Source organism: Sphaerodactylus townsendi, linkage group LG03 (assembly GCF_021028975.2).
Source record: "Sphaerodactylus townsendi isolate TG3544 linkage group LG03, MPM_Stown_v2.3, whole genome shotgun sequence".
Taxonomy (NCBI): Eukaryota; Metazoa; Chordata; class Lepidosauria; order Squamata; family Sphaerodactylidae; genus Sphaerodactylus; species Sphaerodactylus townsendi.
The window spans coordinates 57,265,834-57,554,191 of NC_059427.1; the positions used below are offsets into that span (position 1 = coordinate 57,265,834).

The window sequence follows — 288,358 nt, forward strand, 5'->3', positions numbered from 1 at the left end:
TCTTGCATATACCTTAAAACAGAAGCCCCCATCCCCTTTTCAGCCTACAGGCACTTAAGGAATTCAGACACAGGGTGGTGGGTAAAACCACAATGGCTGACATGGGAGATGAGGCCCACCACAAGAATGCTGCCACAGGAGGAGGGACCAAGCACAAAATGTCAGGGAGTAAGGTTATACATAAATCTGATAGTAGGTCTGCAACATTCAACATTTCCGACAGAAGCTCTGATTAACATAATGCCTTTTAAAATTAACATATTGTTTAAAAATATTTTCTTGCACAAGCATAACATTAATGTACATATTGAGCTAGCCAAGAAACTTTCACCTGACAACCTTACAAATTATAACCTCTGCCCTGCCTTTCCGTTGCTTTTGTCTCATTTTTTAAAATGAACCTTTATTTCTGTACTGCACCTAGTATACTATAGATGCTTTCATAAATAACAAATTATTGAGTCCTATTTTAGGAGAAAAATATAAATGCCATCAATCAATAACAAGTAAATAAGTAATGATCCAAGCATCTCCTGCTTCCTTCAGGCTCACCACAACAGCCTCTGGAACCCTTTACATCTGTTCAGAAATAACCTTTTAATGTCAACAGGACATAATCCTAAATGCCACCTCCCAAACATTTGCTTGGCAACAGCAGCCCCCGCCCCTTTAATATTATATTGGTCCACAGTATTTTTGGTTACAGCTGTAGCCTAGACTGAAATGTAAAAATATAGTCTTAAATGGCTGCCTTCTTTGAGTGTTTTTCTTGATTATCTAATGCTTCTTTAAAATACATTCTGGTGTAACTGTTGAGAAGGCATTTAAAATGTAGGCAATAGAAGCTGAAATTCTCTCTTAAAATGTAGGCAATAGAAGCTGAATTTATATGTGTCAGATTTAATTTGCCACCCCTGTTTCCTAATGAAAGAAATCCCTTCTGTGAATATGCGATTGTATTTTCTCTTATTGGTGAATTGTTGCAAGAAGTTTCTTCTGGGGCATTCTTATCTGGAGCATTCTTCTGGGGCATTCTTATCTAGTGACCATGGATTTTCTCTGGTGGTTCCCTCTCATCAGTGATCTGTGGACCAGGCTGTGGAAATGGCTGTGCTTGGATTGGGTCTGTGTGTTCTCCTGTCAAATTGGTATGTGTTTGCAAAAGTAGATTTGATCTCCCCCTCCTCCATCTGCAAATATCCCATCTGATAGCTACAGGGTTCCTGTTGGGTAGCCTACAATTCTCCTCATGTGGGATAATGCTGTATCACTTTTGTTCCTTTTGTCATTGTTTTCAGGGTGTTGCATAGTATCACAGGTACATAGTGGTGTCAGTCTGCATTCGTTGATTCCTTCCATATATGGCCAACATAGGGGTATTGTGTCATTATGGATTGCAATACAATTGCTGTGGTCCAGTTAGGTCTTTTAAATGTCTTTACTCAAGTGCAAATATATAGGATGCTGACTAGCCATTTCAGTCACACCTCCATATGTGATGTGCTAGTATTGTGGGGTTTATGACTAAGCTTCCCATCTCTTTAACTTCATGTTATCACAGGAGGAACCTTTCCAATGGTTCCAGTGTGGCTTCAGCCCCCATCCCTCATTTGGATTGCACAGTTAAACTGAAAAAATGTTTGCTTTTTATTTTTTAAGAACATTAATAAGCCAAGGAAAGTTTGCTATATAGAAAGTATTGGATGTTTATTTTTATTTATTTATTTATTAGATTTATAGGCCGCCTCACCCCCCAAGGGGGTGTTATATAGCCATCTTAATTACCTACTTGACAAAGAAATTATTGCAAACTGATGCTTAAATGTTTAGATTTTGGCCAGCATTGTGATCTGTAGTATAATTAAATAAAATGACAGTGGGAAGGTGACTACCATAATACCAAGGTTGTTCAGCAGATAATGTATTCACAATCAGAGTAAACCATTACCTTGTATAAAGTCAGACTCTTAAGGAATTGTTAAAATACTAGAGAGAAAGGACTAACGCCATGATCTCTCTCATAAACTATGTGATAATTACTCCAGGCATTTTCTTTCCTGTTAAACTATTCATAGTCAGAGTCTGGAGTAGGGTTGCCAAACCCCAGTAGGCAGCAGGGAATACCCTGCTTTGGGCCTCCTCCCGGTCCCGTCTAGCTGGCTGACGGGGCAGGTGTCTTTCTAAAAATGAAGCCTAGGCCTCACTATCTACCAGCAAAGTAGTGTCACTTCCAGAAGGGACATCATCATGTTAGTGACACTGAAGGAGACGCTCTGATATTTGGGCGAAACTGCATGGTAAAAACTGCTTCCATTATGGAGTTTTTGCATAAATACCAGAGCCTCTCTCTCGATATCACCAAAATGAAGATGTCATTATGTTGGCACCATCACAGCCTAGGCTTCATTTTAAGCCAGGTAGGATCCTTCCACCCTGCCAGTTGCCAGGGGGTACCTGGTAACCATATCCTGCAGATCAATGGGCCTTAAATTACTTCCTTGGCAATTTTGCTTGATTCATATATTTATTATGGAAGAAGATGATTCTGGACTGATTTTGTGTCATGTTAAAATACTTGTCATATCTTTTTTTTAAAAACTTAATTTAAATTCAGTAGTGTTACTAGCAACTGTTGTCAAAACATTATCTTCAAAATAGAATTGCAGGGTGAGAGATAGACTATTATGGAGATATTGTTTTTTAATATACTAAAGTTGGGGGCTTTGTCTTCAAATATTTGATAAACTCAAATATCTGTGCTTTTTCTCAAAATGTAATCTCATTCCAGAATCTAGCTTTGTTCTGCAGGGTCTGTAAGTTGCTGGATAATGAAATAACAGGGTGTCTGTGATCGAAAAGGTGGTTTATTGGTATAGCTGGTTGCATTGACAGTAACCTGTGCCATAACTCTCACTAGAGAGTAAACAATAAATCATCATGTTCCTATACTTGGAATCTATCTCCTGTCCCCACACCACCATGCTACAAATAAATAATTATGGGAAGTTTGCCATTTGTGAGACTCAGCATTTTTTACAAACACAAAGGCAAGCAAGGCATAGACTATTTGGATCACTGAGGACTGCTTAGGAAGGTAGGGGGTTACAAGAACTATATGCTAGCCATAAAAGTTATTGAAGGAATACATCATTCAAAGAGGCTGCAAAATAAGTGTTATGCATAAACATCTGGAAACATTCAAGCTGGCACTGGAATACATTTGTGATTCTCCCTTTGAAATCAACAAGACTTGCAATATTTGGTAAAACATACATAGCCTTTGGGGAGAGGATGGGGCAGTACAAATTAAATTGTACTAGACAATCTACCTCTTAGTATAAATTCCTTATGCTCTTCCATTAGTCAGGTTCTACATCTGCAAGGCATAGGTAAGGTTATAGATTAAGGTAAGGTAAGGTTGTAGAATGTGCAGTTGAATTCTATGCATTTCTGCAGTGGAAGTAAGTTCCATTGAAGTCAATCAATGTGATCAGGGTGGTAAGAAGAGGGAACTGACTAGTACTTTAAAGGAGGGTTTAAGGTACTTTCTGAGTCTTGGCTGTGTTGGTCAAACTGGGCATTAGACTGGAGATTCTGTTGATTCCCATGTTTTGAACATCACAGTCAACTATTTTTGAACTCATTGGTGTGTGTGTGTGTGTGTGTGTGTGTGTAAATGCATTGTTATATGTGTGTGTGTGTTGAGTATAACATGATAAATCAGATAAATGTTACATAAAATAATAATACAGTAGAATTACCAAATAATCAGAATGATGGTTTCTAAAAAATGTCTTGTGTATTAAAGTTTTTGTTGTATAAATGAAAGTATTCCTTAAGACTTGAACATGATTGCAAAAAAACCAGTAGAAAATAGAAAGCACAATAGCTGTAATTAATGCACTAAGCTTTGTTTTGCATTATCTTCTGAGGTTAGAGTTCCATGAACTCATTTTGAATGCAGTAGAAATTGTATATATTTTCAGTGTGAGTGAATAAATGAAATGGCCTCTTCATAATCAGAACTGGAAAGCAGCTCAAAATCTAATTGCACCCATTTTATGACGCTGTAACATTTTTTTACCATCCTACAAACTCTCTCACACTCGAGATTTGCTTGGGTGTTCAAGGTTGTTTCACCAGCTGCAATAAATTTGGGGGCAGGGGGACAAATCTGTTAAAGCACTATTGAAATCATAAATGTTCCAGTTATGAATAGAAACCTACTGAAAATGCTGCAGGCAGTCTGTCTCATCTATTCTGAATAAAAGCATTCCAGAAATATATCATAGCTGCAGTGTTAAGACTGAAGTTGAACTCATGCTTACTCAAAAGTAAGCTCCATAATAATAATAATAATAATAATAATAATAATAATAATAATAATAATAATAATAATAATAATAATAATAATAATAATAAAAATAAAAAGATTTCCTAGTAACTGGTGAAGAAAAATGGATGGTGAGCAAGAGTTACATTGAACATAAGCAGGTATAAATCTAAAGTTTGCAGTAAAATGAATTATATTTGTTGTGCTGTCTTGCAAATCCATCATTATTTGTCTCTTTATTCGATATTGTATTTGAGATCTTATATTATTTGTTTTGTTTATAGAATTCTGGTGCTCAGTCCTTGGCAACTAATGGCATTGTCACCAAATTTCAGCCAGTGATGACTCATATTCAGTTTGTGGTCTATTAAGACTCCTAGCTCCCCTTCGTGTGTACTGTTGTCAAGCCAGGTGTCCCCCATTCCTATATCTGTGCATTTCATTTTTTTCTGCCTAAGTGTAGTACCTTACATTTATCTCTGTTGAAATTAATTTTGTTAGTTTTGGCCCAGCTCTCTAATCTGTCCAGGTCATTTTGAATTCTGGCCCTGTCCTCTTAAGTATTAGTTACCCTTCCTAATTTGGTGTCATCTGCAAATTTGTTTAGGTACATCATATTGAATAGCACTGGGCCCAGGCAGAACCCTGTGGTGCCCCACTAGCCACTTCTTTCCAGGATGAAGATGAGCCATTGGTGAGCACCCTTTGGGTTTTGTCAGTCAGCCAATTACAAATCCATCTAACAGTAGCATTGCCTAGCCCACATTTTACTAGCTTGTTTGCAAGAATGTTATGGGGGGGCTTATCTTACTGAAATAAAGACATGCTACACCCACAACATTCCCTGTCTACAAAGCTTGCAGAAGCGGAACGAGGGAGAACTGCGCTTGGGGCACACACGTGCCCTGCGCCCCTGCTGTGGCGCGCCTGTCCCCAGAACACCTCAGAATGCCCCCACCACACTCCTGCTGAGGTGTGCGCCCAGGGCATAGCGCCCCATTGGCACAATGCCATTGAAAGCTTGTCACTCTGTCTACATGTATGTACTGAGCCCAGAAAATTGATGCTTAGATTCTGAAAGTTCTCATGCATTAGTTTTTGTGCTTGTGATGCACCAGAGAAGGACTCACTAGCACTCCTTACACTACTTTCCTGCAGAATAGTCATGCTATCTGGCCAACCTACCCTGGCAACCCTGATAAACGTTTTACTAGTTAAAAATTTAGAAGATCTGGGTATTTAATGAAAGCCAGCAACAGCTAATGTAATGGGGAAAGTTGGGTGGAAGAAAAGCATTTAAAAGCTCAAGGGAAGCATACAGGGGCGTAACGAAGCAGCCCTGGGCAAACTGTAGCCCTGGGCAAAACCTGAGTTAGATGCCCCCCCCCCCCCATGGGCGGCCACTCCACCACGACCAAATTTTTTTGCACCAGGACATTGGTGCATTGTTAGACATATCAGCACCAAAATTTCAGCATATCCTCAGGAGATTGTCCTTATGCTACTCCCCAAGTTTGGTGAGGTTTGGTTCAAGGAGTCCAAAGTTATGGACCTCTGAAATGGTGTTCCCATCCCCCCATTGTTTCCCAATGGGAGATTCTAATGGAAGATAGGGGCTTCTACAGTTTTGAGGGGTCCATAACTTTGGTCCCCTGGAAACCAAACTGCACCAAACTTGGGGGGGGGTGCCATCATCTCCAGATGATACCCTGAAATTCTGGTGCCGATACATCCAAAAAATGCACCCCCTGCAGGAACATCCTAGAAATTTGTCCAAGAATCTTTGTTCTGCATTGAGTTTTCTGCATTGCTGTCAATGGGTGTTGCAGCCTGTGGGGGGGCACATTTCTGAAGGCACAGTCTCAAAACTTTCAGGGTCTCATCAGGAGACTGCCCTAATGATACCAAGTTTGGTGCAGTTTGGTTCTAGGGGCCAATGTTATGGGACCCTCAAAACTGTAGCCCCTCATCTCCTATTAGCTCCCGGTCAAACAATGGGGGATAGGGCACCCCCTTTGGGAGTCCATAACTTTGGGTTCCCTGAACCAAACCTCACCAAACTTGGGGGGTAGCATAAGGACAGTCTCCTGATGATACGCTGAAATTTTGGTGCAGCTAGCCTAAAAACTGCGCCCCCTGCAGGCCAAAAATGGAAAACCACTAAAATACCCAAAAACGAACCCAGCATTTTGATGCCCCCCACAAGGTGATGCCCTGGGCAGCTGCCCACCTTGCCCAATGGCCATTACGCCAGTGGAAGCATAAGACAAAAGGTTAGCCAGGATAAGGCTCAGTCAGCATAGTTCTGTTCTGTTTGGCCTGCTAAACTCTGCAGTTCAACCTCATAATCTTGGTGGTCCAGTACCAAGCTCAGTAATAAAAGATGTGGGTCATCCCTAGTTGCCATAGAGGGCAACTCTCTTGAGGTGGGTCATTAAAGACTTCCTACAAATTCTCCAGAAATTTGCTCTCAGTAATTTTCCAAATAAATATCATTATAATTACTTGTGACTCAAAATATACACCTCACCCCATTTGTACATATTAGGGAAGTAGAGCCCTTTGGAAAGACATGTTCCCCAATAATTGAGTATAATGGAAAGGTATTCAAAGATGAAAACTTGCCACTACAGACATTAAAGGATACTCTGCAACCTTTTGGACATGCTGCTCCAATTGCATTTTTTCCACTGGCAAAGCTCTGAATCATTCCCATGAATCAAGTCACATTTCTGATTCATACACAACTGGCAAAGAGATGAACTGGAGTGGAACTGACACTCTAAGATCCAAAATATGGCAAGTTGGAAATAATGAACCGCTTACTTTAACTGTAATGCGCTTGAAGCATCTCTGAGCTGCTAATCTGTCATATACACAAATCTGAATAGAAGAACTCAAAATTCTATTTGCTTCTTATTTCTTTTTGTATTTGTCTTCTGGTGAAGTTGAACATTACATTTTATTAAATTTGATTATGTATTAAAAAGAAATACATTATTTAGACAATGGTGGTAAGATAGAAAACATCCTTAGCTATGGTGCTCTTGGGAAACCTGCCTGCTTGAATGGTTTGAACTTTTTCTTTGCAAAGACTTTTGGTCCACAAGAAGGAGAGGCATATTGTCATGCCCCCAGAGAAGCTCTTATTATTTTCTTATTAAGTCTTACTTGTCCCTTTAGTTACAATGGGTTTTGCTCCTTTTGTATAGTGTTCCAAGGGAGGGAACTTTAGTTAGACCCTGTCCCTTTAAGAAATCCCCTTAGAGGCAGTCTTCCTTTCATTACCCAGTAGCGCCCTAGTTTAGTTAATTTAGTCTGAGGTGCCAGTGGAGTTGGAAGGCTGCAATATCTCTTACGTCTATGGTGTATAGTCTATGGTGTATAAAAGTTAAGGTATTAACAGAAAGTAGAATCCAGATAAAGGACACTGAAGGAACCAAGAGGAAGCCCAGACAAGGTGGACTTTCCTGGAAGGAGTCAGGAAAGGATAAAAGTTTCAAGCTTCAAGTTGTTCCAGTCAAGCAAGTACTTTATTTCAGTCAGACCCTGGGAGGAGTTAGGGTCCCAAGTCTTCTAAGCAATAAAACCTCTTTTTAAAAAACTTCTTTCTAAGTACAGGGCACCTAAGACTGTTTTACTTGGGGATCAGAACATATATTGAATGTCTGCTGGTGTTCTATGACTGTCTGGTTGACATAGTGGCTAAAAAAGGTGAGTTAGGAACTGGGAGCTCTTTAGTCTGAATCTCACCTCCCCTGGAGAAATGACCTGGCATCAGGGTTGTCAGGTCTCCTTCTTTAGCAGGCAAGTTCCTGCCCCACCTCCCCAATTGCTCATTGCTACTTCCACTCAGGTGCGTGGCAGAAGAAAAATGGAAGGGGGAATGCAGCTACTGGCATCAATGGGGGTCTGATTATGTCATTTCTGGAGTGAAGTCACACCACTGTGTTGCCAGGAACCTGGTATAATTCAGCCCAAGCTCAAGTCCAAACCATAGAATTTTAGCCAAGTTCTAGAGTTTCCCAGGAACACAATGGGTCACTATCCACTCATCATAAGCCGCGGGGTCACCTCTTTAAAAGCCACGGGGGTCCTGGACGCTCCCCACATCTCCGGCAGCCTTCGCTAAAGCGGCTGCCAGATTCTAATTTCTCTCTCCCGCCTCTTTGGCCACAGCCAGCAAATTAGCTCCGCTAAAAAGAGCAACTTTTTAAAAAACCCCGCGGGTGCCGCGGGGTTGTGGGGAACCTCGGCTGTTTGCGCACGGCTGATTCGCTGTGACGCGCAGCTCACGGCCAATCAGGGAACAGGGAGCGCCATCTTGTTAAGTGGGGGTGTCCCCGTCTAAAAGTGCGCGTAGTGATGACGTAGACACGTGTCGACATCCATTTCACTTTTGCGGACTTTGAGACGTGTGCACGAGAAGAAGTCTCAACATTTCTTTTTTTCTTGCTCGTGCTCCACGGTTGTGCGGGTTTGCAGCGCCCATTCAAGACAAAGCCGGTTCTAGCGGAGTGCCTTTTTCTTTCGTCTTTCGTTTTCCTGCCCGAAATATTTGCTTTCATTTCGATCTCGCGCGCTGCGCATGCGTGAATTTTCATTTTTATTTTCCGCCATTGCAGCTTGGACCTTCCGTCGTCTTCGAGGGCTTTGGAAACAACTTCTCCGGCGTGCGTGAATTCATGCAGAATTCCGGAGGAGCCTCCGTTGCTACATCAGCCAATCTTCAGATAAGCAGAGCGGGTGAAGGCGAATGGTGTGGCGATGGCGCTGATGCGGAAGCAAAGGGATCTCATCAGTATTTGGGGGGAGGAGGCGGTCCAGAGTGCATTGCAAAAAACGCACAAGAATATGGATGTTTTCGAGTCTGTGGCCTCGCAGATGCGTGGCATGGGCCACAATAGGTCGGCGGTAGAGTGCAGAACGAAGCCGAAGGAAGCTTGAAGAGAGATCTTAAAAGATACAAGCAACACAATCTCCATCTCTGGGAATTCCAGGAAAACCATACCTTTCTACAGTGAACTGGACCGCATTTTTGCTAATGATAAGTCAGTTAATAACGAGGATCCCTATAGAGCGACGGACTGCGTTTATGTCAGCTGCAGAGCTCCTTCTGCTGCAGAAACATCGCATGCATCAGTGGGGGCCACACAGCGAATGGATGTGGGGGCCACGCAAAGCTCACGCCAGCCTTTGATGACAATAAATGAGATGGACATTCGCCCACCCAGTCCATCTTTGCTGCAATCCGGTGAGTGAAGTGTGACAGGTGCTCTTTTTTTTAGGGTTATGGTTTTTTTTCTGGGTTTGTTTCTGATATCTCCATTAGGGATTCTGCTAACGCACATTCCCCCCCCCCCTCCGACTGCTGCGATGGAGAATTTTTGGCCGTTTCAGCGGCCTCGTGGGAGTGGAGTTCACTGTTCAGCCACTAACACATGCTTCCCTTTCTCCACAAACACAGGTGTCAGCATCAACATGTCGCATCGTGCGTTGGCGAGAGATGCTCAAGGTGAGTGCGGGTTGCAGGAGCTGACTTGGCCTCCCAAAAAGGAGATATGAAGGCTGCTGAAGCACAGGCTTTCTGCACTGCATTGGCAAAAAAACCCAAGGAATGGATGCCGGGCATGCAGTGCACAAACATCTGGAAACGAAAGAATTTCAGTCAGACACACCCAGGGACTTAGGTATAGACTTTTAATGGGGGGGGTTCGGGGGTGGGGCCACACCCCCACCTTCCCCTAGCGCATGGCCACGCCTCCCCAAGCCCCGCCCCTGGCCTAGCGCTTATAAAAGCAGCTCTCCGAGGTCAGGGATGGCAGAGTCCCCTGCCCTGCCCTGCCCCTCCACTCTGGGCAGAGGCATAGAGGGAAAATGGAGCCTGGTGCAAAATCTGAGTTTTGCCCCCCCCCCCGGCAGCTGCTGTGATGCTGGAATCCACCCCCAAACATCATCACTTTCAATGGCATTTAAACTAGAGAGCCCAAATTCTCCTTTTAAATCCACCTTAGAGGGAGAATCTGGGGTCCCCAGTTAAACAACATTGAAAGTGAAAGTGAAGTTTTGGGGTGGATTATCCCCCACTCTGAAACAGCATCACTTTCATTGTGGCGTAGTGGTTAAGAGCAGGTGCATTCTAATGTGGAGGAACCGGGTTTCCCCGCTCTGCCACTTGAACTGTGAAGACTTATCTGGGGAATTCAAATTAGCCTGTGCATTCCCACACACGCCAGCTGGGTGACCTTGGGCTAGTCACAGCTTCTCGGTGCTCTCTCAGCCCCACCTACCTCACAGGGTGTTTGTTGTGTGGGGGGAAGGGCAAGGAGATTGTCAGCTCCTTTGAGTCTCCTACAGGAGAGAAAGGGAGGATAAAAATCCAAACTCTTCTTCTTCTTCTAAACGGAGGACCTCAGATTCTCCCTTCAAATCCATGCCGAAGAGGGTGGATTTAAAACGAGAATCTGGAAAAATGGGGGGGGGGGGGGCTGCTGTCAGGGGTGAAATTGTTAAGCTAGAAGCACCAAACTTTCAGGGTATCTTTAGGAGTCTCTCCTAATGATACCACCCAGGTTTGGTGAAGTTTGGTTCAGGGGGTCCAAAGTTCTGGACCTACAAAGGTGTAGGCCCCATCTTCTATTAGCTCCAATTGAAAACAATGGAGGAAGGGGCACTCCCCCTGGACCAAACTTCACAAAACCTGGGTGGTATCAGTAAGAGACTCTCCTGATAATACATTCCAGGTTTGGTGAAGTTTGGTTCATTGGGTCCAAAGTTATGGAGTGTAGCCCCCATCTTCTATTAGCTCCCATTGGAAACAATGGAGGATGGGGGCACCCCCTTTGGGAGTCCATAACTTTGGACCCCCTGAACCAAACCTCACCAAACCCAGGCAGTATCCTCAGGAGAGTCCCCCAAACAATCCACGAAAGTAAGGTGCTGCTAGCCCAAACGATGCGCCCCCTGCAGGCCAAAAACCGAAACAGCACTAAAATGTTTTTAACACCCACAAGCGGGTGGGCGGAGCTTCAGACATGAATGGGGGGGGGTTCAAACCCGAGAACCCCCCCTTACCTACGTGCATGGACACACCCTCCCTTGTCAACGGTCTCTGTCTCCTAACCTGATTCTGAGTATTCCTTGCCCGTTCAGAACTGCGCTGGCATGGTCTGATGCTCTCGGGACCCGCTGAATGGCCAATTTCTCCCCACTACGGCCTTTAAAAAAGCCGTCTTTATCCTTGATCACAGGTGCGGGCAGTCACAGCCAGGAACATCAGCTGCAGAACTTGAGAATGGGTGAGTGATCAGCGTGGTGCGGTTGAGAGACAATTGTTTTTCCCCACAGCCATGAAATGTGCAACGCATTTGATTATTCAACGACTATGGAACTTCATCGGGAGCACCTTGAGCAGCAGGCTGGGCAGGGGTGGCCATTGTGGGCTGCCACATCCAGCTTTGGCTCTCGCTCTCTGGGCAATTGTTGCACAGTACATATTTTCACTAACGCTTTCGCTTTTGCCAGGGTGCCCGCAAGCCCTTCGTGTGTAGCCGGAAATGTCAAAAAATGCAGTAATATTACTTAAAAGTGTGCAAGAATCTCTGTTCTGCATTTTCAGCAATTCTATTTATGGGGGTTTGCGGGCGGGGGGGTTGGTGAGATTTCTAAGGGCGCAGTCTGAACACATTAAGTGTCTCATCAGGAGACCGCCCCACTGTAGATTGGGGCTACAGTGTTGAGGGTCCATAAGTTTGGCCCCCATGAACAAGACTGCACCAAACCTTGGGTTGGTTTTCCTTAGGGTAGTCACTGAATGAGGCACGGAAAGTTGTGCGAGTGTGCCTGCAGAACTGCCCTGCCCCAACAAGCAAAGCATTTTTGGATGTATCAGCAAAAAAAGTTCAGTTTAACATCTGGAAATTGTCCCTATGGAACCCCCGAAGTTTGCTGTTCAGGGGGGCCAAAGTTATGGATCCTAAGAGGAGGTGCCCCATCACCCAGTCTTTGCTGAGGTGATGGTGGCTGCCCTTTTGTGTGTCCAAAACTTTGAACCCAGTGCATGATACTGCGCCAAAATTGGGGGGTGCCATCATCTTCATACAATTCCCTTGAATTTCTGTGCCGCCACATCCAAAAATACACCCCCTGATGGGACATCCTAGAAATATGCCCAAGGTTCTTTGTTCTGCAGTCAGTTTTCTGCATTGAAGTGCATGGGGGTTGATGGCGGGGGGGGGGGGGATTTATGAAGGCACGGTCTCACAACTACCATGGTCTCATCGAGTGACTGCCCTGAAGAAGGCACCCCAGGTTTTGTGCAGTTTTGTTAAGGGGGGTCGTCGTGTTGGACACTCAAAACTGTGGCCCCCATCTCCCATTACCTCACATTGGAAACAATGGGGTATAGGGGCACACATTTTTGGATTCCATCATTTCGGACTCCCTGAGAAAAGCCTCAGCAAACTTGGGGGGTGGCATAAGGGCAGTCTCCAGATGATACGCTGAAGTTCTGGTGCACCTAGCCTAAGAACTGCGCACCATGCAGGTCGCAAAGCGGAATACATTAAAATGCCCAAAATTTAAACCGGCTTTTGGATGCCCTCACTGGGTGATGCCCTGGGCAGCTGCCCGCCTTTGCCAATGTCCATTACGCCAGTCCTGGCACGCATTGGGAGGATTTTTGGCTGGTGGTGAACTGTCAGAGAACAACATGATTGTTACACGCTTGCACTTCTCCACAATTTTTTTGACTTACTGAATACCAATTTCATGGGGTTGTTGAGACAACATCATACAGTCACTCTCTCATATTTTACTGCAGGAGAGGATCTGGATGCCACCATGACTGATTGTGAGGCACTTGTCGAGGAAGCGGCCATTCCAGGTGTGTGACGCAGAAGGGAGGCTGCAGTGCGGCCGGCTTGACCATATCCCTAGTCATAACACCCCGCGATCTGTGCACTGTTCATTTTTGAGACTGACAGTTCATGCCTTCTTCTTCATGTATGCATCTGGCTGCATGGCCCACTGCCAGCCAGGTCGTTCTAAACAATCATTCAGTTTCCAGCCCATTCATACGCTGACAGGCTGTTTACCCTTCCTCTCCTCATGTTCACGCACAGATGAAGCTGGCGGAGAGTTGGTGCAAGCAATGGAGGACCAAGGAGAACACCAGCTTCCTGTGGAGGACTCTGTCCCCCACCACCCCATAGTTTCAACGTGCGAGGTATGGTTGAACTTGATCTTTGGTAAATCCTCTCTATTGGCCGATCATGGCCCGTGTGTGGCCCTCTGTGTCAGTCAGCCTGAAATGCACGATTTGCAATTTGTGCTGAATGAGAGCCTCCCATTATGTGGACACATTCTAACACGGGCTCTGTCACACCACGCAGGAGGACCAGCTGTGCCCGCGGAGGGGGAGCAAAGGGCAACAAGGGAAAGGAGAAGGCTTCGACGCGGGGGGATTCTGGCAGACCCTTCGCGCGTGCCATGGTGGAGCAGGGAGAGGCCGAGGCCCAGGAGCGTTGGGAGTCACGGCAGGAGAACAGAACAGAATCCCGTGAGAGATTTGATTCCCTGATGACAGAAATACGTAGGGGGAACAGCGCGATGGAGAGCTTGGTGGACATCGTTCGCCAAAGATTTGCCACACCACAGCGGGCCGACAATATAATGTAAACTCTGGTGAACCATGTGCTGAGTGGTGTGGCTGCGGGAGACCAGCTACCTCACTCTCCGAGGAACACAGCCGCCAGGCCCTCACATGTTTGCCACCACCAAGCAGCCTCACCACACCATTGCCAAAATGTGCATGGGGAGTGTCAAGAGGAGCAGCTCAGAGCCTTTTGTTTTCCATCACCTGTGGGTTCAAATGATTGCGGAAAACAACCCGAGCTTGCTGAAGACACTCCCCCAAGGCAAGGAGTGCGTGTGGCTCACACCGTCGTGCCACCTCAACTCAGAATGAAAGGTAGAACAGACCACCTCTGTCACGCTCCCTCCATTTCAATCTTACCCGGGAGACGTCTCCTATCCAAGGCAAGGCGACCCAAGGCGAGATCCATGTGCTAGGGAAGAGTGGGACTGGCTCGCCAGCCAAACGTCAGTGTCTCAGGGAGCAGATAGAGCAGTCATCAGCCGGGAATGTTCAGGGAAGGGAAATTGGGAGGGGGACCAGTGTCAGGACACGCAAGCAGAAACAGATATTTGATCTCTGATGTGCTACTGACTAGTTTGTTCATGTCAAGTTATTTGGTTTTGTTTCACTGTTCATTGTTCGGTTTTTGCATCTCCACACCGTGTGGAGAACCCTTACATGTTTGTCACCCTTGAATAAAGGTGACCCTAATTGCATCTAAGCAAAAGGTCCGGGCTTCCATCGCGATGTGGCATTACTGGGTGGTGCGGAAAAAATGTTCACACTGGAGATTTTTTTAAATGAGGTTGCGGCTGCCAGTGTGTCACACTTCTCTGGCTTAAACCTCATCATGTGAGCATCAGTCTCGCTGGAACAGGAATGCACTCCACTTGCAATCCACGTGTAATCGCAACAGGAGGCCATGGAGAGCTGAGGGAAGGTGGTGCCGAAGCCTCCAATTGGACATGCATCCCCCCACCCTTTTTTTTGGAATGATTACATTCCAAAAAAAGGGTGGGGGGAGGCATGTCCGATTGGAGGCTTCGGCACCACTTTCCCTCTCCCTTCTCTCCCTTTCGCATACATTGTTCCACCACTGTGAGTCATGACCTTTCCTCTGCCCATGGGACATCACCCCTTCTTCAAACTTTGGTTCCATGCAAGCCTTGGGCCTTTCGGGCCCCCCATCATTCTCTCCCGGGCCAAACAGCCACAAACTGGGTGATTAGATAAATAATTGTGAAATTTCGTGAGACTGATTGCCCAAATCTCAACACAAGACGCACTAATTTAACGCACAGTGCGAATGCCGGAATTTACAAATAATGCTGAGGAGTTACTTCAGGTGGCTCCGATGCATGCGTTAATTGGGACTAAGGTTTGTGGTAGTGTGTGGCTTTCAGTTGTACCTACTGTGCAGCTCTTCCTTCTTGTTAAAACTTAATCCCTGGATGGTTTTTGTCATTGCCAGCAACCAGACATACTCCCAGGTAAAAGATGACGATTTGGTTCTTCACATGACATTCAGTGGGGTTACCTGCGCTTAACAGGGTTACCAGGGTTCCCCGAAACTATGTCTAATGTTCAGTGGTAATAATCAAGCTCATTGTCTCAGGCTGTGCCAGATGTGGGTGGAGGGGGGAGGGGGGTTTTGTTTGTGTGTGCCCATGGAGAGGACCCTGAGTGCCACCTCTGGCACCCATGCCACAGGTTCGCAACAGAGGTGTCCCATAGGCTTCCAAACGCAGCACAGTTAAAACTTACGCGAGGTAATTTCTTCAGAAACAACAACTTTATTTTTAACCATTGAACTGTAAACTATAAACTGTAAACATTGAACTGTAACTGTAAACTGTAAGATAATAACCCCCCTTCATGTACTGTCCATTCTTGAATTTTAATGTCCCTGCTCAATCAGGACCATGAGCCGCTCCACTGTTGCCTCCAATTCCTTGACCGTCTGGCTGAGGGTCTCATGGTCCGCCGCCTGCTTCCTGTTGGCCTCCTCGAGGGTGACAACGCGGCGTTGGAGATCTCGAACTTGGAGAAAAAGGACAACAGGGCACATGTTAGCTGTTGATATATGGGTCAGCTTCCGCTTCTCACAATTCCGCAGGCTCCCTTGTTACTGATGGTGCTCGGGAACAAGGGATGCCTGGGAAAGAGGTGGGCGAATGTGAGCATGGGTATGCGAATAGAGAGTTCTGTCAGTTCTAGGCAACACTACCGATAGAGGATGACATGGCATGAAAGCGGGCTCCATCGTGGGCACTGGACAGGAGAAAATCTGCACAAAGCAATGCTCCATAACTGTTTGCTCAGAAGGTTACTTCTCGGGCAGTTAGAGGGAAGCGTGGACAATTAAGCAGAGCTGCAGGTTTTCAAAAACTGTACATTGCTGTCACACGGGATCTACGGTGGGGAATAGCAGAAAGGGCAACGAGGGTGCTTCACATGTTTTGCCACAGAGTAGCTGTGGGCTGTTAGCCACACCATGGGAGTATGGTTTGGGAAACCGGGTTACCATTTCCATGTTGAGAGCTGGCTCTGAAATTATCATAGAAACTTGATTTAGCCATTTAAGACAAGTGGGTGACCTTCAGCGAGAAGGTTGCCTTATTTGCGGGAGGAGGATGCGAAAAAAGGGGTGACTTACTCATGAGTATCAAGTTCGCATGCGATATCCCCTCGAGGGACCCTCCAGGCCTTGGCGTGGTGGTCTCCGCGGTTGGAGTTCTCAGTGGGTGGAGAGCGGGACCAGCGGGTGCAGCAGATGTTCCTGAAAGAGAAAGAGGCTTAATTCTGTAAGCTGCACCATCACAAACACATCAAACCTTTACTTGCATATGACACACAATGGTGAATACGCAACCTTAACAAATTTAAAAGAGTTGCACTCTCTGTCTCATAGTAATTGCACATTCCAGAATCACACTCATTGCATTAAAATAATATATGTAATTAAAAATGTTTAACCATTCCATTGTGCATGGAATTGTGAACAGATACAGTACAACCACGCTTCACAGGTATCAGTAGTATATTTACAGCCTCTATGTTTGCAGCCTTTATATTAAAAAAGATGGTAACCCGTCACACGTTCTTGGCTGAGAAGGGGGGAACATTTTTGAGTGCCCACAACTTTGATCCCCCTAAACAAAACTGCACCAAACTTTGGGGGTGCCATCATCACAGTCTCCTGGTTATACACTGAATTTTTGGTGCTGACACATTCAAGAATGCCCTCCGTGCAAGAACATCCCGAAATTTGCCCAAGAATCATTCTTCTGCTTTCAGTTTTCTGCATTGCTGTCAATGGGGGTTGCTGGCTGAGGGGGGAACATTTCTGAATGCACATTCTCAGAAATTTCTGGTGCTCATCAGGAGACTGCCCTGAGGACACCTCCAGGGTGCGGTGCAGTTATGTTCAGTAGGGGCCGAGGTTCTGGGCCCTCAAACCTGTGGCCACCATCTCCTAGTCCCTCCCATTGGGAAAAAAGAGTGTCGATACCTTTGTACTCCCTGAACCAAACCCCTGCAAACTTGGGGGGTTGCATCAGCAGATTCTCCTGATGATACGCTGAAATTTTGGTGCCAATAGCCTAAAAACTGCACCCCCTGCATGCCAAGATTGGAAAACCACTTAAAAAACCCAAAAAAGGAACCCAGCATTTGAATGCCCCCAACTGGGTGATGCCCTGGCCAACTGGCCACCTTCCCAAAATGGTTCTTACGCGGGTGTGTGGAATTCCACCCTTGTGTGCATCCTGTACACAATGAAAACACACCCACCTTCGCCTGGACCCAGGCCTGCTTCCTCCTGCTCCTCCTCTTCCTCCTCGGAGGACTGGGCAGCCTCAGTTGTGGTTGGGGGGCCTGTGCAGGGACAAGAGGAGACAAGGATGGCATTGGTAACTTGAAAATGAACTTCGTGGCCACTTTCCAGACACACGTGGGCAAATCTCAATAAATGTCCAATCTCACTGCTTGAACTTTCAAGATTATAACTTTTGGTTCCTGAAGGAGCTGCCACGTGTGGCAGGAGAGGACTAATTGGGTGTGGGTGCAGGAGTACTTACGTTCAGGGTGTCTCTCCTCCTACGATGGCTCCCCCGCCAGGTGCCACAACTCCTCCAGCTCTACGTAGAATTGTGGCCTTCCCTGGGGGGGTGGTGTCCCCTGCCACATTCTATGGGAGTCATAGAACGATTTTTTCACGTTCTTCCACTTGGTGCGCGCCTGCGGGATGGTTCTGTGGAAACCCCTTGCCTGCAGGGCGCGCACCACGGCCACGAACTCCTTTTTATTTGGGAGCTTGGTGGCCCCCATCAGGAGAGGACTAAAGCCACCCTTCTTTACTGCCCCCAGCATGACCTTAACCTCCTGTGCCCTCCAGTAAGCCCCTTTGCGCCTCAGGGGAGGGACATTTGGAGCAGCAGCCTCGCGCGACATGTCTCCTCCGTTTTGGCGCCACGAGGAAACGGTTGGGAGATGGAAGTGCACATGTGCGTTTGTCCGTTTGAAAAAACGCCAGGAGCGGACGTCGTGACGTTCGCACAGTCTGCGCTGGCTATAACAACAGTACATCGAGATGTGTAGACGTGCCAACATGCCACAATCACTGAAAGATCCCGTGCATCGCTCGTAACCAGGAATGTTTCCAGCCAGTTCTTTGGCGGAAGATTCGCAACGCGCTTCGCAACAATAATGATGCATTCTCGTTGGCTGGGGTAAGGTGTTATGGGCATGGCATGCTACCCAAAGTGGGAGTGTTATGGGCATGGCGCTAGTTCTTGGCAGAAACTGCACTGGTTGACTTTTATTTGGGAGCTGGGAACCCAAAATATGCCAATCACCAAACCGGGAGATCGAAGGGATGCAAGTAGGATCCGGCGAAGGGGAAGGGAGAGCACCTTTGGCGCAGCACAGACTCTGACCCCCTTTTCCAACCGGGTTCCAAACCTGGGCTGCATCATCAGAGATCAGCCCTTGTGCTGCCCCCCCCCCTTTTAAAGTGTGGACCAAGGAGTCCAACGGCAAACTTCCAAATGGGAATTTTTCTGACGCATTAAATTGCGAGCCACTGATCCAAACTGCACCAGGAGAGACTTCTGCTTAACCCCCCCCTTTTTTTAAAAGTGTGGACCAAGGAGTCCAACGTGGCAAACTTCCAAAATGGGAAATTTTTCTGACGCACAGTTTGCGAGCCACTGATCCAAACTGCACCAGGAGAGACTTCTGGTTAACCCCCCCCCTTTTTTTAAAGTGTGGACCAAGGAGTCCAACGTGGCAAACTTCCAAAATGGGAACTTTAATTGACGCACAGTTTGCGAGCCACTGATCCAAACTGCACCAGGAGAGACTTCTGCTGAAACCCCCCCCCCTTTTTTAGTTAAAGTGTGGACCAAGGAGTCCAGACTAGCCAAATGCCAAAATGCGCACCTGGGGTGTATCAGCTGGAGATTGGTAGTGTGCATCTTGGACCAAGGGGAGAAACATTGCGAAATTCAAAATTTGGCGGACAAACACAAGCATTTATGCCAACATGAATTGTCGGCCACGCATCTGTTGATCCGTCCATCCGAGCCAGCCAAACATAAATCCACCAAACCTGGGCATCGTCATCAGTGTGCCGTGTGCATGTGGTGCTCATGGCTCAAAACCCGAAAACCAGAGAGCAAACACAAGCAAAATTCCCCCCATCCAATCTGAACGTTCACTCCACCCCACTCTGCAATGCCTCAGGAATAAATTCAATTCAAGAGATGCACACAACGTGAGTGTCCCGTGGGGAAAATCAATCCGTGGTCTCCTTGCTATGTCCCTGCCTTAATTTAAAAACCATGTCTAGCAATTTGATGTGCAGCCTCCAAACCACAACGCTCTCCCCCAGCCGTCTATGGGCATGAATAACCATTAAGCCTTCGTGAACCTGCCAGCCTGAAAGGACTGTGTATGAACAAAAGTAGGAGAAGAGAAAATTCATTGGTCAACTTTTATTTTGCATAAACAGAAAGATCCAGGGAAGAAAGTAAAAGCGGACACGTCTGCAAAGTGAGTACATGTTGCCACCGTCCCTATGCCCAGTTTGGATGTGCCTGGTACATGTACGCAGCCAGAGCGTCACGCACCACTTTACCCTCCTCCAGATGGGCAGCATCGGTGGGCTGTGGAACATCTTCGTCCAATTGGAAAACCTGCTGAGGCTCCATCTCCGTTAGGAGTCTTCCTGCCCGGGCCTGGCATTCTGGCGCCTGGTGTCCCTCTGACTCACATATGTTATGCAGGACAACGCAAGCTCCTAGAATAGCCTTCGCATTCGGGACGCTCACCCTCATGCGACTCATGATGCACTGCCAACGTTGCTTCAGCCGCCCAAAGGCCTGTTCAACGACACACCGTGCCCTTGACAGCCTCTTATTGAAGTTTCGCTGAGCTGGAGTTCGTGGTGCACTGTAGCGCTTCATCAGCCATTTGCGCATAGGGAAAGCGCCATCCGCAAGTACCACTGCCGGAACGTCGACTCCATTAAAATTAAGCGTAGGGCTTCCCTCCAGATAAGCTCCATGATCCATGCTTTGCATGAAAGGGGTGCCCCGGAAAATGTGGGAGTCATGGTTCCTTCCGGACTGGCCGACGTCAGCCTCGTAAAACCTTCCCTTGTGGTCACACACTGCCATTAGAACAATGGAGGAGTAACTTTTCCGGTTCATGTACTGAGCACATCCACCAGGGGAAGTGATGGTGACGTGGCATCCATCAACCGCACCCACACAATGTGGGAATCCGATGTTCGAAAACCCAGCAATGACCTGAAGAGAGTGGAAAGAGAAAGATGAGCGCTCCACCTCCTCACATTCCAAACTCGTGCATGTGATGCATGTGCATTTTTTAAATATCCAACTCACACTCTTGACATGAACCCATGCCTTTAGATGCTCCCTTGCATTACATAAAGATGGGATTCGACAAAACATGGAGGAAAATTGAAGATTTCTGGTTCGGGGGGGCACAAATAGTTAGGTGACTAAATGTATTAAACAAGCCCCCCCCTCTTTTATATGCCCCCTACTATTTTGGCCAAATAATACCAAATATTTTGTGGCCTAAATGTTTTAACCCCCCCCCCTTTTGTATTGTAAAGCATCGAGGTTGGGGGCACCAGGAAGCAGACCTGGTCTCATGATTAAAGTGCCTCACACACCACCTGAAATTGTGCCGCTGCTCGTCCAGGCCTCCCACTGATGGCAAAAACCAGATAAGCTCTATAGTGAAGCAAGGGGGGGGCCCGCAAGATCCCACCCTCTCTCCCAAGCTCTTGAGAGAATATCTACCAGTAATGTTTTGCTTGATTAAAGTACATGCGTTGGGAGCGGACTTGTGAGAGTGCACAGCACCTCATGACAGTTGCACATATCAACTTACCCGGTCCACAGGATCTGCAAATTGAACAACTCTCTTGAACAGAATTGCCCGCACTGCCCAGCAGAATTCGTACAAAGCTTCATTGGCCGTTGTCAGACCCGTACCGAACTGCTGCCCCACTTCCCTGAAGAAGTTTGGACTGGCAAGATACCAGATTGCCATGCCCACTCTAATCTACACCGGGAGAGCCCGGCGCATATTTGTGTCCTCTCGCTGCATCATTGGAGCCACGCTCTCAACGATTCTATGGAAGGTGTTCCTGCTCATCCTGAAGTTTGCAAGCCACTGCTCATCCTCCCAGTTAGACCAGACACAATCACTCCACCAGACCCTGCTCATATGTGGGTAAACCCAATAATGGTGTGTCCTCGGAACGCTAGCAAGTGTGAACCAACGCCGGCGCCGGCGCATGGCCCCCACCGCTGAAGGTTCCGAAGCCCAACACTCGTCCAGGGCTGCCTGGATCCGTTGGCATTGTTGCAGGAAGAGCCACAGAAACATGGTCAAGAGGCACATGGTTTCTTCATCCAAACGCTCATTGAGCAGCCACAAGACTGCCTGCACTTGCAAAAAGAGGTTCAAATGGTAAGACGACATCACGAAGACACGTCTTCACGTCCAAATTTGCGAAGGCCAAGCGTCCAGCAAATGGAGATTGATGGCGCCGAGCGAATGAAGAAGCGTGCGTGCGAGCTGGCTTCCGGTTTCACTTCCAGGCGCTTGCTGATGACGTGTTCTCTCATGGACAAGCACAGCCAACGACTGTTCATGTCTCGACGACAGAATGTGCTGACGTCAGTTCATGCAGACGTGTTAGGAGAAGGTGTGCAGCGCCTTTCTGATGACGTTCGCATGTTCGCACGTACGAACCAATCAAAACCAAAAGCGTTCCAGCCAATCGAAACGGAGACCCGCCCTCGGATGGCCGTGACGCACAAATTCTCCAGCCAATCGGAACGCTCTATTCCCCCTAATTCAATGGAACTTCTGCTCGTTGCTGCCCGCGCAATTTTCCTGTGGGGAACAAATGTCTCCGTGGTCAGAAGCCGCGGAGGTTTTTCACTGCGGGGTCGCTGCGGCGTTGCGGCTTGAAGAGGTAAGTGGATAGTGACCCAATGATGACACTGCCAGTTGCTCAAGAAGTGTCCTCTTCAGATTGCCAGTAATGCTACCTCCCAACAGAATGAGTTTTCTTCTGGTTGTCAGTCCTGTGCTGGCAACCTCAGCTGACATTAGGCAAGCTAGTCTTTCAAGCTCTTCTATTTACCATATGGAATAGAAGGATAGAAATAGACCACCAGTTCTTGTTATTCTGACTTCCATTCCTTATAATATTTTGTTTTTTGAAAGAAAGGGGTCTGTGTCTGCACATTCATCTCAAGACTGCATCAACTAACTCACCAATTTGCTTAAGGAGTGACAGAGACACACCTATATTTGGAACAGTGCTACGTCTTCAGTGTCAAGGCAAATCCTGTTAGGCAAACTGATGATAGTATTATCAAGTACTTTTGATGCTTGTTCCTGCAAATAGATTTTAGAAAAGTGAGAAATGAGACAATCAAAACAAATCCATACAAAATATCTTATAAGTTCAGAGACTTAACATCATAGATTCTGCTGTGCCAGTGTAAAAAGATTCAATACAACTAACAATGTCAATTACTTAAATTTGCCAAATGCTGTTCAGCTATTAGTTCTTCTTCAATAGCTCAGAGTTGCGAATGCCAAAACATCGGGTCAAAGGGTGCATCTGTTTTGATCCTGTGTGACTTGAGATTAGCTCAGCTTGATCACTGTCAACACCAAATTAATTTGTCCATTACTGTTGTAATGTAAATAACACACTCATTTAACATTTATTGACAGAATAATTGAAAAGACTCACGGTTTTTCTTGCATAGAATGAAACGTATGCCATACACCATGTAACAGACACCGTGTAACAGATTTCCCTCTGTGATAGACCTCTGAAGATGCCAGCCATAGATGCAGACGAAACATTAGGAACAAGATCCACCAGACCACAGCCACACAGCCCGGAAAACCCACCAGAACCACTCCAATGAGAGCTAATAGGAGATGGGGGCTACACATTTGAGGGTCCATAACTTTGGCCCCCATGAACCAAACTTCACCAAACCTGGGTGGTATCATCAGGAGGGTCTCCTAAAGATACTCTGAAATTTCGGTGCTTCTAGCTTAACAATTGCACCCCTGACAGCAGGCACCCCACCCCCCAGGGGCAGGCCTAGACTAGAAACATTCTGCAGTGAGGATGTTGGAACCTGGATGAAAAGATGCCGATTCTTTTGAAACTTGGTTGCATCTAGATTACATTTTCAGTGGGAATTCGGCCTTGGTATTCATCTCTGAAGCAAACAGATCTATCTCTGGTTCCCCCAGGGTGATGTAGGACTGAGTTAGTTCATCTGCCCAGGCATTGGACGTACCTACTATGTGGATCGCTACTCGGTGACAGCCGTGGGAGATGGGTCATTCCCAGATCATTCCCAGATCTTGCACACCTACTTGCACAGAATCAGGGAGCCCATGCCATCCTGTTGCTTCACCAAGTTTACTCCTGAGTAACGTGTGCCTTGGAGCCAGCCGTTTTTTCTAAACTAAAACCTCAGTATTCAGGTTAAATTGCCATGTTGGCACTTTGGATTGCAATTGGGCACTCGGTCTCGAAAAGGTTCACCATTACTGGTGTAGTTACAGAGGCCTCTAGGGGAACTCTGTGGCCATGCAATGCCCAAGCAAGAAAAGAAAGTATCTCTCCCCACCCCCCTCATGCTTGGGACTTTGGAATGGTCGGTGACCAGAAATCTTCCCCTGCAACCGAGAATCTCCACCCATCTGAACATGACTGCTGCCATTTGAGAATCCACTCAAATGGTGGAGGGAAAGGGAGAAATTGGACACTTATTGCTGTTGTACTTCGCACAGGCAAGCAGGAAGTGTTTGAAAGTTGGGTTACAGGAGAAAGATAGATTGTTTAATGATCTTCATTTAACCTGCGTTGGGCTCTCTAAAACAAATCTGACCCATTTGGAGGGAGTGTTCTGTGTGAACCTCTGCCCCAAAATGTTTTTTTGCCACCTCATCTGTGCGGAATCTCCCATACCTAGAAGTAGATAATGTGTGCCATTGCTGCTCTTTATTGTTCCTAAACACTCTGATGAACCTGTTCTGTAAGGGACTCATCCATAACCTGGCAAAACCTACTCTGGACACTGCTGAGACCATTAACCCAAGAAGCTTTTGGATAAAGACTGCTTTCTGGAAACAGTTAATGTGAAATCTGGTTATCAGATTGCCAGTGGCAGCATTCAGCATAGGCAGCTGAGTAGCAATTGCGGATGAATGTTCACAATTTGCTGACTTGTTTGACAGTGCATGCTAACTTTGCACCAGTGCATTTGGTGCTTTTCATCAGTCTGCAGCATTCATCATGCTGGAAAACGTTGAAAACTTTCTGGATTAAAAGTATGGTTCCCAGGAAACAGAACACAAATGCACAAATAAAATACAGTTAACACAAATTAACTTACTCGGCTTTGGGAGTCAGAAAGGAAGGTAAAATTTGCAAGACCAGAACAACAGAACAAATTATGTTTCTTCCTTCAGTGCCATCCTAGCAGGCACAAGACAGCTGAAGATAGCAAAGTCTTTACATCTAGACCCTGTTAAAGGTAGGCTTTGTGTCATGAGAGGGAATGCAGCCTGAAGCCAACCTTCTGATTTTTTTTTCCTGGCAGCCTTGTTGTTTGTGAAATAAAGCCTTGGCTATAGCCTGTGAAGCAGCAGGCACAACTGCAAAGAATGAAACTGTGCTTGCAGAGAAGGTCAGTCTTTATAGAGCCAGAAAGGCCTCCCAAATCCTGAAACAGGACAATGATTAGCAGAAAGTGCATGGGATTATCCTACTTTGTAGAAAATATGCTAACTGTTCTGGTTGGTTGATACACCTGTTGGGCAGGGATATGAAACCAAGGAGTCACCAGAATAATTGTACCCAATTGTAGTGTTTGGGCCACTTTTGAATATCATAATTGGGGTAGTGTGGGGATTGAACATATATAATATTTATAAACTAGCACTAAAGCCCATTTTAAATTAAAATAAAATGGGTTCAAGAGGGGAGAGGGAGTGGGGGATCCCCTCCCTCCTCCTTCTCTCTTATTTCCAGGAGAACAGCCCATATTGTTTGGGGAGGGGGAGGTTCCTGGTGGGAGAAGGTGGGCAGGGACAGGATGGAATGTCATGAGTCCTGCATACTCATTGGCTGGGAGTTCGTCGTCGGACATTCCATCCCATAGGCAATTATGTATAAGGAAGTTAATTGTGAGAATTGGATCTTAATTAGTAAATTCCTAGCAGAATATTTCTAATGAATAACAGGTGAAAAAAACAGACTAGTAATCTGATCCCCATTGAAACAAGATGTTGAATGTGTTTTGAGATAAAACAGGGTGTTTTGGGTAGGGAGGAGTTGGATTCAAAAGAAGCTTCTACACAAAAATCATCAGGAGCAAAGCCATAGAAAACGGCACCTGGGACAAGCTGTCAAATTGCGTCCCCTCCCCCCCAACTTCTTGCGTCCCCTCCCCCCCCAACCCTGCCCTGTATACTCTACCTTATGAAATATTGGATTTCATATTGTTTCTCATGCTATGTGCTGCAAAATGCCAGTTTCCTTGTTTGTATGGGTGGGTAGCAGAGTGTCCAAGCTGAAAGCAAGCCTAAGGCAAAACAATTTGTGTGCAAATCTATGCGTTACTCCAGGCAACTATCTGGACGTCTCATAACAAGGACATGCATCTTTGATTATCTCACCCTGCTAGAGTACTCTGTTAGCATAATGGAGTCTGTAGAACTCCTGAGCACCACACCTCGCTAAACTGTTTCTTTGGAAGTCCCTGATACTGTGCCTTTGAGAAAACGTTTCTCAAACAATTGCTGCTTCCTTGCATTTCTCCCACCTTTCAGATACAATCTTCCTAACACCAAGATCCTGTCCTAAATCACTCAAGCCACAGCTAAATTTAAATACTTAAGGCAGAGAAGTACCTCTGCATAAAGCCTTTCAGAGCTACTGATGTAATCTAGGACCAATTGGCCCCATTGTCCTGGGAAGTAGATCAATAGATAGAGCTGCTAATTAGCTCAGCCCTGCAACCAGCATAGAGGCAAGAAATGAAACCTAATGCAAAGAGTCTCTTTTCTGTGACAAGGTGATCCACCCTATAAAAGTCCTGCACACCTTAGAAACAAGCATGTTTCTAACCTGAACCTCCCTTGGTCAAGTTGGTGTGAGACACGATATATCGTCCTTCGCTTGGATTCCTATGCTGGCATAGAGATCTTTGCCTTCTTCTGGAACTTCTCTGCAGATCTTTGGTAACGTATAAGTCCCCTGCTTCCCCAAATCCCATTCTATCATCCCACCTATCTTTTCCTCCCTATCTATATACGTAGGAACTGTGTGTATGTGCCTTGACGTCTTACTGTGTGATTGCTTGCAACAAAATTTATATTAAAATATTTAAACTGCAATTTGGTCTTTTGTGGATTCTCTGCAGATATGTTTCAAGCCGTTTCTGGTATACATAGTCTAAAAAGATCCCCTCCCAGCCTGCCTCTAGCATTGCCAAGCCTAATTATTTTCCCCATTGCTACTTTAAGATATTTGTGTGCTGTTACACTCTTAGCAGCTGGTGGAGATTCCTTAAAAATACGTTTACAACCTGTGAAAGCTGGGTAACATTCTGGGTATGCCTTTTCCTCCCCAACTTTTGAATCTGCCTCTCTCCCCAACTTTTGGATCATCCTTTCATTCCCTCTTCCCCAACTTCTGGATCTGCCTATCATTTCCTCTCCCCACCCCCTCACCCTGTGTTGGCAGTGAGCCTTTGTTGCTGCCTAGAGGTGTCCCAGTCACCCACCCCCTGCTGCTTCCCACCTTCCTCAGCCAGCCAGCTGCCACCTGCTGCCAGGGCACCCCCTCAATCTCTTGTTTTTCTGAACAGCTGGCTGGTCGGGTACTTCACGGAGTGGTGTCAGGTGCCCTGGGCTGGAAAACCTGTCCCCCACCATACCCTGCAGTGCATCTTCTAAGAAGGCAGGCCAGCTCCAGGCTTGAGCTGGCCGTTTTGCAAATTGGTGGCCCATCTACTCATCTGGGGGCACTCTGCTGCTTCTGCCCTCCAGCCTGGGATGAGCCACAGCAGGGTGGCTGCTGCCCCAACTCCTCACTGTGGGGGAGGGAGGGGTAGCCTGCTGAATGCACCCCCAGGGCACCGTGCCCTCCCACCCCCTGGTTTTATATATGAAAACCATGGATGCCATAGCTCAAGTCACAACAGCTAAAGGCTTTTTACTAAGGGAACATTTCTCAGGGAGCATTAAAAGATAGAGGATCTGCCCAAATATAATGGCTCTTTTGTTCATTCAGGGAATGATTACATTTCTGGCTTTCTTCAACAAGCCGAAAGAAATAGCAGAGGCTTGTAATATTTCTGTGGTAGCCTAGCCCTAATTGCAGCTTGTATAGCTGGCATTTTTACATTCTGGTCAAAATCCAACTCTGGGTCAAGTATTTTATTTTATTTTTTCCCCATTTTACCATTTATTCTATCTGACACTGAGCTGTTATAATTCAGCATGGGGCTTTTAATAGCTATCCTTGTTATTTTCCCCTTTGTTCATTCCCCTTGAACAAGTTGTAGAAAGTCACATTATCTGTGCAATGCTGAACATTTATGCAATGAATCTTCTGTAGGTCCTCATTTCCCTGTATTGTTACTTGGACCTCAGCAGTCACACCCTTGCATTCAAACTGGTACACGATGTTTTCAAACCCATCATTGGTTAGGTCAAAATGTATTGCACAGAACACATAGGAAGCAAGGTGCAGCAAAAATAGGTTGTCATTGTTTATTTTATTTCAAATAATCCAGTGACCCAACAGTCTTGCAAAATTAGGTTAATAGCATGACGACATGAACCGGATCAGGTTCAAGGTGCTTGTTTTGACATTTAAGGCTGTGAGCAGTCTTGGACCTACATACCTACAGGACCGCCTCTCCCTGTACTGCCCCTCTAGACCCCTCCATTCATTGGCGGGGGGGGGGGGGGGTTGCTGGAGGTTCCCAGCCCTAGCCAGGTCTGGCTGGCCAGTATTAGGGCCTGGCCCCCACCTAGTGGAATAAACTCCCACCTGTGATTAGGGCCCTGCAGGACATTGGTGAGTTTTGCAGGGCCTGTAAGACTGAGCTCTTCCGCCAGGCTTTTAGATCTTGCCAGCCAGCCTGACCAGAACATTGTGACCTCCCATGGGTGTCTTTTATGGGGTTTTATCGCCATCTGTTTATCTATTGCTCTGCTGTTTTAAGTCTTAATTGGTATGGCTACTTATTTTATTGTACTGTTTTATCTGTTTATATTGATGTTCGCTGCCTTGAGCCCTATTGGGAAGGGTGGGCTATAAACAAACAAACAAATAATTGAGAGGCAAAGACATACAGTGCAATGGACTTCATAGCCATCTAGGCTGCCTATGTGTGTGCTAAGTGCCATCAAGGTGCCAACTCAAGGTGACCTTATGAATCCATGTCTTCCCCAACATCCTGTTAAGAGCCTTGCTCAGGTCTTGCAAACTGAGTTCCATGGCTTCCTTTACAGAATCAATCCATCTCACATTGGGTCTTCCTCTCTTTTTGCTACCTTCAACCTTTCCTAGCAGTGACATAAGTATAGATTTTTTATGGGGTGGCTATGCCCCACCGCCCCAGGGCATGGCCACACCTCCCCAAGCCCTGCCCCCAACCTCAGTGCTTATAAAGGCAGCTCTCCGAAGTCAGGGACAGCCCCCTTGCCCCACCCCGCCCACCGGCTGGGCTGGCAGCAGGCAGTCCCTTCTGCCCTCCCCTCCTGTCAGAGGCGTAGCTAGGGAAAATGAAGCCGGGTGCAAAATCTGAGTTTGGCACACACACACACACACGTGGGCGGCTGCAGTGATTCTGGAATCCACCCCCAAACAGCATCACTTTCAATGGTTTTTAAACTGGGGAGCCCAAATTCTCCTTTTAAATCCACCTGAACCAAACCTCACCAAACCTGGGTGGTATCATCAGGAGAGTCTCCCAAAAAATCCCTGAAATTTTGGTGCTGCTAGTCTAAAAACGGCACCCCCTGCAGACCAAAAACTGAAAAACACAGATCTTCTGCACTTTGTGTGCTTAAGACTCAGGTGATCAGCTAACCACAAATGCCAAATCCAGCTGGACTATCCGCCATGGTGTCCTCCTAACTCTACTCATTCTCAGGCAGCATGGAAGCACAAACCATTCTCTTTAAATAAAAAGATCACCTGGAGGTACAACCAGCCCAAATTGGTCCTAAGGGATTGAGGAGGTGATCACTGCCCATCTGCCTTTCTATTCCATAATAAATGAACCTAACCAGTTCATAGGTGATGAGACAAAGTTATATAAAATGTAAAATTATGTAAAGTACAGGGTAAAATACAACCCTGTAGTCTCTAGAATTACCCTAGCAAGCAGATTAACAAGCCAACATTATGAACCATTCTGAAATGAATCTGAAGGCTAGGGTTTATTTATTTATTTTAAACATTTCTATGCATTTCTGTGTACAACAGCCCGGAAACCATACAACACCCCATTTTTATGCTACCTTTCCACCCACATAGGGTTCTCAAGGCAGTGATAATTGAAAAATTAAAGCAGTTAAAACATTAGAACAGCATTTTAAATATTTATACAATTCAACAAAAACATGGAAACATACAAACATAACAGAGAGTAATGATCAACTTGGGTTTAAGTAACTATTTTGAAGCCTTAGAGTAGTCTTGTTTCTCAAGGCCATTTCTTATTAGAACAAACACTCTATTAAATCTCAGACCAAGTATAAGGGGAGTAGAAAATCCCAAAGCCATGAGCTGTATGTCTACTTTTTGGTTCCATTCACTCACTAAATAATCCAGTCTCAGCTAGTCAAGTAGATGAAGTAGAAATGTCTAATTTAAACTTCCAGGCCAAAGTAGCTAGTGACTTTGATAGTTTTGAGTTGGAGAGTTGAATAACATAAAAAATGAAGGGCCCCAAAATTGCATTCAGAAAAGATGTCTGGATTGTTTCCATTTAGGAACTTAAAGCTTGCATTCAACGAGAAGCTCCATGTAACAGCTGGAATACTCATCTTGGCTTAAACATCTGGAGCGCCGGGGGAATATGTTGCCCATCCTAAGTCCTATAAAATATCTGTTCTCACTTGCGCTTCGGCTCAGTTTGATTGGGCATGATTGTTTCTCTAGGAAATGTATCACTATAAGGGGAGAAAGTAGGGAAGAGCCAGATAGTTCTAGCTAGCAACAACTGAGAAGCATCTCATTGACTTTGTTTCTCTTCTTGCTCCCACAGGTGAGCCAATAGGCACAAACCCTTGATCATGAGCCCAGCCAAGTATCTCATCTTTTGGCTCTTAGCCTGAGGGTTGTATCATAGACCACGGAGGAAAATCTGCTCACAAGGAAATAAATCTGCTGAAAGAGGGAGAGAGAGTAATCTGTGCTCTGAAGCCTCCAATCCCACCCCCACCCCACTTTGCCATGTTCTTTCTACTGTATTCATGTTTGGGGTTTTTTGTATTGTAAGTTGCTTTGTGTCCCATTGGGTAAGAAGTGGTATACAAATTTTAAAAAATCCATTCCCAATAGGCAATGATGCATTAAAGGAAGAGCTCTGAACTAATTTATACCTAAAGACTTTACCTCTCTGGATGTTCAGCTTATGCTTTCACAGAAGCTGTCTGTTATAGATTTCACTTTACAAAAATGAAGCAACTAGTCATTAGGAAATTAAAATTGAAAAAGAAGAGAGTCAAATCCTTACAGGATGCAGGAAAATTATTTAAAACTGTACAAGTCGACGGCAAAATTAACATTTCAAGTCAAGATATCACCAAATCTAAAAAGTCTACAGGGTTAATAATCCAAATTAAAGAAACCATAAAAGACAACAAGGCTTTTTTTTTAAAAAAAATGAGAACATAAATGTGCTCATGTTTCAGCCAAACATATGCAAGTTGACAAGGAGATGCATAAATTGAGAATTTGAGGGGAAGGTTGCCAAAACCATTAAGATAAACAATACATATTTCTTCAAATATATCAGGAGCATGAAACTGGATAGCGTGGTGACTAGGTCTCTGGATAATAAAATAATAACAGAATTGTTTAAGGAGGACAGGGACATGACAGAGAAACTGAATGAATTCTTTACATTTGTTTGTTCTGTGGAAAAGGTGGGTAACGTTATCTGTGCTGTAGCCACTGTTTTGAGGAAGAGTGTCTGATGAACTAAGTCAAATTAAGGTGATTAGAGATAAAAGTCTAGGATAGGGTTCCCCAACATGGTATCCTGTCAGGTGTTTTTGAAAAGTGAGTAGGGACAGGTGAAGCTTTTTGATTTTCTGATGTTAATGGTACAATGCAGAAAGTGGCTGTATGTATTTTATCTGTACAAATGGTAGAATGATACTCTGAAACCACAGTGGGACTTGGTTCTGACTAAAAACAATTAGGCTGTATGGCTAAAATAATGAACCTAACTGGCTAAAATAATGCACTAAAATGGCTAAAATAAGGCACGTAACTGAAGTTCTTCCTGGTTTTAATGTATTTTTATTCAATTGAGGTGGAAGTTGAAAATGATATCACTATATCAATGTTTGTGCTCTTCTCAAAATAATTTATGTTCCCATCAAATTTGGGACTGTATACTCACACAAGGAGTTCTCACTAGCTCTTCAGTACCAACCATCATTGTTACAATTAATATCACAGGTTATAAATGACTGTGCTTATTATAGAAGGGCTTATGTAAAGGGATAGCATGGAGAAAAAGCTTCCCCCCCTTTTATTTAATGCATAAGCATGTTAGATGCTTACAAAATGGAGCCAGATACTGCCAAGTGAGGGTTTCTTAGCTAGCTCAACATATTGTCTGTGTATGTAAGAAAATATTTTACACAATATGTTACCGTATTTTAAAAGTCATTCTTTTAAACAGCACTTCTATCTGAAATGTTGAAGACCCACTGTCAGAATTATGCATAACTTCATTCCTAATATTTTGGGTTTGGCTCCAACTCCCATGGCAGCCATATTGTAGTTATACCCACCACCCTACATCAGAATTTCAAAAGTGCCCACAGGTTCATAAAGGTTAGGGTCCCCCACAGGCATGCGCAAAAGAGTTTTTCTTCTCCCTGGGCTCCATTTCCCCTAGATATGCCTCTGCCTGCGCCATCCCCCACTGCAATATCTGTGAGTAATTAGAAGAGGAAAAGAGTTGTGTAGAAATGGCGCATTAGGATCAGAGAGCCCAAGAGCCCGACACCATTGTGCTTACCTAAAAGCAGGACCATGGATGGTCGTAAGGCTTACTTCTAGGTATCTTTAGATTCTGAGCCCCTGAGCTGTTGGTTGGTTTACTGTGTTGCCTTTCAGTTCAAAAACCAGTTAAGGCAAAGAGTTTCAGAAATCCTACAGGCAAGGCATCAGGACTTATCATACACAGTTTTACTGATCTATTAGCTGAAATCAGGCCTTGTACTCTACAGTGAATTTGCTTGTGGGTTTTCTTCCTACAGCCCAGGGCTTTTGTTGTCATAGCTGTTGAGGCTCTGCCAGCCAGGCCATGAAGACCGAGAGGAAAAAGCACAAGTACGAGGCAAACTTATTCAACTCTGAATAGCTGTTGTGAGAAAGGATTCTGGGGAGTGTTCAGGAATATCTGTGCCTCAGTGGTCAAGAGGTGAAACTTTTTGGGAAGGGCATTTGAAAGCAAAACAGTTCAAGTCAGCAGCAGGCAGGGCCAAGCTTTTTCAGAGAAATATCAGCAAGCTTGCCATAGTGGTGTGATACCCGGAAAGTTCAAGGCCTATCTCTTTCTTTGCAAACCCCTATCCCTTGGTTCAAAATGTCCCATGAAATGCAGTGGGGCTTTTTGAATGAGCCTTTATTTTTGTGGGGCCCAGATCCTCAGCCAGAGCCCAACTCCTCTGCAACAGGCCAGTGCTGTGCCTCACCCGAGGCCGGGGTTCTTCCCAGGGGTAGCTGCTTTGGCACCCAGATCCTTCAATCGGCATTTGGGGTTGCTCGGGCCACAGCCCTGCAGCTCAGGCTGGAACTGCAGCCTGCCTTTCTGGGGAGCAAAGGAACCCAGAGCCCACTGTTGATTTGGCTCCTCATTCGGGGGCTTCCCCCCTCAGTTTCAAACATCTCCTCCCCCCCCCATGGCAGAGAAATGTGGAGCCAGAAGAACCCCCCTCAATGCATCACGAGGGTGCGATCTCAGCAGTAGATCCCACAACCAGTTCAGTTGCCACCTGATCCCTCCCTCTTTAGCGCTTTGTCAATCCATTCCGGGGGCCTGAAGCCCCCGTGAGATGATGCTAGGTTGCTTCTTACACCAGAGCCCTCAGTCCCAGGCCTGGCTTGGGGAAGGAACCGGATGGCATATGGGGCAAAACAGGGGTGGGGGAGCTGAACAGTGGGTGCCGCCTTTGTTTTAAAGAGCCAGGCCTGAAAAATGTCCCCCTCAGAACTGGTCAATAGCGGTTGGGCCACCAGCGTCATTGGACCCCGGCGGCCTCAAGGGTGACTTTTTGTATATTGGAGGCAGGTGGGCCCTGGTGGTTGAGCAGGGGGGGGGGTCAAATAATTTTGGTTCTGGCAATGAACTGGCCCAACAGCCTAAATCCTGGGTGCACAGCCGGTGTTTCTGGGCAGTTTTGCTCCGAAGTGGGCCGGGAGGGAGGGAGGGAGGGTGGGAACTTTACTACCCTAGCCCAATGATGTTGGCCGAGCAAAGCAAGATGAAGAAAAGCCCCAGCTGGGTGTGGGACAGGGGCAGCATCCTGTGGGCACAGCTGCAACAAGGAGGAGTGGGAAGCTTGCGGAGTGGTCCAGCACCAGGCCCTCCTCCAGCGCAGTGCACCTTGCACCCTTGGAGGCACCCTCTCCCTCTCCTTGGCACCCTCTCCCTCTCCTTGGCACCTCTCCTTGGTATGATTTGGACTGCTTTGGACCAGCTAACTCTGCCACCTCCAGGCCGACGTAGAGCCGAATGCTGGACTCTTGGAGCCCATTGTTCAGCTCTGTGTCTACCTCCTGCCTCCCAACTCCATGTGGAGCTCAGAGGCAGCAGGATTTTTTCAAGTTTGAGTCTAATAGACCCAAACATTTTTGAAACAACTCCAAAAAGCCAACATTAGGGGCACCTTTTTCAGATGTTTCTTCGGGGGAGGGCGGGGTATAAATCAAATGAATGAATGAATGAATGAATGAATGAATGAATGAATGTTTCAAACATTTCTGGGACTATTAAACCTGAACCCAAAAAATACAATTGTGCCCACTCCTAATACTAAGGAATATATGTTACTAATGAGCATGTTACTAAAATTGATCTCTGCACCAGAGAACTGAAAAGTGGCAAATGTCCCACTGATTTTTAACATAGCTGTTCCATATCCATTAGCAGATACCGCTTTTAAAGGTGGAAGTATTAAACACATGGAAGAATAAAGACTGCTGAGGGAAAATCAGCTGCCTCACCAACCTTTTGAAGTTCTTTGAGCAGATTAATAAGCATGTGGATAAGGGTGATCAGAAACACTCAGTCTCAGAAGCCACATGTGGTTCTTTGACAGGCTACTTCTGGCTCTCTCAGGCACTGTTCCCCTGTGTTGTACCTTCCCAATGTTTCAGGTAATTGGGCAAGGACTTTTTCTTATGAGAGTTCTGGTTAGCAGATGATTCCCTCCTTGAAACCACCTGAATGCTGTCAAAGGAACAGGTAAGCTGCAAGCCCCATAAGGTGCAAGCTTCATGCTAGGGATGAAAAATAACCATGGCTCTTTTTATTCATGGTAATAGGGAACGTAGCTAGCCACATGCCACAGAAGGCATATCACTGTGGTAGATATATTTATTGGCTAATGAAAGGCTTTTGACAAAGTATGACTCGTAAAAAAGGTTAGCAGTCATGGAATAAAAATCTTATGGATTAAAAATTGGCTTAAATGACAAGAAGCAAAAAGGAGGAACAAAGAGTTATCTCTCACAGTGGAGGCAAGTAAGCAAGGTAGTCCAACAAGGACTGATAAGCAATACAGTAGCCAAATTTGTAGATTATACCAATTTATCTGGGATAGTAAAGCCAAAATATGGATATGCACAGATATTTTTCAGATTTGGGTTTTGGGAAGGACATAAACATTGGTATTTGATGTTATCCAGTCCCCCCAGCACTATTTTAAGATTTGGATTCATGTTTTTCTGGGATTCTGGGATTATTTGGACTCTAAATGCTGGCACTGGACATATGGAACCCATAAACTGATATTTCCAGGAATCCTGAATATTGCTCTGGATATCTGAATGTACCTGAAAAATACTGAGAAGCATCTCTATAAATTGGGTGAGTGGGCAATCTCATGTCAGATTAAATTGAATGTGGGTAAGTGTAAGGTGAGCCATATTGAAACAAAAAACCCTAATTTTAAATATATGCTGATGAGCTCTGAACTGACCCGAACTGAGATTGAATAAGATATTGGGCTTGTAGTGATAACTCAGTGAAAACACTGTGGTAGTGTGTGCAGTGGTGAAAAAGTTGAACAGAAAAATATAAGCAAAGGAACTGTAATTATTATAATGCCCTAGTACACATATATGGTGCTGCTGCATTATAAATATTGTGTGCCTTTTTGGTCACCATATCTGGAAAAGGATATTACAAAGCTAAAAAAATGTACAGAAAAAGACAACCAAGATGATTCAGGAGTTAGAATACAGTTACCAGACCCCTGCTGGGGGTGGGAGATCATCTCCCTCCAGTGCTGGGCAGTGGGGGTCTTACTGGACTTAAAATTAAGCCTAGCCATTAACATAACTGGCACAATAATGGCACTTTTGGAAGTGATGTCATCACTTCAGTGACATCAAGGGGAGACATTTTGGTATTTGGGCAAAACTGTATGGTAAAAACAGTTTCTACCATAGAGGTTTTGCCCAAATACCAGAGAGTCTCCCTCAACATTCAGGAAGTGATGTCATTGCATTGGCACTGACAAGGACTAGGCCTTGTTTTAAACCTGGTAAGATCCACCTCCCCAACCTTCAACCCTAGGTTGGAGCAGTTTTCTGATTAGGCAAGTCTGAGAAATCTGGTATTTTTCAGTATAGTGAAAAAAATGGCTAAGGGGATTCATAAGGCTAAGGGGATTTGTAAGACTGTCCCATTGTATGCCCAAAGCAACCCTGGGAAGTAGATGAACTATACAAACATGATTGGCCCCATACTGATCAGGGTACTTTAAGACTCATGCTTGAGCAAAAATTTAAAAATTCAGTAAAATTCGTATTCATGTTCACCAGGCTTCCAAATTATTGGGAAACACAAAGATATGAATATTTGATTTGGGAAACACGAAAAAATCTGAAAAAAATAGAGTCTATTTAAGCCTATGTGATTTTTTGGTGCTACCTGTAGTAGTTTCTACCTTAGTTTCTACCTGTAGAAAACGCATTTTTAAGGTAGCAACACCAAAATTGTAGGGTGGTTTCAGAAGACTCTCCTGATGATACTAACCAAGTTTTGTAAAGTTTGATTCAGGGGTGCAATTTTATGGGCCCCCAAAGGGCATAACCCCTTCTCCCATTGTTTCCAATGGTTTCTCGTGGGAGATGGAGGCTACACCTTTGATGTCCCATAGCACTGACCTCCCTGAACCAAACTTCACCAAACCTGGGTGCTGTTATCAGAAGGTACACAACATTGGTGGACTATTTTGCTCTCCCACACTGATATAGGCCATGGTACTTGCCACAGTACAACCAATTTTAAAACCTGAAACAAGAAAAAAAGGACCTAGCTCTTTGAAGTTATGTAATCTCTCTCCTGCATTCCAGTCTTCACTTGAGAAAACAGTAATATTTCTGAAATTTTTCTGGACCCTGACTTAATTGACTGGTGCACTTAATCAAACTCCAACTAACTTTAACTGAAGATTAAATGTGACCACAATAAAGTGTCATCACAAACTCTTCTCCTCGCTCATCAGCAATCAATTGAGTTAGTACACTGAGAAATTCAGATTAGAGACTATATTGTTAAACATATTATGTTAAGAACAACGCTAAGCAATACATTCTTTAAAAAGGCCTGACGGTTCTTGACACATTATCTTGGAGTGGTTTATAATGGGAAGCAGCACTCTACAACACAGCAGGGTTTCTGCCTTGACAAGATGACAGCTTGCCCATATTTCACTTGCATGAAAGTGCTCCACAACTAAAATTCAGTGCGAATGGCAAGGGGGAGGGGAAGGTTGCTGGAGGTTATTTGCATTTGCATTGGCTCTACAGCAACCTTTTAAGAATTTCTGCATTAATAAGGGAGGTGATAGAAAATGTAGACCTCTTATTGCTCTGGGTTCACAAGCCACCCTATTACTCAAGACAATTTACAATGCTATTATTGATCCCAGCTTCAAACATGAGTAGTGACACTAATTAAAGTAGTGTTTACATCAGTTCCTGGTCATTTTCAAGCAATTAATCTGAGCTGTGTTACTTCTCAGTGCCTGCAACTTGGGCTACATTGTCCTTGATGATTCTGGATACTACATCCTCCAGTGAGGAAAAGAGCACTTCTCAGAGTTACTCCTCATTCTTTGGAATCAGCATAGCACACTGTACTGTTTATAGTTAAGGCAGAATTAACCATGATTTGCTGTCATTCTCATGTTAAACTTCCATTTTAGAGCACAGATGTGAACATACTCTGGATCATTTTAAAATTTTTAAAAAATTAAATAATGTTAATGCTATTTTGAAACAAAATCAAAAGAGACTAATGCTACATAAAATGGTGCCACAAAAATGGAATTCCCATCAAAACAAGTGGACCAAAGCAAGGTTCTAATTCAACTACCATCAGAATTCAGAAATCCAGGCAAAAGACATAATTTTCCCCCTGATGTGGGAATTGTATGCTCTGTGAACCAGATCAAAAACATGAAGCTCAGAATCTCTCCCCTTCCACTTTTTCAGGTCAGGGCATTTCTCCTGGCCACATTATTGGGTTAGGTCGCAGCCAACTTCTTTACATAGCAACAGATGCTCTTACTATCTATGACATTCCTTGTAGTTTCTACTCAAATGGGTCCCCAAAGTGAATTGTTCTACAGAACTGAAGAAATATGTTCTGCTTATTTAGGGACAAATATATTGGTTAAAAAATCAGAGCAGTGGAGAGAGTGCTGAGATGCTCTCAGATAGAGTGAAAATAATCTAAGTCATAAGTACAGTTGGTGAAACATGGCATAACTCCACTGAAATCAGTGTAGATGATTCATACTTGCTAAGGTGCTGGGCTAAACTTTAAACATAGATCACAGTAGTACATTGGTAGATTATGAATCAATGCTCTTGATAGAACCTTGGCACAGGAATTGACAGGGCTCAACACATCAGTTTGATTAAACTATTTGACAGTGGTAGTCAGAAGCTATAAAAGCTATGAAAATATACGGCAATGGTTTCCATACTGAAGAAACTAATGAATGTTTTTCTTTTGATCCCATGTTCTTTTTTTTTAATAAAAATAGTTTTTATTTACATTTTTTTGGGAAACAAACTACAACCAAAAGTATATACAAAAATAAGCTGTACTATAAAGAGAGAAGGGCAGGCTCTTGATTTCTTCTACACTGAGCACAGTTAAAAATTTACTACTTGCTCTCAAGCTACAAATATGAAATTAATTCTTAATCATAGTTGTTGCTGCAGAAGGCACCAGGCAGGCTTACCCAACTCCCGACGGGAGGAACAGGGAATTTCGGGAGGCAAGAGGCTTGAGAATTACTCAATAAATTTTATTGAGCCTGACAGCATCTCCTGTAGCAACTATAGGGGATTGATCAACTGACAAAAAGCAGGGGGGGGGGGGGGGTATAGGAAAAAGCATGGGAAGGAATGTCTCCAAAAACCATTCAAACATTCAAACATCAATATATTCATTTGCAGAGCAAGAGCACATGTCAATTTCCCCATTCAGACAATAACTCACTTGATGGGTTCAAGGATTTTATTGAAGACATGAGAAAGACAGGGAAAGACAGTTCTGGCGAAAGGGCGCCAAAATTGTTGATAATATGTTGCAGCAAATCCCCACCCTCACATGTGAACCAGAACAGCAGAAAGAGTCCAGTCTGAGAGCTCGTCCCAGCTGCGGAGCTCCAAGGCCAGGAAAACAGATAAGCGGCACCTGCAAAAAGCTAAAGCTCTCCTCAACAATTCCCCCAACAATTCCCCCAACCCTCCTCAACAATTAATGCAGCAAATGGCATCCTGACAGCACAGGGCCAAACTACATAAGTAACAAAACCTATAGTGGTGGACATAGGATGCCATTGGGAACAGCTACAGTTTGTGGTAGCCCCTGTTGCTAAATACCTTTTAGTCTTTGCGCCCCTGCCACCCCTCCACGCCCCCTCCATGCTCCTCCACACCCCAGCCATGCCCCCCGTGGTGTGCGCCTGGGGCATCGGGCCTCCTACACCCTGTTGGCGCTACGCCACTGCATCCAAGAGAGATATTGGGACATGAAAGAAGTGTTTGAGGAGGCTGAGTCCAACACCCTCCCTCCTCATCAGAAGGTGGACTGTGCATTGAGCTAGTGTGGGATGCAAAGCTGCCTAAGGGGAAGTTGTACTCCATGAGCCCAAAAGAAATGGAGGCTTTGAGGGACACAGATAAGAACTTGGAGAGGGAATTCATTAGGCCTGCCTCCTCTGCCTGGTGGCTCCTGTGTTGTTTCAGAAGAAAACAGATGGTACATTACGGTTGTGCAAGGACGATCAAAGGCTGAATGCAACATCTGTGACAAAGTGTTACACTCTGCTGCTTATTAAGGATTTGTTGGCATGCCTGCCAAAACAGGAAGTGTTTACAAAACTGGATCTGAGAGAGGCTTATTATCAGGTATGGATTTGAGATGGGGATGAGCAGAAGGCCGCTTTTAATTCCCTGTTAGGTCAGTTCGAATATCTCGTCACACCTTTTGGCCTGAGTGGGGCACCAAGGGTGTTAATGAAATTAATTAATGAGGTATTGCATGAACCCCTTTTCAAGGGGGTGATAGTTTACCTGGATAATGTGTTAATCTGTACAGAAACTCAGGAGGAGCATGTGCAATTAGTATGAACTGTTCTTAGGAAACTGGAAGAGAACCAACTGTACATCAAACTCTCCAAGTGTGGATTCCATAAGGATCAGTTGGACTTCTTGGGCTCCCAGATGTTGGTGGCTGGGGTTGAAATGAATCCAGTCAAGGCATGGGTTGTGGTAGGTTGAGAAACCCCTTGTACCCAGAGACAGCTACACTAATTTCTAGGATTCTCACACTTCTCACTACTCTCTCTCATGTGTAGTGTGTATATGAAGTGTGTGTTCTTCTACCTGTGCTAGAAAAAAAAGCTTCTTTCGAAAATTGGACTAAAGTGTAGTAATGTTGGTCACATTTAGTTCCTCTTACCCACCTGATTCTTTTTTTCTTGGTAAAAACCATATCTAACTTTACATATGAATGGAAGGGCATAAGAATGAATACATGTGGACTCCTCTATCATGTGGACATGTGGACTCCTCTATCATATGTAGGGTGGCCCTATGTATGTGCCTTATATACATGATTATATACATTTTCTTCCTCCCTGGCTATTAAGTATTTTTCTCCTGCTTCCCTTTTGCTGTTGTCTACATCCCCCCTGACAAACCTTAGATTAACTTCTCAATGCACAGACTTGTTTTTTTCTCCTTTATATTAACCAGTAAAATCCAAACTACAAAATAGCAAAAAATTATAATTAGTGAACAATAATATAATTGAACGAGAGGTGAATCAAAACAGTCTACTCACAAGCTGGTCCTTTAGAGAGTTTTGTATTAGCCTCAGTTGGTCTACTTTGAAATAACTTGGAAGAGACTTTGATATTATTAGTTGATATCCACACTTCTAGTTTCCTCACAGAAGTCAACTTTAATAATTGTGGGTACATTCCAACTGTGCCAGAGTATTTGCTTCTTGCAAGGCAAAATATCTGTAATTGCCAGCCAAGTTGATAAGCTGAAGCACTTTTGAAAGATTATCAGGCTCTTGAGCAGAGTGCCCTAATATCCGATATAAATCAAGTTCCTGCTGAGTATATGCAGCCTTCTATAAAGCAAAAAAAAAAAATGAAAACTTTTCAGCTTTATCTGGGATTAAAAGGAACCTGAAAGGGTTCTGAGCCTCACGTTCAGCTAATTGTCTCTTGTCTCTTCTCACCTAGTGTCCCCTGTGAACCTTGACTGCTTTGAAATAAAAAATATGTTTTCTAAAAATATTTTTACATGATCATCACATCACTGGCTCAAAGCCATTTCCAAATGGAGATTACACATTTTAAGTTAACATTTCAAGCAAAACAGGCTTTTAACCATATTTCTGCATTTTATTCTACAGTATTCATAAAGCTATGGTCAGAAGAAGGCATTTGATGCCTTAGAAGATAGGAAACCTTTCAACAGCTAATATGTCAGACTAAAAGCAAGGTACAAAGAGTCCAGTACAGAGTACCAGTAGAAGTTCCACAAGATGGGGCTGTGTTGTAAACTGGGTGTTTTTTAGAATTTACCAGACACGGTCTTCTGGTGGGAACTTTAGCCCTATTTCCAGTTGTGTAGTGTATCTCCTGCAGAAGAGTAATCCTTAAATTATCACATCTCTTTCTCTAAAGTCTATTATGGCAAAACAACTTGAACAAACAAAATGAAAAACTAACTAGGGATACAAGGTAGAATGTTTGTATCTTCAAGGTCAACACATGATAGGATTACTCTGGCCAGGCTTCCCTAGCTGCTACTACCTACAGACCCAATCACTAAGGGTGTGCACTATTTTTTCATTATTTTGGGGGTGCTGGTTTAAAAGACCCAGAAATTTTCAAAACAACCAAAAAAAAAAGCTGAACCTCCATATTGAAGTGTTTGCACATCCCTAGAGGAGGGCAGCACCAAGGGAGTGGCTCTGATGGATTACATTATGATGAAGAGTACTGAGCATCCTCTGGTTTCTAAAGGAAAGGCAAAAACCAGAATAGAATGAATTCACCCGCTTCAACCCTTTGATTCAACCCTTCACACATTTTTTGTTCTCATGCCTACCTAATTTGCCAATAACATGTTATTGCTGTAATTTAGAAGCCAGTCTCTTATACATCATACTTTCCATTGTATGATATTTTCCGGATGCTATTGTTTATAGAGAAGGGAAAAATGAATTCTGGCACATCCTGATATGTCTCTGACACTTGGACCAAATCCAGATGCCACTGTATTCGGTAGCGGCCTTTCGCAGGAGTTGGTTTGAGGCCTATACAAGAAGTCGGGGGAAAGGAGAGAATTTAATCCTGTAATCCTGTAATCCTCTCTGATACACCTTCCTGAAATCAACATAAAGTCTCTGAGTAATGATTCATCTCTCTATGATAGTCATGTAGTGTTTATGAAAACTGGAATTAACTTCATGCTATTAAACAACAAAAATACTCTGTAGAACTGAACCTTAGCACTTTGAATCCAGTCTAGCAAAAGCAAGCATATATCTTGCCAGTCAAAAATACTGCTACACACAACAATTAATGCATGAAGATGAGAAGAAAATGAAATTGAGCCTTCTAGTTCTGCCACTGATATCCATGTTTTACTGGCCTCTTCTCCACAGTACATATAGGCCGCATGCAAACAAGCTCTCTATGCAATCTATCTTGCAAAAATGCAAAACCATTGGATATAGATCTCATAGAGAAAGGCTATACATGTACAGTTTGTTTTTAAGTAGATTCTACACCAAAGAGCCTATCAACATATGAAATTTGAGGAGAGGCAGGGCAAATAAGTAGAAACAATTCCACTTTCTCATCCACATATTGCTGTTTTCCAAATTTTCATGTGAACATTGCTATAGTTGATTTACAACTCCACCAAAAGGGGGGGCTGAATCTGCTCATGGGATTGGGGGGCAGATTAACCCTCTCCAGGATATTTACCCCAGGGAAAGGGCGAAACTGCTACTGTGTGGCCGCTGCTGCCCTCCCCTGACTCTGAGATGCGGTGCAGGATGCAACAATAGCATCCCAACACTCCCACAATGGCTGGTGCAGTGGGGCATGGTCCAGAGGTGTGGCAGTGGCGGAGCTGACATTACTTGGTTTCCTCCTGACCATTCACCAGTTTATGTTGGTGGCAGGAAATTTGGACTTACTAGGCCCTTTTGTGTCAAGTAAGTGCAGTGATGGGATTCCAATTATTTACTACTGGTTCACCCACCCACCCCTGCTGTGCCCCCCCACCCCACCGGCCACTTACCTGGCTGCTGCACCCCTCTTTTTTATCTTGGGCCAGGGAGGCAAGGAAAGGCAGTGGTGGGGCTTGCCTGGGCTTCTTTCACAGGCCGCCAGAGGTGACCAGCCTCGGAGCGGGTTATGCCTGGGGGCCATGCAACGGCCGCTGGAGAGTCCCGCAGGGGACTGGCTGGCCACAGATTGGGCTACGCACCTGGGCCAGCAGTGTGGCCTGCCGTGGTGGCCCTCCCTGGCTAGGGCAGGTGACACTGCCTGCCCAGGCACATGGCCCAATCTGCAGCCAGCCACCCCCTTGCAGGGAGCTGGCTGGCCACAGCCCTGCTGGAGGCCACTCAGGCCTTTTGGGCTCTGCCCTAGCCTGGGAAGGCCACCGTGGTGTGGCTGGGAGGCCTGGGAGACCTCTAGCAGAGCTGCAGCCACCAGAGGTTCTTGCAGGGGGCTGGCTGACCACAGATTGGGTTGCACACCTGGGCCGACAGTATGGCCTGCCAGGATGACCCTTCCAGGCTAGGGCAGGCCATGCCACTGGTCCAGGTATGCAGCCTGATCTGCGGCTGGCCAGCCCGCTGTGGAGGCCACCCAGCCCACCTCCACATACCCCTAGCACTTCCCCGTTTGGCAAGTCTCCTCCCTGCCCTGGGAGCCCGGGGCAGGAAGGAGAGTCAAGCCAGAACCCTCTTCTCCACACAACCCCCCTCTTCTCCACACACACCCCACACTCTTCTCCACACACACCCCAGCGCTGCCCGGCTTGGCTCTCCTCCCCGCCCTTGGCTCCTGGGGTGAGGAGGAGACTTGCTAAGCCGGGAAGCACTAGGGGAGGAGCGAGGGGGCTTTTAACAACTGGTTTTCCCAGACCGAGCTGAACCAGCTGAATCCCACTACTGAGAAAACCCATTCAGCCCCATAGAGGCTTTTGGGCAGCAGGGAGGCTATTTAGTTTTACAAGCCTCCCTGTGCTGCCAGAAAACATCTCTGGGAGAAGCAGGACAGTGCAGTCCCAGTACTGCCGTCACCCACCTTGCCACTCGGATGGGGCTGTCCCTCTTGAATGCTTTTGAATGCCAATTTTCAACTTGACACAAATGCTGTTCACATTCTGCTTCCCACTGCCAACAACTCACATAGTTAGATCTTGGGTTATAATATGGAGTCAGAAAACATGCCAGGGTCTGCTAAAGCTAACTACTGTAGAATGCACATTTGAACATTTATCTATTTTGTCATAGCATCTTAGCTAACATCAAATAGAACTTGGAGAATCAGGCGCCAAATTACTTCCACACTTTAACACTGAAAACCTGTTTATTTCTTCTTCATGGATTATTACCATTTAAATTTTTTATTGTTTGAAATGTTGATACTCCAGAACATTAGGATTCATGATTTTAACAAAGCACCATCAAGCACATGTCTTTAATATTTATACTTAATTTTAATAAAGTAGATGAAAGATAATGACTCTGCTTTCTTGTAAATGAAGGGAAATAATGGTGCTAAATTGTCAGTAATACATTACAAGAAGGTCTGGTTGCTTAAAGAATGATATAAAATCCATCATCTTCAGCACCTGAAGATGTTTTGCTCAGCATCTTCCCAGCTATTATACAGATCATTAGATTTATTTATTAAAATTTTATTCTGCCCTTCTGCCCTAAAGAGCATTCATGGTTGCTTAAAATACATAAAAAACAAAACAAATTTTACAGAGCAATCCTGAGGGGCTCCTGTGTCATGGCAGCTGGCCATGGTCCCCTCATTAAAGGGTTTGGTTAGGCAGTGACTGCGAAGAAAACAGCTAGTAGGTTGGTTTCAGTGGCCACAATTGGGTCAGAGTCCCCAGCAACTGTGCTCTGGCAAACCTTGGAAGTGTTATGGTGAGGCAGTGGGATTGTGATGTACAGAACAGGCAGAACCAAATGTTGGCAATTCAGCACAGGGGCTGAGCCCTAGCTCCTGTCAGAGCCTATAGGCAGAGATGGTGGCTGCATGTCCACAACGCACACCCCATTTCCTTAATGGGTCTAATTCCCATCAGAAGTCCCTGGGCATTGCCAGTATTTGCATGGCCCCAGCATCACCCCCTCTCCATGAATACCCCAAGCCAGCCACCTGCCTGCATGGAATGGCGGGTCCTGACAACCAGGGACGTAGGTATAGATTTTTTATGGGGGGGTTCGGGGGTGGGGCCACACCCCCACCCGCCCCTAGGTACGGTATTACATGGGCCATGCCTCTCCCAAGTTTTCCCCGGCCCTAATTTTCCTAGGCCTAAGCAGTCTCCAAGGCCAGGGACGGCAGACTCCCCTGCCCTGCCCTGCCCTCCCCTGCCCCCACCAGCTGGGCTCCCAGCCAGCAGCCAGCAGTTCCTTCTGCCCTCTCCTCTGGGCAGAGGCATAGAGGGAAAATGGAGCCCGGTACAAAATCTGAGTTTTGTGCCCCCCCCCCCCCGGGCAGCCGCTGTGATGCTGCAATCCACCCCCAAACAGCATCACTTTCAACTGTTTAAACTAGAGAGCTCAAATTCTCCTTTTAAATCCACCTTAAAGGGAGAATCTGGGGTCCCTAGTTAAACAACATTGAAAGTGGGGTGGATTATCCCTCACCCTGAAACAGCATCACTTTCAATGTAGCGTAGTGGTTAAGAGCAGGCGCATTCTAATCTGGAGGAATCGGGTTTGATTCCCAGCTCTATTGCTTGAGCTGTGGAGGCTTATCTGGGGAATTCAGATTAGCCTTTGCACTCCCGCACACGCCAGCTGGGTGAGCTTGGGCTAGTCACAGCTTTTCTGAGTTCTCTCAGCCCCACCTACCTCACAGGGTGTTTGTTGTGAGGGAGGAAGGGCAAGGAGATTGTAAGCTTCTTTAAGTCTCCTACAGGAGAGAAAGGGATGATATAAATCCAAACTCTTCTTCTTCTTCTAAACTGAGGCCCTCAGATTCTCCCTTTAAATCCATGCCAAAGGGGGTGGATTTAAAAGGAGAATCAGGGGAAATTTGGGGGGGGGTGCAATTGTTGTCAGGGCTGCTGTCAGGGGTGCAATTGTTAAGCTAGAAGCACCGAACTTTCAGGGTATCTTTAGGAGACTCTCCTAATGATACCACTCAGGTTTGGTGAAGTTTGGTTCAGGGTGTCCAAAGTTATGGACCCTCAAAAGTGTAGCCCCCATCTCCTATTAGCTCCCATTGGAAACAATGGGGGATGGGGCACCCCCTTTGGGAGTCCATAGCTTTGGACCCCCTAAACCAAACTTCACCAAACCTGGGTGGTATCAGTAAGAGACTCTCCTGATGATACCTTCCAGGTTTGGTGAAGTTTGGTTCAGGGTGTCCAAAGTTATGGACCCTCAAAGATGTAGTCCCCATCTTCTATTAGCTCCCATTGGAAACAATGGAGGATGGGGGCACCCCCTTTGGGAGTCCATAACTTTGGACCCCCTGAACCAAACCTCACCAAACCTGGCTAGTTTCATCAGGAGAGTTGCACAAACAATCCCTGAAAGTTTGGTGTAGCTAGCCCAAACAATGCTCCCCCTGCAGGCCAAAAACCAAAAAAACCACTGAAATGTTCTTAAAACCCACAAACGGAGGGGCGGAGCTTCGGACATGAATGGGGGGTTGAACCCGAGAACCCCCCCCCCCTTACCTATGTCCTTGTGACAACACAGAGAAGGAAGGAGGAGAGTCATGTGCAGTCTGTGCGGTAACAGGTCCCCTGTGTTCACTGGTGGCTGTGCTTTCCATCAGGACATCAGTGCTGGTGAAGTTACTCTCAAGCACCTGGAGGGTGCTTTGGTCAATTTTACACTTTCTGGACTCCATTATAGGGGTCTAGTTCTCACTGAGGAAGTGTCTCTGTTGTAGTCCTTGAGGAAGGGAATCTGGTGATTGAATGTTCCTATCCATTTGAGTATAAAAATTAGTCTAATTGAGTATAAAACTATCATATCAGTTAAAAGGCTATGCTACATTCCTTATCTCTGCCATCTTCAGTGTGGAGTAATTTTTAAAAAAATATATTGTCCCCACCTTCAGGCTGAAGTATTGCAGTACACAGGGGCCAGTTTTTCATGGCAAAATTGCATGGAATAAATCACGGGGCAAATGAAAAAGCCCTGTGCCCATGCAGAAACATCTGGAGCAGCGCAGGGGCAGAAGCGAGGATCCATGTAGCATCACAGACCGGAGTAAAATTGACCCAGTAATTGAGATCCTGGGTCCACTCAGGTGCAATTTTGCTGTGAAAAAACAGCCAGGGTTACTATTTCAGTGAGCATAAGGCCAGTGGCTACCGGAAAGCTGATGGGAATATAGGTGGGAGTACATTCAGGCACATATCAATGGTCAAACATCAAATGAGCTATGAGTCATTTAGAAGTAAGCTGGACAATGCTGTTAAGAAACTTTTGGATTTTCAGGACATTTTTGGAATGAGTTCTTTGCAGAGCCCCAAAGGACATCAGTGTGTGTGTTTAGAAACTGAAAAAAGAGAGATTAAAAAGTTCACTGGAATTCTCAGTCTGTGGGAGAGGAGACACCTAATTTTTTGCAGTAACTAAAAATTAAACCTTCTTTCTGATGCTCTAGTGTTTTGTATTATACAAAATTTTGTGTTCTCTTTCAGAGTTTGGTCAATAGATTGCCTGTTATATTTCAAAGCATAACCCTTGATGATTGAATATTTTTCTTAAATAAATCAGAACTGTAACAGTACAGGAGTCAACTGCCTGAAATACATTCTATTTGCACACTTCACAGGTGGCCAACTTGGGTCAGGGTGATTGCTTTTGCTTCCGAGCAAAGCAGAATATTTTGCAGTTGAATCAAGTGGACAGGAGGCCATGGTACTTAACAGCCTTATTAATATGATTTAATACCTAGAGAGGTCTAACTAGAAAGCATACGCACATAACAGATTTGCAGTTCAGGGCAAATATTTAAACAACATTCTTCTTAGCCACCATTCTTCTCCCGCTTCCACTGGCAGTGGTGCATAGGGGAGTCTAATAAATAGCTATTACTGTAAACTGACTGTGTGAAGTAACTTTATTGAAGTGAGACTGTATTTTATTCAGAGTAATAAACTACAAAGAAATGGGATTCCACTTGACCTATTTCAGCCACCAATGAAGGTACTACCTGACTTTTCAGAAATTGCTGATGTGTCTATTCACAGCCAGGAAGAACGGATGAGATTTACCTTGGCTGCCATTGCTGCCCGGGGGTGAGGCAGGGAGAGGGGCAGGTTCAGCACCAGCACCCATCCAGCATGGGACTGGGCTACCCAGCTGCCAGCAGGAGCAAGTTACATGCCTAGAGGAGGAAGGCCGCAGCCTCATATGGGCAGGCTGCGTCTCTTCTCGCCCAAGTGCCAACAGCTTCTCCTGCCCTCCCCCGTGGGTCTGAGTTTTTTGTTGTTGGCATTCTGATTACGGTGATTATTGTTATTTGCATTTCATCTGTCACAGCCTGGCAGGTTGCGCATGGGGACTGATCCGTTCAGGGGAGGAGGAGTCTGTATGCTAACCCTCCCCATTTGGGCCTCTATAAGAGGCCTGGGGGGTGGAGCGAACCTGTGAACCACATGCCCAGGTGGGGACTGCTGGTGGTTTGCACCTCCTGGTAGCAAGGGGAGTTCATCCAGAGACCAGATGGCTTTTGCTTTCTTACTTCTCCGGGTGTTGGTGTTTTCCCCCATGCATCGGGCTGGAGGAAAGTTATTACTGGGGGACAGCTGACATGCTGCCCAATAGTCACTGGGGGACAGCAGACATGCTGCCTAGTGCTGGATTTGTCCCCTATGCTGTGCCTCTGCTTCTTTTTGCCAGCACACCAATAAAACGGCTGTGGCCAAATTTTACCTTCACAATTGTGTTTCTGAAGTCGATTCCCCACATCAATTAATCGTGTGATACTCACGTGAAATAACCAGGTTTCAGGAAGAACTCCGCACTGCTTGAACAATGAACAGGGATTCATCCCATTTCTGGCGCTCGTTCTCCCCCTTATCCCGTGTCCTGGCAGAACCTGCTTGCATGTACAACTTTTCTCCTTAGCATGCTTTTGATCTAGTTTCATGGGAAGGAACAGGGGTCCAATCCGGATTTAAAATTCCCGCCGTGGAGCTTGACGCAAGTCTAGCAACCAATCAGCTCTCTGCGGGGGTTGAACGATGTGCGCGCAGCCTCTTCCAGGTTTCAGTTAGCATAATGAAAAACCACTTACACAATTAACCATTCACCCTTCCAAACGAGTGAAAACCCGCTTAAACGCCTAGATATTTAAACATTTATCCTTGCAAATGAGTGAATATCAGGTTCCCCTGCAAAAAAGTCCCGCCCCAACAAAGCACCCTAGCCAATCAGGAGAGAACCGCAAAGGAGATTGCGTGGTGGTGGGGACTGCTACATTTCTGGAATCCGAGACAGGCCTGCATGTCTTTGCTGAATACATGCTGCAGTGGGGAGGTTGAAACCCCAATTTAAAGGTGCAGTTTCTTTACAAACTTGGTTTGATCTAGATAGAATTTCCCCGTGGGGAATCGACCCCTGTCTCCTGCACCCTCAGACCACTTCCTCCCCTCCTCGGGTGGCAATATATTTCCTCCTTTTTTTGGTCTCATTAGCAAGAAGCTTAGGAGGGCATCAAGGTATCACAAAATGAGTAGAATCAAATGAGGTGTGTGTGTGTCTGGGAGAATTACTTTGATGAGATTGCTGTTGGCACTCTGTGGCATGCTGCCAAATGACACAGTGGGCTTTGGATAACCCAGAAGGCAGGATTTGCTTTACAGAAGGAATAAAAGATAGCATAAACATTCCACTAATTACTTTCCTTGTGTAATGAATAGCACTGATGGGTCTCCTGGGAAAAAATAACTTGTCTGAAAGGGACTTTTGGAAGATGATTATCACTGTGCTTGATTTTGCTGACACAAACTTGAACTTTCAAGGATATGGTGCATCTTCTTCAGTAATTTATAACTGTAAAAATGTATAACTCCTGGGTCATTAAATGGGGAAACTTCAGGGAAATAGAGAAATATATCATCTTGCTCTCAAGTTTGCATTCAATTTTGTAAAAATTATCAGTTGTCTCAACCAATCTAAAATAACTCCCTAATAGGAAGTTTTGATCTGTCATTTAAAGGGAAGGAAGTTGAAGTATCAAAATCCTCTTGGACAATTCAAGTTTATTTCAGTGGTGTTGAAGACGCTTCTGATGACTTTGTACAGTATCATCTAACAAAATTATGCAAATTTACTTTATAATTGAAGGCTGTCTTAAATGACACCCTATGTAAAGGGTGTACTGGGTTGCTCCATACTCCCCTCCCCACAAATTGGTTATAGACAAGCTAAGAATCTGCACCAAACTTTAATTAGGTCATATTTTCTTTATGTTTCTTTCTACAGGGTCATTTTAGATGCGGACATTGCGCCATGTGTGAACTTTCCATGGATTTAAGGGTATTTAAAAACCCACTAATTCTGAGTGGAGACTAACACATTTTTCCACATTTTGCTCAAAACAATGAGTCCATGTTCTTGTGTGCAAATGTGGCAAATTATATGTAGAAATGACCCCCAGAACCATTCACACATACGTATTAGAGCATACATCCAAAATATATAATGCATATACTGAGGCATCTATGGTATAGCATTTCATTGGGAAAAAAACATGGTGCCAGAGTAAGGTGACCATATGGTCACCTTTGTGAACCGGGACCGGGGTGGCGTTCTGAAGATTAAAGCTAGCCCATTCGCCTTTCTACGCTTCCCGCCCTGTCACAGGCAGCAAACGGCAAGTTTCTCCCAGAAGGCAGTGTGCTCCTGGTACACGCTGCGTGGAGGCCGTCGCGACTGCCTTGCACCCCAGAAGGCAGTGCGGCAGCCTCCCAAAAATAGGGACAATTTGAAGAAACCGCGGGATGCGGGACAAATTGTTTAAAGGTGGGACTGTCCCGCCAAAAGCGGGACGTCTGGTCAGCCTATGCCAGAGACTTTACTTTTTGTGTGATGTACAAACACCAAAGCAGACCACAGATGAGAACCAATGTTAAAATACTTTTATTTCAAAAGGATACACAAATTAAACAGCTGTTCAGCCTGAGGTTTAAATATGGACCTGGACCTGTCCAGTTACATTTGACCATTTAGATTATCTAATAATAATACTATGAGGCTTGGTTCCTTTACGTCCTGCAAGAAAATAAAAGCAGAAATAATTAAAATTCAGTTCATGTACAGTTTAGATGTACTTACTTTTAAGAGTCAGCTGTTGAGCAGCACAGCTGAATTTAATTAGCAAATCTTGTCCTTATATGTATGTATCAACATATCTTTTAGTTCTGCACAAAATGGCAGGGATTTCGTTGCATCAGGGAAGTAAGAGATGTTTCCACAATATGTAAGTACTGTATAATAATTTTTAGTCTATATAAATGTCTATTTAAAATATGTGTATTGAATATTTATATTTATTTAATGTATATATTTAATATTTATGATTGCTTATTTAGATAGATTATATTGCTGGATAGTAATATTATTCTTGTTCACTAATATAATCCTGGATTAAGTTGGCAAGACCTTTATTTTCACTGAGGAAGATTCTCCGAAAATGTTATTTACCACAGAATGTATTTTGCTTAGTGTTGCTGTATTTTTGCTGCATTTATACCAGAAGATTGGTAAAAAAGGTAAAGTTTCCCCTTCAGTCATATCAGACCCTGGGGTAACTACTGCAAGCAGTGATTTTATAGGCAAGCTGTTTTTGTGGTGTAGTTTACCACTGATTTCCCCAGCTATTCTTTACCCCCTAGCTAGATTGGACTGGTTTCCAACTAACTGGGAGACTGGCTTCAAAGAGATCAACTTTTACAAGCCTGAATCATGACAGTTCTCAGGCATACAAGTGGCATTGCTTCAGTGTTCTCCTTATAAGAATTAAACAAACTGCCTGCCCTGAAGGGTCAGCCCATACTTCCCCTGGGTCAATAGATGGACATTTGAAATTGCATTTTCCAGCGCCCGGTTCTACATTGTATCTATGCTGTACATATTTTCATTTGCACAGTTTGCACTTTCTAATACTGTTCACTTTAGCACTTTATTAAACATTTCCACTATATTTTGGTGCCTTATTGTATATTACTACCTGCAGTCAATACAGTAGGCTGTTTCTTACCATATTAGTAATCTAGACATCTCTTCTGTAATTACATAACAACCCCTTTTGGGAGGTTTTGAAAGTCCATTCATAAGCTGTAGACCAAACTATTGTATGTTATGTACTATCTTGAATAAGAAGATGTATTTCAAGTAATTATCCATTTCCAAAATGATTCTTCCTAAAAACTTTATTCTTGCTTACATTTCCTTGAACATGTGAAAGAAATTTGATCTAGCTTGTAGTCTTATTTCTGGTCTTGTTTTTGGTCTTTTTTCTTTTCTGCCTGTCTTCTGCAGGTAGACAATCTAATTAACAGTAATGTCAGCACATTGTTGGCTGTTGATTAGATATCAGATTTCTAACTCTAATCCTAACCCTAAGGCCAATTTCCCACTGAAAATTAAATGTAGATTAATCCAAGTTTCAAAGTAAACCGCACCTTTTAATCATGGTTTCAATGTCCTCACTGTCCATGTTTCAATTGAAAACATCTGGGCCTGCCTCGGATTCCAGCAATGCAACAATCCCCACTGCCACGCAATCGGCTTGCCAGGAGTCTCCTGATTGGCTGTCATACTGTGTTGGGGCGGGAACTTTTCATCACATCATCATGTCATAATCTCCTCTTGTGTAGACGTTATCTCAGTCAGACGTTAGAAACCAAGAACTAGAGAATCTTATTACCAAGCGTTCCCGTTATCTTGTTTCCTCATCAGAGCGGTTAAGCATGAGACTGAACCAGAAGAACATAAGAAACCAAGTGAAACAAAAACGAAACCTTAAAAAAACTGTGCACGCATTGGCATCGGCCACCGTACTTTGACTGGCTGGAAGCATTTGCGTCACTGTGTACGGAGGGAAATTGAAAAGCAAATCAGACACCCAAACCTCCCCACAAATCTGGATTGGTAAGGTGCTCAATAGCAAATGAAAGGGGTAGTGGAATTGTTACTAACACAATCGGGAAATCGATTTCTTAAGGAGTCAGGTCTTGTTGTCCAGGAGTGAGAATATTTATAGGATTACCAATATATATAATATTGCTAATAGTAAATTCACGGCATTTATCATAGTCACACGCCATCCATTCATAAGTGCGAAAACTTTTTCTGAATGACGTGAACAAACGGGAGTAGCTGAATGGAAGCCAAGGAGGAGTGTTGAGGAGTTTGCTGTGGCCGGTGCAGTTTGTACCGCCGGATCTAATACACTCCAGCTTAGCCATGGCTGTGATCATCTAAGAAAATTTACTGTGAAGAAGCTTGCCTACTCCTTTCCTTTCGTCCAGGGATTCGAAGTCTCCATCTACCAGCCACTCTTGTGCACCGGCTTCCATTCAGTTACTCCCATTTGTGCACGCCATTCAGAAAAAGCCGCGACTCTATGAATGGACTGAGCGCGATAAGCATTGATAACATGATAAGTACCGTGTTTTTTTTAATATTAGCTTGTATGTGTATATATATTTAGTATTGATCACCATAAATAGTATTTACTTCACTTCCTTGAGTTTTTTGGCAAGTTTTTGTTTGGGGGAGTGGCTCCCCGACTTGTGTTTAGTATTTTTGGTAAGGTGCTCTGCAAAGAAGTTGTACAAGCAACCAGGTTCTGGGGGAATGTGGGATAAGGAGGGGGAGCGACAGAGCTGGGATTGATCTGTGTTCCAAGGTTTGGCAGTGAGGAGGTCGCAAGGAAACCTTGATATTTCGGGGGACTATCCTGGGATAAATCGCCAATGAGGAAATTGCCTAAGTGTTGGAATTTGTCACAGCTGGCAACTTTAACAATGGATTTGGTGCCACATTGGAGAATGGTACTCAGAAGAGTCACAGGTGGTGTGCCAAAGACAACATGTGGCTCCTGAGCTACTGAATATTACTGTGTTACTCAAACATCAAGGTGTGCATGTGCACTAGAGTTGCCAAAGTGACACCAGTCTTGAGCCTTTAACAACAACAACAATTATCAGTGAAATACAGGCCTATTAGAGTTGTAGCAGGAAGTCAATTTGGTCTTGACCTAAAGCTCAGTAGGTTCTCACTCGAAGTTTCATGTTTAATTTTTGGAATTTAATTTAGTTTAAAATTATAGTTTTATTGTTTTAAACCGTTAGTATTGCAAGAGTCCTCAAAAGTTGAAAAGTGGCTGCAGCTGTGGCCTCTCTGGGCCTTTGAGATGACCTGGTTTAAACATGTGTGTGTCTGTATACGTACATTCCTCTACCTCTCCCCCCTTTCTATCCCTCCCTCTCTCCCCCCCTCTCTGCTTTGAACCCAACTTTTGTTGAGAAAGGATGGGATAGAAATTGATTAAATACATAAATAAATACAAAATAAAAGAGAAGACATTTAGATATTCAAAGCTAGATTTTTTTTGCCTTTCAGTTAATTTTGTTCCCTTCAGGTTTCCTGCAGCACAACAAAGAGGAAGAAACAAACATTGTTGGATATTCTTTGGGTTTTGCTATATAACAAGGAGCTGAGGAAACCTTTAAAAATTAATGTATTTGAGGCACAGAGTTTGAAGGTAAACATGACTAGAATCATAGAATTGGAAGAGACTCCAATGGCCATCAAGTCCAACCCCCTGTAACGCAGAGCACACAATCAAAGCACTCCTGTCAGATGGCCATCTAGTCTCTCTTTAAAAACTTCCAAAGTAGGAGACTCCACCACACTCCAATGTAGCGCATTCCAGTGTCGAACAGCCCTTACTGTCAGGAAGTTTTTCCTGATGTTTGGGTGAAATCTCTTTTCCTTCACCTTGAACCCATTACTCCTTCTCCTTGTCTCTGGAGCAGCAGAAAACAAGCTTGCTCCCTCACCAACATGACATCCCTTCAAATGTCTAAACATGGCTATCCAAGTTCATATCTAATACTCTGGTAGTACACAGTGCCTGTGGATACTAGGAATAACATCACAGAAAGAATATAACTGGGTTGTAGCAGGAGTAATAGGAAAGGTCTTTGTGGGTAGCATATTTGCATAAAGCTTCTTGCAAATCTGGGTCTCTTGTGGTAATTTTTACTAGGAAGAAAGCTGCTTCCATTCTCATATCTAAAATATTAGATGTCTCCTATTCCTTACTTATGCATGTACATTTAAATCTCCCATAAAGCATGCCTTTAGACATATATAACTTTAATATTTATTTATTTAGGATGTTTGTGTTTACTTGTAAGCCGCTTTGAACAGAACTCTGAGGCAATGGAAAGAAATCTCATAAACAAACAAATAAATAAATGTGGGGATTTTTTTTTTGTGGGGCTGGAGGGCTTAAAGACTCTCCAGAATCTACTGTTGGTACAGAATGTTGCAGCCAGAATGTTAACAAGAGTGGATAATGATACAGCCTGTGTTACACCTCAGAAATAACACTGCCAGCCCCATCCAGATTGGGCAGGTGAGAGGGATGCTGCCCTGCCCTCTCCAAAGGGCTTTCCCAGAGTGCAGGAAGCCTGAAAAAAAAGCCCAGCTGGCAAAAATGCCCCATAGGAGATAATGAAGATATGTAACAAAAAGTGGTGTATCTCCAAGACCAGCTCCATTGGCACATGGGGGCTGCATGTGCAGTGAAAGCCAACTAAGATCAGCTCCACCCTCGGCCTATCTCTGGAATGCCACCAGTCACACCAGTGTAGCTTTCTGCACTGGAGCACTTCCTTCTGCAAAGGAAGACCAGCAGCTTCTGAGTCAGTCTCTGTGTAGGTGTGGGCTGCCCACCCAGGCAAGTTACTCTTCTGCTGGTGCATCTGCCTCTTGCACTGGCAGGGTGGGCACCCACACTGATGCAGTGCTGCACCTGCTCCAGAGATGGGTCCAACCATCCCCCCCCCCAAATTGGGCTGCACATTTGGGCCAGGCTGGTGAGGGATCATAGTGGTATTCCACCTCCCTATCAGTTTGTACTCTGGAAAATTGCAGTCCTATAAGCAAGCTCATCATTGGCAAATCCTTCCACACCTGTCTATCCTGCCACTTTGAGTGCCAAAGAGACATATTCTGTATGCATCACAGTGTAATTGTTTTCACTTCAAATATGAGTTGATAACTCAGCAGGAAGTGTAATAGTCATGTAATGGTTTCAAGCAAATATTAACAAACCAAAGAAACAAGCTACTTTATGTGCATAAATAAATAACATCATAAACAACTGCTTTGCTATCTCTTAGGAATGTACCTATCTAGATTGTAAAATAGTTCCAAAGACTTTTCGTGACTGAAAGTTGAAAAACAAAGAAGCCATTACTGGTGCTGGTGCACACAGGATTTCAAAACAATCTCCCTTTATTCAAAGGCACCATGATGGATCATCTCCTGAGGCCAGTGGTGAGGTTCAGCAGGTTCGCACCACTTCGGCAGAACCGGTTGTTAAAATGGTGCTTGTAAGCAACCAGTTGTTAAATTATTTGAGTCCCACCACTGCCTGAGGCTGATATAACCATAACCCAAAGTGGTCTTGTATTATATTGAAATAGTCACGGTGTCATGATTGGTTCTCTCTCTGTACTGGACAGTGAAGATGAAAGCAGCCTACCACACACCCCTGTTAATCCCCCCCCCCACTGACAGCAAAGGAATGTTTCAAGAGTAGAGGCGTGAGAGCAGCTGTTCATCAGAAGAGGATGGACCAGCTGTTGATCCAGAGTCCTCTATGGGGCCCTCGAAGTTAGGACTTTCTCAGAGTCCACCCTCAGCACCCCAAGCAAACAGTCCTCCCGGTTCACCCACCCCTTTAGAGCAGCGTCGCCAACAGTTATGCCTTGAATTAGCTGAGCGGAGACGATCAGCTCGACTGGCTGCTAGACATTTGTAAGTTACTAGCAGGACCAGCTCCCTGAAGCAACATTCCTTCAGCATTTCCACCCTCAAGCTGATAAGAGACAGCTCACAGCTGGTGCATTTTTGCAGAAGGCAATTCGTCACCTTGACTGCTATTCTGCTTTGGTTCCGTGAATTGCTCAGCAAAGCTTGCTTTCTGGTAATGACCCTTGGACTTTGCCCCCTGGACCTGCTTTTGGATTTGTGTTTTGCATGGTGATGACCTGGTAGACTGGTGAGTTTGCTTACTGATTCTCAGACTGAACTCTAACCAGCACCTTGTCAGGTGCCTTAAGAGACATTTCCGACCTGTGTTTCACATGCAGTAAATATCTATCGGTTGCACGATCTCTTTTGTCCGTCCTTGAAAGTCAGTCCATGACACATAGGGATGATTCAAAGCTTACTTGAGGCCATCCCTATGGCTCTGATACATTTTTCCTGGAAGATCTGTCCAATTATGGAGGTGCACAAGGCTTAGATGTGAATCTGGAAACTCTGAAGAAAATCCTTCAGAGCACAGCCCAAAACAGATCAAACGGAATGCATTTCAGCATTCAGGGGCAAGATATTAAGTACATTTTGGAGTAATCATGAAATGCAGGTGACCCTACTTCTGATTTTTGACATGAACTAATGAAACTTCTTACTGATATATTTAAAGCAAACAGTTCCAACACTTTGATTTGCACTGTTTCTGATCTGCCTGTTTTCTTCTGTTCATGTTCAAACAGCACGCTGCTATACATTTCAGTGGCCTTTCCCTCTTCAACAACTAGGACAGTTATTAGTTTGATTTTGTATTGCAATCTATTGGAAAGTGCCACTTTCTTCCAAGGTACAGGATCAAACTGCAGACTTCCATATACTTCTATAATCACACAGCCTGTCTGAATAAATCCAGTGAGATTTGTTAGAATGGTGGAGAGTGCCACAAGCAAGCTTTAACTCAGCCCTTGTGGCTGCTTTTCCTCCAGTGTCTTGAGGCAGATTAAGCAAACTCACATGATCTTCGAAGCTCCCAGTGCTACACTTTAATGACTGACTGTTCCATATTCTAGAAGCAATAAAAAAGCTGCTGTGCTGTCTTAAGAGATCAACTGAGTTCTTAAAATGTCATCCACAAAGGGGAGATTTCAGCTTCAGAGCAGGCTATGTAAGCCTGTTATACTTCTGGCTGGGATTTAATTGTAACCCTATTGCTTTCCACAGTGAAACTAACAGGATAATATCATGACAATTATAGAGTAGGAGGGAGACAAGCAAAAAAACATTGCCTTTGCAAGACAATATACCTCCCAGATAGGTAGATCTTGTGTTCTTGTGATCAACTGCTTTTTCACATGTTATGGAGGCTGAGCTGGAGATCACCAGGTATTAGAACATGAGTTGTCTTCAGTCGTTGTCCCTCCCTCCTTTTCCCATCCCGAAACAGTCTTGGGAGATGCGTTTGGACTTGCTGGAAGAACCCCGCAGGTTCCCTGGGCTACACTTATGATGATGTAGTTATGCTAGGGTGGGAGCTCCAGACCCAACCTGTGCACTTCTTTTACAATTAATATATTGTTTTAAAATATTTTCTTACATACGCATAACATCTTCAGTCACATGGTGAAGATCTATGCCATGTAGCAGCAGCTGCTGCCAAAAGCATTTTTTAAGAAACTTGCACAGCAAGTCAGATCACCGATGTCTGGTCACAACCCCTTCTGGGCAAAGCCCCTGTCTGGTCTCACTCACTTTATGAAAACACTTGGCTGGCATCAAGAAAGGTGCCCATGGGCACCATGGCACCTATTCATCTACTTTGGGAACCTAGGGCATACAGAAACACTAATTTAGACAGCCAAGAAGAAAAATAGCCTAGTATAGCTCCTTTGAGACTTAGGGATTTAGGGTATGCTGGGCATATGGGAATGGATGTAGTAAATGTTGTTTTAGTTCCTTTCTCATTTATGAACCTCATTGTTTGGTCCAGGAAAATTGCTATCTCTGAGTTTAATCCACAGGCAGTTTTGAAGTGAAGTACAATTTTAACATTTTAACATTCTTGATATAAATGTAATACATTGATTTTGACATCATGCACAACAGTACTTTGGCTCTATAAAGTGCTTTCCAATATTTTTTCCCCAATAACCAATTTCCTGTTATGCTTTGTTGTTCTCTTTGTACAAACAGAAAGCAAGAATTTATTGTCAAAGTATTATATGACTGGAATCAACTGGCTCTTGTGGGTTTTCTGGGCTGTGTGGCCATGTTTTGGTAGTTTTTGCTTCTAACTTTTTGCCTGCATCTATGGCTGGCATTTTCAGAGGTTTGTCACGGTAACCTAAGACATACCTCTGAAGGTGCTAGCCATAGATGCAGGTGAAATGTTAGGAGCAAAAGCTACCAGACACAGCCCAGAAATCCCACAACAGCCTGTTGAAAACAATAAATTAAGGAATGGGCCACCTAATGATACAGGGGGCAATTCTTTGTGCTCAGAAAACAGCTGCATTTTGTTTTGAACAAGACTGGATTGGATCTTATTTTGTGCCAGTCTTTCTTTGTATTGCTCTGTTGTGTATGCACACTGTATGATGGATTTATATTCCAATATATCTAATGCAGTGAGCCCTGACTCACAAACTTGTATGCTGGAATAATTGCTGTTGTATTCTGTTTTATTCTATTGCTACAGACTAACACAGCTGCCCATCTGAAATTATAATTCTTGGATAAAACAATTCCCATCAGGGAATGAGTAAAAGTGAGCTAGGAGGCCTAGGAAGAGTATCACTGCAGAAGTGAAAATGAGTAGCGGGAGGCATTTGTCTGGATGGCACTGAACTATCTACCTTGCATCATGATTGGCGGCAAGGTCAGCAAAGAGAAAGTGATACTAGGCGGGTGACAGGAGCTACTTAGCAGACGGAAGCAACTTCTGCATGCAAGGCTGAAACCTGGGAAACCGAGATCTAGAAAACATTTTTAAAAACTGCAAGCCATAATGTGGTCTATTGCAGTGCTCTTGTGTATCATACAGTGAGTAATTTCCACAGCCAACTCACACAAAGTATTTCTGCACACATTAGATTCAGGAATTCCTCAAGGGGGCTACCTCTTTAGTCTGGAAAATGCAACCATAGAAATCAGTCACAGATAACAATTTCAGTTATTGATTTTGTGTGTGAGAGCTCAAAGTGAACTGATGTAAGTGAATATTGCGGTTTTTCAGGCTTAGATTATCCATACCTATTTATTTCATAGTGCAAAACATTTTTTTCAAGTGAGGTTCAAAAGGGGAGATGTTTCTGCAGGGACATTAGTCAGCACATATGTTAACAGAATTGTGGTTAAGAGAAGTGAACTTTAATTTGAAGATCTGGGTTTGATTCCCTGCCCCTCCACATTCAGCTTGCTGGGTGATCTTGGGCTAGTCACAGTTTGTTCAGAACTCTCTGTCCCACCTACCTCATAAGGTGCCTGTTGTGAGGAGAGTTTGTAAGCTACTTTGAGAATCCTTACAGGAGGGGAAAGGGGGGTCTAAATCTAAACTTTTTTTCTCCTTCTGACGTACTTTTAAATGAGCTACACAACTGGAGTCTCTTTAAAAATCGAGTATGGATTATTGTTATTGCTGTTATTGTTTTATTAGATTCATATTAACAAAAACAACAATTGTTGTTGTTGTTGTTCTGTTCCCCAAGTAAAATATCTTAGGTGCCCTGTCCTTGGCCAGAACAGAGTGGGAGACTCACAAGCAAGGTGTAACAGTTTTTTAAAAAGTTTATTGCTAGAAGAATTGAGACCCTAACTCCTCCAATGGTCTGACTAAAATAAAGTACTTGCTTGACTGGAACAACTTGAAGGCTCATTCCGCACATGCAGAATAATGCACTTTCAAACTGCTTTCAGTGCTCTTTGAAGCTGTGCGGAATGGCAAAATCCACTTGCAAACAGTTGTGAAAGTGGTTTGAAAATGCATTATTTTGCGTGTACGGAAGGGGCCGAAGCTTGAGACTTTTATCCTTTCCTGACTTCTTTCAGGAGACTCCACTTTTTCTGGGATTTCTCTTGGTTCCTTCAGTGTCCTTTATCTGGATTCTACTTTCTGTTAACTTTATGCTGTCTGTACACTTTAGACTATACACCATAGACTTTTATACTCCTTATATACCTTAGACGTAAGAGATATTGCAGCCTTCCAACTCCGCCGGCACCTTAGACTAAATTAACTAAACCAGGGCACTACTGGGTAATGAAAGGAAGACTGCCTCTAGGCCCTAGGGGGATTTCTTACAGGGACAGTGTCTAACTACAGTTCCCTCCCAAAGAAGACTATACAAAAGAACTAAACCTATTATAACTAAAGGAACAACTGAGACTTAATAAGAAAATAGTAAGAGCTTCTCTGGGGGCATGACAATTGGTATTATTCTGTTTTCCCTTTATTGTTCTCAAAGATTCTCTATTGATGGTCCTGGGGCTCAAGGATGTCTAGTTGGCATTGACATAGGCCAGGGCTTTTATGGCTCTGGCCCTGGCCTGGTGGAATGTACTTCCTAATGACATACAGGTCTTGCAGAATCTGTCTCTGTTCTGCAGAGACCGTAAATCGGAGTTGTTCCGCTGGGCCTTTTCTGCCAGGCCAGCTTGGTACCTCTTTTTTTAACATTATTCCAGGGCCTTCGCCTGGGTGCAACATGCATGTCTGCCCCCTTTAGGTTGTTATGTACATTTGATGCCATCTCGTCATTAATTGGTTTTAATGTTCATATTTTTGTATTGTTTTTATATTATTGTATTTTTCATATAGATATAAGCTGCCTCAAGTCCCTTGGGAGATTGGCAGGGTTGAAATGTGGGAGATTGGCAGGGTTGAAATATAAAATGTAAATAAATAAATAAAAATGGAAAGAGAATAGTTTTTTTCCTGAAAAACAATGGAGGAAATCACATTAAAATTTGTCAAAATCTCAGAATGCACAGAAAACCCAATGTGGGGGAAATTAGCTTATAACTAAGTGACTCAGAGAGGCTTTCTGCCTTCCTCATGTATGTCAACATAGTCTACACCTAGCTGCTCATGCTGCTTTTAATAACTATGCAGTGGTGATGTCCCCTGAGCATCCTTGACACAGCCTTTTCAATGATGGATCCACATAGATTGAGGGGCCCTTAGAGAGCTCTGGCTTATTCATGGGCTGGAGCAGCAAAGGGTCAGAGTGGTGAGCATTTGTCTTCTTCATACTCGCAGAGCCAATTAATTCTATTTCTATACTACCAGAAGAGAAAGATTTGCATGCCAGAGATAAGAATATGGGGACAGAATCACATGATCATTTTAGAAATATGCTCTCCATCCTAGAAAAGAAATGGACTAACTTTGAAAAAGAAGACGGGCGAACGTTAACTGCCATTGGTAGATTACTTCACAAACTTTAAAAGGAAAGGCAAGGTCCATTATTTATCAGTGTGAGAGGAGATGAAAATGTACTTTAAAGGACATAAAAACGATCGCCCATTTAATGCATCAAGACACCAAGTACAAAAGACAAGATCATGAAGGATAAGAGAGGATAAAATACCTTTGCACTTCTTGTACTGTTCAAGTGAACTTGAATAGACCATCTTTGGTTTGCTTTTTCAATCAGTGGCCTTCTTCCTCTGCATGTCCTGTGATTCAATTTTTTTCAGTTTAAAAAAAGAGATTGATGTCTGAGAGAAAAGCTCTGATCAGTTTGTGCTCTCAGGGAGTAAAGCACTGAAGAGTCTTCTTACAAGGCAGAAAGAAGTGGATCCGGACCATCACAGTCTGTATCACATATGCAGCTGTGGACCAACTTGGTGGTTGCCTAATGCCAGTCTTAGTGAAGGGTGGAGAACAAAGCTCTGCCCATGGGCAATTGCTGCCATCAAGCACAGAGCACTCACCTGCTGGGAGGTTCCTAGTGCTGGCTCAGTGCTGAAACAGAAGCTGCAGTGTCCCAGTTGCTGTCCCTTAAAAAGCTCCAGGAGAAGCTCCAAATATCCTTGTACCTTGAGCAATCTATGGTCCTCCTGGTGAAGCACCTTCATGAACTGTCCCTGTTTTTAACAAGGAATCTAAATTAATAAGATTTAATGTGGACCACTGTGCATTACCAACATATCCCCTTCATAGTCTATGACATATAAATTATTTGTATTTGTCAGAGTTTGATCAATCTTGTTTATCAACATCTGCATAAAACTACAGACAGTACACTGATTTTCAGTGCCTTCAAATTTACACATGAAAGAACAGACCTTTGATCAGTTGACTTGTCATATATTGTTCTATTAAAAAGAATAAAGGAAAGATAGTCTCCTTTATGTTGCTGACAGCAGCTCATAAACTGATGCTGATCCTTTAAGATTCTTAGATATTTAAAATGTCACTGTTATTTGATGGAGGGAAAATGACAAAACATTTCTTTTAAGCTGCTGAAAGATACTGCTTTAAGTTAAAAAATCTCATGTACTCAGAATTCACTACCTTCAGAAAGAAGATATGCCATGTAATCCGGAGTTCCCTTTGTACTCAATAAACTCGGTAGTAGTGTATGATGAACCCAGGTCATAGTTCATTCTCTGTAAGCAAAGGAGTCTATTGTCTATAGCATGGTGCAATGGTCAGAGTAGAAGGAAAAAGTTTTGGATTTATACCCTGCCTTTCTCTCCTGTAAGGATACTCAAGTTGGTTTACAAACTATTTTTCTTTCCTCCCCCACAACAGATACCTTGTAAAATAGGTGGGGCTGAGAGAGTTCTGAATGAACTGTGACTAGCTAAATTTGTAGGAGTAGGGAAACAAATCTGGCTGACCAGATAAGAGTCCACTGCTCATGAGGAGGAGAGGGGAACCAAACCCAGTTCTCCAGATTACAGTCCACCTGCTCTTAACCACTACACTATGCTGGCACTTTAATATTGACTAAAATCTAGGAGACTCACAGTTGAATCTATACTGGGCCTTGGGCTGGTCCCCAAAACACACCTCACAAGCTTGTTGATGAGGGGTGGGGAGGGAGGAAGAGTGATGCCCTCAACTACTTTGGGTCCCTATTGAGGAGAAAAGGGAGACATAAGTATCAAAATTAATAAATGAGTGTTCTATTGCACATTATTGTACAATCCTGCCCTTGATTACAATTTGGTTTGCATGGCAATGATCATCAATAGAAATTTCATCTATCAGCAGGTTTTGCTTACCAAAAAATAAAACCTATGCCATTTTTCATGAGCGATAAGGCCACAAAGCCATCCTCAAAGTTCATTATACCTGTTTCATAATATTGACTAAGACTCCCAAAATGTGGGATGTAGAAAGTGGCCCTTCTTTTCAGCCTAGTCTTGTCAGAAATGCAGGGCTGGTAGTTAAGCTTCTGTTTTCTTTTTTTACTCTCGATATTTTAAAGAACAGTATGATGACAATTATTGGCAATGCTGGTGCTTCTTTCAGTTGTACAGAGGAGAAAAGATGTGTTCAAGTTCTGGCCTGGTGACTGTCGTGTGTTCTAGTTAAGCAAAAACACAAACTGTACTTTTCTCCTGCTGGTTCAGAAAAGTTTTTAATAAGTCCCTTAGTGCTGAATAATTTCTCCATCTTTGTTTTTTGTAAAGTGCACTAAATTGCACATATCTTCCTTTTCCATCTCTGCTTTTTATATAGGTTCTTTCAAATTCCAAAAAGCTTTTTCTGTACACTAAAATCTTCATCTCTATTTTTTCTTGTATTTAAAATCAACTTATAAGCATGGTATGTTTCACAAATGGCATACATTCTTTAAAACTTCCTTTTGATTAAGAAATACATTTTACATGACAAGCAGTCTAATCTTCTTGGGCCTGTTCACTCAGAAGTAATATGAATTCAGTGGGACTTCCACGGACATGTGGTCAGGATTCTAACTATATGGTTCATGTTGAGACCTGATTTGTATTATGAGTTTCACAGTCATTATTGTGAATGTGTCTATTAATCTCGATTCATCTAAAGTTTCACTGGGTGGGGCTTATATTGGGGGAGATCATCGGCAGCTCATTCTTCTTTACTGTTTCATCTCATTACCATCACAGTATTTCTGTCTCCACTGAAGTATGTCCATATGGAACAGATTTATAAGATTTCTGAATCTGTCTTGTGAGTCACAGAGTTGTCCCAGTAAGGAAGGGGAAAGAAGCACCTGTAGATTTACAAAACAAATGCCCTCAATGGTTGTTGCTAGGCAAGCACAACAATATTGCCAGTCTTCAAGCCTTGGCAAGGAGGGGAAGCGCAGCCCTTTCAGAGCTATCTGGGCCTCTGAGGAGAGAACTTATTGGGGTGAGGCCCACCAACAACAACCAGTTGATGACACCATGTGCTTTGCATGACTTACCCAGGCCTGGTTGTTTGCTGCTGTTCAACAGCAGTCACCCCATGAAAGCCAGTGTGGTACTGTCATGCCCCCACAGAGGTTTTTGTTATTTCCCCATTAAGCTTCAGGGATGCCGGGGGGGGGGGCAATTTTCCACACACACCCCAGGCATGTGTCTGGTGCAACCCACACCTCGGTCCCCTGGTAGCTCCGCCTCTGGAGGGAAAGAAGAAATATTGAGGAGAAGGGGACATAGGGGAAAATGAAGTACCCCCTGCAAGTTCTTATTGGTTCTACCATTCAGTTATGTTCAGTGGCTGGCATTGCACAACTAGGCCAGATGGATTCTGCCAGAGGGTGGGAAGGAGGGAAAGCTTAAGATGGAGGGGCAGATAAAGGTAAGTTGTATGTTGGGTAGGAAGGAGAGAAGGAAGAAGGAAAAGAGGAGAAACTGGAACCTTCAGGAAAGGGGGAAAGGAACTAATGGAGAAGGGGAAAGTTAAATATTCTCCACAGCAAGTCCTTGTGGATCTAACAATATAATGGCTACAGTGTCTTAGTTTTGCTGGATCTTGTCTGCTTCCCAGGAGTCTTCTAATCTAACCTTGAGTATTTTATCTCCAGCTATTGTCTCAGGGGCTCATATTCAATCATGCTGCATGACTAGTCCCAGCATCACATTCCTTTTACAAGCTTACCCCAGTTTTTCCCTAGGGATTCTGTAAAATCTGGCAAACCTTTCCAGATCTGGCAAATGCAGTTTGACCAGGTGCTAACCAAAATGGTAGGGCATGATGCCAACAAATTGGCCTTAGCAGCACCATGTCATTTGGCATAAACAGCAGTGCTCCAAGAGCTGACATGACTTCCTTTTGCCTCCAAAATACTATTCAGGGTGCTGATTTCCAACATTCAGATCTCTCGGTCGCTTATGGCTTACAGGGCTGCATCTCATCCTACATTCCTTCTGCCACAATTACTAAAACTAACTGAGAATGTCCCCTTAACAGTACCCATCTGTAAGCCACATTGCTATGATGATAGAACAGAAGGAAGCTTTCTCATGTGTGCCTGCTCTTGATCTTACTTTTTTCCACCGGTGATCTGCTGAAGTCTGACTGTCACAGCCCTAAGCCACCACAGCAAAAAGCGATCCTTTTCATTGCCCTCTAGTGTATAATTTCCATGCAGCAATCTAGGGAGCTTCATAAAACACACAAACCCTCAACCCTTCATAAAACCCTTCATAAAATCCTCAACCCTTCATAAAACACTCAAACCCTCAGTTTAATTCCAAATACTCAGATTTACCCAGTTTGCTGCTATAGTGGGATTGGTGATTTCATATACATACCCTGCCTGTGGGTTTCTGGCTATATTTGCTGGCTTCCCTCAAATATACATACCTCCCTTCAACCCTCACTTTCATTGTTGCGTTTTTGCTGATCTGATAAGCAACCTTTCAAGAAGAAGCAACTTCAGCTTAAAAACCTGCTGGCGCTCTTTGCTGATTGGGCTACTGTAATATAAACAAATGATACCGCCTAGACTTAGACTAGCTTACTTTTCTGCAGCGTATCAGTCACAAGGAAGGGATTATGATTTGAAAAATTAGAGATTGATAATGAGAAATTCATTAAGAGTTCATTCACCCCTTTTAACCCACCAGCACTAATGACAAAGATATTTTTGTGTTCTGTTTACTTGTTAGAAAATTAATGGGTGGTGCAACCTGATCTAGGGATGGTTTACCTAGCAGTAAGCTCTACTGGGTGCAATGGTGCTTATTACTAACTGATGTCCAATGGACTGAGGCCAGAACACCACCCAGTTCTAGTGATGCCAAAGAGCATCATTCCCCCAACCCCCAGATTCCATATCTGCAAGAATAAGGCTAGAATCCAGTGCGTGGGCAAATGGCTGAGTGTCAGATGCCATTACTAGATTCATTTCCTAAACTTTATAGAAGGGGAGCTCAATAGTGGTCTAATGAATAGCATCTCTGATACAAGGGTGAGCTAAATTAATGCAGAGACTTTAATTTACACTGATTGATTTGCTATGCACCCGAAAGTGCTTGCAGAGCCTTTGTCTACCATCTTCAAGACCTCTTAGAGTATGGGAGATATGCCACAAGGCTGTAGGAGATTGAATGCTATCCCAGTCTTCAAAAAAGGGAGCAGGATGACCCAGGAAACTACATACCAATCTTGTTTCCTTCTTTTATTGACTGATGAACACCACTATGTTTGACAGGGTTCCCTATGATATTCTGATGGGTAACCTGGAGGATTGTGGACTGGACTCTAGTATAGTTAGGTGGATAGAAAACTGGTTAGATAACCACACCCAAAGAGTAGTTGTCAATGGCATTTCATGTGATTGGAGGGAGGTGGCCAATGGACTTCCACAGGGGTCAACTCTGGCTCTGCTACTTTTCAGGGGTTGGTTCTGGGCCCAGTAGTTATAAATTATATGTATGACAGGATAGAGGAAGTACTTATTAAATATGCAGATGACACCAAATTGGGAAGAGCAGTGAACTCATTGGAAGGTAGAGCTAGAATTCAACAAGGTCTGAACACACTAGAAGAGTGGGCAGATGTTGACAAGATGCAGTTCACAAGGATAAATGCAGAATTCTACTCTGGGTAACAAAATGAGAAACAGGCATACTGGATAGGGAATACACTTCTGGGTAGTAGTGTGTGAGAACAATGTCTTGGGGTGGACTGTAAGCTAGATATGAGCAGCCAGTGTGGCATAGTGGTTAAGAGCAGGTGTACTCTAATCGGGAGGAACTGGATTTGATTCCTTGCTCTGCCACCTGAGCTGTGGAGGCTTATCTGGGGAATTCAGATTAGCCTGCACATTCCAACACACACCAGCTGGGTGACCTTGGGCTAATCACAGTTCTTCTGAGCTCTCTCAGCCCACCTACCTCACAGGGTGTTTGTTGTGGGGGGGTGGAGGGTAAGGAGTTTGTAAGCCCCTTTGATTCTCCTATAGGAAAGAAAGGGGGAATATAAATCCAACTCTTCTTCTTCAATGTGATACAGTGGCCAAAAAAAAAAAGCTAATGTGATCTTGGGGTGTCTCAACAAGGCATAACATACAATCATAAGATGTCATCATCCCATTGTGCAGTGGTCAAGCTGCATCTGGAACATTGTATGCAATTCTGTGGGGCTCAGATCAGATCAGAAAGCAGATGCAGAGGAGAGTGACGAGGATGGCCAGAGCTTGGAGACCAAGACCTTCAAGGAGAGACAGTTCAGTCTGTAGAAGAGGACGTTGAGGGGCAACATGATTACTGTCTTTAAATATCAAGTGCTATCACTTAAAGGAGAGCAGGCAGCTGTTCCTGTTGGCAGCAGAGTATAGGACTTACAATAATGGGTTTAAATTGTGGGTGGAAATGTACCATCTGGATATTATGAGGAATTTTTTTTTAAAGGAATTGTTCATCAGTGGTATAGGCTTCATAGGGAAGCAGTCTTCCAGCAGTGGACAAACATTTTTCAGGGATGCTTTTGACTGTGAACAGAGGGTTGGACTAGATGACCTGCATGGCCTCTTCCAACTTTATGATTCTATGTTTGTTACTTATAGTAAGCTAAAGAGGTACGTAGGCTGTACTGACTGCAAAGCCAAAACAGTCAAATGATTTTAGTTGTAAGCCCACCTCAGGCAAGACTCCAAAGAGGCAGCGTGGAAATCTCTCAAATAACAAAAAACAAAACCAACAAATATGCACCATTGAAACAGAGAATAAAATGTTATAATTAAAAGTAGGGCTGGTGGGGTTCCTCCCCTCATCCCCCCCAAATCATGCTTCAGTCTATGTGATATGCAGTTCTGATTAGTGGTAAAAAAAATCTGCTAAGTCCCTTCCTCTGCTTACATACAAATACAAAGGGAGCACAACGGATCCTTCCTTACAACGAAAGTCAGTCAGGTGGTGATGAATGCTGCTTGCTTCCAAGAGATAATGTCAACACCTCCCATTCTCTGCCCTGTCTTCTGCTTAATGAAATTTGCTCATGCACTGGATCATGGTTGTCCCTGGGATATGTGGATAAGGATATGAGAAGTGCACACGTAGCTCACACCCTCTCCGATTGCCTTAACAGTGTTTGCTAGGCATGGAAGAAAGGGAAACAGAACTCTGGGCCTATGGCATCCTTCCCCTGTGGTCCAAATCGTGCCCTTTCTCTCTTATTTAAAAAAAGTCAAGTGTGACAGTTAGTTTGGTCATTTAAAGAAAGATTTCTGCATATAAATGCATGTGACAGTTGCTTCACCTGAGCACATCATGTATGGTCAGAATTATGTCTTGCATACTTGAACCATCTGTTGGGTACAACCAAAGTTCGGGGAAATGCAGAGTAGTTGTATGAATCCATGCCAAGTGAAGTGCATGCATGACGAAAGATTCCAAGAGCCAGTTTCAAGTAATTTCTCCCCAAAAGCAGCAATGGTATTTCCATGTAGAAATTTTGTAAGTGGCCCTCCCCAACAGATGCAAATTGTCGGATCACATTGCAGGTGACTCTTCGATGCACACGTGAGATGCTTTAAGTACAAATGGAAACACACATTGTAAATGCATCATGACTTGTGTACATGAACAGCACACAAGGACATTCACTAGCCTCAACTCCTGGTTGTGTCTATACTGGGTAGCAATTTCAAGTTTGCCTCTGCATAATTTCCAACATGGCCCTGTCACGGTGTGGACAATGTCTTCAATATACATGCACATGATGGGGGAAGTGGAGCAGTCTGTGCAATGATACCACACAAAAGTTATTTTAAGTGTACTACTAATGAGAAGCGTGGATTCCTGAAAGAGCAACGTAGACAAGTCTGCACGGAGGTGTACATGTGTGACTCCTAACTATGTGCAGGGGTGTGTGTGTGTGTGTGTGGTGTAATAGCGTAGGGAGGTTGTATTAATATAGAAAAGGGGAGTCTCAGCCAGCCATGACTTCAATTGGGGGGAGGGCGGCGAAAGAGGGCTCCCCGGCCACCGGGGAGGACTGACCTGGCAAAAGAGCAGTCCATCTTCGCATCTGCAGCTCAACACAGCTGATCTAGCCCGGGAAAGGAGGGGAGGCGGCAGGGGACGGCAGAGGGCGGGGTCTTCAGGTGCTCAGCACCGCCAGCAGCGAAGCGTCGAAGGAGAGGAAGCAGAGCGAAGTGCCTGTCCGCGGAGACCGGAGTGGAGGGGGGCGATCCCCGAGCGGAGTGGACCGGGCGTCGGGGGCAGGGTGGACGGCCGGCATCAGCCCAGCCGGGGTAGGGACCGGGGGCGCTCCATACGAGACCCCAGCCCGAGCAGAGAGCCCCTCCGCGGCGTCAGTTGCCTGCATGCGGGGAGAAGCTCGGCGGAGCTCCGCCTGGATCGTCCCCCCTATCGAGGAGGCAGAGGCCGGCGAGGCAGCCCTTCTGCGCGTGGGGAAGAGGTCGCCGCCCACTAGGCTCTGTCCTCCTCGGGTTAGGCTCGGGGGGAAGGGGCAGAGGGCGCCATGCAAACAGCCACTGCCTCGATTCTCGATGTCTCCAGGACGGGGGTGATCCGTGAGGACAGTAGTCATCCCCTGAATAACTACACAGGTAAGAAACCTACGGGGTGGGGCGAGGGAGGGTGATGAGGGATGGGATGGATCGGACCAAGTTCTCCATTTGTTTAGCTGAAAAAAGGCCCCAGCAGATCGGGAGAGGGCAGTGGAGTTAGTTGGTGCCTAAACAGATAGGACTGCTCGTGAGAAAGCCGCGCTCCTCCAAAATCTCTTTCTGTCCCTCCGCTAGCTCTGAGTGTTCTGGAAACGAAAGAGCTGGAGTTTGTGTTACTTGGTACAGGTGCTTGGGCACTCTGTAGATACTCAGAGGTACTCTCTTTAGGTCGCTGTTGTGTATCGTTCAGTTCTGACACTGAAACATAAAGGATTCCCCCTTAACTTCCACTGAAAAAAGAAACCAGAATGCAGGACTAGAAGATCCCTTTGGCTAGAGCCCTTGGAGAGCTAGTCAGAACATACAGTAAATTCAGCTCCCTAAACAGAGCCCGGAACAGCCTTCAAAGTGATACTGCAGAATCTTTTATGCCCCCCAAAGCCCTTTAAGGTTATCGATATTTTTTCAGCTCTGTTGCCTATTTGGTGAGTAGTAAAGTGGGTTTTTTTTGCAGTGATAAACCCATTCATTAGAACCTTATATTATAGTTGGAACTCATCCGTGTTTTATGATCTGCAGAGAAGTTGGGAAATGAGTTGTCTGAGACCATTTGTAAATCAATGTGAAGATTGGAACTCAGGTCTCAAGGGCATCCCAAATGTCAAGCATGACTTCTCTTGAACTGGAAAATCATTTCATGACAGTGTGATTGTGTGTTTTCTACAAAAAAATAGGGCTTTCTGCATAAGCAACATCTAGCATAGGAAGCAGCCCTTCAACTGAATATGCTGTCCCCTGAACCACACACTGTACGCTTAAGTACTTGAGTAGTCCGTATCATCTAGATAAAAAGTGAACAGGGTACAGAATTATAGAGCAATTAATAAACTCTCATAGCTTGTGCTAGAGCTTATATAGTACAAGTATCTGGAATAGAAGCTAAATTATAAATTTAAATCCTGGTTCAAGGATGCTTGCTTCAGTCTGCTTTGAATGACTTCTGTTAGCTCCTTAGGAAAGAGGGTCTATCAGTAACGTTCAAGGTAAGTATACCAGCAACACAAACAGTATTTGCTGCCGTGTTTGATGCTGAGCAGAGCAGTGATGATCAGGCCAAAGTTAAGCACTTTAAAATCCTGTTTATTTCAGGACTGAGAGAATTAGACATGACCTTAACTCTGCAGTTCAAATCTATGGAACTGAATAGTGCTTCACTTTGGCTGGATCATGTCTATCATCTGGAAGGGAGTGCTATTGGTACCTATGATTGTAAGTGTATGTCATGGAGTCTGTGCTTGTCTTGACTGAGTAGCTGCTGTTCGATGTATTTTGCGAGGGGTGCCAATAAAATAAAGCCTGCTCTGACTCTCCTCGGTCTGATCGTGCCTCCATTTCACTCGACTACGATTGTGGTGTTAAACTTCCCTCGTGCTGCTGTACCATACGTTTTGCTTTCTGTGGAATTCTGAGCTGTAGAGAGGGAAGTGATGCCAGCTGGGGTCACACAATAAACTGGTCTCATGCAGGGAGAAGATGTGTCAGCGCCTGCTCTTACTCTCTTCATTAATGGAATGTGCTTGCTGAAACACTGTGTTACAGAGATGATAACAGAGGTATATGCCAAAAGTCAATAGTAAGTTGCTTTAAATTAAGGGTGAAATGAGGCTGAGAAGTCATCCATTCACGACAATAAACTTCCGTCTTCTACCTTTAGTGAAAATGGAGGACACATTGTATTTGAGAAGTATGGATTTAAAAGGAGAGTCCTGGTGGTCATCAGACCTTACATCTGACCATTTGAAACAGTGCATTTCCCGGCTCTATTGTTATCTAGGATGCCAACTGTAATCCCAAGCTTGTGTGGAACATGGAAACACATGAGCACAGTATGGGGAATAAACAACCCCTACCTGCCAACCCCTTTTAGCTGCAACCCCCTACATAATTTTTAGCTGAAGTTGATAAGTTTAAAAGGAGGGAAATCTTTTGCAAATGACTTTGTCCTTAATGCACCTTCAGCACTCTCGTAATAATTTCATAATAGCTTTTTTAGCAGCTGGCTTTTGTAACTGATGGTTGAAAGGGTTCATTTGTGTTGGTATAATTGTATCGAGAAGCTGTCAAGACTCTAGTGAGATGAAAGGTTATGGAGAAAGAGGGGGTGCTCTGTTGACATAATTTAGTTAGGAAAATTTGCATCAATGGCTTTGGACTTCTGAGGCATCTTTGCAAGTTGTACTTAGTTTTTCTTTGTTTGTTTTAATTTTACAAGGCCACAACTGAATTTTCTTTAGAATAAAAATATAGCGCAATGAAAACTCCAAGTGCCTGGTCATCTAAAAATGTGTTGACCCTCTCTAGGAAGTTAAAAAATAATTTCCAGACCTTATAAATATGAAGGGCAAGGCAATCCTGTGCTCCATATAATAGCCTGTATGAAGTTATATAACCCAGATATAATACAAGAAAAACAGCATGTTATAGGGCTACTGTTTGATCATCAGTAGTTGTAACACAGTTCTTCACATGTAGAAATACATGGAACACAAGGAAACAACAGCACAGCACTGCGTGAAAATGGCCATCACCTCCGAGCGAATAAGCAAACTTACCCATACCACACATTAAATCAATTTCGACCAAGTCAGTTGACCTATCAGCCCACTTCCTAAAAGAGTCCCCTCCCACCCGGTACAAGCATAGAAGGAAATTACCGAACCAAAGCACAGCATATAAGCAAACATTTCCCTCCCAAACTGGTCAAAATACAAAAGAGAGTTAAAATCAGTTGCATTTATGTAGGATGTCTCTTGTGCTGCATGTAGGTTGCAATATCTCTATTAGAACCTTAATATGGATTGTTGAGCCCCTAGATATTTTTTGTTTCATTTGTACAAATATATTTGATGACTTCATATACAGCCCTTTGTGTACCATCAGAGGTTGGCCTTCTGCTCTGGCAGGTCACAAAGTGTACCTGTTGTTCATCAGCTTCTTCTCAGTCGTACATTTTGTCACAGCACTATTAGAAATGTAATCTACTCACATAAAGCCTGATTCTGTGGGCTTTACATGACTATTTATGGTACTGTACTAGACCACCAAGGGAGTTGCCTACTAAGAAGAATTGCCCGTTCAAGGTCAACCGTATTTATAAATCCATCCAGGGTATTGGCAGGGTCTCAACTGAGGGTGCAGGGTTGAAGTTCTCTTTCCTACATTTTTTTTGCTGTAACCCCATTTGGGGGGTCCCAAGAAAGAAGGAAAATTTCATGTTTATTTAACAAGTTAAAATTTTAGTTGACTGTAGAATTTCCCTCCTGTCTGCTTAAGGTGTGAATGCAAGATGGACAGGCTCAAGTGGTTCTAGGAGGTACAAAGGGATTCCTAGAGACGTTTCTAGTTTTGGGAGAAATTAATATGGAAGATTTCACCAAAGTAGAAAAGAAACAAAATTTGAGGCCTTCTAACAACTATCAATGAAGATCAAAACTGACCTTGTTCTTGTCATCTCTAAGCATAAAGCTTAGAAAGGCCTTTAATTTATGATTGCCATTGTGGCCAAGAGATTGAATACTGTTCCACCATAAAACAATATCAATTAAAAAGTGAGAAAAGTCTCCTGCGTGTAACACTAATCCTAGCTACTTCACTAAACAAAACAGAGTAGCAATCAAAGGAAGCTGAAGCAAATACACACCATGCCACAACCACATAAAGAAACTCTATCATGATGTGGTGGACCTGAACTGTCCCACAACAATTCTGACTTTATTACTGCAAGACTCTGGCCCCTGGAGTGACATACACGGATACGAATTAAGAGACCACCAATTCTACGTTGTCAAAACACAAATGGAGGAGGACGGTGGCAGGATCACAGTGAAAGGCTATACTCCCAACCTTTGCTCTTCAGTAGATTGCCAAAACAGTCTCAGTGTGTATACATACTATATATGCATGATTTTTAAATCCAGGCAAAATAGTTTTCTCTATAGAGTTCTTTAGACAGTTGGTTGCACAGAATCAGAAATACAGTTTCTTGTTTTTTTCCCTCTTTCTGATAGTTGAACAGATTAACTCCAAAGCAAGACTTGCTCTTAATTGTCCTGTGGGCCCATTGCGTGTGCGTTGCATTTGTAGGATATCATAGAATTCTCAGCACATCTCACAGGGTTGTTGAGAGGATAAACTGAAGGAAAGGAGAATGATGTAAATGTCTTTGGGTCTCCATTGGGGAGAAAGGTGGGATATAAATGAAATAAATAAATAAGTGTAGCTGCCACGGGGCAGGTGCTGTGCCCTGGGCACACACCATTTGGGTCACTTGGGGGGCGGAAAATCACACCCACACCCCTCCCTCTTCCCCCCTTGCCCTGCCTCGCTGAGCCCAGTAGAAGCCACGACCAGGCCGGCCTCACCGGACCAGACTCGGTGGAAGCCGCTGCTGGGCACCCCTTGCCCTGCCCCACCAGCCAGGCCCCATGCCCCAGAGCAACCTGGCAGGGTCGACCATGGGGCTGGGCAGTAGCCCAGCCAGGCTGCTTTTTCATCTGGCTGCAACCAAAATAAGTGGGGGGTGAGGTGGGGGCGGGGTGTGGGCGCCATTTCCCCCCAGGCGCCATTTCCCCCCAATACCTTTGTAATAAGATTGTATTGTCGAAGGCTTTCACAGCTGGAATCATGGCAGTTGTGGATTTTCTGGACTATGTGTGGCTGTGGTAGTTTTTGTTCATAACATTTTGGCTGCATTTATGACTGGCATCTTCAGAGGCATGTCATGGTAAGATGTGCTTTGAAAAAAAAATCTTACTGTGATATGCCTCCGGAGATGCATGTCATAGATGCCACCAAAATGTTATGAACAAAAACTACCAGACCACAGCCACATAGACTAAAAAACCCACAACAGCCAAATAAGATAGTCATAATTGATAAAAAATGGGTTTGCAGTCCAGTCCTAAATAGAATTACACCTGCCTAAGTCCATGGAAGTCAATTGACTTGGAAGGATGCAACTCTGCTAAAAAGGGTTGTGGTGTTTGCTAATATATTTAAGATGAAGGGTGGAAGTTCAATCTACATTGCTTAACTGCTTGCAAAGGATTTATACACAGAATGATGACTTTGGAGAGAAAAGAAAACCAAACCAAGTCTTCCTTCCATGTAGCTTTTGAAAAGTGCTTTTCTACCTTTTTGACTTCTTGAGGCCCAAGAGATTTTTCTTTTGAGATCTGGATGCTAGTGTCTCCAAAAGCAAAGATTATTAAAATGCACATTTTTCTAAGCTGCCTGGTATTCAGTTGGGAAAATCTCAAAACACTGTATTGCTAGCAATGCCCATCAACATATGGATTGAAGAGATCAAAGCTTAGATATAAGTAATATATTTTCTAAGATGTAATATGTGGACATCCTGTTCATCCTCGCTTTAGTAAATTATTTTACAAATGACTGGAACTCTCTGGAAAGTGCCAGACACAGGCTCTAGGCTAGGGTCTTTGGGGTATTTGTTTAAACAATGTTTGAATCTTTTAATTTCATTTACAGGAACTAGAAATGCAATGATTTTTACTTGTTAATTTGCCAAAGGACTAAGAGTCTTGCAGAATTATTTGTGAAATCTGTTTTTAGCAGCTGGGAAGGGCAGTGATGGGAAATAAAAACACACAGCCAGAAAGATACAAGATCTGACCTGAAACTGTAACTTGTTCAGAAATAGCTGAAGGTTTCTTAATTCAGACAAAATTAATTCCAACATTTGTGAAATGCCAGAAGCTTTTAAAAAGTCCATTGATTTTTGGGGGTCATGTTTATATCTGGTTTCACAAATATCTGGTTTCACAAATATCTAAGGTAGTGGGAAGAGTGAAGCAAGCAGTAGCAGTAGATGCATGACAGGACTTCCATCCAACCAGAAGAGTGTCTGAGAAACAGAATCATTCTGATTGATGTTTTGGCCATCAGCATCTCCACTTTCCATCATGTTTATATCTGGTTTCACAAATATCTGGTTTCACAAATATCTAAGGTAGTGGGAAGAGTGAAGCAAGCAGTAGCAGTAGATGCATGACAGGACTTCCATCCAACCAGAAGAGTGTCTGAGAAACAGAATCATTCCGATTGATGTTTTGGCCATCAGCATCTCCACTTTCCATCACAGGGCAGTTTTGTGTTGGAAAATGATACGTAGGGTGAAAGATTGAGTTTCTTCTCCCCCTGCATTGCAGTTTCAATGCAAGTTGGACCCCAGGGACACTTGGAAAATTAAGCTTTCTTCAGCTACCTTTTCATTACAGGGAATGAGAGTTGGGATAAAAAATTAAACCTAATTTTAAAAAAGAGTTACACAGTTTGATACTAAGCTGTTTCATTACTAGGGACTACATATGTCATAAACTCAGAAGACCCATGAAATATTTTGCTTCTGTCCACAACAAGGCTGGTGTCACCTGAATGTGATGATGAAGTCATGTCTATAATAGATATATGTCTAAGTGAATAATCCCAGTGCTTAATTAGGTCTAAATGCACCCTGGAGAAGCTACGCATAACAGAGTTTTCATCTCTCACTCCTGTCCTAAAGAAGCTGCAGGTTTAAGTTCTAGCACCAGGTGTAAAAGAGGGGAGAATTGTGTGATGCAAACACAATTGTCAAGGCTTGTTTAAAGAAAGAGATGACACTCAGCAAACTAGAATCTAGAATGTTGAAATAGAGATAGTTTTATCTGAACAGGATTTATAAAGTCAGAATAATATCAAGTATACATATAGTACTAAATATTATGCATGTTTGTGCCATCAAGTTGCAGACAGCTATGGCAAGGGACTTTCAAGGCAGGTGGAAAGCATAGCATTTGTCATTGCCTTTCTTTGCAAAGTCTGCCTTGGGAGCCTGCCATCCAAATACTGACTCTGCTTAAGTTCTAAAATCTGGCAAGGCTGGGCTATATCATAGTGTAGCTGACTTGCAATAGGAAAAGGATAGCTTAGCCATTTGCTTTGCTTTTCCCATATAAAGAATAATGCCTTGTTGGGAAACTCATGGGCCAGAAAAAGTTGGGGACTTTCCAAATTCTTTGTGGGTTTGCTAGATATAATGAGCTTTGTTGCAAGTGAAAAATAGGACAATAACAGGAAATAGGCTGGCTTTGCAAAAATAGTACTTTTGAAACTTTTCACTAAGTAGCAGGTGTTGTGGTTTAACGAATGCTGGCTGTATCACAAAGTAGATCAGTAGTTTGGTTACGTTCAAGAGTTGTTTCATTTAAATCTTAAAAATCATTCCCTTTTTCTTTTGCAGTGCCTCTTTTCTGATCATATATTGCACGTATAGATATAAACACGCCATGATGTAAGGTGTTCCGCTCCAGGCCCAGCCTGGAGGCAGAGCTACACGAGTACAAAACAGAATTGCCTGAGTGTAGATTTTGCCTCTATAGTTTCAAATTTACTGAACGTATATAGCGTTTATTTGTGAACATGATTGATTTTCACACTGGTCAGTTGGCTCAATGGTGGCAAGTCCCAAATCCTGGTTCTTGTCTATTACAGTAACAGTAGAACCAATCTAGTACCAAATATTGCAGCACCCACAAAAATTCCAAATGCTGACACGCTCAGGGTGCATTGCCTAAATCCAAGAGTCTATTTAGGAATGTTCCTGCCCCATGGTTTGCCAAAGAACAGGGGCTTTGAAAAGGGCAGCAATGGAAGATGACTTGACTACCATACTTAGTAGAAGTATGCAAAGTCCATTTGCAGGCTTAATAAATTTGGTATAGGCAGTAAAGAAGACTTTTCTCTGCCATCAATGTTTCTGCATAATCTTATCTAGAGTAGTTATTTCAGGTGGTGTGTGGTTTATTCACTTGGTCACCTTAAGGAACAAACTGCATCCTTCATATTAAAATTCTGCAAGATGCTTTGCTTCTATAATTCCTGATCTCTAGTCTGATTTAGAGTAATCAGATTGAGGGTATATTGTGTTCCATGGGTGTAAAAAGTGTGTCCTTGTCTGATTTCTATGGATGGTTTCTGATGGATCTCCTTGACTGATGCAGCCGAAGCCCTGGAAGTTGTATAGGCCACCTGCAGCAAACTTGATTCTTGCCATTCCAGATAGTAAATCCTGGCCAACAGAAAGCTGAGGATGCCTCTTGCCAAGACTATAAACACATTGTCAGTGGAGAGAGTTTTCCCAAATCTCTTGAAAGAGATACTAATTAGGTCGCTCAAGAAGTCCTTTGGTGAAAGGGGATTCTGCTAATTACTCATGTGTTTTAATCTGCAGCAGCCTGAATAGCCCTGGGCAGCCTTGGCTCATCAGAGTTTGGGAGCTTAGCATATAGCAGGATTGGCCACGGTCAGTACTTGGATAAGAAACCACCAAGAAGGTTGAGGTTGCTGTACAGAGGAAAGCCATGACAAATTACCTCTGCTTGTCTCTTGAAAATCTCACCATTCTGGGGATTGTCATGAGTCGGTTGCAACTTGATGACACCTTCTTCTTTTAATCTGCCTTTTGAAACAAACAAAATAATTGACTGTGTGGCAGAAATTCATCTTCAGGCATACATGGATATCACTTTTGCCCCTCACCATTTCAGTGTGGCTTCAGGCCTGGTCCAGGGGTTGAAGCAGCTTCAGTTGCTCTGGTGGACATCTTACATTTAAAAATAATGCTTGCCCTTTAATCCTTCTTGATCTATCTGTGTATTCTCACATGGTTGATCATTGTTTTTTGTTGGAGCATTTGGAAAACCAGGGGCTTTTATGGGATTTGAAATCCCTGTGATTTTTGGTCCCCCCCCCCCCCCCGCATCAGACTCATATACTTTAAAAAAATGTTATGCCACCTCTCCAGGGGACCTGCCCAAGATGATTTACAAAATAAAACATAATAAAAACATCTTTAAAAGTTGTTAATTAAAACAGCCTGAGCATTAAAAAAGAATCACTGAGCGATTTAACATGGAGTCAACAGTTTCCTTGTTCAAAGCATACTATAATGATGGTGCTAAAAGATCAGCACCTTAATTAAAAGCTGGGTTAAGCAAAAATGTTTTGGCCTGGCATCTAAAAAGTAAGGTGCAGCAGACTGCAGCTTTCTCTCACTTCAGTTTTGGGTGTATTTACAGTTTTGCTCATGGAAAACTAAGACATTTGAACTGTTAAATGCTATAAATTTGTAAATTAAAACAGTTTTGTATGCTATCGTATATGTTATGCATTTTATGTTTAACACAGCAAGACAGACTTAGGTTTGATTGGAAAGTTAGTGTTGCATATGTTTCAATCCCCCCCCCCCCCAACAATAAAGAACACTTTTGCATGGCTTCAAAATCTCTGCAATTTTATGTCTGTAATCACCAAAGTGCTCTTTTTAAAAGTTCACTGGTATTGTTTTACTTTTGTGGAATAATTGGCAATATTTTAACATGATGAAATAATGGGTGGTCAGCTGAATAGATAAATGGCAAGGTTGCATTAATCAGTAGGTTGGCGCTATACCGTAGTCCTTATTTATTTGTTTGTTTGTTTGTTTAATTTCATTTCATAATTGCCCCTCCCAGAACTGGCTTGGGGCAATTTACAAATCAGCAACAATACAATAAAAGTATCTTGGCATATATAGTCCCGTAAAATTGGAAAGCCGAGTAACCGTCTAAAATGTATAATATAATTAATTCAGATTACGATTAAAACAGTCTAATTCAAAATTTAATAAATATTGAATAAATTTAATAAATACCTGTGAATAAACACTGTTAATAAATACCTCACATGCCTGTGAACCAGGTGACTCACAACTGAATGACCCATCAAACACTGAAAGCTTGACTTGAAAAGTACTGTGCTAGGGTAAAGTGACATTTCTTGAATATTTTACTTGAGGTGCTTAGCTTGTGACCGTTCACATGCACAGGTCACCCCACTGACATTATGAGTCAAACCACAATGACGTGCAAGTAAACAAGAATTTGTGGCTGAAAGACCTGGACATCCTTAGGTATGTTGATGAGGTTGTTGCTTCAGAATAAAAAAGCTTAACTTTTGACTGAATAAAGAAATACCTAAAGAACCATGACCATCAATTCACCATCCCTTGGATTTTTTTTGAGAAGCAATTAGCCATGGAGGTGGAACATGTCTTTTGAGTTTGGTGTTTTAGGCAGTCATGCTAGCTATTGCATTAAAAGGCCAGGAGCTGGCTGTGCTTTGCTGTAGTAAATCAGAGAAGTAATACGCCTATTAGAACTAATCTGTAACATTTCACTTCACCTTTCTTTTCATTACAGTAATAAACAAGTTTAATACAGCGATAAACAGACATGGAGTCTGCCATTTTCCCATGATTCTCCATAGTCAGGGTAGATGGAACTCCAGTACTGTACCTTTCACTACCATGGAAAGGCGTGAAACTTTTCTTGTTATTTCTGCATATATTTTCGCTGTGCTGAACACTGTAATTGCATGTTCAGGGACCTCTTTTGCAATAGTAGATTGCGATTTTTTCCCACCAGGTCATAATTTTCTGAACTGTAAAAAAACCTTTAGAGTCAAATGTAATTCTCCATGTTTCCTATTTAAAGGTGATGTGTTAGGATTGTGGCGTTCCAGATTTTAAAAGCATAATAATTTAATAGAATACAAATCTAGGTCTCATCCCAGGAGTAAATGTGTTAGGTGTTTCTGGAGCTCCCTAACTGTATATTAATCCAGTCAATTGTAGCAAGTGGGTGGCTTTCCTATGTTATTTTCTCCATCATCAGAAAGGCTTCCTCTTCTTCTTATTCTCTGTGCTCACTCCCACCCTGTACTTACATGCCTTAAATCTGTAGCCTCTGATTATCAGATTTCCCCCTCCTACTGGTACAAAGGATTTAAAATTGCATCCATTTAATATAAAAGCTGTTTTGCGGCAGAACATGGGCACGGTATGTGTAGGTTGCTTGTCTAATTTACTATCTTTCTCTCTAGCATGTTCCTTTCCTTCAGAGAGATTTAATTTAAAGCACAGTGCTGTGTGGGGTTCACTGACAACAAAATATGACTTTTTGCAGGATGAAGCAAATTGATGAATATGGCAGGTGTTTTGGTACCATGCCAAACTAAGGAGGAAATAGCATTTTTGATCAAATCGTTTCTGGACCAAACCAGCTGTGCATATTCAGTGGATTACATGAAGAAGCCATGCTTTGGTTTGAGAGGCTGGATAATTTATGATGGCAATCTCTGTTTGAAGAAGGAATGGGAAATGGGCAAAGTGCTCCATTCGAATTTCCAGTGTTGACAGTTCTGAAGTGAGAGGTGAAAAACAGTTTCATGTGGTCCTTATGGCCTAAGGGAGTGGGCTGGGGTAGAGGTGGCATGCAAATTCTTGCTATAACATGCAAAGTGGCCTATAATGTTACTGAATACTGTTAGCTACTCTGAGCTGGGCCTCTGAGCCAGGAAAGGTCAAGATATTAACTGAAATAACATAAAATAAATAAAACAAAAATAAAAAAGAATCACAAGCTGGCCAGTAGGAAAACCACTTCAATTACTTGATATCTATATGCTCTGTATCCATTTCCTTTCATAATTGTGGGCTACACATTGCAATTTCATCTTGCATGCAGAAGATGTCTGAACCTACCTGTGAATCTTGACCCATCCTGAAAGATCTTTGCCCCTCACCATGTGATCTGGAAGGCACTGAATCCTAAACATTTCTTCCTGCAATATCAGTATTGTGATGTATCAATGGTTATGCACCCCTACCATCCCCAGTTCTAAGATTGTATTTTCTGGATAGTCTTAGAACCAGTCTAACTGCAACTAAGGTTATTTGAGGAGTATTACAAGCTAAACCAAAAAGTACTGCTTCAGATATTACAGCAGAGCTTGCTTTCAAGATTGGGTCCTTAGAGAACTAGGTAGAGTAAGAAGTGTTTGCTCTGAAGTATCATTTGATTTGGTCCTTCTCAAATACATTCTGATGGCTACAAGTACCAAAAGAATAAGTGAGAGAAACTGTTAGGTCTCAAACCTTAAGCCAATAAACAGACTCTGTAGTATTGAGTAGCGTTTACTGACATCGAGGCATCGAAGCACCAAAGTTTGGCAAAGCCAGTTCTTACAAGCCTGGCTTTTGCCGCCCCTTTTATCCCATTGCAAGTTCTGCCTTCTACTTTCCCAAGAAATTGTGAAAAACAGTCCCTGGAGCTGAGGCACCCCCAGGTCGGCTGCAGATAGTAAGAGAAAGCCACCTGGCTTCCTGTCCCCACGAGATAATGGATGCAACTCTGTTTCTCAAGGGACCAGGGCATCAGGGGAAGCCTAGTTATATACAAAGAGTGTGAAGTCATAAAGTAAAGATCAAGGTAACATATAGTAGTATATCTTTTAGCTGCATTGATTTGTAGCTTTAGGCAGTTACATTGAGTTAGGAATGCATCTCAATCATATAGATACAATCCCTCTTTACAAATTCTCACCATTGTACAGAGAACAGGGTTAAGGGTGGTATTCTGCTGACTGTAGGTAGGTACCTACTGTTGTTGCATGTTGTGTCCGTTTATGAATCTACTAGTCACTAGTTTGAACAAAATGTAAACAATGGGAGCTGAAATTATATCACTTCAAAGTTCTATTGATTTTAATTGGGGGGGGGGGAGGAATAACCCTGTGTATAATTCCTCTTATTGAAACTTTAAAGGTTGGATCCTGTAAATGATTTCTACTGATAGAAAGGGGCAGGGGATTTTTACTGATAACCCCCTTCTTGCTGAACACCTCCAAGTCCCCACATGTTGTCGGGGTGGTGGGGGGGTGGTGGTGTTTTCCTAGCCCCTAGCAATAGCATTTCAAAAAGTGTTTGGATTTGTAACAGGAGAGGGAGTCATGTAATAATGGTAATATGGTAATGGTAATAATCCCTTCTGTCAGAGAAACTTCTCAGCAGAATCCAAGCTGAAAAGTGTTTAACTCTGGATGTATTGTGCCTAACTTTATTTCCTGAATGTTTACTAGTCAGTAACTTCCTGCAGAAATTTTACAGATAGCAGAAGTACAGTTTAATTTTATGATGTACATCCCATTCTTCTTTTTAGATATGAAGAAAACTTATTTAATCATGTGACCCTCCTGAAGGATATCTGCCACTCTTATTTCTCTGTTGAGGGTTGATTCATATATCAGTATGATGTTTAGAGGGAGGATAACATTAGAAATTGTATGAGAGAATTACAGTTGCCTTGCAAATGATTTTTTTCTTTATTTTGCCTTTGAGTGCTGTGACACTTTTCATTGAGCTCTTTTATGATGGTTGGAAATGTCTGAACATAATCTGAATGTTATCTCCAGGTAATACACAAGTTTTACTGTGGTGAAGTTAACTTTTCTCTTCCTTACTGCTTCCATTAGAAAATATGACTTTAGGCTGGATAATGGGTCCTACATACAGTTTGGCACCATCTGCAGGTATGCTGTGGTTGACTGCACACATTTAACAAATTAGAAGTTATTCATGACTACTGGGAGAGAATAATGATTAGGACTAAGCCGAATGTTGTCCTTGCTCACTTCTCACTTCAAAAGTAACAATATGGAGGGGAGGAATCTTCCAGCTCGGAAACCTCGTTTTTCTGAGAGCTAATCAGAAATAGTCAAGGTGATAATTTTGTTCCTCTGCGGCTGCTTCAGCACAGGGTTACTAACCCAGGTAGGCTTGGAGTTTTCTTAGAACTACAACTGAGATCAAGGCAGTGATGTAGCACCAATGGGACAGGGGGTGTACAATGCACCGAGTGTGTGCCGGTGCGGGGGTGTGGCGGGGGCTTTCCAGGGTGGGTGGGCGGGGTGTGGCAGGGGCGCAGGGTGTACGTGTGCCCCGAGTGCAGTTCCACCTCGCTCCGGCCCTGCATCAAGGCTACAAAGATCAGTTCCCCTGGAGAAAAGAGACTTCAGATGGTGGAAACTGACATCCTTCCCCAGACACTGCCCCCAAATCTCCAGGAATTTTCTCCAAGTCTGAATTGGCTACCTGATTTCAGCAAAAAAAAAAAATTCTCTGTTTGATTCTGTCTTGAGTAATGCAAGCCATGTTGAAATAATGTAGCAGATGAGAAGACGTGGTATGAAAAAGTGGTATGATCAGCTTTAGCTATGTGGTGATATTTTGAAGGGCAAAAATCTCCATATTTAGTGCGGGCAGAGCTAGTCATAATGTTCATGGGTATGATGCTTTCCGGTAAGGGATCAGACGAAGAACTGAACTCTTTTGCATCGCTTTTGCAAACACAGAAATTTGCATGAAACTGCTCCTCTTCCTAAACTTTTTATTCAATCATAATTATGATGAAAGAAAAAAAAGACCCTAGATGTAAAACTAAAAAATTCTTCAGTGGCTTTCCAAGGTATGGAATATGTCAGCTGAAAAAGATTTTCAGGCTTGAAAAAATTTTTTTGCAAGGCCCAGCAGGTTATGTCTGCTTCTTTGTGCACAGTTATTTTTAAATTGGACCTTAGTCTAGATGTCATGGCAAACTAAAACATGATCGAAGGTTTCCAAATGCAGAAGCACGTCAATTGTTCCCTGTGGATAAGAAGGGAAAGGAGAGGATTAAATCTTAATAAAAGTTTAAAACCTATAAATTATTATATCTAACAAAACATGAAAGATGAGGCTGTGGAAAGCCTAATTAAACTAGAATTACTTTGTTATTGTCTACGTATAGATTAGAGCCTCTGCAGAACAGTTTGTAAATGGATCTGCTGGATTGGGCAATGTGATCTTAAGCACTGTAGTACAGGCATACCGGTTCAAAGAATAGAGTATACTGATCTCAGTGCCATACTAGTGGTGCCTGGCAAATACCCCATGCTGTATCCCTGTAGTGCAGGGATGCTGAGACCCAAAAAGCCAAACAGGGCGGAAAGGAGAAAGTGCCCTGATTTAATAGGCAATATAAATTCTCACTTGAAGGAGCATCTATAACAGTGGTTCCCAACCTTCCTAGTGCCGATCCTTTAATACAATTTATCATGTTGTGGTGACCCCCCATCCCTAACATTTATTCATTTTACAGATGGAGAACACTGATGCAGAGAGTCTTAGGCGACCCCTGTGAAAGGGTTGTTCAACCTCCAAAGGGGTCACGACCCACAGGTTGAGAACTGCTGATCTATAATGTCCCCCTCCTTTCCAGGAAGCTTAGCCACAGGTGAGAGGTTTTGTGTATGGGGAGGGGAAGCAATGAGATAGAGCCTTTTTCTTTGATTTAAAAGCTAGCAGATGGAGCTTTATTCCTTTGATTACCAGACAGTGGCACAAATACAAGAGGATGGCAATCTCTGTCGTTGTTGCTTGACAAGCTTCTAGAAGTAGGACACAGTCTGTGCTGCATGGTTTGTTGATCTAATTCAGCAGCATAGTACTGATCTGAGCTGCTGAGCATTGTTTGCCAGGATGTGACTTAGGTGCAAACTTCGGTGCACTTTGTGAGAGTCCGGACTGATTCTCAAGAGGTTGGGTTGTTGCTCAGGGTATATAAATATCTTAGCTTCAATAAATATCTTAGCTTCAGGATTTCTTGAGTTGCAACCCATTGTTAGGACCATCAAAAGGAAGCAAGGCATTTAAAACTATAAGTGAACCTTTTAATCATCTTCTTTTGATTTTACAACACAGATGTCAAGTGATTCAATAAATACTTTGTTTTTGATATTTACTGTACAGTGGAATGATAGAAAGCATCTAACTTGACTGTCAGTGCTATCCTAAGCAGAGTTACACCCTTGGGTGTTATTCTGTTTTGGATTGCGGGATCAATTTCCCCAGTGATAAAGAATTAATAATAGTGATGTATGTTAAACACCAAAGGAAAAATGAGAGAGACCTATTTACATTGCTTTGCGAATGATGTGATATAAAAATAATTGGTCTCCAGTATCAGTTGATGGTTATTTTTAAATGGGAAATAACAGTTAAGATGTAACAACACCTTTGTTTTGTGCATTTCTTTTAATTAAATCATCTGCTTGCCTGTTTCTCTGTGGTGTTGGCAATTGTTTTGTCACTGGTTTTTATTAAACCCTTTAAATAGGTCACTAAATAAGACTCAGAATCTTTGCCAGATCCATGAATGAAACCTACAATTTATTTAAGCAAAGCTGGCTTTTATGTAAATAAGCAAATGTAGACGTTAGATCAAATCCTCTTCTCAGAAATATACAACAAAGAATCTATTTATAGAGATTTCATGTATTCTGACCAAAAGAGAGACTCAGCAATATCTCTCCCTTTGAATCAGAACTCATGGAACCTTCATAAGCACAGGCTTTCTGTTGGGATAAAAATTGTCAAAGAATAACTCCATTAATGGAATGCTGATATATTTTACTGTGGAAATAATTCAAATGGCATTAGGACTCAGTGAGGTGCAGAATACCTGGTTAATAATTCACTTATAGAGACTCCCACAAGAGCTCCTGCACTGGATATGTACTCTTCTCGTGGTAATGAATCCTGGGAGCCAGCCAATCCCTGCAGCAAAACCCAGCACTGTCACCATATCCACTCAAGATATTATGACTGACAGAGACACAGACACAATGTGTTTGTTTTACTCATGTACTCCACTCACTCCTCTCCCACCTCCTCACATGCAGAGAGTCACTGAAGGCTTCCAGGCTTGTGAAACTTTTAATCAAGTTGTAACTCATCTTGGTGCCTAAATGCAGGTATTGATTAGGTTTGCCAGGATGTCATGGCAAACTTAATGGAAGGCCTCAAAAGACTTGAGTTGATCTCTGTTGCTGAAAGGAAGAGGGAAAGGAGAAAAGATGTACCTTTGCAACAGATATACCTTCCCCTTTCTGTCAGTCGCCAATTCCTTCTGTGCCTGCTTGGTATATGTATGTGTGTGTGTGCAGATCAACTAATCAGCAATCAAATCCCAGGGAATGCTGGAGGAGCTCACTGAGAAGGGGGAGTAAAAAGAAAATCTGTTTTGAGTTAGATAGCATTTGAACTTCCAGAGATTGGAAGAATAATCTCTCTAGAGACTTTATAGGTTGCAGAGTCTGGCTTTTAAGGAAAGCAGGTTACTATATTGAATGTTTCAGGAGATAGGGTTTATATTTCTAGAGAGTGACACCAATGGAATCCTACCTCAGGAGATTTTATGGATCTTGGAGCCTCGTTAATTTACCAAACACTTAAAAGGAGATAGTACCTATCCCAGAGCTGAATTTCGGAGAACACAGGCTACAGAACTGGAATTTCCAGAGGGACCTCAGACAGTGGGATTCCTAATGTTGTGGCCATAGAGTCACCTTAAGAATAAAAGTTTTACTGATGACTGTTCTCTGAATCCAGGGAGTGACAACTGAAATATCAGAACTGAATAAACCCAGCAAATGCTATGTATTTCACTTGTATATAGTTTCAAGTCTAGTTTCTGAACCTAAACCTTATAAAATTAATAAAAAGGCTCCCCCCCCCTTTGCTTATCTCATGCCTCAGCTGAAATCACTGTATTTAAAAGTTGCTCAGGTACACATGGAAGTAGACGTCATCCTGGTCAAAATTTCACTCTTTCTGTTCAAATATCTTTTAAAACCCAGACCTTCACAGTCTGTCAGACAAACCTCTTATCCCCATAGAATCTCAGTGCAGCCACTAGTATCACAAGTCCTAGCAACTCCAGCAGTACAATCAATCAAGGGTTCATTCATCTGCATATCTTCTAATGAGAAGATAATATGCTATTATGTGCCAGTAATATCTTTCTGTCATTTACACTGGCTGAACTGAGCAGTCTCTGCACAGGAAAATAAATGGACATTAAGTATGGAAACACTCCAGAGATCTGTGGGGGAATGTTTCAGTCTCCCCAGGGATTCACTAATTGACTAAAGTTGCAATATTTTAGCAGGTTTTCCAAGGAATAGTCCACTAAGAAGCTGCTGAATTGGAATCAATAGGCAACCTTCATACTATCAGACTAGGACTTAATAGAGTTGGGGGATGCTCAGTTTCTATAGAAAGCAGTCACCCTTCCTATGAGCCAACAGGGTATAGTGGTTAAGAGAAGGTGGACTCTAATTTGGAGAACTGGGTTTGATTCCATGCTCCTCCACCTGAGAGGTGGACTCTTATCTGGTGAACTGGATTTGTTCCCCCGCTCCTATACATGAAGTCTGCTAGGTGATTTTGGGTCAGTCACAGTTCTTCAGAACTCTCTCAGTCCTACCTGCCTCACAAGGTGTCTGTTATGGGGAGAGGAAGGGAAAGATGTTTGTAAGCCCCTTTGAGTCTCCTTACAGGAGAAAGGGGGGGCATAAACCCAAACTCTTCTTTGTCTTATGTATACTATTAAGATTAATTTACTTTTCCAGTTCATAGCCATATCCACTCTTAATGGCCCTTTTGCTCTATTTACTGGGCTTTGTTTTTCACCTATCATGTGAGAAAACTATGTGCTGGAAGACTGGAGGCTCTCTTTGTGATATTTTTCCTTCTGATATTTGTCTTCTGCAAGTGACACTTCATGTTTCTGACAAAGTGTGCTCTGGCAAATTTCTCTCCAGATAAAGGCATTGGTCCTCTTCTTATATTAGCATCTATGCTGTAACTTCTACAGGTTGTTGAAGGGACTGAGCAAAGCTAATTTTGTGGAAGGGAAGTAATACCTGAAGAACTCTGCTTTCTAATATGCTTTCTAATATGCTTTCTAATATGCTTTCTAATGCTTTCTAATATGACAACATCCATATGACTACTTTTTCAGAAGAAAGGAACCTTTGGTGCTACTGAACTATTATGTGTGAGAGTATGTGAGAGTATGCATAAGTTATAGATTAACATAGTTGTGACCTCTCAAATTGATTCTTTAATAAAAGTTTTTAAAATTATGTTTTATTTTTCAGTTGGGAATAATTAGGGATGGTATCAAAAAAGTAAATGAAAAAAGACATCTGACAGGGTCAACTGAAGGAGAAATATACCCGTCTAAGTCCATGGAGGTCAATGGGGGGCATACAATTGCCCCCCTTCCCCCCTTGGTCGGCCCCAGCCAGTGGAGGCCACAGCTGAGCATCCCTCAGCCCCACCCCGCCAGGCTGCTCAGGACCGCTGCTGGCTCAGATAAGTGCGGCACGGGGTGGGGCGTAGCTACCACGGGATACGGGGGGCGCAGGGGCACCATTTTGCCACGGGCACCGTTTTCCCCTGCTTTGCCCCCTGCAATGCAGGAACACATAATAAAAGCACCAGAGGCATAGCAGGGGAAAATGGCACCCAAATGGGGACCCGCCTGGGGCATTTGTCCCCACCCTTCTCTGTGGTAGCTACGCTACTGTAAAGTACTCCTATCAGATAAACATCCAGTCTCTCTTAAAAAACCTCCAAAGAAGGAGACTCCACCACACTTGGAGGTAGTGATTCCACTGTCAAACAATCCTTACTGTCAGGAAGGAGAAGGTTTTCTTCTAACCACCCCATGCTGGTTTTATGGTAGCCAGGTCCCCCCTAGCTAGTGGTGTGGGATGAGGTGGTAGGTTTGCCAGATTCATGTTGGGAAACTCCTGCAGATTTTGGAATGGAGCCTTGGAAGGATGGGGACTTCTGTAGGGTACAGTTAGTATTGCCAAGCCCGTACCAGACTTAGGGATTCCCTGCTTTGGCCCCTCTCCCCTCAGTGCCATCTGAGTGGCCGGCGGGGGCCTTACCAGGCAACAATGAGGCCTAGGCCTCGATGTCTCTAATGTGATGATGTCACTTCTGGAATAGATATTGTCGCCAACCTGACCTGTAGCAGTGCGGAGTGGGAGAGAATAGTCTTTCTCCCGGAATGCTGCCCTGTCAGACTTGGCAGAACAGTGCCCTGAATGTAGGAGTGTGTTTGGATTTAGAAACTCCATCTTGGGACTATGTCTGAACTCGTGGGCAAGAATGCCTAAATGACCCCCAAGCTCATGCCTGGCACATAGACAAAAAACAGCATTTGAATATGAACAACAACACACCTAGGTGAAATCAGTTCTCTTTTGTCTATATTTGTTAACCTTTCCTGGGACTCATCCTCTTGTGACCATCTATGTTGCAATACCCATTAAGGGATGTTACCTGTTTTGTCCAGCACCTGACAAAAACCCACCAAGATAATGGGTCAGCCTAGATTGTTGGGGGTAAAGTGTAGATGACTGGTTGGAACAGGAAACCACCCTGTAAGTGAAATCTGCCTAGTAAACGTTATCATATGACATCACACCAAGGATCATAATGACCCAGAGCTTGTACAGTGGACTACCTTTAGCTTACCTTTAGCTTACCGTTTAAGATCCCCCACCATCTCCTGCTGATAGCCAGGGTAACCAAGCAACCCTAGTTACAATGCCATAGAGTCTACTCTCCAAAGCATCTATTTTCTCCAAGGGAACTGATCCCAAAATCTCACCTGGAGACTGGCATTCCTAGCTGGTCTCCTGAGGAAAATGGTTTCTACCCAGGGAATTCAATATTGTTTGGGAATATGGTGCTGAGAGATTTTTCATTACCCCAATACTGACAGTGCTTAGTATAACTATATTTTTGTAAGAAAATCCATCACAGATCTTCTGTGTATTTGGCCTCAATATCCCAATGCAAGAGATTTGCTGATGAAGTATTTCCAATGTAGCCCCAGGCAAGAAATGCTAGATTTGATCTAGGAAGATTTTTAGCTTAGTTTCTGGATCAGAGAGCTGAGAGAGTTCCTGGAACATGCTTCTGACAGACATCTGAATTTTGAGATGCTCCTTTGAACTCCAGTGCAGCATCTTTTGAAAACATATCCATCACTAAGCATTCTGGTGAAGATATTTGAAATCTTTTTCACAGGTAAAGTGACTGTGATACAATATTTTAGTGCTGGGATAGCACTCCTAGAAAAATAGACTCAGTTTAAGGGACTGCCAACTGAGTATGCTTGAACACCCTTGAAAGATGTCCAAGTTAAGGCAATGTTAAGAAATATACGGATCAAGAAATAAGCTGACAAGCAGAAGACTTTTGATTACTCTATAAATATTGTCCTAGGCAACTGAGAAACTAAAAAAACCAGACATGTCACCCATGAATGTTTTTACAGTATTAAATTGTTTTTTGACTAATCATAGCAATGTGGTGTGGTGTATTGAACATTTAGAGGATGATTTTTAAGGGAGTAAACTTTTGCATTATGGGACATTATTAATTGATGCAAAATGAATCTCATAAGTCATTAACAAGGTAAATTAGCTAATTATCAGATTACAGAAATTCATTACCAAAGTAAAAGAATGTCAGAACAAAGGGTGGTTTCATAGTGGGAGGCAAACTGCTGGTGATGGCTCACATGTCTGATTGTTCTTTTACTTTAAAAATTCTCTGCCCATAAAAGATCAGGTGGAAGGGGAAAGAATTATAGTCTCTCTGACTTTCTAGTCTTTTATATGCTGGGCATTATTGTGTACAGAAAAACCCAGTCCTTTGGGGTCTCATCTAGACAAAGGTTTACTTTCTCAGTAAGAACTAAGCCATGGACTTCAAGGCCTTTACTGTATCTTCTTTGATTCCTCTGTTCTGCTCAGCCTGCTGTTGCTCTTTGGTCCCCCCTGCCTTTGTACTGCCTACCTAAGTCAGGGTGCTTCTCAATCATAAATCAGTTTACCTGCTGGTGCTCCCTTCACTGGTGAAACGTTGTCTGTGATTTAAATGGTGGACTTGGTCCTGAAATGGCCTATTCTGCCGAACTTGTGAAAACTCAGTGGCGACTGATATGAGGTGAACCTTTGAATATTCTTTCTAATTACTGAATATCTGGGAAAGTGTTAGCATATGATCAGATTCCATTAAATACTTAAATTCATCTGCCACAAATAGGTTGATAGTATTAATTTATGGACGAGTCCTATAGACTGTCTTTTTCTGTAGCAATGTAATCAGTCATTTGCTTTGCCATGCTGGTTAATTGTGTCAAGTGTCCTGAAAGAAATTGCTGCTACCTCCTGTTGCTGACAGTGAGCTTATTGGCAGCCGTGGAGGGAGGAAGTGAAGCTGAAGCAACTTAATTGGCTGTTGCTCGACTAGTTTTGAGTTCAAGCTGAGGGGCAGTTTATAGATCATAGGAGGAAACTTATTTCTAACAGCACCGATGAGATCAGTGGCACTAATATTGATGGACCTTCTGCCTTGATTAAATTGCAATGGGAAAAGAATAACTTGTTTAAACTTTAAAAATAAACCAGAAGAAAGTAAACACTCATGTTTTCTAATACTCAGAACAAAAATGGTTTTTCTTTTCCTGTTTGGTGCTGGTGGTCTTAACAATATGGTCTTTTCCACACATTTTCAACATTGCCGCTGTAATTTTATTTAATCCGCTGTTTTAATTGGGATTTTAATGTTAGTGCTGTTATTATTATGTCGTTTACCGCCCAGAGCCCTTCGGGGGAGGGGTGGTATATAAAATTGATTATTAATTGATTAATAATTAATTAATTAATTAATTAATTTTCAGGCAGGAAATAAAATGTTTCCTCCATGGAGTTCTGCACTACTTTTCCCCCTTTGGTTTTGGAAATGTCTGTTTTTCTATTAATTCATCATTTCTATTAATGCCTTTTAGAACGATCTTTTTTCCTGAACCGTTTCCAAGCCAACTTCTCCTACAGCGCAGTCAAACTTGAAATGTTTTACATTTCCCACCAAAAAGCTGGCCCGTTTCAAGAGAAAATGTTCTTGGAACATTTTAAGTGCCTTGTGTGGAAAAGGCTACTGTAACATTCACCTATTGTATTTTACTTTGCTTTCACCTAAAGGCTCCCAAAGCAATTATAAACCAATATAAACGTCACCAGAAACACAGTGAAAAATGGCTTGTGAGAAGGATTCCTGTTGACGACTTTGTCCAAGCATCATGAGGAGATTCTGGTGGCTCCCTTTCCCCCTCTGATGGCAGTGAGTGCCCAAAAGGCAGCGGAGTCGACTCTTAGCTAGCCACGATGGAGGGTTGCCAGTCTGTTTGCTCTTCTCCTTCTTTAATAATCGATAGTGGTAATATCAGAGTGGCCCATCATAGTAAACAACTGACCGTAAACAATCTTTGAAGCAGCCTTTAAATACAAAGGCATCTTAACACAATAAAATATTTATTTTCTTATTAAAGTCTTGCCATCCAATTATTTAAATAAAGGTTAAAACAACAATTCTTTGTGGTAATATCAGTGGTAATATTAGACACTTCTATTTATAGCGCTTGCAAAGAGTTATATTGATAAATGTATAGCCACCATGTTCCCCATTTTTTTTAAAATAGGCCAATGCAGCCAGATATTCCCACCTCATCTTGGCACATCCCAGATAATCCATGGCAATGGCACCACAATTGGCACAGTGATAACCTTCCAGTGCTCTACAGAACACCAGCTGATTGGACAAAGAGTTGTCACATGCATTTGGAAAGAAAATGGAACTCAGTGGACAGCAGACACTCCTGCATGTAAACGTAAGTATTCTTGACCAACTGCTTTGGATTGTTCTTTGCTGTATATCATACAATTGGCAAAACTGGTGAAGGCATTAACTGCCATCAGAAAGTGTTGATGGATTCAGTGGGGCTGAACAGATTTCATAAGAACATAAGAACAAGGCAGCTGGATCAGACCAGAGTCCATCTAGTCCAGCACTCTGCTACTCGCAGTGGCCCACCAGGTGCCTTTGGGAGCTCACATGCAGGATGTGAAAGCAATGGCCTTCTGCTGCTGCTGCTCCTGAGCACCTGGTCTTCTAAGGCTTTTGCAATCTCAGATCAAGGAGGATCAAGATTGGTAGCCATAGATCGACTTCTCCTCCATAAATCTGTCCAAGCCCTTTTTAAATCTATCTAGGTTAGTGGCCATCACCACCTCCTGTGGCAGCATATTCCAAACACCAATTACACATTGCGTGAAAAAATGTTTCCTTTTATTTGTCCTAATTCTTCCCCCCAGCATTTTCAATGTATGCCCCCTGGTTCTAGTATTGTGAGAAAGAGAGAAAAATTTCTACCCCATGCATAATTTCATAGACTTCAATCATATCCCCCCTCAGACATCTCCTCTCTAAACTAAAGAGTCCCAAACGCTGCAGCCTCTCCTCATAAGGAAGGAGCTCCAATCCCTCAATCATCCTGGTTGCCCTTCTTTGCACTTTTTCTATCTCTTCGATATCCTTTTTGAGATGTGGCGACCGGAACTGAACACAGTACTCCCAAGTGCGGTCTCACCACTGCTTTATATAAGGGCATGACAATCTTTGCAGTTTTATTATCAACTCCTTTCCTAATTATCCCCAGCATAGAGTTTGCCTTTTTCACAGTTGCCATGCATTGAGTTGACATTCCCATGGAACTATCAACTAAGACGCCCAAATCCCTTTCCTGGTCAGTGACTGATAGCACTGACCCCTGTAGCATGTATGTGAAGTTTGGATTTTTTGCCCTTATGTGCATCACTTTACATTTTGCTACATTGAACTGCATTTGCCATTTCTTAGCCCACTCACCTAATTTAGAAAGGTCTGCTTGGAGCTCTTCACAATCCTTTGTGTTTCTCACCACCCTACCTAATTTGGTATCATCCGCAAACTTGGCCACCACGCTACCCACCCCTACTTCCAGGTCATTTATGAATAAGTTAAAGAGCACTGGTCCCAAAACGGATCCTTGGGGGACACCACTCCCTACATCTCTCCATTGTGAGAACTTTCCATTTACGCCCACCCTTCGCTTCCTGTTCATTTTTCATTTCTTATTGTTGATATAAAATTTAGAACTATACTATTCTAACTCTGACAGTGTGGACTATCATAAAGGAAAGGCTTTTGGACAGTTCCACACTGAATACAATGTCACTAATTTTAATCTTAAATCTAATATATTTTGCCTCCCTGAACTGTCAAAAAGTCCTCTGGAGGCAGTGGGGCAGAAGCGCTGTCCCTGTCCAACCCCCAGGGTTCTGGATTGGACTGCTCATGCAATTTCTCAGAAGATTACAGATGAGATTGCAATAAGTCTGCTTCCTTTATGTGATGTATCTGTGAACAGTCTTTTTAATTTAATGCCAGACTTTTAAAAAATGATTGATCGAAACATAAAGAACTTTGGTGAAGTGCAATTAGGCTAATGCCTGTGGATAGCTGAAACAAGCAGCTATCATATTGACAAATAGGACTTGAATGACTATAATATTAGCAGCTTCTCACTCTGTACTTTTACTTATTTATTACATCAGCGACAATAATCACATGGGATGGGGGGAAGGGAGAAGCCTCAAACTATAACTGAAGAGTTCAACTTTCAGCAGATCTAGAGCTCAAAGAACCCTTAAGAGATCCACATCTAATTTTAAAATGAGAAGTGTTTGGGTTGGCTTGTCTATTCACCTGTAATTGCTTGAATTATAATTGTATATATAAGTTAATTGAGTGCCCATCATAGTAAACAACTGACAGTAAACAATCTTTAAAGCAGCCTTTAAATACAAAGGCATCTTAACGCAATAAAATATTTATTTTCTTATTAAAGTCTTGCCATCCAATTATTTAAGTAAAGGTTAAAACAACAATTCTTTGCTTAGTTCCAGTGTGGCATAATTGTTAGAGTATTAAACTACAATCTGGGAAATCCAGGTTGGAATCCCCATTCCCCACTTTGCCATGGAAGTTTGCTTGGTGACCTTTGGCCAGTTATATACTCTCCATCTAACCTACTTTGCAGGGATGTTGTGAGGCTAAAATGGAGGAGAGGTGAATGATATATGCTGGTTGGGTCCCATACTAAGGCTAATTCCAAGCAGGCAACACTGGTTCATGGATCCTGTTTCCGTTGCCTTTGCTGCCATTTGCATGGGACCCCTCCCCCCGCTGGGATCTTGGAGGCCGGAGGCAGCACGATTTGTATGCCCCCCCCAAGAATCCCCCATGTGAGAATCCACCGCAACCCGAGAATCCCCCCATCTACCTGCATGACTTGGTGGCTGCCTATTAAAGTACCACTCTAATGGCGGCCACATGGGAAATCCATCATAATGGTTGATGGAAGAGGGGTGGGAACTGAATGCTTTCTGCCTGCCATAGTTCGCACAGGCAAGCATGAAGCATTTGCAACCCAGATTAAAGAAAAAGCTAATTTAGTGATTTTCACTAAAAACATCTAACCTGCGTTAGAGGCATTTGGGGCCTCAATCCATTTTATTTGGCTCATGCAGAATCACCCTAATATGAAAAGATGTCCTTAGGAAGAAGGGCATCATAGACAGTATGTTAAGATACTAGTCCTGTTCTTACTTTACTTAAGCTCTTGGACTAAACATTTCTCTGATCTCTTGTCCTTCTTGGCCCAGTGCCTATCAAACCCTGAACAACGTGTCCTCTCTGTGCGTCTCAGAAAAGCTTATTAGTAGCCTGTGGCTTGCACCTTGCTCTGGGGTCAAGCCTGAGAAACAACCATCCCCTTTCTTATCACTGGGTCCTTCAGATAATTTTGCTCTTGACCCTTCTGTTTCCTTTATGCTGTTTCTAAGCAGCATCAATATGTGCACCATTAAGGCACTGAACAAAGAAAACCCTTTGCATCTCCTTCTGCAAATTCATCTGTAGCAAGCACAGCATAGCATGACATAGTGGAAAGACTGACCCAGATACTGCATATTTGAAATGCAAACAGAAACCCATTAAATATTGTCTGCCAGGTAAGGTATTAACTTTCAGAACCATCCAACCATTAACTCATCTTGCATTCCAGAATGTGTTCCTTCTTCCTTTTTTTAAAAAAAGATGTGGTGCACTGGGTTTATTGGCTTGTACTTCAGGTTTAAAAAATGCAGTCACCTCAGAACTGACACAACCTTTTACTTCTTTATGGTTCTCCACCAAAGGGCTTTCCTACTTTTTGTTTTGCCTGCCTGTAAATAGGGATGGCTAGAATAACAGGAAAGTTGTCAAGCACTGGTCAAACCACAGCACACAGCAAAAAGTGTTTGGTGGGTCACCTCTCTTCAGGCCTAAGATCCTGATACGGTACTCTCTTTGTTTTTGTTCTTGATACATGAACTGGATTAGGGTACCAAGCTACTTGTGAGGATTTTGAGGCTAATTTTTAAGTAGGACATTTTAAAACAGTCTATCTTGAGGTGTTCCTGGAGTGATTTGAAGTCAAAACAATGTCTACTCATGTCAAAGTTTCCCCATGTAATAATTATAACTATTTTTGGTGACAGATGCATGTCAGTGTGGCTGTCAATCTATGTCTCTGTTTGCTTTGTTTCAGCCATATCCAAATTTGAAACCTTTGGATTTAAAGTCGCGGTGGTTGCCTCCATTGTCAGTGGTGCTATAATTCTGTTGATGTCTATGGCTTTTTTAACCTGTTGTCTTATCAAATGTGTTAAGAAAAGCGAAAGAAGAAGAGCTCAAAGGTAAGTCATGTCTAACCAAAAAAAAAAGTCATTTAACATGACCAGAGACTTTAAGGTGACACTGATGTACAAACTCTATGAGAGGCAGATTGTTGATTCACCCTTGGTTTTTTCTTCCTCTGTACATTTATTTGGAAATCGGAGACATTTGTCTCAGGAAATGAGATTGACTCACTGTGAAGAGGTTTTCAAGGGTGCATGATAGCTCAAGATCACTTATTCTAGGGCAGTTATTTTACAATATGCACAGCTGCTTTGGTTCTGCAATTCATGGTCTCCATATTTTAAATGGACACTCAAAGATGTCTCAGAAGAGAAATTTTGGATGAGTACCATCTTATACAATAACAACAACCACAACAATTATTTTGTTGTTCTAGTCTTCAACAAAAAAGCTGCCCTTCTGTTAATAAATAAATACTATATGTTAAGCAATAGTTAATATTAAACATCCCAAATGTAGGATAAGGACCTGTAGAGAGAGAACATAATTTGGAATTTCCACTTCACGTATTGACATTAGCATTGCCAGGTCCTACCTTGCCACCGGCAGAAATGGGGGTGTAGGGCTACCTGATCCAGGTTGGGAAACTCCTGAAGATTTGTGGGTGGGGGTGAGTCCAGTGAGGTACAAACCCATGGAGTCTATCCTCCAAAGCATCCATTTTCTCCAGGGGACCTAATCACTGTACTCTGGAGATAAGCTATAGAAGAAGAAGAGTTGGTTTTTATACTCTGGTTTTCTCTACTATAAGTAGTCTTAAGGCAGCTTACAGTAGCCTTTCCTTTCCCCTTCCCTCCCCACAATAGGCACCTTGTGAGGTTGGAGTGGCTGAGAGAGTTCTGAGAGAACGGAGACTAGCCCAAAGTCACCCAGATGCTTCATGTGTAGGAGCAGGGAAACAAATCCAGTTCACCAGTTAAGAGTCTGCCACTCTTAACCACTACCGTGCTGGGATCTTCAGGTCCCACCTGGTCCCACCTGGAGACTGGCATCCCTAAGTGAAATGCCTAACAGTGGGTTCCAGCTGAATAGACAGGATATCTTAATGTAAAGTCATGAAACTAACTGAAATTAATATTTTTGGCTTAAGAAGCCAGTAAATGCAGCACAGACAAGCAAAGTTTAAAGATTCAGCTATATTTCTCAGCTGAAATATTTTCATCAACATGTTCTTCTGCCTTTACACATTAGGGGAGCTGTATTAGATTTCCTTGAAACTGAAATTATTGTTTTTGTAAGCACTAATAGATCATTGGCATTCGACATCGTAAGTATAATCTAGTCCCCTCCACAGGTTTTCTCCTCCCATAATGATCAGCAGCATTTACACTGCTGATAATGGTCCTCCTCCCATAATGGTCAACAGCATTGTGTGCGCTATTGTGCGTACACAAGAAGCATGTGTGTCAAAAGTGAAAAACTGCTTGGCTTAAAAATGAGTGGATACTCCTGGAGTGGTAATATTACCATTGCTATTATAATAGTAAATACAGAAAACAGCAGCAGAATGTGCTCCTGAAATTGACTCATCATTTTTTTGATTGGCTAAATTTAAAAGGTAATAATTGGTTCTGAAACTATCCCCCTCCCATCTCCTCCCAAAATGTGAAATAGCATATTTTGGATACAGATGTCTATTCTGTACACTAACAAAAACCACCATGGTTCCCATAATGTCTGCAAGCTCTTATGTGATTCAGGGCCACTTCCAACATAACAGCAGTCATCTCAGTCTAAGTATACAGAGCAGCCAAATGTTATGTTTTACAGATATGCTCTTTCTGTACAGGAACATTATACTAAAGTGACTGTTAGTTATATTTGTACAAACACCACAAACTCATGTTCTATCTGGCAGACCATCTACTGATGGTAAGGTTGTCACCTCTGGGTTGGCAAATTTGTGGAGATTTGGGGGGTGCAGCTACAGAGGGTGAGGCATGTGGAAGGGAATGGCTTCAGCATAGCATAATGCTAGGGTTACCAAATCCCCACTGGGGGTGAGGAATCGCCTGCATTGTGCCTTTTCCCCTGGCACCATCCAGCTGGCCAACAGGAGTCTTACCAGGCTTAAAATAAGGCCTAGGCTGTGATGGTGCCAGTGTGACAACAGGTGACACTCTGGTATTTTGGCAGATCTCTATGGTAAAAAGAGCTTCTATCATGATTCTTTTGCTCAAATGCCAGAGCATCTCCTTCATCATTAGCAACATGATGATATTACTCATTTTAAGCCTGGTAAGATTCCCCACCTCCACTCATCCCCTGCCAATGGCCTGGGAGGACCTGGCAGCACTATGTAATGCTATGAAGTCCACGTTCCAAAACAGCCATTTTCTTCAGAGGACCTGATCTTTGTCATCTGGGCAACAGTTGTAATCCTGGAAGATCTCCAGATCCGAGCTGTAGGTTGGCAACCCTACCTGATAGGTTAATGTAATCAGAAGTGCTAACTGGAAGCAGATGAAAAAAAAATAATGGAAGTGGGATAAAAAATGAAGCATTCAACACCAGGCTTGCCACATCATTGTTTTTACAAGCAGATAGACGTCTACAAATATTTAGGTCATGTCTCATGCCTACTACAGCTTAAACTGTTTGGTTTTCCAGAGATGTGCAGCTGTGGTACCAGCTCAGAACTGAAGAACTGGAAACCATGCAAGCTGCCTACTTTGGGTTTAAAGGCAGAAACAACAACAACAATAAAAAAATCAAGAAATCTGGATTTGGTGATGGTTTTAACATGGCCTATGACAACCACGGTTTCGGCAGGTAAGATCAAAACTGTGTAATGTTAAATTGCAATTCCAGGTGGTATTTAGAGGGTTGCATATTATGAAAGGAAGCTGTTGGATGCAGATTTCAAATGCTACACTGCATTGAAAACTCTGATTTTCACCCAAGCCTATTAACTCTCCGTCATATATATAAAATTATATTTGTCTTGGCGTCAGAGGTGGAGTGAGGGAAAATTCTACTTGGGGCATGCGCGCGCACTGCGCCCCTGCGGCAGCAGCGACCGCCCCTGCCCCCAAACACCCCAACCACGCCCCCTCTATGGCCTGGCCATGCCTCCGCTGCAGCTCCACCTGGGGCATCGCACCCCACCCTGGCCTGTTGGTGCTACACCTCTGCTTGGCGCTACCCTGTAGAGTGTTAAAATGCCTTTGTCATTCCAGGCATTACTAGATGGCTGGTTTTCAGTACAGATACTATGCTGCAAAGTGAAATCTTTGATCATTCTCTGTGTTGCTCATTCCGCCCTTGATTCACTGGTTTAATTTAGTGATACCATTTTGGTGTCTATGGTGCAATCTCCTTTAAAGTAATGCTCCAAAAGTAAAATGCATCCTTATCAACTCTTGAACCAGTTGCAGGCATGTCTTGATCTGCAGCCTTTTACTTGTAGGCCTTATTGTCCAGGGAGTACAAAATAATATGGGGACAAAATATTCAAGAACTGTAAACTTTTTTTCCTCTTCTTATTGCATGTGTGTGTGAGTATGAAAGTCAACAGGACAAACCAGGTGGAAAGAATTAGCAAGCTTTCCTTTATACCTTTTGGATGGCATACGACCTCATCTTCTAAGCATAGTCCTTGTTTGACTCCTGTGTGCAGAAACACAAACCACCCAATCACCAGTCTCTGCAGAATACCATAACAGCACTGTGCTTGACACAAATTACATTCCACGTCTTCCATACCTTGCTAATTAGCCAGGCTAGGTTTTAGTGCCTCACAGCAACAGCCTCTATGGGGGTAACCTCCCTCACTTTCATTTAGTGTTGTGATATGTAGAGTCATTTGGCTGGCTATTAAAATGGGTCACAATCTGGCCCTAAACAGCAATCTGTACAGCTTTTTTTCAGGGAAGGAGAACTGCTGAGAAGAGCAGGGAGCTAAACTCTGGAGCGGCATGTCATTCCTATCAATAGAAATCGGGGCGGTTGGAGCCAGAGTGCATCAGTTTTATATTTTGCTCTGCTTTCCCATTTATTACTGATGCTTTGTGCTGGTGGTGGTAAGAAGAAGAGTAACTAAAAATGGCAGCAGTGTGTTGTAATAAAATACATATTGGGAGCTAGGAGGAGATCCTGTGAATAAATACATTACTCTAGATTAAGTCCCACCAACAGAACATGCTTGACATAAATTACACTCCATGTCTTCCATCAGAATGAAGCTAATGGTTCAATCCTATGCACCATTTGATCCCCCCAGGCAGCTAATACAATACTAATGGTGCACAGCTGTCCACATGCTTCAGCATTTACAGGAAATCCTTCAATGGAAGTTTCTGGTTTGGGTAACACTTGAGCTAAGGGCAGGTTAAACCTGCTTGAACAGTCCTTCAAGTGAGGCAGAAGGCAGAGCTTGCCACATCCCATGCCTGGGTCTTAGGCCCCTTCTGCACATGCAAAATAATGTATTTTCAAACCACTTTCACAACTGTTTGCAAGTGGATTTTGCTATTCCGCTTCAAAGAGCACTGAAAGTAGTTTGAAAGTGCATTATTCTGCATGTGCGGAATGAGCCTTAGCCTCATAGGTACTGCTTCAGATTTTGTGGCAGAAGCCCCTGTTAGCCTTGCCAAGACAAAAACAGCATTTAGGATTAGCTTGTTATTTCAGTTCATAATCCAGCAGAATCATAAACAAACAAAGGTTGTTGATTGGTTGGGGGCAGAGGCTTCAGCTGCTAGGGCTCAGTCCTTGGAGCTCAGTGAACAGGAGCTTGGTGAACAGACAAGGCTAATATTGATTGTGTGTGGGAGTTTTGTGCGGGACTTTTTGAAAGGGAGGCCCAGAAATCTGTTTCTGTACTATTAAATACTACTAAATATGATGGTCAGTGAGTTGCTGCAGTCACCATCAACAACTGTGGTATGTTTTGTATTTTGCCAGAGGATGTGGGTAGCTATACCTGCAGCAAGTGCAAGTTGGTTGCTCTCTTGAAAGAGAAGGTCCAGCAGCTTGAGGCACAGGTATCTACTCTTCAGCACATTAAGAAGAATGAGGATTTCCTGGTCAGAGTGGAGCAGACAGTTCTGGGTGGGGAGCACTCTGAGGAGGAGGGCAGCTCTCAAACACAGGAGGTGAGCCTGTGGAAGAATATGACACACAGAAGTAGAGGGACCAGGGAGCGTTCTGTGAGTTGGAAGCTACCGAATAGATTTGAAGTTGTCTCCCTTGTCAGTGAGGTTAAGGAACAGGCACAGAAGCAACAGAGTCAGTCCTTGGAAGATGTGCAAGTGGCAGAAGGTTCAGCTCATGGAATGGCCCCTCCCAGTCCCCAGAGGAAACATGTGGAGGTGGTAGGGGACTGTGTGCTGAGGGGAACAGAAGCAGTTATTTGCAAGCCTGACAAGGTATCTTGAAAGGTGTGCTGTCTGCCTGGGGCAAAAGTCCATCATGTCGCAGAGGCTGACAAGACTTGCCAAGTTCACTGACCATTATCTCTTCCTTTTGATCCACATGGGAACAAAATACCCTGCAAGTTGTAGCTTTTGGAACATCACAAGGTATTTTGAGGTTCTGTGAAGGAAGCTGAAGAATCTGGATGCACAAACTGCTATTTCAACTCTACTCCCAATTGAAGGACACAGCTCAGAGAAGGAAAGAACAGTGGAGCTGAACAACTGGCTTTGCAGATGGTGCCACCAGGACAGTTTTGGCTTCTTGGACCATGGTCTGCAGTTTCATGAAGATGGACTTCTGGCAAGGGATGGGCTGCACCTCACAGTTGTAGGTAGGAACATTTTTGCTAGGAGGCTCACAAATCTGGCCAGGAGAGCTTTAAACTGAGTTGGGAGACAGTATTCAAGAGGGCAGGGCTTCCAGTGCTAGAGATAATAGTCCAAAGGTTATAGAGATAACTGAGTGAATAGTTCAAGAATCCAACAGTGGAAAGTAAAAAAAAACAACTTAAATAAGCAACTGGGGGAATGAACCATGATCATAGATGTCTTTACACTAATGCACAAAGCATGGGAAATAAACAAGACACATTTGAACTCTTAATATGGCAAATATGATCTAATAGGCATCACTGAAACCTGGTGGGATGAGTCTTATAATTGGAATGTAACAATTGAGGGGTATAGCCTATTTGAGAGAAATAGACCAACTAGGAAAGGAAGAAGAAAAGTAGCATGACATGTCAGGGATGATTACACCTGTTAGCAGGTTCATGACTTAAATCTTGGAAGCCTAGTTGAGAGCATATGGGTAAAAATTAAGGGGCAGAGAAACAACAGTGATTTCATTTTGCAGGTCTATTCTACAGTCTAAAGCTAGACTGAAGAGTTGGATGATGCATTTCTGGAACAGGTGATCAAATTTTCAGAAAGAAGAGAAGTAGCAGTAATGGGAGATTTCAATTATCCTAATATTTGGTGGAAATCAAACTCTGCCAACCCTATAAGGTCCAACAAATTGCCTTGCAGACAGTTTCATGGTCCAGAAGGTGGACGAGGCAACAAGCGGATCAGCTATTTTAGATCTGCTCCTAACCAACAATGATGACCTGATTAGTGAAGTGGTAGGACCATTAGGTGGGAGTAGCCATGTTTTCCTGGAGTTTGTTATACAGTGGAAAGGAAATGCCAAGCATAGTCAGACATGCATTCTAAACTTTAAGAAAGTTGCTTTCAGTAAGCTCTGGAAACTACTGGGTGTGATCCCATGGTTAAGAATATTAAAAGAAAAGGGAGTGCATTATGGATGGGAGTTTCTTAAAAGTGAGATCTTAAAGGCACAATTTCAAACAGTTCCAATGAGGAGGAAAAACAGGAGGTGTCTAAGGAAACCAGGATGGATGTCTAAAGAGCTTTCAACTGAGCTAAGGTTTAAAAGGGGCATTTACAAGAAATGGACAAAGGAGGAAATCACCAAAGAAAAATTCAAACAAATAACCAGGACATGTAAAAAGAACGTCAGAAAAGGTGAAGTGCAGAATGAGTTCAGGCTTGCTAGAGAGGTTAAAAACAACTTTAAAAGGCTTGTTTGGTCATGTCCATAGCAAAAGGAAGAAAAAAACATGGTAGAGTCACTGCATGAAGAAGATGGCAAATTGCTAATAGGGGATCGTGAAAAGTCAGAACTACTCAACACCTTCTTTGCCTTGGTCTTCTTCTGGAAGGAAAACACTGCTTAACCGGGGGAAATGGAACAAAAGATGCAGTAGGGGAAATTCAGCTCAGAATAAATAAAGAGATAGTACAGGAATACCTGAGTATTTTAAATTATTTCAAATCTCCAGGGTCTGATGAACTAAATCCCAGGATATTAAAAGAACTGGTAATCTCAGAATCCACTTGCAATAATCTTGGAGAATTCCTGGAAAACAGGAGAAGTCACAGCAGAAAGGAGGAGAGCTAATGTTGTTCCCATCTTCAAAAAGGAAAAAAAGAGGACTCAAACAATTACAGTCCAGTCAGCCTGACATCAGTAACAGGAAAGATTCTTCAGCAGATCATTAAACAGTCAGTCTGTAAGCACTCAGAAGGGAATACTGTGATCACCAAAAGTCAACATGGGTTTCCCGAGAACAAATCATGTCAGACTACTCTTATCTCTTTTTTTTGATAGAGTGACAAGCTTGGTAGATAAAGGGAATGCTGTGGATATAGCATACCATGATTTCAGTAAGACTTTTAACAAGGTCTCCCATGATACTTTTGCAAGAAAGCTAGTAAAATGTGGGCAAGGCAATGCTACTGTTAGATGGTTGACTGACTGAACCCAAACAGTGCTCACCAATGGCTCATCTTCATCATGGAAATAAATGACTAGTACAGTGACACAGGGTTCTGTCCTGAGCCCAGTGCTATTCAATATTTTAACAATGACTTGGATGGTGGAATAAAGGGCATTCTGATCAAATTTGTAGATGACTCCAAAATTAGGAGGGTCAGAGTACAGGGTCAGAATTCAAAATGATCTGGACAAATTAGAGAGCTGGGCCAAAACTAACAAAATGAATTTCAACAGAAGTAAATGCAAGATGCTACACTTAGGCAGAAAAAATGAAATGCATGGATATAGAATGGGTAACATCTGGCTTGATAATAGTACATTTGAAAAGAATCTGGGAGTCTTAGTAGACCACAAGCTGATCATGATTCAGCAGTGTGATGCGGCAGCCAAGAAAGCCAGTTCGGTTCTGGGCTGCATCAACAGGAAAAGAGTGTCTAGAATGAGGGAAGTAAAAGTACCTCTCTATTCTGCATTGGTCAGACCTCTCCTGGAACACTGTGTCCAGTTCTGGGCACCCCAATTCAAGAAGGATATTGACAAGCTGGAATGGATCTAGAGGAGAGCAATGACAACGGTAGAAGGTCTGAATTCCCTGCCCTATGAGGAGTGGCGTAGAGACCATGGCCCTTTCCCCACTAACCTTTGTCCGAGGGTTGCTGCGCGCAATTTCCAGCGTGCGCAATTCCTGGTGCGTGCCCCGGCTTCCCCATGAGCCCGCGCTCTGCATGGGGTCATCAAAAGGCGCCATTTCAAAAGGCGCCAGGAATTACGTGCACTGAGGGGGCGCGAGAGAGGCAGCGTTGGGCCGGCTGCATTCTCGCCGCCCCTGAAGTGGGGAGTTCAGCTGGACCCCGCACTACTTGAGGAGAGTAGCGCGGGGCTTAAGGTAAGTGGGGAAAGTGGGGAAATGTTTAGTCTGGAGAAGAGAACGTTAAGGGGTGACATGATAGCCATGTTTAAATATTTGAATGGATGTCATATCAAAGTTAGAGCAAGCTTATTTTCTGCTGCTCCAGGGACTAGGAAAAGGAGTAATGAATTAAAAGTACAGGAAAAGAGATTTCACCTAAACTTTTGGAAGAACTTGACAGTAAGGACTGTTTGATAGTGGAATACACTGCCTCAGAGTGCAGTGGAGTCTCCTTTGGAGATTTTTAAACAGAGGCTGGATGGCCAACTGTCAGGAGTGCTTTGATTGTGTATTCCTGCACAGCAGGGGGTCGGACTTGATGGCCCTTGTGGTCTCTTCGAACTCTATTATTCTATGGCTTTTATGACTATGACAATATCTTCTTTGAAACTTCCACCATACTAATAGCTGCCTTGAACAACACAGCTTTCTTTTCCCCAGTAGGGGTGAATCAGGAGAGATATATAATGCTGGCTAATGGGAAGCAGGAACAGGACCACTATTCAGGAGCAGAACTAGGAGATTGTGTCTCTATTTGCTTTGCTCACTGATCATTCATTGACTGGGGAAAGGACAGAATTGTTGTTTTGCCCTTTGATGCCTCATAATATCATAGGTATTGTTCTCACATTGCTGAGATTTAAAATACTATAATATATAGTATAATTTTCTTAGTTCATTGTCTGGGGTATATATAGTCTTCGCTTAATGTTCTTTCCTTGATTTACAATTGTTAACCTTCCAATTTATCACTAGTTTAATCACTGAAAAAAATGAAAACAGTAAATAAAGCCTAGCAGCTATTTAATCCATTTTTGAGATCTAAGGGGTTTGCTTGAGACTCATATAGCTAATTGAACAGTGATTATACCTGAATGTACTTTGTCAAAAGAATTAAGAGCTATTTCTTAATACAAGACACCTGCATGCCACTGAGTGTGGACATGGGATGAATATGCAGACAGTTTATTTTCCTGGTACCTTTGCTCTAGTTCCCCTGCTAGTTATTTTAAATAAAAAAATTATCAAGGAATATATTATCTCGCAAATAGTGTGCAGCTATTTGTTCCCCTAAAGCTACAAAATGATTTTTAAAAGTCTTCTCTGTGCTATTCTCTATGGAGCAGAAATGGTTTTACTATGTTTGCAAAGGATTGTGTATTCGAGTTGAGCTGACGTTTAGTTAAATATGGTGTTATTGTGCGTACGTGAATGTTTAAATAAATGGTTCATCTTGGTTCAGTGTTTAAATGTTTATTTATCTCAGTGCATTCACAAATCTGGGGAATTGTTATATGTGAAAGTAGACCTTACTAAGGAATCAGATATATAGTGGAAGGCTAGCAGTATCTTTGGGGCCAAATATTGGTCCGTTCTACATAGCCTAAATAAGACTGCTCAGAAGAGCCGTCTGCCTCCCATTGAGAAGCATTGGGTTGACCTGCACTCTGTGGACCAACTTTTTCTGTGGAGCAAGGAGAAATTAGTCAGTCAATGGAGGGCAGGTCAACCCAATGCTTCTCATGTCTTCTGAGTGGCTAAGATTCTTGTATTTGTGTTTGTATAGGGACTGAGCTGCTTGGTATGGTAGTGTGAAATGATTTAAAACAATATTTTTCAGCCCTATAACTCCCCAGGAGGTGAAAGAAGCCCATTATTTTACTTTTGGCAAATCCCCTTTCAATGCATCAAAGAATCCTGAAGTAGGTTCAACAGAATTAAAATTTATTAACAGATGAGATGAGATAGGAGATAACTTGGGTGAATGAAAAGTAGGAAGGAGAGAAATAGCTTAGGCCCTTTCTGCACGGGCCTCTATGTGCCCTCACATCGGCAAGAATTCTGCCAGCATGGGGGTGGAGGCCGTTCGCACGCAAGCGTGCAAGCGGCCCCAGCAGAGGCCGGCACAGAAGAGGCGGCTCCGCATGGAGCCGCCTCTTCCCCGTCCCTCTCCCACTTACCTCATCGCTGTCGTCACCCTGCTGGCCTCCTAAGCCCCGCCCACGCTGCCCTCCGACCTCCAGGGGTCGGAGGACAAGCGAGGAGAGTGCCAAGGAAGGGCAGCAGGGTGACGACATGCACGAGGTAAGTGGGAAGAGGAAGACGAGGAAACAGCGATGTTCCTGGCCGGGTGCTGTTTTGCACTAGCGCCGCTGAAAACAGGCTGTTTACTCAAAAACTACCACTTTAAACGTAGGTGTTTTGAGGGCAGGCCTGGCACGCTGAGGGGAGAGCCGAAGGGAAGCCAGGTCGGCGCCTGCTTGTGTTTCCAGCAAGGCGCCGCCTGTACCAATAAACGGCTGACCTGGGGCTGCCGGCGTTTATGCTGCCGTCCCCAGGCCACCGTTTTTGGCCCGTGCGGAAAGGGCCTTAGTTTATCTTAGAGCTTTAGCTTAGATTTCAGTTTCAAGGACCAGCACAGATTAGGCTTTTTAAGTTACATTTTCAATAGCTTAGATGTTCAAGAGGTTTTTCTTAAGATGGTAAAGTTTCAGATGTTTCTGGCTAATGGATTATTACATGGGTCCTAACAGGCTGGTACTTTTCCACAGTACACTCATGCAGCCTTAACTTAGGCTGATTCCGCATGGGCCAAAAACAGCAGTGTGAAAACAGTATAAACCCTTTTACACCGTTTTGAACCCTTTTACACCATTTTCACACCGTTTTCACACTGCTGTTTTTGGCCCATGCGGAATCAGCCATAGTTACCCAAAATAAGCACAAACATCTTTCTTGTGGTAAAACATAAAACAAAACCCAAATATGCCAGACAGAATCTACTTAGAGTCGTGGTTCAGAGATTCTTCTCCCTAGAGGATCTATTCCTATATCTGTTTATATTTACGGCCACTTCTGGGAAGTCTCTTCTCTTCATCCTCTGCTTTGGCCCCTCAATAAACAACAAGTATTCCTTGTCTGGGTATTACCTGCTTTATCAGCTCAGGCTGACACCATATAACCAGATTCTTCACATGGACTGAAATACACCCTCAGGGTAGATACATTCAATACACAATTAGATGTTCACTCATAAGAATCAGAATCCAAAAGCACACTCAAACTTTTTCTGCCAGAGAGATATCCTATTCCCTTTCTGAGTCATCCAGTTGCTACATCAATCAGAATACAGGTTAGCATACTCAATCAGGATGCTTCCCTATTTCTAAGGAGTCTATTCCTCATTCTGAAATGCAAACAACATGTTTTGGGACAAACCTGCACTTTTTGGCTCATTTATACAGTGCAGTGTGTCACAGTCAGCATGGACAAACAGCTTGCCTGGGTACAAAATAAAAAGGTCCAAGGCTGAATCAAGGAGCCATGAGTAAGGCAACAAGAACAAATCTGCTGAATTTTATGGACCAGGGTCTGAATTCCTCTGATCTTATTTGACCAATCAGATCTGAGACTGGTGATGTCAATTAATTATGTAACCTTGTTACTAGTCATGTGACGGGGGTTCAAAGTGAAATTAAATGCTGGGAGTTATCTGTAGGTAAGCCCTCCCATGTCTCTCAGGTGTTGAGGGTCATGATTTATTTTCACTAATTGAATGGAATGTGGCTTTATTATTCTCAGCCTTGGCAATTTAGGGGACTCAGGATAGAAACTGCCTCCTCCCAGCACCTGGACTCTTATCTCAGTTGTAAAAAGTCATAGCTTACTGACTCTCAAACAGTGTCACAGTTATTTTCAAACTTTTTAATTATAGGCTGAAGCCTGAACCAATGTGTATGAAAACAAGAAAGTGTATGAAAACAAGAAAGTGACAATTTACTTATATTCATATTTCTGAAGGAATTCAGTGACAATGTGTTTATATTATATTTATTTTTCATTTATTTATATTTACATTAATATTTGAATTCAAAATATTTGAAATGTTCACAGACTAAAACCAAAGTCCTTCTGAGCCAAGGGAATCCCTTCTCTCTTGCAAAATATTCAGAGTGTGAAGCAGCAACAATGCTCCACAGCAGCAACACCAGAACTTTAGAGAAAACAATTTTATGTTTCATTAACTTCAACAGAGAGACTCAAACAGTAGGTCAGAATACTGTGTTTGGAGTAACATGGAATTAGCTAAAGTATGAAGGTAGAAGAATGTTCACCTGGAACTCTGGAACTGAAATGAAACAGCTCCTCTCACAATGTTGAGGTCACCCCACCTACTTAGGTGCTGAAGTGGGTAAAGAATATCTCTTCTCTCCTTGGCTAGGTATCCAACCTGCTAGTGAATCATTTGTTGTGTAATTACAGGGGCTTCTGGGGTGAATTTCTGTTGTCTTGACTGAGGAGTGATGAGCAACTATAAAGCATAATTATACTGTTTTCCTTTCAGCCCCATCAATTCTAGTATAACTGAAAGGAATGTTTCCCATTAGGGAATGAGAAATCACTCTAGAGGCCAGTAAGTAAGGATAGCGGCCTCTAGGGTTGTTGCTGATTTCCTGGGGATGGGGCTTGGAGCAGCAGCAGGAGTTCTTTATTTTTAAATGCAGCCTGTGTACTTAATGGAAGTGACAAAGAGTAGCTCTGGGAATCACAGAGAACTCTATGAGAGAAGTGGGAAAGCAAGGATGTAGTTAAAAAGAGGAGGAGAGAGGAAGTAGTAGAGAGAGATCTTCTATTGAAAATATTTTGTATGCAAGACCCTGGGGAATGGATTGTTATATTCAAGTCCAGTAGCACCTTAAGGACCAACTGGATTGTGGGGGATATAAGCTTTTGAAAATAAAGCTCCCTTTATCAGATAAAAGTTGGAATGGAGATCTGTGATTCCTTATACCCCAGTCAGAAGGTGGGTGGGGTGTTGCAAAGAAGGAACTCGGGATACAGAGATGCACTGCACATGGTCTTTAGCTTGATTTGAGCAGAGGAAATCAGCATCTGTAGTGAGGTAAGAATCCTATGTTCCTGTTCAGCACTGGGGAGCCCATTGGTTGCTATAAGTCCATCCCTGAGAGAAGGAAAACTATGGCCGTTTCCGCACGGCCAATTAATGACGGCCTGGGGGCGCCAAAAAAGGCGCCCCCAGGCCGCCGTTCACACATCCCCCACCCCCCACCCCCCCCCACACCCCCCCCCCCCCCCCCGCCACCCCCCCCCCCCCTCCTCCCACCGCTACACCCACCACTCCTCCCCCCCCCCACCCCCCCCACCCCACCCCACCCCCCCCCCCCCCCCCCCCCCCCCCCCCCCCCCCCCCCCCCCCCCGACCCCCCCCCCCCCCCACCCCCCACCCCCATGACCCCCCCCCACCCCCCCCCCCCCCCACCCCCCCCCCCCCCCACCCCCCCCCCCCCCCACCCCCCCCCCCCCCCACCCCCCCCCCCCCCCACCCCCCCCCCCCCCCACCCCCCCCCCCCCCCACCCCCCCCCCCCCCCACCCCCCCCCCCCCCCACCCCCCCCCCCCCCCACCCCCCCCCCCCCCCACCCCCCCCCCCCCCCACCCCCCCCCCCCCCCACCCCCCCCCCCCCCCACCCCCCCCCCCCCCCACCCCCCCCCCCCCCCACCCCCCCCCCCCCCCACCCCCCCCCCCCCCCACCCCCCCCCCCCCCCACCCCCCCCCCCCCCCACCCCCCCCCCCCCCCACCCCCCCCCCCCCCCACCCCCCCCCCCCCCCACCCCCCCCCCCCCCCACCCCCCCCCCCCCCCACCCCCCCCCCCCCCCACCCCCCCCCCCCCCCACCCCCCCCCCCCCCCACCCCCCCCCCCCCCCACCCCCCCCCCCCCCCACCCCCCCCCCCCCCCACCCCCCCCCCCCCCCACCCCCCCCCCCCCCCACCCCCCCCCCCCCCCACCCCCCCCCCCCCCCACCCCCCCCCCCCCCCACCCCCCCCCCCCCCCACCCCCCCCCCCCCCCACCCCCCCCCCCCCCCACCCCCCCCCCCCCCCACCCCCCCCCCCCCCCACCCCCCCCCCCCCCCACCCCCCCCCCCCCCCACCCCCCCCCCCCCCCACCCCCCCCCCCCCCCACCCCCCCCCCCCCCCACCCCCCCCCCCCCCCACCCCCCCCCCCCCCCACCCCCCCCCCCCCCCACCCCCCCCCCCCCCCACCCCCCCCCCCCCCCACCCCCCCCCCCCCCCACCCCCCCCCCCCCCCACCCCCCCCCCCCCCCACCCCCCCCCCCCCCCACCCCCCCCCCCCCCCACCCCCCCCCCCCCCCACCCCCCCCCCCCCCCACCCCCCCCCCCCCCCACCCCCCCCCCCCCCCACCCCCCCCCCCCCCCACCCCCCCCCCCCCCCACCCCCCCCCCCCCCCACCCCCCCCCCCCCCCACCCCCCCCCCCCCCCACCCCCCCCCCCCCCCACCCCCCCCCCCCCCCACCCCCCCCCCCCCCCACCCCCCCCCCCCCCCACCCCCCCCCCCCCCCACCCCCCCCCCCCCCCACCCCCCCCCCCCCCCACCCCCCCCCCCCCCCACCCCCCCCCCCCCCCACCCCCCCCCCCCCCCACCCCCCCCCCCCCCCACCCCCCCCCCCCCCCACCCCCCCCCCCCCCCACCCCCCCCCCCCCCCACCCCCCCCCCCCCCCACCCCCCCCCCCCCCCACCCCCCCCCCCCCCCACCCCCCCCCCCCCCCACCCCCCCCCCCCCCCACCCCCCCCCCCCCCCACCCCCCCCCCCCCCCACCCCCCCCCCCCCCCACCCCCCCCCCCCCCCACCCCCCCCCCCCCCCACCCCCCCCCCCCCCCACCCCCCCCCCCCCCCACCCCCCCCCCCCCCCACCCCCCCCCCCCCCCACCCCCCCCCCCCCCCACCCCCCCCCCCCCCCACCCCCCCCCCCCCCCACCCCCCCCCCCCCCCACCCCCCCCCCCCCCCACCCCCCCCCCCCCCCACCCCCCCCCCCCCCCACCCCCCCCCCCCCCCACCCCCCCCCCCCCCCACCCCCCCCCCCCCCCACCCCCCCCCCCCCCCACCCCCCCCCCCCCCCACCCCCCCCCCCCCCCACCCCCCCCCCCCCCCACCCCCCCCCCCCCCCACCCCCCCCCCCCCCCACCCCCCCCCCCCCCCACCCCCCCCCCCCCCCACCCCCCCCCCCCCCCACCCCCCCCCCCCCCCACCCCCCCCCCCCCCCACCCCCCCCCCCCCCCACCCCCCCCCCCCCCCACCCCCCCCCCCCCCCACCCCCCCCCCCCCCCACCCCCCCCCCCCCCCACCCCCCCCCCCCCCCACCCCCCCCCCCCCCCACCCCCCCCCCCCCCCACCCCCCCCCCCCCCCACCCCCCCCCCCCCCCACCCCCCCCCCCCCCCACCCCCCCCCCCCCCCACCCCCCCCCCCCCCCACCCCCCCCCCCCCCCACCCCCCCCCCCCCCCACCCCCCCCCCCCCCCACCCCCCCCCCCCCCCACCCCCCCCCCCCCCCACCCCCCCCCCCCCCCACCCCCCCCCCCCCCCACCCCCCCCCCCCCCCACCCCCCCCCCCCCCCACCCCCCCCCCCCCCCACCCCCCCCCCCCCCCACCCCCCCCCCCCCCCACCCCCCCCCCCCCCCACCCCCCCCCCCCCCCACCCCCCCCCCCCCCCACCCCCCCCCCCCCCCACCCCCCCCCCCCCCCACCCCCCCCCCCCCCCACCCCCCCCCCCCCCCACCCCCCCCCCCCCCCACCCCCCCCCCCCCCCACCCCCCCCCCCCCCCACCCCCCCCCCCCCCCACCCCCCCCCCCCCCCACCCCCCCCCCCCCCCACCCCCCCCCCCCCCCACCCCCCCCCCCCCCCACCCCCCCCCCCCCCCACCCCCCCCCCCCCCCACCCCCCCCCCCCCCCACCCCCCCCCCCCCCCACCCCCCCCCCCCCCCACCCCCCCCCCCCCCCACCCCCCCCCCCCCCCACCCCCCCCCCCCCCCACCCCCCCCCCCCCCCACCCCCCCCCCCCCCCACCCCCCCCCCCCCCCACCCCCCCCCCCCCCCACCCCCCCCCCCCCCCACCCCCCCCCCCCCCCACCCCCCCCCCCCCCCACCCCCCCCCCCCCCCACCCCCCCCCCCCCCCACCCCCCCCCCCCCCCACCCCCCCCCCCCCCCACCCCCCCCCCCCCCCACCCCCCCCCCCCCCCACCCCCCCCCCCCCCCACCCCCCCCCCCCCCCACCCCCCCCCCCCCCCACCCCCCCCCCCCCCCACCCCCCCCCCCCCCCACCCCCCCCCCCCCCCACCCCCCCCCCCCCCCACCCCCCCCCCCCCCCACCCCCCCCCCCCCCCACCCCCCCCCCCCCCCACCCCCCCCCCCCCCCACCCCCCCCCCCCCCCACCCCCCCCCCCCCCCACCCCCCCCCCCCCCCACCCCCCCCCCCCCCCACCCCCCCCCCCCCCCACCCCCCCCCCCCCCCACCCCCCCCCCCCCCCACCCCCCCCCCCCCCCACCCCCCCCCCCCCCCACCCCCCCCCCCCCCCACCCCCCCCCCCCCCCACCCCCCCCCCCCCCCACCCCCCCCCCCCCCCACCCCCCCCCCCCCCCACCCCCCCCCCCCCCCACCCCCCCCCCCCCCCACCCCCCCCCCCCCCCACCCCCCCCCCCCCCCACCCCCCCCCCCCCCCACCCCCCCCCCCCCCCACCCCCCCCCCCCCCCACCCCCCCCCCCCCCCACCCCCCCCCCCCCCCACCCCCCCCCCCCCCCACCCCCCCCCCCCCCCACCCCCCCCCCCCCCCACCCCCCCCCCCCCCCACCCCCCCCCCCCCCCACCCCCCCCCCCCCCCACCCCCCCCCCCCCCCACCCCCCCCCCCCCCCACCCCCCCCCCCCCCCACCCCCCCCCCCCCCCACCCCCCCCCCCCCCCACCCCCCCCCCCCCCCACCCCCCCCCCCCCCCACCCCCCCCCCCCCCCACCCCCCCCCCCCCCCACCCCCCCCCCCCCCCACCCCCCCCCCCCCCCACCCCCCCCCCCCCCCACCCCCCCCCCCCCCCACCCCCCCCCCCCCCCACCCCCCCCCCCCCCCACCCCCCCCCCCCCCCACCCCCCCCCCCCCCCACCCCCCCCCCCCCCCACCCCCCCCCCCCCCCACCCCCCCCCCCCCCCACCCCCCCCCCCCCCCACCCCCCCCCCCCCCCACCCCCCCCCCCCCCCACCCCCCCCCCCCCCCACCCCCCCCCCCCCCCACCCCCCCCCCCCCCCACCCCCCCCCCCCCCCACCCCCCCCCCCCCCCACCCCCCCCCCCCCCCACCCCCCCCCCCCCCCACCCCCCCCCCCCCCCACCCCCCCCCCCCCCCACCCCCCCCCCCCCCCACCCCCCCCCCCCCCCACCCCCCCCCCCCCCCACCCCCCCCCCCCCCCACCCCCCCCCCCCCCCACCCCCCCCCCCCCCCACCCCCCCCCCCCCCCACCCCCCCCCCCCCCCACCCCCCCCCCCCCCCACCCCCCCCCCCCCCCACCCCCCCCCCCCCCCACCCCCCCCCCCCCCCACCCCCCCCCCCCCCCACCCCCCCCCCCCCCCACCCCCCCCCCCCCCCACCCCCCCCCCCCCCCACCCCCCCCCCCCCCCACCCCCCCCCCCCCCCACCCCCCCCCCCCCCCACCCCCCCCCCCCCCCACCCCCCCCCCCCCCCACCCCCCCCCCCCCCCACCCCCCCCCCCCCCCACCCCCCCCCCCCCCCACCCCCCCCCCCCCCCACCCCCCCCCCCCCCCACCCCCCCCCCCCCCCACCCCCCCCCCCCCCCACCCCCCCCCCCCCCCACCCCCCCCCCCCCCCACCCCCCCCCCCCCCCACCCCCCCCCCCCCCCACCCCCCCCCCCCCCCACCCCCCCCCCCCCCCACCCCCCCCCCCCCCCACCCCCCCCCCCCCCCACCCCCCCCCCCCCCCACCCCCCCCCCCCCCCACCCCCCCCCCCCCCCACCCCCCCCCCCCCCCACCCCCCCCCCCCCCCACCCCCCCCCCCCCCCACCCCCCCCCCCCCCCACCCCCCCCCCCCCCCACCCCCCCCCCCCCCCACCCCCCCCCCCCCCCACCCCCCCCCCCCCCCACCCCCCCCCCCCCCCACCCCCCCCCCCCCCCACCCCCCCCCCCCCCCACCCCCCCCCCCCCCCACCCCCCCCCCCCCCCACCCCCCCCCCCCCCCACCCCCCCCCCCCCCCACCCCCCCCCCCCCCCACCCCCCCCCCCCCCCACCCCCCCCCCCCCCCACCCCCCCCCCCCCCCACCCCCCCCCCCCCCCACCCCCCCCCCCCCCCACCCCCCCCCCCCCCCACCCCCCCCCCCCCCCACCCCCCCCCCCCCCCACCCCCCCCCCCCCCCACCCCCCCCCCCCCCCACCCCCCCCCCCCCCCACCCCCCCCCCCCCCCACCCCCCCCCCCCCCCACCCCCCCCCCCCCCCACCCCCCCCCCCCCCCACCCCCCCCCCCCCCCACCCCCCCCCCCCCCCACCCCCCCCCCCCCCCACCCCCCCCCCCCCCCACCCCCCCCCCCCCCCACCCCCCCCCCCCCCCACCCCCCCCCCCCCCCACCCCCCCCCCCCCCCACCCCCCCCCCCCCCCACCCCCCCCCCCCCCCACCCCCCCCCCCCCCCACCCCCCCCCCCCCCCACCCCCCCCCCCCCCCACCCCCCCCCCCCCCCACCCCCCCCCCCCCCCACCCCCCCCCCCCCCCACCCCCCCCCCCCCCCACCCCCCCCCCCCCCCACCCCCCCCCCCCCCCACCCCCCCCCCCCCCCACCCCCCCCCCCCCCCACCCCCCCCCCCCCCCACCCCCCCCCCCCCCCACCCCCCCCCCCCCCCACCCCCCCCCCCCCCCACCCCCCCCCCCCCCCACCCCCCCCCCCCCCCACCCCCCCCCCCCCCCACCCCCCCCCCCCCCCACCCCCCCCCCCCCCCACCCCCCCCCCCCCCCACCCCCCCCCCCCCCCACCCCCCCCCCCCCCCACCCCCCCCCCCCCCCACCCCCCCCCCCCCCCACCCCCCCCCCCCCCCACCCCCCCCCCCCCCCACCCCCCCCCCCCCCCACCCCCCCCCCCCCCCACCCCCCCCCCCCCCCACCCCCCCCCCCCCCCACCCCCCCCCCCCCCCACCCCCCCCCCCCCCCACCCCCCCCCCCCCCCACCCCCCCCCCCCCCCACCCCCCCCCCCCCCCACCCCCCCCCCCCCCCACCCCCCCCCCCCCCCACCCCCCCCCCCCCCCACCCCCCCCCCCCCCCACCCCCCCCCCCCCCCACCCCCCCCCCCCCCCACCCCCCCCCCCCCCCACCCCCCCCCCCCCCCACCCCCCCCCCCCCCCACCCCCCCCCCCCCCCACCCCCCCCCCCCCCCACCCCCCCCCCCCCCCACCCCCCCCCCCCCCCACCCCCCCCCCCCCCCACCCCCCCCCCCCCCCACCCCCCCCCCCCCCCACCCCCCCCCCCCCCCACCCCCCCCCCCCCCCACCCCCCCCCCCCCCCACCCCCCCCCCCCCCCACCCCCCCCCCCCCCCACCCCCCCCCCCCCCCACCCCCCCCCCCCCCCACCCCCCCCCCCCCCCACCCCCCCCCCCCCCCACCCCCCCCCCCCCCCACCCCCCCCCCCCCCCACCCCCCCCCCCCCCCACCCCCCCCCCCCCCCACCCCCCCCCCCCCCCACCCCCCCCCCCCCCCACCCCCCCCCCCCCCCACCCCCCCCCCCCCCCACCCCCCCCCCCCCCCACCCCCCCCCCCCCCCACCCCCCCCCCCCCCCACCCCCCCCCCCCCCCACCCCCCCCCCCCCCCACCCCCCCCCCCCCCCACCCCCCCCCCCCCCCACCCCCCCCCCCCCCCACCCCCCCCCCCCCCCACCCCCCCCCCCCCCCACCCCCCCCCCCCCCCACCCCCCCCCCCCCCCACCCCCCCCCCCCCCCACCCCCCCCCCCCCCCACCCCCCCCCCCCCCCACCCCCCCCCCCCCCCACCCCCCCCCCCCCCCACCCCCCCCCCCCCCCACCCCCCCCCCCCCCCACCCCCCCCCCCCCCCACCCCCCCCCCCCCCCACCCCCCCCCCCCCCCACCCCCCCCCCCCCCCACCCCCCCCCCCCCCCACCCCCCCCCCCCCCCACCCCCCCCCCCCCCCACCCCCCCCCCCCCCCACCCCCCCCCCCCCCCACCCCCCCCCCCCCCCACCCCCCCCCCCCCCCACCCCCCCCCCCCCCCACCCCCCCCCCCCCCCACCCCCCCCCCCCCCCACCCCCCCCCCCCCCCACCCCCCCCCCCCCCCACCCCCCCCCCCCCCCACCCCCCCCCCCCCCCACCCCCCCCCCCCCCCACCCCCCCCCCCCCCCACCCCCCCCCCCCCCCACCCCCCCCCCCCCCCACCCCCCCCCCCCCCCACCCCCCCCCCCCCCCACCCCCCCCCCCCCCCACCCCCCCCCCCCCCCACCCCCCCCCCCCCCCACCCCCCCCCCCCCCCACCCCCCCCCCCCCCCACCCCCCCCCCCCCCCACCCCCCCCCCCCCCCACCCCCCCCCCCCCCCACCCCCCCCCCCCCCCACCCCCCCCCCCCCCCACCCCCCCCCCCCCCCACCCCCCCCCCCCCCCACCCCCCCCCCCCCCCACCCCCCCCCCCCCCCACCCCCCCCCCCCCCCACCCCCCCCCCCCCCCACCCCCCCCCCCCCCCACCCCCCCCCCCCCCCACCCCCCCCCCCCCCCACCCCCCCCCCCCCCCACCCCCCCCCCCCCCCACCCCCCCCCCCCCCCACCCCCCCCCCCCCCCACCCCCCCCCCCCCCCACCCCCCCCCCCCCCCACCCCCCCCCCCCCCCACCCCCCCCCCCCCCCACCCCCCCCCCCCCCCACCCCCCCCCCCCCCCACCCCCCCCCCCCCCCACCCCCCCCCCCCCCCACCCCCCCCCCCCCCCACCCCCCCCCCCCCCCACCCCCCCCCCCCCCCACCCCCCCCCCCCCCCACCCCCCCCCCCCCCCACCCCCCCCCCCCCCCACCCCCCCCCCCCCCCACCCCCCCCCCCCCCCACCCCCCCCCCCCCCCACCCCCCCCCCCCCCCACCCCCCCCCCCCCCCACCCCCCCCCCCCCCCACCCCCCCCCCCCCCCACCCCCCCCCCCCCCCACCCCCCCCCCCCCCCACCCCCCCCCCCCCCCACCCCCCCCCCCCCCCACCCCCCCCCCCCCCCACCCCCCCCCCCCCCCACCCCCCCCCCCCCCCACCCCCCCCCCCCCCCACCCCCCCCCCCCCCCACCCCCCCCCCCCCCCACCCCCCCCCCCCCCCACCCCCCCCCCCCCCCACCCCCCCCCCCCCCCACCCCCCCCCCCCCCCACCCCCCCCCCCCCCCACCCCCCCCCCCCCCCACCCCCCCCCCCCCCCACCCCCCCCCCCCCCCACCCCCCCCCCCCCCCACCCCCCCCCCCCCCCACCCCCCCCCCCCCCCACCCCCCCCCCCCCCCACCCCCCCCCCCCCCCACCCCCCCCCCCCCCCACCCCCCCCCCCCCCCACCCCCCCCCCCCCCCACCCCCCCCCCCCCCCACCCCCCCCCCCCCCCACCCCCCCCCCCCCCCACCCCCCCCCCCCCCCACCCCCCCCCCCCCCCACCCCCCCCCCCCCCCACCCCCCCCCCCCCCCACCCCCCCCCCCCCCCACCCCCCCCCCCCCCCACCCCCCCCCCCCCCCACCCCCCCCCCCCCCCACCCCCCCCCCCCCCCACCCCCCCCCCCCCCCACCCCCCCCCCCCCCCACCCCCCCCCCCCCCCACCCCCCCCCCCCCCCACCCCCCCCCCCCCCCACCCCCCCCCCCCCCCACCCCCCCCCCCCCCCACCCCCCCCCCCCCCCACCCCCCCCCCCCCCCACCCCCCCCCCCCCCCACCCCCCCCCCCCCCCACCCCCCCCCCCCCCCACCCCCCCCCCCCCCCACCCCCCCCCCCCCCCACCCCCCCCCCCCCCCACCCCCCCCCCCCCCCACCCCCCCCCCCCCCCACCCCCCCCCCCCCCCACCCCCCCCCCCCCCCACCCCCCCCCCCCCCCACCCCCCCCCCCCCCCACCCCCCCCCCCCCCCACCCCCCCCCCCCCCCACCCCCCCCCCCCCCCACCCCCCCCCCCCCCCACCCCCCCCCCCCCCCACCCCCCCCCCCCCCCACCCCCCCCCCCCCCCACCCCCCCCCCCCCCCACCCCCCCCCCCCCCCACCCCCCCCCCCCCCCACCCCCCCCCCCCCCCACCCCCCCCCCCCCCCACCCCCCCCCCCCCCCACCCCCCCCCCCCCCCACCCCCCCCCCCCCCCACCCCCCCCCCCCCCCACCCCCCCCCCCCCCCACCCCCCCCCCCCCCCACCCCCCCCCCCCCCCACCCCCCCCCCCCCCCACCCCCCCCCCCCCCCACCCCCCCCCCCCCCCACCCCCCCCCCCCCCCACCCCCCCCCCCCCCCACCCCCCCCCCCCCCCACCCCCCCCCCCCCCCACCCCCCCCCCCCCCCACCCCCCCCCCCCCCCACCCCCCCCCCCCCCCACCCCCCCCCCCCCCCACCCCCCCCCCCCCCCACCCCCCCCCCCCCCCACCCCCCCCCCCCCCCACCCCCCCCCCCCCCCACCCCCCCCCCCCCCCACCCCCCCCCCCCCCCACCCCCCCCCCCCCCCACCCCCCCCCCCCCCCACCCCCCCCCCCCCCCACCCCCCCCCCCCCCCACCCCCCCCCCCCCCCACCCCCCCCCCCCCCCACCCCCCCCCCCCCCCACCCCCCCCCCCCCCCACCCCCCCCCCCCCCCACCCCCCCCCCCCCCCACCCCCCCCCCCCCCCACCCCCCCCCCCCCCCACCCCCCCCCCCCCCCACCCCCCCCCCCCCCCACCCCCCCCCCCCCCCACCCCCCCCCCCCCCCACCCCCCCCCCCCCCCACCCCCCCCCCCCCCCACCCCCCCCCCCCCCCACCCCCCCCCCCCCCCACCCCCCCCCCCCCCCACCCCCCCCCCCCCCCACCCCCCCCCCCCCCCACCCCCCCCCCCCCCCACCCCCCCCCCCCCCCACCCCCCCCCCCCCCCACCCCCCCCCCCCCCCACCCCCCCCCCCCCCCACCCCCCCCCCCCCCCACCCCCCCCCCCCCCCACCCCCCCCCCCCCCCACCCCCCCCCCCCCCCACCCCCCCCCCCCCCCACCCCCCCCCCCCCCCACCCCCCCCCCCCCCCACCCCCCCCCCCCCCCACCCCCCCCCCCCCCCACCCCCCCCCCCCCCCACCCCCCCCCCCCCCCACCCCCCCCCCCCCCCACCCCCCCCCCCCCCCACCCCCCCCCCCCCCCACCCCCCCCCCCCCCCACCCCCCCCCCCCCCCACCCCCCCCCCCCCCCACCCCCCCCCCCCCCCACCCCCCCCCCCCCCCACCCCCCCCCCCCCCCACCCCCCCCCCCCCCCACCCCCCCCCCCCCCCACCCCCCCCCCCCCCCACCCCCCCCCCCCCCCACCCCCCCCCCCCCCCACCCCCCCCCCCCCCCACCCCCCCCCCCCCCCACCCCCCCCCCCCCCCACCCCCCCCCCCCCCCACCCCCCCCCCCCCCCACCCCCCCCCCCCCCCACCCCCCCCCCCCCCCACCCCCCCCCCCCCCCACCCCCCCCCCCCCCCACCCCCCCCCCCCCCCACCCCCCCCCCCCCCCACCCCCCCCCCCCCCCACCCCCCCCCCCCCCCACCCCCCCCCCCCCCCACCCCCCCCCCCCCCCACCCCCCCCCCCCCCCACCCCCCCCCCCCCCCACCCCCCCCCCCCCCCACCCCCCCCCCCCCCCACCCCCCCCCCCCCCCACCCCCCCCCCCCCCCACCCCCCCCCCCCCCCACCCCCCCCCCCCCCCACCCCCCCCCCCCCCCACCCCCCCCCCCCCCCACCCCCCCCCCCCCCCACCCCCCCCCCCCCCCACCCCCCCCCCCCCCCACCCCCCCCCCCCCCCACCCCCCCCCCCCCCCACCCCCCCCCCCCCCCACCCCCCCCCCCCCCCACCCCCCCCCCCCCCCACCCCCCCCCCCCCCCACCCCCCCCCCCCCCCACCCCCCCCCCCCCCCACCCCCCCCCCCCCCCACCCCCCCCCCCCCCCACCCCCCCCCCCCCCCACCCCCCCCCCCCCCCACCCCCCCCCCCCCCCACCCCCCCCCCCCCCCACCCCCCCCCCCCCCCACCCCCCCCCCCCCCCACCCCCCCCCCCCCCCACCCCCCCCCCCCCCCACCCCCCCCCCCCCCCACCCCCCCCCCCCCCCACCCCCCCCCCCCCCCACCCCCCCCCCCCCCCACCCCCCCCCCCCCCCACCCCCCCCCCCCCCCACCCCCCCCCCCCCCCACCCCCCCCCCCCCCCACCCCCCCCCCCCCCCACCCCCCCCCCCCCCCACCCCCCCCCCCCCCCACCCCCCCCCCCCCCCACCCCCCCCCCCCCCCACCCCCCCCCCCCCCCACCCCCCCCCCCCCCCACCCCCCCCCCCCCCCACCCCCCCCCCCCCCCACCCCCCCCCCCCCCCACCCCCCCCCCCCCCCACCCCCCCCCCCCCCCACCCCCCCCCCCCCCCACCCCCCCCCCCCCCCACCCCCCCCCCCCCCCACCCCCCCCCCCCCCCACCCCCCCCCCCCCCCACCCCCCCCCCCCCCCACCCCCCCCCCCCCCCACCCCCCCCCCCCCCCACCCCCCCCCCCCCCCACCCCCCCCCCCCCCCACCCCCCCCCCCCCCCACCCCCCCCCCCCCCCACCCCCCCCCCCCCCCACCCCCCCCCCCCCCCACCCCCCCCCCCCCCCACCCCCCCCCCCCCCCACCCCCCCCCCCCCCCACCCCCCCCCCCCCCCACCCCCCCCCCCCCCCACCCCCCCCCCCCCCCACCCCCCCCCCCCCCCACCCCCCCCCCCCCCCACCCCCCCCCCCCCCCACCCCCCCCCCCCCCCACCCCCCCCCCCCCCCACCCCCCCCCCCCCCCACCCCCCCCCCCCCCCACCCCCCCCCCCCCCCACCCCCCCCCCCCCCCACCCCCCCCCCCCCCCACCCCCCCCCCCCCCCACCCCCCCCCCCCCCCACCCCCCCCCCCCCCCACCCCCCCCCCCCCCCACCCCCCCCCCCCCCCACCCCCCCCCCCCCCCACCCCCCCCCCCCCCCACCCCCCCCCCCCCCCACCCCCCCCCCCCCCCACCCCCCCCCCCCCCCACCCCCCCCCCCCCCCACCCCCCCCCCCCCCCACCCCCCCCCCCCCCCACCCCCCCCCCCCCCCACCCCCCCCCCCCCCCACCCCCCCCCCCCCCCACCCCCCCCCCCCCCCACCCCCCCCCCCCCCCACCCCCCCCCCCCCCCACCCCCCCCCCCCCCCACCCCCCCCCCCCCCCACCCCCCCCCCCCCCCACCCCCCCCCCCCCCCACCCCCCCCCCCCCCCACCCCCCCCCCCCCCCACCCCCCCCCCCCCCCACCCCCCCCCCCCCCCACCCCCCCCCCCCCCCACCCCCCCCCCCCCCCACCCCCCCCCCCCCCCACCCCCCCCCCCCCCCACCCCCCCCCCCCCCCACCCCCCCCCCCCCCCACCCCCCCCCCCCCCCACCCCCCCCCCCCCCCACCCCCCCCCCCCCCCACCCCCCCCCCCCCCCACCCCCCCCCCCCCCCACCCCCCCCCCCCCCCACCCCCCCCCCCCCCCACCCCCCCCCCCCCCCACCCCCCCCCCCCCCCACCCCCCCCCCCCCCCACCCCCCCCCCCCCCCACCCCCCCCCCCCCCCACCCCCCCCCCCCCCCACCCCCCCCCCCCCCCACCCCCCCCCCCCCCCACCCCCCCCCCCCCCCACCCCCCCCCCCCCCCACCCCCCCCCCCCCCCACCCCCCCCCCCCCCCACCCCCCCCCCCCCCCACCCCCCCCCCCCCCCACCCCCCCCCCCCCCCACCCCCCCCCCCCCCCACCCCCCCCCCCCCCCACCCCCCCCCCCCCCCACCCCCCCCCCCCCCCACCCCCCCCCCCCCCCACCCCCCCCCCCCCCCACCCCCCCCCCCCCCCACCCCCCCCCCCCCCCACCCCCCCCCCCCCCCACCCCCCCCCCCCCCCACCCCCCCCCCCCCCCACCCCCCCCCCCCCCCACCCCCCCCCCCCCCCACCCCCCCCCCCCCCCACCCCCCCCCCCCCCCACCCCCCCCCCCCCCCACCCCCCCCCCCCCCCACCCCCCCCCCCCCCCACCCCCCCCCCCCCCCACCCCCCCCCCCCCCCACCCCCCCCCCCCCCCACCCCCCCCCCCCCCCACCCCCCCCCCCCCCCACCCCCCCCCCCCCCCACCCCCCCCCCCCCCCACCCCCCCCCCCCCCCACCCCCCCCCCCCCCCACCCCCCCCCCCCCCCACCCCCCCCCCCCCCCACCCCCCCCCCCCCCCACCCCCCCCCCCCCCCACCCCCCCCCCCCCCCACCCCCCCCCCCCCCCACCCCCCCCCCCCCCCACCCCCCCCCCCCCCCACCCCCCCCCCCCCCCACCCCCCCCCCCCCCCACCCCCCCCCCCCCCCACCCCCCCCCCCCCCCACCCCCCCCCCCCCCCACCCCCCCCCCCCCCCACCCCCCCCCCCCCCCACCCCCCCCCCCCCCCACCCCCCCCCCCCCCCACCCCCCCCCCCCCCCACCCCCCCCCCCCCCCACCCCCCCCCCCCCCCACCCCCCCCCCCCCCCACCCCCCCCCCCCCCCACCCCCCCCCCCCCCCACCCCCCCCCCCCCCCACCCCCCCCCCCCCCCACCCCCCCCCCCCCCCACCCCCCCCCCCCCCCACCCCCCCCCCCCCCCACCCCCCCCCCCCCCCACCCCCCCCCCCCCCCACCCCCCCCCCCCCCCACCCCCCCCCCCCCCCACCCCCCCCCCCCCCCACCCCCCCCCCCCCCCACCCCCCCCCCCCCCCACCCCCCCCCCCCCCCACCCCCCCCCCCCCCCACCCCCCCCCCCCCCCACCCCCCCCCCCCCCCACCCCCCCCCCCCCCCACCCCCCCCCCCCCCCACCCCCCCCCCCCCCCACCCCCCCCCCCCCCCACCCCCCCCCCCCCCCACCCCCCCCCCCCCCCACCCCCCCCCCCCCCCACCCCCCCCCCCCCCCACCCCCCCCCCCCCCCACCCCCCCCCCCCCCCACCCCCCCCCCCCCCCACCCCCCCCCCCCCCCACCCCCCCCCCCCCCCACCCCCCCCCCCCCCCACCCCCCCCCCCCCCCACCCCCCCCCCCCCCCACCCCCCCCCCCCCCCACCCCCCCCCCCCCCCACCCCCCCCCCCCCCCACCCCCCCCCCCCCCCACCCCCCCCCCCCCCCACCCCCCCCCCCCCCCACCCCCCCCCCCCCCCACCCCCCCCCCCCCCCACCCCCCCCCCCCCCCACCCCCCCCCCCCCCCACCCCCCCCCCCCCCCACCCCCCCCCCCCCCCACCCCCCCCCCCCCCCACCCCCCCCCCCCCCCACCCCCCCCCCCCCCCACCCCCCCCCCCCCCCACCCCCCCCCCCCCCCACCCCCCCCCCCCCCCACCCCCCCCCCCCCCCACCCCCCCCCCCCCCCACCCCCCCCCCCCCCCACCCCCCCCCCCCCCCACCCCCCCCCCCCCCCACCCCCCCCCCCCCCCACCCCCCCCCCCCCCCACCCCCCCCCCCCCCCACCCCCCCCCCCCCCCACCCCCCCCCCCCCCCACCCCCCCCCCCCCCCACCCCCCCCCCCCCCCACCCCCCCCCCCCCCCACCCCCCCCCCCCCCCACCCCCCCCCCCCCCCACCCCCCCCCCCCCCCACCCCCCCCCCCCCCCACCCCCCCCCCCCCCCACCCCCCCCCCCCCCCACCCCCCCCCCCCCCCACCCCCCCCCCCCCCCACCCCCCCCCCCCCCCACCCCCCCCCCCCCCCACCCCCCCCCCCCCCCACCCCCCCCCCCCCCCACCCCCCCCCCCCCCCACCCCCCCCCCCCCCCACCCCCCCCCCCCCCCACCCCCCCCCCCCCCCACCCCCCCCCCCCCCCACCCCCCCCCCCCCCCACCCCCCCCCCCCCCCACCCCCCCCCCCCCCCACCCCCCCCCCCCCCCACCCCCCCCCCCCCCCACCCCCCCCCCCCCCCACCCCCCCCCCCCCCCACCCCCCCCCCCCCCCACCCCCCCCCCCCCCCAAAATGCCCCCCCCCCCCCCCCCCGTGCCCCCCCCCCCCCACCCCCCCGCCCCCCCCCTACTCCCCCCCCCCCCCCACATTCCCCCCTGGCTCCCCACCGTTCAGTCGACTTCACAAGCAGGTCTCATTTCGACTGTGTTGTCGCGGGCATCCAACTTCCCGATCCGCACCTCCAATATTCCCCCCCTCCGCTGCCCTGCGGGTATATGGAGTATAGCTTCTATAGCTGCGTCAGAATGGATTTCGAAGCTGTGACCAGAGAAGAGGCGGTTGCGTCACAGACTGGCCCACAGCCTCTGCAAGCGCCACCGCTGCAGAGACCAGTGGTTTCGCCGTCTCCCCCAGCAAGCCTCCCAAGCGCCAGCCGTCCACACCCAGTTTTTCCCTCCTAGCCTTGGGGCTCCTGGAGGCGGCGGAGATCAAGCCGAGAAAGGCGAGAGGAAAATCCCAACCACCGATCCCTGATGTTGCACTCTCCAGGCTCCAACCGCGGGGGCCACCCCCAACACTCTCCAGCTGCGGGGCTCCCGGTTCGGTGGGGGCTTATCTGGAACGTTGGCAGGGATTTCTGCCACCAATCCCCGGCTACACAGTTTACTAACTATAAGGGCGATTACATGCAGAAAAAATTAAGAAATCCTTTCTTTCCCTTTACATATCTACATTACTGTATGTTTAGTTACTTCTTGCAACCTATCTGCTGTCTCGCATGATGTCGTGTATCTCATGTCTCCTCTTTGGTGTCATGTCTGCTCATACAAAAAAACAGAGTTAACTTTATAACTTCAGATGTGTACATGCTCACTAACATGTAAGCAATGGCTATCTAACTGACCAATAGCTAATCATTAGATCATGTCATAAACAGTTACTTCAGCAACTTGTTCACATACGAACAGTTAACCCTTTTATGACTGAGTTGTGACAGATACTTGCAAAATCCCAAGACACCGCCCCCCAATGATTAAATGATTGAGAGCCAGCATGGTGTAGTCATTAAGAAACTCTGATTTGGAGAACTAGGTTTTGATCCCCACTCCTCCAGACTCTAATCTGATGGAGCATGTTTGTTTTCCCACTCTTCCACATGAAGCCAGCTGAGTGACCTTGGACTAGTCACAGTTCTCTCAGAATCTTATCTCCATCTACCTCACAAGGGGAAGGCCACTTTGAGACTCCTTAAAAATACAGAAAGGGGGAATATAAAAACCATCCCTACTTCTTCTTCTTCTAGAAGTGCACCTGTAGCATTAAGAAACAGATACTCTCAGTGGCCATTGCTAGGCATCTGTAAAAGTATTGCCAACCTAGGCAAAACTTGGTAAAATTCAGGGGGAGCGGCAGGGCTTTTTTGGCCTTTGAGGGAGGACATTGCAGCTAGTTCTAGTGCCAATCACTGGGCATCTTGCTAATGTGCAACTTACATAACTTACCCAGGCCCAGCTACTTACTGCTGTTCAAAAGCAGCCATATCCCATGCATGACAGTGTAACGTAGTAACTAGACTCTCAGATTAGGATCTGGGAACAAGAGGTTCAGATCCCCACCATACTGTGAAAACTGACAAGGTGACTTTGGACCAGTCACAAATTCTAAATCTGCCATATTTCCAAGGGTTGTTGTGAGGATAAAATGGAGGAGCAACAAAAAAAGATGCATGCTTCTTTGGGTCTTCATTTACTGTGGAGAAAAATGTGATGTAAATGAGGTTAATGAATGATAAATATGACTGAAGATGTGGGTAGATAAAAAGTAGGTTGGTGAGTGGGTGTGAAGGATCAAAAGAAGCAGGAAAAGGTGAACATATAGGTATTGCTAGGAGGGAAATGAGAAATAGCGTGGAAGTGGGATTGAGGGGAAATTGAGGTCCCCCCTCCCAAGCCCTTGCAGGCTCAAATGGCAGTGCGCAACTAGGGCAGAGTTTTCCTGGGGAGAGGTTACTAAGGGGAGAAAAGAAGGAGAAGCTAAAGACAGCATGGTAGATGAAAATAGGTTGGCTGGAGGGAGGAAAAGAAAGAAGGATCTCAGAAAAGGTAAAAGGCTATTGTGGCTTTTGGAGGGAAAGGAAACAGTGGGGGAGTAAAAAAATGAAATGCTGCCTACAAATCCTTGGCTGGCCCGCCACTAATCTAATCCTTGACTGTTATGTAGTCAGCATCCACTTAACTTTCTATGATAACGTTTATCTATGTTTGGTTTATTTTATACCCTCTGAAAGAATCTTGGTATTGCTGTTCTTATGTAAAGCTTCTAATAACACCACCACTGAGGGATCAATTATAGAAAGCTGGAAAAGAAGCTTCTTGTTAGGAGCACTGAGTTTAAAAAAAGGTTTCTGTAGGAGAGTGTTTTTTCTTTTGTGTTAACATTGTCCCCTGACAGAGGCCTTGAAAATATTATCATTCAGCATCTAGCAGTCAGATAAAACTTGAACAGAGAACCACATCTCTCCCATCCAGTAATTTCTGCCAGTGTGCTTTTTTATCTACTGTGCTGCTACTTTTGTTTGACTGTTAACCCACTCCTACTATTGCCTCAGGAAATTCAAACTGTGTGTGCAATACAGCAAAAGAAATAAATTCTTTTGGCCATACATGGTGTTTCCAGTAGAATGGGTCCTGTAACCGTGCAGGTTCACCTTCACCTGCAAATCTGCTTGCTTCCAGGTTAAAAATAAAAACTAAACAAAACTACAACATTTTACATTGGGTACGAGTTCTCAGCCCTTGATTAGACAATCGTTATCCTTTGATTTTTGAGTGGATTTGTTGGGTACCTGATTTTCAGTCATACATTTTAAAAAGCGTTACCTTTGAATACAAAAATAAGTGGCTCAATTTCACTGTACTTCCTGTGGAAATATATCCACTTCCTCTTTCACCATACTTAGTTATATGATAGTCAGTCTCCAGGTGTGGCCTTGAGATCTTGCACAATTACAACATGTCTTCAGAATATGGAGGTCAGTTTCTCTGGAGCAGGGGTCTGCAACCTGCGGCTTTCCAGATGTTCACAGACTACAATTCCCATCAGCCTCTTCCAGCATAACCATGGCAGGGGCTTATGGGATTTGTAGTCCATGAACATCTGGAGAGCCGGAGGTTGCAGACCCCTACTCTGGAGCATATGGCAGCTTTGGAGGGTGAACTGTATGGCATCACATCTTCTGAGCTCCTCCTCTGACTCCTCCCTCCCAGGCTCCACCTGCAAGTCTCCAGGAATTTCCCAGAATTGGCAAGTCTACTAAGAGGAAGATGGCTGTGTTCTAAAGAATATTTTCTGTCAATTACTACTGAAGATTTCTTGGTTTATTATAAACTTCAATTTACTGTTGTTTTGAAGATAAAATGGGCGTAGGGGTGGAGCTGCATCTATGCCCCCTGAGATCTTTGGAGAAAAGGCCTGATAAAAATATGATAAACAAATTGTTTTTAATACGCCTACAGCTAGGATTGCCATCTCTGAGTTAGAAAACATCTAGAAATTTGGGGGCAAAGGATGGTGGAGTTTCAGGATGGGAGGAACTTCAGTGCAGTATAATGCCACCTTGCAAAGTGGCCATTTCTCCAGGGGAACTGATCTATTTTGTAAAAACAGGACATCTCCTGTCACCACCTGGATGTTGATAATCCTACTTGCAACCCTATAATTAATCTGAGTCTTTGTTTTCTTTTACTTTGGATTCTTGTACCTCCAGTCTTCTGTATAACACAGAAGACTGGAGGTACAAGAATAGTAAATCAAGTAACAATTAACAGCAATAATGATTAAATATTGTAATTTTGTCAAGTTTTTACTGCTTTGATGTCTACTGTTTATTGCCAGACAAACTAATCCAGTTGCGAAAGTATAAGTGCCAGTCAGATCAAGAGTATAGTTTTTCTAAATTAATAAAAGCTCACTTTGTTATTATTTTGTTTTACAGTTTCCATGAAGAATGGGCTGGAGATCTCACAGAGATTGGCTGTAGTAAAGATAATGATTTTCATAGCAAAATAACGAAAACCAGCAGCGTACTTGGTAAACAGTTAGCACCAGGAAACAACGTTGCTATACATACCATCAGTACGATACATGTTGTTGAGGTCTATGGGGCTGAAAAGGATATGGTTGAGACAATAGATTCTCATTTACCTGGATAAGCAACCTCAGAAATGCAATTAAAGATTGGAGGGACCAAAGCCAAACTGGAATCCAAATGCCTGCTGAATGTGCCTTAAACATTGCATCAAAATAAACGACTGGATTGCTCCTATGTATCTACTCCAGAAAATATCAGAATATATATAAATGAAAATGATTGCATTCTGGTGTGATTTAAATAATGCAGAGTACACTGATATTCAACAGCAATTAGCCATTTCTGCAATTTGCTTTCAAAGTGATCACATTAAGAAAACAATAATACCCTTCTTCAGTATATAACAGTATTTTTGCGCCATATGAAATCACTGACCAGAAGTACAAACGCACAGGAATGCAAATTTATTTTATTTTATTTTTTAAAATAAATAGACCTGAAAGAATAAAATGTATTTTTGCACAATACAATGATGGAATCACAATAAAGATTTTTTTTAAAAAATAAAGCTAAATATCAGAGTTTTTTATGTCAATGGATTTGAATTAGTTTGGGCTGTTTATTAAAATGTGCATGGGGCTTCGAATTGCAATGCAATCTTCAATTGAGCCTGAAAGAACTTATATGAAGAGATATCTTAGGATATATATTGGAAAACAACAGTTTGATTACACACAAGGTAGCTGCCATGCTGCAGCAGTACATGTCCGTCACTGCAAGATTTCTTGTACTGATGTATTTTCTGGCGGCCCGCTTTCACATTCCATTATCTCTGCAGCAAGTGACACCACTTCTAGAATGACTTTAATTTGCTTTGCTGCCAGACTGGGGCAGACTGTGTTCCAGTGAGCACAGCTTTGCCCTGGACATCAACTCCCTCGAACTGCAGTCCACACCTTCCCCTCACCCCACTTTTCATATTGCCACACTTTCCCATCCCAAGCAACATCCCAACATATTGCCACACTTTTCCCATCCCAAGCAACATCTTCAAACCTCACATCATCAATACTCACCTACAAACCCTCCCCACACACAGCTTCTAACCCTCTCGCCACCCCAAGCATCACCTTTCAATCTTCCACCATCCAAGCCTCACCTTGTCACTCACCCCATCCCAATACTAACTTCCAACTCTCCCCCACCTTAATACTCACCTACCAACCCTTTCCCCATCCCTAGCCAAAGCTTTCAACCCTCCCACCACTAAGTCTTACCTTTCAATCCTTCCCCCACCCCAAGCCTCACCCTGCCACCCTCCTCCACCACAACCCTCACCTTTCTGACTTCCCCCCAATCAAAGTCACTCCATTCCCCCCTACTTCAATCTACCACGCCAAGCCTCACCTTGCCATCTTCCCCCCACCCCAAGCCACATCTCTCCAAACTGTCTACCCCCAAGCCACAGACCCAGGACCAGGTAAGTGGCACGTGTCATGCTGGGAGCAAGAGGGGCTATAGCCCCACTAAAGCCCATTGCAGGGGAGATGCTTCCTCTTCAACCCTTTCCAAGGGCCCACTGCATCTCCCTCACAATGAGCTTTGCTGCTATTAACTGTGCTAGTAGCTGAAAAGGGAATTTAAGTGTTATTTTTCATGCCTGAAAACTTGACAGTGTGATGAAAAGAGTTAAGTCACTATACAAAGGGTTCCCCTATTTCTCCATTTCCAATCACTATAAACAGATCATCAATGTACTTTTATAGAATAATATGTCTCCAAATAAAGGATTTACAGCAAGATCTGTCTTCGAATCTTCCATGTACAAGTTGGCAAGCACAGGAGAGAGGGAACACCCCATAGTCAAACCTCTAGTTTGCAAATAATATTGATAGTCAAATCTAAAAAACATGTTCTCCAGGATTAATGTTGATTTCTCTCCCTCCTGTGCAAATGGTTTGCAAAGCAGCTATGTATTTATTTTTCCACAGCATAACTCAGACCTCTGCTGGCCAAAGCCTCTTATGGTGACTATCAGATTTTAGTTTCACTTTTCACAACTCGTCATTGAACTTCCGTTTCTGACAGCAACTTGGGGGACAGCAGCTTACTGATTCCATCAGTGTCACTGTCAGCCACAGCAGAAAAAAATCTGTCATATCCATGGACAATGCTACTAAGAAAATGTAAGTAATGCATTTCCCCCTGAGGGATTATTCAAAACTGAGATTCCAAAAGGGGTGGAATTTTTTTCAAAGGCAGCAACTGAACATTTCCTCATAAAACAAGAGGAGCTGTAAAGGGCTTTGGAAGAAAGTTGAGTACCTACAGCTGATCAATTTGCCAAGAAGTTTGTGGATCTGTTTTTCATTCTAATAATTGGGAAATTTCACTCTTCCTGTTTATAATCTGTAACAGAGTATCTGTCTGTAAAAGAAGACAGTGCACAGAGACCAGACATATGGTTTACTATCTTATTTCAACTTCTTTCAGGATTTATTCCTAAGTATAAAGCTTTCCACTGCTGCATTTCTGACAATGCAATCTGCAGCAGAGTTACACCCTTCCAAGCCCATTGATTTCAATAGAATTAAAGGCTGTAAATCTGTTTAAGATTGTATTGTAAATCTGACAATATATTAATTTAACACATAAATAATTACATAACATAAAACATTATGCTTGTTAGGAAAGGTTTCTATGGCCACAGTTTTCAGCAAACTCGGTCCCAGAGAAGGAAAAACAAAGAATTCCTGTTGACATAAGTAGATCTATCAGTGAAAAAATAGCTCCTAGGACAAGAAATCAGGAGTTGCTTCAGAAACTGTCAGTTTGAGATTGTATCCCATATGAACAACCAGATGTTACAACTCCACCCCAATTAGGACAAGGTATCGTAGGACACCATGCCTATGTGCTTGTTTTGATCACTATTTTGAACACTGAATAATGCGTTATTATTCAGTTATAATTTAGAGTTTTGTCTGATACTGCAACAGCTTACCAAGTGAAAGGAAAGGATGAGTAGAGCATTAACCTGTACTAACTTCCCTGCCCCCAACACACACCTCAGTCAATACATTGCACTGGTAGACAATGTCTCTAATTGATTCTCACTCATCCTTCTCACTGCTTTTCTTCAGCTTTGCTAATACAAAAGGAACGCACAAAACACTTCCATACTGTGTACCTATGCTGTGTGGGCATAACAGAGGATTATTGTTTTTGAGTGCTCAGTACTGGATGGTAACTTATGTCTTGATACTGCAAACTGGAAACTCCAACAAACTCCACATATATGAAGCAGTCTTTCCCCAGTATGTTTATGGTCAGTTACTCCAAGAAAAAAAAATGGAGAAAAAGTTCTAGATTAGTTAAGGCTGCTTTGGCCTTGATTTTTTAATTTATTTCATGTTTTGTATATAACAAAAATTCAGGATTAAAATCAGTTAAGCATTTGTTTTCCCACAAAATAATCCAAGAAGCAGTTATTAATGAGCAGATGATCTCCTTAGCACAAAATTAACTAACACACTATCCATTCCACAGTGTGAGAAGATACATATACATAAGACCTGCTTTGGCTTGTGGATTACGTTAACAACTTCAAAATGGCCAAGCTCATCTAATATTATATTGGCAATGGTATCCAAATCCATTAATTGTTATTAATATTATGAAATGATCATGAGAAATGGAATCTTGAGAAGAATAAAGCCCTGGAAAGTTTTCTGCCTCACATCTATATTTACAAGTATTTGCTGAAGCGTAAAGATAATTCTTTTATAGTCAGACATTCATCTGAGGAACTCTGGGTGCAATGCATGGGTTTCTTCCACACAGATGTTTTGATGTGCCTGCCTGTCTTATAGGAGCATTGTTTCTAGGAGCATCCATCTGACATCATCTTCTGTTTGTCCTGCTTTTAAGTTTTACCCTGCATTCCTGTGGTCTAGTTTGGTAATATCTTTTGGGAAAGATCACAATCCGAGCAATATTAGGCACTGTGTGGATGGGAACATGTGCATTTTTGTATGCCCCAATCAAACAGGTGATATTTCCCTCACTTTAGCCCTTGTGGTTGCCATTCCCCTGCAAACATACACTGGGTAGTTCTCAGAGGGCTATTCTTAAAAACTGTTATAGTGCTGTTAAAATACTATCTGTGTTTGAGGCAGTGAGAGTCACACACAGATAATTACCTCCATGAGAAAGCAGCCACAGGTGACAGGACCTCATGTTTTGACCCCTAATTAATTTGGGAATTGGAGGTTAGACTATGAGATACAGACTGGCTCAGTATTACCCAGGGAGCTTCATAACCTAAACAAGGATTTTAATCCAGGACTCCTTAGTCAAAGTCCAGTGGTCTAACAACTGTCTTCAAAGGAGTTCACTTTTCAGTAGATTTTTTGAAACTTAATGCTTTTTTATTTTAGGTAAGTCAATGCATTTTAGGCTGAAAAATCGAGCTGTCACAAATGTCTTATATCTCCTTGTTTCACACAAATGAATTAGCCCATGCTTGTAACTGCACTATTAAACTAAATAGTACATGCTAATAATAAATTACATATGCAAATTAGAAAATGTATACATTTTATTTTGAACACTTACATGATGTGAAAAAATAAATTATGATTTGAGAAAAGGCACAATTACTTCTAAAAGTGACAATTAATTTTGTAAGTGCAAATTTATATTCACAGTTAAAACTACAAAGTAAATTAAGTTTGTCATTGACTTTTATTTATTAGTATGAATTAGAATATTCTAATTCACCGGACAATAAAGAGAACTGATAATGCTTGCAGAAACAATCTAAAACAAAGGAATCAAATCCTATCCAAACACTTCACATGATTAATTACTTCGCAGTTTTAACTCTTTACCTCTTGAATATGACTTCATTTTTTAAAATATTACTGGTATAGAAAATGTGTTTTACAGTGCAATGCTAGGCAGAGCTACACCCTTAGGTTTCTAATGGTCCAGTCCAGATGGGAGGCCCAAATCGATGTGTTTGCCCCCTCTGCTGGAACAAGGGGTATCCATGCCAGCGGAGGGGGCAAAGGTGCAGGCAGCTGGCCACCCCTCAGCTTCACGGTGGCAAAAGCCAGACGTCCAGGCAGCAGTGACTGCTGGGAAGTCTGGATTGGGCTGCCAATAATCGCCAGGTATTTCCCAATCTGGGACTGGCAACCTATTGCCAAGGCTTTCTTCCCTTCCTCTTTCCCTCCCTTTCTCTCAGTGCCTAACTTTCACTGCTCCAGGAATGGGCATGAATACTTCCCTTCCTCCCTCCCTCCCGCTCTCCCTTTCCCTTTCCCTCTGACTCCAATTGGCTTGCCCAGACTGCCCAGGCAGGCAAACCAAGGCCCCCACTAGGAGCTACTAGGGCCGCTGCTGGGCCCAGTGCAGCTCCCATGCTGTAACATCACTGGCAGCTGAAGTTTGTTCTGTGCATTTGCACAGAACGCTTTTTTTATTATTGCGAGAATTTTACCCCTCCCCCTTTTTAGTTTTCAGATCTTTCTGCACACTCAAGAAGTTTATTTGAGGTTAGTGTGCCCCCCCCCCCCAATCTGTTGATTTAAGTATCTGTAGAAAGGGGGCACAGTTGGGAATTAGACATATAGCTGTAGAATAAATATAATAACTCTTAAGTGCGGTCAGACTCTAATATGACCAAGAAAAGGAAGTCAGCACTGATAGAGGACGGCTTAATTTTTAAATACTTCCCCTTAAATTCTATAGGACCAAGTAAATGAGACAACTGATCAATATCTCAGAGTCCTTATTGGCTTAAGGTTCCGAGACCTAACATTGATTATGCACTCACAGCAACCTAGCACTTCGGGGATAGGGCGGGATAGAAATCAAATAAAATGAATAAATAAAATTAAAATAAAAGCTGCACAAATAATTGTCTCTGAAAGGAAACAGCTGTTCTTTGTGCTCTTAAAAGGGTAGGACATTCCAGAAGATTTGGGGGTGGGGGGAGCCTGTGGAGGGCAGGGTTTGTGGAGGGCAGGGTTTGCATGAGAAGAGTTACCTGAGCAGGTTGTCAGCTCTGGGTTGGGAAATTCCTGGAGATTTGGAAGGCATAGCCTGGGGCAGAGGCGTAGCGGGGGGGGGGAGGGGGGGAGGAAGGGAGGGGAGAAGTGCCCTGTGAACTGGTGTGTCCTCCACCCCCAACCTGGAATGTCTGGTGCGTTCCACCCCGTCCCCTTGGAGCTTCGCCTCTGGCCTGGGGAGTGGGGCTTTGGGGAAGGTAGCCATCTCAGAAGAGCATAATGCCACAGAGTCTGAAGTTTTCATTTTCTTCAAGGGAACTGATCCCCCTTGTCTAGAGATGGGTTGTAATTCTGGGAGATCTCTGGACCACACCTGGAGGTTGGCAATCTCAGCGGAGTTTAGTAATAATCCTGTGAATAAACGTCTAGAAAAAGCGAATGCTTTAGAAAAGCAAGCCCAGGGCTAATGACAGGGATGAGTTAGGCGGGTTCTGCATGTTTTGCAGTTTATATGAACGCCACGCTGAGAAGGACCAGGCTGCCACTGGGCTAATCGAGGGGAGAAAGTTTGGCGCTCCTTTTCTGTTCTCTAGCCAAGTGACAAGGAAAGCAGCCCAGAAGGCTGGACGGGAGAGCGCGATGCCTTCCCTTAACAAAGCCGCTGCTGTCGGCTCGCGAAAAAGTCGCGTGGCCGAGGCCTGTAACCTGAGCCCGGCGTTGCTTCTCCCTACTAAGGAAGGAGGCCCTGCCCGGCAGCGCTTGCAGGGCGGGACTGGCAGCTGAAGCGCGAGGAAGTTTCCCAACCGCGCCCGGCCGGGTTTCTTCTGCAGCTGCCGCCATTATGCCAGGTTAGTACACCCCCAGCCCCGAAGGACTACTGGAGGGAAGGGACAGCGAGCGGCACTGAGCGTTGGCTGCAGGGGGCGCACCAGCTGCAAGCCTGCCTAGGAACGGCTCTGGGGTTAGGAAGGGATTATTAGGAAATAGGAAGTATCCGATGCCAGAAGAGAAGGAAGGTCATAAATTATAATACTTTACACTTGAAACGTCCCAGTCCGGCTGTAGAGGTTTTGGCTGGTTGCTATGGATGGGAGTTTTGCATTTGTCTGCTTGTCCTAATCCTATTTATTCGGAAGTAAGTCTCCACGAAAGAGTGCATCGGTTTACACGGAAGCAAGTTTCACTTATTTCAAGTGAAAGGACTGTGCTAGGCGGATCTGGATCCATGTTTACTTGAAGTAAATCCGACGTTATCAGTCTACGTGGAAGCAGATAATTTTTCGGAAAGCGTTCTTAGGCTTGCATGCAAAGAAGGGATACTGTTGGTCAAGTTCCCTTGTAGAAACCTATCGTGTCCTGTGCAAAACTAAACTGCAAGGCAAGCACGTGTCCTTTGTTGCTCTGGTAAACATGTGTGTGTGTGTGGGGGGGGGGGGGGGGTCGATTTCCCAGCTTGAAATAGAGCCTTGAGTATTTGGAAAGACACTTCTCTTCTTTCAAGGACAGTCTATATTCAACATTCAGTGACTCCTTGAGCATCCATAATGGATTCACACTGACAATAACTTATTTTGTTCCTGTTGCTCAATTTAGAGGTTTTATTTTTTAAAATGTATCAGAAGTTATTCTTGCATTTTATTCAATGAAAGAATTCTGAAATGCTATGAATAAGAACAGGGGTTCCGTAAGTGCTAGAGTTCATAAAGATGGAATAAATTATGTTAAGTGAGTCACTCTGCTGGCCTGTGTGAATCACTCAAACTGGTAACAAACATTATTTGAAGAAACTCTGATGCATGAAAGTTTGTTTTAAGCATTGCAGAAATACTATTTGGTTTTTCTACACTATTTGGTTTTTCATTTAATTTCTTTGGTCTTGTAACTCAAACTCTTTTCTGGAAGATGAACAGCTTTGCGCTTTGTGTAAAACGGGTGCCTAACATCCAGAGCTCCAAGCCCCATTTTTACTTTTTCATTAACTCCAGTGAATGGCAACACTGTATTGAATGTGGGAAGGTGATTTTAATACAATTATAGCTCAGTGTTTTCCTTTCTCACCTTTTTGCTGTTAACATATTTTTGTCCCTTTAGTAGCTCAGAACTCTTGCATCCCATTTTAACCCTCTATTTTTCTCTCTACTACACCATAACATGCACTCTCTGCACTGCCACCAACTTTCATTTTTCTCCTCATCTCTCAGGTCTATTTGGACTCACAATTCCTTCCTTTTACTGTTTCCTTCTCATAGTACTCCCTTTATTTTGTCAACATCCCTCTCCTTGTTTCTCTGTTTCTTCCTTCAGCCTCTTGTTTTATTCCCTCATCTACTTTTGCTCATTGACCATGGCATTGACAGCGCACAAGGCTGTCAGTCTCCCTGCAATGACTGAATCTCAGGTGCCTACAATGTGGCTTGCAGCAGCTCCCCTCAACATACCTCGGGGTGGTGGTGGTGGTGGTGAATGGGGTGTGTGTATGTGTGTGGGTAAAATGCAGAAATTCTCTTTCCTGTGCTATAATTAAGCTGGGAGCAAGCTATGGTTCCTACCTTAAGTTACTCTAGTGTTGTGGGTGCTGCTGGACTGGACTGCTTTTTCCTGTGGCCATTGATGCATGCACTACTTTCCCTGAAGCTGTTTGCTTCACAGTGTGGTTTTCTCACTTTTTTTTTGTTTGCACAGGGCTTCCCTCCTGCAAAGTGTCCCTAGCTGAGCTATTCCGCTATTTTGCCCAACTGCCACTTCCTTATTTCTGTGCAACCTCCATTTGGGGAGGTTGCCTGCTGCCTATTCCCCTCCCCTATCTTTGGTCTAGTGCAGGGGTCTCCAACCCATGACCCTCCAGTTGTTCATGGACTATGATTCCCATCAGCCCCTACCAGCATGGCCAATTGGCAGAGCTAATGGGAAAAGCAGTCCATGAACATCTGGAGGGCCATAGATTGGAGACCCCTAGTCTAGTTAGTTCATTAGACCGTGTCAATTTCTTGTCAGTTTCACTGGTTCTGTCACTCCAGAGACAGACCTTCAGTGTGATTTTTTAAAAAGCCCTTCTGATCCTTTTGAAACGGTGACCAGACTAGTCAGAGAAATTGCTGAGGTAGGGGCAAGAAAACCCAAAGAAAGCTAAATGCATCCTGGTCTCCTTCCCTGTGAAGGGAGAGGAAAAATTGCATTTTTATAGCTTTTTGGAAACTGCAGGGATTCTCTGATCTGAAGGCAGGGTGACTGCCAAAGATGGGGGAAACGTGTCTATAACTGAGAATCAACCTTGAAAGGAATGTCCACTCAATGTGAAGGAGACCACACGTGTGTAAAAGCCCTGTGTCACTAAAGTGGAAACAGGATCAGGAAAAGTGGTGACCATGTCAAAAGGAAAATCCACAGCAGCCATCCAGGCTTTCCCACAACTTTGGAGAAAAGCAGGTTTGCGAAACCTGGGGGAAACCTAGGAGGTGCACAAATGCATCCCGGGGGTGCCGAGAAACATTCCCTAACAGCATTGAATACATAGGCAGACAACTGTTTGTGGAAATGGCCTTGCCATATATGAAAAGAACCCCAACTGGAATAATGCTAGCTTGATTAGGCCCTTGTTGTAGACTTTTCTTGGTCAGCTCTTCTCCTGTTTCCTTGATAGCACACTGTCTCTCATGCTGTCACCATTTTGCAAAAATTACATATTATACATTACCACAAATGGGAAGGCTATGGCTGCAAAACGTAAGTAATTAATACTTCTGCAGGGTGCATTCAGTACAAATAGGTAAGGAGATGGCTAAAGTTGGCTTCCTGGTCCCTGACGGGACAATTCCAGTGGATTATCCTCATCCTTGATCATCACCTGGTGCCTATATTACTTTATTTTAGCCACCAGGCCATTTCTTCTTACTCTGTCTTTTAACTAACAGGTATTATAGTTTTAGCTGCCCTGATGGCTGCTTTATAGATGTTTTTGGATGCTCAGGGAATTTTACCATTGCTGTGCTCGTGGCTTGCTTTTTTAGCTTGTCTTGTTATTGTATCAATAATTTATGGCAGTTTTATGGTAATTCACTAATGTAACCTGCCTTGAGCCCCAGTGAGAAAGGCGGACTATAAATGATGTAAAGAAATTGTCTTTTTATTTGTGAAATGCTTCAAGTCGTATATAAATCTCCCAGATACAAATAAATAAAAGAAAAAAAATGTAAACCTTGGCTAGAGTAACAAACCATAGTAGAGTTCAGAGCAACAGTGCACTTTTAATAATTGCCTGGAAGGTGTTCTTTGTCATAGCATTTTGACAGTTTGAAGGTGTTGTTTGTCATAGCATTGTATGGCAAGAAAAATGATATTTGCCAACAGTTCCACACAACTGTTGAAATATGGCTGCAATAGGATGTGCTATTAAATCTTCCTTTGGAGAACAGAACTCAGGGTTCCAAGATATCACAGGCTCCATAGCTAAAAATATGTACATTTTTGTCAGAATCTACTTTAGGTGGAAACATTGCTACTTATTGTGCTATTTGCATGTCTGTTTAGTTGTCACAGAAGTACAGAAGCATCGGCTGTAAACTAGTGTACCAGGATTGTTCGACTGTGTTCTTGTAACATTCAAAAAATACACCAGTGGACTTCTACTAATAAGTGGTATTTGTTTTTTCTGTGAGCTTTGTTGATATTGTAGACTAGATCAGAGTTACTTTCCCAAAAATAGCTGCCAGGGTTGAGTCACACATACTCTACAGATGCTTCAAATGGAAACATATTTTATGTCTTGCACATAGGCAATGCTTTGGGCTAAGTAGGTGGAAAGCAACAGTTGTTTCAGTGAGGATCAAAGTCAAGTGTGTTCTGAATTAATTGTGTATTTTTAGTGTGCCTGGATCTGGTTTTCTGACGATACTCATCGATAGTCCTTTGTCATTTCTAAATGCTGTCCTTCAGAACTCCTATTTCTGTAAGCTGATGCCTGCATAATTCACATGGCTGGTTGCCCAAGGTGGAGCCTTTCACTTCTAGGCTGTCGCTTCAAATCCAGCTTAGATCACTAGAGACTAAAATTTTATCAGCGTCTGCCAGCTGTTGGTTGATGTGAAACCATTCTACAGCATTGCATGGTGTTGCTGTGGACACATCTACTGCTCAGAAAGCTTCATCTTTAGAGAAAGTTGGAGGAGACAAGCAAAGAAGTCAGAGAAGCATGGGAAACAATTGTGTAGCTTCAGGTGCTTATTTCCATTTGTCATGATTTGTTGTAAAAGGGGAATTGCTGTTACTTCAGGGGGAAAATAAAGCTTAGTCTTGTGGATGCTTATTGAAATGAGTTCTTCTTTGCATATCAGAAAATGTTTGTGTGGAGAGGTTGTCTCCTCTGGTTGTCAGGGACCATGTTCATACACATTCTTTGTTCAGCTTAACAAAAGGCATAGTTATCTTTATTCCTGTCCTATTTTTATTTTTAAAAGGGACAGTTTATTGTGTGAAGGCTGTCAGAATGTTTGTGTGTCTGCATAGAGATTGAAGGTCCATTATTTACACACTAACCACTACATCACACTATACTGGTTCTCACTGTTACTCAGCCTTCTCTGCTCTTCACTGTACAGAAACTGATTGTGCTCAATCTGGAAAGCAGAACAAAGGAGAACAGAACTCTGGGATTAGGGTGGCCAACAGAGCTGGATAATAATCTCCTGTCCTGTGTGGAAAGGGGCAGCAGAAATGTTTCATGGTGTGGAGGTAAACAGCATCCCATTATGCCTCTGTTAATGGGACAGGACATTTTTTTTTCTATTGGAATATCCTCACAATATGACCTTTATTTGTTTTCTTTGGGTAGGACTAACCACAGTAGCTGTAGTGGGAGCATATGTGGAAGAAAGAAGTGGTCTCTAACGTATTACTTGGAGTGAGGCTTCTTGTCTGGAGATACTTCTGTGCCTTATTGTAACATCTTTTTGTGTTTCATAAAAACATCTATTGCCTGCATTTAGTGAAATCATAGGCTCTTCTAGTCCAGCACTCTTTTCTGTCTGGGGCCGAACAGATGCCCTGGGGAAGCTCACTTGCAAGAGGATGGCCCACCCTGCCACCCCGACTCCTAGTAGCTGATTTATTGCAGATAAAGATATACAAAGGATGATTGTGTGCCTCAAATGGTAGAAAATGAGGCAAAGAAAGCCATCACCTCACTAAATCTGTATTATAAAAAACTTGATTTTTAATGGATTTTTTAAAAAGACTTCCATATAATGACATCCTCTTCTACAATGCACTTAGAGGCAATCAAATTCTCTGGCTGTTTGCAGAGTCTGCAACAAACTATAGATTTGTTTGATTCTTTCCAAGAATTGAACTGAATGAATAAAGTCTTAAACCATCAGTAGTTATCATAATGTCCAGGTCAATCAGCAATCATTGTTAGTTCTGTAACAGACTGCTTTCTGGGAAGAATAACGTTCTGTCCTTCTATGATGAGTGCTTTGCTTTGTTAGTGCTGCTTGGTCAGTGTACTTAAATAGCTGCTTCGTTTTATTCGGTATTGTTGGTTCACCCGCCAACATGATCAGTGGAAATGTGATTTGCTTCAGGATATGTGACTTGTTCAGGAAATGTGATTTGCTTCTTTTGTATGTTAAAACTGTATGCATCAGAACTTTAGTAACATACTTTTTTTCACTCATATAAAACATGTTTGATGTACATGTACACATGGCTGTTGTGGGTTTTTTGGGCTGTGTAACCAGGGTCTGGTAGTTTTTGCTTTGAACATTTCACCCGCATGTGTGACTGTCACCTTCAGAGGTATGTCAAGGTGAGATGTGTTTCTACGTCTTGCTGTGACATACTTCTGAAGTTGCCAGCAATAGATGCAGGTGAAATGATAGGAGCAAAACTATGGCCATACAGCTCAGAAAACACACAACAGAAGTTGATTTCAGCCATGAAAACCTTTGACAATAGTTATCTTTGTTTCTGTCCTCACTTTTTTCTTACTGCACCAAGATGGTTTGTGGAGGGCAGGTCTACCCAGTGCTTTCAATGGGTGGTAAAGCAGTCCTCTGAACATCTAAGATTCTCTTATGTGTGTCTGTGTAGCTACGAGAAATATTCTCATTTTTTTTTTAAAATAAGAAAACTATTGCCAGAATTGGCAGGACAAGCTGAGTGCAACTATGTATTGTCGAAGGCTTTTACAACTATGTACTTTTTGGGCTGAAAAGGCACCTAGGATCGACACCTGCAGAGCAAACAGTGGAGGGTAAAACTGACCAGACAACGAAATGGTTGAGCAGGAAAAAGGCTCTTTTCCCCTCTGGTGCCTTTGCTGTCTGGAATCAAACCAGCAACAGCCTCTTTTAAGACATCCTACAAAAAAAAATTTCTGCTGTGCAGAATGGACCATAGAATACACTGAGACTATATGATGGAAATGATACATTTAATATAGCCAGACTTTTTGATTGTTTATCCCCATTGGAAGTAGAATGAGAATGTAAGGGTGTTATTTTTATATATATATATTATACGTTTTAACTATTTAAATTGAGTTTTAACTGTTTGTATATTGATTGTAAATGTTTACTGATAGAATGTGTTGTGAGCTGCCAAGAGCCTGGTCTCAGCCAAGGTAGGGCAGGATAGATATTGAATTAAAGTAAAAGATTTCATTTAAAAGAAAACTTTTTCATTGTGGAGATATAAGGAGATATAATGGGCAAGAGACTTATTTTCAAAACCATGAAAGCTGGGAATTCAGAGAACCTGATCAGCATATTGTTATAAAGCTATAACGGTGCAAAGATTTTCAAAATAACCCCTAAGCTCCGCTCACCTGTAACTGGTAGAAAATGGCAGCCACTGGGGTAGCAGCAGGGAAGGTGGCTGCTAAGTGACTGAGACAAGGAAATGCAAACCTTCCATCCCCACATTAGCTGCCCAGACTCAACTGTAAACCCCCCCCCCCCCATTTGCTGTAAAGAATGTTTAGGAAAGGTCAGAGAAAAGATGGGAAGATTCCAGGAGCCTTATGAATGTGCCAAGATACAAAGGGGAGGCAAGGAAAAAGTCCTGCTTTCTATCTATATTGAAGGTAGGAGAAAATAACCCATGTGGAAAAGGCTTATATATTTAGGAGCTCCTGGTCCTTTTGACATTTGTAGAAGTAGTCGTCCCTCCTCTGCCTGATTCTATAATGGCCATTCTTTTGATATTTTCTGCTTTGCAAGCTGAAACAATAATTTTGCTTGCTGCAGCTAGAGCCCTTAAAGTGACAAGTACATACCGCAGGTCTGTATCTGGTAACATTTGCTATGCATATATTTAATAAGTCCGTATCCATTTCCGTATTATATTTTTAAAAATGAGGAAATCTTGGAATGCTAACTTTTTAAAAAGAACGAAAGAGTTTTTTTATTCTGCTAAAAATGCCAGTGCTTTTCAAGCACTTGTCAGACAATTCCACTACACTACTATAAGACCTCTGATAGTATAGTTCAATATAATAGTGGAGATAAGTTGAATTCTTTTCACCATCCAGTGATTTCTAAGTTTATGATCTCCTGTGGTTACAGATCCATGACAGAATAAAGCTTGGAATGGATTAAAAGATTACAGGCAGGTTTTAAAAGGAAAACCCATTTTGTTAATGTTGATAGAGAATATTTGTCAAATCAATTAAAATAATGGTTGGACTGCAGTGGAGCTGAACAATGTAGTCTTTTCTGATTCTCTAGCGGGCAAGGAATATTAGCAGAAATGTACAGATATGCCCTCTAGACAATGCAGCACAATGAAGTTCTTTTCATAATTCAAAGTTGTTGGTTTTATAAAGAATGGTTTCATAGTTAAACTAGGACTGAGATTTAAGGCCAGATACCCTAATGGGTGACCTCTGTCCAATCCCTCTCTCTTTGCCTAACCTACCTTGCTTCCTAGAGGCTTTTAACAGGGGAGGTTGGAAGTGGTGCAAGAGGAAAGGAAGGGTACCAGGCTGTCTGTCTGCTTGAGGTTGTGTTGTTCATGAACTATTTGGGGTGTGTCTGCCTGAAAAGCTCTTCCTAGCTTTTGGTGTGTTCTGGAAACACATTTTCAGTTTCATTCTTGTGAAAACAATTACACTCTCTTGAGGGTAGGGTTGCCATCCTGGAGAAGCTGAGGGAGAGAGAGGTATGTAAACAAATCTACTACAAATCTACTACAATAGAAGAAGAGAAGAAGAAGAGTTTGGATTTATATCCCCCCTTTCTCTAATGTAGGAGACTCAAAGGGGGTTACAATCTCCTTGCCCTTCCCCCCTCACAACAAACACCCTGTGATTTGGTGGGGCTGAGAGAGCTCAGCAGAACTGTGACTAGCCCAAGGTTACCCAGCTGGCGTGTGTGTGAGTGCACCGGCTAATCTGAATTCCCCAGATAAGCTTCCACAGCTCAAGCGGCAGAGCAGGGAATCAAACTCTGTTCCTCCAGATTAGAATGCACCTGCTCTTAACCATTACGCCACTATTGCTGCAGAATAGTGCCATTCCTGTGCAGACAGATCTTTTGCTGTCATGGAGATTGTTGCCTTTCATGCCTGTTTGACCTCTTTGGACAAGTGTACCTTACCTTTGGATCAGATTCTCAATTATGCACACATTTTCCCCACTCCAGAACTCACAGTGCTGCAGATGAGGGAATCATTGCAGTTTCCAGAAGTGCAGGGAAAACAAAGTAGATGGCTATACATTGCTCTCTCTTTGGGTTTTCTCACTCCTCACCTTCCCACCCTAGTTTTGCCATTTGAGATCATTTGGAATGGCTTGTTTTATTCAACAACAACAACAAAATCTAAAGGTCTATTGATGCAGCAAAAGATTGTGCCACTAAAGCAATGCAGAAATCTTTTTTTTAAAAGAATACAGCAAAAAAAAAAAAGGTGGCAGGCAATGGAAACAAAGAAGCAGCAGGCAGGCAGTAGTGGGTAATTTAATTGTTTGGAATGTAGATCTGTGATAGGTTTTGCTTGCATGGTGACATGCCTGCCTGGTATGAAAGTTGTGTACATCATGAACTGCAGAGATAGATTGATAGATAGTGCTAGGAAGAAGCCAGCTTTCTTGGTGTATATTGGCCCCAGTGAGATTGGGAATGAAGTAATGTGGTCAGAAAGTTAAAGACCATTGTCATCAAAGACCAGGCATTGTCATCAAAGACCAGGCAGAAAGTTAAAGACCATTGTCATCAAAGACCAGGCATTGTCATCAAAGACCATTGTCACCAAAGGTAGCATTTTCAAAATTGCCACAGTTTCCATGTTCATGGCCAACTAGACAGGAACAGATTAGTGGTCTCAACACATAGAAGAGAAAGTAGTGCTGGGAAGGAGGGTTTTATATTTGTTAGATCTGGGGGAGCTTTATGAAATAAGCCAAAATTGTACAAGTGAGACTTCAACCAAAAGGGAACCATGCTACTGGTACTTAATATCAAAAAGGCGGCAGAGCAAAGATTTTTGATCTAGACATTCTGGCCCTGAAATAACTTTTACTATACACCTTTTTAAATGTTGTTTTATTACAAGTAGTAAGGCTAATTACATTCTAGAAATATATCTTTATGTTGCTGGAATTAATAATAACTTAAAATTGTACTTCTCAGGGATTTGAGAAGACTAATCAGAGCAGTGTGTTAGGGGGAAAATCTTCCCATTTATACTGTTCTTGTGCTTGCATCTGCTCCTGTTGATGTAGAAAAGACCATCTTTTCTGAAATCGATGAGAAGCTTACGTAGCATAATTATCTGCGCTGCAGAAAAAAATGGGATTTTTGTGGGTCAGCATAACGATAATGGTTGTTTGGAGACATAATTTAAAGAGCTGCAATTATAGGCATGATGCAATCTTTGTGAAATGACAGTATAGAAAATTATAAGGATACTTGGTTAAGCATATTTTCTCAGCTAACATGTATATTGCATCTTTATGCCAGTATGAAGAGAGCAAAGAAAAAGTGAAAAACAGTCTGAATGTTAAAATCTTGGGGCAGAGGCAGTATATTTTCACTTGGATACAAATAAGTATTCAATAAAGGGAAGAAAGCTATAGTAAATGAAGATAGGCAGGAGGGCATTTTGATAAAGAGTTTATTGCACTGCTTATTGTATGCATTATCTTGTCCATGTTGCATTGTCTTCTGATTTTTTTAAAATCCAGTTGTCATCATAGTTCATGGCATGCTGTTTCTCTTCATTGCATCTTTTTAAAATTTAATTAACTTCTTTGAGTCTCAGCAAGGCAGGCAGGACTATAAGTAAATAAAATAAATCACACTTCCAAGTGGACTTTAGACTTCTGTCTCTCAAAAAGCAGCTCCCATAATGCACTGTTAGGCTCTTTAGAAATGGTTGGTGAGAGGAGTTGCATAACACATTTGTGATGTAATGTGGTGACCTGTCATACAGCCATTTGTGTAAGAACTGTATAAATCTGATATCTAATAGGATGCTTATGATGAACCCATGTGAGGAATTTATCCAATCAGCTGCTGTTCTGGGGATTTTGGCTTCCTTGAAGCTGTTCTCAAAGATGCAGAAGACAGAACTATTTGGAAAACTTGCTTTATGTTGCTTTTGAGCCCACAGAACCTCCCGTTCTGACCTGGCCATGGTCATCCATGCAACGGTCACCTCCAAGCTTGGTTATTGTAACTTGCTTTACGCTGGCCTGCCTTTAGGGAGGATCCAGAAACTTAAACTCATTTAACATGCAGCAGCCAGACTCCTTACTGGAACGTCGAGCCGGGACTGGATAACACCAGTCCTGTACCAACTTCATTGGCTGCCCATCGAGTTCCGGGTCACGTTTAAAGTGTTGGTTTCAACCTTTAAGGCCATTAGTGGCCATGGACCTACATACCCGAGGGACCGTGTCTCCCCATATTGTCCTGCTAGGTCCCTTCGATCGTCGGAGGAGAACCTATTGGTGGTCCCCGCCCTGAAAGACATCCGGCTGGCCTCTATTAGGGCCAGGGCTTTTACAACCCAAAGGCTCCCAAAGGAGACCAGGACCCTGCGGAATCTACAAGCTTTCCACAGGGCCTGTAAAACGGACCTGTTCCGCCAGGCATTTGGCCAGCCGAGTTGACTGAGACCCCATTTGATCCTGGCCTCCAGTGGGCTCAGTTGCGGGGTGGGTTTTTTTATCACCATATGTTACAGTTAAAGTTCCTTTAGTATTTATTGTTGATGATGTTTTAAATGGTTTTAACCTGAAACAATTTTTAATGCTTTTATAGTTTTATGTTGTACACCACCCTGAGCCCTTTGGGGGAGGGCAATTTAAAAATCAAATAAATAAATAAATAATTTTTATCGGTGGTATTAGAAAGTTCCTGATTTAATCTTTCTATAATTTAAACTGACAATCTGTGTGGTGCTTTTCATGATCATAAAGCAGCGAGGTCTCTGGCTAAGTAGTTCAGTGTTCAAAAGTGGCAGAGATTGCAGGTCAAGGAGACAGCCAACAATAGCAAGTAATCAGGCCTAGTAGAGTCATGAAAGCCAGGTGGTATCAAGTCACCCAGAGTTGATGCCAGGCCTAGGGTTGCCAAGCTGCTGTTGGGACCTGGAGATCTCCCAGAATTGCAGCTGAACTTTTCTTTTTAAAAAAGGCTGCTTTGGAGGGTAAACTTTATGTTTATATTCATCCGAGGCCTTCTCTCTCCCCAAATACTGTGCTCTTCAAACTCCTGTACAAAATCTTCAGGAATTTTCTGCCCTGGAGCTGGCACCTCTACCCAGCCCTGGCCCCAACGAGTCCTCCCTGAAAGGCCAAAATAGTCCTGAGAAAGCCCCTGTTCTCTCCTTCTGCCTTTTACTCACAGCTGACCAGAGTCCCGCTTTGTGATTGTTCTTATATGTTTTTTTTCTTTTGTGTTGCAGATCAGTCTTACTGTGATCGTTTGCAACAAGACATGGTGTTTCTAACAAGCAATGGCAGACTGAGTGAACAGCTGGTTGACAAAATCATCCTTCAGTTAAACAGAGTTTATCCTCAAATTCTTACCAATAAAGAAGCAGAAAAGGTAATTGAAATTGCAGGGTTGCTGGATATAACTTATTTTCCCCTATAGTTAATGAATGTATGAGGTAGCTGACTGGCCTGTGATTAAGGTTGTCAGTTTTTTTTAATGTAAAAAATATTGATGTCTGAATGGGGCTAGAGGAAGTTGAGCTCAGCAGGTCTGAGAACCAAGCCTGTAAAATGTATGTATAGCTATTGCACATCCTTATAAGTATTCCCTACCTATCCATGATACTCACTCCCAACAGGTCCATATAACACAATCCAGAATACAACTGAGATATAAGCAGAAATGGAAACATTACCTGAAGGAGAGAACCAGGCGATCTTTGTATCATATATTCTCATTCTGAGGAAGAGGGCATTTGGGTATGGGTAGTTCCAACCAATTATTCAGAGGGGCAGGACCAATTTCTACAACTTCCTGTCTCTCGGTTTGGAGTTGCCTTGCCTCAGTTTTCCAGGCTGCGTGGCCGTGATCTGGTAGATCTTGTTCCTAACATTTCACCTGCATCTGTGGCTGGCATCTTCAGAGGTGTATCACAGATCATGCAAAATGAATTTGTAAACCTCACCTCCTCCCTGATGAAATCAATCATCTAGACTGGGCTCTGCAGGCTAATGGCTACTCCACTACAAAAATCAGAAGAGCTTTAAGACCAAGAGAAACCCAGAGGACAGGAGAAAGTCCCCCACAGGAAAAATATTTCTACCATACATCAAGGGAATCACAGAACAAATAGGGAAACTGATGAAAAAGCATAATCTACAAACAATCTTCAAACCTACCAGAAAAATACAGCAGATGCTACGTTCAGCAAAGGGCAAGAGAGACCCCCTCACTATCGCATACCCTGTAGCTGTGGAAAGGTCTACATAGGAATTACAAAACGCAGCATTCAGACTCGTATTAAAGAGCATGAAAGACACTGTTGGCTCAAGGATGTAGGTAAGGGGGGGGGGTTTCTCAGGTTCAACCCCCCCTATTACATGTCTGAAGCTCCACCCCCCGTTTGTGTTTTTTTTTATTTTAAAGTGTTTTTTGATTGTCGGCCCGTAAGCTAGCAACACCAAACATTCAGGGTATCTTTAGGAAACCCTCCTGATGATACCACCCAGGTTTGGTGAAGTTTGGTCCAGGGGATCCAAAGTTATGGACCCCCAAAGGATTGTCCCATCCCCCATTGTTTCCAATGGAAGCTAATATGAGATGGGGGCTACACATTTGAGGGTCCATAACTTTGGCCCCCCTGAACCAAACTTCTCCAAACCTGGGCGGTATCATCAGGAGAGTCTCCTACTGATACCACCCAGGTTTTGTGACGTTTGGACTAGGGAGTCCAAAGCTATGGACTTCCAAAGGGGGTGCCCCCATCCCCCATTGTTTTCTATGGGAGCTAATAGAAGATGGGGGCTACACATTTGAGGATCCATAACTTTGGACCCCCTGAATCAAACTTCACCAAACCTGGGTGGTATCATCAGGAGGGTCTCCTAAAGTCACCCTGAAATTTTGGTGCTTCTTGCTTAACAATTGCACCCCTGACAGCAGGCACCCTCCCCAAATTTCCCCAGATTCTCCTTTTAAATCAGGGGTAGGGAACCTGCGGCTCTCCAGATGTTCAGGAACTACAATTCCCATCAGCCTCTGTCAGCATGGCCAATTGGCCATGCTGGTAGGGGCTGATGGGAATTGTAGTTCCTGAACATCTGGAGAGGTTCCCTACCCCTGTTTTAAATCCACCCCCTTCGGCATGGATTTAAAGGGAGAATCTGAGATCCCCAGTTTAAACATTGAAAGTGATGCTGTTTAAGAGTGGGGGATAATCCACCCCAAACAACATCACTTTAATTTTTTTTTTAACTGGGGACTGGTCCCCTTAAGTGGATTTAAAAGGAGAATCTGCCCCTAGTTTAAACACGATTGAGAGGGATGCTGTTTGGGGTGGATTCCAGCATCACAGCTGACGCCCATGGGGAGGGAACGCACGTCTTGAGGGCAAAACTTAGATTTTGCACCGGGCTCCACTTTCCCTAGCTACACCTCTGCCCAGAGGAGAGGGCAGAAGGGACTGCCGGCTGGGAGCCCAGCCGGTGGCGGGGCGGGCGGGCGGGAGGCAGGAAGTCTGCCATCCCTGGCCTTGGAGAGCTGCTCCAATGGGCCTCCCAGGAGCCTCTCGACCCATCTCTGACTGGGCTCCAGAACCTAGCTGGTTGACCTCAGCCCAATCATGTGTTCTCAGACTCTGCTACCTTGGAGGTCTGTTGTTAGGATGACAGTGGAGAGTTCTGGGAAGAAGAATGGAGTTCCATCATGTTCGGTTAGAGCCGCTCCCTTCTATACTTCAGCTCCTCCAAATGTTTATATTTCTGTTAATATATGTTTATACCCGCCAAATGTTTACATTTTTGTAATGTTTTAGTGTTTACACTTTGTAACGTTTTATATTATTGTATTTTTATAAGTATGTAAGCCACCTTGAGTCTCTTGGGAAATTGGCGGGGTAGAAATGTAAAATATAAATACAATAAATAAATAAGTACTGAGCCGGGGCGGGGCTTGGGGAGGCATGACCACGCACCAGGGGTGGGTGGGGGCATGGCCTCGCCCCCGACCCCCCCCATAAAAAATTTATACCTACATCCCTGTGTTGGCTTAACCATCCTGAAAAATCTGCAGTAGCAGAACATGCTCTAAACAAAACTGGACATAACATTTTATTTGAAAACACTGAAATTCTGGACAACTCAGAAGGTTACTATGTCAGACTACACAGAGAGGCCATTGAAATCCACAAACACCAAGACAACTTTTGGACATTTTTCCTACAAATTGGGCAAGATTTGAGATTCGAGAAGCAGATCTTTTCCCCTGGCATCTAATAATCAAGTACTGAGATTCTTCTCCAGCTAACTCAACCTTGGTCGGAACAGATACTCTATCCTCGCTGTGGCCCAAGAGCCTATTGCACACCTTCCCACCCTTCTCAAAACGCTTTATGGAAGATGCATCAGGAGGAGGTGGAGTTGATCTTTTTGACCACAGATTGGTTCCACAGGTCATGGTTGTCATCCGTAGTAAGGCCTTTTAAAAATTTCAGTGAGCCTGGGCATGTTGTTGCAGGGCTAGACTTGGCATCTGTGACACATGCAACCACTACTGAAATATTCAATCATCAAGCCTCAGTGGAGCAAATGATGCAAAGCAACCACAGGATTTTCAGTTTTGAAACTTGCTACACAGAATGAACTCAATTCCTTCTCCTTGACCAATACCACCTTTGGATGTAGAGTTCTGCAAGATGTGATGGGAGATTGTTAATTCCCATTCATCACTTGGACACTGCTATTGGAAGTCCTATACCAACCTGTCCTCTCAGTGTCCTGGGGTGGGGAGGAGAGGGGGCTGATGCCCCCACTTGCAACTGACACATGAGGGGTGTCTGCTGCCTTCCCTGCTGCCCACCCGCTGCCCACCCACCGCCTGCCAGAGAAGGTCAGGGAGCTGCACTACCACAGAGCTGCCAACTAATTGCTGCTGCTGAGGATGCGTCTTTCTGGCTGCCACAGGGAAGACAATTCTGCTGCTGCCATGCACAACCAAGAAGAGCCAGTTGGCAAATGGACAAATGGGAGGGCCACTGAGGAAGGCAGCCTGGGTGTGGTGCAGCACCTGGTGCCTATTCCTCAAGGTGCCAGAAGGCGGAGGGGCTGGGCTGGACATGCGTCAGGCATGTGGCTGGGGGCAGTATCCTTCAATCCAATTTCTCATCATATCTCACACGATCACGGACTGCACAGCGTTACTTTCTAAAAATGAAACTGAATGTTTGTGTTTGGAAAGAGGAATTAGATTATTGGGTGCTGTGTGGTTTCCGGGCTGTATGGCCGTGTTCTAGCAGCATTCTCTCCTGACGTTTCGCCTGCATCTGTGGCTGGCTCTGAAGATGCCAGCCGGGTAATAGCATCGAAATCTGCAACCGCCTTCTAAATATTCGACGTGAAAACCTTCGACAATAAATTAGATTATTGATAACCCTGCTCAGTTCTTGCAGACTGAAAACCATGGCTTCCTTTATTGAGTCAATGTATCTCATGTTGGGTCTTTCTCTTTTCCTACTGCATTCAACCTTTTCTAGCCTTGTCTTTTTTTACCGACGTGTGATAGCCTCCATTAGAAATGGGGCGTTATGTCCTGTTTATAAAAGATTCTTGTTACATGCGAATTCATGCAAATGAAGCCTTGTTGGTTGCTTTTTGTAATGATGAACGCAAACACGTGTTTGAAAGCCAGTATGGAGAAAAGCAGTGTGGTGGAGGCAATTTGGAGTCAGAAGATAGACAGCAAGCACTTCTTAAGCACCATTTCCCACCAGTCCTCGACTCAAAGTCATCCCCTTTCCAAAGTTGCTTTTCTTTTCAAAAATCAACCGTCAGGGCTTCTTTATGTGTGCTTTGGACATAATGGAAATATGCTGCTAAATCTGAGAATCTGGATTCCTGTTCAGTGCTGAATTTTTGCTCGTTCAGTTCTTTGTTAACACAGGTGCTGTAGTTACTAGGGGTTGGCTTCAGTTTAATCAGTGTTTTTTGCCTGCAGTTTCGAAACCCAAAAGCTTCCCTTCACAGTCGGTTGTTGAATCTGATAGCCCACTTGCAGAAGAAAGGTGACAAGCCCTGTCAAGAGTTTTACCGTGCTTTACAGATCAATGCCCAACAACTGTATAACAGCTTGCCAAGCAGGAAGATCCTGAGTAAGTTGGAACTCTGGCAGCTCTTTCCTGCTTATCTGTGACCATATCGCCTCCCCTATTCATGTGTTCTAGCTAGCTTCTTTTCAGGAACCAACTGAAAATTTTATGTGCCTTTTCCAATCAACTTTCTAAGCTCCATGAACAACATGGGAGGGCTGATATTAATTTGGGCATGTAGCAGCTGCGTTTCTGTGCTTGGTAGCTTTAAAATCCCCTTTTTAAAAATCTGGCAAGATCCTCCTAAATGAATCTCCTCTTTATGCTGCTACAAAATTAGGTCTTGGACTACTAATAACCACACAGTTGTTGTGTTTTGAGAGAATTAGGCTGATAAAGTTAGTAATTTGTGATAGATCAAAGAAAATACTTCTGATTCATAATTAACCTCTGGAATTCATTGCTGCAATATGAGGTGAAGGGTGTTGCCATGGATTTGATAAATTCATGGACAATAGGGTTCATAATGGCTGCTGGGACTGGTGACTAATGAGAAAGGAAGCAACATGGGTCAGGTTTGACCACTGTGTCTTTCCCTGTGTACCTCCTAGGATGCTTGGAGGATCACTGGAGGAAACAGGAACCTGGTCCATTCCAAATGACCCTGTTTATGTTCTTATTTGTAAAATTAAAAACAACAACAACAACAACACCTTCCAGTGTCAGATTTTGAGTGTTTCTATGCACTATGTACTGTGTCTATCCATGAATATTTATTCTAAAGGCAAATGAATTTACAGAAAACCAGGCATGGTATTTATTGTTCTTATTTCCAAACTTTTTGACCGGAAATATGAATAAGGAAATTCAGTTCATCCTTGGAGAAAGAGACTAAGGTGTTACAAGCTAGAAACTTACCAGCCTCTAAAAAGTCTGGGATCTGCCTACTTAGTTGAAGAAATTGTACTATTTCTACTTGATTTTTCCATTTGAGGGAGACTTCCATCTGTTAGTGTTGGGAGACTTCAATGCCCATGTTGATTTGGCCTCTTCTGCAGTAGCTGCTGATCTAGTGTCATGGCGACACTAGACCTCTTGCTTGTGAACACCAGGAGTCCCACGCATCAACAGGGCCACATTCTAGACCTGATCTTCACGTCCAGTGTGCACGTGGCCTTATCCTCTATAGACAGAGTGCCGTGGTCTGACCACTACGTCCTCAAGGCTTGGACCGATGCTGCTGTGCCCCGCTGTCTAGGCGACAGGCATATTTTGACCCACCCGTCGAGACTAATGGACCCAGAGTGGTTCCATGATATCCTACGGGAGACCCCACCCACTGGTGACATGCTCGATGCGCTGGTAGAAAGCTGGGATACCAGGCTTTCTGAAGCCATCAAGACTATTGCCCCGAGGTGCCCTCTCCTCCCCCATGCTTGCCCATCTCCTTGGTATACCGAGGAATTACATGGCAGGTTCGTGACGAAGGGACATGATGCTCATTTAGGATCCTACGAGAAAACTGTGAAGGAGGCAAAGAGGATCTATTTCACTTCCTCTATCGCCACAGCAAGTTCGCGCCCGGCACAATTTTTTAGGGTAGTTCGGACACTTAGACCTCTTTGATGGGTCCCAAATTTAAGAAATTGGCTCTTAGCTGTGAGGTTTTTGCAACTTACTTCACAGACAAGGTCTTGTCCCTCCGCCAAGCCCTTCCTGCCACAGTTGATACAGTAAGAGAACTGGAGGCCCCTTGGCCATCTTTTGGTCCTTGTTTAGACCATATCAGCTTACTCAACCCGACAAATGTGGACAGGATGCTGTCTGTCTGCGAAACTATGATGAAACAAATATGTGCATATTGCATCTTCTTTAATTGTGACATTGTAGCTTTGCAGACATAACCCTCAAAGCAAAAAAAGGAAAAATGACAAAATCAACTTTAGCCATCTACTTTTTACATGGAAATTACATGTGGATGAGTGCAGGCAGAGGAAACCTACATGCAGAAAATCTCCTGGAGCACACAAAATGGCAAAAATGAAAGTAGGAGGTTTGGGCAGAATAAATAAAGCATTTCCTGCCAGCTTTTGTTCACTCAGCAATCAGAAAACATCTTCAACCTGGGTTGAGGGGGAAAGATGGCTAGTTTAGCGATTTTTTTAAAACTTGGGTTGAGAGCAGATATTTTGCCCTGAAGATGTTTTGGGGGAGAGAGTTGTGTGAACTTCTTCCCCAAAGTGGTTTTTAAAATGTCCTCAAGATTTTTTTGTTTCTGCTGCATGAAAATGACCATGGAGAATGTCCAGGAAGCAATGTGGATGTTGGTAACACTGTTCTTGCAGGTGATCTGTGAAGTCAGAATAACCCTGTGTTAGGCTTTTAAGTGGCTAACACATGGAAAGTAATCATTTTGAATAAGTGCTACTCCCACTCTGCTCACTTAAATGCAGATATTTCCTGTGGCAGAGGTAAGCTTTGTTTTCTTGTTCTGGAGAAAGGCCCTGAGTTGAACTGAATGGTGAGATTCTTTCCTCTTGCAGAAGAAGTCTTTCTTTCCTTCTTCTGAATTGAACTCAGTGGTGAGACCTTATATCTCATTTTTATCTTGCATTTCAAGCCTTTTCCTCCCTGTGAGATGCTTAGGCTGAAAAAGAGGTCCAAGCTTCACATCTGCCAGCTCTTAATCTGATAGTCTAAAATAGTTGCTTCTGCCTTGTAGCAGCTAACAGCATTCGGCCCATTCAGTCCCCTGGCTTTTGCAAAGGTGTTAAATAATTCATCCTCTCTGCTTGCTTAATTTAACCTGCTTAAGATTCAAGGTCATAGGGCACATGTTCTTTTCTGCACTGAGTCTGTGACTATTGCTTCATGTATTGTGCTGCCCACTGTGAAGATAATTTCTGAAAATCATATTCATAGGATCACTGTGACAATATGAGCTTTTGAAGGTAGGGCTGGGGGAAGAAGTCAGATGCCAAAATGCCTGGTTCACTTGACACCATTAAATTGTTCATTGAAATTAATAGTTTGGGAGGGGATAGCTGTGTTAGTCTGTAATAGCAGAACAAACTTCAAGTTCACTAGCATCTAACAGTAGTAATAGTAGTAATAATAATATTTCTATCAAGTCACAACAAACTTATGGTGATCCTCCAGGGGGTTTTCAAGAAAGAAAGAAAAAAATAGTTGGCTTTTAAGGGGTGCTACTTGATTAGCATTAATTTTATTATAATATTCCAAATGATTACATTATTTTATTGAAGGGCTTTGATTAATTTCATTGAATTATTAAACCCCTTCCATAGTGTAGTTTTAGGGGTCCTTGACATAAAAAAATATTTGGCTATAGACCAGCACACAGCCTTCAGAGATCTAAATAAAAGAGGAAACTAAACAAATCCTCTTAAATAGCAAGGTACAGGTTCTGTTTTAATGATGATTACCATTTTTGTAATTGTTAAAAACCATTCGTGATTCTCCTATGCTTTAGTTCTGTAACTGAGAAAGAATAACAATAGAAAATAACAATGACAACCTAACAAAAATAATTATACTAAAATATGGAATGAGATCGAAACAATTTGGATAAATGGGGGGAAATGTACAGGAGAATCTCATTAATCAAGATGATAACATTACCTAAAATGATATATTTATTTCAATGTATCCCACTTATCACCTCAACTGAACTATTTGATCATTGGAGGATGCAAATTATGAAATTTATCTGGGATGGGAGGAAGCCAAAACTCAAATATAAGAATGTAATTGATGTGAAAAAAAAGAGGAGGATATGCTTTACCGAATCTACAAGCATATGATCATGATTCAGTATCACTGATGTGGATTAGAACATGATTCTAATGCTAGAACAATACAGGATAAACAGTGGCTGGCATCGTTACCTATGACCAAATTCAGAAAATTTAATACTAATAAGGAACTCAAAATATATTACATAAGAAATACCCTATTTAAAATCTGGAGAAAGTACAGAAAATACTGATACACCTGATGGAGATGGATGTAATCAATATATTATCTTGATTTTTGGAATTTCACCTTCACAAAATGAATTAATAAATTGCGGGGGGGGGGGGGGGATTAAATAACAACCATTGAATAATATCACAAAATAGAACAGACATGGCAAAAGACATGTAACCCCTTAAATTCTCAGTATCTATTTGGTGCCCCTTAGCCCCATCCTCATAACAAAGGTTACAAAGGGAATAACAAATCAGTTGATGCAGTAGTAGGAGATAACACTTTTCAGTGACCAGCCATGCCTTCTGAGGCCCAGTTTCTAATGAAGTCAGTAGGCTTAGAAAGATGCTGTTTAGGGCTGGTGTGAAAATATTGTATGTTTAATGCTGTTCCAGTCTGTAAAGTATGTGAGAAGGCTGTATTATCATATCCCATTCACCTGGCCTCTTCCATTTTGTGCGGGAATTTCCCCTGCATGATCCTGTATAGTCTCAATCATGGTTGAGATTACATTTGCTAACTAGGTTCCCTGTGAATTAGCTTCAGACCCTGGTTTCAAGTTATGGTTACAGTTGGAGCCCTGGTTAATATTATTCATTAGTGGGGGTCCATGCAACCTTTCAAGCAGCATCATTCTTCAGTTCTAGCCAGAGGAGTGAAAGTATATCCATATTCATCAGGGCTCTTGGTTTTTAGTATAACTATAATTATTGAAAAAGGAAAACTGAATTGATTTCAAGGTAGGGTTGTTCTAATAAGCACACTGCAGGTAACAGAGATGAGTCATTGTTGTACTATTTTCTGCTTATAATTTCTGAGAATTCATCCCTAACAGTGTATTAGTGTCAGCATCTGTATGATCTCCTTCCTTGGATTTGACGTGCACTCTTTTCTTTTGTGGCGGCTGTGATAAAACTTGAATTAAATAGGAATAGTTTCTTGGCATATCTTAGCTGAAACAGCTCCAAGATCAGTAGTGTCAGATTACTTTTCTGAGTTGCTGGAAAGGCAATGAAAATCCCTACCAATTTGTGACCTTTCTGGTGTGTTATTTCTAGTTGCGGGCTAGGGAAAAAATGGGCATGTGAGGCTATAGAATGGCTTCTTCAACTTCAAAAAGTTCCATATATTTAGAATCAGAATTTATTAATCATGTATGTATCTTGTCCTTCTTTCAATGAAGTCAAGAGCAACTGAAAGTATAAGGCAAGTAGGATAGAGACTGACTTGCCAAAGGTTATCCAGTAAGATTCATGACCATTCTAAGCATTTTTAAGTGGCAAGCTTGAGTACGTGACTTGAATATGTTCAGCTAACCCTGGTTCCTTGAATGTACATGTATGATGAATATGTTCCTTCATAACAACATCATACATTCTCTTCAGTATCCTAAAAATGTACTTGAGTTTATGCTTAATCATTTAATGTCTTGATTCATAGGTTTTTCATGTCTGCCCTGAACATTCTAAACACTGTACAGAAATAGCTCTCTCCGTAGCCTAAAGTAATTTTAGAAATTCATTACCGGAAGTATTGCTTGCCTTCACTGACAACAACTTTTCTGAATCTGTGGAGCACCATGTGTATTGCTTATACTTCATTATACAGCGCCTTTTAGATGAGACTGTAGTCATAGCTGGAAATTGCTGTCTGTGGATTGAGTCAATGGGCTACAAAAAGATTAAGTAAAGTCACCAGAGTGTGTGGAGAAATTAGCTATCAGCCTTGACACTGGTGTAATAAAGCGTCTAATTACATTCATGTAATAGCTTATTGTGTGTGGCTACATGTTCAGTATTGAGGTCCTTGCTAGAAACATAACATGGATTTCTTTGTGTTTGCTAATTTGGGTCTTTTAATCAATATATTATTAGCCCACTTTGCCAAGGAAAGGCAGCAGACATTCGTGAATGGACGTATTTCTCCTGTGATTACATTGGTGCAGAGCCCCTATTGCTGAAAGAATCAGATCTAAGCACATATTTCTTTAAAATCCTACCTAATCAGTGCTCTGTGGTATACTTTTGGAACTGTACACTTTTGTAAACCTTCTGTTCTTCAGACTTTGTGAGAACTTGAATGTTAGTCATTTCCTCTCACAGCTCTGACTGTTTAAAATAAGCATAAGGATGTATAAGACCTGTTACATTCACTAGGAGCTGCATTATAAACTTAAATTTTAAGTTGGGCTGAATGACCATTGCTATTCTTTGCAGGCTTGTTATGCTATAGCTGCATGTTGCAAATTGCCCTTTTGGCAGGGTGGTGATTTGTATTTGATGAGAGATGGCAGAGAGAGTGAGAGTGCTTAAAGCTTTCCCTGCCAGGCGATTTGTCCCTGAAATTTCCCCTCAACCACTTTTTATTATCTAAGTGTTCCAAAATATGTGGGTCTGGAACCCATGAGATAAAAATAGGTGGGAGAATTTCAGGCACGCTTGTCTTTGGACACTAATAAAGACACCAAAAGTAATAAACATGATCTCTGCATGGCTATAAAGATCAAAAAGAAACACAATGTCGTTCTGGGTTTTTAAAATAAAAAACAAAGACATCTTCTGTATTAAAACTCTTGTTTTAAAATAGTTGAATTATTTACCATTTAGAGCATGGTCTGGCCTGAAAGCACGTTTTTCTAACATGATAAATAATCTTCTTTGGATATGAATCTCCACAAAGACAATGAATGGGTTTCCTTGTTCTTGCCCCCCCCCCTCCTCAAAACGATGAAGAGTGCATGAAGCCATGTCAAGATCTCCACTGTATCGGTAGACAGTAGGTTCCTTGCAGGTTTTAAACTTGTTACATGGTTTTAAAAGATTAAAACGATCAGGAGCTTCCCTCTATTCTATCATCCTGATGATCAGTCATTTGTCAGATATTTTTTAACATAATGGGTCTAAGTATACAACTTCCATTAATATCCAGTGAAGCATAGAAACCTAAACTATATTTTACCCTTGGTTCCTGTATTTTTTAATAAATGCTTTTTCGTTGATCAAATCACAGGAGTAGCATAGAGTAATGTTGGAAGGGAGGTGGGGAAAATGACCATGATACTCTGTTACTTGGAAAATTGATGATTTAGCCTTTTCCTTCCACTTTGCATGATTTGCTGCTCCAGTATGTTGGAATGACTATAACACTAACTCTGGGTGTGTTGCTTTTGTTTCTAGAAACCTCAGATTCCACAGGGATAAACCCTGAGAAGGAGAAATGTATTCTAAATGACAGGGGTAAATAACAAATGTACATTATTGTTTCCTAATCCACTATTGGATAATAAGGACAAGAAAAAAGTAATGTTATCACAATTATTTTAATAGATTTAATTTTAAATGTGCTGGCTATTGACCTGGACATTAATATATAGGTATTAACTTCTGTAAAAATAACCTAGGAGGTTTTGTTTCACCAGTGGTGATTTCTCTTTCTCTACCTCTGACTCTTGTTGTGTCTCTTTAATCTAGAAGGGTCCATACATAAAATTGTGACAAGATGGATGTATGGAAAGAATGAATAGCTCTGAGGCTAGGTGGGGAAAAAAGCCCTGTGGTCGACCTCTTGTAGCAGAACTATTTTATGAATGGTGCACATAGGCTCATTTGGACTTTCTTCAACCAATAGGAAGAACTCATGCAGGGCTGGGAACGCTCTTATGCTTGGCATGGGCTTGATGGGATGCTGGCTAATGCCATTCCAGAAAGAGGCAATGGGATTAATCTTTGTCCACTGTCACATCCCAGATCTGTGTGACTGGCAGTCGAATCCAGACTAAGCCCCTGTAGCACCTCTGTGGTTCAGCTTGGTCCCAACCATTGGCAACATGGATTGAGGCAGCAGACATGGCCTCGCCTTTCTGGTGATTCCCAGACCTGTACCTCTACTGTTGGGTCCAAGCCAAGCCCCTGGAATTACATTCATCTCTTCCTTCCTTGGGGCTTGGTTTGCTTCTGGCCACTGGTGGCCTGGGTAGAGGTGGCAGATGTCCCTTGCTTAAGGCCTTGGAGTTGGCTCCAGTTACCGCATTATAGCAAATCCCTGTGTAATCACATGACAGTAGTGAAGGAGGCATTACTTAATTGGCTGTCTGGCGATAATTTTACTCACCAAATCGATTCAAGCAAGTAACTGGTTATTTATTTTATATACTTAAAGAACTCAAAATCTAAACATATTTTTCCCTTTTCTGTTCCTCTTTTTAGTGAGTTAAAAAACATAGCAAGTTACATGGAATAAATGTGTCCTATCTTATGACAGTAATAATTGTCATGCAAAATAATGGCTACTGAAAATAGTGATTATATTTTATAGTACATTAGGCAGCAAATAAACATAATAATTCCAATTACATTAGAATCAATATTGTGATGCACTGTAACAAGTTGTCACTGATAAGCCATTAATTTGAATCTACTAACTTCTGTTTTCTCTTTTAATAAGTAATTTTTTTCTATTCTAGGTCCTACATTTTTCCTTGCATGTTTCAGTGTTGCAGCAGGATTCGCATTCATCATGTACTACTATAATCCAGGTAATAGAGGCAGGCGGGCGGCGGAGGAAGGATCTTATTGGCTCATTTTAGCATCCCATGTATTTTGAAAGCTTCAGGTACATGGTTAAAAAAGAATCTACTTTAAGAGGGGGCGCTTTGGGACCTCAAGTAAATTATTCATTAAATGAGGTCACATTGCCATGTGCACAGCAAACTGGCCACAGTAGGTTGGTTGTCAGAGCCATGCTGAGGTCATGAGCATCCAGATTAGGTTCTAGCACAGGATACTTGAACTCTTTCTGGAGCAGCTTCACCTGCCAAGACCAAACAGTATTTGTGAATAATGTTTATAGCAGCCATGGCTAATCATGTGGCAGAATAAGTTTCTGGTGTTTAAGCATTCTTTGCACCAGACAGCTCATTAAACTTGTAACTTCGGGCTACAAAGCCATTTCTTCAAGCCTTGGAATTCCAGGTAGCAATTCAGAAAGACCGAACTATCAGATGCATCCCGTACCTATGTCTCAGAGGCTCTTTCCACACAGGCAGAATAGAGCACCCCAGGGACAGCAAAAACGCCATTCCTGGGGAGGGGTTCGCATGGCAGCAGCGCCGGCCTCACCACCCATGAGCGGCACGAAGACGCTGCTTCCGAACCTCGCTCCCTGAGCGAGGTTTCCCCCCCCCCCACCGTCCCCAAATGCCATACCTCGTCTCCTGGCTTCCAGCACATCGCAGAGCCGTCGCTCCAGTCTGCAGGGGGGGTGTCTCCTTCCTCTGCGACGCGCCGGAAGCCAGGAGACAAGGTACGGCATTCAGGGCCGCCGCCTGCACCCCTACTGGGACTGTCCGTGCCAATGGTCCTGGGGGGTGCGTCGGCATTGTTTATGCTGACGCACGCCCACTCGCGCCCATGTGGAAAGTAAGTAAAAGGACATAGAAGCAAACTTTTTTCCCACCATCACCTGAGGCAACATATTTATTGTCTGCCATGCTTTGCTGTCTTCTAGGGGCCATTTAATTATAGCAGCTGCTATGGTTTACCACTGTAATTCTTGTTTTCTACCTATGTAGAAAGAAATGAAAATTCCTTTCTCTTGGTACTACAAGAATGTGACCAGAATAAGTTATGTGTTTCACCAGGACTGAAAGGTTCTTCATCAGCATCTGAAGATTGCAAATGTAAAAATAGCAGGGAAAAGCTACTGATGTGCCACCAGTGTAGAGAAGTGAAACCCATAAAAGATCTTCAGAAGTCACAGTGTTCCCAGTAATTTGCCTTGTGACTGCTCTAACTTAATCAGTTAATAAGATCTTTTAGAACTTGCAAAAATTGGGGCCACTTTCACTGTTTCACATAATAGTGTGTCAGACGAAGGCCAAAGTTCTGGTTGGCATATGAGAGACAAACTGGAGTGATTCTGAACCAAATAACTATTATCATGTTGAAGGAAATGTGTATATAATCTGTTCTCTCCCTTGGTTTAGGGGATTGTTCTACATAATTTTTCCCCTGGCACTGCAATAGTTTTTCTGATATATTTGATCATTAATTATGATGTGTTTTTAGTTGTTTGTGGTCATAAGCTACATTTGTTTAGAGAGAAGCTAGAACCATCTTATTTGTCCTCAAAATGTGGCTTAACCACAATCCTAGTTCATTTGGAAATTATCCTCAGTTTGCATCTTCTTGTACTGAGGCATAGCAGTTCAGTATTTATTAGCATTCTTGTGTGGCATATTATTGCAAATCATTGTAAATAGGAGTATTACTTTTTATGTCCCAAAACCTAGTGGTAATTTTGGCAAATTAATTTTTGGTTTGGTAATGTTAGACCAGACCTGGACAGTCCCAGCTTAAACTAATTTGATCTGATCTCAGAAGCTCAGCAGGGTTGACCCTAGCAAGTATTTGGACTGGAGACCTCCAAGGAATAACAGGGTTGTGACCCAGAGGTAGGCAGTGGCAAACCACCTCTGAATGTCTCTTGCCTTGCAAACCCCAGCAGGGGTCACTTAAGTCAGATCATGTGACCTGACAGCAAGAAAAGAAAAGAATTGAGTACAAAACAGAAGATGGGACCAAGAAAATCTTGTACTGGCAATATGAAATGAACACACAAGAGATTGGATGAATATAACACATGAAGATAATTGCAATGAAATCATTAATTTCCATGAAATGAGACTGGAGTAACTCTGTTATAGTTATCCTGAAATTCATTTGTCAATCAATGGATTCATATGTATTCAGATTGTGAATTTCAGTAGAAATACAGCTGCTTCCCCTAGCCGGTTATGTTTTATGATGAAGTATCCTTTTGCCTGAAAGTTTCTAACATGAATCTGGTGAAGATATGAAGTGAGCATTTTGCTAGAGTCTTGTTGTCTGGCAACTCTCTGAACATGTTATATTCATTTAATCGATTGTATATTTGTTTTTACATTGGCAGTACAACATTTCTCTTTGGTCTTCTGTTTTATTCAGTACTGCTTACATTGATGATCTGCTCCCCTCTTTTCTTTTAATACTGAAATTGCAAAATTCGGGTATTCATTCCCCAAAAGGCAAAACTACTGAGAAAGCCTTACCAAGCCAAGATATATACTGTGCAAAGACTACTATACTGTTCCTTTCATTTTGGCTGTCAGAGCACTTGAGATAAATTGACATCTAATTTACTTAAGTAAAAGAAGAAATCATAATACAATTCCTGACACAAAAAGATCCATCAGTCAGGTCTGCTTTACAGATCATAAACTGTTGCTTAAGTTGCAATGTGTTGAACAAAACAATTCTTCAGGAAGTTAATCTTGTGAAGTATAATTTATTGAAAGAAAATCTAATTGTTGTTTTTCATTTCTATCTCTTTCCTCAATTTTGTTTTATTCTAGAGTCAAAAATTCTAGGAGGAGCCAGGAAGGTGTTGGGTTTTTCACCAATCATCATAGGAAGACATGTTGCAAATATTTGTATGTTATTCATGGAAGACTCAGCAAGGGAGCAATAAGAATAAACTAGTTCTGCAGTTCAAAGTCAGCTGTTGTTGCTGAGGGAAAAGCTACGCTGCAATAATATATGTTGTATACTCATACCAAAGATATACCTAAGTGGCTTTAGCAGTGTGTATATACTGCTGCAAAATGCTTTCAAAAGCTATATATGTGTTTTTACTTTGGAGAGCAGATAATTTATTTTTATATGTGCTCGTTTTAAACTATTTATCACTTGGATAAAAATGATTTTAATACAAGTCTTTTATTATGTACTCTGTTGTTGCAAAGTCTTAAAAGTCATGTTAGATATATTTGTATTTGGTTCTGGATAGATATTTATGAAGGTCACTCCTTCAAAATGAGGTGTTGTAAAGACTTTCGGTAAAAGTTTGGACCTTTTTGACAAGGAGGTTATGGAAGTTTATCCAAATAATTATGAGCTCCATGTGCATCTCCTTTTAAATATATCTGCTTGGTGGAAAACAGACAGAGGAACTCCACTTTATATGGGTAATGGATGGAAGAAGTTGTGAAAGATTTCAGTCTTGATGCTGAAGTTACTCTGCTCTCAACAGCAGTCAAGCTGTGTTCGTGGCATGGGTGGATCCTCTGCTTAATCTTGTCGGCAAAGCATTTGAAGCTTTGCCACAGGATAACTTTTTACATTGCTAACTTAAGAAGGATATCTTAAACAAACACAAAACCTTATTAAGACACTTTACCTTTAATGTGAGGCCTATGTTCTTTCTGTTCTTTGTACAGTACAGGAGGTTAGAGTGACATATAGTAAGTAACTCAGGGGCAAAAAAAATCTGGTATGCTGTTCTTTCACAGCCCTACAATGCAAGATTCCGTTTCATGCAGGATTCCTGAGGCGACATTTCAGAGGAAATTTAGCTAAGAGCAAAAGCATTAAATGCCTGAGTTAAATTGAAAAAAAGGTGCATTTCAAAGGTATTTCGTTTTCTTAAATATCTCATGGTATCGATGGCAGTGTTAACTCCACAGGGCAAAACCCCTCTTCCTTTTATTGTAATTAAGGCAAATAAGGTTGTGCCTTTGGCATGCATGCCTACTAACTATAAAGTTGTTTATAGAACAAGTCATTTTAGCAAACCAGTGACTAGGCCGGTTACAGAAGCCTTCTGAAGAAGTACATATGGCTTGAAACTCAGAGTGCATATGCATGTCCATGTGTGTTAGATTTCCGTTGCACTCCCAAATGACAGGCTGCAAGGTTCTCTTTCCCTGGGTGAGTTAATTACCTATGTGTTAGTCACAGATATAAAATACTCAGGAATGCCCCTGGTAAGTGCTTTGGGCATAATCTTTCACACTTTTTATGCACAGTGATTGAGGATGCTACAAATATAGGTACAAAACAGTCTACTGAGCTTTATTTTATGGCAGACCCAAAGTTGGCTGCACTAAAAGTTGGCTGCACTAAATAGACTATTAAAAAAAAGTTGTAAAGGGTGTTTCTTTTATCTGGCAGGATGGTTGATTTAATTTGAGATATCTGCACTGCAGGTATTTTGACTTTGAGCAGGCATTTGACTTCTGGTATACTGATAGCTTCTTTTTCAAGGGCCTTGCTGAGAGAGAAAACTGTAAAGTGTCGCCCAAAGTTCCTGATCATAAAGACCCCACTCAGCAGTAATTTCATCAGCATGTCTTTTGTAGAATTACCACTAGATGGAGGAAGAGCACCTCAAGCTCTATGCATATTACTTGCATTAAACTGCACTAAGTTTTTCTAGGCCTCACACAGAGGACTGATATAGTGAGTATAAGTTTATAAGCCCAGTCTTATTCCTGGCTTGTCTAGTTAAATCAAGAAGACTTGCCTGTAAAACGAAATAGAGAAGTGGGAGTGTAACATATGGATGAAGAATCAAAATTTATGTCAGTAAACATGCTGATTTTACAATGCAAAAATGGCTAAGCTTTTAACGACATAAAATTTAAAAGGAGACTGGAAAGACTTGAGGAAGTTTCTTGATTCTTTTGTACTATCCATGAAGAAATCCTCAGGAATTATGAAGAGAGACCAATATAGTTCTACTTCAGACCAGGAAAAAATTAACTTTATATATAGTATCTATAAACATGTTTCATTTTTGAAAAGTGGATCATTCACAAATATACATTACTTGTCCTACAATCCTAGCAGAACTTTCCTATGAGGAAGGCACATTGAATAATGTGAGATTTGTCTCTGAGCAGACTTGCTTGGGCTTCTCCCCTCCGTAACTCTTTCACTGTTTCCAAAGTACACAAAATGTAAATTACTCTCTTTTTTCATTCCAAGTTTAGGTGAAGCCATGTGACTGAGCAAGATCAGGATCCAAAGCCATATTTTATTTGTCATATTATTCCTGACTATATCATAAAAGAGTATTGTGTAAAGCATTCCTTATCCTTTCTTTTCTTAAACATTTATATCCTTTTCTTAAACATTTATTTAGTCACATTGTCTTTCAACTAAGACATCTTACGAATACACATTGAAAGCTCAATAGTGATGGAAGCAGTCATTTTAATAAGAGCTATTACCTTGACTTCATTTTTAAATTTTGTGATGCATTCAATGATCCTTATTTTCTTATTGACCTGGTAATGGAAAATGTTTGCACTGATGTTCTACCCTATAATGTTGACATAGCATCATATTTTCAGGATGTCACTTCTTTTCCAACATTTTATTCTCACATTTTAGTTTAATAAGGCAAATGATCCTTCCACTCTGTTGTGTACATATTCTGGAGTCTGACCTCTTTGTTTTCAAAGCTGAAGCCTTATGGCATGCTGTTCAGTGATGTTAGTTTTGCACTTATGGCACAATTTTTCGTGTGTATTGTGTTCTCTCATTAGAAAGGCACTTCCAAGGACATTTATATAACTATGTAGACCAAGAAGAGGCAGGATTCTAAGCAGCATTTTATTTGTCACATTATCCACGGCTGAACTTTCAGTTACTGAAATAATCTATGTCAAGTACTTCGGACATTTGCAGTGTGTTAGGGTTTTTTTTAAAGTATTATCAATGACTGACCTTTTTTAGAGCTAGGGGTTTTTTATCCCCTTGTATACCCATTCTCTGACTGGAGGCATTATCCAGGACAGGTTGTTCCTTCCATTTGCACAGGAAGCAGTTACATAGAAACTATGGGGTGGGGGGTGGGTGCTGCACCCCGGATGTACAGTGTTGGGGTCACATGGGAGCAGAAAATTGACCCCACACCCCTTCCCCCCTCGCCCTGCCTTGCCAGGCCCAGCAGAAGCCGCTGCCAGGCCAGCCTCACCGGACCAGGCCCTGCAGAAGCCACTGTAGAAGCACCCCTGCACAGCCCTGCCCCACCAGCCAGGCCCCACGGCCCAGAGCAGCCTGGCAGGATGGGCCTCAGGGCAGGCCACAGGGCTGGGCGGCAGCCCAGCCAGGCTGCTTTTTTAGCTGGCTGAACTAAGATAAGTGGGGGGTGGGGGCATGGAAGGGTGGGGCCCCACAGGGGGCTGCCCGCTGTGCCTCCCACCCTGCCCTTCCCCACTTACCTTAGTTGAGCCAGCGGGCCAGCCAGGCTGCTTTTTCAGCAGGCTGCTCTTTGCAGCCAGCTGAATTAAGGTAAGTGGGGGGCAGGAGGCAGGGCCCCATGAAGGGGCCGGGCGCCATTTTGCCCTGGGAGCCATTTTCCTCCCCTATGCCACTGGCAGGAAGTACTGTGTAAATTAGGCAGGTCTTTGAAGTAATATCCCAGTTCTGATCCTGTCTGCCCCACACGTTGGCCTCTGTCTTTTCACTCTCTATGACTTTTAGTGGCATTTTCCTTTTTTGCATGCACAGTTTCTGTATCATTCTGTATTTATTCATCTATTTAGATTTTCTATGTATCTTTGTTGTTCTAAAGCTTGACACACTGGCTCTTGACATTGCGATGATGCTTATCTAATTTACGCAGCCCTGCCTGTACAACAAATGAGAAGAATAACCTATCCTGAATGTTCTCCATCTACCATCCAGAATGATTCCTTCCAGTGAGTTTCAATATTTCATTTTCAAAGGGAGACAGTGATGACTTCTAAGTACTTTTTGAAGGGGACAGTCAGCTGCTGCAGAATATTTATTCACACAACACATTGCTGCAATAAGATTATGGGCTGATGAAATTGAAGAAACCTTTATTCTGTGCTGATGTGGTTATGTCATTCCTTTATTATCTGAGCAGCTTATAACTTGATGCATATGCATCAAATTGCCATTACAGTGCTTATTGGATTGAGAGGCCCAGATTATCTTTCTGGATATTCATCAAAGCAGTCAGGGGCCAAAATCTCTATTGGTGACTCAAAACATTTCAAACTAGTCCTGAAATATTCGGAAGGGCTGTTCAGTCCGTATTATTCTGAAAACAAACATCTGGTTGTACATGCTACCTTTGACATGGTTGTAGAAGGCGATGCATGTGTTACTTCCACAGACAATTAAAGACAGCGCACAGGGACAATTTGCCACTCTTTGTAATGAATTACTATCATAGAATGTGCCTTTTCTTTTTGTGACTAAGGAATATACTAAGGGTGAAGACAGACATTGTGTAAAAATCAGCTTATAATGATTTCTTCAGTTGCTCTGCAAATTTGTTTTTGCAAATGAAATGACAGATGTGCTTAGCATCCACGCAAATGTTGTCAGGGCCAGCTTGCTTCCTCACTCCCTACTTCAGATGGGCTGTAGGTCTTGGTCCTTTTAACAACACCTTATCTGTTCATCTATTTGTCTACTCCTCAATTTAAAATGGAAACTTGTTGAAATTGTAAAACTGTGCCGGAGACTGAAGGATTTCTTGGTGGCACATGGGGGAGGAGACAATTCTGTTTCCCAGATCAACAACTTTTGTTTGAACTTGCAGCATCTCTTTTAGCAGCTTGACCCTTAAGAGGAACAGCTGCATTTCACCTGCACATAGTGAGGGTGTTTATACATCTTCACTGCCCTAAGAATATTAATGTGCTTCTTCATGCCCAAACTTTGATTCACTCAGGAAAAAGCTGTCTTACCTGCAGCATTTGACTTGATTTAAGACTCAGATATCACTTGCAAAAACGAATCCCAGTATTTCTGTCTCATTTTTCTCTTCTTCACAGAATATATGGCTGTTTTGCCCTGCCTGCAGATTGCTTGTACAAATGTTTCTAGTCAATTGACACTTTTATTAGAAATCTGCTATTTTGTCCCAAACAGCTTATAACATTCTAAAATCTATGGCCAGTATGAATGGGGGAAACTAGATCTTTGCAGAAAATGCACATTATGTTATAAAATTATTATACCTCCTGTGTTGTCTGTATGAGACTGTTTAGCCCTCAAACAAAATAAACATTTTCAATTTAACAAAAAATATCTCTTTGTAGGAAATTTCTTTTTAACGGAAAGAGAACAAATGTACCTCTGTGTTACTTGCTCCCCACTGGGTTAAAATAATTAGATTGTAAGCTCCTGTAAGCCGGACACAAGTTCACCCACCGGGTAAGGCACTATGGCATCCAAGACAAGTGAACTGGTGTATCCAGAATTTTACTGGCAGTGCTATGAGTCAGATAATCTCTTTGGTCCAAATAAAACAACACACTCCTAATTTTTGAAAGATATAGAACATATGCACAACAGGCTACTTTCTATTCAACATAGTGTGACTCAGATCATCAGAGGCAGAGGATCTGAAAGCAAGGAATTTAATATATGTCAGTGTTGCTGAATAGGAGTAAGGGCTAGTGAGGCATTAAAACACAAATGTCAAACACGCAGATTTTATAGAGCAAATTGTGGTCCACTGTGTTTTACAAAGGGAGTCTGATGTCATAAGAGAAATCTAAAGGATGTTCGCCCAAGAGTGGAACACTATTTCAAGTAAAACTGATAAAAATAGCAAATTGTCTGTGCGGGTAGCCAATTTGATAGGAAAGGTTGAAATTGCAGTAGAACCATTTGGCAGTATTTTTGCATCACTTTTTAATCACTACCTTACAAAAGTTTCTGGTAAAGATAAGCAAATTCTTCTTAGGATGGCATGGTGGCTAACAGTGCAATCCTAAGGAGAGTTACTCCAGAGTTGTTCATTCATTTCAATGAGCTTAGACTGCAGTAACTTTGCATAGGATTGTGCTGTTAGTTGTCCAAAGCAACTGTTTAGTAAACAGAAAATTGTGAGTTGAACTTACTGTTGTTCTTTGAATTAGTACATGCCTTTTTTTCCTGGTTTAGACGGTCTCAACCTGGATTCTTCATCACTTGCCACAGATCTGGGATACTGGGCAAAATGAGTAGCAGACACAGAAAAGATACTTTGCTGCCTAGGCAAGATGCCTCTATTTTATTTATTATCCCAAGGTTCATATTTTATTTATTTTTATTTATAAAAATTCAATCCTACCTCATACCCATGTCTCTAGGTAGCTTTACACATGTTTAAAACATTTTTAAATCACAGTGAAATAACATAAATAACATATAACAATTAAAACAATAATAAAGGTAACATTAAAATAACCCCCCCCCCCCTGACCAACAGCTGTAGAAGGGGTTTCCAGGGAGGCTAACCAAATGCCTGGGCAGAGAGGAAGGTCTTCACAATGTGCCCAAACCCATAAAGGGTAGGCACATGGCAGATTTCCAAGGGTAATTTTTTCCAAAGCCTGGGGGCAGAACTGGTTGATAAAATGGTGCTTGTAAACAGACAGTTGTTAAATTATTTAAATCCCACCACTGGATGTACCTCAGAGGAACGCACCTTAAAAAGTGCTAATTCACTTGGTGAATGTGTGATTTTTTCAAGGATTTTAAAAAACAGTAGTAAGAGAGATTTATAGTGGGTAAGTGGACTAAAGAAATAAATATACCTACCTACTTCTACTGATGACATGGTTTAAAGTTGAAGTTGATACAATGGATGTGGGAAAATAAGGTTGGAAGGAAGAAAGCTTTCTTAATCAAGCCGGACCTGTCCCTAGAAGCTAACATGATTAACCAGGGGTATTGTATTTTGATCAAGACTCACTGGGAAATACAGTAATGCCAGAAAAAGTTGAGGGCAGCAGAAAAACAGGAAGACCCAATGTGAGATGGATTGACTCTTTAAAAGAAGCCACAATCCTCAGTTTTCAAGACATGAGCAAGTCTACTAACAAAGGGACATTTTGGGAAACACTGGCCCTTTCCTCACGGGCCATTAACAGTGCCCTGGGGATGGCAAAAACGCCGTCCCCAGGGAGCTGTTCGCATGAGGGGCGCAGCTGCTGTGCAGCTGCGCCGCCCTCGCACCTCCCGAGCGGCGCGAAGCCGCCGTTTTCCGACCTTGCTTCCCCAGCAAGGTTTTTGGAAAACGGCGGCTTCGAGCCGCTGCTGTGCGAACAGCTGCGGCTCGAAGGCGCCCTCCCTCCCCGCTCTCCACTGTTCACCTACCGTGTCTGTGGCCGTCCGGCGTGTCGCCGAGGTCTGGGGACACGCCCCCCTGCCCTGCGACGCCGGAGCACGTCGGAGCACAGACACGGCAGGTTGGCCGGGCGACGGCACTCCGTGGCGCCGTCTTCCCAGCTGTTTCTGGGACCGTTCGTGCGAATTGATTCATAGAATTGACGTGAGTCGGAAGCAACTTGATGCCACTTAGCACACACAACTTAAAACTGTGGCCAGTGAAGTAAATTTATAGCAATGTGAATGGGGATAGGATACAGAGGCTATTTTCCAGGGTTGCCAATTTTAGGTTGGGAAATTTCTGAAGATTTGGGGGTAAAACCTAGGCAGGGGTGACAATTTATTGGGGTATAATGGCATAGATTACATTTTCTTCAGGGGAACTAATCTCTGCAGTCTGCAAATTAACTTCAATTCTGAGAGATTTCCAAGCCCTGCTTGAAGGTCGATGGCCTTACCAAGAACCCATTTTCTGACTTTCAATAAAAGTCTCTATTCTGGAGCCATATTTGGATTGGAAAGAGGAAACACCAGAGAGCAAACAGCTTCCTCTGTGGTCAGGTAATTTTGCTGAAGACTGCATTAGGACTGATTGATGATCCAAGCACATCTGATACAAACAGATGTTTCAGAGTTTCTCTTCCTTCTACATAGTGGACTATCTGGAAGGAGGTAGAGAAGCTAATCATGCAAAGAAACAGCATACACACAGAAATATTTCTCTAGGAGACTTCCTGCAGTGAAAAGTTTGGGGATTATTGTTTTAAGAGCACAATCTGAGGGCAGGGAAGATGGCTGCTTGACAGAATAATCATGGTGATGCTAGTCCACTCCTTATGGACATTTCGCAGGAGGGACCTGGCTACCCAAGTTTGATGGGTAGTTAAAGTGCTGCCCAGGCACAGCTATCCCTGCTTTGGACTGTGAATTCCCTTCACCACTGAAAGGAAAAAGGAAAAATAGGAAGACCAAACAAAAAAAGAGACAGATGTCAGCCTTCCACCCTCTCTAACTACTGGGCCAAGAAAGCAGTTCCAAAGGAGACATGCCAGCAAGCACTGACCTCACAGTAGCCCCAACATTACAACCAGCCACATGGGGCCAGACAGAGCATACTGAACAAGCAGGAACTGCTTAATGGAAAGATATTAAGATAACATTGCTAGGGTGGTTCACTCCCACAAATGGCAAAAGGAGAAAACATGATGGCTTAGTTAGTGGGCCACCACAGATATCCATCAGTTTTTTATTTATTTATTTATTTATTTATTTATTTATTGTTTAGTTTTATATACCGCCCTATCCCCGAAGGGCTCTGGGCGGCGTACAACAATCCCCGAAGGTCTCTGGGTGGTGTAAAGTTTGGCTGGGACATATCCCCCCCACTGTACACCCATGGCAGTCCCTCCCTTGCATCCACCATGGTTCTCTGCCCCAGCACCAACAAGCTGTGTGGTTCATGAGATGCCAATAGTGCTGTGGGAAAGTGTGGAACCCAGAGACCCTCCTTCCCAGAGCAGCCATCCATTTCCCTAGACCACATACCAGCCTGTTTCCCATATGAAACAGAGCCCTTCGGGGGTAGGACGGTAAACAAATCTCAGAAACAAACAAACAAACAAACAAACAAACAAACTCTGTTCATAGAAGCCAGGGAAGTGTGTGTGGAAAGGGGGATGGGGACCTAATGTGGGGGTCACCCTCCAAGGTGCCACTGAACTCCTGCTATCTTTGGCAGCTGAACAAAACAAAAGGCAATTGACTTCTGAAAGGCCAACAATAGCCATTCCAGAGTCAGAGCCCATCCTCTGAGACATGAGGCGGGGCGACTATAAGGGAAAGTCACAGTTGGAGGGAAGTGTGGCGGAGAGGGCATGGAGTGCTTTCTGCTCACAAACAAGCAGATCCAGATAGATTCTTAATCTTCTCAAGACTTTATTGAACAGTAAATCATGAAGAGGTCCCATGAATTCAGTGGCCAACTCCCCTCTACCAGGCACCCCAACCCACTGTTATGCCCTGTTCCCTACTGGATGGGGCAATCCTGGCAAGGGAATATGCAAAGCCCAGTGTGGGTCTACAAGCCAAGCTTCCCTCCCCCGCCCCCCATAGGCAAGAACACCTTCTTGGGAATATTGTTTGACATGAGGCATGGGACTGAAGCCCCAAACCAGCCCCATACTCACACAATGCTGGCCTCAGCTGTAGGGGACCAGCATTTGGGGGGCAGTGGCTGGGCTCATGTGAGAAGAATGGTGAAGGCAGAGGAGGACTCAAGGTTTTATGTCAGTGGGTGACAGCAATGGGGTAACAGCAGTGACTGGGCTTGGTGTGATGCTACCAGGGCGCTGAGCCAGTGTTACTCCTTTGTATACTGCCATAATTTCTGTTTGTGCTGGTATAACTTTGGCACAGCAACTAGTCAGCTTCCTAAATGCTTTCTTCTTAAGACTCTATTGTAAAGTTCATTGCTAATGTTGTAGCTAATTGGCCTCTGTTACCAGGGACACCAGAGCCAATTAAGGCCATTCAAACAGGCTATTATGTGTGCAATTGTACAAGCATTTGCTTTTTAGTTATTTACTCATCCTGTGAAAGGAACTGAATTAAAACTTCTAACCAGAAACAGATTTTTCAGATCAGTCACTTTTTATGGCATTTAGCCCAAAGCTTAATAGCACAGTTCAGAGATTTTTCTTTTTAAAAAGGCTTTTCATTCTAGTAAAATGTAGCACGTCATATACTTGAGGGAATTAAAAACCTGCTCGGAGAAAGTCTGGCACTGTAAAACAGTACTTGGGCCTTAGAGCTAATAACTATTCCTTGCTCTTAATTTGTCCCCTTCTACAAAACAGAACAATGTTGACCTATAAATGTGCTATAAATGCTCTAGTTGTTCCATTATTCGTGATTATTTTCCAGCTGAAACATTTGCCTAGTGCTGCATAACTAGCTGAGCAATACTTAATTAATGATAAAGCAGGATTATAGTACATAGGATCAGCTGGTACTTGATCCTATGTATCAGCTGTTAGCACACTGTGAAGAACCAACAATGTTCCTGTTCTCTTTCTCTGTCTCTCTTGCCCTCCCTTTCTCTGCCAGTTTGTAAAAAAAACTCTCTTCCCATTTCTTTTCCCCCTCATCCAGTTTCCTCCATTCACTTTCCTTTTGAAGGCACATGCACTGCAGCTGTAACAAGGTTTTTTGTTACCTTTTGTTTCTCAAAAGTCTCCCTTCTCAAATTTATGAGAGCCATGCTGGGAAAAAGCTGCGCAGACTCTGCATCAGGAAACACGTCACACTGCCACATTGTATTTACTTATGTTTGCATGCTATGAAGACCTCATGTCTCTTATATGGCTGCCCCAAGGACTTTGGCTCAGATGTGCACTGAAAATTTAATTCTCAGGCATAAGGGGAGGGGCACTTCATGTTGGAACTGAGGTGTGCAGGGAGAGGGAACTACACCTCTTTCTCCACACTTATTTCCAAACCGGAAGCGCCTTTGCGGAACTGTTATTTCTTTTGGGGAGAAATCTTTACATCATCTCTACATGCAAGTTTCCCAAACAGGGAAAATGTTGCTTTCCTGGGATAATTTCAATTTCAGATCTTAATTGACTGCATGTGTAGCTGGAATTAAGTTCCAAACATGGAACTCTGCTAACAGATGTCCACTAGACCATAAAAGGGATGTATTTTATAACCTGTAACTGGACCATCGGTGTCTTCCAATTTGCGTGGAAACCTTCTTAAAACGAATGCTTTGTAACTGTGGATATAGTACTGTATTCAAATCCTAACACAGCAGAACAGAATGAGGCTTTCCCATCTTCCCTGTGGTGCTTTTGTCAATGCATCCCCAAGTCCTTTCACACAGACTCAAACATTACCCCCCAAAACATCACCACATGTTCATCTTGCAACCAACTACAAACATTTGCATTGCAAGAGAGAAACCTAGAATATTTAACTTTTCTTATTAATAACTTGATACCTTCATTTGATTTTTACTGTATTAATTGCAGAGCCAACATTTTTACTGTATTAAGTGCAGAGCCAAAATATTCCAAATGACTGTGATATTTGTATCCCCAATGTTTTCTGTAATTGTAGTTAAGATTTGAGGGAAAGGAAAGGTGGGATATACTTCCTTGCTGATGGGACAGTTGATCTATTTTCATTAAGAATCTAAAGGAAACAATTGGACACAGCCATATTGATCCATGACTCTGCCCCCAAACTCCTTTTCAGATTTGCTTTGCTTTACCTTCAGTCGGTTAAATGTTCTGGTAAACTCAGAAACTTGCTTACTATTCCAATTGCTGGTGTTCAGAGAAAAAAAACCTTTACTGGAACAATTAGCAAAATATTATACAAAGGAAATCGGAGTCCCTGAATAGGAAACTAGGGCCGGATGTGGGAAACATGAATATGAGAGACAGGCCAGAGAAGAAAAACTCGAACACAAATGGAACTATAGATAACACAGAGAATTCAGTAACACAAATGGTGGAAAATATTAATGAGCCAAGAGGCTCACAGTATTTGTGAAAATCTTAACAGTTCCTATAAGAATGTTTCACCCAGCATTGGTGGTAATGGTGGAAAGTGCTATTAAGTTGCAGCCAACTTATGGTAACTCAGTTAAGGTTTTGAAGGCAAGAGACAAATAGAAGTTGCAACAGTCCTCAGGAGCAGGTAGGGAGGCAAGGTCTTCAGTTTTAGCAGAAGACTTCTGTCTCTTCCAGCTGTCAGTCCAATGGGCAATGATGGGGAAATTCTGATGAGAAACAATATGCAATAGTATCTCTTATAGGTTGCACCAGAAATGTCATGGCACTAAGGAAGGTTTCATCACCAGCCAAAAGCCCCCAGGGGAGTCTCCTGCCAGCTAGTTCTAGATGTATGCTTACCTGTTTTCTCTCTGTCCCTCTCACCATATGGACCAAAATACACACAGAGAGACCAGGAAGGTAGTAGCATACTTCACGGATGGTCACATTCTGACCATCTTGCTTCCTCTAAGCATTTGGAGAATTGTAATAGGGCACTAACCCCTTAGGGATCAGATTGAGGGCATTCAGTCCAATAAATTATTATTCTAATGGGGAGGAGCTGGTGGCAAGCTTGCTAACTGCCATTTAATAGCTTTACTTGCGGCACTGAAGGTTTTCAAAGCTTGAGGATAAAGTATGATCTGCTCATGGCTGGAGATAAGGCTGCTGTGAAGGGCACCACAGTTGGCAAGGGGCCATAGAAATGGAAGGTGGTGGTTATGCTCTTACGGAACAGATCACCAGTAAAGGCCCATTGATTCTGGGGAAGTACAGACAATTCAACAAAAGTAATGCCACAGTTCCAAGAGGGGAAGGACTTACAGAAGCTGTGGTGAAGCAACAGCCCACAAACTCTCAACAGGAGCAGCCACCAGCCTGTCTACTTTAAAAACATGACTAAATTCTGCTTCTTTAACATGCATGCACATGGAAATGTGCACACGCTTGAATATAACTGGAGAGTTGGCTTGAAGCAATCTGGGGTTGGTAAAGGCTTTCTTACATAAAGATGTTATTTGGAAAATGAAATAGGGAAATTGCATATGTTACTTGCATGGGGAAAGGGAAGTTGGGAAGCATTTTGTACACAGAGAAGAATGCAGAACAAATATAAAAAACTAACAGCCTGACTAAACTGGTACTCTAGCTTAATGGCTTACATTTTTCACAGATCCAGAGCCCTGATGGTCTGACATGGGACTACTTCTTCCCTTGTCTGCTCCTGGGAAAGGCAATGGCTTTCTCTCAGGATTTTATTAATCTTGTCATAATCACAGCCCCCTGCCTGGATAGGTAGGTGCTCTTTTCCCACTCGGGCTGATGCTAAGCAAATCAGTGGATTCTGTTTGGAGAAGTCCTGTCCCTCCTGTGGGATCTGCTGTCCTGTTTCTGCTCTTACTGGGGAGACAGTGCAGAGGGATTGCCCAATTTTGGAGCTTGATCCATGGATTAAATGGGGACCACTGGTGACTTGTAAACATTAGCCATTTCTCCCCATAAGTGCACTTCTGTGTTACAGATCTTTTCAGAATGACAAGCTAAAAACAAAAAAGTCTAGGCTTTGGGGAAATAAATAAGGTTCAAAATAGAGTTGCCAGGTTGCCAAGTGTGGCGACCAGTGGGAGATGGGGGAGGTGGAAACTTATGGTAGGGCAATTAGTGTCCCTGCTGCAATGGGTTAACCACAGAGTTTGGGGTGAATGCTAGAGCATTTCATGATGTGATGACATCACTTCTGGCTTGTGCAAGAAGAAACATTACTGTGACCAGGCTGCTGATTACCTTCCAGCCCATTTCACTGGGGAATTTCCTCCTGTTACCCAGCTAAGACATGGGCAATGAAGCAGGGGGTGGGGAGGAAGTCTTCTACTATACCAGGAAACCTAGCAACCCTGTCCACAAGGCTTCGTGGAATTACACCAAATTTATATTGGACAAGCCACATATGAATTAGAATGTAAATGAAAATTGTATACAGAAATAATGAAAAAAGTTTATTTATCAACAGAGGGACATTTCTTTTTCATAATGCAAGTAGAATACAATGTCCATAACAATAAGAGTCTCAACCTGAGTAGAAGCATCAGAACAATGTCGGACACAGTCTCCAGCAAAGGGTAACCAGTAGGACTTTTACGAGGAGGCACTCAAACACACGGACCTAGTCCTCAAAGGGCTAGTTGTTGTTTTCATACAGTTTATAGCACTTAAATATAGAGTTGTTGCTTTGATGTAAAGGATCCAGACATCTTTCCTTAGGGAAATACTTTTTTGTCAAATGAATGCCATTTTGCTATTTCTCAATACAAATCTAGATTTGATTCCAGTAGTTCCCTAGAGGCGAACAAAATTTTGAGGGTATGAGCTTTTGAAAGTCAAAACTCCCTTTGTCAAATAAGACTTAGTGCTAAGAAAACACTATTCTTATGTGTGCAAAAATATGAGCTGCATCCACACTAATCTTTTTGTTCCATAATGAATGTCATTTGTTCCCTCTTTATGAATGCTTAGTAGCAGCAGGTTCTTCCAAAAGGAAGAGGAAAATTGTGGCTTGAGGGACACAGCCTATGGCTGAAAACCACTGCCTTGTCTAAAGTCCTAGGGTTAAAACACATGTATTGACTAATTTAACTCAACAGAGCTAAGAATACTTAAGCCCACAGATATATTTGTTAATATGCTGACTTTTCACCAACATTGCAAGCAATTGTGAAACCTGAAGACAGAGCCCAGTCCTAAACATACTCATGGAAGCATCCCTTCCTTATACGTATTGCTGCCATACAAGGTAATTGTAAGTAGAGTTATACCCTTCTAAACCCACGGACTTCAACTGGCTTTGAATACAGCATAACTCTGTTTATGACAATACTGGTAATCTCATGAAATTTTATATGATTTTAAGAGGTTTTTGTTAAATGTGTATTGAAATTAATAATTTTATTATCAGATTTTTTTACCCAGACCAGAAGATCAGACACCTGGTTTTATCAAGAAGTCCACTGTGACATTACAGAACTGAATATTCTGTTAAAAACCTAAACAAATAATGAGAGAAATGCTGCATTCTTTCAACAGTTGTAATGAATGAGAAACGACAATCTTCACAAACCAAAACAGCCCTTAATTCTTCCGCCTTATTAACAGTATTTACATGCGATTAAGATTACAAGAAAGATCTTCTGGAGAAAACTATTCTTACCAGTAATGAAAATAAGTTATAAAAATATTTAACAATTCCCCTCTGAAGTAAAACAATCTAATTTTAAGATAGTTCTATGATAATTCTCTATTTTCAAGAAAAGCTTCAACTGGCTGTTGTGGGTTTCCCGGGTTGTGTGGTCACAGTCTATTAGTTTTTGCTCCTAAAGTTTTGCCTGCATCTATGCTTGACATCTTCAGAAGCGTGTCTTGTAGATGCAGTCAAAACACTAGGAGCAAAAATTAACAGACAACAGCCACACAGCTTGGAGAACCCACAACAGCCAGTTAATTCCAGCCATGAAAGCCTTAAACAAATCTTCTACTATTCTTTCCTTTCAAATTTGTTGCTGTTATAGTCACTTGAAAAATTTAACAACTGAAGTGGCAAATGAAAATGCAAGTATTGTTTATCTGCATAATTGCCACAATGTGTTATGTATATGTAAAACTTTTAAAATAAAAAACAAATGTATTAATTATAAAGTTATAAGCAAGTAAAAATACAATAAATTAGAAACAGAATGTTTGATATATATTTTAACGAAGATATTTTCGATGCATACAATTGCCAGCAATAATCCATATTTTCTGATTATTTCTAAACATGCCCCTTTCAAAAATGATTATTTTATGCACCATGTTACCCATTTAAATCAAATGCAAAGAAATCACACTAGAAAAATGTCCACTATCCAGCACAAATTTAAAAGCCTATTAAACCTATTTTATATAAATAAGCAAAATATGTAAAACTGCAGTGTGGCCTGTACTTAGAGATGAGAAGGCCTGGGAAACATATTGTTGAGGACTTTTTTCAATTTTTTCTATGGAAAAATTTGGAAAATTTAGGAAGTCCTAATTAACTTTCCAAGAAACATTTTCTGTTTTTGGAATGAATGAAATGGTTCTTAGGACTAACCTTTTCTTTATTCAAAATGTATGATGTGAAAATGCCTCAGGACTTTTTCCAGTTTTTCCGATGGAAATTCTAAGGAACAGTGAAAAAATTCCTATGATTTTTTTTCTGTTTTGAAACGATTGAAATACTTTTTAAAACAGTATTTAACATTAGATATAATTCTGTATATGTAGACATATACAACATAATTTTTCAGTACAATGTATATGTCTACAGCACACAGAATTATCATTTTTAATCATGTTTATGGCTTAAATGTAAACAATTTTAACAAAAAATAATATGCCATAGTATTAGTATTTTCAGTGTTATCAAGTTTAACTTAAACTACAAATTTGCAGGTATTCCTACCTATTGTGACTGAGAGAATTTCTGTTCAAATAATGCACTTTCATTTGCATAATACAGAATTTGTTTTCTGAAGACAATTTTTTTTCTACCTCTCAGATGAAACAGATAATGACAAATAATGTGCCAACACAGCATGTGGTACAACAGTTTTCAACTTTTTCTCAAGTATTGGGTAAATGTGCAATTTTTCTTATTGGAAATCAACATGTTTATACTTTTAAATTCCATAAACATGCAAACTGTACAATTTTATATGCTGTTATAAATGAAGCACTTTAAGAAATTAGATCAAATATGCCTGAGTTTGATGGAGAGTTAAGTATTTGTTTTCCCAAAATGCTTGACTTTGTAAAAAGTCAGGAAATTTTTTTTTCCTTCATTGCCCCAAACTGTTTGAAATGTTTACATCTGTAGCTATAGCTACTGGCTTTTCTGTTTAAAAGCCTTTGCTCAAAGTTTGAAAGTTAAGTGCTGTTTCAGTGCTCTTTCACACATGTGTATGTGTATATATAGTTTAAGAACAATGTTTATTCAGTTTTTTTCCTGTGGTTTTTCTATCTCATCTTGTATACTTACACAAGCTGTTGTTATTATGAGTCCTTAAAAAAACAGGGGTTGTTCAATGGTTGCACTGGGCCTCACAGATAAGAGTGGAATATTTTCCTACGCAGATATAAAAATAATGCATTCAGACACTGAGAAAGAAGGAAAAAGTTGTTTCCAAGAACTCAGAAAAGGGTGTCACCTGGTCTCTTTGGCCCACTTGGATTTTGAGAGCTAAACTAATCCTTAACAAGAGGAAGCATGAGGTATAGTCGGCTTCTCAGAACAGAAATTTGACTACGCTAAAAGCTCCTGTCATATTGTTTGAAAGCACCTTGTGTATGATATGTGTTGACTAGCCAGCTTATGGCAACTCTATGAATAAATGACATCCAAAACATCCAATTGTTGCCAGCCTTAGCCTTCACAAAAAAGAAGAAGAGCCCTTCAAATTCTACATTGAGGCATATTATGTATGGGGAATTATGTAAACAAAGAAAATTTATGCACATAAATTGCATAAAGCACAGATTACAAGTTTCTGAGTTACTTGCTAGAGGACGATGTTGTTCTCTCTTTAGTACAAAAGGTATTTCTGCACCTGTATGTACTCGGTTGCTATTTTGAGTGTAGAAGTTACTTCTTTCTCTGCTCAGCATCCTTCAAGAAGGCACAGAGAGTGGGGAAGTCTGAGTTGTCTGTGGACGTGTGAGATAACAGGATCTGGATAGAATTGATCTCTGATGCAATGGTAACAAGGTAAAGTGGAACTGTTGGTGCTGGAAGTCTGAATACAAACTCTTGTATTATAGTTTTTAATTTAGTTTTCCCAACAGTAGCAGAAGATCATTTCATTTAGCTGAGAGATTTAACAGAATGATCTTTCCGGCCAATAGCTCAGTGGGAAATTACATAAAAATTCTTCTTTGGATTGCTTCTGTTTCTTCGTGCTTTGCATCCAAGAGGAAACAGTCCATGTGCAGAAATCACCCGCAGAGTGGGCTGGGGGAAGAAATTTTTAAGAGATTACATTAAATATCTTTGCCATGCAGTTCTAGAAAACACCTTCAGGTTTCCAGTCATTCCATGCAGCATGCCATGGTAGGATAACAATGACAATAAAGAAACTGGTCAAGTTCTGACCTCAGATGGGTTTAGGGTCAAACCCTTGCCCCATCACCAGAGTGGCGACATGAGAATAAACAAAAAATGGTTGTTGGTCTGATGGTGTAATGTCGCTTCCAGGGAGAGCCCACAAGTAACTTCAGTCCTCTCTATAAACTGCCAAAAGCTCTATGGTTTAACCTTGTTTTTTCCAGCATTTCCCAGAGAGGCATGATATCACACAGAGATTTCCCTGTATGTTCTGTCATGCCAGAGACCCCCTATGTCCCTGTCCTGTAGATCTCCCACTGGTTGCCAAGCGTATGTTGCACCAGCACCATCTTCTTGGTTACTGGTGTTTAATTTTCTTTTTAAAATGAGAGAGAGAGAATGACTGAAAGAGAGGATGAAAGCCAGCAGAAAATTAAAAAGAGCCAGTCTAGCGTAGTATTTGGGAGAAGGACCTGAAAAACCCAAGTTCAAATTACTGCTTTGCCATTAAATTCATTAAGTCACCTTGAGCTCTCCCATCCTGGTCTATCTTATAGGTTGTTGTGGGGACCATGTATGCCACACTGAGCTCACATGAAAAGGGCAGGATAAAAATTGGATCGATTCCCTCTCTGCTCCTTAGTGTATATAAGTCATAAAATGGATAAACTAGGTTGTAGATTAATAGGAAAACATTATATAAAGGTTAGACCTCTTTTGGGATATATCATGCATACAGATAAGGATTGTTAGATAGATATAGAGAGATTTAGATAATTGACTTAGTGTGTGTGATTTAAACTGATCTTTTTTTAGTCTGTGTTCTGTTGTAGCAAAATACTGCTGTCTTTGGGGAAAGAATTCTCATAGTATGGAATGAGACCATAGTAAAGGAGGTTGCTGCACAGGAAAAACTGTAGGGGCACTACTGGTCTTCCATGAGAGGCCCTTTGAGTAAGACAAAATGGCACGCAGTAGTTTACAGGACTACAGGCCATGCCCTAGTCTGGTGCCACTTCAGCTCCACTGTGCCATGCCCAGTGCTGCCCTGGTAGCATTTGTATTATTCAGGATTTATACCCAGTTTTCAGTCATTTCCTAATGCCTGGCCCTGCTATCTGCCAATAGTGGGTGTTGTTATGTGCATGTGCCACATATTCTCCAATATCTGAGGCTGCCACAGGCACTGGGAAAGGGCAGGTGGCTGAAGGAAGCCTTGTAAAAAGTAGTTTGCCTTTGTGTGCTTTTCAAAAGGGAAAATGCTATTCCTATCTACTTTAGTAAAATTCCAGATATTTGAAAATTCTGGATTTTCTAAATTTTTGGTACATTCCTGCTGGAAAAAGAATGATTTTATATGTTCTCATGTGGAAAATGACCCTGTGTTTGGGAATCGTTGGATAAATTGTAACTCACCTCTTCATTACTATGCTTTTGTGGGTGAAGGTTTCTGTACTCCAAAAGCAGTGATAAAAATATTCACAACCACTATAATGAACACCAGTCCAGTAGCGAGGTTATTGAGAAAGTCCAGCTTGGCATGTTTTGCAGGGTTATTAAGGTCATATTTTACTGCAAATGAAAAACAGTGAATGAAATTACCTTAAAACTAGAAAAGATTTAGCCACAATGAAGTTTATTATTAAATCCTGCGACAATCATTTTTGCAACAGAAAAGAATGTCAGCAGCAAAATTTAGCATTTCAGAGGTGGATTCTGTACAGGACAACTTCACCGATGTCGGCCCAGTAAAAACACTGTTTTGCGTTTTGCGGGGGGGGGGGGGGGGGGTTGACTTCCCACGGCTGCCACCTCCAAATCAAGGCAGCGTTGTTTTCCCCCCAATGGTGTTTTGTGTTTTTTGTTGTCATTGAGCGAGGCAAATGAAAAACAGCAGCATCCACTTGGTGCCGAGTGAACGGCACTGGGTGGATGCTGCTGTTTTCCGGCACGCTGCTTTTAAAAAAAATTATCTCCGTGTCCTTGTATAGCTTCGTTATGGCGAGGGGACATGCCCCCTGCCCTCTGAGCCGTTGCCTGGGCCATGGGGGTGTGTCTCCTTGTCCTGATGGAGCAGGACACGGAGGTAAGTTTTTTAAAAAAGCGGTGCACTTTGCAGAGGCACTGCTGCGGGTCACGGCAGCTCCCAAGACACCCACACACAAGTGTGCGAATGGCCCAAGGGCTACACCAGTGTCTTTTACATCGGTGTCCCGCCACTCCCTGGGCCCATGTGGAATCCGCCAGAATGAGCAACATATTTCTGGATGTTAAACATCATCTTGGATATTTTCCCCTGGCATGCTTGACTAAGTCTTAACACAACTTTTTTTTTTTTTTAAAAAAGAATATTCTTTAGAACAAAATGTTTTTTAATTAAGAAGTCATTTGTTAGAAGCAGGCATTTAAATGATTCCCTGAAGTTTACACAGTTTTCATATTTGTAAATGCTATTTGTCATTGTTTTATTTTATCGAGTTGTTCAGTTTCTCCTAGTCCGAAATCTGCTTACAGATGGCCATTCCTACCCGTTTACTTTTACAAAGAGGGAATGTTACGTATGTTCAGTGATCTACCAAAGGCTTGCAAGAAGTTGCTTAACATTGTTGAGAGCTTCAGCTGTGTAAACAACATTACTGTTTCTTAGCTTGCATGTTCCCTTTGTCTGAACTGTCAAAGGAAAAGGATGAAAAGAGATAGAGGCCACATCAGGTGATTTTGTTAAAACTTACTTTCAGTATGAATGCTGGTTTCTGGCTGGTGTGTGTGTGTTAAGACAGATTCCACATCAGCAGAGAACCAAGACTGTCTGCTACTACTGCACAGATCCATTATGCTTCAAAAATACTGCTTTTAAAATATGTTCAGATAGTAATATGATAAGCAATATAAATGAACTGAATGTAAAAGAGTTAACTGTTAAAATAATTGTTTGCAGCAAACATGGCCTAGAATACAAAGGAATGTACTAGGTTTGGGGAAGGCCCAGTGTGATTTTTTAATCTAGTCCTTTGACTACCTCACTTCTATGCCATGCCACTCAACACTTTGGGGAACTCTGCTGAGTTTCAAATGCAATTTGCTTTATGAAGTAGAGGCCTGATCTCTGGTAAATGTCCGTGCAAAGTTCATTTGAGCGTGTTGAAAACAGACATGTGGTTTTGCTCCTGGCAAGGGCATACTGTTCCTCTTTTCTCTGAAGCCACAAGAACTAGAAAATGAAAGCAAGCTGCATATTTCCAAGATATGAAAATAGTATTGTGACCCGTTTGATACAAAGCAATTAGCAAGAGCTGGCATAGAAGTTAGAGCAGCGAGTTCTTATTTTTCCACAAGACAGGCTGCTGGTAGGGAAGAATCCAGTAAAATACATAATGTATAACTCAGATTTATGAATTCAAAAGAGATCTAGTTGTAGAACTGACATCTGCTATGATTCATCAGGACTGGAGGCGTGGAAGGTAATAATATACTGCTGTGTCTATTGACAAAGCCAGGTTCATAGCTTTCAAATAGAATAGCAGTAATCCTAGTCCATTATTATACTACTATATAATAGAGGTAGAACTTGAAACTGTCCTTAAGTACAGGTATAATTAAGCATTCTATTATGCCATTTCAGCCCTACTGTCATTTTGTGTAGCCTGATCTATTTCAATTTTTCTCCTTAAAAAAAGGAAGAAATGAAAAGGGTCTTTTAAGAACAGCGTCATCACAGAGAATACCTTCCACAGACTTACAATTTGAATGGGAACCATTTCATTCAGAGCACTGTATTTTTAAAAATTATTTTGTAATTTGGGCTGCAAGTCCCATCCTTTAAGATAGGCTTATAGCTTAGCTCCACCTCAGTTTGACAAGGAGCAAAGGAAGTCAATGGTCTTTTGGGCACAGCACAAATCAGACATCCTGAGGACCAAAAAAAAGGCATCTTGGGGAGGAAGACCATACAACTTTTTCTCCAAGATGTCCCCAGGATGCCATATTTCAGCTCAAGGCGGTTTTGGGTTGTTGTTTTTTTGAAAACACTAAAATGTGGACTTTTTTTCCAGGAGTTGTCTTCATGATGTCCCCTGCTTGGCTATATGAACACTAACAGGCAAGAGACAATTTTCATTGTTCTTAATGCACATAAAAACGTAGGATAGTCCATGGAGGCCAGGCCTACCCAATGCTGCTTAATGGGAGGTAGACCACTGCTCCAAGCTGCTGCGATTCTCTTATCTGTGTCATTGTAGCTACAAATACAGCTTCCTCTAAACAAAAAAGAAGGAAAAAACAACACGTGCATGGGATTGCCAGGGAAAACAAAGTTTATTCATGAATGTTTTACAAGGAAAGACCAATCGGATGACCTGCAACAGAGGAAACCTCCATGGAAAATAAATGCAGCAAATGGGACTCTTAAGTGGTAGAAAATGGTGTGCACAGGTTGCTGCAAAAAAAATGAAAGTAAGTGCTGTAACAGGGGAAGGAGGGTGGAAGGCAGGAAAAATAAAACACCTGCTATGCAGACAAAAAAGCCAAAGGGGTTCTTTTTAAGACGTGCTCAGGACCTCTAATTGGTGCTGTGCAGAATACACCAACAAGTGTCTATTCTTTTCTTCTGTGAACAGAATAAGATGGTGCCTCCGCACAACAATATAGGACAGAGTCCTGAGGGATTTAAACCTCCCTTGTCCTTCACAAATTAACAAAACTGAAGGAGGGGCATGGGCTTGGCATCCAAATAATAGGAAGCCAATACAAAAGAGAATACAAGAAGCTGCTCTGACTGCTTTCTTTCTTCCTATTGTGGACTAAGTTTTCTGGACAGATGCACCTTCATGTGGAGGCGACTCTGTGGACTGCGGCAGCTCCAGGGCCACCCACATGGGAGCGTGTGAACAGCCCCGGGGCTGTACCGGATCATTTATACCAGTGTACAGCTGCTTCCCTGGCCCATGCGGAACGGGTCTCAGAAAGACAGATTATCTTTTAAGTAAAACTAGAGCTGCCGCGGTCCGCAGAGTCGCCTCCACACGAAGGTGCATCCCCCCCCCCCAAAAAAAACCTTACCTTCTCTTCCCTGCACAGCTCTACAGGGACGAGGGGACAAGCTCCCCCAGCCATGGAAGTGAATGGAGGGCTGGAGGCATGTCCCCTTGTCACTGCAGAGCTATGCAGGGAAGAGAAGGTAAATTTTTTGGGGAAAGGACATGCCTAAGAGTGGCACCTCCCAACTGGTGCCGTTCACTTGGCATCGGTTGCAAAACGATGTTTTTGAAAAAATCTTGCTCATTAAGCGAGTTTCAAAAACAGCGTATGACTGCCAGCTGGGGGGGAGGGGAAGCATGGTGCTGCCTCATTTCATAGGCGGCAGCCGTGCGAAGTGCTCCCCCGAAACGGTGTTATTACCATTCCTGGGGCGTTGTTTTTGACCCATGCGGAGTGGACCTGTGACTCTCTGAGCCACACAGAAATATGTATGTTCAAATCGAAGCAAAAACTGGAGCGAATCCAACCATCTCCAAGTAGTCTTCCTCCAACTTCCTCGTCTTCCAAGAGGAAGGTTTCAAACTTGACTCAAAAAGAAGGGTAAAAATATTTTAATAAGAAAATGAATAAACTTTGCTCAGCAGACTGGTAGGCTGGAGTAGGATCTACCTTGCTATCTATGACATTGCTAGAAGTCATTAGTATTATTAAAGGTTCTAGATTATGCCCCCAATTCTAGAGCCCCTTCAAACAGTGGAACATCAATTTATAATAAAGTGCTCTATGTTATATCACAAAAACTTTTAAAAGCACACTAAACTTCGTATGCACCTTCCCAAGCAACTACTAGGGTTACTGTTAAACAGAAAATTACTTTATATACAGAGTTCACTAAACGGCTCATAAATCAAACTCTCTCTTGTCTGTTCTACTACAGAAAAGAATCCAGGGTCTTGAGATTTTTTCCAGTGTCTTGAAGTGAATCATCCTAGGAGGCAAATGTAAGCTACCCTGATCTCCTTGAATGAATGTAGCGGCCTTGGTGGACCCTGTGGTAGAGCATTTGCCATGTTTCTCTTTCTGCAAATGTGCTAATCATTCATTTTTCACAGTAAGGGTTACTGGGAGAACCAAAGAAGTTCTAGAGATGGGAAGAACTTGCTGGATTTCAGAGCCCTCAGCAAAATCTACTGATTACACCAGACAGGCTAATGAACAATTATATCAAGAAGAGAAAGTGACTGCTCTTCCCATTCTCTCTGAATGACACACCTCATTTTATGGTGCCATAATCATGCAACGGTCATCTTAGTGGTAAACTGACAAAAAACAGAAGCCAGTCTAACAAAATGACATTCAGGGGTTTCTTTCAAAACATACACAAAATATATAGTATGCTTTAGAACAACTTTCATACCATGCATTATTTGTGTCTTAAGATTTGTAAAATAAGACACTGTTGTCAAAAACGAAAGTAACATCTTGCCATTACTTTTGTATTGGTATATGGCTTATCACCAGACTTCTGAATATATTTCAGAATATATTTCTGAATATATTTCTATTTTCCACTAATTTTTTAGCAGACATTAAATATTTATCTTCAGACAGAACCAATGCTTTAGAAAGAAAGCTAGTTGTAAAAAAACCCCCAGAATATAGTGATTTTTTTAAAAAAAATTAGCATTACCTTTTAAAACTTGAAAGAAACTATTCATTAAGGACAAAAAAGTCTTGTCTCTGTACATACCAAGGAATATCAGAAGCACACCGACTCCAATCTGTAGTGTGAGCGAGATGCTGATGAGGACAATAAGAGGAACATAGAATGAAAAGGTAGGTCCTTGTTCCATCACTGCTTTCAGCTGGGATGCATTGGCCATAAGCAAAGCAATGTCCAACATACTTTCAGCTGCACTCTTCTTATTAGCGTAATGATTAATGTTAATTGGTCCATTTCTCTGCCACAGTCTTTGAGGCTGCAAGGCAAAATATTTCAAATACATAAAAAGGAAAAAAGCAACAAATCAGAATATGATAGCTAATTCTCAGCTGAAAATGCAGGGTTCTTTTATAAGCTAAGATGGTACACAAAATCCCCTGGTGATGGGAAGCATGCAATAACTCATTCACAGCTGAGGGCCTGGCCTTCAGCAGTGTTGAAGTGAATCATCCTGGGAGGCAAATATAAGCTACCCTGATCTCCTTGAATGAATGTAGCGGCCTTGGTGGACCCTGTGGTAGTGCATTTGCCATGTTCCCTTTTTAGATAATTTTTAAAGATAATCCACAGTACAGAATAATCATCTATTTACTGTGCTTCAAATTCTGATTATGTTTATCGAAGTATCAGAAGTCAAAGTGTTTTGTTACAAGACACAAGCAATAGGTTTGTAATACAGGTATCCGCAGGAATTATTCTGTGGGGGAGGCAGTCTTTTAATGATACCTGTGGGTTATTGATTTAAATGGCTGCAGTCTTTACACCATTGGCAACAGAACCAACCCATCAAACACTCAGTCATCAGAAGCAATAAAAGTGAGCTCTCCTTGAAGATTTACTGCATTGTATGAGATTACACATTGCTGATCTAACCAAACCAACTGCTTTTATTTTTCCATGTAAGAATAACAGAGTAACGTGCTAGAAAGACATGCAGCCTCCATTTGTCTAATGAATGACAACATTATAGAATTCTCAATCAAATAGGCAAAAATATGTAGGGAGAAAGTCAGAAAAGCTAAAGATCAGAATGAGTTCAGGTTTGCCAGAAGTTAAAAGCAATTTTTAAAAGGTTTTTTGGTTATGTCTGTAGCAAAAAGAAGAAAAAGGATTTGTTAGGGTCACTGAGTCGAGAAGATGGCAAAATGCCAACAGGGGATGGAGAAAAGGCAGAGCTATTCAACACTTTCTTTTCCAAAAGGAAAACAACCAGAGGAAAATGGAAGTGAAGATACAGTAGGGGAGATTTAGCACAAAATAAATAGTGAGGTAAAAGAGCTGGCAGAAGTAATCTCAGAACCACTTGCTATAATATTTGAAAACTCCTAGACAACAAAAGAAGTCCCAGAGGACTGGAGGAGAGCTAATGTTGTTCCCATTTTCACAAAAGGGAAAAAAGAAGACCCAAACAATTACAGTCCAGTCATCCTGACATCAATACCAGAAAAGATTCTACAGCAGATCATTAAACAGTCACTCTGTAAGCACTTAGAAGGGGATGCTGTAATCACTTAAAGTCAAGATGGCTTTCTCAAAAACAAGTCATGTCAAATTAATCTTATATCTGTTTTTGAAAGAGTGACAAGCTGTTTTTGATAGAGTGACAAGGTAAGGTATGCTGCTTTGTGGGCTTAGCATACCTTGATTTTAGTAAAGTCTTTTACAAGGTTCCCTATGATGTTCTTACAAGCAAGCTAATAAAATGTGGGCTAGACAATGCTAGTGTTAGATGGATTTGTAATTGGTTGACTGGCCAAACCCAACAGGTGCTCACCAATGGCTCACCTTCATCCTGAAGAGAAGTAACTAGCAGGATGCCACAGGGTTCTGCCCTGGGCCCAGTGCTATTCAATATTTTCATCAGTTACTTGGAGGATGGGATAAAGGATGATGGAATAGTAGGAGTATGTGTGTGTGTTAAAGAAGTGTCAAAATTAGGATTCTGGGGGACAAAGGGTAAATGTTCTCCCTTGCCCTTCCCTGCAGACACCATTGGGTCACGGTACTCAGAACTGTAGTGTAGGATAAAGGTAGTAAAATATATGCGTGTGCAAAAAAATACAATTAATGTATAAAAATATGAATTTTAGAATTGTTTGGTAAAAAGGACCAGGAAAATATAACTTATAGAGTATATTTTAAAATTATGGATAAATGTAAATACTTTATTACCCAGAGCTATTTTTCAAGCATACATAATTAAAGTCACAATCATAAATCCTATTTGAGAAGTTATGTGAAACTTGATTACAGAAATATGGTTTACATTGAATTTCACAAGCCTCTGGAATGTGTTCCAATGGTGAACTTAGCTCTTTTGGATCTCTGAAGAACACCTCTAGAACAACATTACAAGATCTCAGATTTGGATAGTTGGTAGGAGCAAACTTGCGTAAGGCTGAAAGAACTAATCACATGATACAGATTCTAGGTATTTGAAAAATCCTCTCCACAAAAGCCTCTGTATGGAACACACTATGATCAGGTAACTTAAGCAAAAGTCCCCCGCAACAACCAAGTTGCATTTTTCATGACATTTATGCGTGCTATGAGTTAATACATATAAATAGTATATATCATTTAATGTTACTACTACATTTCTTATGCTTACCATATGGGAATCAACACAACAATTGACAAAATGTAGGAAAAGTGTCTCAGCTTCCATGCGTTAGGGTTGTTGTTTTTTTTACATCATAAATATCTTGTTCGGCTTACTGTATCATTGTGGAAAAAGTATATCCATCTCCTAAGAGTTTTTAAAATATATATATCTACAAGGAGGACCCAATGTCTACTCTTCGGTAGTGTGGACCAAAAAAAGCAGCCAGATTTCACATATTCCATGATGACCACTGGATTTCAAATGTCTAATCTTGTTCCTTTTAAACCCAATTTCAGCCTAGTAGGTGATTTCTGCTATAAAAATTTTCCAAGAAAAAAAATGGCACCACCAATTTGTCATAACAATAACTTCCCACTCTATTCTAGGAAAGCAAGTTTACAAAATCTGACTTCATTTTTTCTAGAATCTTTACAAAATAACTGCACAAATATTTTGCAAGAGTTGCCGGCAGAGAAATCATAAGGCAGCAGCAGCTTTTTCTGCACTGGAAATACAACCTTATGCAGCAGGGCTTGTTTGTTTAAGCTTTAACCCTGAGGGAAAAAGAACTGGTCTGAATGGTTTGAATGTCTAGTTTAACAGCCAAAAATATCTTTCCAGTTGAGCTTCAGTTCATTCCCATCTTTTTCCATCTTCTGAAAAACCAAATCAAAGTACTAAATAATTGGTACAAATGAGGCCTGGAAACTGAATGTCATGGCCTGCCTGATGAGGTAAGGAAGGCTCCCACCCTCTTGGCTTTTCGCAAACTATGTACAACTGAAGTATTCAGGGAACTTCTTTACACAGGTAACAGGACTACACCATAGTTAAATATTTTTTTCAGAAAGAAATATTTTTCAAAAATAGATGGGGCAATGATTTGTGCAAAGTATTACTGTCTGTTATCATAAGTACGATCCCACTATTTTCATGTTAATTGATCGTTTCTGCCTGGTTTCAGCAGTTATTAGATTTCTACTTGTTAGCAAATTTCTGAAAACCATTGGATGCCCGTTTCCTATTGACATAAATTGCACCATGCTGTGTAATTTACTTTAAGTCTGAGGCGGAATATATATGGCATGCCATGACTTGACTAAATAAATAAATCTTCAAGGGATCTGTATTTTGGGACCATTTGAACCTCAAGGTGAAATATGAACTATTACTGATATCAATCAATCAGCTCGGGATCCGTATTTTCAGGACCACTTGAGCCTCTCCTACAAGTTTGCCTGCTAAACCAGAAAAGTCCAACTAAAGGATATTTTGTTAAAGAAAAGTGGAAAGCAAGCACAGAATATGTGTACTGCTGTCATTTGAATGTTGATCTGAATGTATCTTCAGATCTTCTGAGTGGGTTACTTGTCCCCACTTTGCTTCCATCTGGTGTTTGGCATCTCAGCTGCCCCTCCAAGCTTGTCTGTGTTGGGATCTTCCATGTATGCTAATGATTAATTTAGTAAATTCATTCATCACAAAAGGTAGACTTAAAACAAGCCTTCCTTCCTGATGGTTGGTGCCAACTGAAAAAGGTAGATGATATTCTTCTTCTCAAATTCAAATCAAATCAAAACCTTTAATACATAAAAAGTAAATTATAAATATCTTAAAAGTTTGTTTACATTGAAGGGTCAACTTTTATCAACAGCTTGTGTTATAATAAACGTAATGGGATCTGTCAATCATTATTATAGATAGAACTGAGCCATCATAGATGTGGTTATTTCATTCTTATCTGTTAGCAACAGTTTCACACGTTCCTTGTTCGGTAGATCTTTGTGTTTATCAAGTAATTGTCCAAGGATAAGTGATCAAATTTCTTTATGTAAAGAGCAATGAAGGATGATATGAATGAGAGTATCTGGTTGATTAGATCCACAAATACACAGACATGCTGAAAATGAGATTTGTAGAAATCTCCCAAGAGTGACTACAGAGGGGAAAGCATTCAATTTTGCTAGTGAGACTGCTTTGCAATGGATCGGATTGTTTACTGTGGTCAGATATTTTGTACTTGAGCCACCAGATGTTATTCCAAGCGACCCTGGCGAATATGGCTTATGAGGGTATAATAGTTATCTTTCATGGTCTGTTAATCTTTGTTTAATTATTTGATAAATATATTTTCATCACATAATTGCAGGTTGTCCAATGCAATGCCTATTTTAATTATTCTAAATAGGTTTAGATCAATTTGTAAATTTTGCATCCTTGAGGAGGAATGAAATAAGATTATCTTCATTTGAGTTAAAATGTATTTTCAGCCAGTATCGGATCGCAGATAACCATCCTTTGGATTCAAGTAATTGTTGGCCTGTTTCAGCACAGAGGGTCATACAGCTTACACATTTAGGGGGTGCCTAAGATTTGTCTTAAGAAATTGGTTTGTAACGGTTCAATATCCTTATGAAAATGGTTAACCCAAATTGGGATGCCGTAAAGTAATTGTGGAACAACCTTAGCCTGAAAGATCTGAATAGCAGCCAGCACACATAGGTTCCCCTTTATAATCTTCTTCCCAAAAAGTCATTAATTTTCCCATTAAGTTTCATACCAAAGAGCTGTGAATAGCTTCTTTAATTATCTGAACAGTAAAAAAGAAACAACTTACACTTTTCATTGTTTCTCAAAGAGAATACTATTACATAGCAGCTTCTTTGAAGTGAACTGTTGGCCTCAAGAATACTAAGCACCCCCCAGTTTGTGGTAATCAAATGTTTATGGGGATGGCTTATCTGACCAATTATCTAAAATGGCCCTAGAGATGCTATATGTTTCTTTGGTAAAACTATGTGTACCCCACTGGTACACACTGAATCCCCAACAGGGGATATTAGCCCCATTTGGGCTGTTTTGGATAGTGAAGATGGTGCAAGAGAAGGATTAATCACTTCCTCCTTGTGAGTCATGTTCCTAATCCAAGTTTGGGGTTCCCCAAGCAACTGGGAATTAAGTGTCTGGGCTGACACTCATGGAGGAAGAAGAGCTAATTTATAAAAAGGGGAAATTAGTTCATTTATGATTGCAATGCATTATAAATATGCTGTACAGGATGAGCCTGAGTTGTACTGATACAGATCAGCTTGGTAGGGTAAATGCAAGGAAAGGGGGGTTCAGGCCACGAGAAGGCCCATGGCTTAGTGGTAGAGCATCACAGGGAGAAATAATATATTGTGGACATTGCCTCTGCAGAGTTGGGGTCCATGTGCTCATATCTGCTTCCCTCTCCATGTGTTCAGGCAATGAGTGGAGAGGTTGTGTTTACAGGCGCAGTTGGTAGCCTCATGTATTCACATGAGTGGCGTGAGGGTGATTGTAGTGAGTGGCATAGGAATTGATATCTGGATGTGAACACTGTTCTAATCCATTCTGTTCTGCTAGCGACTGCTGCTATAGTGAGGCATGCTTTTGCACCTTCCTCTAGTAGCAGTCTATCATTTTTTAATCTGTCATTGTCTCCCCAAAATTCTAAAATGGGTTTCCTACTTGTTTGCATTTAACACTTCCTATAGAAGTCCTTTCCTAACCCACAGATTCCTGAATAACATTTTAAAGTAGTGCAAGTTAAATATTCATTTGAAATATATATACAAAAGAAAAAAGAAAGGAAAACACTGACACATACAAAATGTTTCCAAAATGCTGTCAAAGTCATTGTGTTATTCATAGAAGCATTTATCTGGCAAACTGTCAATCAAAAACATTATGGTAAGAAAAACTTTTACCAATATCACAGTCTAATTTTGCTGAACACAGTTGCTTTCATTTCCACAGACTTGCACTGTTAATATGCTCTTCTCCTTTCTCATCACAGTTACTTGAAACTCCGAACTAATGCAATTATTAAAAATGTGCCATTTTAGAACTCTGATAGCAAGTAAAAAGTTACTTGGTTGACACAGTATGACACACACTTTTCAGTTCACAGGAACTTCCCTTTCTGCACAAACAAGTGATTTACACAGTTACAAAATATCTATCTACCTCTCATACATTAATGATGCCACAGGAGGATAATGCCATTAATTCTGGAACACAGGTATAAAGCATGATCATTGATTGGTCAGGTAAACTCACTAAAAATAAATCTTGCAACATAAAGAGATCCAAAGGGAAAACAATATTACTTTCATAGAATTCTGCATGAATACAAGAATTGACATAGTTGAAAAAGATTTTATCTGCAATCAAAATATCAGAGGCCAAGGAGATGTGTAAGAGGGAGATGCCCATCATATAGCATGATGTATCTACCTCGTACCTACGGGACTGTCTTACCCCATATGTCCCAATTCGGTCTCTGCGCTCAGCAGAGACCAATTTGCTGGTGGTTCCTGGCCCCTCCATGATGCGGCTGGCTTCCACTCGGGCCAGGACTTTTACGGCCCTGGCCCCTGCCTGGCGGAACGCTCTCCCTCCAGCTGTCCAGGACCTGCGGGACCTTAATGAGTTCCGCAGGGCCTGTAAGAATGAGCTGTTCCACCGGGCTTTTGGGGAGGCCAGCCGCTGACGTGCACCCCCCCCTTGTTATAACAGCGGGAACCCTGCTGTCCCCGCCTCAGGGGAGTTTTCAGCTGTTGGATGCCATCTGTTGCCTTCTGTAACGTAATATTGTAATTACAGTGCTGTATTTTAACAGGGACTAATACTTAAATGTATAGAGCTTATTTATTTATTTAATTGTATTTGTGTTGTGCACCGTCCTGAGCCCTCCGGGGGAGGGCAGTATACAAGTTGTTTAGTAGTAGTAGTAGTAGTAGTAGTAGTAGTAGTAGTAGTAGTAGTAGTAATAATAATAATAATAGGCTGAGTTTTACACTGTGACACCTCAAGAGTAAGGGAGATTTTGCTTACGGTTATATTTAAATTTTACAAGGTTGCAAGGGGGAACCATGTGACTCAGTTCAGAATACTGAAGAGTTAGAAAGTTTCAGCTTTCAGGAATGTCTTTCTATCATGTCCTCCTTTCTGCAAATGTTGAATAATTGATCTTAGTTTGATGGGTTTGGTTTATAAACCCAGGCAGCCCTTCCCTTTATTATACTAGCAATTAGCTTGTCTACAGCTAAGAGGAGATACTGAGCCAGATAAAGGCTCTTTCCCTGCCACTTCACAGCATGGAAATTTACAGGTAAGCATTTGATATTAACTGACAGAGATCTGATTGCTTTTTAACTGCTATTTGCTGGTCTGCTTTCTTTTATTGCTTCATACAGTCTATAGCATGATGCTGGCAGGGGATGATGGGAATTGTAGTCCATAACACCTAGAGGGCCGTAAGTTTGACACCTACCGTCTATAGTTTTAAAGTAATTTGTTATTTTAAGGAATGCCTGGCTTTATATTATTTATATACATATTTATATCCCACTGAAACCTAAAGCAATTTACTATACAAAAAAACACACACACAAAAACACAGAAGGTGGTAAGACTTCTGAATGATCCCTGCCCGATTTTCTACCCAGCTTTAGACAAAGAGTGGACGGACAACAGCCATTCTAGCTGTTGCTTTTTGGTCATGCGCAACCTTTATCTATCTATGAGCAGAGTATAACCATCTCAGCCATGTCTTTTTCAGTGGCTGGTAGTCGGCTAACAGGATCCTCCCATTTCCTCCCCTACCAGATGAGGAGAGTTTGAGACCTAGTAGATTGAACAGAGGTACTAAAATGTTGTAAATAATTTCTTACCCCATAGAAGCTTCTAGTCAATTTTGCATGTTTCCAGTATTATTAAAAAATGCGTTAAACCAGAGAAGAAAAATAGCAGTGGGGAAAATATGTACACCATGGTGGTTGTGTAGGTTCATAAGGCAGTAGGCATTCCTTTGGGTATGTTGGTCCCCAAAAATATGGGACTTCAGATGTTAGCATGAACACCCTGAATTGTGTCCAGAAACAAATTGTGAGCCTATGTAGATGGGCTAAAACTGAAGTGATATGGTTCCCAAGGCAGACTCCAGTCAACAACCTGGCAGCAGCATTCTGTACTAACTGAAGTTTCCAAACACTTCAAGGGCAGCTCCACATAGAGTGCATTGCAGTAATCCAATCTAGAAACAATTAGGGCATGTACCACAACAGCCAGATCTTTTACACCCAGGAAAGGCTATGGCTGGCTAAATGGTAAAAGCTGGTAAAAAACACTCTTGGTCACAACAGTCATTTGCTTATCTAGCAATAGGACTAGGTCCAAGGGTACCCCAGACTATAGACCGATTCCTTCAAGAGGTGAGCAATGTCATCCAGAATGGGTGACACCTCTGACAATCTACAAAATTCAAATTTCAGGCTCATGTGGCCTCAGTTTGCTCCAAGTCAGAGAGAGAGAGAGGGTTAACTCTTTAATTGCTACTGGGTTTCACTAATCAGAATTGGGCTTTTGATATTGTAAAGGAAAGTATGTCTTCAATGATTTGCCTCCTTTATAATACTCACAGACATACAAGTTTCAGCTATTAAACAAAAAGGATGAACCCTCCTCTTTCCTCACTACAATTCTGAAGCAAACTGAGTTTGCACAAGTCTGCAGTTCCCTTTTTACAGATGGAGAGAAATGCATCATTCCTGTTGCATCAGTCTAGTCTAGCACATTTTTCCCTAATAGTTTCATATCAAAACACTGTCTTTCAATCATGTCATGATTCAAAGGGGCATTGTTCCATTTGGTTTCATGTTCCGTTGCCATCAAATATATATTTTCTATAAGGTTAGAATTAAAATAATCTAATCTTAAAAATGAGCTGGATTCATTGGAGTTATTGAAATCTGAATGAGGATTGTTGCTATTTTCAAGAACTTAGCCTTTTTCTATGTTTCTAACTCTCCTGCTTTTAGTAATCATCCCACTATATAAAAGCCCATGAATCACTTTTTAAAGTGGGGGCTTATAGAAAGTGTAGTCCATGAGCATATGGGAGGGCCAGACTCCCATGCCTCCTGGATGCTCATGGATTACATTTCCTATCAGCTCCCACTTTGGAAGATGTGACTGAGCATGTGCAACTATAACACTCAGTTTTTCAAGTCACAGAGGCTCCCTGGGAATTGTCCTGCATTCCACGATGCGCAGAGGTCTGGCCCTTAAGGATGGTAATGAACTACAATTCCCATCAGACCCTGAGACTTGAAGAACTAAGGCTCACGGATCTGGCAGTTTGTTTACAAACAGGAGAGTGTCCTGTTGCCAGATTTATAGTATTGCTGCCCACAATTTGATAGAACCATGTGCCTATTCTCCTCAAAAGTGATGCTTTTATTATAGACGATATTGCTCCAGAAATACCACTGAACACCTGAAGAGTGAAAGGAGTGGGCAAAGCCAGCCGGGGCCAGCTGGAAAAAACATCTACTTTGCCCCACTGTGAGGGAATAGAAACCTGGGGATGGACCCACAGAAGTAAGAGAAATCTAGGCACAGACCCACACTCCAGTCTGCAGATAAAAAACCAAAGGGCTGAGCACTCAACATTATTTTTGGCCTTTTGGCTCTCTTTCCCCTTTTTTAAAAACCAAGGCCAATCCACGTAAGTCCAGAAGAAGGAAGGACAAGTGCAGTGGTATAGCTGCAATGGGGACATCTGTGGACAAATGCCCCATTGAGTCACGTGAGGGGGCCGGAAAATTACCCCCCACATTTCAGACCAAGAGGCAGCTCTCAGCCCACCCCTCAGGCAGCAGATGACCTGGCCGCAGTGCAGAGCAGCCAGGCACCGCCCAGGCAGGACTCTCAGGCCGTCGACTGGCTCGGCTGCTACCCAGGGGGCAGGCCAAGGCCTGCTCATGCGGTACCTGGCTACTCCACACTGCAGCTGGGTCGTCAGCCTGCCCCTCGAGCAGCAGATGACCTAGCTGCGGCGCAAGAGGACTGCCCAGGCGGTGCCTGGCTGCTCTGTGCTGCTGCCGGGTCGTCTGCTGCCCAAGAGGTGGGCCAACGACCCAGCCACGGCGCAGAGCAGACAGGCATCGCCCGGGCAGTCATCCCACGCTGTGGCCACCTCTTCTGCCCAGCCAAGCAGCTGTGGTACCAGAGCTCCTTTGTTCCTACTCATGCTGTGGCTGCTCCTAGGGGCAGAGGGGGTGCCCGTGGCACAGCCAACTCTCACGCTGCAGCCACCCCCTCTGCCCGGCTGAGCCCCCTGCCACAAACAAAAAGGGGAGGGCGACATGTGCACCAGAACCAGGGAAAGGCCTCTCACAGCATCCTTGCGCACCAGCTCCAAGCTGCTGAACTAAAGTGGGGGGGGGGGGCGCTACGTGCAATTTTGCCCCGGGACCATTTGCCCCCCCCCCCACCATGGACAAGTGCTATAAAAGCCTGTGACAATTGCCTCCTTGCCCCTCTCTCCTGCTTCCTGCAAAACTTTCCCAGCAGGTTCAAAACCAACACTTCAGATCTTTAACTGCTGCTATCAGAAAATTCTGAATAGAAATATATACATACTTTGGTAAATGCTCAAATTATCCATGGACAAGAGCAAGGTAAATTAATTCCTGATTCTGACAAAATCCTTACAAAAAGATTATATACAAAGAAATCTTTCAACACTGATGTCTGACTGGGAGAGATCCTGGCACCCTGTTGTGCCCACCACCAACAGTTTTCTAGAGCCTGTTGTATTGTTTTGCCCAACAGGCTTTATTGCTAGTTCATGAATAAAAATCTAAGCAACTTGCTTTGGACTGGAGGATTTTGTGTGTGCATGTGTGGAGGAATTTCTTCTCCTTCTCCTCCCAAATTCCACTACTTGATAGAGTATCTAAAATTCCATCCACCATTTCCCTCAAATTTTGTGCCAGGAAAATACTTGACATTTAGATAATGCAAGTGGTTAGGAACTTGTCACATTTAATGTCTCTCATAAGGTGACACTTGTACCACTCCACCACACTGGGACATTTGTTCATTTAGCAAGTTACAAGGAGCACATCTTTTATTTTTGTCACTAACAAGTATCTTATTAGCGTTTTCCTAGATGTTGGTTGTTCAAAGGCAGGTCTATGCTGTTTGGATGTGAACTAATGACATCACTTCTAAAAGTGAAAAGGCTTGCACATTATTAAATAAACACTGTGGAACACTAGATATTTGTCAACCGAAATGAAGCAAATGCACAAATGAGACCTTTGTGTGACGTCCTTCTGGACATTAGCAGCAGAGTCTTTTTGCCTGTTCATAGGTTTATATGCCAAAGTGTCCTTTTGCTAAAGGGAACAAGGCCAAGAAGATAATTAGACAAAGATTTATATGAAAAGAGTCCTTCATTTCAAATTCCCAAAGCAGATATAATGCTAACTAATAATAATCTAAATATGAGGACTCAATAAGTTAATTATCCACAATAAACTGCTTCCCAGAGTACAGATCTTTTAAGTTAAATATTTCACACACTTATATGGTACTCTTTTTAGGGATTGTTATCAGAGAGGCATTTAAATATGAGCTTAAATGTGATATGGTGAGCTAAGTTCTTAAGTTCCCCATAAAAAGATATAAGCAGAATGTTTCGCATGGCATGAGTAACTGAATCAGCAGCTTTGAAAACATACCAAACCAAGCCTCAAGGTCTATTTACATGTTATCTTCATTACATCGCAGAAACTAAAAATGATATTGTGCGGTGAACCATTCACACCCATGCCAATATATACCACTATCTGATCGTTCTTCCACCTGATGTGGAGAGATTTCAAGCCAGCACTACTAGAGATGTAACATTTCTGGAAATATTGAAGCTGCCACAGGGAAAAGTGATTTCCTTCTTTTAAACCTAGGCAAAAATTGGAATACATGTATCATTTGCTCTCTTATCAACCTTAAACTTATTTTATTATGGGCAGCCCATTCCAGAGCACACGGCAGCCAGGAATGGCATCACTGCCATGATGATGCGCTGCCCCCAAAGGGCTTTCTGGCAGTACAGGAAGGAGAAAAAAACACACACAAGAAAACCAAGGTCACCTGAAAATCTCCCATTCGAAAAAAGGACTTACACCAAATTTTCAGTTTTCAGGTGACATGAGTCTGTGGTTGGGGAGGGGTGGTTTCTGGGTTGACATGGCACCGGCATGTTTTCCCTTTGCGCCAGCGGTATGGGGACCCACACTGACACAAGCTTGCACCACATCTATAACTCAATTTACCCCCTCCCTGTTTTGGGCTGTTAACCACATAAAATTCATTCTTTATAACTTCATTAACATGTCTTTGAAATATTTAAGAAATTTAAACATATAACTGCCTCAGTTTTCTACAAGCAAAAGTGAAATAAATTCAATATTGAGGGAGAACTGCAAACTTCTGCATCCTTTGCTACTTTAGCTCTTTTATCATAATTTTTACATTTGAGAGGAAGGAAAAATAAACAATAACAATAGAAAATACTAATTTTGGAGTAAACAAAAATGTGTATAGTTTGTAAAAAAGTGTTTCATATAGTCATCACAGTAGCAGAATATTTTGCAGTCAAATTAAACCTCATAACATTGAAAATGCTAAACTCTCCAATAGTTTATTATCAGCATACATACTATAGCATATTTACTGTGGACACAATTACTTACATTTAAACAATAAATATATTCTTTTTAAAACTGTGTCTCCAGTAAACATAGAAAGAATCATTCCTTGATACCACAGAGCAGTTTAGATTTAAAAAATTTCCTTTCATGAATTCTGACAATAAAAAAATCATGAGACTTTTTTGTTCCAGTGCTATTGGAAGGGGGAGGGATGCTTCCCTGGTAATATTCTATTTTTTTCTACACATTCCCATCAATAACCACCACACAATCCTCTTGATGACCAGGTCTGCCGTAGAAATTCTCCATGCCAGACTGAAGAAATAAGTTGTAGCTGGAACTATACATTATATAAAGAGGCTAGTCCAAATTTTTCCCTATCAGTGTGTAGATTGAACCCAAATCCACACTGTCCATCAGTCTGGTGAAAGAAAATACAACATGGAAAGCTGCTATGCTGAGAATGCATTTGGAATTTAAATTTCCGGCTTAAATTTATGATTCTCACCCATGATGGTAGATGAGTTAGAACTGAAATGGAAGATAATTATATTGAGTTAACTGTTTTCAGTATCTTAACGTTTAATTCAAGGTCCACCTTATGTGGTTAAAAATCAACATGTTTATTTAAAATTAAAAATATATATTGTAAAAATTCTGAGACTTTGGTCCTGTTATAAGTTGTGATCTTTGCTGACGCAGCACTTTCCAAAGAGTTGCAGGATGGTAACTACAAGCAGGAATTTTTCCTTCCTGTGCAGCAGTCCAGTAGATCCACGCATGCACATATACAATGCACAAGTGCAATGTTCTCCACATGTTTGCTAGGTTATGTGCTATGGGGAAGTAATTTCAAACATCCTGGGTATGCTAAGTCTTCACTTAATCAAAAATGGAAGTGTGGTGACAGAGTCCTGCCAGGATAACCCAGAGGCCAGAGAGGAGGAACAGATGGAGGCCCTAAAACAGGTCTGTTTTAGTGGGAATACAGTGATAGAACAAGGAGTCTGGCATGGTACTAGCATGGAGGTGGCATGGGGAATACCCCAGGAATGCTGACTACACTGTTAACTAGGGAGTAGGGCTTTGGTGGGGAACGGAGGCAGGACTGACACAGACAGGGAACTATGCATGCCCAGGCAGGATTTGAAAAGGCTAAAGAGTCTGGTACTATTCAGTTTGGGGGGAAAGAAAGGAGAAGATCAAATTGTGTAAGAAGTAGAGAAAACAGCTAGAAAAGTTTTTCTCTCTTCCATGATACTAGAGCTAAGGGGCACCTCATGAAACTAATTAGCAATAGGCTTACTCAGTGATTAATTAAATTGTGGAATTCACATCAGGGATGACCATTAGCAGAGCTGGATTTAAAAGTGAGACATGGTAACTGGAGGGATCCTCCATGAACTAAAATATGAATACCACTGCTGGAATGCAGAATCAGGGAGGGTCTTGACCGCTACGCTCTGTTTGTTTAGTCCTCCAGAGCATCTGTTTCAGTTGCAGAACTAAATGGACCACTGGTCTGACCCTGCAGGTTCTTATATTCTTATGTGGCTTGCTGAGAGCTAGTGAAAGCTTAACAGGAGGTAAGGAGATAATTTCTCCTGTGAAAGGTCAGGGAGGCTGAATTTGTTATTTGTGGTACCAGTGCCTATATCTTTCTGTTTTATGGCCTGTTCCAAACAAGGAGGTGCACTGGAAAGGCAAGCCCTATCCAGTCTGCTACTCCTGCCAGCTTGTCCACTGCAGCTCTAATGACAGCCTCAGGGATATGACGATTCTACAAACCCTGACATGACTTGCAGAAATTGTAAACATATTCCTAGCTATACAAAAGACCATCTCTAAATACATGAAGCTGCCTTTGTGTTAAGCTATTGGCCTAATCGCATCAGTCTAGTCTACCCTGACTGGCATCAGCTCTCAGGTGGATGCTTTTCACATTTCCTGTTACCTGATCCATTCAATGCCGGGGACTGAACCTGCAAAGCGGACAGACGGCCTAGCACTGAGCTACAGCCACTCTCCTAATTGGTTGGGAAAACAGGAACTTGATTCATACAATCAGTACTATGAGTCCTTTGCATTTTTCAGTATCTTCAACCTTGCACAGGTTCATTAGCTGACATTCAATTTTTTCCGTTCTTTGCAAACTTTGCACAAGGACCACACAATGTACTATATCTAGCTTAAGCACAGAAACTTGACACACACTGTAAAGAGCAGAAGTGAAACGTTTTCCCTCTGAAGCACTCAGAGAAAAATGGAAAACTGCCTGTCGCTTTCAGCTCTGAAGTGAAGGTGTTTCACAGTTCTTCTGGGTGGGGTGCGAGCATGTTTGTTTCACCACAGCTCTTTACATGAATGTTTATGCAAGACTTTCTGCCTCGAGCTGCATCTAAAAATTTTTTTCGGATTAACACTACAAGAATGTTTGTTATCTAGATGCCGGAGACAATGTTCCACTGGATTCCCAAGAGCAGAATTTCAGGGGGAGGGGCTCAGTTTCAGGAGGTTGAGGCAGAAATGCCTGCTCTACAAGCTTGGCTTCACTCACACTGATTTGGATCCAACCGCTGTCTTTTGAACTATGAGGCGCATTTGCAAAAAATAGTTATAAGTGTAATTAATAAGAAACACATAAGTAGAAAAATAAAAAAGAATATAGATCTACATGCATTGCAGTAAACTTTTATCTCTGCTTGGATATAAATAGGTGGCAAAACAGTGTCATCTACATTTTATTTAAGGATCAATGTGAAACTTGAGTTATTCAGTTTTTTTGTTAGAATTGTAATAAGCATATTGGCTTAATTAGTGTTGAGCCCTAGGAGTGAAATAAAATGTAATGTCCAAGCACAAATTAAGCCTGAACTCGATTCATCCCGCTTCTTCAGCCAGGAAGAACACAAAATAATGATTATGTGACTTCGGCTCCCAGTCTAGGAAAATGTCCACAAGCATCAGGGATAGAAATCAGCTGACAGGAAACGTAACAAAAGGCAGCTGAATACATGTCTGGCACAAGCTTTTAAATGAAAAGTTAGTGTAATATGTATTACCAAAAACAGTTTGGATACACTTTTTTATTTTAAATAAATATTGTGTACATCTATTTTGTTTCAAAACTAAACTAATAAAACCTAAGATCTTAGTTAGGAACAGGGTTTTTTCTGAAAGACCACCATAAAGCACAAATGGGAGTGATGCTTTTTCCATATTTCTTATGTCTCTACAGCGACAACTGAGGTTGTTAGTGGGTGTGTGGGGTCCAGATTTGGGCAAGTAACTTCTCCTTAGCCAAAGCCCTAAATTTCTGAACAGTCTCCTGTTCATCCTACGTCCAATGTGTCCCTGGGCCACCAGCTCACATTATTTTACAGACTTATAGCAACTGCAGCCCTCCCAGTTCATATTTTAATGATGTTAATTGTGTTGATGTTAAGCTAAACGAGTTCAGTGGGCAGGGCAAAATACCACTTATCATGAGAAGCCTTCTGTTTCAGAGGGTAGCTAGGGAAAATTGAGCCCGGGGCAAAATCTGAGTTTTGTGCCCCCCGCCCCGTATGGGGGGTCGCCCTCCCCCACTATGACCAAAGAATGATTTTTTGCACCAGGCCATCTCAAAGTCTCCATCGGATTATAGAACATGCCCCAATTCACAAATCTGAACACAGCAACGGTCCATGCCACACAGCTGAAATAAAAAAATTGACATTTTCAAAATGCTTTCAGAATGTTTAACAGCTGTTATTACACTTTAAAGTGTTTAAGTGTCATATGACTTTAAATGCTTTCAAACTATTTTATTACTGCTGTGAAAATGTTTTGTGGTGTTATATCCAGCACCCCCAATTGCCCCCCCAGCATTGGAAACAAGGCACAGAGCCAGGAAGAAAAGGAGGGAGGGAAAGGACAGGGGCAACTTTCAAGTCAGTAGTTCCAAATGCTGAATTTTAATACTGACAATATAAGGCACTTACTAACATGAACTCACAGTCTTTACAAAATAACTTCTCTTGTAATAAAGTTACAAACCTGCACTATCTTTATATGGTAAAAACTGTTCTTGAATTAATAAACATTTCAGTAAAAACATCAAGAGTTCTTATCTTAAGGATTCTCTCACAACATATCTGTATTTACTGCACAATACAGATACTACACTCTAGAATCCACCTTTCAAGGTCCTCTCACCACACTCAGCATAACACCAACTTTCCTACCCCCCAGAACACTTTATTAAGCATCTGGCCTGATTCAGAGCTCCAAACAACTCCAAAGCTCACTCAAATAGCTGTGCTCTTTCGGATGGTTTACTAAATAGCATAATGTTTCATCTCCACATTGGGGGTGGGGGATGTTTTCCCAGTAAATGAGCTCAGGACTTGGATGGAGGGGAAAGCCACAAAGGGGATCATGAACACAGAAGAAGTTGTCAGTCCCTTGCCCTATTAAGATTTTAATACATCAAATCCCGCCTCCCCAGTTTAAAAGTTCCACCTGCAAACAGGAATACCCTCATTCTTTTTGGACTCTTATGCCTTACCATCAGCAAGGCAAGCACAACATTCAACAGGGGCGACTCTCCAAGCTTGGAAATGCAATGATAAGCCAGCACCTGCCTTGCCAGACAAGACTAAGTGCCATTTTGTCTAAGCATCATTTTCCCCATCGTGGACAGTGACAACATTTCTAACCATCACCCATGGCAGGGGAGAATGTGGAGGGGTTGCCCTTCATTCCAAGGGAGGTGATGAAGCCGAGGCAGAAAACTGTCATATATGTGTGGGGAGGGGTGGAGAAAGAGGCCAATGGGGCAGAGACGGCTGGAAAGTAGCATTTTCATACTGGCTTACTTTACAGGGATGTTGTCAGGTCATTTTATGCCCAGGAAAACCTTTGAAAGTTCAAAGCAGTGGTGTAGTGGTTAAGAGCAGAAGCACTCTAATCTGGAGGAACCGGGTTTGATTCCCTGCTCTGCTGCTTGAGCTGTGGAGGCTTATCTGGGGAATTTAGATTAGCCTGTGCACTCCCACACATGCCAGCTGGGTGACCTTGGGCTAGTCACAGCTTCTCAGAGCTCTCTCAGCCCCTCTCACCTCACAGGGTGTTTGTTGTGAGGGGGGAAGGGAAAGGAGATTGTGAGCCCCTTTGAATCTCCTATAGGAGAGAAAGGGGGATATAAATTTAAACTCTTCTTCTTCTAAAAACAAAGGACTGTTGGAAAGACACCAGACCAGGAGGCAACTCACTTTTAGCAAATCACCAAGTAGGCTGGGGCAGGCCTCTCTTGCCCCCCCGCCCCCAAATAAGAACATACTATCAGGCTGGATGCGGAAGGGGAAGAGCTGAACCCAGTTCTCCAGCAGGCAACTTGAATTGCAAAAAAGTAAAGAGTGGGGGCTTTTTTTAATGGAAAAAATAAAGTCATATCATGCAAGTTTCTAACTTAATATGCTGCAGAGACATAATCATGTCTAACATATTGATTAACCTATACTATTAGTGATTTTAAGGCATGCAGTTACACCACAGACAAAAGGCAGAGAGGTGGAATTGCATCCAAACTGTTGGACTACCCCAACTTGTGAGTGAGTGAGTGAGTGAGTGTGTGTGTGTGTGTGTGTGAGAGAGAGAGAGAGAGAGAGAGAGAACGCTTCATAGGGGACATTGGAGAGTTTCTGCCATTGCACCCCCAGTAGAAGGATGGGGGAGATCTGAACCTGGCAGTTGTTTTGGGAAGGGGCAGATGCTGGGGGTTCCTCTTCCTCCCCTCGATAAATCCACTCTGCTGCATTCATCCTTGCACTTTTTCCAACTTTCCTGGACTTCTTGGAATGCAAAGGGAAACATCTTCCTACCTCCTGAGCGGTGCCTACAAATGTCAGCCAAAGCAACTCTCTTCTCCCAGGCAGGCTCCCCAGCCCCTGGCAGCTATTTCCAGGTCGCCAGTTCTGCAGCAGCAGTAACAAGTCCTTTGCAGAAAGGGAAACATGCTGGGGCTGCTTTGGAAGTGAAAATAGCCCTGACTCCGCTGGAGTCACATTACCCCCACCTCCAACTCCAGCCTATAATCTCTTACTAGCACAAAGGGGAGAGAAAAAAAGCAAGAGAGAATGATACACCTTTTCTTCCAGGCAGCCACCACAGGGATTTCCTCCCCCTGCATCTTGAAGGAAGGAAGGAGCTGGGGACGGAGGAGGGCTTTTCCCTTCCTCCTCCTCCCTCCCATCTTGAGGGAAGGAGCTGGGGACAATGAGGGCTTTTCCCCTCCTCTGTGGCGCCCCCCGCGGCTGGCCTGCCTGCCTGCCTGCCTGCCTGCCTGCGTGCGTGCGTGCGTGCGTGCGTGCGTGAGTGAGTGAGTGAGTGAGTGAGTGAGTGAGTGAGTGAGTGAGTGAGTGAGTGAGTTTCCTCCTTGTTCCTCCCTGCAGGCTTTGGGCTCCCGTTGCTGGAAGGCTTGGCTGGTTGCTTTGTATAGGTGTCCTGCCGGCCAGGCTCCCCTAGGCTAGCCAGGCAGTCTTCTCTTGCCTTGCTCCTGCATGTGAGAGGAGGCGAGGGGAGGTGCCGACCATGGTGAGTCACGTGTGTGTGTGGGGGGGGTGATTTTGTGCCCCCCATGTGACTCACGACTGCAGCGCTCGGGACAAGCCGCCCCAGATGTCCCCATTGGCCCTACGCCAGTGTTCTGTTTAAGACAGCAGCATAGAGGCCTAGGGACACCCCAAGTATGAGTCTTTGAACTCAGGGTCAAACTTGACAAGATGCTGAAAGATCTGAAAGGAGATTTCACTTGGCAATTTGAGCTATTCACCTAGAGCCCTACAGAAGAAGCTTTAAAGTCTGAGACCAACTAGATAGAACACTGGAAAATCTGTAAATGGATTACTGAACAGCTGCCTGAGCGGGGCAATTTAGACCAGGGCCCTGTCATGAGGGAATTCTTTCCACTTGCAATCTTTTCTAGACCTCCAGTGTCCTCCGCCCTAGCACTGCTATTTGCCCTGTTGGGACAAAAAAGTAATTAGGTTGTTTGTATGCGGTCTTATGTTTTCCTGAATAGAACATAAAGCAGTTTTTCAGGCTGTTTGAAGAATGAGTTACCCTCATGAAGCCCCTTTCCATAATTCCCCCATTTCAAATGTAGCTCTTCCCTTTGGCTCATACTTTGCAAATGAAACACTTCCAGAATGTCATCATACTTCAATTTATAATCCGCAAGCAGCTCTTCTGACTAAAACTGAAATGTTGGGAGATCTACAATCAGATCCTCTGTGTCTCTTCTGTTCTGGGTATACATGGGATGGGACACTTGTGGTATGTGTGAGAGTAAGATGTCTGTGTCAACGAGAGCTTGAATGAGTGACGGGAATAGTGGGATGCCAGTGTCTCTGCAGAAGGCAAATGGTTCTTTACTCAGCATAGGTTTTAATTCCTCTGCCATTGAGGCACTGGTTGTTCTGAAGTGGCTCCTGCTCACCTCCTCTGAGTTATGCACTGCTAGTTCTTATTCTGTCCTTGTGACACAGTTGGTGAATCAAGGCAAAAAAAATTAATTTCACAAATATGCTGATGGGGTCTGAGCTGCCAATGACCGACAAATAAAAAGTCTGTGGAGGGGTTAGTATGTTGAAAATGTCAGGTCTGTACAGCAGATTTTAAAAAGCAAATTCCATCCTAGGGATCATCAGGAAAAGAACTGAGAATAAAATTGCAATTCCCTCGTGCAGCATTTTTGGAAAGGACAACTGAAGTTCTGGTTGCCAGTTGTGACATCTCAAAAAGGCTACAGCAGAGCTGGAACTGCAATAACCCATCTGAAGCTTTTTTAGTTTAAAAAGGTTAACTGAAGGATGACTTAACAGAGGTAGAGAAAGTGGACTGAATAACTTTTCTGCCTTTTCCCTACTACTTCAATTCACTATGAAACTCACTGCCAACAGATTCAGGCCAGACAAAAAGGAAATACTATCTCACACAGTTAACTGACTTTTGAAATTCACTGCCACAAGCTGTGGTTGTCAGTAGATTAGAAAATTTCAAAACGGAGTTGAATAGATTTATGGACAAATATCAAGACAAATAGCCCAACTCCACAGCTGACTGGAGCCTCAGAGCCAGAACGGCTCTAAAATAGCAAATTGCGGGGCTGTTGTCTCTAGACCCTGCTTGTGGGATTCCCTGTGGCACCTGTCTGGCCACTGCTGAGAACCTGACCAAATGGACCACTGGTCTGAACCAGCAGGGCTACTCTCTTTTATGCGCCTAGCGCTTGACAATAAGGCATTTGTAAACCATTGGGACTGCCGTATATAGCCCCCCCCCCTTTCTTTTCTTTTCTTTTTGCTGAATCCCACCCTCGGGTTTCCATCTAGGTACCACACGGTGCCTTTCAGCGGTAGTCAATCCCGGGGCGTCACCAAGCTCCGGACTTGGGCATCCCAACAAGGCGCAGCCTCAGAGACGCCCTTCGCCACTGAGCAGGCGGCACAGTTTACGCTCAGCCTGGTGCTCGAGGGGAGTTGAAGAGCAGCGGGGGTTGCTGGAAACCCCCTCAACCAAGTTGCCGGGAAATGACCTCGGCACTCCCTAAGCGCTTCGGGAAGCAAACAAGAAACCCTCCCGCCGGCCCCTTGGAGCCCCTCTGGCCTACGGCACGTGTGCGGGTGCGCTGCCAAAGAAACTGGGCCCCTCGGAGGCCTTCGTGCCGCACAGCACGCAGGCCAGATAAATCCCTCGTCCCAGGCTTCTTCGGTCCGCCTCGCGGGCCTGCAAAGCACCCGGCTTCCAAGCCCCAAAGTGGCGCGAACAGATTAAGCAGCAAATACTCACTTTGTTTACCTCCCCGAGAGGAGCGTTGCTGCCGCCGCCGCCGCCGCTCCCTCCAGTCAGCCCGTTCATCTCGTGGGCTTCTCCGCCCGAGTTCATGCTGCTGCAAGAAAGCGGCACCGACACAGACCCGTTACGAGCTTGGCGGTGGATGCCCAATGGGCGGTCTCTCGCAGCCTGTTTGGGAAGCGCGAGTGGGAAGGAGGGAAGGAAGGAAGAGCGAGAGAGCAGCGAACGAGCTTCCCCTCCCAGCCGCTCGGCTAAACACGCAATAGCAGCAGCGCAGACTGAGCCGCTGCGGCTGCTCAGCTAACCCCGGAGATCCCCTCTGGCGGTGGTTTTTCTGGAGGGCGTCGGTATCCCGCTACGCAACAAGCATCGCCGCCGGTGACTCGGGGTGGCGTGACACCTTTCTTGCGAGCTGGCGATGATCCCACATCAAGCGTCTGTGCCCGTCGCCGGCTACAGGAGGAAGCCGGGTGGCGAGGGCGGGGAGTGGAAGGCAACGGCTAGATCTATATTTATCCCGCTGAATGTTTAAAAATCTGGCATTTGCTATGTGAAGGATCATGCATGTACAAAATCAGCGCAACAATAACCCCATAATTCGCAATGTCATGTGCAAATATTTGGATACTATATATTTGTAAGCCAATGATCCCCCCCCCCTCTCTCTCTCTCTGTGTGTGTGTATGGTAAAATAACTATACCATGATTTGCTCAAGGCAGCCTACATCATTCTTCCCTCACCATTTTATCATCAAAATAACCACCATGTTGGTCATTTCCAAGGGTAGCCCATGGGTCCATAGTGGGACAACTAGATTTGAGTCCAATAGCACTGTGGAGACCAACACGATTTGGGGAGCAGCTTGGACAGTCCAAGCTTATCTGAGGAAGGGATATTTGACTCTGGAAAGCATTAAGCATATATCTAAGATGCTAGTGGACTCCCAATTTAGTGGACCATCTTGAGTGGTTAAGCTGACAAGAAAGCGAAAAGTCCAAGGTCACCAAGTTAGCTTCCATGGCACAGTGAGGATTGAAAGATGGGTTGCCCAGATCACAGTTGGACACAGCAATCACTGCAGCTTCTGCTGGTTCTCTTCAGGCAATATTTTGCTGAGTTACTCCAGTCTGCACCCAATGAAATGACTGGCACTGGTTGATAGGACTGCAGCAAGCATGTTTTGGAAAGCCAGTGTGAACTTGGGCCAGGACTTGAACCCCTGCTCAAGATGAAGTTCAATAAACAAGGCACTTTCTCTCAGCCTCTTCCAGGTCTCAGAGTTGCTATGATAACAAAATGCAAAACCCTCTCATGACCTAATGATAAAATGCCTTGATATGTTAGGACCATGACATAAACTAAGTTCTCTGGTTACTCAGACATGCTCATAAATGTGGGCTAAATATACTTCCGACCCTTCTGCTGTTGCGAGAACTACATTTTTGTATTCTCAGTGCAACATTTATTTGCTGATGTGTGAAATGCTGCCTTCAAGAAGTGGGCTATGCATGCTCCACCTTTTGGAAATTTCCAGTCTCCAGCAGTCTGGTTGCTTTTATTAGTGACCAGACATAAATATAACATGACAAGTGAAAAAGGAAAGATGGTTTTCTTTATCTCTCCTATTACTACATTGACTCTGCAAGATTCTACTACTTTCCTAGTAGGAAATAAAAGGCAGTCTCTTATTTCCGCTCAAAGGTGAGAAATGGTATTCTGCAAATTTCTTTCTAATTGGTCAGTATTGCTTCTTGAGTCATTTTGCTCAGAAGAGAATCTGGCAGTGCCAAAAGCAGGCCGAGGCCGTCTTCTTCCCTTACTGGCAAGCACCTCTCCCAAGCCAAAATGACGGAATAAGTCAGTCAGTGTTGAATTAGATGTGGTTTGCTACTGTTTGTTTTACCATACACTCACTGTATTTTTAATGATTTGTTCTAATCAGTGCAATCCTATGGAGATCTACTCCGAATTCTGCTGGAGTCTACTCAATGCTGTTTACTGTCATAAAAGTGTATTTAGGATGGTACTGTATATGGAGGAAGGTGGTAAAGAGAATTTTTATTTGAGTACTGACGTTTGGAGAGGGAGAGGGGAAACAATTCAATATGCCCCTTGGTGGAGGTGGTTATGGAATTCCCTTAGGCTTGGTAATACTGGATATATTAGTTGATTGGCTCTGTATGAAGGATATTATTGGGTCTGTGGAGGAGGCCATTAGCAGAATCAGGAGTTGATAAGTCATTTGTTGAAAAAAGACAGAGGAAAGTATTGCTTGAATAACAGAGTCTAGTATATTGAATAACAGATTCTAGCAGAGGATCTGTACCTTTCTTAGTTTTTCTGTTCTGCATAATCAATTTGGTTTTTATATAACTAGTTACTGTTTCTAAGAAAGTTAATCTGAGTATTGCATTAGTAATTTGACAGAGGATAATTAACCCAGGATGAATGCTAACAGCCTTGAGACTGGGATTTTTTTTTTAAAAAAAACCCTAACTAATGGTCCATCCATAAGAAAGAGCCTGCTGGATCAGACCAGAGTCCATCTAGTCCAGCACTCTGCTACTCGCAGTGACCCACCAGAAGCCTTTGGGAGCTCTCATCCAGGATGTGAAAGCAATGGCCTTCTGCTGCTGCTGCTCCTGAGCACCTGGTCTGCTAAGGCATTTGCAATCTCAGATCCCTCTATAATGTCATTTGTTTGATTGATTGATTGCTTATTTAATATGCATTCTATACCTAGTTGCCAATAATAACCATGCTGTGGCATTCTGTTCAGTATCTGAATTGGCTTTAAGGGGAAACCAATATAGTGTGTTATAATAATCTAGCCCAGTGGTTCTCAACCTGTGGGTCGGGACCCCTTTGGGGGTCGAACGACCCTTTCACAGGGGTCGCCTAAGACTCTCTGCATCAGTGTTCTCCATCTGTAAAATGGATAATTAGGGTTGGGGGGTCACCACAACATGAGGAACTGTATTAAAGGGTCGCGGCATTAGGAAGGTTGAGAACCACTTATCCAGTTACTTGAGGGTTCAAGACAAATATTGAATAAACATTTCATGAAAACAATATCCTTGTGTCTGTACCATGTAAACTAGAGCTCTCTGCAGAAGTGTGTTATGCATGCATAATTGTAGAAGTAGTAATTTTTTTATTTCCTTGTAAGACTGATACTATTTACAGTAATAGAAAGGGTCTGCCAGGTTCTCCGGTTGTGGGTCCAGACTCTTTTTGGCTGAGCAAACTGAGATGTTATCACTGCTGGGACAAATAAGAAGAAGAGAAGAAGAGTTTGGATTTATATCCCCCCTTTCTCTCCTGCAGGAGACTCAAAAGGGCTGACAATCTCCTTGCCCTTCCCCCCTCACAACAAACACCCTGTGAGGTAGGTGGGGCTGAGAGAGCTCCGAGAAGCTGTGACTAGTGTGTGGGAGTGCACAGGCTAATCTGAATTCCCCAGATAAGCCTCCACAGCTCAGGTGGAAATGCCCTGTGGTTCCTTGGAGTACTGTAGTGGAAATGCCCTGTGGTTCCTTGGAGTACTGTAGGAAAAGTGCTCTGCAGTGCTGTATTATTGCTTTTCAACCCTAGTTTAAGTAGATGGCTTGATTCTTGGGCCAACTCCTCTTCAGTTGTGGACAGCAACCCATTGCAAATCAGTCTTGAGGGCTCAGGTGGGTCAACATCTCCTCCCCTGTTCAATCTACATCATTCTAAGACGGAAGCCAGACAAGATGAAAGATCTGCTGCTCAGTGGAGTGGCTCAGCCAGCAGAGGGCGAGCTTGGTCTCAAATGCTATATGTAGAGTGATTTAGAAATAAGGTTCTGAGGGAAAGGTAGCTTTTTCTTAACTGGCTGCTCACTCGGCCTCATGCAGGGGGCTAGAAAGCAAGGCAGGAATGCTGTCTTGCTGGCAGCATTCCCTGGATGAGGAATCTCCTTGTTTTATCTGGCAGCTTCCCATTAACTTGGAAGTAAACTCCATTAAAATCAGTGAGGCCCAACTTCAGCATAATAGTGGCATACAGAAAAGCACTGGATATATTTTATTTTATGCAGGATATATTAACCATGTTAAACAAATTAAAGCTATTACCTCCCACCTTAAAGTTTGTGGAATAATATGTATTTAATAGCATTTGTGCAGTCAGCCATGGGTCAAGAAGGGAAGAGAAGAGCATTCGGCATCAGGACTTGTTTCTTCTTCACTGGAACTTTCCTAACATGATAATATTTTCAAAGGGTTGCCACAGCAAAATAAAACATAAGTCAAGTGGCTTTTTAAAGTGGCACTTGATTTCTGCTCTATTTTGCAGCACTCCAAGTCAACCAGGGATGTTCTAGTTATGTAAGAAACAAGTTTGAGTATTAGTTTTTGTTTATTTAACTTATTGGGCTTGCTATCCTGCTCCTTCCCAGCATAAACCAGGCTCAGGGTAGGTAACAAACATAATAATACAATACAGTCAATATGATACAATAATACGATTAATCTGCAGTTTTGGAACAGTGGCTTGAAAAAAGAAAGGTTCAGGGAACCAGTATTTCAATTAATTTAGAGAACAGATTTTCATTTTATTTTTTACAAGCAAGTAAATACACCAGAATAAAATATTTTCAGTACATTAAGTGTTCAGGATGTGTCCACGTAGAATTTGATGCATTTTAAGCCTCCCTCTGCGCTGTGGCTCCATTCTGAGTGGATGTGGAGGAAGGTCATGGTTGCCCCCCCCCCTTTTAAAAGGATGGTTCACAAGATCTTTTAGTGTCTTACACAGTCTGACCTTAATTCAAGAATTTTTGTTGTTTTAAACAAAAAAATTGTTTTGTTTTAAACAGAAGGATTCTAATTACCTTGCTCTCTTGCATGAATGTTATACTGAGGTACGAATGCTTGAATATAAAATATATAGAGAGAATGGGTCATAGATAGCCCAATCCAAAGCGGGGGAGTAGAGCAGCAACTGGGGACAGCACTGCAGTGCCACCTCCAAAGTGGGAATAAGCAGCATGGGCACCAGAGGAGAGGGAGGAAACACTCACCTCTTTCCAGGTAGCTCATTCTCCCAAATTACTTATGCCATGGTTTTTGCATGTGTAAGTCTGTGCCACTGGGAGGGGACATTTTTGGGTGAAAGTGCATTGGGAGCACCATGGAAAGACCCCTGCAATGCCAATGCAGGCATTTGCAGTGGTGGCCTGCCACTGCACAGCCCAGCTTCTGGGCTTGGACACTGTGGCGACTGGCCACCAGGGTAAGTGCCATGGCACTGGCATCCACGCCACTCTATGTAGTGCTGGTGGCACAGACACCGGCACAACCCTTCTGCCATTTCCAGTGTGGCTTCAGCCCTCCCCCCTTTGGATTGCACAGTTAATAATTTGGCATAACATGAGACTATAATAATTGCACAGTTAATAATTTGGCATAACATGAGACTATAATAATTTGGCATAACATGAGACTTTTACTAGAACCAGGCGGCATTACTAGAACCAGGGGGCATTCATTGAAAATGCTGGGGGGAAGAATTAGGACTAATAAAAGGAAACACTTCTTCACACAACGTGTGATTGGTGTTTGGAATATGCTGCGATGGCCACTAACCTGGATAGCTTTAAAAAGGGCTTGGACAGATTTATGGAGGAGAAGTCGATCTATGGCTACCAATCTTGATCCTCCTTGATCTCAGATTGCAAATGCCTTAGCAGACCAGGTGCTTAGGAGCAGCAGCAGCAGAAGGCCATTGCTTTCACATCCTGCATGTGAGCTCCCGAAGGCACCTGGTGGGCCACTGCGAGTAGCAGAATGCTCGACTAGATGGACTCTGGTCTGATCCAGCAGGCTAGTTCTTATGTTCTTATGTTCTTATGAGACAAAGCAGAATCCCATGGGATAAACGTTTTTGGTGAATCAATCAAGAACATCTAAGTAACGTAGCTTTGAGCAAGTCAAACTTTTCTTTTTATTTGCTACCTAATCTCTAGGGTTGCTGTGTTCTGTGTAATAAAATATTTACAAACCACTTGCTGAAACAGTTAATAATTGGAATAGCAACACAATCACAGGGGGAAAATTGCTATGAAGTGACAAAAGAGTATGAATACTTGCTTAGGAAAAGAGTATAGCCTTTATAGCACAATGAGAACTGGTTGTAGGTTTATCACATAGGAATTTAGTTTCCTTAAGTGAGGCCAGCGTTATCAGTAAGTGAAGTGTGGGAGAATAAAAGGACATTGTGGTAAAGGATGGATAGTCTATTTTAGGACTGCTGACCAGATAGTGGGTCTTATGATGCCCACTGTTATCTTTTATTTACATGCTTTATGAGATGCAGGAAGTGGTCTGGAGCTGTGGTGGGTATAGATGCATATATGCTGAAGAGAAGAGAAGAGAAAGAAAACCAAGTTAAGTAGACCTGCTAAGAATAACAGAAATACCGTGAACACATCTTAAACCAAGGAAACAGTATGTGATCAATAAGTAATCAGCATTAGAAGTAATAGTAAAAGAAGATTTCGGATTTTCTCAACCACAAGAAGCCTTGAAGTGGCTGACAAACTCCTTCCCTTCCTCTTCCCACAACAGATACCATGTGAGGTATGTGGGGCTGAGACAATTCTGAGAGCACTGTGACTGGCCCAAATTCACCTAGAAGGCTTCATATGAAGGAGTGGGGCAGTGGTGGGATCCAAAATTTTTAGTAACAGGTTCCCATGATGGTGGGATTCAAACAGTGGCGTAGCGCCAATGGGGCTGGGCGGGGCACGATGGGGGCATGGCCGGGCATTCCGGGGGCGGGGCATTAATAATTTCTCTGTTACTGTAAAAAACTCTTACTGTAAAAAAAGTTTCTAATTTCCAGCTGGTATCTTTCTGTCCATAATTTAAACTCATTATAGCAAGTCCTATCGTCTACTGCCAACAGAAACAACTACTTCTCCTCTAATTGACTGCCTGTCAAATACTTAATACTTTCAAATACTTGATTTTGTTTCTAGAAATCAAAAGAAGGACTTTACCATATTTCTAAAACATGTTTTTAAAACAGGCCAACAGGGAGAATTATCCCGTTTTCTACCTTCGCTAACCAGCCACATAGGAAACAACAGGACTTTATGCCAATTGTGAAATCATGAGTGGTCACTACAGTTTAGTAAAGATTCACCATCACCACTGCTTGTTAACTATATTCTGAAGGGCTAATACATTCAATACTCAAAATAATTTGCACTTTAGATTAAGATACAAATTCATTAAAACATGGATCCGATGGACCATTCCCTACTGCATAGGCATATTCAAGAGCTAGATATCAAGGCTACTGCCAGGATACACAGGTCATGACTTTTTTAAAAATTGAGTAAGCATTAGTAATTAGTACCTTTAACCTTTCACTTATACAAAATGCTTTGTAATCCTTTAGCCCCGTAAATACCTAAAATCAGTCATTAACATTTTTATTCCTGGCTGACCTTGGGCTAGTCACAGCTTTCAGCCCCACCCACCTCACAGGGTGTTTGTTGTGAGGAGGGAAGGGCAAGGAGCTTGTAAGCCCTTTGAGTCTCCTGCAGGAGAGAAAGGGGGGATATAAATCCAAACTCTTCTTCTTCTTCTGTTTAAATTAAAAAATAAACCAGAACATCATCCATTGTGAACTAGAATTCACAATTCATACTGTATATTCTGCAAATATTTCACATTAATTAATCCAGGATTAGAGACACAGATTAGCATAGCATCCTCACATACAGGAATGCAGAGCTTTTAAGTGGCCAAGCATCATGGTAAATCACAATTTATCATAAAATGAACAGAGTGCCAAAATAAATAGCCTATCAAACAAGTAAAGAGTCCCCTGGACCCAACAGTAGTTAAAGGGTCCCTCCTCTTACTAGCTGGCAAGCTCCAGGCTACGAGAAAGAATAAGAGGGGGGGAGGTGAGGGCGTGAAGACAGAAAAGCGGACCCAATTAGTAACCCTCTCTCGGCACACACAAATAATTGGTAACCCACTCTCGGGAACTGGTGAGAACCTGCTGGATCCCACCTTTGGAGTGGGGGAAACAAACCCAGTTCTCCAGATTAGAGTTCGCAGCTCTTAACAACTACACCATGCCAACTGTCGTTGATAGTGTGGTTTTGTTGCCACTGTACAAAGGTACTAAGGTTCTCATTCACTTTATGCAGTTTATAGACCAGGCTACTTGTGCCATAATAAATGGTAAAATGCTACAGGGCTCTTTGGACACTTTCTATTTGGGAGCTTTGAAAGTTCCTTTTCCTGCTTTGTTCACAGAGCTGTCCTTAAAAGTGGGCAGCCCTCCAGCACACCATTTTGACTCAGTCAGAACTTATTGTTGGAAAAGGAAAGAGTCTGGCCTTTTCTGTGGCAAGAGACTGGTTAATTAGCTGCTTCACACATTATAGTTTTCCTACTTGCAAAGCACCTTCATGCAGGGAAAACATTCGTTGCATGTGAGGTGATCTTTCTGGAAAGGTGTGAGAAGCAAGAATTAGCAATTCAAACTGATAATTGAATGAAAAGGGTAGAAGTGTAATGAAGAAGTGTAACACCATTGCAGATGATGGTTTATGGTTACTTTTCATATATTTTGTATGGATTTGGAATAGAAAACTGGAGGTAACAGAATTATTTCAGAATTCATCTTATTTTCTCGTGTTACAATAGAAACTGTTTAGGGGTAGAAAAAAGCTTCCAATTAAGTAAAGAGTAATTATTTTTTTAAAACTTGGTGAGAAGGGACAAAGACCAATCACACACCACATCTTATTCTGCCCTTTGTCAGCAGTAAATTTGCCCCCTTTTCATGGGGGGGAGGGAGTAGCTTGTATTGAACACTCTTGCCCCTGTCTCTTCAGCTTCTTTTTTACTGGCTTGTTGAAGGAGTAACACATTTCCTTGCAAAGCATGTTCTCCTGCTCCGGGTATGGGCTGTTGCCATGATGTGTTACCTATGGGTGTTTCCACATCTACAAAATTTGCATGGGGAATTAGCATGGGGAAGTTGTACTGTGCCTGTGTGGATCAGTGTCCTGCAGCGCATGTGCCCTCATACAACCTCTAGTGCTTTTTACCTAAAGCCTGCTTGGAGAGGGCAGACATTGCAAAACTTATGAAACATATTTGAAAGGAATGTACTATGAATGTATCAATACATTGCTATATCGGTACATTGATACATTGATGCAAGTGTAGGAGACACTGTTATGGGTGGGGAAAAAGAGGAAGGGAAGGGAGCAAAAAATCTGAAGGAGGCATTGCACATACATTTACTTCGCCTTCCCTGCAAAGTGAAAAAAAGGTCAGGCTTTCCCTGGAGTTGCAGGGCTTCCCCTTAAAAAAGTGTGGTCACTTCAGAGCAGTTGTGTAAGAAAAAAAATCTAACCTGTTCCATAATTAAAACTGTTCCATAATTAAAAATGTGATCCAAGCAAAAGGCTGCTTGAAACATGGAACACATCAGTGTGAAATGGGTCGAAAAGTAATTTCTGGACGGTTCTAAATAAATGCTTTAGTAATCCAAGTTGCATGTTGTTGTTTTTAATCTGGTTATTATTATTATTTAAAATTCACCATTATTTTTGGCTGGAAAAAGTGAGATTCCCAAAATAAAAAGGGTGTTATTGAAAGATAGTGCTGTTACAAAAGCATGTTATGCAAGCAGGCAGTTCCAAGCAAGTGAACACATTACTTTAGACAAACTTAGTGTGTTACAGCATTCTGTCTCTCACTAGGAAAAATGGATGTCTTCCATTCATGCAAAAGAGAAGCAAGGCAAAAGACACACAGGGAAGGTACACATGGGAACAAAGGCTATAAACCAGATGCTTGGTGTTAGTAATAGCTGCTGTTTTTTCAGAACTTTGACCTCCTTTCCTTACTTATTAAAGCTATTCATTTCTTAAAAGATACTGTCATATGTCCTCAGGGTTGTAATATTATGTATGCAAGTTGCTTAAATGGCTTTACCATCAGACTCTAGCCATTTGGCTTTATTTAGTATGGTGGTGGAATTAGATTAGGAGGAATGCTTTGTGACACTTTGCAGCAAAGGCCGAGCTGTCTTGCTTAATGCTTCCCCATCCTTCCCTCCTCCTCCTCCTCCTTCATCTTCATCTTCATCTTCGATATCTTCATCTTCTTCCTGATAAGATTTCTTGCTGTTTTCTTAATACATATTTCTGTAAGGCTGAAAGTCCTACCGACTGCCGTATTCATATTTGGTGAGACGGAATTAGAAGATTAAGTTAACATCCTGTGTAATTGGTGGATTTAAATCAAATTGATTTAAACCACAATTTAAATCATGATTTAAATCACTAGCCAGTTTCTACATAAAGACTCATTCTTGCTAATGTAATCTTAATATTTTACAACCAGATGATGGTTTCATTTTTAGAATAATAACTTTTCAGATCAGTGTTACAGTTATATCAGAAAATTATTGATTCAGTTATACTACTTGCAATCCATAGATAAATAATTATGAAATTATTGTGAGCTGAACTATCTGAAGTTTCATTCGGGCCTTACATTTCTTTGTTGCAGTGTTTGCATTTTCCATGCATGCATGCCTTACCCATAGGTAGAGGAACTTTACTAAAATATTCCCAAACCGAGTCTCTTTTACAGCTTGCTGCTATTATAGATTTTCTTCTCTAGGGAGGAAATAACAGGATAAACCTCAGGCTATACACACAAAGATCCTAAGACATGGAATATTCTGCTCAACAGATTTCACTTTTATTTTTATTTCTTGCTGTACCTTCATCACATTTAGTTCCTCCTTGTGCAAATTTGTTGCAGCCCAATGAATCTTGAACTTCTTGAAATTTAACATTTAAGATGTAAGGGATTGATTCTCTATACTGAAAATAAAATCAGAAGCAGATCTGTTCTGCTTAGATCTGCTCCAATTTTATTCAAAAAGGCTTGTTCCCGGGAAAGTGTTTGTCAGATTTCAGCCTGAGATGTGTGTGATGAAGCTAGTGGATACAGATATTTCATTTTTGCAGCATTCTATTTTTGATTTATTTAATAGGACACTATAATGCAGTGAGTTCTCAGAGAAAAAGAAGCAGCCATTACCCCAGGAAAGTTGTCCTTGTGTGAACTTGCATCTTTGCAAACATTAGTGCTTGCCTCGCCACTCTCTGTCTCCTCTGGGCTGGCTCTCCTTTAATCAGTAACATGTTTCTGTCGGGGTCATCACGTTGATAGTGCTTGTATAAAAATAGCCATCCTTCGCCACAAGTCTTTTAATTGCACTTCATTTTTCTAGATGAAGGAATGCCTGCAGAATAAGCCATTTAACAATACTAACGATGCCCCACACAGGGAGGCAAGGTTTTGTAACAAAATGATCAGCAGAAACATAGTCTCTCTTTGAAAGGAGAGGGAGAGTATGCTCTTCCGAGCGTTCATTAGTTTCAAAGAAAAGGCCTCTCAAAATCCTGCCAATGGCCCCTTCATGCCAACAAAATATGACAAAGACAGAGGAAAAAAATGCTCTGACAGATAGAAGTGGAGCTAGAATGTGAAAAAGGGGAAGCTTTTGCTAAATGTATCCTACAGCAAATCAGAAACCAATGAAATTCCCAGCAGCATCATTATGGGAAAATATATGTCAAGAGAAACTCCAGATACTGTGGGTAGTCCTACGGGAATGAGTAGGTGAAACACTCCTCCCAGTTGATGGTAGCGAAGGTGGCTAGGGGAAGTCAACTTTGTTGCAACACAGCCTAAAATGCAGTCCTTTGCCTCATAGGTATGAATGGCAGATTTACTTACATGTGCATAAATAACAGGTACCCACTTGATATTACTAATCTGGAATAAAATGGATTTATAGTGCCTTGCCCCAATCATGTCCCACATTACAGTAATCTCCTACCTGCACAGTCCCGCTCTGGTTTCTATCACGTGGTGATGAAACAGATGGAGAGAGATTGGCACATTATTTTGGCACTGATTGTTAGAAATTCATAATTATTCCCCAGTTCCCTGATCAGTGTGAGGCTCAAGGGTAACACTATGGGATTTACAGTGCAGTTTTGTGCAGAGTTGCTCCAGCCTAGGGCCGCTGGATCTAGTCCCGCTTGGAGTAACTTTACAAGAATGTTGCATCATCGTTAGTTTCCTTTGTATGAGAGACAACACTAGAGACACACTGTGCTTTTTAAATGTGTCTACTTACAGGCAGAGCATAGTAGAAGCAAAAATACTTTGCAACCAGCAGTACAAACATGAATCCAAAAAAAGAGACTTTTTTCAGGAAGAGGAATGACAGTTTGTTGCATTCACAAATGATAGGATAAGAAGTGTTTGATTTGAGTTAAAGGTAAATTGAGGTTAATCATTAGGAAGCCAATCATTAGAACATATGGATGATTCTCTAAACTATAAGATTACCTTAGAGAATTTACAAGGAAATGTTGGTCCGGTGCCTGATACTGAATGTGCCATTTGATTGATTCTCCATGATAAACATTCATTCATTCATTCATTCATTCATTCATTCATTCATTCATTCATTCATTCATTCATTCATTCATTCATTCATTCATTCATTCATTCATTTTTTATTATTTCACTCTTCTTCCAGGGACACAGCCAGAATACATTCCCTCCTGTCATCTTAGCTTTTTAACATGCAAGGCAGGTTAGGCTGAGAGATAGTGACTGGCCCAAAGCTACCTAGCAAGTTTTGTGACTGAATGGAAATTAAAGCCCAGACATCTCTAGTCTTCGTTCGAATCACAATGGCTTTCAAGATATCTGGTTTTCTATAACTGTGCTGCTGTCCCTCTATGGTCATTCATTCTTTGTTCACATTACTTTTGGTTAACAAAAATTAGATTTAACACAAAGATGAAAAGCTGAATATTTGTATGCACTGATCAGGTCTGTGCAGTTATCAGAAAGTTTTTCAGAAATTATAAGCTTCAGTACTTTTGAAGAATCAAGTTCTCTAGAACCCTCTGTCCTTATCTAACTCTTTACTAAGACTGTCCCGTTTAATCACTAAATAGTTACGTTAGTATTAACTTGGGTCTTTATGGGACTTTGATACCTTTTCAGTTTATATTTAAAGTATACAGGAGCTTTTTGTAAATGTGTTCTGCTTTTCTAGCTTAAAGAACATAGCGCCCTCTAGCCCAACTTGCTATTATCAACAAATGAGCAGGAGATTGTGGAGCTGTATTAAAACTTCACAAGCATTTTATAATCCAGTGATAGACTTTCTTTCTCACGAGGGTGCCAACACTTCATTGCAGCCCCTGAGAGATACAAGAAACCTGACTGCAGTGCTGGCAGAGTTAGTGCAGGAAGAAGATAACACTTGCAGCAACCCCCTTATGCAGCAACTTGAATGATCTATGCAACTTGAGCACAATGCAGTGTCAATGCAGCATTACACTTGTTTTAGAGTATTTAACTCCAGAACAGCTAATACTGCTTGAATAGAATCTCAATGGAAGTGAATAGATGAGGATATTCTTTGGGACTGATCTATACGAAAACTGGCATTACAAGCATGTGGTCATTTTAGCTGTTCCAGTTTTATTTATGTGGACCTAGATCTTTTTTTTTGCACGTCTATGATTATATGAAAAGTTTTTGTGTTCATTTATTGCTTTGGGCTATATATGTATAATGCTGTAATATCAATGTGCTTGCGGTATTGGCCTTCTTTTACAAGTGACAGAACTTTCTAAGTAATGTCCAATGCTAAATACAGTTTATCTGTCTGTGTTTTGAATGTACTTTTGATTTGTACTTCAGAAATGTCTGTAGCGCTCTAGAGCCTATTTTAATATGCCTAATTGTAGGGGTGAGCCCGCGAACCCAGCAGAACCGTAGAAGGAGCGCTAGGCATGCCGGTGCCGGCTACGGCCTTCTGGGCGCACACGCTCCCCCAACCCCCGCTCCCCTATGAGTCACGGGCCATGAACTGCCTGACTCGCGGTCACCAGGTGTCCCACACAAAGGGACACGAAGGCTCCTGCCCTCAGGTGAAGATTAGACCCAGACATGGATGCTTCCTCCCGCACGTAGCAGCCCGATGAGATCATGCATCACATGATGATCTCCCGCTCTCCCGACCTCCCGACCTCCCGTTCTTCCGCCTGCCCGACCCCTTTTACACGCCCCCATTGAAACCCTAATAAAAGGTGTGAGGGGCGAGCGCACGGCAGAGTTGCCAGGATCACGGGATCCCGCACTTCCTGCTTGCTGGCTCTCTCAACCAGATGAAATCTCCGCGTGTTGTCTCTTCCCTGGGACCTCGTGGGTACGACTACAAGCTGGTGCCGAAACCAGGGAATCCTTGAACCTCCGCTGTGACTTACCGTCACCTGGGAAAGGGCTTCTTGGTACCGATCGTCCGCTGGATCGACGCATCCAGGGACCCACCCCCTTGGTACCGACCATCCGCTGGATCGGCGCATCCAGGGATCCACGTTCTCGGACACTCTCTCGTCTGATCGAACCACCGGTAAGCATGGGCGCTTGTAAAAGCACGGCTTTTGACAAGCACGTTAGCGAACTGAAAGCGCTAGCAAAACGCGGCAGGGTCTCCGTAAAGAGAGGGGAGCTGCGCGAATTGGTTGAGGAGATTGATAGGCAATGTCCATGGTACCCAGAAAGGAGGACATTCAATCTTAAGGACTGGGAAAACATCGGGCGCACTCTGCACAGAGAGCCTCGCGCACCGATGTCGCTGCTACTGACGTGGAGACAGTGTTATGTCGCCATCAGCCTGCAGGTCCATGGTGTCTTTGCCATGGATCTCCCTCCTTTTGATCTTTCACCTACAATTTCAAGCCCGGAACTTTCTCTATCCACTAAACAGGACGCCTGTCCTTCTCCCGTTTCAAACTCTCCCGCTCGTGCCCTCACGGCCCTGCCGCTTCCTCCTTCTGCTCCTCCTTCTGCTCCGCTTCCCCCTCCCGTTTCTGAAGCCACCGCACCTCCATCAATGCCACGTAATGGCGCGAGTTTCAAAACTCTAGCAGAGCGTATTACCCACGATCTGCAGAGGAAGGAAACCCTGATGGAAGACGATGCCGATCTCCTCGCCGTCTGCCCAGCCCACTACACTGACCACGTGGGGGAGGACGGCGCCGTCCAACGGGTCATTGAGTATCGCCCCATAGGCTATAACGTCCTCACTGAGCTCCGCAAGGCAATGCGGGACGTGGGGATCACCAGCCCCTATGTGAGAGGCATGTTAGAAGCCGTCATGCGGAATCACGTAATGGTTCCGGAGGACTGGAAAACCAGTTTTCACATGCTCCTGAGCCCTACGCAGTATGTTGTCTGGGAGAGCGAGTACCGCCGGCAATGCATAAGTAAAGGAGCGGCCTCTGGCGGTGCCTACACCACCGCACAGCTCTATGGCTGTGAGGGCTTCGCTCTTCCCGATGCACAGGTCGTCCTGCTGGAGGCCACCCTTACGGTCGCCTCCGATTGCGCTTACAAGGCATTTTTAAGAGTGCCCGCTGCCGGACAACCCACCCAAAGCTTCTCCAACGTCCGGCAGAAGCCTCAGGAGCCTTATGCTGAGTTCCTGGACAGGCTCCGGGAGGCCCTGCAGAGGCAGGTCGACAATGACGCAGCCCAGCGCGAGCTCCTCCAGCGCCTCGCCAAGGAGAATGCCTCCGCTGAGTGCCGCAGGGCAATCACTGGCTTAGGAAAGAACCCCGAGCTGGCCGACATGCTTAGGGCCTGCCAGGATATCGGGTCTTCTGCCCATCAGGCCAGTCTCCTAGCCGCGGCACTTTCTGCTGCTCGGGGGCAACCCCGAGGCGGATGCTCCAGCTACGGCAGGCGGGGACACTTCCGGGGAGGCTGCAGGCTGCCCGGTGGGGGGCCTACTACCCTGACGGGGGAGGGTTCGCGCCCAGGGGACGAGGGTCCCCAGGAAAAGGGTCCGCTGGGCGGCCCCCCAACCAGTGCCAGGGAGGAGGGTACTAAGGCGACCCCAAGAACCGAGGCCCACGCTTAAAAAAACCCTCTGTGAGGCCCTCATCGCCCCAGCCCAGTGTGACGATTCCATTCTCCCAGAAGAGGTCAAGTTAGCTCCACCCGAGGCCTCCACCATTGAGCGGGGGTTGTCTGTCATTCCAGGGGACGCTGACTCCACGGCCCAGGGAACCACTCGCAGCCTGGTGGGGATGAGCCCCCTACGGGAGCCGCCCGGCAGAATCAGCCGCGCCCAGCTGACCCTCCTGCCCCGCAAGCTGCCCGTTGCCGGCTCGATAAAAGCCGCAAGCCCAGGTGACCACCGGAGCCCCGCCAGCGCCACTGCAGCGGCCGCAAGGACATCCACTGGCAGCCCCCGCCGACACCCGGGGCTCGAGCGGCAATTCACAGTTCACCGCGTCTTTTCGGGCGTTCACATCGACTCGTGGGGGGGGATCCCAAGGGCCAGGTCGAAGCACCCGTGACTGAGATGAGTAGGCCCGCCCCCACCGCTCTTCCCCTTACGTGGGTCACGGAGACCCCCGTCTGGGTGGAACAGTGGCCACTACCCAGGGAAAAGCTAGCCGCCATGCACCAGCTGGTAGACGAACAGCTGACGGCCGGCCACATTGAGGTCTCCACCTCCCGGTGGAACACCCCCGTGTTCATGATCAAAAAGAAAAACGGCCGATGGCAGCTACTCCAGGACTTGAGAGCGGTAAATGCGTGCATTCAGCCCATGGGCCCCCTTCAGTGCGGCCTTCCTAACCCCAATCTCATCCCCTCTGAGTATCAGGACCTGGTCATTGATCTCAAGGACTGCTTCTTCTGCATCCCTCTTTCCCCCGGAGACCGAACAGGCTTTGCCTTCACTGTGCCCGTTCTTAACCATCAGCAGCCTACCGCCAGATATCAGTGGAAGGTTTTGCCCCAGGGATGCTCAACAGCCCCACCTTGTGTCAGTACTTTGTTCACCACGCCCTGGCCCCATTTCGCGCTAGGACCCCCGAGGCCCTAATCATCCATTACATGGATGACATCCTGGTCGCTGCACCCACAATCCCTCCACAGTGGGTGGCGCTGCTCTCGGACACGTTACAACAATCCGGTCTACACATCGCCCCCAAATAGGTGCAACAAAAGGAGCCGTTTCTGTACCTAGGGCATAAGCTCCTCCACTCTTACTCCGCTCCCACCCTGCCGGAGTTGCAGATCCCAGACGCGCCCACACTTCTCCAGTTGCAACAGCTCCTCGGGACCCTCAATTGGGCGCGTCCCTTCTTCACCCTCACCACCTCCCTACTCAGCCCCCTCTTCTCGTTGCTTCCGCTCACCAAAGGCCCCGGGGACAAAATTCAGCTCACTCAAAAACACAGAAACGCCTTTCAAGCAATAAAGGAGGTCCTGGCTCGCCGATGGGTGGATCGAGTCCCTCTCCTGGACCAGCCTCTCTCTCTCTTTCTCTTAAACACCCCCTCTCTTCCAACCGGAGTCTTGGGATACACGAAACCCCCACAAACCTTCTTAGTGGAATGGCTATACTTGCCTCATGCTCCTACCAGGAATCTTTCTACCCCGGGCCAGCTCTACGCTGACCTTATTAACCAAGGACGCCAATGCACCTTAGTAATGGTCGGGTGGGACCCGGACAAAATCATCGTACCTCTTAACAGAACAGATTTCCAACACCTTTGGAACACTTCCTCTTCCTTACAGCTGGCCTTGGAGGGTTTCGTAGGAGAAATCCTCTTTCATCTTCCCCCAGACCCACGCTTTACCCTCCTTCATTATAACCCTTGTCCGGTCCGACCCCTAGCGGCCTCTATGCCGCTCCGGGACGCTCTCACGGTCTTTGCCGACGGCAGCAAGCGCGTCGGCGCCATTGCCTTTCAACAAGACCGGCAATGGCAGACAGCTTACACGCCGCCCCAAGCCTCAGCTCAATGGAGCGAGCTCGCTGCGGCCATCCTGGCTTTTCGAACCTTCCCCCAGTCCTTCAACCTCTTGGTCGATTCACAATATGTGGCGCATGTGATCACCCACCTGCCCGGGGCTTACGTCGCCCCCCGGATCGACCCAAATCTCATGAGTCTCTTTCTAACGCTGCAAAACTTGCTAGCATCCAGAACTTCTAGCTACTTTGTGGGCCACATGCGCAGCCACACACCGCTCCCAGGACCCCTCAGCGAGGGGAACCGACGAGCGGACGACGCCACCCACATCTCCTCCCTTTTTTCGGATCCTTTTCAATCTCATGATTTCTTCCATCAGGGCGCAAAGGCCCTCGCTCGTTCATGTCACATCCCCCTCAACCAGGCGCAGTCTATCGTAAAATCATGTGCCCAGTGCTCACGCCTCGGCTCCTCTTCAGACCCGGGAGTCACAGGGAAGTCTGGCCAACGAACTGTGGCAGATGGACATAACAATGGTCCCAGCTCTGGCCCCATGGAAACACCTACACGTAACTACAGACACATACTCCAGGTACATTTGGGCCACACCACTTCGTGGGGAAACTACCAACCACGTTCTCCAACACCTCTTCACGTGTATCACAGTTATGGGGCGCCCCCTTCGCCTCAAGACTGACAACGCGCCCGCATATTCCTCCGCCGCCATGCTCCAGTTTTGCACCAACTGGGGAATAGTGTTGACACACGGAATCCCTTATAACAGCACTGGCCAGGCGATCGTCGAACGAGCCAACCGTTCTTTCAAAGAAATTTTAGCCAAACAAACTAAAGAAAGGGGAATAGGCGGCCCCCCCAACTTAGGGCTCATCCAGCAAACGGTATCAAAAGTGTTATTCACCATCAATCACCTAAACTTGCTCGCCCTGCCCTCCGGGCAGCAGATCACCCCCGTAGAGGGGCACTTTAGGCAATCAAAGCCCCTCCCCCACGCCCAGGTCTATTACCGCCAGCTCCCAGATCGGGCTTGGCAGGGTCCGGCCCCTCTCATAACCTGGGGAAGGGGGTATGCTTCAGTCCTTCTCCCTACAGGTCCTCTCTGGATCCCAGCCCATCATGTCCGGCCAGCCCATGGGGCAGCACCAGAAGACAACCAAACTCATCCCAGAGGTGAAGCGGACCCCTCTGGAGAACCCCGCCCCGCTGCCTCGACGGAGCCGCCGCCGGCACCGGAACAGCCCGAAGGCCCGGGCGACCTGGAGGGACTTCAGGACCGCGACCTGCTAAGCTCGAGAGCTACCGCTACAACGCAGCCGCCACGGGGCGCTCAAGGACCTCAAAGCTGTCGTCTCTGCGGTTACTGCTGCAAGTTCCACAGTCACAACCAACTGCTTGCCCTGCTGCCTCCCGCCGGTGACGCTCGGTCACCCCCTCATGGATCTTAATAGTTGCCTTAGCCGTCTTTCCATCGTCCCGCTTCAGGCTCCGCCTCAGGAGCCCAAACGCCGCCACCGCTCCGCTCTCTTCCTTGACCCCTCCTGCCGAAGCGACGCGGTCGCCCTTTCCCAAGCCGAATGTGTTTTCCTCGCGACCTCCCCGGTGGGAGTCCCCGGACTCACCACCTATAACGCTAAGACTATTGGCCGGCTGGCCTGTGCCCTTGCGAAGTCCATTAATTCCACCTCCACCGCTCTGGATGCTCTGGCCTCCGAGCAACAAGAACTTCGTCAAGCGACTTTAGATAATCGTGCCGCTATTGATTATTTGCTATTACTGCATCACCAAGGTTGTGAGAATGTACATAATATGTATTGTTTTAATCTCTCTGATAATTCCCATTTGACTCATATGAAAGCTCGTGGGTTACAAGATGTTGTATCTAATCTGAAATACGATGTGTTGCCTCACTGGTGGTCAGCCCTTTGGAGCTGGCTGCCAGGGGGATGGTTAAGTACTATTGTACAATTCTTCATTTGTTTGATTGTATGCCTTGTTGTTGGATCCTGCCTTGTTCAGTGTGTATCTGCCTTTGCCCATAACCATTATAAGAAACCCCTTGACTTTCCCCTACTACGCAACCAGGTCCTCATGCTGCACAAACAGCTCAGCCAGCTTGAGCAAGTCCCTGGGGAGGTAAGCATCCCCCTAAAATTGCCCCAACCGATTTGGCTTCCTTCCTAAAATATAAGAAACGGGGAGATGTAGGGGTGAGCCCACGAACCCAGCAGAAACGTAGAAGGAGCGCTAGGCATGCCGGTGCCGGCTACGGCCTTCTGGGCGCACACGCTCCCCCAACCCCCGCTCCCCTATGAGTCACGGGCCATGAACTGCCTGACTCGCGGTCACCAGGTGTCCCACACAAAGGGACACGAAGGCTCCTGCCCTCAGGTGAAGATTAGACCCAGACATGGATGCTTCCTCCCGCACGTAGCAGCCCGATGAGATCATGCATCACATGATGATCTCCCGCTCTCCCGCTCTCCCGCTCTCCCGCTCTCCCGTTCTCCTGCCTGCCCGACCCCTTTTACACGCCCCCATTGAAACCCTAATAAAAGGTGTGAGGGGCGAGCGCACGGGATCCCGCACTTCCTGCTTGCTGGCTCTCTCCACCAGATGAAATCTCCGCGTGTCGTCTCTTCCCTGGGACCTCGTGGGTATGACTACACCTAATAAAGGTTGTTGTATTGACCCTAGTTCCCTGGATTCTACTCAGGATCCCTTCGGACCCACAGCAGCTGTGGGGAACTGCTTTTTTTTAAGCAGAGCTCTGGGGGAGTTATTTCCCCAAAATACTGCACATGAAGCAGCACAATCAGGGAAATAGGTTTTGTGTTGGAAAATAGTGGGGGGAAGGTGAGGCAGGAGCCCTCCCACCCGCCCCTACACCATTCCAATCTCTATTTGGCTTTCTCTCTGTGTGTATTTTTTAAAGAAGTCATTTCTGGCAGCTGTATTTGTGGGCAGAAGTCAACTCTTTAAAAACAGTAATATCTAGTTTGGCTCTTAGACTCATAGGCATCATGAGCTAGAGGGGGAAGGAGCCAGAGGGAGTGAGGAGTGTATTCAGCAGGGGAGGGCTGTGGAGGTCACTCTGCAGCCCTTCCCTGCTGAATGTGCTTCCAAAGGCGGCGGGGGGGGGGAATACTTAGGATTTTGCCCCAGACTCTGGCACCCTCCACTCTGCTACACCAGTGTGGCCTCCATAGTCCTTGTGGAGGGCATGCTGGGCAGAATTTGGGTGAGGGAATCCTCAGGCTCCTCTTGGCACACCCCACTTCTGTGGACTCAGCCACACCACCCCAATGTGATTTTCAAAGCCCCTTCTCAGTGAGGAAGGGCTGCAGAGGCGGCACTGGGGCAGCAGTGTGAAGACAGGCATTTTCTGCCTGAGAAGGGCAGAATGTTTATTGGTATGCTGGTTAAAGGAAGCAGAGGTGCAGCACAGGGGACAGATCCGGCACTGAGTAGCATGTCTGCTGTTCCCCAGTAATAACCTTCCCCCAACCCAGTGGCGAAGCTCCCACAGGGATATCTGGGGACAAATACCCTTGGGAGTCACGTGGGGGGCGCAAAATCACCCGATCATGCCCCACCCTTCCTCTGCGCGATCGTACCCCCTGATTGTCCTCCCTCCTTGTCCTCCTTGTCCTCTTCCTTGCCTCCTCTTGCTCTCATTCTGTTGCTCTCTCTATATAAAAAACTCACTCAGCTCAACATTTTTGTCTCCACAATCAGTGAACCTTTCAAGTTATGGTGGGGCCCAATTTCATTTTACAGTTTCTCAACATCCTTAGGGCATCTGAAAATCACTATTTTGTAATTTGCCCTCATCCCTTTCTGCCCCTCCAAAAAGATATTTCCTCCAAACTGTCCCCCAGCACTCTCAGAGCCAGCATGCAAATGAGCCTTCTTCTCACTGGCTCCTACCTTTCAGTTTTTCCTCATGAAAGGGGAGGGGAGAAAACTGGCGAAAGGGCTCTGACGGAGCCAGCAGGGACAGTAGAGAAGAGATCATGCATGACCTTCTGAAAATTGCACTGGTAAGTTTTAAAAGAAAAGATGACTTTCTACTTTCAGTTTTACAGAGGCTTCAGGAGGGGGCTAATCAAAACAAAAGCTAGTTTGTGGCTTTTACCTGTTATCTTCCAGCATAAGCACAGTATGATATCGGTGAATTGCATTTGCATGAGATTTTTTAATGCATTGAATATGAAAATAATCCCTTTATAGGTAATGGTTTAGCACTATAAAATTGCATTATGCTGTGAGAATGAAGAATAGGCCTAAAATTGTATTTGATATTAAAGAATAAGGGGTTTATATAACCAGAGATTCAGGAGGGTTTTCTCTCTAGGTTATGGTGACCAGACGTCCTGCTTTTGGCGGGACAGTCCCACCTTAAAACAATTTGTCCCGCGTCCCGCGGGATTTTTGAACTGTCCCGGTTTTTGGAAGGCTGCCGCACTGCCTTCTGGGGCGCTCCCGTTTCCCACCCTGTGACAGCAGCCAAGGTAATTCTCAGCTGAACTTTCTCTCTCTCCTTCCCTTCTTCTCTCCATTCCCTTTCTCTCCATCTTTCCTTCTCTCCCTTCCCTTTCTCCCAATCTTTCTTTCTTTCTTTCTTTCTTTCTTTCTTTCTTTCTTTCTTTCTTTCTTTCTTTCTTTCTTTCTTTCTTTCTTTCTTTCTTTCTTTCTTTCTTTCTTTCTTTCTTTCTTTCTTTCTTTCTTTCTTTCTTTCTGCCTGCCTGCCTGCCTGCCTGCCTGCCTGCCTGCCTGCCTGCCTGCCTGCCTGCCTGCCTTTTAACACAACTAGGGTGGCTTGGCACCTCCCCCACCCCAACTCCACTGTGCCACAGTGGAGGCAATGGAGCTGGGGGGAGCAATTTCAATGCTTGCCCCACTCACTATTTTTCTGTAGTTACAAACCTGCTTAGACCCATGCCATTTAAGGGTCTAGCACTTTGAACTGGACCCAGAAAAAAAAGCAGGAACTAGTTACAGTGCAATCCTATGCAATTACACCCTTTTAAGCTTATTGACTCTGTTAGGCATTCTGGCCATGAAATCCCTGCTTATCAAGATCACCTGTTTTGTCTCTACTTGTGAAACTGATTAAAAGTAGAACAAAGAGGAGATTAGCACAAGACCTGAATAGGCACAAGAACCCAACTACTGAGAAGTAAAGTAGCAGATCTGAGAATATGCTACATTCCTTTGGTATACTTAACATTTTTGATAGCATTTAAGATCAGCTGATAAAGGTGATTGGCATGAGTAATTTAATTAGGTGTTTCAGAATGGTTTGTACAGTTTACATTATAAAACCTTTAAGAAATAAATACCTGGCTCAAAGTAGGTTAAATTGGGATTAAGATGGAGGCAGCATCCAAGGATGGAGTAGTGCAAGCCCTCAGAGAAGTCTGTGCCCAGCAAGGGTTGCACAAGCAACCAGGTGCCAACGTGTGGGAGCAGCAGTGAAGCGCTGTGCAATCCTGCTTTTGGGGCACATACAGTTCAAGAATTGTGGCACAGCAGTCTCACAGGTATCATCAGGGCTATTGGGCTGCGCTGTGCAGTTGCTTGGAATCAGCCCACAAACAGAGGGCATATTTGCCACAAAATTAGGTGGTATAACAAGCTGGCAGGGTGCTGAGATAGAGTGGACTATGCCACATCACATTATAGGTGAGAGGTTCCAAATTTTCCACGCAATATTTTCTTGTAACTGGAAAGCTAGTACAACATGCAAAGGGCAGGCTAGAACTTTTCTCCCAGATGTGCTATTTTTTTTCATTCACAGAAAGTTTTACCTACTAAAGTCTAGTTACAAAGCTCTTCTACTCAGCTCTGAAGGCAGAAGACAAGGACCTAAAGGCATTACATAGGGTTGTCTTTACCGCTGGGTTTACTGTCCACTGACTTCAGATGTGTAATACTGAAAAGCACAATGACGGCTTTGTTAGACAGATCATCTGATACTCTTCCACACCACTTCGATGATCAAGAGACAGTAGTGGTGGTGAAACAAGAAGTTGGTGTATCTGAAATTGAAAGCCCTGCATATTGTGAGTGATTTAAAGAACTGGAGCTTAACAAGTTGAAAACTATATTAAAATGTTCATCAACAGAGTTCTCTTTGAAAGCATGAGATTGCCTTATTATACTGGCCTAGAAATGCAAGTTCAGCGATTGGACTTTGGAGACATTAAAACGGTAGTATTCAAAGTAAAAGATAAAAATAATGAATTTTTTAACTCTAGACTCCCAATTGTTCTACCAAAAATACAACTACTTTGGTAAAGAAGCAATAAATCATGCAAATTGGATAAGTCTGATTTATCACTAACTTCTAAGGCCAGAAATTGAACTAGGACCTTAAGTTCATGCTGTTTATTGAGTGAAGGTCCTGGTAGTGCATTAAAAAGTAGCCTTAAAGAACCCTGTGTTTTGCAGTGGTTTGACAGCTTGTTGCAGTCAGAAATAAGGTCTCAGAAGCTCTACTGCACATTTGGACTTCCCCTTGTATCCTTTAAGATCCAACCTAAGCCTTCCAGTAGAAACCACTCTATGGCTCATTACTCATGGAACACTTACCTCAGGCCTTTTGGTTGCATGGTGGGACTGAAGTGCTGTGTTTTCTTTCTGCTGCTATGAGAATACTGCTGAACTGAAGTGCCACAGGTACACATTAGATTCAACAAACTTGCAATCATGTATAAGCTACTTTTTGTTTATCTAGCACATTTATGGCCCAATTCAGTTGTGGGGGGGGGGTCGAATCAGTGGGAGTGGCAGAGGACCACACCCGTGCATTTGCCCCACCCCATACCCAGTATAAGGGGCACCTACACTGGCAGAAAGTGCAAAGAAGCTGATATATGGGCGCCACTCACCTCTGCAGCAGCCAAACCCAGAAATGGGCACCACTGGGGAGCTACAGCAGCATCTGAGCAGATGCCAGCATGGTGGAGGACAGCAGGGGCATTCCTGGAGTAGAGTTGACTTAGTTGGTACCACTGGGCTTCAAGCCCAGGAACACTCCCCTCCATGGCTGCAGATTTATACCACCTTAGGTGGCTGAAGGGTTTTTTTTTTAAATTTCTCTCCTCCTTGTACTGCCTAAAGCTCTTTTGTAGGCAGTATGGTTCCACCCTCACTGTGCCATCCCTGACCATGGGAGAGCCTCCTGCTCCAAATCTGGACTGAACTGTTAGGGTTGCATTCTGTCTTTTTGATAGAACTTGAATTTTCAAGGTGTAATAATATTCACACTGGACACAGCATAGACCTATCAAATGTAAAGCTAGAATTTCACCATGGTGAAGCTGAGATTAGCTCTTGCTCTGTAGTTTTTATTATTTTTCATTCTACAGTTTTGCTTTGTAAACAGAATAATTTTTAAAGGTTCTTTTAAAAATGAGTTTATTACAACTTCAGATCCAAAAGATCAGATACAAATAATTTTAAAAACTGCTGCCGCAGCCACCATTCCTACTGTTACTCTTTTTCATTTTTAGAGGTATAGATGTACTCTTTAAAAAATAAATAGGGGCTGCCAGAATACCAAGTAAGTGATACAGCCCTCCATTAAAGATGATAACCCATACCATGTTTCTCCATGCAGTTTCTTGGAACATCTTATGTGAGAGTTCCTTGGAGGGCAAATAGGGGGAGGGAAAGGATTGTGTATCCCCTAGAATAGATAATTGTTCTCTTTCTATGGCAATATGATCATGCTTGTGCACTGTCTCTTTCTAGCTGCCAGTGTTTGGCTTATCATTGTTTGGGCTGCTCTATTGTTCCATGAATTTTGTCTCCAATGTGCTAACTACTTCATAATCCTTTGTAGCCAGTTCCCCAGCTGTGTTATCTGCAGAGAGTGAACAATGCTGTTGCAGTCTGCATGCACATGTTTTTGTCACAACTTTTTTGTGTGTGCTTTGTTAGCTGAGAAAAACAGACCCCTCTGTTGCTTACAAATGTGTTTGTGCCTGGAAGGTTAATAAACCATGAATAAAAATGGAAAAACAAAATTTCATACGGACAGCTTTAGAGGTCGTTGGCAGTGTAAACCTAAGCAAAGTTACACTTTTCAAAGCCCATTGACTTCAACAGATTTAGAAGGGTGTAAATTTGCTTAGCATTGCACTGTCAGCCATTACAATTTCAAAACAATGGTTTCATAATTCCTCCCTCTTTTTTTGCCAAGCAGCATATCACATGTCTGTTTGTTTTTAATTGAGGCATCAATAAGTGTATTTTCTTATGAACCATGAAAAAGGACTTATTGTACCAGAAAGGAGAATCAAAGCCTTCTCCGTCAGGGAAGGCAAATGCAGCTGCCAACCCATATATTACATTCAGGCTGCCAACCCTAACTGAGTGCTACATAAACTAACTTTCACATTCACATGAAAGAGAAACCCTTCTGCTCTTTGACAAAATACAAGCATAAAACTCAGCCAGAACCAATATTATAGCTTATGCAGTGTAGCTGTCCACTTTTATTTATTGCCCACAGCATGCACATTGTATGAGCTTTACATAATTCCCAACATGAACATGGGCAAAAATTGTGTTTGAGATAAATAGTAAGGCCTCTAAAAATACAAGTACAGAATAGGATTGAACTTGCTTTTATCAGCACAGAAAATTGAGAGCAAGACACAAGGTATTGGATGAGTGTGTGTGTTCAGCATCAAGAACTGAAACCTGGGCACTGACCCTAGCAGGTCACTGTTATCTGTTGAGAAAGTAACAAAGGCCTTAAAAGTCAAAACTAAAACCTTGAACATGATCTGGAATTCCACTAGCAACCAACACAGCTGGTGTGCCACAGGTGTAATGTGCTCCTCCACTGCTGTTCTGGTGAGTAGTTTTGGTTTCCAGATCAGTCTCAAGGGCAGGTCGCATAGAGTAATCCAGCCTGGAGGTGACCATTGCATAGATCATTGTGGGTAGGTCTGAGCGGGATAGACTTTGCCTATCAAAGATGGAAAAATGTCTCCCTTACTGTGTTTGTGACATGGGCCTCCATAGAAAAGGAGGACTCCTTTTTCTCAAGATGTGCATGGGTGTTTCTTTTAGTATTAATATGTCCTGCCCATTTACTTTTAATTATCTTTTGATTGTTTCACCAATATATTATCTCTGATATTTTTCCTGATAAAGCTCATCAAAATGTCTCTCGGTACTTTATGTTCTCTTGATATTCTAGTATTTATTCTATGAATTCTGTCAATATCTCTTTATCAATCACTTTTTCCTCTTTGTTGAGGAAGATGGCTGTACAAATAGAAGTATAAGATACTATTATCATAACATTTTATTATCAGATTTATCTTGCTATATTGTATGATTATACCATCTAGATCAACCCCACACCCTTTAACATTGTTTGTTGTCTGTATTACATTATTTTGGATCTTTAGGATCTTATTTATTATTGATATTATTCTCTGTGGGATTCCATTGGGTTAATTTACTATTGTACACAGCCCGAAACCCTTTGAGGGTGGGAAGTATATAAAATTAAACAAATAGATAAATAGATAAATATCTATTTGATAGGAGAAATTTATTATAGACATACATCCTGAAGTACATGGAGGAGTAAACCCACCACAACCGCAACCAGTTGAATCCAGCCATGAAAGCCTTCGACAATACGTTGGGGACATTGTTTCACACTGAGTTGGACAAAAACAAAAAGAGTATCTGAATCCTAGTAAAATATTCTCAGATATAGAAGGTAGATACTTAGGAATAGAAATCAATCTAGATAATTTTTTTATTGATAGGAATATATGCCCCCAATGTCAAAAAAGTTTTTTAAATGAAAAACTTTTGAGAAAAATCACTCAAGAAATTCACGACGTTATAATAATTTTAGGAGACTTTAATGGCTTAGTAAACATAAACTTAGACAAACAAGGTAAACAGACTCTACAACGGAATGTCTTACCTTGATCATTTACTGAACTAACAGAAACTTTACAAATAAAAGATATATGGAGAGAAAAGGAAGGGAAAGCTAGGGATTATACATTTTTTTTCAAACAGGCACAGAACTTTTGCAAGAATTGACATGATCTGGGCCTCCAAAATTTAATTTATAAAACTTGAGACATAAAGATTCTACCAAGATTATTATCTGATCATAATCTGATCTTATGGAATGAGAAATGAGAAATAATACTATGAAAATTAAAAATTGGCTACTTCAAAGAGATGATATTAGTGCACTCTGTAAATCAAACCTAAACAACATTTTAATATAGATGAAACATCAACATAGGATGCTAACCTCATAAGGGACACTAGCAAAGCATTTATAACAGGATTTCTAATTGAACAAGACATACATTATAAGAGAAAATGAAAAGAGCAAATGGAAAAAATAACTTCAGAAACTGGGCAATTAGAAGATTTTTTTTTAAAAGGCCAGGTAATAAAAAGATAAAACACAAAATTATTCAATTAAAATCTCAACTAGATTACTAACAATAGAAGTCTGGAATAGACTACAATTTCTAAAACAAAAAAAATTCAAATGGGCAAACAACCCAGGAGGATGGTTAACAACAAGAATTAAAGCAGAAAAAGATCAAAAAATTATAACAAAAATTAAAATGAAAGGTAAAGTTTTGATGGAAAGATTTGAAATTGAAAAAGCTTTTATTACATATTATTCGGACCGTGACAACAAAAATGAAAAAGAGAATGCCCCCGTGTTTGACTAAAGCCAAAAACTTTTTTACAAATTTTGAAACTATTTTTAAATAGCATGTGGTCAAAATCACATTTGGGTGGGTCAGTACACCCAGAGACCCCACCTGATGCAGTCCTGGTTTGTCAAATAAAGTAACCAGCTATTTCAGTCCTGTCCTCAAAAAACTGATAGGTGTGAAAATGTGAAAGGTTATCCAAGTGCACAGCCTTCGCTTCTGGACTGGACTGGGGATTCAGTGTTTTGTTTTTGCTGTTCCAGTTTCCTGGGACTACGGAAGCCAATTATCTTGCTCAATCAGAGTAAGTGAAAATTATCATGAGTCACAACTAACCTTTGTAGGGTTGCATCCTTGATGTGTAGCCATCACCTATTAGTTTAGAATCTCTAAAATTGGGCTTCAGTGTGATGTCTTTTTATTTCTTTGGTTTACTGGGCAAAGCCATAGTCATATAGCAGTACCAGTTTAGGTGTATCAGTTGTGATTCCTATAAAACTTCCTTTATAGAGCAAGAAAATTGATATGTCAGAATATGACTCACTTGGAAGTGGAATTAAGTTGATTTCCATGCAGCTTGACAGAAAAGATTCCCTGCAGTCTTGCTGTAAAATTATTCTGCCATCATCCTAGCTCAGTTCTGTGGGTTCTCCGTCTCTAATGTAGGACATTGATTCGATGAATGTGACTCAGTAGAAATAAGCAACGAGATCTATTTAAAAATTGAACAGAAGCCACTGAATTATAACTGTTATGTTGTTCAAACTTGTGTTGTCATGATCACTCTTGTCTTGTAGGAATCAGTTCACACAACTACTTTGGACTTCTTTTCCAGGCCTGCTGCCTTTTGATTACTCAAACTGAATGTTCAGGTAAAGAAATGTTTATCTTAACAAAGATGAGAAACTCTGCTCCTGATTAGAGCAGGTGAATGCATACATCCCTAAGTCATTTTTAACATCTATCAATGGAAAGATCTTTGGCTAGTTATCTCTGTCATTTAGTTTATAATTCCAATATACTGTATTAGAATACTTAGGCCAAAAAGCCTTTCATTTTCCCTGGATGTTCCAATGTGTGTGTGTGTGCACGCACAGTCAAGTCACAGCTGACTTATGGCAACTCTATTGGATGTTCCAGGCAAGAGATGTTCAGAGGTGTTCTACCATTGTCTGCATCTGTGTAGGCTGAGAGAGTTCAGAGAGAAATGTAACTGGGCCAAGGTCACCCAACAGGATTCATGTGAAGGAGTGGGAAATTGAATCCAGTTTTCCAGTTTCAAATCCACCACTCTTAACCGCTATACTATGCGGGCTCCGGAAACTTTGTCAAATTTATCTAAAGGTTTAAATAAACAACAAGGTCAAAGTACATAGTGTGTGTCCCATGTTTGACCTAAAGACATTGATAATTAAGTAATTTTATTGGGATGATTTTGTTCTCAGTTTCTGTAAAAGACAGCATTTAACCTTTATTTTGAATATATAATCAGTGGCCGTTTCCACACGGCATCAATGGGGGTTGGGTCGGCGCATTCCACGCCGACCCAACCCTCCTGGGACCGTTCGCACGAACGGTCCCAGAAACAGCCGGGAAGACGGCGCCACGGAGTGCCGTCGCCCAGCCGACCCAGCGTGTCTCTGGCCATCCGGCAAGTCGCCGAGGCCTGGAGACACGCCCCGCCGGCCCTGCGCGACTGCTCCAGCGTCGCAGGGCAGGGGTGTGTGTCCCCAGGCCTTGGTGACGCGCCGGCTGGCCGGAGACAAAGTAAGTGAAGGGTGGAAGGGGGGGAGGGCGCCTTGGAGCCACTGCCGTTTGCACGGCAGCGGCTCCAAGCCGCCGTTTTCCGAAAATCTCGCTCCCCGAGCGAGGTCGGAAAACGGCAGCTTCGCTCCGGTCGGGCAGTTCGAGGGCGGCGCAGCTGCGCCCCCTGTGCGAATGGCTCCTTGGGGATGGCATTTTTGCCGTCCCCGGGGCGCCATATACCGCCCGTGCAGAAAGGGCCAGAGTTTCATGTTGTTTTTAATTGATCGTCTTTACTTTTCAAACTTTTGTTTTAAAAGGTGTTTCTCCCAACCTTTATTTGTTCGTTTACTGTAAAACACAATTTCCATTCACAGCAGTTATACCAACTGCTTTTACTACAATACAGTGATGAAAAAATATAAACAATCTTTGTGGTAAACACTTTGTTCCTTGCAAAAGAATCAAAGAAAAGAGGAATGAAAATATAATCAAGGGAAGAATGACACAAAATAAATTGCGGGCAATTTTCAGAACAGATTGGAAGTTGCTCAGAGCCAGTTCAAATGTCCAGACAAGCATTTTTCCTAGAAACATTTTAATGCAATGTACAATTTTCACATTTGGTATGAAAGACGGAACAGGCAAGAAATACAATACAAATACAAGTATGAAGAATACTATTTATCCAGTATAGATAGACAGATACCTTAGCTGCAGAGAAGACAGGTCCATTGCAGTAAAAAGGGTAGCAATTACAGGAGACAGCTTGGTCAACTCTTAGAACGCTGGATGATTTTGGATCTGATCCAACTACCTTGGCAGATTCTGGCTTGGGAAAATGGAGCAAGGAGGAAGACTGAAGCCCTCTCTTCATCTGTACTACAGCTCCAAGCTGAACTGGGGAACTTCATTTTCCTGACATTCTGTTTGGTTTTGCAAAAAAGTTGAGTCAGGGAAACATAGACAGATAGGGCTCAAATAGAGCCTTGCTAACAAACCCCTAACCCAACTTGTGTTCAAATGTAGCATTTGGGTCTTTGTTAAAGAAAGACTGGGCAGAGATGACTTGTAGAAGTTGAACAGAGGTAAACTATGCAGCAGGAGATGCTGTTTGTTTGGTTTTCTGGCCCTTTAGAAGTATCATTAATCAATATTAGCATTAACAAAGCAGGCATGAATTAAGTCAGAAAGCAGAAAACAAAGACTGGCATCTTCAAAAAACAACATTTCTGAAAGGCCATTTTCCTCCATCTATTTGCCCAAAGGAAATGAAACAGATATCATGTTAGTAATCATGATCTGTTTTTCCAGCAATCACAGCAACAAACAGCAAATAAAATCCTTCTGAGAATAGCCTTTCAGGACTTGAGGTTCTGGTAAGAAGATCATCAAACAAATTCATCAGTGTTTTATCCCATGCCAATAAAGTTAGTTCTACTGACAAAATCCTTCAGAAATAAAGTTTGGTGCCTTTCTAACCCACTGGTAATTTACTTTGGTTACATAACACTGCCTTAGCATGAACAAGATTTTTCATTTGTTTTACTCTCTTTCCTGTGTCAGCTTCAGATGGAAACAAACTTAGGCCCTTTCCGCACGGGCCAAAAATGACGGCCTGGGGGCGGTAAAAACGCCGCCCCCAGGCCGCCGTTCGCACAGGCGGCGCTGCGGCAACGCAGCAGCGCCGACCTGACTGCGCTCCCCCTCCCCCAGGGTGGCGTCAGGCCGCCCTAAACAACAACCCTTTAAAGGGTTGTTGTTGAGGGGAAAGCGTCTTCCCGGCGGCGCGGTGCGAACCGCACCGCCGGGAACACGCTGTTTCCCCTTCCCTTTCCCATTTACCTCTCGTGTCGCCGTCCTGCTGGCCTCCTAAGTCCCTCCCTCGCTGTCCTCCGACCCCTGGAGGTTGGAGGGCAGCGTGGGCGGGGCTGAGGAGGCCCGCAGGACGGCAACACGAGAGGTAAATGGGAAAGGGAAGGGGGGAAGAGGCGGCTCCATGTGGAGCCGCCTGCCGCCTGCCGGCCTCTCCAGAGGCCGTCCGCATACCTGCATGCGAACGGCCTCCGCCTCCACGCCGGCAGAATTCTTGCCGGCGTGGAGGCGCCTCGATGGCCGTGCGGAAACGGCCTTAATGATTTGCTTGACTCCATGAGCCCGACAATATCTAGAGGCCCCAGAATTTTACCCCACTGGGGAATTTTATCTCTTTAGTGTCCTGGAACCAACAATAGTTGTATGCCCAAAGGAAGTGACTGATAAAAATGATTGTGTTTTTCTGATGAAGTTTATTGTTGTAGTAATAAGCCTGACATGAAGGTCTTTAATACAAAGGATCATATTTTAATATTATTAAAGCCATTCAGAGTAGGTATTTGTTGCCCTTGGGATGTCCTGTGTGACTAGAAGAGTGGTATGGGCTTATGGATGAGATATCTGAATAATTCATAACTTAAACGAGATTTTGCTTCCATTTTTAGCGAGGAAGTGTTTGAACAGATAGCAGTGAATTTTCTAGAATAGATATATCTTCACATCTAAGCTAGGTCATATTAACTATGTCACAAATTGTCAATCTCATTCTCAATTCTCTATCTTAAACATGGGAATAATATTACTGGCCTGACTGAGCTATTGTGAGGATTGCTGAATCTATATTCTTCTGTAGTGGCCCAAGTGGTCCAGAAAGGGTAGAAGTAAAGAATAACAGTCATTCTTTAAATACAAGTTGTAATGAATAGTATTTGACTTTACTGATTAGTAATGAATTAGAATTTAATTTTATAAAATTTAAACTTAAGTTGCCATCTTAATAGTTTATAATAATTAGCTACGACAATGGAAAGCTGGTGTAGGTTTACTTCTTACTGAATCAATAGAATATTATCTTTACTGATGTTATTATATCTATAAGGGACTGAGCACTGGATATTTGTTCCTTTAAAATGAAAGGTAAAAATTCCTGGAACACACCAATGTAACAGGTGAATTTTCACAAACCTCTTGAAAGTATTTATGATTTTCATGGTTTTAATTTTAAAAAGAAAATTAAATTGTTTTTCAACACATATTAAACAAGATAAAAAAGCAAAAGAAGTAATAGAAAACAGACAAGATTACATCAAATAAAAAGAAATCTACCTACCATTATATTAAGTACATATTGCATAATGGATTCCAATATAACATTTTGTATTTATTTGAGAGACTTTATAAGGTTTTAGAATCTTTATTATTTGTTTACTCCTGGGCATTTTACTAGTCCATTTATTATATCTTAAACATTATTGAATTTCAGTTTTCAAATTATTTTGTTTTTACATGGTCAGATCAGATTGGTATAAAAAGAAGGACTCAATTTCTCCTCAAATTTGTCTTGTGGACATCAATTTACAAAATTCATTTGTTTTCTTTCAGCAGCAGATATTAACCAAACATATTTGGAAAAAAAGGATTTGTCACCTTTTAAACTTTTGGGATAGAGCTGCAGTTTATGGGAGCCTCTGGAAACAAGACAATAAGGCAATTGAATAAGACAATTGAATAAAGCAACTGAATGTAATACCTGGCAAAAATTGTCCCAGCATGAGAAAATGGATGTCTTTCATGAGATGGTTTTGATATGTATATGGTCTGGGCTAATCCAACCGATAATGAAGTAGTTGGTTCCAAATTCAAAAAGTCAAAAAAATTTTTAACCTGCTCTTTTACACACTTTTGAATGTGACACACTTTTTGATACAGCATTTCAACTAATTTCTTGAATAGAAAATAAGGTAAGAAGGTACCTTAATGCTAACATGGGTGCCGTCTTTGTATGTTTTAAATGTGTTTTTTACATGATCTTTTATATTATGTGTTATTTATTGTACATGCCAAACATATGTGAAAATGATTCATAATACTTCAGGCACTTGCAGCATTTAAAAAAGATCTAAATGGACAATAAAACTGACTTTCTACACCATAATAGTTGGTCTGCAAAACATTGTTTCTTTCTTCCATTTTCATCTGATTTGACCTGGTTGATCTGGCCATGTGGATCTGTGCTATTGAACCCACAAAGCATTGTAATGAATACTGCATGGGTCTGCCCTTGAAGACAGTTCAGAAACTCCAGCTGTTAGTTATAGAACACCTCAACTTGATTACCATCAGAAACTTAGTAGGAATATACCTATTACTCCTGCTTTGCAATGACTCCATTAGTTTTTTAATTATAATTTTATTGGTATATTTGGATTATTCTCACAAACATATTTCATCATTGTATTACATCCATAATATACTTTCTCCCCCCATTTCCCTCCCATCCCCAAAACTTCTTTCTTTTTTCTTTAAGTGCGCAGTAGCAGGTTCATCTGTTCCTCTCTCTCCTCTCATCTTTCCTCTTTGAGTCCGGCTTCTCTCATCCACTCTATGAATTCAGCCAAAATCTTTATCATTTCCATTAGTTTTTCTTGCCATGCTTGTTTTCATACATATTCTAACCACTTCTGTATTGTCCATATCCTTTTATTTTTCCATCCCAACACAATTACTGCGTGGGCTGCTCTTATCATCATTTTATATAATATCTTTCTCTGTTGTTCTATTTTCCATGATACCCATGAACAATAAGTCTATATTTACTGGCATCTTAACTTTTACATATTTCTCTATAAACAATGTGACCTGATCCCACAATTGTTTTACCTCTTTACATATGTGTATAAATTGCATTTTTTTGCATTTTTTTCACCACAATGCCAACATTTTGGATTGAATCCCCTTATTTGCAATCACTCCATTAGTTACCAGTTAATTTCTCATGTTATAATCAATCTACAGACCATCACCTACAAAGCCCTTGATGGCCTTGGACACACATATCTGCAAGACCTTCCCTCTCAATATGCTCCACTACAGCAGCTTCATTCATCTGAACAAAGCCTTCTGAAGGTACCTTACTGCTAAAGGGTAAGATCAACAGCTGCCTATACCCAAGCATTCTCTCTTGTGGCTTCCACTTGGTGAAATGGCCGGCCAGATGAGTTAGAAAGTCTCCCATGGTTTTATCATTCCACAGAACATGCAAAGTGGAATTGTTCACAAGGGCAGTTTTATTAATGGAATGTGATTATAGTTAATATCTTTGAAATTTTAAAGAGAGAAAAGAAAAATAAGGCTACACTGAGCAACATGCCAGCAAATCAGAAAAGGAAAAATGATGACAGGTGACAGCTTTATTGTTAGGTAAAGCCCCTACGCATTTCACTGTATAAGCTTTGTCAGGGGGATCAGAGTTCCTTTGTGCTGCCCTTTCCACAGCAGTTGAGTTCTGTAATTGAATAGGGACTTTGAAATGTTAGGCATTTTTTGTTGCTGTGTTCATTGTACATATTCTAAGAACATAAGAACATAAGAACAAGCCAGCTGGATCAGACCAAAGTCCATCTAGTCCAGCTCTCTGCTACTCGCAGTGGCCCACCAGGTGCCTTTGGGAGCTCACATGTAGGATGTGAACGCAATGGCCTTCTGCGGCTGTTGCTCCCGATCACCTGGTCTGTTAAGGCATTTGCAATCTCAGATCAAGGAGGATCAAGATTGGTAGCCATAAATCGACTTCTCCTCCATAAATCTGTCCAAGCCCCTTTTAAAGCTATAAAGGTTTGTGGCCATCACCACCTCCTGTGGCAGCATATTCCAAACACCAATCACACATTGCGTGAAGAAGTGTTTCCTTTTATTAGTCCTAATTCTTCCCCCCAGCATTTTCAATGAATGCCCCCTGGTTCTAGTATTGTGAGAAAGAGAGAAAAATTTCTCTCTGTCAACATTTTCTACCCCATGCATAATTTTGTAGACTTCAATCATATCCCCCCTCAGCCGCCTCCTCTCCAAACTAAAGAGTCCCAGACGCTGCAGCCTCTCCTCATAGGGAAGGTGCTCCAGTCCCTCAATCATCCTTGTTGCCCTTCTCTGCACTTTTTCTATCTCCTCAATATCCTTTTTGAGATGCGGCGACCAGAACTGGACACAGTACTCCAAGTGCGGTCGCACCACTGCTTTATATAAGGGCATGACAATCTTTGCAGTTTTATTATCAATTCCTTTTCTAATGATCCCCGGCATAGAGTTTGCCTTTTTTACAGCTGCCATGCATTGAGTTGACATTCCCATGGAACTATCAACTAAGACGCCTAAATCCCTTTCCTGGTCTGTGACTGATAGCACTGACCCCTGTAGCGTGTATGTGAAGTTTGGATTTTTTGCCCCTATGTGCATCACTTTACATTTTGCTACATTGAACTGCATTTGCCATTTCTGAGCCCACTCACCTAATTTATCAAGGTCCGCTTGGAGCTCTTCGCAATCCTTTGTGGTTCTCACCACCCTACATAATTTGGTATCATCTGCAAACTTGGCCACCACGCTACCCACCCCTACTTCCAGGTCATTTATGAATAGGTTAAAGAGCACTGGTCCCAAAACGGATCCTTGGGGGATACCACTCCCGACATCTCTCCATTGTGAGAACTTACCATTTACATCCACTCTTTGTTTCCTGTTTCTCAACCAGTTTTTAATCCATAGGAGGACTTCCCCTCTTATTCCTTCATTGCTGAGTTTTCTCAACAGTCTCTGGTGAGGAACTTTGTCAAAAGCCTTTTGGAAATCCAAGTAGACAATGTCCACTGGTTCACCCCTGTCCACATGCCTGTTTACACCCTCAAAGAACTCTAGTAAGTCTAATTCTCATTAGAGTTGGTTAGAATTTCCAGGTGGGGAAATTCCTAGAATCATAGAATAGAATCGTAGAGTTGGAAGAGACCACAAGGGCCACTGAGTCCACCCCTGTGCCATGCAGGAATATACAGTCAAAGCACTCCTGACAGGTGGCCATCCTCCCGAAAATCTGAAAGTGATAGCTGGAGAAGCCTCTGGCCTGGATGGTTAGCAAGGCTAGCCCAATCTTGTCAGACCTTGGAAGCTAAGCAGGATCAGCCCTGCTTAGTGCTTGGATTGGAACCAGCAAGGAAATGCAACATTGCCATTCTTTGGGTGATTCTGCACAGGCCAAATATAATGAGTTCAGGCCCTTTTTAAAAGTGTTTTGCAGGAGAAGTTCCCACAGAATTTCCCCCTAAACTATTCTGACCCATTATATTTGCTGGAACTCAGGTTAAATGAAAACTGGGACTCAGGTTAAATTAGCAACTACTTTTCTTTAACCTGTTTCAAACACTTCCTGCTTGTCTACGTGAACTACAGCAAGCAGGAAGTATTCTATGCCCATCCCTTTCCATCGGTCATTATGGTGGATTCCCCAGACAGCTGCCATTAGAGTGGATTCTCTAATAGGCGGCAGCCATGTTGTGCCGGTAGGTGACAGCATTCTTGGGGGCGGATTTGTGAGGGGGAAATTCTCAGCTGCATGGTTCACATGGAAACACTACGTTTCCTGTGCGAACCATGTTGCCTCCTGCTGCCAGAATCCCAGCAATCCCTGCTGGCCCCTGCACCCACCTTGCAAATGGCACAGGCAACGCGGGTTCAAGTACCTTGTTTGAGTTGCCTGTGCAGAATCAGCCATAGTCAGAAAATGGTAAAACATGTCTGAATGGTTCTTGCCTTAAAACCACAAGATTGCTATAAATTGATTGGGACTTAATGGCAGATTCTACCACCACACCTAGGGAGAACTGAGTTTGGGAAAGGACCTTAACAGGCATGCAATGCCATAGATTTTGTCCTCCAAAACTGCCACTTCCTCCAGAGGAACTCACTGCTTTTATCATTCAGGGAAAACTCCAGGCCTTACCTTGAAGTTGGTATCTCTAAATTATACCCTTTTTATTGCATTGTTCTGTAATCTTGGCACAGCTTTGTCAAAATGTAGTATATACATTTACTGTTTTATTGTATGTATTTTACTGTTTTAGTACTTTGTTGTTGAATTTTGTAATCCAGCTTCATTGCATTTTTGAATGTATGAATTATACTGCCTCAGTTGCAGCCTTTAAACTGTTTAATCTTCCTTGAGTCTGTAAATGGCAGACTATAAATGAAGTTCATAAATACAGTGACAGTCACTTATGCAATAATATATAGTTTTGGGTATTAGTGAGACCATTACCAAAAAATGTGGATGAGGTAGTTTTCTTGGGATATACCGTCATTATATGCTGGCATTCATATTCAAAAACATTCAAGAGAAAAAAATAGGCATTGTAAGGGTATGTTTGTATCTTATTTTTTTAAAGCATAAGTGACCCTTCAATGCTTGCACAACTCCTAACATGGTGCAGAACACATCATCAAGATAAGCATTTTCTGCACGTACTAAAAAAAGAAACCAGTCTATGAAGGGGAATAAGAGAATACACATAAACCCGATTAATTGGCTTGGTTCCTGAAGGGTTCAACACAATCGGATTTTCTTCCAGATAATCCTTAGTTAGATCATTAGAGCTTAAATGAAAATGTTGTGTGTTCATAGGGTGAATTCTCTTTTATGCTAATGCCCTGAACCTTGAAAAGCTGTCACATAGAATGCACACTCTGCATCCTTCACAGGGAGAAAGTGCATTTGGCATTCTCATCTATTATTTCATTTTGTCACTGATAATTATTGCTTTCTGAGGAATAAGTGAAGAGAGGGTTGAATCAGATATACTTGTTTAGACTAGAACTGACTCATCAAAAAAGAGGAGAGAAGCATCTCTTCACCAGACTTTCCTACTTCAACATAATTGAACATGGTTCATTAAGGAGTTTTCCACATGCTTGACTTATTCCTGGTTTTCTTAGCAGCCGAGTTATAAGCACTGGAATAATTTTGGACACAATCCTTCCGCACATCTGCTTTCCCTCTCATTTGTGGTGTCAGTTTTGTTTCTTCCAGATGTGCCTTAAATAATCAGAGTGCTGTCAGCATTGGGGGCATCATCAGTGATGTCACACCATCAACCCCCTTTTCTTTTTTTAAAAGAAAACTGTACACGCACTACATTGAAATATCAATATACTGCTAGAGGAGGGCTAATCCTCTATCCTGCCTCTATCTTGCCCTCTTCATCCCTTACAATGTGATGATTGGATTGTTGTCTTCCTGCCATGCTGATTTTGAACTTACATTGGCATTGAGTAAGATGTATTTTTTTTAAAAAAATCATTTCATCTGCAGGATGATTCTCTGCTTTGTCAATTTCATCTGGTTGCCACTGCAAAACCAGTGCCAGAGAAATGGGAATTTTGAATTCATATACTGAACAAAGTACCACAGAGACCTTGAATGAAGTGACACTGATGTTAGTATATGTTATGTTCTGCCTAAAATGCTCTGTGGATTCCTGTTCTCTTTTTCTTTAACAACTTTGTGCAAGACAAAAGGAATCTGTGTAAACTAGGCTTGTTTAACCAGCCATGCTGGAAAAATGGAGATAATCTAAGTACATTGTAAAAGCCATGATAACAATAGCTAGAATAAGCACAGCATTTTTTAAGAAGTGAGGGAGGATTATCAACAAGTCCTCAGGTACATCTCCAATCAATCTACTACTGCGAAACATGAATTAAGTTAACACACACCCCAAAACAAAGAAACAAAACCTTTGACAGGCCCAAAACCGAAAAACACTAAAAAAATTACAAAAAACCCACAAACGAGGGGCGGAGCTTCAGACATGTAATGGGGGGTTGAACCTGAGAACCGCCCCCCCTTACCTATGTCCTTGTCCAAGAGTAAGACATACTTTAATACACAGTACTTATTTATGTACAATTTTTATAAATAAATAAATTTTATAAAGAGTAATGGGTTAAACTTTCCAGCTGTGGCCACAAGCCACACAGGATAATACTTTACATTTTCTTACCACTGGAAAAGCTCTTTAAGTTTATCTACATAGGAAATAGTCCCATATCTTTCCTTTTTGCTTTTTGTAAAGTACGTAATTAAAGAGCAAGGCAAGGTACCACCTTAAAACATCTTAGATAGCTGGTCCTCTGTGTAATGCTGTAGGTTTGCAAACCTCCACCAGGGGGATTCTTGAACATTTACTAAGATAAACTTTCTGGCTAAATCGGTTGAGAGGTCCCTGACCTTTTTGAGTCTGTGGGCACTATTGTATTTTTGACAAAGTGTTTCAGGCAGCACAACAAAATGGGTGCTGCAGGAAGCACAGCCAGCCACAACACAACTGCTGCAGGTAGTAGGCCCAACTGAAAATTGTCAGAATGAAAGTTAGGCTAATGCTGACAGCAGTTCTTTGACAGAGCCGAAGTGTTCAAATCCCCATGCTGCAGGGTGAGTTTGAGCAAGTGAAAAGCTCTGTTACTCCAGTCAATATTTGAAATTCTAGAAGAGTTCAATAGCTTTATTGAACTGTCAGAACCTTTGATGCAGGAAGCCAGAGCTGGGGAGTCTGGCTGCTGCAGTTACTCTGGTATTCCTGCTTATCTGAACTCCCCCACTCCCACCGTTCCCATAACAAATGAAGGATAGAAGGTGAAGTTAACATTGTTATGTGTCTCAACATTCTCAAGGACAGTGATAGACTCATCCCGGCCCCAGGGGAGGGGGCAGGGACAAGGGAGGCCTACTTTGCTAAGTTATCAAGCACAGTGATTTAGGAAAGAAAGGCCCTTTAACCTACACAGATAACAGCATGTGCAGGGGTGACCTTGACGCCATTCCACCAATGCCAGGCAAGGTGGAAGCCAGGCCTGACAGCAAGTATTGTACTAACAACCTAACCTATCTCACATGATAGCTGTGTGGACTCGAAAATGGAGAAGGGGAGTATGTGTAAGTCACTTTAGGCCTCCATTGGGGAGCAAACTGAGGTACAAATGAAGGAAATAAGGAAATAAAAATTTCAGGCAATGGTCTTGTGAAGTGCTGTTAGTGAGCTACTGGTCTCTCCTACAGGCTTTCCAAAATGATGACGTCAAAAGAAGTTCTAGTTAGGTGCATCGAGATTTCAGCTGCACAGTCCAATCTTGCAAATCCCACTGTGTTTTGCTAGTATATCATTTCAGTTTTGTACGGGCAAACCAGTTTTACATAAGACTGCTCTCAGCATTACAGCATAAACATCAAAATTTCAAATCAGCTCTGCACTAGGATGTATTATGATGATCATACAATAATTAAAGGTATAAGGACCAGATCATTATTGACCCATGGGGTGACATCACATCACAATGTTTACTAGACAGATTCTGTGTACAGGGTGGTTTGCCACTGCCTTACCCAGTTGTCACACTTTACTACCAGCAAGCTGGGTACTCATTTTACTGACCTTGGAAGAATGGAAAACTGAGTCAACCTTAAGCCAGGTACCTGAAACTGACTTCCATCAAAACTGAACTGGCTAGAGATATAAAATGACCAATATTGATTGATTGACCAATATTATTAGAAGAATGGGAAAACTGTTGGAAAAGACACAATAAATTCACGTTAGATTAATTTAAAAGAGAACTTTATCAAAATGTTGTACAGATAGTATTATACTCAATATATTACACAATATATTATAGGGCTGAATGAGTACGATAAATAGTAAGTCTTAGTCATATTCCTTGTTTTTTGCTTATATTTTATTTACTCTACACTGCAGAAGCATTGCTTTTACCTCAGCAGAGACTGTCTCCAGAAGGAAGATGCTTGGGCACTACATTCACACAAACTTATGGGACAGGTTCAGTGGTGCTTGTAAACAATCAGTTATTAAATTATTTGAATCACACCACTGGGCAGGTTGCACTGGCAGTGACAAGCCCAAAGTTACCCAGTCAACTTCCAGGTTCCATTGAAGACTGGAGGTTGGAACCTGAGTATAACAGGTCAATCTGCTAACCACTTAACTGGCTCTCACTTTAAAATTATACTGATTATCAGAGTGACTATTTTGCTGGACTGACCATTAAGAGCTTTTCAGACCAACATCTTCTTGTGACTTTCTGCCACACCATCAGGGTTGAGTGGGGTCAACACATCCTTGAGAGTTCCCCTTGGAGGACTTAACAGGTCTCAGATTAGAAACAGGAAGAGATTAACATTACCATGAATCTTCCTCTCTTTCTAGTGCCTCCAGTGTTGCTAGCAGGAAGGCACTTGGTCCTCCCAGGTTTGAGTTGCTGGTCCTTATGAGACCATCACTTTTGTTTTCCTCCCTGTCTGAAGGTTGCTCACCCTTTTGGTTGATTAACAGGAACTATTACCAAGTGTGTTTGCCTTCCGCCTTCTTTCAATGGCTGCCCTGATTCCCCCCACCCAGCTGGTGCTGCTTGAGAGCCACCCCATGTGTCAGCTGTTCCTCTCTTGCTTGCCTTTCCTGGAGAGCTGTGTTGACAAGGATGGAGCCAAATTCTGTTGTGTGCAGGCCATTTCCAGGCAAGTTGCCATTTCCTCTTCACCTCCATAGGAGTCTGCCTGGCTGTGTAGTTACATTTGTTTGATGCTGTAAGGTTTGATGTTGCCACTACTACCATGAATAGGAAGTGAATATACATACCTCTGTTTCTGTGCCTGTTTCGACTTTGCCTTAAGGAACTGGATCAAGGGTTTGGTATGAAAATGTGCTTTCATTCTTCCCTGTCATGTTTTCATGCATATCCATGTGCCTACGGGAACTAATAAGAAATGGTTCTAAACAAGCATCAGCAATGGCAGCAACTCAATTGGATTGACCCTGAAGAGATGACATTCGGGTCTATTTTCCAACCATTCACAACAAACCACTGTGTTTTCCTGAAGCTCAGATACACTAAAGCACTAGAGAAGCAATTCTTGGTAGAAGAAATGTATCCCAAGAAGAAAAGCATGGCTGTTGTTCTGTGGCAATACATCTGCTTTGCATGCCGAAGACCCCAGGTTATGTCTTTGTTGTCTCCAGCATGACCAAATGATTTCAAACTGGTTTTCATGCATATAATATAACCAATTGATCATAAGCCATAATATAAGCAGGAAGCAGTATTGCCAAGTTTAATTAATATCTGCTGTAATATTTATTCACATCCCTTACAATTGATGCTAAATTTAGAGTTGTGTCATTACCAGAGCTTATTTTGTTGGCTGCAATTCAAAGTTGCATGTATGTGCCTCCTGGATAACATTGTGAACATTTTTTTTGAAAGTTTCCTTCTTAGCACTTGTCTCCCTGGAACAGCTTTCTAAACTCACCCGAATTTAAAAATAAATGCTGCGTGCCATTTCTGCCCCCTCTGGCTTCCCCTATCTGCAAGTCTTGTACTAGCTTGTTTTCAAAATTTGGAGGGGAGTTTAATAAACCAAACCTTTAATATTTTTGCAGCACTCAAATCTCCCTTACATTACACCCTCCCCCATAGTCACAAATACTTTCTGAAAATTCATCATGATCTAAATAAAAACAGTTTGGGTGTTCTGTAAGAAGCAGCTGCTGACAAAGCAACACCCAGGAGAAGCTCTAGGGAGATGCAGATGGTGCACATATGCTCCTTTTAACCTTAAGCTATAGGTGGGGCACTTGTATCCTGCCCTTTCTGCAAGCAGCAGATGGAGAGTTCCTTCACTGTATCCTCCCAGTAACCACGGGAAATAGATTATGCTAAAAACAGTGGCAGGTCTAATGCCCATCCAGTGAGTTATTTGAACGCAGCAAAGTAGTAATGCGGGGTTTTTACTCTCCTGTCATTAGCATCATAACACATTTATTTTTATTTGTTTGTTTGTTTAGTTGATAGACTGCTCTGTGCCCAAAGGGCTCAGAAGGGCTTTAGCCAGGAAAAATATGTGTTTCATACAGTATGTGCACACCTTATTTAATTTTGGTCAATTCCATTTCCCTGTTGTCCTTTGCATCTTTCCCACAAAGCCAGAAGTTGTTAAATAGTGCATTAAAAACTTATCATCGTTCTCAGTAACGGTTGTGTCTGGACCAAATTATTGCTTTCCTATCTTTAGGAAGTGATGGGTGCACTTCTTCCTTTTCTTTTTATGACTGTGAAGGCTCATCATAAAGGAAGCCCAGCAAAGAACAGATTGAATGATAGGATAGTGGTAATGGCTGAAACATGACAAGAAGAATGAGCATTGTGTAGAGGTCCTTTAATGCAGCCGGGAAATATTCATTGGAAACCTTTATAAATGCTCTGTCATTGAAGTAGAATAGGGGGAACTAGATTAGAGCCTCAAAGAGAGAGACAGATGTCCGCAATGGGAGGATGCAAATAACGGCACCTTTTCAATAGATTTGGAGGAGTAGAAGCTGGAAATACCAGCTTCTGTTCTGCCACAGTGTTACAAAAGGTAGATGATACTGGCAGAGAGGAAGCCATGTTAGTCAGTTGCACCAAAAATATACACTAGTCTTGTGACATTTTAAAGATAAATCAGATGCCATTCCATCTTAAATCTGCATGGATTAGAGCTCATTTTGTCAGATTTGGATGAGTTTAAAGAAAGGTTGCCTGGCACCTCGTGTGTTCTGCTTGGGTCCAGACATGACAGGAGCTGGCAGATGACTAAGGCAGCCAGGAAGTAGTTGCACAGGTTAAGCATCTCAGGTGCCTAAGCAGGTAGACCAAGGTAGCACAGGTCCAACAGTGCAGAGGTCAGGCAGGTAATATCTATAGGCAGAAATCAGGCAGTTCAGGAGTCAAGGCAGGTGGCCTTTGTAGCGAAGGTCAGGCAGTTTAGGGGCCAAGGGATGAATCAGAAACCCAGGCACACAGTACTTATCAGGAAATCACACTTGTTGCACGCAGACTGAACCAAACCCAGGAGAGGGCTTAAGTAAGGTGTCCTGGTAATGGCCCAAGCTCCTGCAGAGACTTAGTCCTCATCAGAAGCAGATGCCTCTAGCTCAGGGGTAGGGAACCTGCGGCTCTCCAGATGTTCAGGAACTACAATTCCCATCAGCCTCTGTGTCCAGCATGTGTTAGGCCATGCTGGTAAGCAATGGGAAATATAATTCCTGAGCTATCTGGAGAACCTGAGTTCTGATCTATAGACTCAGGGGAGTAGGAGGAACCTGCGGCTCTCCAGATGTTCAGGAACTGCAATTCCCATCAGCCTCTGTCAGCATGGCCAATTGGCCATGCTGGTAGGGGCTGATGGGAATTGTAGTTCCTGAACATCTGGAGAGCCGCAGGTTCCCTACCCCTGCTCTAGCTCATAGAGGCTTTTGCCATCGGAAGCAGCCAGACAAGCGCTTCTGTGTCTCCTTCTTGCAGCTGGGTCATTACTCAGCTCTTCTGAATTACTGATAGTTCTCCCAGGTGTACAGCATAAGGTTCTGCCTGAGCAGGCTGGGAAGGGCTTGGAACTGGCTCTGCTGCCTGCATCTCCTCATGAGGAGCTGGGTCTGGATCCATGGTACTCCCAGGCTCAATGTCAGAGTTCTCGTCACTCAGGGACTAGCTCATGACATCATGGGAGATGGGTGGGAGGTGGGTACTTACTTTAGGGGAACAGTGATCTCTGCCACTTGATGACTTTGCTTCCAGTGCAACCTGAAAGTGCCTGGGGCAATGCTCTAGTAATCGCGCAAAAATTCTTCAGGCAAGTGCTAGAGCATCTCCCTGGCCCTTCCAGGTTGTACCAGAAATGATATTGTGGTGATAATGATTGCTGCCTTCCCCTTTAAGCCAGCCTCTTTCCACTCAGTGACCAGCTGGGTGCCAGCAGGCAATGTGCTTTTAACACAATATAATACACTGATGGAAGATTTTTTTTCTGTGGTAAATATATTACAAAGTTCTTCAGAAAATGTTACTCATGAAACAATTTTTTTAAGGGTGTAAGGTAAAGAAGACTGCAAAAAAAATGTGACTGGTAAAACATATATTCTATTTTCTTACCTACAGTGAATTCAATGATTTAAGAGCTCCTTCTGCACAATGTTACCCTTTGCCACATCCTATGGTGACTGATGAGAGCAGAGGAGGAAAACTGTGAACTGAAAGCTGTACTGAGAGCTATTGTGAGAAACAAATCACCAAGAGTACATGGAATATCAATAGAGTTATTCTAAGCCACAGAAATGGAGTCCATCAGAATCTTTTTTTAAGCATTTTATTTGCAATTTATAATTAATAACATACATACATGAATCGTAGCATCATTGAGTCCATCAAAATCTTAACTAGTATATGCCAACAAATATTGAAAACAAAGCAATGGCCCACAGACTAGAAATGCTCGATCTATATTCCAATTCTGAAAAAAGGAGACTTAGAAAGCTGCAGCAACTATTAGACCTCATGTGAGTAAAGTGATGCTCAAAATCTTATAAGAAAGACTGTTATATATGGACTGAGAAATGGCTAATGTTCAAGGTGGCTGCAGAAAAGGAAAACACTCTAGAAATTATATTGCAAATGCACATTGATTACTGGAGCATATAAAATAATTTCAGAAGAAAATCAGCCTGTATTTCATGGATTACAGCAAAGTAATTATAGCAAAGATTTGTGGATCTTGAAAAGTTACGGTGGATTTTAAAATAAATTAGGGTGCTACAACGTCTGATTGTTTTGATGTTCAGTGTGTACTACTTGGACAGAATATGGAGAAACAGAACAATTTCCATTTAGCAAAGGGGTTAGAGAAGGATGCATTTTATCTCTCTATTTCTTCAATCTATATGCAGAACATATCCTAAGGAAACCTAGAGAAGATTAGGATGAAGGTGAAATGAAAATTGATGGGAGGGACATAATCTGATATATGCAGTTGACACACCACATTATTGGAAGAAAATAGTGAAGAGTCCTGATGAAGGGAGAGGGTAAATCTGCCACTGGAAGCACCACATTGCTGCACCAGCATATTTGTCTTCTTCGGGGCACTTATCTTGTCAGAGGATCAGTTTTGCCAACACGCAGCCACTGCTGTTCTGCCAGGCACAGGGACATAGTGCAGGATGCTGCAACAGCATCCCTTCACTGAATTCGCAATTATAGTGAGGGGATGGGAGTGGGAGGTATTGTGCCAGGGAGGGATGCCAAAGGTTAAGTCAAGCATTCTTTTCTGCCCAGGCAGAGAGGGTATCCAAAGCAGCATTACAGCTGAACATCAGAAGACAAAAGTAATGACTACAGGAGAATCATACAATGTTAAGGATGCATTTAAAACATCTTCTGGTTGAAAATAAAACATTTTGGGACTAAAAACCACTGGAATTCCTCAGGGGAAATGTTTTATTTTCTGCCTCAAAATATTTTATTTTAGTTGTATGGAAAGGGCCTCTCTCAACCTAATGTACCCATTGTACCTCACAGGTAGGGTTACCAACAATACCTCATTAAATGCCTGGAGACTTTGGGACCAGTGTCTATGGACAGCAGAGGGCAAGAAATAGGGACTAGGAGGAGATTCTGCACAGCCAATCTAAAATGAAACAGGAGATATAACATATTTTGAGGAATGAGAGGTTTTGCTGGGAATGCTCCCATAAAGGCAGTCAGATCTGTTTTAGAGAACTCAAGCTGGGTTAAATGAAGATTGCTAAACAGGCGTTTCCCTATAACCCAGGTTTCAAACACTTTTTGCTTGCCTGTGTGAACAACAGCAGCAGGAAGCATCCAATTTCCTCCCTTCCATCCACCATTTGAGTGGGTTCTCATAGAGAATCAATACATGTTGCCCAAAACACTTGCGTATGTTCGGATGGGGGGGAATTCTGCCGGAACATAGGAGGATGGGAATCAGCTACTCCACCATTTTACTAGAGTCCCAAACATGGGGGATAGGGACTTTACACCTAGACACTACTTGTGGTCATAAAGTCTCCTAGAGGCCTCCATAGCTACACATGCTTCCGGGAAGGGGAAAAAAAGCATGCCTGAAAGGGAAAAAAGCATCCCTGGGCGAAGGAGCTGCAGCATTTGCTGCTGCTTCCTGATCCAGTGAGCTTCTATGTGTGAAGCGGGAGAGGGGGAAACAGGTTCATTCACAATATGTGTGTGGAAAGTGCCAGAGTTTGTGGAAGATGTGATCTCACTTGCAAGTGACATCCTAGGCCAACTTCCCTAGTCCCTATTTCTTTCCATAGAATCTAGGGGTAATTCTTAGGGTATTACTCAGTGTAGGCCACTCTTATCCCACTCCTCAATTTCTTACAGATGGAAAAGTTGGGCTGGAAACTGGAAATTCTCTGCCCCAGGTGAATAAATGGGAAACAACTGAACAAAACTTTCAAAAGTTTGTTGTTGTGTGGGTGTTGGAGTGCTGCTACTTCAAAACAAAAGACATAAAATCTTATTAGGCCTTTGAGCATACCTAAAACAGCTCTAGTTTGTGTGGTTTTCTCATTTGATCTGAAAACAACACTGTGAATGCTAAGGTATGACAGGAATGCTGGACCAAGGTCCATTAGAGTGTCTGAAAGCATATCCTAAGCAGAGTTACACCTTCCAAGACCACTGCAATCAGTGTAACTCTAGTTGAGATTTATTTATTCAGTAAGGTTATATGACCAGACCTACTTTAGGCAGCTCAGAACCAACACAATAATAAAAAACTGACCAAAACACAAAAACAAACAAATAAAAAACCATGCCAAAAAGTAAATAAAACAAATAATGTGAATTAATAAAAAATAATCAGGAAACAAGCCAAACCAATAAAAAACCCAAACTAATCAGGGCAAAAAAGCACACAAAACATGGGATATTCCTGTAAGACTGCAAATCTTTGCAAACTTATAAAGGCCAAACCATGTGCAATGCTGGGGATCTGTCTGGATCTACACAGGCACATTTTATTGCAAAAAGTAGCAGTGGAGAGAAAGGTAAAGTGAATGGGACTGTTATGGCAGGAAAGGGATGATTCACATACACATATGCACAGGTACCCATATTATATTAGTTCATAGAGACTATTTCCAATTGCAGAAACTATTCTGGGTCAAAAAATTAAGCACACTCCTCAGTGATGCAGCCCCTCCAGATATTATCCCTGAAACATAGTTTCTGCAGCTAAAATGTACCAGCATTGTGTGTGGTTTGGCCCTTGCATAGAGAAACTCCCTTTCAGTTCAGTGGGACGTTTCCAAGCAAACAAGAATAGATTTGGCCTTTAAGACTTTAAAAAGTATGTACATTTGTTTGTTTATCAGATCTATATCCCATAGAAATTAATTTTAAAAGACCATCATTATGAATTCAATAGAACATGGAAGTCTTGCATTTTTGGTTGTTGTGGATTTTCCGGGCTGTCTTGCACTTTTGTTCACAAAGAACATGAGCTCTATGGGCAGTTAGTGAGTATCAGATTAAAAACCTCTGAAAGGAGAGACTGTTGCACAATGCATAATTAATTTAGGGAACTCATTTATGTCTAAGAGGCCTACTTGTATTCCACATCAGTTACCATGAAATGAACTTCCAGTGATTCCTTAGTTTTGTAAAGGAAAAAAACCTGCTCTAGAACTAATATACTCATGTTTCTATTTGTAAATATCTAAAAACTCTTTGTTGGCCGAATCCCCACCGGGAAATTCAATCTAGATCAAACCAAGTTTGAAAATAAACTGCACCTTTTCATCAAGGTTTCAACCTCCCCAACACAGCATGTTTCCAGTGAAGACATCTAGGCCTATCTCGGATTCAATAAATGTAACAATCCCCACTATCACACGATCAGCTTGGCGGGACTCTTCTGATTGGCTATTGTGCCATGTTGGGGCAGGACCTTTTTTGTTCTCCCACAAAAACGTGCTGATGTTATGACGTCAGAACATCAGCATGTCATCACGTCTCCCCCGCCCAAGTTTTTGGTTGGTTCTCATTCTGTTGTGCTCTTGCGAGAACAGCACCATGCACACTGATTGTCTGTAAGGCATTTGCGTCATGCTCCACGGCGGGAAATTTGAACCAAGATTAGACCCTGATCCTCCCCTCCAAACTGAATCGAAGATTTTTTTTTAAAAAAAGTAGTAGTTTTAAGCAGGTTCAGCAAAGACGTGGGATAAGGGAGAGAATGAACTCCAGAACCGGGATAAATCCTTATTCATCAATCAGGCAGTGGGGGATTTCTTCTTGAATACTTGATATTTCGCATGAGTATCACACGATTAATTGGCCACGGGGAATCGGCCTATATGACATAAAGCATCAGCATATTATACACAAAGAATAACAGAGAATCTATGGTAAGACCAGGCTCATAACTGATGCTTTCAAAAGTCAATTTATTGTTTGTGTGGCAGTAAGATGTACAACTAATAGGTGCTGAGTCAGTGTACCCAGCAAAATTGTGTTATACATTTTACAAACTCTACAGATTTACTTGTTCCATTTTTATCCTGGACTTTCTTTTAAAAATTCCTCCCACAGCCCTATGAGGTGAGAAGTAAAAAGTGAATGAGCTATTAGAGTTGCCAGACCCCCTTGCCCCCTACTTGTTTCCCCCACAGAGTTACTATAGAGTTTCTAGTGATTCTTAGAGAGGTATAATGTCAATGTAATTGCTGACAGCTGTCTCCCAAGTCTCTGCCCCCCGGTTCTAATTAGAACTAAATTAGTTCTAATCTAACAGCTACACAGTCCTGACTTTTAAAGCTTGATATTTTCCTGGTTTGATAGAGCCAATCGGAAAACAGAAGAAGAAGAAGAAGAGTTTGGATTTATATCCCCCCTTTCTCTCCTGCAGGAGACTCAAAGAAGCTTACAATTGCCTTGCCCTTCCCTACTCACAACAAACACCCTGTGAGGTAGATGGGGCTGAGAGAGCTCCGAGAAGCTGTGACTAGCCCAAGGTCACCCAGCTGGCATGTGTGGGAGTGTACAGGCTAATCTGAATTCCCCAGATAAGCCTCCACAGCTCAGGCGGCAGAGCTGGGAATCAAACCCGGTTCCTCCAGATTAGATACACGAGCTCTTAACCTCCTACGCCACTGCTGCATAAAAATCTTTCATAAGCACTGAAAAGTTAACCACTCTGCTTTGGGACTTACTTCTAAGAACTACTCTGGATTGGTCTATAAATTTGCTAATGTTACTCTTGTTGTATATATCTGTATACTGAGAGTTAGAAAATTCTGAAAAGCATAAGAAGTCAGTTATATAGCTTCCCTGTCCCCTTGTCCCATGAGTACCTTGAGTCCTAGCTATCCAGTATGCTTTAGCTTGCAACAATAAAAGATCTGAGTTAAAGAACCACAAAGAAGTCCTTGCAGGTGACTATGTTTACCCTCTTTCCCCCACCGCTGATTTCTCTTTATGCTGAATGCACAAACAAAAGACTATGTTCTTCTCCCTTTGATGTTTGACTGTGTCAGCAGAAAAGGAACAATCCCCCAGCTCCCCTCCCGCAAGTACAGCTCAGTTCTCTTTCATGTACAAAGAGACAGAGCAGCCTACTTGGCAACATAACAAAAGGTGGAATTCCTGGACATGCTGCCCTAGCCAGGCAGTGATGCTGGCTCATCCATTAGCAACATGGACCACCACAGACAGTAGTTCTGCAGACAGCAACCACTGTTACAGTTATTCAGATTTTAGAGATTCATGACAGCTTATATCCTGGAAAGTGTTTGTTTGCATTTGAGGTGCTAATGTACTCAAATTTTGTGTTACCAGCATGATGTAGTGGTTAAGAGTGGTGGAGCCAGCATAGTGTAGTAGCTAAGACCGGTGGACTCTAATCTGGAAAACGTGGTAAGATCCCCCTCTCCTCCACATGCAGCCTGTTAAGTGACTTTGGGCTAGTCACAGTTCTCTCAGGACTGACTCAGCCCTACCTACCTCACAAGGGGTCTGTTGTGGGGAAGGAAAAGCAATTGTAAGGTGGTTTGAGACTCCTTATGGTTGAGAAAAGTGGTGTATAAATCCAAACTTCTACCACCAGCTAACTACTCCTTGATTTGATACTTTGAAGGGGAAGCGTATCCATTTTGCCAGAGCGTATGTGTGTATAGTTGCTAAGCATTGCTACAAACTATCTACATTCCTGCCCTGAGCCAGGTCCTGTTCTGCTGCAGATCTGAATGGATTTCTTCACTGACTTCAATATTTTTCACTGCACTGAGAGGAAAAGCACCCATGCTTTCACTCTGGAGTAGTATCTCTGAAATGGATGTGCACTGACTCTCTTCTGTGGAACACAAAAGAGGCTTGGGAGAAGGCATTATTATGTATTTGAACATCACCAGTAGGAGTTCAATTGTGGCTTGTCATCCAGATTGTTTTTACTGCAGGCTACACTTTGGTTTTTTGCAGCTGGAGGCTAGAAGTGTGTGTGTGGTGGGTGCGTGGGTGGGTGGGGATACAAGGGTATTGTTCATTTCTAATAAAATGCTACCCTGAAAAGATATCAGCAAGCCAAAAAAGCAATACAGACACTGCATACTTCTCTGTCAACATATTATCTAAGCCATCAAACCAGCAATAAAGCAAGGCACATTCCTTTGCTAGAGACATTTGCAGATAGTTTTCAGGATAAGCAGTGATATTTCAATATCCTGTATTTATTTCACAGTAATATTGGCTTCCCCTGTATGTGTGTTACCAGATTCCAATTCTTCTTGCTATGAAAACAGACAATGGGAAGAAGAAGGCTTTGGACACTAAACAGATGCTGACCGAGTTCACTGATGCATTGCTACACTTTTATGGCTGAAATCAGGTATGTACATTTTCAAGAGCTTGCATTATTGCTCATTATACATAGACTCAAAACTTCATTAATAATTATATCACAACTGATGCAATTAATCATTGTCAAAGGCTATTGCTAGATAAGAAAATGCATTTTCAATACTCCAGAAAATTCACTGCTGGAAATAGAAGAAGAGTTGTACCTATTTCTCCCTTGGTGCCTGTGGTTTCCATCTCCAGTTTGTTTTTAGCATTATGCTTAATAATCTAACTAAAATTCGGGCTTACCCACCAAACCATAATTTGAAGCAACTATTTTATATCACATTTGTAAAAATCCACTCTTCCTGCAAGATGTGAGCTGTTTTTCATGCCTCCATTTTATCTTCACAATAATCATGGGAAGTAGATGAGGCTGAGACACAGTAACTGGCCCAGGATCATCCAATAAACTCTGAGACTGACCAGAGTTTTGAACCTAGGTCTCAAGTCAAACACATGAATCACTATTCCTCACTGGCATTGCAATGGGCTTTGGGTTGTGGTTTGGAGGACAACTGCTACCTAGTTGATTCACATATGATCACAAACATTATTCATAGCCAGCAGAAACAGAGACCAAACTACGTGCATGGAGAGAAGGTAGATCGTATAGACTGGATGTTCTTATAGATTGGAAGGTCATTGAATCAGAATACAAGTGTATTGTATGCTAGCATATGGAAAGCCACATTACAGCTGGAAAGCAAAAATGCCAAGAATAACAGGTTTTGCTGTAAGATATGCCTTGTTGTGCAGTCGATTGTAGGTCAAAACTTTGTTGCCATTGTAAACAACTTCCCAGTGTTTTCCTTACATTCATCCTGTATGAGACACTGCTATTAAAATGCTTTCGGAAGCATTGAAGTCCTGTTTTGAAATGCAACAATGAATGTCCTTTGCCATATTTGAAGAACCTGCCCCCAAATATCTGTAAAACCTCAGTTCCTTCTGCCTTAAAGAATTTTACTGATTCATGACCCGGTGGCCTTAATTACCTTTCAGTGTATAATGATGGGAATTCAGTCTTTCTGCAGTATGCCCTTTTTTGGAACAGGCATTAAGAGAAAGTTACAACTGAAGGGGAAAAAGGGGGACTTAGAAAGTGCCAAATAAGTTCCTTTACAGTCATTAAGAAGTACAAATGACAGCCAACAGCTTTTCTTCCTGTAGATGCATAAAACTTAACATTAAAAATCTTTTCAATACGCATCAGAAACCATGAAAAATCTGCGGTATCTTTTCCTCACTTTTATCTCCAGAAAGATGCCGGTTTACATATAATACCAACAGGCTAGCCTTAGATATTTGGGCTTTTGTGCCTAATCCAAAACTCTGGTTGATCTCTTTACTATTTTACTGGCTTGAACATTGTCAAGTAGTTCACTGAAAATATTGTCACAAATTGCAAAAGAACAAACCTCCGAGCCTCAAGTTTTTGCTGTTATTCCTCATTCTTTGTAATCAAAATTTCTTAAATAAGTATTTCCCAAGGGAGCAGCTGCAAGCACAGTAGGGCACCTGCACCCTTCCCATCAGTCACAGTGCTCCCAGGCAGAGCAGTTGGGCGAGGCCAGCCACAGCAGTGCCGGCTAGAGCAGAACCAGCTCCACTGGCCAGGGAGCACCTGTGTAATGAGACAGTCCCCAGGCAATGAGGACTCTTGACATAGAGCTCAAAGACCAGTGGTGGGATTCAGCAGGTTCGCACCACTTCAGCAGAACCGGTTGTTAAAGTGGTGCTTGTAAACGACAAGTTGTTAAATTATTTGAATCCCACCACTGGAACTGGTTGTTAAATTATTTGAATCCCACCACTGCCAAAGACTCTATGTGAGGCCTCATGAGCAGGTGCAAGCAATAGAGCCAACTCCAAGCACTTCCCTGCCAGCAAAGGCAGAGCTAGCAACAGAGTCAAGCCATTCCCTGCCAACCAAGGCTGAGCCAAATGCAGTGGGACAACCCTCAACAGCCCTAGATGAGTTAAGCGATGAACTATCTGTATGAAGAAGATAAAGGCAGAGACAGCAACTCAGCAATAAAAAGAGAAGTGGCAGGCAGTGCAAAGTAGCTCCTCACTCATGGGGGGAGGGGCAGCTGAATGCACACCCCATGTGTCACTCACAAGTGGTGCTTGGGGCATCAGCCCCCTCTGTTCCCCCCTCAATATGCCTCTGACCAAAAGAACTCATTTTGTAGAAGGAAATAATTTCCAATCTATTTATCCATGATATCTGGAGATCACCAAATGCCCCACTGTGGTAGAAAATTGGTGAATAATTTATAAAAATAAATAAAATACATTTTTGAAAAGCATATTTGAAGCAACAGATAGCTTTAGAGTAGATGTGCTTATATACAATAAAATCCACCAGCTCCTTATGAATTTTCAATAAAACGGATCTTTGCAGATCCATATACTTAGTTTTATTTATTCGATTTCTGTATCATGTTTGATTGTTGTTCGAAGTGATTTACAATTTAAAACAGCCATATTTGGCATTTGACACAGCTATAGATCTAGCTATAGATCTTATTACTTTAAAGGTGGGATTTCATTGCTTTAAAGATAGGATTTCATGTTGAAGTCACTGTCAGGGATGCTAGCCTCCAGGTGGGCTGTGGGGATCCCCCGGAATTACAGCTCATCTCTCCAGACTGCAGAAATCTCATGAGCAAATAGCTGCTTTGAAACGGTGAACTCTATGACCTTGTATCCCACTGAAGTCCCTGTCTTCACCAGCCTCCATCCCTAAATCTCCAAGAATTTCTCAATCTGGATCTGGGAACCTTACCTCCCCATTCCCTGATGGTGGCCAGGCAGAGTCCTGGCAACCTTAGTCACTTTCATATATTATCGCCTAGTGCTTTTTCCCCACATACAGTGGTGAAGCTACAGGGGGACAGGGGGTGCTCCGTGCACTGTGCACTGGGCGCACGCCTGGGGGTGCAGAAAATTGCCCCCAGGCCCCTCCCCCTTTCACCCACCCCCATGGTGTCCCCCTGCCGTGCCCTCCCCACGGCACTCTTCCTTTCCCCCTTCCCACACTTACCTTAGTTCCTTTCCATTTTGAGAACTTTTTCAGGCTGCAAAAGGTCTATTCACAGTAAAAACGGCCTGAGGAACTACAGTTCCCCTCAGGCCATTTTTACTGTGAACAGGCCTTTTGCAGCCTGAAAAAGTTCAAGAAAAAGGAAAGGAACTAAGGTAAGTGTGAGAAAAGGGTTGGAAGCTGAAAGCCATGGGCGGGGGGAGGCGCCATGTGGGGAGGTGGCTTAGTATGGAAAATATAGTATCTCGCGACCGGGCTTAGCTCTGACCCAGCTACTCCTCTGTCCACATATGCTTGGTCCTTGAAAGCCAGTTCATTAAAATAAGCATTTAACTATCCTGCAATATTGCATAATCTAGAAATAGCCATGCTCCAAAGAGACCAGTGCAATAATACATTTTTACCCTGTGACACTGAAAAGATTTGTTCTCTTAGATCTTCAGTGTGCAAACACAGACATTCTCAGCTTCAGGCCTGTGGACAATGTCACTGACATAGAGCTAACCCTGTGCTGTGTTTGCAGATCAAGAGCCTGACAGGGGTTTTTTTTTTCCTTCTTCTAAGCTGTCTCCATGACAATTTGTGAAAGGTCACTCACTCCTATCCTTTGGGAGCAAAGGGACTTTTTTTTGTCTGTCCAGGGAGGGATCTGCTTCCATACCCAGCAAATAATAAATTCTGTGCACATAATTTGAAATAATCAATGATTGTTGCCTAGGCTGTCTGAGGATGATGCATTCCCAAACCACTGATCTCTCATTCAATATACAATGATAAGTTTCCTTTTTTCCCCTCTCTTCAGCCCTGGGGTCACATCCCTGATAAATATTGACGGCTTGGTTTCACATAAACTTGGAAACCTGTAGTCATGTGATATTTTCAAATTAGGAAAAAAAGGTATTTTTAAATGTCCATGATCTTGGCTTTGTATCACTATGAACATTAGGGGAAATAATACCAGAGAAAGCCAAATTCTTTTCAGTGGAACTGTATCATAAATCAGCTCAATTACTGCTTAATGAAATCTTTTCTCAAATAAAAGAAACAATAAAAAGCATGATATCATACGGATTTTAAATCACAGACTTAAATACTTCAACATTTTTATTTAAATGCAAAGCTTTCCTTTTGTTATCCTTACAGATTCAGGAATTAATTCATTCTTAATATTTCCTATGCAGACCTGACCATTACTTATGAAATCCTGTACCAGTATTCCATTAATACACTATTTTTGTTTCATTAACATGGTTTACCTATTATGACATTTCCAGTATTCACTTTTCTATCTGTTAGTGAGGTGTCTGTTTTTCAGCTATGTATACCTTTAATGATGTACTTGGTGAGGACCTACATTAGATTACTGTTGAACTGATCAAAATGGTGCTCTCCTGTGCAAACTGAAGCAGGAGAAGAGAGCCAGGCCAGGAAAGTACAGCAGTCCCTTATTATAGCCATGGAGATGTAAGGCTAGCACATGCAAATTTGGCCCAGTAGGGGGAAGGACGGCACCACTGCCCTTGAAACATCGCCTTCCGGGCTGGCAGCTACATATAGGGGCAGGCAACTGGACATGGGGTTTTCCGAACTTTTCTACTCCCTGCCAGGGGCGTAACGAGGCAGCCCTGGGCAAACTGTAGCCCTGGGCAAAACCTGAGTTGGATGCCACCCCCCATGGGTGGCCACTCCACCACGACCAATTTTTTTTTTGCACCAGGACATTGGTGCCTGCAGGGGGTGCATTTTTAGACATATCAGCACCACAATTTCAGCATATCATTAGGAGACTGTCCTTATGCTACTTCCCAAGTTTGGTGAGGTTTGGTTCAAGGAGTCCAAAGTTATGGACTCCCAAAGGGGGTGCCCCATCCCCCATTGTTTCCAATGGGAGCTAATAGGGAGATGGGGGCTACAGTTTGAGGGTCCATAACTTTGGCCCCCCTGAACCAAACTGCACCAAATCTCAGTAATAATCAGGGCAGTCTCTCTGATGAGACCCTGAAAGTTTTGAGATCGTGCCTTCAGAAATGCCACTCTCCTCAGTGCCTGCAACCCCCATGGACAGCAATGCAGAAAACTCAATGTAGAACAAAGATTCCTGGGCAAATTTCTGGGATGTTCCTGCAGGGGGCGCATTTTTTGATGTATCAGCACCAAGATTTTAGGGTATCATCTGGAAACTGTCCTTATGGTAACCCCCAAGTTTGGTGCAGTTTGGTTTAGGGGGTCCAAAGTTATGGACCCTCAAAGGGGGTGCCCCATCCCCCATTCTTTGCTAAGGAGATGGGGGCTACAGTTTGAGGGTCCATAACTTTGGACCCCCTGAACCGAACTGCACCAAACTTGGGGGGTGCCATCATCTCCAGATGATACCCTGAAATTTTGGTGCCGATACATCTAAAAATGCACCCCCTGCAGGAACATCCTAGAAATTTGCCTAAGAATCTTTGTTCTGCATTGAGTTTTCTGCATTAACGCCTAAAATGGGTCTTGCAGGCTGTGGGGGGGGGGCATTTCTGGAGGCTGCACAGCCTCAAACTTTTCATAGGGTCTCACCAAGAGACTGCCCTGTGATACCCCCCCCAAGTTTGGTGCAGTTTTTGGTTCATGGGGGCCAAAGCAGGGACCCTCGAAAACTGTAGCCTCTATCTCCTCATTAGCTCCTCCCCATTGGAAACAATGGGGGATAGGGGCACCCCCTCTAGGAGTTCACAATATTGGATTCCCCTGAACCAAACCTCACCAAACTTGGGGTGTTGCATAAGGACAGTCTCCTGATGATGCGCTGCAATTTTGGTGCCACTAGCCTAAGAACTGCAGAAAACCACTAAAATACCCAAAAACGAACCCAGCATTTTGATGCCCCCCACAAGGTGATGCCCTGGGCAGCTGCCCACCTTGCCCAATGGGCATTACGCCAGTGCTCCCTGCTCCTGTTCCATTTGCAGATTTTAACAAGGTCAGAGCAGTGCAAACGCGGGCTAGCTGGCAACTCTCCTGGGCAGTATTTTGGGGGAGTTTCGCCCTTTCACAGAATGAAGAGAGCTTGCCATTCATTTGGCTTTTGTCCCTTTGAGTAGGGGGGCTTCTGTGTGGGGGTCTATGTGGGGCTCTTTGGAGCTCATGATGCTGGATCCACCCACCTACCTGACTGCTGCATCTGCAGCGGAGTCAAAAGACCCCGAAAGAGATGGTGGGGGCACAAAGAATCACTCCCCAGCCAGATGCCTCTGCTGGGAGCCAGAAGCAGGTCTGCCATGGGCACCCCCCCTCACCATGACCTGCCCTGCCCAACCCCTCCACCCATGGGTGCCTCCTCTCAAGAGAAATGGGAGCACTGACGATTGTGTGCATCTCGGGGCTAATGTGGGGGATGATTTTCCACCCCCCACATGACCAAATGGCAGCCGCCTGGGGACATATAAGGCAAACAGAGAGACTGAATAGCTTTAAAAGAGGTTTGGACAGATTTATGGAGAAGTCGATGTATGGCTACCATTCTTGATCCTCCTTGATTTGAGATTGCAAATGCCTTAGCAGACCAGGTGCTCGGGAGCAGCAGCAGCAGAAGGTCATTGCTTCACATCCTGCATGTGAGCTTCCAAAGGTATCTGGTGGGCCACTGTGAGTAGCAGAGGGCTGGACTAGATGGACTCTGGTCTGATCCAGTAGGCTCTTTCTTATGTTCTTACGTTTTCATGAATGTTCCCAGGTCATCTCAGTGAGCTTTCACGGAAAAGCAAGGATTCAAATGCGATTCTAGCATGAGACTCCAATCACTACACAACACTAACTTCAAGTTGCTTTGTTATTACACTAATTAATACTTTGTTATTAATTATCCTAAATAATACTATATATACTATACATATAATATGAATTATGTTATTTGTTGTTAATTGTATTTTAGCTCAACAAATGTTATGAAATAAAATTAATAGTTGAAAATTAAAAAAGAGAACATCTCCACAAACCCAACAAAAACATAAAATCCTGATGTTTACTAAATCCGAAATGAAGTTAAACATTATCTAAGCCCTCTTGTTTTAAGACAGTGAACTACATTAAATCTGCTGTACTAGTACACAAGACTCATTTCAGAGACTGGATTCTCTTCTGAGAACAATTTCACTTGAATCTATAGCTCTTCTAAAAATTGCTTTTGTAGGAGATAGGCCCATAGTTCTAGGGGAACTATTCAGGGTGGGATTTTTCAAAGTCAGTTACTCTGCAACAGCAAGTACCTTGAAGAAAATCCCTGATAGGGACTTTTTTCCCCTGGTCACAACACTTCCTGTTAGCCTTACCATTGATCTGCCCCAAATTCCTTCTCTCAGCCCATCCTTGAGGCTGATTATTTCAAAATTCAGTGATATGGGTGCATAGATCCTATAATGTAATGTACACCAGGACAACCACTTCATCAGTTAACTTTATGCAAAAACCTCAGTCATTTCAGACTCACTCTTTTCTGTTTAGAGTCCAAAATAACAGGCACATTGTGTTGTGCTGATAACCACTAGCAATTTTCACCCAGCATGTTGCATCCAGATTTTAAATTGCACAGGTAGGTAACAGGAAATACTAACAGGAAATCCTAATTAAAATATTTTACTGATCCAACCTCTGATCACACCTTACTTCTGTAGGCTTCAGACACATTTTCTAGCAGCTGTTTCACCACCACGAGCACTCTTGTTTATATAGATCTGTGAAAGATAGATAAAAAGTAATGTCTTTTCTCTTGGTACTCATTCTTACTGTACATTGTGTACTTCAGTCATAATAAATCAGATCTGAAAGGTGTGCATAAAAGTTTACAATGGTCAGAACCAGAAAATAACTGAGTTGTTTCATGAGATTATTTTAATGAGTGATCTTTATAGTTTATCATGATTACAACTTTCTCAAAGTTCCAAGGTATGAAATTTTCCTACAGACACATTTTCCACAGTCCTCCATAACTTTGTGGATTATCTGTTCCCTTCCCTTGCCTGATTTTGCTGCTGCAGCACTGGTTTAGTTGTTGGTATTTATTGTTATTGTTATTTAATTTAACTTAATACCCCAGCCAAAGCTGGCTCATTGTAGCTAACACACATTTTAAAAGCACAATCTTAAAACTCCACATTAGTAAGATAATTAAAACATTCCGATATAAATCACACAAATGGTGGTATTAATAGTATATCAACCACATATTACACACATATTGATCCCACTCTCCCTGGTTTTATGGTGAGAGAAGAGGATGTGTGTGTGTAAACTTTGGGGGCCAACATAAAACAATTTGGACCAATGTCTTACAGGCCCCAATGTCCACTGGGAGGGGATTCCACCAGACAGGGGCCAGTGCTGAAAAGGCTCTCAAAATCAACCAAATGACCTTAAGGCTGGGGAAGTCAACCAAATGCCCTTAGGGCTGGGGACTACCAGTAAATTGCTACTGGAGGATTACCCTACAGTACCAGTTCTTGGTCAACTGTCTTCATCTCCCAAGCAACACCACATTCCTGTCTTATGCCAGCAAAATTAGCAGCCCTATCTCCAGAAGCAATACATTTTCAAAATCCTGTATGGTTCATATTCCAGCTGTGAAACAGACTAAATTGCATATCCACAAGACCCACAAAATAATGAACTGATTCCTCACAACTTAGAATGGCAATCTACACTGAGACTAAACATATTGAAACACAGAGGTATACATTTGGGTGCTGTGTGGTTTCCGGGCTGTATGGCCGTGTTCTAGCAGCATTCTCTCCTGACGTTTCGCCTGCATCTGTGGCTGGCATCTTCAGAGGATCTGATGTAGGGAAAGCAAGTGGAGTATATATCTGTTGGCGTGTCCAGGGTGGGTGGGGAAACCTTGTCTGTGAGTCACAAAGGAGGCAACCAGGTCAATAGTTGAGGGCATCTGAATAGAAGTATGAGTAACAATGAAGACTATAGCCTGGGAGTAACCCTGTAGATAGCAAGGTCACTGGTGGGAGCATCTGAATAGAACAGGGAATTAGGGAACCTATGGCTGCCTGACAGCTCAGGAACTATAATTCCCATCAGTTTTGGTCAGCATGGCCAATTGAATATGCTGGTAGGGGCTGATGGGAATTGTAGTTCCTGAACATCTGTTTTGCCCTGCACTCTGGAATAGAAGTATCCTGGCCTTTTGCTTCTTTTGTCTATGGTCAACTCCAGTGTTCGTGGTGGAGCTGGTTTGACACAGTCTTGACCCTAGTATTTTTCAACACTGGCAGCTGCTAAGTTCTGTCCATTTTCATAGTTTCTTCCTTCCTGTTAAAATTGTCCATGTGCTTATGGATTTCAATTGTTTCTCTGTGTAGTCTTTGATCGTAGTGGCTTTCAGAGTGGTCCAGGATTTCTGTTTTTTCAAATAATATTCTATGTCCAGGTTGGTTTATCATGTGTTCCTGGCTATTGCTGATTTTTCTGGCTGAAATAGTCTGGCAGTGCCTTTCGTGGTTCTTTGATAATGGTCTGTGCGCTGGCGCTTGGTGGTTCCTATGTAGACTTGTCCACAGCTGCATGGTATGCTATAGACTCCTGCAGCTGCTAAAGGATCCCTCTTGTCCCTGCTGAACGTAGCATCTGGTTGAATTTTCCTAGTGGGTCTGTAGATTGTTTGTAGGTTGTGCTTCTTCATCAGTTTTCCTATGCGATCAGTGGTTCCCCTTGATGTATGGTAAGAACACCTTCCCCTCTAGATGGCTCCTTTATCTTTGTTCATGTGGTTTGGTTCTTGGTCTTGCAGCCCCTTCTGATTTCTGTATTAGAGCAACCATTAGCCTGTAGAGCCCTGTTTAGGTGGATTCAATTCATCTTGTAGGAGGTGAGGTCTTCACAGATTCTGTTTATGCGATGTAGCAAAATTGCCTTTGTATGCTGCTCCTTTTTGGCCCTGGATGATGATTCACAGCTTTGTGTAGATATCTGGTCTGTGTGAGTAGGTTTTCTGCATACCGTGTGTCCCCAGGCTATAGTCTCTCATTGTTACTCATGCTTCTAATTCAGATGCCCCTCAACTGCATTGACCTGGCGCGCCTCCTTTGTGACTCACAGACAAGGTTTCCCCACCCACCCTGGACACGCCAACAGATATATACTCCACTTGCTTTCCCTACATCAGATCCTCTGAAGATGCCAGCCACAGATGCAGGCGAAACGTCAGGAGAGAATGCTGCTAGAACACGGCCATACAGGCCGGAAACCACACAGCACCCAAGTGATTCCGGCCGTGAAAGCCTTCGACAATACACAGAGGTATACACTTTCATATGTGCAATAAAAACACCCATAAAATGACTAAACAAGAATGACCAATCAAAAATGAACAATCACAGCCTACTTTATCCCTATACCATTTATGAAACAGGCATTATAATTGGCCCATGGTTTTGTCTTTCAATGATTACTCTAATGATAATGGCAGAGCTTGAATTCATTAGCTTTGAGGATAGGATGCAGCATATCCTTAGTTCCTGTCCCCAATTACCATTGCAGGTAACTTGAGAATAAGAATATAATTCATTTATTCAGATTTATATTCTTATCCCAAATAGGTCCAAGATGATTTTCCAATTCTTCACATCACCAAATCCTGCTTTATTTTCACCTCCACTGACCATGAAAAGAAAAATGGCAAAGTATCCATTCATTTCAGTATGAGTGGGTCTGAAAGACTGTACTTTCATTCTTCAGTATGATATCTACTACACAGATAAAGAGGACTCTTCAATATTTGGGGAAATGAATGCATCCCTTCTTGGACTAAAGAGGATAATTCTTTTGAGTGAAAAAAATTCAGTAGGATAGACAGACACTGAAGGTCCTTTGCTGTGCTTAATTAGAAGAGCCAGTAGGTCCTTCTTATGTCAGTGCAGACGGCCATGAAGCTAACGTTGTCTACTGCAGCAGTGGTTTCTGGGGCAGAGTCATCCTTGGGCAATGTTTCTTGGAGCATGTCTTCTACAATAATAATCCCAGGGGATTTACTGTGGCAGTCTGTTTCAGCAAGAATAGGCAGGAGTCTATTGGTGTCCGGAAGACTAGCAACATTTAACTCTGGCATAATTTTAATGAACTGGATAGAGCCCACATTTTCATATGTCCTACACAAAGGCTCTAAGAAAAGATACAGAAAAGCATGGAGGAAACCTCTGAACAATAAAAACAAAGGATACAGAGTATCAGAGGTCTAATATAATTACAATCCTTTCTATTTTCTATTACATTTTGACATTTTTGAATTATATGTACACCTTTTGGTATTTTTGATGCTTCTATAATTATTTTTTAAATCTCTATTTACAATTGCACTGCATTAGCAACTCAGTGTCCTTATGCTATGGAAGTACATTGACATGTATGTAGCAGTTTAAATGGTCATTTGTTTTCCTGCCACAAATCTTACCTAAATGTGAACCCATAAAAATTGTTGGAAATGCAAGGTGACACATTAATGTTCAAGTGCATTTTATGCCATGTTTTCCTAATCCTTTTGTATATTAGGTGTACCATATGTTATAGCTGCATCCTCACATCATCTGCATCACTATTATATGCAACAAGTTATTTCCAACTAAACCAGCATTCCCACAATACAGTTGCACATTATTTCTATGGTACAATTATAACATGATATTTGGTAATTGATAGATGCAGCCTGTGTTTCCCATTCTGCCAGCTCCACTATTATTGGTAGAGTGACTGTTAGCAAACACCCCACAAACACATGAACATGCGTTCAGACAGCAGTGGAGAATTAGCTTGTGTGTCTGTGCAAAGAATGGAAAACTGAATTTTTTTCCTAGAGAGCTGGCTGGGAGCAACAAGTTTTCAATGGAAGAAGGATGAAAGATACTTGATTTAAAGATGTAAGAAGGAACATATGGAATGTACTGAGGTACAATAGTGGTGGTGGTGGTGGCTTATGCTAAACAAATATTAGCAAATACTAAATCATAGGACAGAGAGAATGCATTCCTTATCCAAAGTAACTGTATAACAACAGCTACAAAAACTGACCAGTGCTAATCCGGTTCGGAGCAGAAGTTACCTTTAAGCTAATGGGAACAATGAGGAAAGGGATAGAGATATGAATCTGTCAGAGAGGAAGAGTTCAGTCTTCCAGATGTGAGGCTTAAATAACAGTGATGAGCAAAATGTGTAGTGAGTGCATGAGTTAGAAAATAAAGGGGGATAGATTAAGAGCAAAGATATGCCTATTCTATTCTCTGTAGCAATCACATGAAAAAAGAAGGGATCCGGTCAGTTGAAAGCCTGAGTTACAGTCCAGTATGTAGCCAGAATCAGACTAAAATTACTGACTTTAAAGCCATGCTGGTTATACCGTTTTTGGCCCGCAGGTTAAAATGGGTTCTTTTCAGGACCAAAAGATTGCAACTAAGGTTGCTAACCGATGGGTAGTGGCTATTACAGCTGATCTCCAGGCAACAAACACCTGGAGAAAACGGGTGCTTCGGAGGGTGGGTTCTATGGTATTATACCCCACTGAAGTCTTTCCACTCCCCAAACTCCACCCTTCTTAGGCTCCACCCCCAAAACCTCCAGATATTTCCCAACCCAGAGATGGCAAACCTTAATCATAACAGAGAATAAAGGCTGCTCATGTCTGAATTCTGTTAATGGTCAGTGACTGCATATCGTGTAAAAGGCAATATGGGGACAGGCATCTTTGTCTTCTAGCCTGGCATGGCTAATTGTTTCCATCTTGTTCTGTTGCAGTTTCTTCGTCTCTCTAGTCACATTGCCTCCTGAACAGTCTTTTTCAGTGTGTATTTTTGTACTGTTGTCTTGTTTACTCCTTGTCAGCTATTTATTGCACTTATCCTGTCTTCCTGTTATTGTATTTGCCTATTATCATTGTTCTTTGTATTATTTTGCACAATATATTTCTGTAGTCATTAATGTGGTAGGTTGTTTTTGTCTATGGCAGAAGGTGGAAAAATGCCACTCTGGCTAAATTGATGACCTGGGCTTCCAGGGATAAGTCAAAAATCACTCTCAGGCTCCTGACAGATGGTGCAAATGTTAATTGCACGCTGTCAATTATTATTATTATTATTTATTCGATTTGATAAACCGCCCTACCCCCAAAGGGCTCAGGGCGGTGTACAACAAAACGAGAACAACCATAATAAAACAAATCGAATAACCCCAGTTAAAATACAAATCTTAAAACTATAGCAGCAGCAATCCACAATAAATAGCTAATAATTAATAATAAGGGGCGTCTGGCATCACACCCCGGTGATCAAGACCTGGGAGTGGACAAAGAGTGGTCAAGAGTAGGAAGCTGGCATTCCAACTCTAAGTCTCCTCACCCCAGCCACTGGACCTTCATCTTCAGTGGATTCAATTTCAGACCACTCAGCCATTTCACCACAGACTCCACTAAGTTTAATGAACGTAACAAAACTACATGTGCTGAAAATATGGTACTGCATGACCCACATTGAGGCATTCATAGAGCTCAAAAGTGATAGCCATTAAATAGCATAGAATGAGCTCTCATTTTAACCAGTCTTTCATTCATTTAGCAAGGATATTCAAGGTGGGGGAACCGGATGTTTTAGCATGCTAATCAAGCAACGAATATCAGAAAAGTCAGGAAATTTAAAAGCTCCTGTTTTGCAGCATAGTTTGGATAATTCCATTTTTGCTTCATCATCATCTTCACCATCAGCTATATCTAAGTGTTGCACTGCCCCTGAATGATCAAGTTCATAATTTGAGGATCCTGGCCTATAGTTGGGGGCCTAGGTTTCCTCTGTGGCATCAGTGCCTTTTTTCAGCTTTGGCTGATATGGCACCTGTAGCCATTCTTGAAATCCATGCTCTGATTACATGGGGCTGCCCTTGAAAACAGTGCAGAAACTTCAGCTGGTGTAAAATGTGGTCATCCAGCTATTGTCCATGGGGAATACAGGGATTGTATCATCCCAGAGTGAAAAATTTGCACTGGCTTCCCATTTGTTTCCAGAAACAGTTCAAAGTTCTTACCTTTAAAGCTTCAAATAACTTGCAGTTAGGGTCCTGAAGAACCACCTACTCCCATATTATTCAGCCTACCAGTTAAGATCTATTTCGCCATCCCTGCTCTATGTATTTATTTTCAGAGGCAAGGAGGGCACCAGTCATAGACCGGGCTTTTACAGTAGTGCACTGGCGTAATGCCCTTGTGGGGGGCATCAAAATGCTGGGTTCGTTTTTGGGTATTTTAGTGGTTTTCCATTTTTGGACTGCAGGGGGTGCAGTTTTTAAGCTAGCGGCACCAACTTTCAGCATATCATCAGGAGACTGTCCTTATGCTATCCCCCAAGTTTGGTGAGGTTTGGTTCAGGGAGTCCAAAGTTATGGACTCTCCCAAAGGGGGTGCCCCTATCCCCCATTGTTTCCAATGGGAGCTAATAGGAGATGGAGGCTACAGTTTTGAGGGTCCATAACTTTGGCCCCCCTGCACCAAACTGCACCACACTTGGGAGGAATTGTTAGGGAAGTCTCATGATGAGACCCTGAAAGTTTTGAGACTACCTTCAAAAATGTACTTACTGCAAGCCCCACTGACAGCAATTACAGAAACTTCAATGCAGAACAAAAGATTATTGGGCAAATTTGAGGGATGTTCTTTGCACGGGGAGGGCATTCTTAGATATATCATCACTTGAAATTTCAGGGTTGCTCATCTTGGGAGACTTATTCTTGATTAGCACCCCAAGGTTTTGCGTGCAGTTTGGTTCAGGGGTCCCAAGTTATGGGACCCTCAAAAGGGTAGCCCCATCTCCTTAGCAAAGAATGTGGGATGGGGGACCCCTTTGAGGGTCCATAACACAGTTAAAACCCCTAAACCAAACTGGGTAACCAAACTTTGGGGGTACACTATAAGGACAGTTTCCAGATGATACCTGGAAATTCTTGGTGCTGATACATCAAAAAAAATGCGCCCCTGCAGGAACATCCCAGAAATTTGCCCAAGAATCTTCGTTCTGCATTGAGTTTTCTGTATTGCTGTCAATATTAGCAGGCACTGGGGACATTTCTGAAGGCACAGTCTCAAAACTTTGGAGACTGCCCTGATGATACCCCCCAGGTTTGGTGCAGTTTGGTGCAGGGGGGCCAAAGTTATGGACCCTCAAATCTGTAGCCCCCATCTCCTATTAGCTCCCATTGGAAACAATGGGGGATGGGGCACCCCCTTTGGGAGCACATAACTTTGGACTTCTTGAACCAAACCTCACCAAACTTGGGGAGTAGCATAAGGACAGTCACCTGACGATATGCTGAAATTTTGGTGCTGATATGTCTAAAAACTTCACCCCCTGCAGGCACCAATATCCTAGTGCAAAAAAAATTTGGTCGTGGTGGAGTGGCCGCCCATGGGGGGGGGGGGCATCCAACTCAGGTTTTGCCCAGGGCTACAGTTTGCCCAGGGCTGCCTTGTTACGCCCCTGCAGTAGTGGCACCTCACTTGTAGAATGCCCTTCCCTTTGCGGCTCATGTGTTGCCTATATTTCTTTTGGGCACTAGGCCAAAATGTTTCTGTTCACCCAGGATTTTAATTAAGGGCTGATCTATTAGCCCAACTTTATAGCTTGCTTTTCAACCAGAACACTGTTATTTTTAGTTGTTTGTCACTCTCCATTTTTATACACTGTCTGGGTTTTCCTAATTTTTTGATTTTAGTTAAAAACTTTAAATTTTTTAAAATTACAACTTACTCTGTTAGCTGGTTCAGACAGGTTTGCTAAAGAGGCAACAAAAAAATCTAAATAAAATAAAAAATGCAGAAAACATATTTTCTACATCTAGGTACGGTCAATACTCAGAAACTTCTTAATGTTCCCTCATGTAACCTTTACTGTTTTCTTTTGGAAGAATTATAGGACTGTCACCATTTACCCATACAGTCTTACAGAACAGGATACCAATTGTGGATCAGTTTGTACTCTCTGACTGCCTTCTGGGGTTTTTTTTGATAAAGCAATCAATGCCTTCCATGTTCCATTGTTAAGTAATAATACTTTTTGTGCTTCAAGAAATGCCACCAGTCCATTTTGGATTTTCTTTGTTCATCCCCTAGACCAAGGGGAAACTGGCTTGAAAAAGTTTCACTGCTGTTCACAAGAATGCATGACTTTGTTCCTCTTCCATGAACCCCCTTTGCTCATGAATGTTCCCACTGTTCATTGTGTACTGAAAAAGACTGCCTCTGCAGATTCAGATCCATCAATGACGGCTTTATTATGATCACTGATTTCATTTCATTACTCTGCATACAGGTTAGCATCTGTGTTTTTGTTTCTATTTTCCTGAGTTCATCTGAACACACTTCTATGGTAATGTGCATTTTGCCCAGCACAAAACAAAAGAAGAAGAAGAAGAGTTGGATTTATATCCCCCCCCCTTTCTCTCCTATAGGAGACTCAAAAGGGCTCACAAACTCCTTTCACTTCCCCCCTCACAACAAACATCCTGTGAGGTAGGTGGGGCTGAGAGAGCTCAAAAGAACTGTGACTAGCCCAAGGTCACCCAGCTGGCATGTGTTGGAGTGCACAGGCTGATCTGAATTCCCCAGATAAGCCTCCACAGCTTAAGCAGAACAGCGGGGAATCAAACCCAGTTCCTCCAGATTAGAGTACACCTGCTCTTAACCACTACACCATAACCACAAGACATGTGCTCTTTTTTACCCAGAATTCACATGCAAATAGTACCATCCTAAGCACAGTTACATGCTTCTAAAACTGTTTCGTTACAGTGAAAATGACAGATAATTTACATGCTCAAACCACATATGCCATTTGGAGCTCCCTGGAGGGTGTGTATGCATAAAAATGTATTTATTGATGTATTTGAAAACAAAGCACTGTGGCCTATGTTATATGTAAATGTACAGGTTAAGCTAACAGCCAAGATAAGCAGACTCCAAAGCATCAGTAATCCAAGATACAAAAAAAAGTAATCATCCTTCTATGGAAAACATATTTTTATTTATTTAAAATATGTGTATGTCCCTTTTTCACCCAATTCAGGGTCTTCAAGGGAGAGCACATTAGATCAAAACAAAACAATTAAAAATATTACAGACACTTAAACACTAACATTTATAAAATATTTAAAAGCAAATATAATATAAAAACATAAACAACACATAGTCACATAAAAACACATAGACAGGGAAGAGGGCTAGCAAGGATTAGTGAGGGAATGTTGAATAACCCCTAAAAGTCTTCACTACAGTGAGACAGACAAATCTCCCCAGAGAGGGAGTTCCAGAATTTCAGAGCCCTTTCTCATGCCCTTTCTAGCCTTAGATGGCAGATGCACTGAAAGCAAGGCCTCCAAGATGACTAGGGTGAATGGAATAGGCTGTTCTCCGGCTGTGTTGCCACACATCATATAGGTGTTTGAAGGTCAATATCAGTACTTTGAATTGTACCTGGAAGCAAATTGAGAACCCACAAACAGACTGGAGTGATATGGTTCTTATGACCCACTCCAGTCAACGTTCTCGCCATAGTATTCTATACCAGCTGCAGCTTCTGGATATCCTTCATGGGCAGTCATACATAAAGTGCATTGAAGTAATCTAAATTAGATGATACCAAAGCATGTACCACAGTGGAAAAAATTTTCCTGGCTAGAAACAGTTTCAGTTGATGAAAGGCACGCATGGCCAGCGCTACCTCCTGTTTATCCCACAGGGGGCCCAGATCCAGCAGCACCCCAGGCTAAGTACTAGGTGTTAAAGGAGCAAGGAATACCTGCAGTACAGGAAACATCTGCTAAGAAAGGTACATACAGTTTTTCATTCCAAGGTCTGGGTTAGAAAGACAAAAGACCCAAATGTGAAGTATATCCAGAGAAAGCCCAGGTCTGCACTCTAGAACTCAAGGTAACTGGGTTTTAAGTAGCCCACAGCCCTAGCGGAGGGATGGGGAGGGGAGGGAGGGGTGGCATGCAAGGGAGGAGAGGGAAGGGGAGGAGGCCGTCATCTGGACATGGCCCACCCACCCTAGTGGAGGGAGGGGAGGGGGGATGGGTGGCATTCAAGGGAGGCTAAGTACTAGGCTACATACTAGGTGTTAAAGGAGCAAGGAATACCTGCAGTACAGGAAACATCTGCTAAGAAACGTACGTACAGTTTTTCATTCCAAGATTTTGGTTAGAAAGACAAAAGACCCAAATGTGAAGCATATCCGGAGGAAGCCCGTTGTCATCTAAAGCTGATTCGGATAAATAAATAAAGACATAAATACTATGTTTTTAAATATACTTTTTCATGTAATATTGGCATTAGCATCAAAGTTTGCATAAACTCATGCAGGGAACATGTGTTGCTATGGAAACTTCATATTAAAAAGCATTTATCTCACCTCCCCTCCCCCCCATATTGAAATAGCTTTAGTTTCCTGGGGTAGGGACATTTTTGCCATTCTTGACAGATGTTTAGTCATGTAATATACCCAAATAAGAAAAATAACTTGCATTGTTTTCTGCAATGATTTTAATCTGAGTATAATAAACTCTTTTGTTATAGGTTTAGCTTTGCTTCATGTAATTTTGTCTGGCCAGTCAACAGATGAATGAGAAAAGATAACATTTTAGCTGTTCAGAGACTTCATGTCATGAGAAAAATAGTCAACTTCCAGATGGTTTTTTTTTTAGTGTGACAAAAGGAAACTTTAGTTTTTGCCGAGTTCTGTGGAGTGCCAGTTAGAAAGCTTACTACTTCATAAAGTCTGCATTCTGTATTTACCACTACCATAACAGTTCTTGACTAACAGATCCATAAAATATAATCCTAGTATTCAGAAACGCTAGGTCTGTCATTATGGAAGCCAGGGAAGGGTATCATTGGTTTCAGTAACCAAACAACAATGTTGTCTTTTAAAAATGCTGTCTTTTAAACCACAATACTGTCTTTTAAAAAGTAAGCAAATGTCAAACTTTCCCAGAAGCAGGGATAGTTGATCACCAGTTTTCAATGAATGCATGAAGCTGCCTTGCCCTGATTCAGGTCATTGGTTTACCAATAGTGAGATCTGGTCTCTAGCTTCAGTGGAAGACTCTACAGTCTCCTTATCCATTGCCACCAACCCACCAAAGGCCAGCAGCATAAAAAATGTTCAAAAAAGGGTATGACGTCACTTTCAGTATACATGCAGAAGTAACATCACATCGCCAGCATGTTGCCGATGTAACATTCTAGGATGCCAACGAAACCCCTGTTCCTCCTTCCCCTATTGTATTGTCAGCACTGTCTATTCTGACTGATACCCTGTTTCCCCGAAAATAAGACAGGGTCTTATATTAAATTTTGCTCCAAATGATGCATTAGGGCTTATTTTCAGGGGACGTCTTATTTTTATCCATGATTTTGCGCCCCCCATGTGACCAGATCAGCTGCACTGGGGAATCTGTAACTAGGGCTTATTTTTGGAATAGGGCCTATAATTCAAGCATCCTCCAGAAATCCCGAAAAATCATGCTAGGGCTTATTTTCAGGCCTTTTGCATCATTTATACTACATTATCTTTTAACTGGAGATGCCAGAGATTGAACCTGGGACTTCCTGCAAGCCAAGCAGATGCTGTGTCACAGAGCCAGGCCTCATCCTTCATTGCAATTTGTTCACAAAGTATGGGCAAAGTTTTGAAAAATGCTTTGTCATTTTTCACATGTTTGGAAGAGGATTTAAATTATTTCATACGTGTACATTCCTACTCCATTCTCATCCATCATATTTATGTTAAAAAAATAAATTTTAAAAAGAATTGTCTCCATTCTTCTAGGAGAGGGAGAGGACACTAGCTTGTCTCTCTGTTCTAGCCTTGGCCATTTCATTTGGATCACAACTGAGTCAATAATCATTTGGATCACAAAATCTTTGTACATGCCTGTTGGTTAATTCAGTGTTGGTCAGACACTTACTTACTGGGGCTTTTTCTGTCCCATCTGTTTATTCAGCACATGAACAATGAAACGTTAATGCACATAAAAGGAAGTTTCCTTTGTTTTCTTGATTTTCTTCTGGTGGGAGAGCTGCATGGTGGTCTTTCTTGTCCATTTTACCTCCATGTTTGAGCAACACAGCCATTTCTGTTTGCATTAATTGGATTTGTGCTTTCTTGCAATATTCATGGTAGCTGTGAAGCCATCCACTCAATTGTGAGCATGCACTAGCATGACGAATATTGACAGCCAAACTACATGTTAGTGCAGCCATAGGTCCGACCTGTACCACTGCCATTCTAGAGGAAAATCTAGCCAAGGGTCTGATTCCAACTGGGCCTATGCTGAAGTGATACCAGGCAATCTAGTTCTGCATGTGCTTTTTCAAGTGTCAAAACAACACACATACTCCATGGCTGTTTTAGTGCTTGAAAAGGCAAGGGTGGAACAAGATCGCCTGATACCATTTTAGATTAGGCCCTCATGGCAATTTTTAAACAGCTAAGAGCATTAGTGTCCAAAGGTTGGAGACATTTGATTTTAAATGGTGCATGACCTGTTTATGAGCCTAGGGTAAAAGCAATTCAAACAGGCCATAAATTCTGATCATGTAGCAGCATGCTGAATGCCGCCACTATGCAGATGCAAATCTACCAAACGAAGCTGTTCATTTTGACTTGCAAGCTAATTATCAAGGCTATTATAAAAGGAATTGAACCATAGTCATAAGGGCATTGCAAATACAAGTTTCAATAGAGTTGTAACTAGCTAACATTTCACCCTCGGCCAAAATATAACACACACACACACACACACACACACACACACACACACACACACACCCATACATTCATGGCAGTTATTTTGGTAAAATGGTAAATATGTAAGTAATGGGAAGCAAGAATAATAATAATACAATAGTCAATTCCAATAGTCAATTCCAATAGTCAATAGTGTCTGCATGCAAAGGTGCGAAAGCAACCTTGATTGTTTCTGTGGGCTCCAATCGCTGCCTGCACAGAAAGCATGTGAATGGGTAAACCGGAAAACAGGTACCTCGACTGCAATTCATTATACATTTGCTGTGTGGAATCAGCCAATATTTATTTTAGTCATGTGAACTACATACATAATTAACTAATGCATAAATGTTA

General features: G+C 45.2%; 3 protein-coding genes across 7 annotated transcripts; 2 read left to right on the top strand and 1 right to left on the bottom strand.

Annotated features, from left to right (window-relative positions):
- Positions 1 to 71,489: 71,489 nt before the first annotated feature.
- On the top strand, positions 71,490 to 132,662 carry SUSD3 (sushi domain containing 3). The gene is made up of 5 exons (XM_048491887.1): positions 71,490 to 71,892; positions 95,283 to 95,471; positions 99,273 to 99,420; positions 102,035 to 102,196; positions 132,017 to 132,662. The coding sequence occupies exons 1-5, from the start codon at positions 71,805 to 71,807 to the stop codon at positions 132,231 to 132,233; spliced, it is 804 nt and encodes a 267-aa protein (XP_048347844.1). The 5' UTR covers positions 71,490 to 71,804; the 3' UTR covers positions 132,234 to 132,662.
- A 1,506-nt stretch (positions 132,663 to 134,168) lies between these two features.
- Positions 134,169 to 172,746, top strand: CARD19 (caspase recruitment domain family member 19). Of its 4 annotated transcripts, none has more exons than XM_048491478.1 (6): positions 134,172 to 134,298; positions 151,036 to 151,178; positions 155,778 to 155,931; positions 163,035 to 163,094; positions 164,321 to 164,392; positions 167,249 to 172,746. In XM_048491478.1, exons 1-6 carry the CDS (start codon positions 134,283 to 134,285, stop codon positions 167,362 to 167,364), a joined length of 561 nt encoding a protein of 186 aa, XP_048347435.1. In that variant the 5' UTR covers positions 134,172 to 134,282; the 3' UTR covers positions 167,365 to 172,746. The 4 variants fall into 4 exon arrangements, with proteins under 4 accessions (XP_048347438.1, XP_048347435.1, XP_048347436.1 ...); XM_048491479.1 differs by lacking the exon at positions 134,172 to 134,298 and adding an exon at positions 138,760 to 138,977; XM_048491480.1 differs by lacking the exon at positions 134,172 to 134,298 and adding an exon at positions 139,176 to 139,264.
- An 8,615-nt stretch (positions 172,747 to 181,361) lies between these two features.
- On the bottom strand, positions 181,362 to 214,604 carry NINJ1 (ninjurin 1). Of its 2 annotated transcripts, XM_048490511.1 has the most exons (4): positions 214,159 to 214,604; positions 192,220 to 192,448; positions 186,909 to 187,064; positions 181,362 to 185,399 (listed from the first exon to the last, which is right to left on the bottom strand). In XM_048490511.1, exons 1-3 carry the CDS (start codon positions 214,252 to 214,254, stop codon positions 186,919 to 186,921), a joined length of 471 nt encoding a protein of 156 aa, XP_048346468.1. In that variant the 5' UTR covers positions 214,255 to 214,604; the 3' UTR covers positions 181,362 to 185,399; positions 186,909 to 186,918. The 2 variants fall into 2 exon arrangements, with proteins under 2 accessions (XP_048346468.1, XP_048346467.1); XM_048490510.1 differs by lacking the exons at positions 181,362 to 185,399; positions 186,909 to 187,064 and adding an exon at positions 189,267 to 189,927.
- Between the last annotated feature and the right edge of the window lie 73,754 nt (positions 214,605 to 288,358).

What these genes read in the sequence shown, in the direction of transcription:
- NINJ1 (XM_048490510.1), bottom strand. Translation starts at nt 214,254, where the DNA reads ATGAACTCGGGCGGAGAAGCCCACGAGATGAACGGGCTGACTGGAGGG. An exon ending in CTCTCGGGGAGGTAAACAAA is followed by an intron (nt 192,449 to 214,158) that starts GTGAGTATTTGC and finishes TTTGCCTTGCAG; the next exon opens with CCTCAAAGACTGTGGCAGAG. An exon ending in TGTGCTTCTGATATTCCTTG is followed by an intron (nt 189,928 to 192,219) that starts GTATGTACAGAG and finishes TTTTTTTTGCAG; the next exon opens with CAACCTGTGCACACCATTTT.
- CARD19 (XM_048491478.1), top strand. An exon ending in CCAATAAAGAAGCAGAAAAG is followed by an intron (nt 151,179 to 155,777) that starts GTAATTGAAATT and finishes TTTTGCCTGCAG; the next exon opens with TTTCGAAACCCAAAAGCTTC. An exon ending in ATGTATTCTAAATGACAGGG is followed by an intron (nt 163,095 to 164,320) that starts GTAAATAACAAA and finishes TTTCTATTCTAG; the next exon opens with GTCCTACATTTTTCCTTGCA.
- SUSD3 (XM_048491887.1), top strand. Translation starts at nt 71,805, where the DNA reads ATGCAAACAGCCACTGCCTCGATTCTCGATGTCTCCAGGACGGGGGTG. An exon ending in TCCCCTGAATAACTACACAG is followed by an intron (nt 71,893 to 95,282) that starts GTAAGAAACCTA and finishes TTTTTAAAATAG; the next exon opens with GCCAATGCAGCCAGATATTC. An exon ending in GACAACCACGGTTTCGGCAG is followed by an intron (nt 102,197 to 132,016) that starts GTAAGATCAAAA and finishes TTTGTTTTACAG; the next exon opens with TTTCCATGAAGAATGGGCTG.